This window comes from Anomaloglossus baeobatrachus, chromosome 7 (genome assembly GCF_048569485.1).
Source record: "Anomaloglossus baeobatrachus isolate aAnoBae1 chromosome 7, aAnoBae1.hap1, whole genome shotgun sequence".
Classification (NCBI taxonomy): Eukaryota; Metazoa; Chordata; class Amphibia; order Anura; family Aromobatidae; genus Anomaloglossus; species Anomaloglossus baeobatrachus.
The window spans coordinates 107,561,349-107,810,009 of NC_134359.1; the positions used below are offsets into that span (position 1 = coordinate 107,561,349).

A 248,661-nucleotide genomic window follows, 5' to 3' on the forward strand; every position below is an offset into this window, starting at 1 on the left:
TTTCCCATATCGCTGTTACCTAGAAGTGGCCCAAAAGTTTCCTAATTGATCCTTATGTCTTGAACAGATCAGGAAGGAATTTCGGCACATTTTAGACAATGGTAAATCCAGCACCTTGATTCTTTCGCAGCTATTTCCTTCAGCTCTGCTCTATTTACCGTGTCTATTCAGCATCTGCTCCTTATTATGTAGCATTTATTAACTAACTAAATAAGTCAAAGCCCAACAGAGCATTTTATTGCCTGGTGGCCTACACAGTGCAGCTACTTTTAATTTGGGTCGGTATATTTACTTGATATAGTGTTTCACAGCACTAAAGCGAAAAAAAAAAGAGAGAAAGAATAACACATTGCATAATAAGAAAAATAAAAGAATCGGTAAAAGAACATATAAATGGAAAGAGCCTTGCTTCACCGAGACATTGAACACCTGTAATAAATTACCCCAAAACTCTATTACAAAAACACAGTCACGAATATAACATTTGGGTTTTGTCACAGAATGGCTTATTTGTTAAGAATCTTATAAGTGGCAATTACATGTTAATTATTTACTGAGGGATTGGAGGCACCACTGAGATAATGATACCAGCTAGCTTATGCAATGCGCTCAATCTGATAGAATCTTACAGTACCTGGTTTTTCTAATTAAACATAACATAGAATAAAATTATGCAAACAATAACTTTTTGTCATAAAATGAAAGAAATAGAATTCATCTGATCTCAGATTTAATAAGTTATTTATGACGGCACATGTGTGGGGGCCGCTGGAAATTTCCAACTGTGGAAAAAAAACCCTCTTTTGGACGCCTGTGAAAATCGCCTCTCTTCCCCGATGAAGCCCTAACCACATGGGTATTTATTTTTGGCGAAACGTACGTTGGATGGCTTGGGGGTATTTTCATGGGGGGATCCCCTGATTTGGGACACATTTCCTTTGCAGTTAGCACTTTACCCTATGTGATCCAGTATATACTCTTTGGACAGTGCGACTCTCATGCTTATCTGCCACTGTGTGTATTTTTTTTGATACTTTAGGATTAGCATGTTGTCTGGGTCGTATACTGTCCTCTCTAGTCTGGGGTATTTATATAAACATTGTTTTTGCATATTACAGATACATTGTGTTATACTAATAATTCATCTTTTGCATATGGGTACTTATACATTTTGACATCATCGTTGTCCCCATACTCAGGGATTAATCTCCCTTTCCATGCTGTTTTTATTGTCATTTTTAATCATCGCCATTTTTTCCTGGTGTGTGTTTTTTGTATTTTGCATTGTTCAATAAATATTTGTGAGATTTTACACTATATAGTACTCCCGTTCTCCTGTTTCTATTGTGGAATTATCGTTGTAGTAGAATGTTTGACTACAAAATAAAAAAACAACAAACAATAAAAGTAACTCTTATGGAAAAAATTAGGATGTACCACAGCAAAAAATAATTCCTGTAAAGGTTCGTTAGCCGCTTATACCCACCGATCTTCTGGACTTTATTAGACTTTAGCATGTGCAATAGTCAAGCCAACCATGTACTTAAGATAGCAGTTGCTCAAATTATGGTTTGGCCAATTGTTCGTCTGACAGCCATCCCTCCCATAAACAGGAGGCCAAACAGTCCTGTGTTCTCTGAGAGAGTCCCTGGCAGGATCATGTGGCGGCAACTTATTTCTAAAGGATCAACTAATCTGAAAATTGGATAAGCTGGATCTTTGTGTCCCCCAACATCTTTCATGGGACAGTTAGCTGGATGCGTTGACATCGATGACTTTGGCTGACAATAGTTTAATGTGTATGGGGGCCTTTACTAAAAGAACCCTCAATCTGAAGACCATAAACCAAATAAATACTTCCATGTACCATGCTCCTTGGGAAGCCATATATAAGATATATAGCCGACATCTTATATGTATAACTTGGATATTTTGTATGTTTCTTTCCCACTACATGATGTCTGTAGATGCCTTTGTATCTGTGCTGAGGAGTCATGTTCTTACAGGTGTAATTCTGGAGAGCCTGATACTAACAATCTCACAGCATGTCTCGACGAGACTATAACATGTCACTTCACTACTTGGGTTTAGATGAGTGCTCTTTTTCCGTTCAGACACCACCAGCGGGTATGAAGAAAATTATAGATCAGTCACTGTACCCTGGGAAAAAAGTTATTTAAATTAGCTCCACTCCAGAAGGCAGAAAGACAGCTCCTCTATTGTCACTTATTAGAGATAGCTACCCTATAGTTAAGCTGGACCCCATAACAGTTGTTTGCAGGTGAATCTTATTCTTTCTGGAGAAGATACCGGTTTTCCTAACTACCGTATCCTTAGTAATGTTGACAATATTGCTAAATAGCCTTCCATTGATCTATAGGGTAGCAGCCTCCAATAAGTGGCACTAGATCTATACCTGCAATTGCTGTAATGATGCAAGTATACCACAAATTGATGGCCTCGTGCATGAAAATTTTGTATTAACTAGTTTTGGTAAAATCAAAAGAAGAAAAACTTACCAGGCACTAGCTACACTGTGAAATAAATAGGTAGGGACCAAGCATACAAGATATGTCTTGATGCTGGCTGCTGGGGTTACATAAAACTGGACTTTTTTATATGATGTCCAAATTTTTACATTTATTTCCTTAGTAGTAATAAATGCCCAAGTTCCTATATTCACTGTCTGTATACCTTAGCATCTTAGAGTGTAGTTGTTTATTTTCCAACACTGATGGCAGAACTTAGATCTGGTGTAAGCTTAATTGTACGCAATCATCACATGTAGATATAAAACCAATAGGTATTGTGTCCAATTTTTCTTATTTATATATAGGTTGTACAAAAGTGGTATTACAACCATACAATAATATTCTCAAGTCTTTTGAACTTTTTAAATAGAATATTCAGAAGTGCTATACACGCTGCGACATTGCTAGCGATCTCATTAGCGATGTGACACGCTAGATCGCAAATGCGATCTGCCGAGATCGCACATGTGACCGGCACTACATAACCGACCTATGAGCGATCTCAGCAAATCGCATCTGCGATCTAGCGTGTCACATCGCTAATGAGATCGCTAGCGATGTCGTAGCATGTAAAGCACCCTTTAGGGGTACTTTGCACACTACGACATCGCAAGCCGATGCTTGCGATGCCGAGCACGATAGTCCCCGGCCCCGTCGCACATACAATATTGTGTTATAGCTGCCGTAGAGAACATTATCGCTACGGCAGCTTCACACGGACTTACCTGCCCTGCGACGTCGCTCTGGCCGGTGATCCGCCTCCTTCCTAAGGGGCCGGGTCGTGCGATGTCACAGCAACGTCACATGGCAGGCGGCCAATAGACGCGGAGGGGCGGAGATGAGCGGGACAAAGATCCCGCCCACCTCCTTCCTTCCGCATAGCCGGTGTGAGCCGCAGAACGCAGGTAGGAGGTGTTCCTCGCTCCTGCGGCTTCACACACAGCGATGTGTGCTGCCACAGGAACGAGGAACATCGTAACATTGGTCCTTCCGAAATTATGGAAATGATTGACGCTACGCCGATGATACGATTACGACGATTTGCGCTCATTAATCGTATCAAAAACGATTTACACACTCCGATATCGACAGCGACGCTTTCGATTTGACCCCCACCGACATCGCAGTTGCGATGTCGTAGTGTGCAAAGTACCCCTTAGAGTCAGTTGTTGAGAGGTTGGATAACTAGATTATTACAAGGAATGGAGGCCTCCTATATGATGAGAGGTTGGAAACGTGGATTTGTTTAGCTTAGAAAAAAAGACGTCTCAGAGGAGATCTCATTTACGGTTATGTCCAGAAATATTTGGACAGTGACCGAATCTTCGTGATTTGGCCTCTGCACGCCACTAATATTTATTTAAAATGAAACAACTGAGATGCAATTGAAGTTCAGATTATCAGGTTTCTATTAAGGGGTTAAACAAAAATATTCTGTAAAAGGTTTTGGAATTACAACCATTTTTTTACGAAGCCTCCTCATTTCAGGGACTCAAAAGTAATTGGACAAATTTACTTTACAACAAATAAAATGTCCATTTTTAATTCTTTGTACAAAATCCTTTGCAGGCAATGACTGCCTGAAGTCTGGAAGCCATGGAGATCACTAAATGTTAGATTTTCTCCTTTGCAATGCTTTGCCAGGCCTTTACTGCAGCTGACATCAGTTGTTGCTTGTTTGTGGGTCTTTCTGACTTGTTTTGCCTTAAAGAGGTGAAATGCAGCTTAATGGGGTTCAGATCAGGTGACTGACTTGACCATTGCAGAATATTCCACTTCATTTGCCTGGGTTACTTTCGAAGTATGTTTTGTGTGATTTTCCATCGATATGGTGAAGCGTCGTCCAATCAACCTTTCTGCATTTGGTGGAATCTGAGCAATAAGTATTGTCCTGTACAATTCATCAGACTGCTTTTGTCTTCAGTCACACCATCAATAACCACTAGTGACCCAGAGGCCATTGGAAGCCATGCATTCCCGGCAATCACCCTGCCTCCACCATGTTTTACAGTGGATATGTTGTGCTTTGGATCGTGAGCAGCTCCAAGCCTTCTCCATACTTTTTTTTCTTCACATCAAGATGATCTTCATTTCACCTGTCCATAGACTGTTTTTCCAGTACTGGACAGCGTCTTTAGATGCTTTTTGACAAACTCCAAATTGTCCTTTCTAATTTTAATGGTTTGCCCCCTGTGGTGAATCCTTTGTATTTGCTGTCATGAAATTTTCTCTTTATGATAGATACTGAAACACCCCCTTCCTGGAGAGCGTTCTCCACTTGGGTGGATGTTGTGAAGGGGTTTTCTTCCACTAAAGAAAGGATTCTGTGATCATGCACCATATTATCTTCTTTGGACATCCAGGCCTATTTGAGCACCCAAGCTCTCCAGTGTGCTCTTTTTTTCTCTAGAATGTACTAAACACTTGATTTGACCACCACTAACATTATTGCTATTTCTCTAATTATTTTTTTCTTTTTTTTTTCAGCTCAATAATGGTTTATTTTTCCTCCATTGAGAGCTTCTTTGACTGTATGTCGTGAGTTCACAACAACAGCTTCCAAATGCACTTGTCAAAGCTAGAATCAGCTCCAGACCTTTTAACTACTTAATTGATGATGGACTAATGAGGGAATAGCCTATGCAGCCTATTAAAAAGCTTTTAAGATAATTGTTCAATTAGTTTTGGTCCATTGAAAAAGAGGCAGCTACATGTTAAAGAGTACTAATTCCTAAATTCTTACTCCAAGTCTGATGTGAATACCCTCAAATTAAAGCTGAGAATATGGACTTAAAGGGAGCCTGTCAGGTGCAATATGTTCCCAGAACCACGAGCAGTTCTGGGTCCATATTACTAATCCCTGCCTAACCGTCCCAGCATCTAGTAGCACAGATAAAGAGATCTTGAGAAAAAGTATTTCTAAAGATCCTTTATAATATGCTAATGAGGGCAGTGATTAGTCGCAAGGGCATTAGTTCCCTTGGCTAGACGGCCCCCTTAGCATGTTAAAACACCCCTTTGGGCGTGCTAACATGCTAATGAATGTGCAGCGTCAGAAGCATGGTCGCTCTCAGCTGCCACTGCTGGATTTTGACTGCTCATGATCAGAACGACCCGGACTTCCTGGCATTTGCACTACACAAGTTTGAAGCCAAGACGCATACACCCGGCTTCATAGTGCGCACAACCAAAAGTCCGGGACTTCTAATCATACGCACTGAGCCAAAATCCAGAGTCGGGCGCAGTGGCAGCAGAGAGCGGTAAGATCAACCATATCTCTGATGCTGCACATTTATAATCACGTGAGCACACCCACAGGGGTGTGCTAACATGTTAAGGGGGCCAACTAGCCAAGGGGGGTAACGCCCTTGCGACTAGTTCCTGGCCTCATTAGCATATTATAAAGCATCTTTAGAAATACTTTTCTAAAGATTTCTTCATCTATACTAGTGTATATAGGGACGGTTAGGCAGGGATTAGAAATATACATCCAGAACTGCTCGTGGTTCTGGGTGCATATTGCACCTAACAAATTTAGTTTAAAAACGCATATCAATTACATAACTATATATTGAATATGTTTTGGTAAACAGGTAAAATGCCAACATTTGTGTCACTGTCCAAATACTTCTGGCCCTAACTGTATATGTATAAATATATGTGTGGTCAATACAAAGGACTGGCCCATGACTTATTCCTTCCAAAGACCATACTAAGGACCAGGGGGCATTCATTACAGGTGAAAAAAAAAATCTGCAGCTAAATAGGAAAGGGTTCTTTACAGTTAGAGCAGTCAGGACTGTGGAATGCTCTACCATAAGAGGTAATGGCAGACATCATAATTAGTGATGAGCGAGTACTAAAAAGCTCGGGTGCTCGAAGCTCGGGCCGAGCCTCCCAAGATACTCGTGTACTCGGGCCGAGCAACGAGCCCAATGTTATCCTATGGGAGACCCGAGTATTTTTGTGAAATGATCCCCCGGCAGCATGGAGAAACCCTAAAAATGTCACAAAAGTCTCAGAAGAGTGCTCAAATGACATGGCAACAGCATGGGGAAGACCCCTTGAAGCATTTATCACTCAAAAGTCACAGCTGTGAACAATTTTGTCCGCGTTTCACGCGATTTTTACGGACTCACCAGAAAACCTTCCAAAATGACCCCAAAATGATTTTTCATGGCAGAAATGTTAAGGGCACATACCCAATAGTGAGATAGAGCTGGTGTATGTTACTTTTTGAGATTAATACATGAAAGATTTTACGTGAAAACATTGTGTGGCACTCCGATGTCCCTGAGAAGAGACGTACATGAAGGCCTCTTGAGTCTAATGTGCCCATTTTGAGGAAGTGAGTCTTTGTAGTATTTTCCTTTGCCAGGGCAGTCCAAAATTGTGAGGTTCACCAATGCCCCTGCATACAGACGTGCATGAGGGCCTGTAAACCTGAAGTGCCCATTGTAAGGAAGTGGGTCTATTGTAGTATAGCCCTTAGGCAGGGCAGCCAAAAATTGGGAGGCTCCACGTTGTCCCTGGATAGAGACGTGCATGATGGCCTGTAAACCTGAAGTGCCCATTGTAAGGAAGTGGGTCTATTTCAGTATAGCCCTTTGCCAGGGCAGCCAAAAATTGGGAGGCTCCACATTGTCCCTGGATAGAGACGTGCATGATGGCCTGTAAACCAGAAGTGCCCATTGTAAGGAAGTGGGTCTATTTCAGTATAGCCCTTTGCCAGGGCAGCCAAAAATTGGGAGGCTCCACATTGTCCCTGGATAGAGACGTGCATGATGGCCTGTAAACCAGAAGTGCCCATTGTAAGGAAGTGGGTCTATTTCAGTATAGCCCTTTGCCAGGGCAGCCAAAAATTGGGAGGCTCCACATTGTCCCTGGATAGAGACGTGCATGATGGCCTGTAAACCTGAAGTGCCCATTGTAAGGAAGTGGGTCTATTTCAGTATAGCCCTTTGCCAGGGCAGCCAAAAATTGGGAGGCTCCACATTGTCCCTGGATAGAGACGTGCATGATGGCCTGTAAACCTGAAGTGCCCATTGTAAGGAAGTGGGTCTATTTCAGTATAGCCCTTTGCCAGGGCAGCCAAAAATTGGGAGGCTCCACATTGTCCCTGGATAGAGACGTGCATGATGGCCTGTAAACCTGAAGTGCCCATTGTAAGGAAGTGGGTCTATTTCAGTATAGCCCTTTGCCAGGGCAGCCAAAAATTGGGAGGCTCCACATTGTCCCTGGGTAGAGACGTGCATGAGGGCCTCAAAACATTAAGTGTCCATTTTAAGGAAGTGGGTGTATTATAGTATAGCCCTTAGGCAGGGCAGCCAAAAATTGGGAGGCTCCACGTTGTCCCTGGGTAGAGACGTGCATGAGGGCCTCAAAACATTAAGTGTCCATTTTAAGGAAGTGGGTGTATTATAGTATAGCCCTTAGGCAGGGCAGCCAAAAATTGGGAGGCTCCACGTTGTCCCTGGGTAGAGACGTGCATGAGGGCCTCAAAACATTAAGTGTCCATTTTAAGGAAGTGGGTGTATTATAGTATAGCCCTTAGGCAGGGCAGCCAAAAATTGGGAGGCTCCACGTTGTCCCTGGGTAGAGACGTGCATGAGGGCCTCAAAACATTAAGTGTCCATTTTAAGGAAGTGGGTGTATTATAGTATAGCCCTTAGGCAGGGCAGCCAAAAATTGGGAGGCTCCACGTTGTCCCTGGGTAGAGACGTGCATGAGGGCCTCAAAACATTGTTCCCATTGCAAAGGAGCGGGTCTCCTGTCGTTGTAATGTCCATTCTGCAAAGAATGGGCGAAAAAATTTACCACTGGGGGTATACCTGAAACAAAGGCCTAAGTATTGCAATTTGTAACGGTCATCATCATGGTGGCGCATGAGGAGAAGGAGGAGCAGTCCAGCGATTATCCAAAGTCCAGAAGTGTGTACCCATGGGTGAGTGGAGGTACATGGCAAACTTTAAATTCCGCTCTCATTTGCTGGTGGTGTGGTGAAGTCTGGCCCAATCCAACCCTTGTTCATCTTGATCAGAGTCAGCCTGTCAGCATTTTCAGTTGACATGCGGGTACGTTTATCTGTAATGATTCCACCTGCGGCACTAAAAACACGCTCTGACAAAACGCTAGCAGCAGGGCAGGCCAGGACTTCCAAGGCGAAGAGAGCCAATTCATGCCACGTGTCCAGCTTGGATACCCAATAATTGTAAGGCACAGAGGAATGTCGGAGTACAGTTGTTCGATCTGCAAGGTACTCCTTCAGCATCTGGGCAAACTTAGGATTTCTTGTGGCACTACCCCGCACCTCAGGGGCTGTGGTACGTGAGGGGCTGAGAAAACTGTCCCACATCTTAAAGACTGTTCCCCTACCTCTGGCGGATTGGACTTGTGCCTCTCTCGGCTGTACGCCTCGGTTGTCCACTGATTCCTGACCTATGCCGCTAGCGTTTTGTGAGGGGAATGCTTTGCCTACTTTCGTGAGTATGGCCTTCCGGAACTGCTGCATTTTGGTTGACCTCTCCTCCACGGGAATAAGAGACAAAAAGTTCTCCTTGTAGCGTGGGTCTAACAGTGTTACCAACCAGTAATGATTGTCGGCCAAGATGTTCTTAACGCGAGGGTCACGAGACAGGCAGCTTACCATAAAGTCAGCCATGTGCGCCAGACTCTTAACAGCCAGGACTTCAGTAGCCTGACCAACAAGATGACTGAACATGCTGTCCTCCTCCTCCTCCTCCTCCTCCTCCTCATCTACCCTGTCCTCTGGCCAGCCACGCTGAACCGAGGATATGACTGGTGTGCATGTCATATCCTCAATTTGGCCGGAGAGTTGCTCCATGTCTTCATCCTCCTCCTCGTCATAGTCCTCCACTGCACGTTGTGATGAGACGAGGCTGGGCTGTGTGTTATCACCCACACCCACTACTGTTTCTTGCTGCAACTCATCGCGCTCCGCCTGCAATGCATCATGTTTGTTTTTCAGCAGAGACCGTTTTAGAAGGCAGAGTAGCGGTATGGTGACGCTAATAATGGCGTCATCACCACTCACCATCTTGGTGGAGTCCTCAAAGTTTTGGAGGATGGTACATAGGTCTGACATCCATCTCCACTCCTCAGGTGTTATGTGTGGAGTTTGACCCATTTCCCGATGGCTTAGGTGATGCAGGTACTCAACAACTGCCCTCTTCTGCTCACATATCCTGACCAACATGTGCAGAGTTGAATTCCAACGCGTGGGGACATCACACACCAGTCTGTGAGCCGGAAGATGCAAACGGCGCTGAAAGCCGGCAAGGCCGGCTGAAGCAGTAGGTGACTTTCGAAAATGTGCAGACAGGCGGCGAACTTTTACCAGCAGATCAGACAGCTCTGGGTATGACTTTATAAACCGCTGAACCACGAGGTTGAGCACATGGGCCACGCATGGAACATGTGTCAGCTGGCCTCGCCTCAAAGCCGCCACCAGGTTCCGGCCATTGTCACACACGACCTTTCCTGGCTTTAGGTTCAGAGGTGTGAGCCAGTGATCTGCCTGCTGTTTCAGAGCTGTCCACAGCTCTTCTGCATTGTGGGGTTTGTCACCTATGCAGATTAGCTTCAGCACAGCCTGTTGCCGCTTCGCCGAGGCAGTGCTGCAGTGCTTCCAGCTTGTGACTGGTGTGGAGGGCACAGTGGATGAGGATGCGCAGGAGGAGGAGGAGGCTGAAGAGCATGACATTCCGGAGCTGTAGAGTGTGGGTGAAACACTGACTGAGGTAGGGCCTGCAAACCTTGGTGTGGGAAGGACGTGTTCCGTCCCTCGCTCAGACTGGGTCCCAGCTTCCACAATATTAACCCAGTGTGCCGTCAACGAGATGTAGCGGCCTTGCCCACAAGCACTTGTCCACGTGTCTGTGGTTAGGTGGACCTTGGGTGAAACAGCGTTGTTCAGGGCACGTGTGATGTTTTGTGACACGTGGTTATGCAACGCGGGGACGGCACACCGGGAGAAATAGTGGCGGCTGGGGACCGAGTAACGTGGGACAGCTGCCGCCATCAGGTCACGGAATGCTTCTGTCTCCACCAGCCTAAAAGGCAACATTTCCAGCGCAAGCAGTCGCGAAATGTTAGCATTTAGAACTGTGGCATGTGGGGTGTTGGCAGTGTATTTGCGCCTGCGTTCAAAGGTTTGCTGAATGGATAACTGAACGCTGCGCTGGGACAAGGACGTGCTTGATGATGGTGTTCTTTCTGCGTAGGCAACTGCAGGTGCAGGAGTGGAGGAGGCTTGTTCGCAGGCAGCATGGACAGAGGATTGGCTCGCATGCACAACCAGCGAAGACGTAGCAGTGACATCAGCAAGCACTGCTCCTCGACTCTGTTGTACTTCCCACAAAGTCGGGTGCTTGGCTGACATGTGCCTGATCATGCTGGTGGTGGTCAGGCTGCTAGTTTTGGTACTCCTGCTGATGCTGGCACGGCAGGTGTTGCAAATGGCCTTTTTTGAATCATCTGGATCCAACTTAAAAAACTGCCAGACTCGGGATGACCTAATATTTGTACAGGCACCTTGTGTCGTCGTGTTGTTCCGGGGAACGGTTGCCTGACTTCTGCCTGGGGCCACCACTCTGCTTCTTACTGCCTGTTGTGATGCTACGCCTCCCTCCCCCTGTGCACTGCTGTCCTCGCTCTGCATATCCTCCTGCCAGGTTGGGTCAGTTACTGGATCATCCACCACGTCGTCTTCCTCTTCCGCACCCTGCTCCTCCTCCTGACTTGCTGACAATTGTGTCTCATCATCGTCCACCACTTGTTGAGACACGTTGCCAACTTCGTGAGAACGTGGCTGCTCAAATATTTGGCCATCTGTACAGACGATCTCCTCATGACCCACTTCAATATGAGCTGGCGAGAGGCCAGAATGTGTGAATGGAAACGTGAACAGCTCTTCCGAGTGTCCAAGTGTGGGATCATTAATGTCCGAGGAGGACGTGTACTCAGCCTGGTGGTAGGAAGGAGGATCAGGTTCAGAAATGTGCGGTGCAGTATCACGGCTACTGACACTTGACCGTGTGGAAGACAGAGTGTTTGTGGTGGTGCCAATCTGACTGGAAGCATTATCTGCTATCCAACTAACAACCTGTTGACACTGGTCTTGGTTCAAGAGCGGTGTACTGCTGCGGTCCCCAAGAATTTGGGACAGGACGTGCGAGCGACTAGATGTGGCCCTTTGTTGTGGCGAAATTAGAGCTTGCCCACGACCTCGGCCTCTGCCTGCACCACCATCACGTCCACTTCCTTGTTCCTTGCCAATGCCCTTGCACATTTTGCAATGCTGTGCACTGCTGATGTGTATATTCACTACTTGTGCGTTATATAAAAGTTTCTGGAAATTGCACACAAGTGCACCTGTACGCTGCCACCAACAGGCACACACGTGCGGTTTTAAAAACCAAGCACGGACGCAATAAGAACCTAACAGGTTTTTTTGGGGAGCGACAATTACAGACAAGTCAGACACTATCTGGACTGTTTTACACTGTGTACACCAGCCCCAGATATGATGAAGGCTGGTATACGGTCACCACTACCCTGCCTGCCTGCCTGCCTGCCTGTATACTGGTACAATAGTCCTGACAAGGACTCTTTTGGTCACTAGCCTGTATTCAGACCTGGCTATACCCTGCCTGTATATAGCAACAATAGTCCTGAGAAGGACTCTGCTACTGTACTCCGACCTGGCTATACCCTGCCTGCCTGTATACAACTAGAATAGTCCTGAGAAGGACTTTTGGTCACACTGTTTGCAGCCCTGCAACTGAAAAAGCTATAAAGGGCCGCAAAGCTTTCCCTGAAGCAGCAACACTCTCCCTGCACTGACAGTCTGGATAGCTGTGAGCACAGCACAGCGCGCCGGCCGATATAAAGGCTCGGTCACGCTGTGCAGGCCGGCCAATCACTGCAATACCACAACTAACAGGGCTGTGGCATTGCAGTGGTCTGCCAGCCAATCCCTGCATGAGGGCTGGCTCTCAAAAGAGCGCCAACATGCAGAAATGAAGACCACGAGTACAGCACGAGTATCGCGAGATTACTCGGTCCCCGCCGAGCAGCCCGAGTACAGCGATACTCGTGCGAGTACCGAGTAGTGACAAGCATGCTCGCTCATCACTAATCATAATAGCTTTTAAAAAAGGGCTGGATGATTTCAGTACAAACAACATTGTGGGTTATTTGATGGATCTAGGTCTTTTTTTCAATCTATGTAACTATGATCTTAAATTTGATCATTTACAATATGCAGTAGGAATACAAACCCTCCGACAAGCATGTAAAGTAGGCTCAATGGCCAACATTACTCTTTCTATTCAGAGTTGGTGAGAGGTTTGATTAATAGCATTAGGTCAATCTCAATGCCTCATTGCAAAATACAAAATGTAAAATATGTGTTACAGATGTAAAGAAAACACCCAACACAGATAATGGATGCATTCCACTGTTCACACTCCTGACAAAATCATATGTATGCAGTAAGACATGATTCACTATGGGTGTGAAAAGAAATATTTGGGATTAGGATGGAATCACTTACAGTAAAACATCTTGTAGGGCTAAAATTGATTCAAGTTCATCCAATTCAACATATTCTCTAGATTTAAAAATGAATCCAGACCAATTTATCACATTCTATTCACTTCTAATTTACTTACGTTGTACTTACTTTTCACAATTACTGTATTATCTGCAATAAACTATTTTATTGTGTAATCCCTATCTAAGGTAATTTACAAATATTAAATTGAATCTGTCAGCAGGTTTTTCCTATGTAATCTGACAACATAATGATTTAGGGACAGAGACCCAGATTCCTGTGAGGTATTATTTAATTTACTGGGTGCAGTAGTTGTGACAGAATCACAGTTTTCTCTGTTGCAAATCTAGCAGGGCTCAGCTGTTGAGCTTTGTATAACTCTGCTCACATCACAGCTGTGTACATTGTATAGTGAGAGAGCTGCTAATCTGTGCTGAGGGTGTGGTTGTACTAAGGGGTACTTTGCACGCTGCGACATCGCAGGCCGATGCTGCGATGCAGAGCGCGATAGTACCCGCCCCCGTCGCAGCAGCGATTTCCTTGTGATAATGTTCGCTACGGCAGCTTCACATGGACTCACCTGTCCTGCGACCGTCGCTCTGGCCGGCGACCCGCCTCCTTGTTAAGGGGGCGGGTCGTGCGGCGTCATAGCGACGTCATACGCCAGGCGGACAATCGGAGCGGAGGGGCGGAGATGAGTGGGATGTAAATATCCCGCCCATCTCCTTCCTTCCACATATCCTACGGAAGCCGCAGTGAGGCCGGTAGGAGATGTTCCTCGCTCCTGCGGCTTCACACACAGTGATGTGTGCTGCCGCAGGAGCGAGGAACAACATCGGACTGTCGCGTCAGCGTAATCATGGATTACGCCGACGCTGCACCGATGATATGATTACGACGCTTTTGCGCTCGTTAATCGTATCATCGAGCCTTTACACACTACGATGTCGCCTGTGATGCTGGAAGTGCGTCATTTTCAATTTGACCCCACCGACATCGCACCTGCGATGTCGTAGTGTGCAAAGCCCGCCTAAGGCTGCGTGCCCACGATCAGTATTTGCAGCGGTTTGGACACAGCATGCTTCAGCTGCGTCCAAACCACTGCGGTGTACAGTACAAGCTGCATTCCAAGAAATCCCGTGCCCACTGTGCTTGTTTTTTCTGCAGCAAAAACTGACCTGTGGTGCGGCTTTCCCGACCGCAGCATGTCAATTGTTTGCTGCGGAATTGCCTGCGTCCTTCGTAGGGAGAACACAAGCAGAAGACGCAGCGTACGGAACCCTGATTGTGGGCACAGGCAGCTGCAATCTCCTGCAGAGGAGACGCGTGGCCCCCCGGTAAGGACTCTCTTTGTTCAGAATGCAGCGAGTTCTGATCGTGGGCACATACCCTAAGTGATTTCTCACTGACCGTGTCTCCATGCAGCGTACACGCATGTCCGTGATTGCCGCATGGAAACATGTCTGTTTGTTTCTGGCATTACTGATGTATGACCGAACACAGTGGTGTGGTCTGTGAAACACGTACCAGAAAAAAGTGGACATTGAAAATAAAAATTATTTTATACTCACCTTCTCCAGCGTTTCTGGTCTCCGGCTTCTGCTGCCTCTGCTTCAGGGCCAGCTCATTACTGCATGCATATTCATGTACGCAGGAGTAGCCGACCCGAAAGTAGCTGCGGCGGGGGAGTTCAGCACCACGGACAGCAGGAGTGGGGGGACAGGTGTGTATTACCATGTGCAATCACGGATAACGTATCACGGATTGTACATGGACAACCCACGTGCGTCGTGAATCACGACACATGGAGGGAAAAACGTCTGTGTTTTTCACTGACGTGTGAAACAGGCCTAAGCTGCATAAGGCTAGTTGTCCTGTAGTGCTAATCTCCTGATGATAAAACACTGACTGTATTGAAACAGCAAAATACAGTCTAGTAAGTGACACACAACTGTAATCAAAGTCTCAGCCCCTACATCATGCTGCTCTCTGATTATGCTGAGAGAGGGGAGCCAGCACGATCTGAAATTGGCATGCATAGTATAAAAAGTGAAAATTCACAGATTTATTCCAACTGTACTACAATAAAAAAAATGAGATTTTTAGCAAATAATTGATCAATTTTTTGAGCCACCCCTGCCAACGTCACGGCAAATCTCAATAGGGGGGTCCTACTCTACATTCTGTATTTCATGTGCCATGCGGCCTCCTAGATAAAGTTAAAAGCAGAACCATAATAGAGCACACATACCTGTAACCTGTATATAACCGCTTCTATGTTGCAAAAAAGGCACTTGTGGATAGAGACCAGCCCAGGTCCCAGCATGTGGAGCAAGCTCTGCACCATACCAGGACTATATCAGAACTGATCCTCCCAGTGCCAGAGAGCAACCATTGATAAAGGCCGACCAGATCCAAGATGGTGCTTAATTAGCATTGCCTGTGGAAAGGGGTGAGGTAACTGAATCTGAACAGCTACCAACAGGAGGAATACATAGCAAACCAAAATCAGGCGTGCATGGCATGGTGGTGACCGGCCACCAGAATTTGTAGCATAACTACGACCAAACAGAGAGAGAGGGGAGCCAGCACGATCTGAAATTGGCATGCATAGTATAAAAAGTGAAAATTCACAGATTTATTCCAACTGTACTACAATAAAAAAAATGAGATTTTTAGCAAATAATTGATCAATTTTTTGAGCCACCCCTGCCAACGTCACGGCAAATCTCAATAGGGGGGTCCTACTCTACATTCTGTATTTCATGTGCCATGCGGCCTCCTAGATAAAGTTAAAAGCAGAACCATAATGGAGCACACATACCTGTAACCTGTATATAACCGCTTCTATGTTGCAAAAAAGGCACTTGTGGATAGAGACCAGCCCAGGTCCCAGCATGTGGAGCAAGCTCTGCACCATACCAGGACTATATCAGAACTGATCCTCCCAGTGCCAGAGAGCAACCATTGATAAAGGCCGACCAGATCCAAGATGGTGCTTAATTAGCATTGCCTGTGGAAAGGGGTGAGGTAACTGAATCTGAACAGCTACCAACAGGAGGAATACATAGCAAACCAAAATCAGGCGTGCATGGCATGGTGGTGACCGGCCACCAGAATTTGTAGCATAACTACGACCAAACAGAGAGAGAGGGGAGCCAGCACGATCTGAAATTGGCATGCATAGTATAAAAAGTGAAAATTCACAGATTTATTCCAACTGTACTACAATAAAAAAAATGAGATTTTTAGCAAATAATTGATCAATTTTTTGAGCCACCCCTGCCAACGTCACGGCAAATCTCAATAGGGGGGTCCTACTCTACATTCTGTATTTCATGTGCCATGCGGCCGCCTGATTTTGGTTTGCAATATATTCCTCCTGTTGGTAGCTGTTCAGACTCAGTTACCTCACCCCTTTCCACAGGCAATGCTAACTAAGCACCATTCTTGGATCTGGTCTGCCTTTATCAATGGTTGCTGTTTGACACTGGGAGGATCAGTTCTGATATAGTCCTGGTATGTGTAGGGCTTGCTCCACATGCTGGGACCTGGGCTGGTCTCTATCCACAAGTGCCTTTTTGCAACATAGAAGCGGTTATATACAGGTTACAGGTATGTGTGCTCTATTATGGTTCTGCTTTTAACTTTATCTAGGAGGCCGCATGGCACATGAAATACAGAATGTAGAGTAGGACCCCCCTATTGAGATTTGCCGTGACGTTGGCAGGGGTGGCTCAAAAAATTGATCAATTATTTGCTAAAAATCTCATTTTTTTATCATAGTACAGTTGGAATAAATTTGTGAATTTTCACTTTTTATTTGATGCATGCCAATTTCAGATCGTGCTGGTTCCCTTTTTTTCTCTGTTTTGACCGTAGTTATGCTACAAATCTGGTGTCTGACCAACACCATACCATGCACGCCTGATTTTGGTTTGCAATATATTCCTCCTGTTGGTAGCTGTTCAGACTCAGTTACCTCACCCCTTTCCACAGGCAATGCTAATTAAGCACCATTCTTGGATCTGGTCTGCCTTTATCAATGGTTGCTGTTTGACACTGGGAGGATCAGTTCTGATATAGTCCTGGTATGTGTAGGGCTTGCTCCACATGCTGGGACCTGGGCTGGTCTCTATCCACAAGTGCCTTTTTGCAACATAGAAGCGGTTATATACAGGTTACAGGTATGTGTGCTCTATTATGGTTCTGCTTTTAACTTTATCTAGGAGGCCGCATGCCACATGAAATACAGAATGTAGAGTAGGACCCCCCTATTGAGATTTGCCGTGACGTTGGCAGGGGTGGCTCAAAAAATTGATCAATTATTTGCTAAAAATCTCATTTTTTTATCATAGTACAGTTGGAATAAATTTGTGAATTTTCACTTTTTATTTGATGCATGCCAATTTCAGATCGTGCTGGTTCCCTTTTTTTCTCTCTGATTATGCTGTAGGAAAGCATTTTTTCAAACAATTTACATTCAATGGATGTTAAACTATAGGTTCAATTAACCCTGCACGATCAGACAATGGCAACCTGTGTGCACTGAATGATATATTAGTGATCATTCAGTACACATCTGAAGCGCAGTCTGTCTAAAGAGGCTATTAAACAACTGCTGATTGGCAAACATTATTCCAATTGATGATTGTTTAATGCCGCTTATTGGCTGGAGTGAATATGCCTTAAAGGGAACCTGTCTGCAGTCATAGCATTATTTTGAGATCTAAAAACCTATTAGGCACCTGTAATGATGATTATATCCATACCTTTATATTATAAATTCTTGTTTCCTTTGTCTTGTAATCTGTGACGACTCAACGTAAATGATGACAATCTGGCCACTTCTGCAGGGGTGAACTCTTTTTTTTATGCCAGACTATTTCTTTGTTCAATAAGTCAAGTGACATGAGCCATTGTTCAATGTAAGACTGTCCAATTCCCCTTTTTTGTATTCTAAGTTGTGGAACCCTGATCATTATTGATTGCATTAGCACCCTGCGGTGTACTAATCTTCATTATTTAGAGGACAATTATCCAGTCTAAAGCTGGGTTTACACACTGCAACATCGCAAAGGACATCGCTGTAACGCCACCGGTTTTGTGACGCAATAGCGACCTCCCTAAGTCTCTGTCAAGTCTCTGGTGAGCGTTCAAACAGGCAAACCTGGCCAACAACTCAACAGCGATCCGGACCTGCAGAGCGACCTAGCTGGTTGTTGGGGACGTTGATAAGCAGCCTTTTGAAAGGGACGTTGCTAACAAAGTCGCTGCAAAGTCTTCACACACTGAAACTTCATGCTGCACAGCGGGAAACAAAGGACCTAGGAATGGTCCTGAACGATTTGTAACGATTACAACTTCACAGCAGGGGCCGGGTCACTGATAGGTTTCACACACTGCAACATCGCAAACAGCATCGCTATTGCGTCACAAAACCGGTGACGTTACAGCGATGTCGTTTGAGATGTTGCAGTGTGTAAACCCAGCTTAAAGGCCCAGTCTCACTAAACAACTTACCAGCGATCCCAACAACGATACAACCTGATAGGGATCGCTGGTAAGTTGCTAGGAGGTCGCTGGTGAGATGTCACACTAAAGGCCCCGTCACACTAAGCAACATCGCTAGCAACATCGCTGCTAACGAACAACTTTTGTGACGTAGCAGCGATGTTGCTAGCGATGTTGTTGTGTGTGACATCCAGCAACAACCTGGCCCCTGCTGTGAGGTCGCTGGTTGTTACTGAATGTCCTGGGCCATTTTTTAGTTGTTGCTGTCCCACTGTGAAGCACACATCGCTGTGTGTGACAGCGAGACAGCAACAACTAAATGTGCAGGCAGCAGGAGCCGGCTTCTGCGGAGGCTGGTAACCACAGTAAACATCGGGTAACCAAGAAGCCCTGTCCTTGGTTACCCGATATTTACCTTTGTTACCAGCCTCCGCCGCTCTCACTGTCAGTGCCGGCTCCTGCTCTGTGCACATGTAGCTGCAGGACACATCGGGTTAATTAACCCGATGTGTGCTGTAGCTAGGAGAGCAGGGAGCCAGCGCTAAGCAGTGTGCACTGCTCCCTGCTCTGTGCACATTTAGCTGCAGCACACATCGGGTAATTAACCCGTTGTGTGCTGTAACTAGGAGAGCAGGGAGCCAGCGCTCAGTGTGCGCTGCTCCCTGCTCTCTGCACGTGTAGCTGCGTGCGTTGGTAACAAAGGTAAATATCGGGTTGGTTACCCGATATTTACCTTAGTTACCAAGCGCAGCATCTTCCACGCGGCGCTGGGGGCTGGTCACTGGTTGCTGGGGAGCTCACCAGCAACTCGTGTAGCGACGCTCCAGCGATCCCTGCCAGGTCAGGTTGCTGGTGGGATCGCTGGAACGTAGCAGTGTGACATCTCACCAGCGACCTCCTAGCAACTTACCAGCGATCCCTATCGTTGTTGGGATCGCTGGTAAGTTGTTTAGTGTGACTGGACCTTTAGCGACGCTCCAGCGATCCCACCAGCAACCTGACTTGGCAGGGATCGCTGGAGCGTCGCTACACGTGGAAGCATGCTGCGCTTGGTAACTAAGGTAAATATCAGGTAACCAACCTGATATTTACCTTGGTTACCAGTGCACACCGCTTAGCGCTGGCTCCCTGCACACCTAGCCACAGTACACATTGGGTTAATTACCCAATGTATACTCTGCTACGTGTGCAGGCAGCAGGAGCCGGCTTCTGCGGACGCTGGTAACCACGGTAAACATTGGGTAACCAAGAAGCCCTTCCCTTGGTTACCCGATATTTACCTTCGTTACCAGCGTCTGCCGCTCTCACACTGCCAGTGCCGGCTCCCTGTTCCCTGCACTCCTAGCCAGAGTACACATCGGGTTAATTACCCGATGTGTACTGCAGCTACATGTGCAGAGAGCAGGAGCCGGCACTGACAGCTGAGAGCGGCGGACGCTGGTAACGAAGGTAAATATCGGGTAATCAAGGAAAGGGCTCCTTGGTTACCCGATGTTTACATTGGTTACCAGCGTCCGCAGAAGCTGGCTCCTGCTGCCTGCACATTCAGTTGTTGCTCTCTCGCTGTCACACACAGCGATGTGTGCTTCACAGCGGGAGAGCAACAACTAAAAAATGGTCCACAACCAACGACCTCACAGCAGGCGCCAGGTTGTTGCTGGATGTCACACACAGCAACATCGCTAGCAAGTTGTGCCTCAGCAGCGATGTTGCTAGTGATGTTGCTTAGTGTGACGGTACCTTAACTGAACTAGCGAACAATGGCGAGAAAAGCCATGTTTATCGTCCTCCAATCCGGTGTGGCACAATGCCATAAAATGGGAGCTGAAGGGTATAAAAAAGGGGTCTGGTCCTGTAAATGATGTGATTCTACCGGACTTCAGCCTAGGGACCATGGTTCCAGCTGGTGGATTACAGAACTGCTCCACTGCCCAACACTGAGCCCACAAATTTGTTTGGAGAACCCAGGTTAGGACAATCCAGTCACCTGGCCATATACCTCACTGTGCTTAATCATCTTCTTAAGCTTGCCACTATCTCCTCCCAGCGGGTGCCCACCAAAAAGCGGGGTGCTGGTGGCTGGAGTGGTGGTCCTGGATACCTCAAAGTCACAGAGGTTCTAATCCCTGGTGAGCCAGCAAAAGGGTAAGACTCACTTCAACCATCTCGAGTCCTTGCTGGGAATGTACTATATGCTGTTGTATTTTGGTAACCCAATAAAGTTTTACTGGAGTGTGGTACTCTTACCCTCTATTGTTTAAGTAGTGTTCTGCCCATGGGGAAAGAGTACAGGCGTTCAGTGGCATGAGCCTTGGCCCATGTGTTCTTTCTAAAGAGAACACCCTGACCGTTGTGTGTACATATAATCCATTGCAAATGAGCTTGCAAGTAAACAGTCCAGGTCTGCACTTACAGGTCTTCCGGGAATTTTCTTTTCCCGGCACCAGCTTACTACCAGTGATTGACAGGGTACTCTTTTCTGTGATCTACCCCCCAAATCGACCTCATCATTCTGGGGCCAGCGCATGCATAGTAACGTCCTTGATTACGTTGCTAGAGCCGGAATATTCATCTGCGCATGTGCACCCCATGGGAATGATGGCGGCTGTGCAAGATGTTGGTCTCTGTGACCTACTACCCTAAGTTCTTGCACAGGCTGTGCCTCCGCTGTAACATCTTGATGACGTTGCGAGACCCGAAATATCTCTGCACATGCTGTGATGACGTTACTTTGGTCTCTAAAAATCTGCCAACAGGGTCCCTTTAAGACATATTTTAATCAAAGATTAATAAATCATCTTTATTTTTATTTGGCAGGGTACGTGCATTAGTCAGAGTATTTTGGTAATTTTTCTATTTTGAACTTCTCCTTATTAGCAATTCTAACATCTCCCTCTGTTTCACTAATAAGTTTCAGTTCTCTATCTACATTCTCTCCCTCTATGTGTGTAGTCATAACTCATCCAACCTTCGAGCTATCTTCTCCTCAAGGACAGCAGAAACCTCCCTATTAAGGTGCAGCCAATCCCTCCCACAGAAAAATTCTCTCCGTTCTCTAAGAACCCAAACCCCTCATTCCTACATGTTCTTTCCATTTCCAAATTTTTTATTTTAAAAGAGGAATTACAACTGGGTAATGGGAATAAGGTGAATACATTACAATAATTGAGGAATACATTGTAAACATTTATAGTAAAACAGTATAGGTAATGGGTATAGGAAAAGGAGGGGAGAAATGGGAAAGTAAGCTTTTATTGGAAAAAAAGGGAACAAGTGGAGGAAGGAGAACATTTATATAAACTGTGACTATATAGCTGTTAAAATATAATGTAAATTGCACATTTATAAAGTACAAACCTGTAGAAGGTAAAGTTAAATACAAATAATTATTTTAATGTAACAGGAATAGGACGGAAGGAAGGAAAGAAAGAAGGAAATAGAGGATAAAGAAAAACAAGAGTAAAAAAAGGGGGGGGGGGGTGAGAGTGGGGCCTAATAGTAAAATCAGCTGAGGATTAAGGGAAATTATTTATCCAGGGTTCCCATCTCTTGTAATAAGCTAGGAAAATCATGAATTGATGGAATTATTGATTTCTTCCAATTTGCTGCAATAGAATTTTTTACATTTTTTTACATGTGAATTATGATAGGTTTGAATGCCGGGTTGATTGTTTGCATATCCAAAGAGAGTAGGGCCATTTGTGGTGTTATGTTAATTTTGGATTGTGTAATTTTGTTAATGAGCTTAGATACATCCAACCAAAGACTACCTAGTTTTGGGCAAGACCAAAAGATATGTAGAATATCGCCTTTGATGTTGCAACCTCTCCAGCAAAGAGGAGAGTGCTTTGGGAATGCTTTATTTAGTTTCGCCGGAGTGAAATGCCACCTTGTCGTAGTTTTGTAATAGGATTCATAAAGGTTGGCGCAGATATTGGAATTGTATGTCCACTTTAAACTATTTTGCCATTCTTCTGTTGTGAATGATTTATTTAGGTCCTTCTCCCAATTGGACATATAGGAAGTTTTTTCAAATGAAGTGTCTTCATTAATAAAGTCGTATATGCTACTGGTTTTCAAAATAATGTTACTGTTTGGGTTACAGAAAAGAAGATTAATGACAGTCGGTAGAGGGTGCTTGTTTTTCAATAAGTCTTGAGCTTCTTTTCAGAGTGAGAGGATCAAGTAGAAGTCAGAATCTAAGATTAAATTTTTCTTTAAATCTTGAAAAGAAATAAATTCAGTGCCATTGTGATTATCTTTGAGTTTTTTTTAGACCCTTATTATTCCATGAGGGAGGTATTTTAACTGCAGAGATTATTTCTAAGAATTGTAAGGAGAATTCTTTGACTTGTTCATACTTGGGTATTTTTATTTTTGGTTTGTATTTTATTACTTTCTTCCAAGCGATTATAGTCACGGATATAGTTGGGTGATTGGGAAGAGGCAAGGATGGATTAAAGATGTGTGTCAATAAAAGTAAGTGGAGAAAAGAATAGTTATTGAAAGACGTTTCCATGTCTAGACAGGCTGAAGAAGTGTTGTTAATGATCCAACTCTGACTCTGCTTAATTAAATTGGTATAGTAGTATCAGATTAAATTTGGTACATTGAAGCCACCTCTTTTTTTGGTTAGGATAAGTTTTGAAATTCTTGGTTTCTTTTGATTTCATATGTATTTGTTCAATAGGTTTTGTTTTTTTCAGGTGTTTCAGTGGGATTATTACTGGCATAGCTCTAAATAAATACAGTGCCTTGTGAAAGTATTCAGCCCTTTTGAATTTTTCAACCTTTTCCCACATTTCAGGCTTCAAACAAAGATAAAAAAAATGTAAATTTTATGGTGAAGAATCAACAAGTGGGACACAATTGTAAAGTTGAATAAAATTTATTGCTGATTTTAAACTTTTGTAAAAATTGATAAACTGAAAATTGGGGTGTGCAATATTATTCATCCCCTTTACTTTCAGTGCAGCAAACTCACTCCAGAAGTTCATTGAGGATCTCTGAATGATCCAATGTTGTCCTAAATGACTGATGATGATAAATGTAATCCACCTGTGTGTAATCAAGTCTTCGTATAAATGCACCTGCTCTGTGATAGTCTCAGTGTCCTGTTTAAAGCACAGAGAGCATCATGAAGACCAAGGAACACAACAGGCAGGTCCGTGATACTGTTGTGGAGAAGTTTAAAGCCGGATTTGGTTAGAAATTTTTTTTCCAAAACTTTAAACATCCTAAGAAGCACTGTGCAAGCGATCATATTGAAATGGAAGGAGTATCATACCACTGCAACTCTACCTCAAAAATTTCATCTCAAACAAGAAGACTGATCAGAGATGCAGCCAAGAGGCCCATGATCACTCTGGATGAACTGCAGAGATCTACAGCTGAGGTGGGAGAGTCTGTCCATAGGACACTGTAAGAAGAGGGCTGTTCAGATAATTGCTTTTTTTCACTGACTGACCACATTAGCAAAAAAAATAAGTAAAATCGCAGGATTCAGTAGTTTCTTCCGAACTTGAGATGAGACTCGCCTATTCAAGTTTATAGGTGCGCAAAACCGGATTCTATAAGGATAAACATATAGTATCCAACTTTTACAGATACACCGCAATTTTTTTAAACATACAAAACTATTTGTTCTTATACATTTTAATAACTGCTGTTCTATAAAAATGAATGCCATGCATGTGAAAAATAGACTATTTTACTGGGTGAATATTGAAGAATTTTTCTTATCCACTTGTGTGAATGGCTATGTGACCAAAAGTAGAGGCATGGAGCTCTGTGCCAGATGACATGGCCTCCACAATTAACCAACCTCAGCGCAACTATTATGGACTCAGAGTGGAGATAAAGCTGCCAACAAGAGTTCAGCACCTCGAGGAGCTCCTTCAAGACTGTTGGGAAATCATTCCAGGTGACTGATGGATTAAGGCTGCTTTAACACTTGCGTTGTTTTGCCTCCGTCACAATCAGTTGTGTGACTGATGCAACGGATGCATTGCTGGAACTGAATTTACATTAGGTCAGGGTTTTTTACTGTGTGCAAGCTCACAGTAAACAACCGATCCGCCGCACACAAAAAAACATTACATTCAGCGTTGCTCCCGTCTGACGGTCAGTCAGTAAACGACTAATCCATCACGCGGCAGATGCAACGCAGGGACATCAGTCACAATCCATCGCGAATAGAAGTCTATGGGGAAAAACTGGATTCCTGCAAAATATTTTGCAGGATACCGTAATTCTTCAAGGCGACGGATTGTGACTGATGCAAAACAACGCAAGTGTGAAAGCAGCCTAAGCTGTTTGAGAGCATGCCAGGGGGGTGTAAACCTGTCACAGTAAAAAGGGGGTACTAATCCAAGGATTAAGACATCCTGGTTTATGTCACGCTTGTCCCTTTACTCCTTGTTTCCACATGTGATCTTTTGTAGTTTTGCTACCTTCAGTCTCAATCTACAATGTGTACATTCCAATAAGAACAAGAAAACCACTGCATGAACAGGTGTAACATTTGTCTGGTACTGTACGTACAGTACAGACCAAACGTTTGGACACACCTTCTCATTCAATGAGTTTTCTGTATTTTCATGACTCTGAAAATTGTAGATTCACATTTAAGGCATCAAAACTATGAATTAAAACATGTGGAATTAAATACTTAACAAAAAAGTGTGAAACAACTGAAAATATGTGTTATATTCTAGGTTCTTCAAAGTAGCCACCTTTTGCTTTAATTACTGCTTTGCACACTCTTGGCATTCTCTTGATGAGCTTCAAGAGGTAGTCACCGAAAATGGTTTTCCAACAGTCTTGAAGGAGTTCCCAGAGATGCTTAGCACTTGTTAGCCCTTTTGCCTTCACTCTGCGGTCCAGCTCACCCCAAACCATCTCGATTGGGTTCAGGTCTGGTTACTGTGGAGACCAGGTCATCTGGCGTAGCACCCCATCACTCTCCTTCTTAGTTATATAGCCCTTACACAGCCTGGAGGTTTGTATGGGTTCACTGTCCTGATGAAAAATAAATGATGGTCCAACTAAATGCAAACCGGATGGAATAGCATGCCGCTGCAAGATGCTGTGGTAGCCATGCTGGTTTGGTATGCCTTCAATTTTGAATAAATCCCCAACAGTGTCACCAGCAAAGCACCCCCACACCTCCTCCTCCATGCTTCACGGTGGGAACCAGGCATGTAGAGTCCATCCGTTCACCTTTTCTACAAAGACACGGTGGTTGGATCCAAAGATCTCAAACTTGGACTCCTAAGACCAAAGCACAGATTTCCACTGGTCTAATGTCCATTCCTTGTGTTCTTTAGCACAGACAAGTCTCTTCTGCTTGTTGCCTGTCGTTAGCAGTGGTTTCCTAGCAGCTGTTTTACCATGAAGAACTGCTGCACAAAGTCTCCTCTTAACAGTTCTAGAGATGAGGTGTCCAAACTTTTGGTCTGTACTGTATGTAGATTTACACACAGGGACATGTAGACAGGAATAGGGACAATTGGAGTAATACTGCCTCCACTACTCCATATTCACTACACACCGTATATAGATCTACATGATTGTTTGTTGAGGTTTGGTGCAGTTATGCTACCAATGTGGTTCAGTTTTGTGCTGGACCTCTATTGGTATAAAGACAACTAAAAAAGTTGAACAAATAATACAAAGAATAAGGTGCAAATATTAAAGCCACTAAAAAGGAGCAAATAATTCCAGAAAACTGGAGAAACAGCAATGATTAATCAGACCATAGTGTTTTCAAGTATAAGGCTATGTTCACACACTGCGTTTTTTACCTGCGTTTTTGGTCCGTTTTTGCTGCAGAAATTTCTTGAGAAATTCTTGTAACCTTTCTGCAGACATTCCCCAGTAAAACCTATGGGGAAAAAAATTAGCTGTGCGCACACTGCGTTTTTTTCTTAAGAAAATTCTTTCAGTAGATTTTCTTAAGAAAAAGAATGAGCATGTCACTTCTTTTCTGCAGCTAACTGCGTTATTTCACTCCATTGACTGTAATGTAATCATGAAATAGCGCAGGAATAACGCAGGTAGCAAGTGATGTGCGCTATTCCTGCGTTATTCCCGCATTATTTCGCGTTTTCGGGACATAGTGTACTTCCCTGCACTGCGTTTTGCAGGGAAGTGATGTCACTAGGACAGGAAAAGGAAGGAGAAGAGGAAAAAAAAAAAGCGTGGGCTCCGCTGTATTTTTACCTTCCAGCCGGGTAAACACACAGCGGCAGCCCGGTATTCTCAGGCTGGGGAGAGCGAGGGACAGGGTTAATGCCCCCTCCCCCTCCCGCAGGCGAGAATATCAGCCGCAGCTGCCCCGGGTCTGTCGCATCCAAAATGCGACAGTCCCGGCGTGTTACCGGCTCCTCCAGATGTCGTGATGCTGGGGCAATCCAGGTAATATGGAGTTAACGGCAACTAATAGCTGCCGCTAAGTTCAAGATTAGTGATCACAGCGTCTATGACATGGCCGTCACTAATCTGAAAGTGAAAGTAAAGAAACACTCACACACCGAAAAATCCTTTATTTTGAATAAAAGACAAAGCCCCTCTTTCTCCACTGTATTAACCCCTCCCAGACACAGCTCCGACGTAATCCACAGCGATGTCCCCCGGCGCTTCCAGCCCTCCTCCAGCCGCGTGTGACAGTTCTCCACGGGTCAGTGAGCGACTGCTGAATGCGGCTCCTGAGCGAGGCTGCGGGGAACAACAGGACATTTTTCACGGCCGGTGATGTGAACACATTACCGGCCATGAGAAGTGCAGTGTGTGGGGGGAAACATCATAAATAAAGCTGGAATATCTATCCCTCTATTATCTATCTATCTATTTATCCCTCTATTATCTATCCCTCTATTATCTATCTATCCATCTATCTATCCCTCTATCTATCTATCCCTCTATCTATCTATCTATCCCTCTATTATCTATCTATCCATCTATCTATCCCTCTATCTATCTATCCTTTATCTATTATCTATGTATCTATCTATCTATCCCTCTATTATCTATCTATATCTATCTATCCATCTATCTATCCATCCCTCTATTATCTATCTATCCCTCTATCTATCTATCCCTCTATCTATCTATCCATCTATCTATCCATCTATATCCCTCTATCTATCCCTCTATCTATCTATCTATCCCTCTATCTATCTACCTATCTATCTATCCCTCTGTCTATCTATCTATCCCTCTATCTATCTATCTATACCCTAAATATCTATTATCTATCTATCTATTCCTCTATCTATATTATCTATCTATACCTCTAAATATCTATCTATTATCTATCTTTCTATATTATCTGTCTATCTTTCTATATTATCTATCCTTCTGTTGATCTATCATCTGTCTATCTATCTATCCATCCATCTATCGCTCTATCTATCCATCTATCTTATCTATCTATCTATACCCCTAAATATCTATTATCTATCTATACCCCTAAATATCTATTATCTATTTATATCTCTCTATCTATTATCTATATCTATCCCTCTATATCTATTCCCCTAAATATCTATATCTATCTATCTATCTATCCCTCTATCTATCATATATCTATCATATATCTATCTCTGTATTATCTATTTTTTTTTTTTATTTTCAATGTGCTTTATTGCTGTAAAGGCATTAAAAACGCAGGGACCAACATGAAAGAAAACACACCAAAAACGCACCGAAAACGCATGAAAAACGCAACGAAAACGCATGAAAAACGCACCAAAAAACGCACCTGCGTTATTGGTGCGTTTTTTAACGCAGGTGCGCTAATCCTTCACTCAAGAAATTTCTTAAGAAATTTCTTAAGAAAAATAATTTTTCTAGTGTGAACATAGCCTAAGACACAACTTTTTACATGTATCTGGTTTAGATTGTACCCCATATATGCATCACACAAAACGTTCAATTTTAAGATTTATTTTATAATAGAAAATCAAATCCAATACAATTAGGTCTTACATACATTGGCCAAAAGAGTTTCTTTGTACTGAAACCAAGAACAATTGTTGGAAGCTGTATCGAATGTATTCATTTCCACCTTGATCCAATTCCTAAATGTAAAGCACATGGAGGCTGTTCATATCATACATATTTTACTAGATACAGCATAAGGCAATACTTGATAAAACAGCCAGATGTTTTGGACAATATACATGATTAAAATTCTAGTGCTCTTGGTTTCACTCAATGTCGTCTGTCTTTCAGTACGAGCTGTCATATTGTTCATCACTTGGACACTCGGGACGTCTTCAAATGATTCGGGAAGACACCAGATCCTTGAGATTAGCTAGGATTCTCCTGCTCTGCCTTCATGCGTTTTATAAGGTGCTCAGTCACGGCAGAGAGAGGGTTGATCTTGTAAGAAGGGCTTTTCACCAGCTCCTGAAACCGAGAAATTTCTTCTTCCCTATCGCAAACAAATTGAAAGAAAAGTGTTACGTATATGACATATTTTTCATTTGTTAAAGTTTTCCTCCTTTTGCAATATCATGTCACATTCAGACGAGAACCTAGAAATTGCAGAAATGTTAGCCCAGAGATATCGGGCACATGTGTATACAATAAGTACTGAATATCTGTACATGGAGGAAAAGTATATAACCAGTGAAGAAAAACAAAAATCAATTGATTGGAAAAATTATATAAGGTTTTATTTAATTATAGCAAACAGTACTCAAGTGGCAGCAAAAAAACATAGGCAAGCACACTAAATACAATCATAAAATATAAAAATGACACTTGGCTCCTGGTGTAAGTATATATTATGACGCACACAAAGATGTTGGCGATACCTAACCTAAAGTTGGTATGTAGGATGTATTATAGGTGTAAAAGCATGTGTATACAGTGTGTCCACCGCCATTAACATGAGAACGGCGGCAGCAATAGGCATAGAAGGGGTGTCTAGGTATAGTAAAGTAGCCATGCAATGAAATCACCTATAGCACCACCTGGTGGAAAACAACAGAGTTAGCATTTTTATCTCAAAAACGGAACGAGATAGAGAAAAAAAATGAATTACAAAGTTGTTATGATTAGAATGTGTAAAACTCACAAGGCTGTGGACGTGAAGCGATACCTCATGGAGACCTTCCTACAAGTCATTGGGTATGGTGGCTGCATGGTGTGGCCTCCACGCTCACCTGGCCTAACCCCATTGGACTTCTTTCTGTGAGGTCACATCAAACAGCAGGTGTATGCGACCCCTCCACCAACATTGCAGGACCTACGACGATGTATCACAGATGCTTGTGCAAATGTGTCACCTACCATATTGCACAACGTGCAGCAAGATACAGTATGCTGTCCAGAGTCCAGATGTGCATTGTAGCTGACGGTGGCCACTTTGAGCATCAAAGTTAAATGAGGGCCATATGCGTGACCAGTATACAATGTTTTGGGGGGGGTCATGGGTTTCATATCATAGCATTTCTGTATACAAGGTGTCGATTCCTATTGAATTGATGATGCCCTACAATTTTTGACTTCACTTTTTTTCTCTATCTTGTTCCGTTTTGGAGATAAAAATGTTAACTTTGTTGTTTTCCACCAGGAGGCGCTATAGGTGGTTTCATTGCATAGTGCATGGCTACTTTACTATACCTAGACACCACTTCTATGCCTATAGCTGCCGCTGTGCTCAAGTTAATGGCGGTGGATAGGATATGGGTGGACACACTGTATAGCCACAGGTACATGAAGATCAACAAGGATCACTCATGTGCCTATATAAGAGAGGTATAAATGGGCCTGTGAAATAATTAATAGGCCTATAGAAATGCATAGTGCACAGGGGAAAGCCAACGTGTACAGTAATAATTAGTGCAAAATTGCACAGGCGTAACCCAAACAGCCGTGTGCAATAAAGTGCATAATGCAAAAGAAACAGGAGCTATCCACAATATGATGAATCTATTGAGAGAGAGCAATGGATCTGATGTTAGACATAACATCAATGCATACTGCAGGGGGGATAATTAATCCTATAATATGATGGCTAGGCTGTACATTACAAGAAAGAAAGCCAAAGACCATCAACATGAATACAACATTGTTTGTGCGTTATAAAACGTGCAATGTGCAAAAAGTGATCAGGCCCAGGCAGCAGTGTAAATGGATCTGATGACATGCTGCACTGGGTAGGGCTGAGTTTACATGTTCTGTAATCAGCCGTTAGAACAGATCCTGCAGAGATTTATTGGCAAAAAAAATCTGCAAACAAAACTTTATTGTCCATTGTTAAAAAACTGATTTCTGTCTGATTTTTTTTTTTATACATTGGAATCTATGGAGAATGGATCCGTTAACTGATTATTATTTAGCCATCCGTTATTCTTGCTTTTTTTTAACAGATCCGGTTTTCAAGTGGCAGATAAATAGCAATCCGTTAATGGATCCGTTCTCCATAGACTCCAATGTTAAAAAAAACCGGATCCAGTTATTAAACAATGGAAAAAAAAGTTGTGTTAGCACAACGTTTTTGCCAATGGATCTCTGCAGGATCCATTCTAATAGGTGATTACAGGTCATGTGAACTCAGCCTTAGCGACACTCAGTGTCAGAAGGATAACGTAATAATGACCTGGGGATGAGCAGTGCAGTGTGGTCCTGTTGGGGTCTATATACACTATATACACGTTTTTACACCTATACATTATACATACCAACTCAACTTTAGGTTAGGAATCACCAACATCTTTTTGTGCGTCATAACATACACTTACATCAGCATCCAAGTGTCGTTTTTATATTTTATGATTTTGTGTGGTTGACGCTCAGTTGTTTGGCTACCACTTGAGTACTATTTTCTATAATTGGAAAAATTCTATAATATTTTATTAATCAATTGATTTTTGTTCGTTTTTCTTCATTGGCTATATAGTAACCCGATTGGTCCTATTACTATTTCCATGGTTAAATGCATCACTGACTATATCATACTCATGTTGATGAATCTATCATTGGATTCTTGATTTTGGTATTAATACGTAGGAAAAGGGATTTGATTGCCAATAAGATTTTTTGATGGGTAGTATAGAAGAATTTTTTACTGAACTGTGATTATCTATCTTTGGTAGTTTAGAGGAGCTCACAGGGTATTCCCATCTCCAAGATCCTATCCTAATATGTAGTAAGAGTAATAATAACAAATACCTCCAATTAGCAATTATAGTAGAGTTCACCTGATATACCCATGTCTCTTACCTCATGTGCAGGGCATTGCAGTTTAGGTATCTATGGTTACGACCATAAGCAACTGTGACCATATGAGTGGTCGTAACTGTGACGGGGTGTACATCAGAGCAAAGAGAGACAACAGGCCGAGGATGATCCAACAGGTTTACTAACAGGAATACAGGAACAGCACACGACAAGTCCAAATAAAACAGATTCGGGGGCACCTCCCGATAATCCAAAGTGCCAGATCACAACGTAATAGTCCTTTTCAGAGTCCCAGAAATCCCACACAATCCACTGGACGGCGAGGTCTGTCCGCAGATTCAGATCTCGCTCCCTTCCTCTTCAAAAACTCAACTCCCAACTGCATTTAGAAACAGGAGTGAATTGTCTGAGCTTGTGGGCCCGCCCCTCAAGGGTAGGGGTCTATGCAATGGTTGGGCCCACTAGAAGATTCTAGAAGGTTGGCTCCGAGATGTCTACAGGTTTGTGTAGTTGGCGTTATCCACTGCTTACGAAACAATGAGAAGTTCCCCTGGCTGTGTGGACAAGAGATAATTGCATTATGGGCCCAGAGACACAGGAGATGGGGGGAAGGTATGGTTACTAACATCCCAAGACATTTCAAAGTGTTCAGTAAGTACAACCAAAGGAAAGTGACATCACATCCTGACATAGTATTACAGCAAATACAGTGAGAAGGTAAAATACATCATGACAGTAACCATGGACGCCTAAGCGGAGCTGCAATGCCTTGTACATGAGGTGAGACGTGACTATTTCGGGAAAACTATACTACATTTCTAATTGGAGGTATTTGCTAATATGATTATTATTATTATTACTATCTACTGGGATAGGATCTTGGAGATGGGAATACTCCTTTAACTCCTCTACACTACCAAACATAATTATAGTTCTGCACAAAATTCTTCTATACTAACCTCCCAAAGAATCTAATTGGGTACCAAATGGTACAGATAGTTGATGTAGGTGGTCTTACCTTTTCCTAGGAGATGGGAATGCCCCTTTTAATGCTAATTTGCGGTGGTATTAAGTGGCTATGGGATTATGATTAATATTTACGGTGGTTTAAGGTTAATACTGAACTAGAATTGTACGGCAGATTTAGGCTATGTGCGCACGTTGCGTACAAGCCCTGCAGAAATTTCTGCAGCGATCTGAAGAGCACATGTGCGCTTTAGATCGCTGCAGAAATGTCCGTAGTGAGCGCCGATTCCATGCGCTCTGCCTGCAGCTCCTGCCATAGACAGAGCAGGAGCTGCCGGCAAAGCGCAGGAAAGAAGTGACATGTCACTTCTTTTTGCGCAGCGCTTCGGCAGTAGCCGAAGCGCTGCGCTCTTAAACGCCACGTGCGCACGGCCCCTGCACAGTCTCCATAGACTGTGCAGGGGCCGCAGGACGCATGCAGTTACGCTGCGCTGCAAAGCGCAGCGTAACTGCATGTTTTTACGCAACGTGCGCACATAGCCTAAAAGTTAATAATTATGTTTTTCCCTAGTGGGCCATAGTAAGTACAGGGTAAAATAATATTTTTTCTTGTGTCCAGGAATAAATTTCCTCTGTGCTGATTTAGGACCAGTCTGCAACTTTTTAAAAAATGCAAAAAAAATTAATCGGATTTATTCAAGAAAGTACCATATATGCACTACAGTCAGGTCGACAGTATCTGAACGTTACTTGACAAAACTAATGAAAAATAACATACAAAAAAGCCCCTGTGCTGTTCAGTGGCCAAATAATACCGCCATATCATGCTTACACACACTTGTGATCATTACCGCTTCTCACACCGGTAGTTTTTGATGACTGCCCTGCTCTTCAATACATCTCAATCACCACTTAGGTACTCAGATTTAACTAGAAATGTAACAGAAGTGGCCCCGGTGAGAGGCTTCTCCTCCCTGAGGTACACAGAGAGTTAATCATTCACAGATCGGAGATTTGGTACATCAGTTCTCCACTCTTAGCAGCTGCGCCAGCTCTCTCTGCACATCAACTGTTATGTCTGAGAAGTGGATATAGCTCCCCAGGGTCTGGAAACAAAACGTTAGTAGAAATCGGAGGCCGAAAGCCAAAGCAAATGATGTATAGTCCAAAGTTAGCTGCACAGAAATAGCGCGGATATGAATCCTCGAATGTTTTATATACCGGTGTTAGCAAAAGTGAACGTCAAAAGTAAATATACAAAATTATAAGGAGCAATTATCAGGATACAAGGTCAGAAACAGACTATAAAAGGGGGACAGAAAATGAAGGAGAAAAGTAAAATAAAATGAGTTAGAAGTCAAACAAAAATCACTCCCAACACAGGATAAAGCACTGATTCCTAGGGAATGGAAGCAACAAGCAGAGAGATACTTATAGAATTTGGCCTGTACCCCAAATACGATTGCAGGGTGGTGCTGCCAGCAGTTTTCTCTTCTCCAGCACATGATGGAGATCCTTCAGGTCTGAGATCTATGTTGGATGCTACAGTTAATTAGATCCAGTTCCAGAATGGGGAATTTTAGGTAAACATGTCATATACAGTGTGTCCACCCATATCCTGTCCACCACTATTAATATCAGAACGGCGGCAGCTATAGGCATAGAAGTGGTGTCTAGGTATAGTAAAGTAGCCATGCGCTACGCAATGAAACCACCTATAGCGCCACCTGCTGGAAAACAACAGAGTTAGCATTTTTATCTTGAAAACAGAACGAGATAGAGAAAAAAAAGTGAATTACAAAGTTGTAGGGCATCATCAATTCAATATGAATCGACACCTTGCATACAGAAATGCTATGATTAAAACGTGTAAAACTCACAAGGCTGCGGACGTAAAGCGATACCTCATAGAGACCTTCCTACAAGTCATTGGGTATGGTGGCTGTGTCGAACGGCCTCCACACTCACCTGACCTGACCCTATTGGACTTCTTTCTGTGAGGTCACATCAAACAGCAGGTGCATGCGACCGCTCCACCAATATTGCAGGACCTACGACGACGTATCACAGATGCTTGTGCAAACGTGTCACCTACCATATTGCACAACGTGCAGCAAGATACAGTATGCTGTCCAGAGTCCAGATGTGCATTGCAGCTGACGGTGGCCACTTTGAGCATCAAAGTTAAATGAGCGCCATATGCGTGACCAGCATTCAATGTTTTGGAAGGGGTCATGGGATTCATATCATAGCATTTCTGTATGCAAGGTGTTGATTTATATTGAACTGATGATGCCCTACAATTTTTAATTCACTTGTTTTTCTCTATCTCATTCTGTTTTCGAGATAAAAATGCTAACTCCGTTGTTTTCCACCAGGTGCCGCTATAGGTGGTTTCATTGTGTAGCTTATGGCTACTTTACTATACCTAGACACCACTTCTATGCCTATAGCTGCCGCCATTAACAAGTTAATGGCGGTGAACAGGATATGGGTGGACACACTGTATAGGAAGGGATTATATAAAGCTGGCAATAGAGGAGATTTATTTATGGAATTTTTTTTTTTTGGGGGGACACTGGCATCGAATACAATGATTTTTTTGCATTGGGGAAGTAAAAATCTACTTTCAGGAATTTTGTAAAAATACTTGTGTGTAAAGATATAAATACATACATACATACATACATACATGTGATATATATATATATATATATATATATATATATATATATATATATTAGTTGTTAAAAACTATAAAGGTACAAATATGATTGAGAATAAAAACACTCTGTAAAAAGAGTAATCTAGTAATTTTCACCACTATATTATTCATCCGTCAATATTCTTGCAGGGGATGTCCATTTTCAGGAAAGTGAGTCCCAAGCTCAAGCTCTGTAAGATACTTGAACTAACATGCTCATCAGGAGCTCACCCTCCCTGGGTCCAGCGCTGGTTTCCCGCTGTTGATTTGATCTCTGTGTTTTTGTTGCCGCAATGAACTAACCTCAGGGGCACATCACCGCTCTAACCAATCATTGAGCTCAGTGGATGTATCAACGTTGGCAACATGTGCTGCTGAGTTCAGTGATTAGCTAGAGGTTTAGGTTACGTCACTGCTGCAGCCAAAATACTGAAACCAGAGCAGGGGCGGAGAGCCAGCGCTGGACCTAGGCAGGGTAATTATCTGCTACGTTTGTTAGTTTAGGTACCTTACACAGAGCATGGTACCCACTTTTCTGAAAGTGGAGAACCCCTTTAAAGGGAATCTGTCAGAATGTTTTTGCGATCTCATCTAAGGGCAGCATAATGCAGGAAGTGTCCCTGAATGCAACAATGTATCACTTAGCTGACTGAGTGCAGTGGTTCTGACGCAATCAGGATTTTTAGATTTAGCAATGCAGCAGAGCTTAGAAAACTGCCTCTGCTCACACTAGGCTCTGCATATAAAACATCTATAGACAGTAAGCTGCTAATCACAGCAGGGGAGGTCGTGCCTGACTAGCTGACCTAGTCCGGCAATGATGATGTCCAGAAGCTAAAAAAACCATTACAGGTAAACCACAACACAGCATGATAAGAGAGGCATCACTGAAGTCTGTGCACTAATCCCTACAGCATGCTGTCTTTAGATTACATAGCAAAAAAAAAACTGCTGAGAGATTCCCTTTAAGCCTATTGACGGGTGAATATGGTGGTGCAAATAACCAGATACAGCCTGTAGTCTTCAGAGTACAGCATGGAATTCAACTGTAGTAAATGTACCCAATTGTATGAATTTAAAGATCAGGTTAGATAACCCGTATTTCTTTCACACTCATTTCTTTCACACTCCTTAATCATAATGCGGTAACTGGCTTCCCCTGACGTACCATCTGGGATAGACTGTGGGAAATGATAATGTTTTTTGCTGTGGATGCACTACTTACATTTTATTACTACATGTAATATAACTATGGGAGGTCATCTTTACAAGGTAATCTCCACCCTTGCATTAATGTCAAGGCTAAATTGAGCTGCAAATGGCTAACCTCAGCCCCTACTGGTGTGCAGCTCCGTGGCCTACACGGAAGAGTAAAAGTAATATAGAAGGTGGGGATAATTGCTACACATATTATTACAGAGATTGCGTAGACGTGGTGAAGCTGGTGGATTGATGCAGAATAACCATGTTGGAATGGCTTTATAATCCTGATATCAGTAGAAGCATTTTATGAATCCAGCTAAAGAATGAGAGTGTCCAAGTATATTCACTCTCCTTCTACCCGGCCTGACCGAACGGCTGCACCTTGTACAGAGCAGTGTGAGATCTCAGCAGCAGCAGCTGTCAGACTAGGTGATTTGGTCTCTGTTATGAATAGACTAGATGGTGGCCTGATTCTAACGTATCGGGTAGTCTAGAATGTGTATGTATTTAGCAGATTGAATAATAAGGTAATGAATGGACTGGATGGGTTAGGTTTAATTTAGTATTTTTATAATTGTTTATTAGTTTTGAAATGACAAACAACAGAAGGAACAGTTTTAATAGATGAGTCTAATGTTTAATGATGTCCATGGCTTGTAAAGAAAGAAGGCCATGAACAGTGTAAAGTTAAGTAAAAATATGCTGATGCTGTGATGTGGCCCAATGCTGGTATGTGGCCCCATCATGGTGCAGCCACCATCCTGACATGTGCCCCCATCCTGCGGGGTAATGTGTGCGGGGGGCGGAGTGCAGGGAGGGGTGGAGCCAAGCGGGGCCATGGCGCTGAGGACGTCGGTGCCGAGGACTGCATGGCTGGGGACAGGTGACTATTTGTGTGTGTGTTCAGTGTATACATGCGGAGGGCAGAGTGCAGGGGGGGAGAAGAGCCGAGCGGGGTAATGTGTGCAGGTGGCAGAGTGCGGGGGTTGGAGCCGAGCGTGACGGCTGAGGACGTCAGTGCTGGGGACTGCACGGCTGGGGACAGGTGACTATTCATATGTGTGTGTGTGTGTTCAGTGTATACATGCGGCGGGCTGAGTGTGGGTGGCGCTGAGTGGGGTAATGTGTGCGGAGGCGGAGGCGAGAGGTGGGTATGTCTTGGTTGGGTTGCCGGTGTGGGCTCCCGGGGGTGCAGCACTCTTAACGGGGAGTCGGGTGGGTGTGGGGATAGGTGTTGAGCGTCATCCTGTCGCACCGTAGTTCGGGCTGTTCAGTTAGCTAAGCCGTTGTTCGCAAGCTCTTTAGCGCGCGCGGTGTGGCGATGGTTGTCACTGTAATGACGTCATTTTGGAGCAAGTCAGACAGACAGACAGAACAAGGCAATTATATATATAGATTTAGACTTTATGCTTTCACTTTTTTCAGAAATCACACTTCCAAATAAATATTATACAACTATTCTGATGTCCTAATGGATTGCAGTGAGGGCTTCACAATAGCCCCCAGATCAGTCAATGGTCCTTGCCTATTAGAAGATGGGTGATCAGATGTAGTGTGCACACACACAAAATAACAAAATTTAAAATTCCCGCCCACCCTTCACCGGAAGTGTTCTGCTAATGGCTGGAAGCATGTTGGTGGAGACGCAAACTGCCCAATTAGTGACTTCCATTGAGGTTCGGGTCAAGTCAGGGTCACAAACTGAACTTTATCTAAAGTCCGACTGTACCCTCCGAACAAAACTTCCAAAGGTTTGCTTATCTCTAGTAAAAAGTGAATCTGAATAACTGCAGGGTGAAAAAAAAAAACAACTCTCGCCGTTCACCAGTCCTGCTGTTGACCCCATCTGATCCTTCACGTAGGTCTCTCTGGAAGCAAAAGTGCAAAGTCCTATTCAGCTCTTCCGGCATCTTCAATTGGTGTGGCGAGTAGGTCTGTGACACTATGACCTGCATCGCCCGAGGTCTAGACAGTGATGTCAGAGCATACGCAGTGCTGGACGTCCTGGTGCCAAGTGAAGAAGCCGGGTGAGACGAACAGAATGTTCTGTGCGCAAGGAAGCTGCCCTGAGAACCAGACAGGTGGGAACAAAGGGTCTATTTTATTTTCCACTCATTTTTCCAGCCCTCTACAACTCAACAAAATGGCACAATGTTGCCGAATTCACAGCACGTAAATCACAAGAAATTCAAATTCATGGGAATCCAATGTTTTTGTAAGACTTCAGGTGAATTCAAGAAACCTTGAACCGATTTGCTCACGTCTATTTGTTATTTTTACCGCATAGTAATTCACATTATAAAAAAAACAAAAACACTACAAAAGAACACTAGCAAAAAGACCTGGATGTTTATGGGTTAATGTTTTTTTTGGTAAAGCAAAGCTGTCCAGAACCCACTTTGCAAGGAAAACCAGTAAAGCTGGTAAAATGACGGGTTTTACAGCGCTGGTTAGGGCTACTAACCAGCGCTGTAAAACCCGTCATTTTTTAGGATCTGTGAGGTCCTATAGTCAAATCCCCATAAGAAAGTGGGGGCATAGCATATAAATATGGGGGACAAGAGAACTTTTCTAAGCATTGAAAATCATATGAAATAACGTTTAAGACATTATAGACTCTCCCGTACGCCATTTTCCACCTTCGGCCAACATTTCACTCTCCTTGATGTGCTGCGGAATAGAACAGTCTTCTTCTGTATACCTAAGCTCACCTGCACTGAATATACAAGTCACATATTTTACTTTTATGGCCACAAATCTACACCTCTTTTTCGCTATATATGAAATCCAATAAATAAAACATTAGAACAGCAGGCATTCTGGACAGACATCGGAAAAAGAACAAATGTAGCCATATTTGGTAGTCTCTACCCCTGAAACTTGACATATTCGTAGAATAATATGCTCTGTATGTCTGGCTACGTCTACTGGTTTCCTATTAGTTATTAAGGAGGTTTCCAGGCTGGCAATAAATCCTGAAGCACGTCAGACGGCTGACTGCTGGCGGCTCACAGCGGATCCTGCTAGTGTTTCCCTTCAAGTGGATAAAGTAAGTGATTAGTGTGAGCAACATACAAAGCTAGAACGACACACGCATGTCACAGGCCGATGCAGACACACACGCGCACGCAGGCATACGCAGTGCGCAGGCATACGCAGCGGGCAGACAGGCTAACTAAGGGCTGCATGAAACAAATGAGTGCAGGTGCAAGACACAAAAGGGAAAGAATTATATAAGGAACCATAGAAAGAGACAATATTATACAAAAATCATATATTCTATATATTTCATGGTTGGGGAACAAGAAGTTAAAGGTAATTTGCCAGCACAGAATCACTGTTCAAACCAAGTACCTCCACTGGGTGCATCAGTGAAATCCGCAGATTGTCAGGAGTGCTGTCTGTTGGCCCCCACTGATCTTGGAGCATCCCTTTAAAAATTCCAATTGTCGGTACTCACATTATTTTACGTTTCTGTACAGGCCTCATTTTGCTGTAATCAGTTGGTTCTGGTTTCTTTTTCTTTAGCGCTCTGAAAGGAGAAAAACAAAGAATTTTCAAGAAATGGACCATGTGGGTAAATATTACATCTATAACATTGGCTTGAGCAGCAGACCTCTTCCAAGACTGCAAAATAGGAAGAGAGGAGATAGGAACCGACACGAAAACAGAAACACTGGAGAAAGAACGTTTGGGGGGGTAGGTGGAATCACTGCCCACCTGAACTTACAAAATTGTGTAAAGATTCTTAAAGGGATATTACAGTTTCAACAAATGAAGCATATTTATTGTATAATGAAAAGACATACAGTTTTTCAATAAACTGCTGTACCTCACCAATCAAGACGTGATGGCACCACCTACAGAAACTCTAAAGGGACTCGGTCGTCACAGAATGACCGTTTAAACCAAGTACAGGCATTCAGAGAATCATGGTGGCTCTATGAAGCCAGAACTGTGAATCAAAAAAGAGGGGTGGGAGGAGAAAGATGAAACAATCAGATGGCAAGGTGCACTTAAAGGGAATCTCTCAGTAGGATCAAAACTCCTAAGCCGCCTATATGTGCACATAGGTCATAGGAAGATGAATAAAATGATACCATGATATCTGCGATCCGATGTGTTATTCCAGACAAATCCACATTTTTCTCATATGTAAATAAGCTGTTTTAGGCTGTGGATCGGACACTGATCTGCATGAGAACCTACCTCCAGAGATTATTTTTAAGAAAAGTGTGAATTACAGCGGGAGACATGTAACTAACACAGAACAGGAGAAGTAAACTTTGTCTACTTACGAATATATTTGCTGCAGCTCTCACAGCTCTGCTGTATTGCAAACCATGACTACCTGCCTTTCATCCCCCCTTTATCTCTGACTACACGTGGGGCTGCGGCAGCTGTGCGTTCATGCTGTAACAGTTCGTTGCGACTCGCACAACCCCTCATGGTGAGCAGTACCTCTACCCCCTTCTTGTCCCCTTTTGAATAAGACCTTATTAGTGCTCCTTCTCTTCCAGCTTTTTAAACCATGACTGCATGTGAGATGGAGGCTGAAGCTGAGAGTAACCTGCAGATGTGCCAGTTATAATTACATACAGCTTTGCAGGGAGATCAGGAGGGCAGAGAGCGGCCATCACATATCACACTGATAAACACTACCCTTTGTTAAAAATAATCATAATCTCTGGTCCCCAGTTTCAGGTAACTACAGTATTAGGGAGTGGTGGGAAGGATGAAGCTGTAAGACATTAGGAAGCATGATTGTGGCCTGGTGCTGTCATATTTCCCCAGTACAGATTCCAGTGATCCCATTGCTGTTGTGCATCTCGGGCTCAGTTGTGGAGCAAAGCATCAAGAGCATATTTCTTTCCAACACATTTTTCTACAATGCACTAGGCTTTGATATAAAATTGCATGAAGGTACCAATGAGTGTAATGTGCTGAGCTGCATTTTCCAAATGAATTAGCAGTAATAATGAGAAAAGTAATGATTCTTTAACGTTAACATTTTGACGGTTTCTAAACAGAAAAAGAAAAATGACCTATCTATAGGATAAGTGACAGCTGCATAATGGCTTGGTGGGACAGGTGTCTAGGACCTTATCGTTCACAAGCATGGAGGCCCAAAATGCCTTGTGTAAATACACCGCTCCATTCAGCTGCGTTCTAGCTCCCACAGAGTTGTATTGAGAGCCTGCAATGTATAATACAGGGTGACATATAATACAGTGAGCAGGTAGCTTACATTTAAAGTTACATTTAAAGCGCCAGTCCTGTGCTAAAAAGCCCCCAAAATGCTGGAGTGGTGCTTTATAAAGTCAATTCCTATCTTCATTGATAAATATTATCAGCTAATGATTGGAAAAACAAGCACTTTTGCAATTTACTTATTAAAATTTGCAGCTGTTTCTTGAGATATCAACACTTTTCTTTTTTCTTCTTTTAGCTGGCAAGGATTAGGAAGAAACCATAGCTTCAAAATAATGTTTATAAGCCCAATAGAAAAGAGCTTGAAGCGCGTTCTGTTGTCTACCAGGAGTGGTCATTTTTCAAGGCAAGAAAAAGTGATATCTCAAGAACGGCTGAAAATTGCAAAATTCCTTGTCATTACAATCGCTATTGGACAATACCCATTTATGATCATGAGAATAACCTTTAAAAGGGAACCAGTCATCAGGATATTATACCCCTAAATAATGGCATGTGTATAAAGGTGCTTAAATGCTAAAGAATTTTGTTGTTCTGTTTTAGAGAAATCCAAAGTTTAGATTTTAGGCTAATGAGCTGCAAATACAGCGGGCCTGAGCACTACACTTACAGCTCCCCTGCCCCTCTCCCAACTCCCCACCTGCCTCTGCTCCAGGTCACTTTTGTCTCAGTAATACGTAGCACAGCACTTCGACACTTAACTGTTTCGGTAGGTTCCAAACCCGTAATATGAAACAATATATATCTGAACACTCTCAATGGGGTGGAAACATAAAAGTTTATTTTGTGAAGCACCAAGTCGAGAATATGGGTGGAAACATTTCGGTCATCATACATTGACATTAACATCAGTTAGGCCGGGGCCACACTGGGCTCTAGTGCGATGCTCGCATGACACTCGGCTCACACTGGCAGCACAGCAGGAGCCGAGTATCATGCGAGTATCTCTGCTACTGAGGTCCGACTGTGCGAGCGGACCTCAGCTGCAGGGGGGGGCGGACCGGCCCTGAGGAGGGGAGGGAAGGATTTATCTCCCTCTCTCCTCCGTTGCCGGCTATTGCGATTATTGCTCTGCACTCGTGGTATATCGGTGTACCGCGAGTGCAGTGCGATTTTTCTCTCGCCCCATTCACTTGAATGGGTGCGAGAGAAAAGAGTCTCGCATTACAGTTGCAGCATGCTGCGATTGTTTTCTCGGTCCGATTAGGGCTGAGAAAATTATCGCTCATGTGCGCTGACACACAGGTTAAAATTGGTCCGAGTGTAATGCGGTGTTTTATCACACTCCACTCGCACCGATTTTCTCGCCGTGTGGCTTAGGCCTTAATGTGCCGCTGACTGTGGAGCGGATTGGAGTGGTAGCGTGGCTTGTGCAGTGGACACCGCTTGCACAACTCATGCCAACAATCCAGGCAGCTCCACAGTCAGTGGCACATTATCTGACAATAGTCAATGTGTAATGACCTAAACGTTTTAACCCATGTACTAGACTTGCTACATCACAGAAGAAACTCTTGTTTTTTCACCTCATTGGGAGTGCTTGGATATATTAAAGAGAATCCGTCACAAGATTTGGCGACTATAAGCTGCGGCCACCACCAGTGGGCTCTTATATACAGCATTCTAACATGCTGTATAAAAGAGCCCAAGCCGCTGTGTAGAACATAAATATCACTTTATAATACTCATCTAAGGGGGGGGGGGGGGGTTGCAGTGCAGATTGGTTGGATGGATGTCTCCGTTCTCCAGTACCGGCACCTCCTCCTTCAGCCATCTTTGTCCTCCTTCTTCTGATGTCTGGGTGCATGACGCGTCCTACGTCATGCACACAAGCCGGCATTGAGGTCACGCGCAGGCGCACTACAATACTTTGATCTGCCCTGCTCTACACATTTTAGAATGCTGTATATAAGTGCCCAATGGTGGTGGCACAGTTTATAATCACCAAATCTGGTGACAGGTTCCCTTTAATTCACTTCTGTCTCAGCAAACAGCCTTCTCTGTCCGAGATTTTGCGCAAGCCTCATCAGTGCCTTGGCGTCAGCTCTTTAACGTGGTCAGTGTACGCGCAGATCAATAGTCCTGGTCTTGCAACATCATTGGGACTTTATTACGCATGCACCGCCACCGGTAATGATGGCACTTGCACAATATCTCAGGTATGGGAGGCTGGTAACGGATAGAAGAGTGATCTGTACGTCAGAGACCGGAGGCAGGCGGCGGGAGGGGAAAAGCGAGAGAAGCAGGAGAGCTGTAGGTGCGGTGTCTAATGCAGTTGCAGATCATTAACATAAAATTGAAATACCGTATTTCACCAAAAATGGAAAACTAAATTCTATATGGTGAGAATTACACATATGCCATTAGTAAGTGGTATAAATCCTGATGAGCTTCCCCGGCTATCTACAGTTGATCAATACGACTATAAGGCCAATAAACAAGTGCTGTTACAGATGTAGCAAACAACAATATGATAAATGGAAGAATGTCATAGCTACAAATAAATAGATAAACCACTGATTAAATATTCTGATGTATTCAGTAACTAATTCCTTGCATAGTCGCACACATTACCTGTCATTTACATCAGACATTAATATAAGGTTAACAGAAGATCGTACTCTGAACATAAAAGTCAGGTAATGAATAAAAAGTAGATAGGATGATATAAAATTTACGAGTAGTCAGTCAGACTCCTACATTGTAAGCCAGGGGTCTCAAACACGCGGCCCACGGGCTGCTTCATGCGGCCCCCAGGCCCGTGCCCCTGTTCACTATCGCGGCCAGTGCAGGGGCCGCAGCCACTGTCTGCACTTTGTTAGATGAGTGTTTTGTCGGCGCTGCGTTCTCAGAGGCAAGGACTGTGCGCGCGCAGCGCCGGCAAAACAACCATCTGATCTGACATAAATCGCTGCCAGGGGCTGCGGCCCCTGCACCGGCCGCGATAGTCACCGGGGGCATGGGCCTGCAGACAGCAAGAAGCAGAGGTGAGCAGCCGAGGGAACACGGGACAGGTGAGAAGAATGGTGGTTTTTTATTTTTTGTGTATGTGAAGGACGGCACATTAACCCCTCAGCGAGCTATGACGTACTGGGTAGGTTATGGCTCCCTGGTACTTAAGGATCCATGACATACCCAGTACATCATGGCGAGATCGTGGCCCCGGTGGCTGCGATCGCTGTTTGCATTGCAAATAGCAAATACCTTAGATTCGGGGAGGAGGGGACTTCAGGAGGGGTGGTGTCCCCTCCCCGGACCTACGAAGGCTGTGATTGGCTGTGCGGCGTTCGTCAGCCAATCACAGCCACTGTAATGTTTCAGCCATTGAAAATGGCTGCACATTGAAATCCAGCCTTGATCAGTGCAGCTGTAGCACCGATCATTGGCTGGAGCTGGGTGACCTGTGTTTCACCCGCCCCCAGCTCTGATTGGAGAGACCGGCCTTGTCACCGATCTGTCCATTCACTGTGGATCTGGGACCAGAGACCGCCCCCTCAGCTTCACTCCAGCATCTGTGGGTGGAAGCCGAGAGCGATCGGTAAATTATCACCTTTCACCCGCCGCCACTGCCCCCACCACCCATTACTACAGGATGGGGACATTACTATAGAATAGGAACAAGGTGGGCACATGATTATAGGATGGGGACAAGGTGAGCACATGACTATAGAATAGGGACAAGGTGGGCACATGTCTATAGGATGGGGACAAGGTGGGCACATGACTATAGAATAGGGACAAGGTGGGCACATGATTATAGAATAGGGACAAGGTGGGCACATGTCTATAGGATGGAGACAAGGTGGGCACATGTCTATAGGATGGGGACAAGGTGGGCACATGTCTATAGGATGGGGACAAGGTGGGCACATGTCTATAGGATGGGGACAAGGTGGGCACATGTCTATAGGATGGGGACAAGGTGGGCACATGTCTATAGGATGGGGACAAGGTGGGCACATTACTATAGGATGGGGACAAGGTGGGCACATGACTACAGGATGGGGGACAAGGTGGGCACATGACTACAGAATAGGGACAAGGTGGGCACATGACTACAGAATAGGGACAAGGTGGGCTCATGACTATAGGATGGGGACAAGGTGGGCACATGACTATAGAATAGGGACAAGGTGGGCACATGACTATAGGATGGGGACAAGGTGGGCACATGACTATAGAATAGGGACAAGGTGGGCACATGACTATAGAATAGGGACAAGGTGGGCACATGAATATAGAATAGGGACAAGGTGGGCACATGACTACAGAATAGGGACAAGGTGGGCTCATGACTATAGGATGGGGACAAGGTGGGCACATGACTATAGAATAGGGACAAGGTGGGCACATGACTATAGGATGGGGACAAGGTGGGCACATGACTATAGAATAGGGACAAGGTGGGCACATGAATATAGAATAGGGACAAGGTGGGCACATGACTACAGAATAGGGACAAGGTGGGCTCATGACTATAGGATGGGGACAAGGTGGGCACATGACTATAGAATAGGGACAAGGTGGGCACATGACTATAGGATGGGGACAAGGTGGGCACATGACTATAGGATGGGGACAAGGTGGGCACATGTCTATAGGATGGGGACAAGGTGGGCACATGTCTATAGGATGGGGACAAGGTGGGCACATGTCTATAGGATGGGGACAAGGTGGGCACATGTCTATAGGATGGGGACAAGGTGGGCACATGTCTATAGGATGGGGACAAGGTGGGCACATGTCTATAGGATGGGGACAAGGTGGGCACATTACTATAGGATGGGGACAAGGTGGGCACATGACTACAGGATGGGGGACAAGGTGGGCACATGACTACAGAATAGGGACAAGGTGGGCACATGACTACAGAATAGGGACAAGGTGGGCTCATGACTATAGGATGGGGACAAGGTGGGCACATGACTATAGAATAGGGACAAGGTGGGCACATGACTATAGGATGGGGACAAGGTGGGCACATGACTATAGAATAGGGACAAGGTGGGCACATGACTATAGAATAGGGACAAGGTGGGCACATGAATATAGAATAGGGACAAGGTGGGCACATGACTACAGAATAGGGACAAGGTGGGCTCATGACTATAGGATGGGGACAAGGTGGGCACATGACTATAGAATAGGGACAAGGTGGGCACATGACTATAGGATGGGGACAAGGTGGGCACATGACTATAGGATGGGGACAAGGTGGGCACATGACTATAGAATAGGGACAAGGTGGGCACATGAATATAGAATAGGGACAAGGTGGGCACATGACTACAGAATAGGGACAAGGTGGGCACATGTCTATAGGATGGGGACAAGGTGGGCACATGACTATAGAATAGGGACAAGGTGGGCACATGACTATAGGATGGGGACAAGGTGGGCACATGACTATAGGATGGGGACAAGGTGGGCACATGACTATAGAATAGGGACAAGGTGGGCACATGAATATAGAATAGGGACAAGGTGGGCACATGACTAAAGGATGGGGACATTACTAAAAGATGGGGACATTACAAGGATGGGCATAATACTATTGGATGGGGACATTACTATAGAATTGGGACAAGGCTGGGGTCATTACTATAGGATGGGGAACATTACTAAAAGATGTTGACCAAAATTTCTATATAGTGATAATTGTAACACTTAGTTACAAGAAAGGGATAAAATGTAAAAAAAAAAACAAAATAAGGCATGACTTTTTTTTAACAATTTTTTTTTTTTTTTTTTTTTTTTTTAGATTTAACCAAAGAAAGTGCACATTTGTTATAACAAACAAGTGAAAAATGTTGAAAATCAGTCATCCAAAAGGTGTGTAAAAAAATGTATATAGTACCAATAAAAATGTCACTTTGTCCTGCAAAGAATGCGGCCCCCCAAATTATTTTTTTCCTCTGTGCGGCCCATACACCCAGCCGAGTTTGAGACCCCTGTTGTAAGCCCTTCAAAAATCTGGAAGGACACGAATCCAATGGGATCAATATAAATGACTCCCACGTGCTCCCGGATTCATTCTTGGTTCCTCCGGCCTGCAGCATAGGATTGATTTTCTGGGGTAAGCGGGTGACTTGTATGGGTTCATAAATAGCAGCAAACAACTCTGAATTCAGACATTTTTCTTCTAATCATGTGATATTACAAGGAGAAGAGGCAGATTAAATCTGAAATATCAGTCAAGTTGCTCCTCAGATTCGGTTCATGTTCCTTAAGGCTGGAGCTCTGCAGCGATTTTGGCAGCGACACAGTTCGAATGGCTAAAAAATGTTCTATGCCGCTGCGCCATCTCCGCATGGTCCTGGTATATAGGGTTGCAACTTATCACATCCACGTCAATCAAGTAGTAAAAAGTTGGATTTTTTTTGCAGAGTTGCCGTTTGCACTTACAGTACCTTGCGGGTGGCAATGGGACCCTATTCATCAGTATCAAGCTACAATGTAGAAGCGGCGTAGAGCCATTTATCGCCATGCGACCTATTTGCAGCCAAAAGTCACCATGTAGTTTCGGCCTCAATGGTCACTGACGTTTCCATAAACTTTACACAAATCACTTGTACAAGTGAATACAATATATATAAGTACATATAAGTATATCAAACATGATTCTTTCTCCACTTATGAGCCATTTCTTTAATTTCCCCACCTCCTGGATCAATCATTCCGGAAACACTTTCAAAACAATAGATAATGCCAGGACACCCAGATATCATCTTACATTTGCTCACTGAAGTCTATGGAGAAGGGAGGAGGAAGAGCAAAGTAAAAAAGAGAGGCACAGACACGTCTACAGCCGTTAAGCTAGAGACTGGACTCACAGCTACACAGTACTGCTATATAGTGTTCTCCACGCTACTGCTGCTTCTGAGCGTGTGAGAAAGAGACATATGTAAGGAACTCCTACTCTCCTATGTGTATGGAGATATCAAACCGGGGTGTTTCTACCCTACAGTACAGAGACAACTGAAAATTACAAGATATGGAGTCGGCAGAGGGGAAAACTGGTGAAAATGCAGGATATAAGTCATATAATGACAAAAAATTGTGTTAAGGCTGGTTTACACGCAGCACCCCCGTCTGCGTGAAAGCACCCACCCCTGTCGTCTGTGCGTCACGGGCAAATCGCTGCCCGTGCCCCACAGTATCGCTAACACCCGTTACACGGACTTACCTTCCTAGCGACGTCGCTGTGGGTGGTGAACAACCTCTTCGCTAAGGAGGTTTGTGCACCGTCACAGCGACGTCACACAGCAGCCGACCAATAGAAGCGGAGGGGCGGTGACCAGCCGCATTAACAACACGCCCACCTCGTCGCTGGAGGACGCAGGTACGCTGTTGTTCGTCGTTCCCGGGGTGTCACACGTAGCGATGTCTGCTGCCTCAGGACAAACAACCTACGCCCTGAACCAGCAATGATATTTTGAAAATGAACGACGTGTCAATGATCAACAATTTGGTGAGTATTTTACATAGTTAGCGGTCGCTCATACGTGTCACACGGAGCAACTTCGCTAACAAGGCCGGATGTGCGTCATGAATTCTGTGACCCCAACGACATCTCGTTAGCGATGTCGTTGCGTGTAAATGGGGCTTAATTCTTTATGTACACACAGGACAGCTTATTCTGAAAAGTCATCCGAAATGATAAAAATGTATTGACTCCTTATTGATATTTGACAGAGATTGCAGATGAATCAAAACCATTTTCCAGAAGTAGTTGGACGTTCCTTGTATGAAGACCTAATCTTTATAACTGTAACACAGACAAAGTGGAGATGATGGCGGGATTGATTCATGACATATTTTGGCAAACAGTATATGCATGGTGTCTGGCTGAGCACATGAATCATTTCTTATAGTTTCTTTGTGGGACTGACAGATGAATTTTTGCCTATGACAAAGTAAACGAAGACTTGGCTCTACGTCTTATTGTCTGTGGTCCAATATGTTCATTATAACCTCAGCATCGCCCATGTCTGCCAATGTAATTATTTTTTGTCTGGGTTCAATGCAAGCATCTCTAAACGTGTACCACTCTTTATTACCTAGTATGGGCTCAAACCAGGAAACGGATCCTTTGTATATTGTAGTTATCATTAGTTTGCTTTTCTAACTCGAGGACGATAACGATGGCCTCAGCTTTTCTAACAGACAAGATACAAGGAGAGGGAAACAAAAGACGAGAGATGAAGCTGCTGGCACTGGTGCTCTAGGACGGCTTTGCCCCAGTACATCTTGGTCAGCTGTAAATAAGTGGATCTTTTGTTTCGCTCTTCCGATTCGGGAAGGGGTGCAGTTGGGTGCAGGCCCTGCCTTTGTCTGTATAGACAATACCTAATTACACTGCACTGTCATGACATATTAGAAATCCCATCTGTATTCAAGTTCTCTCTAAAGTTGGTTTTATGAAGAATGGTGGGGTGACCGGGCTTCCTGCAGAGACTAATCTTTTATTAATAACCCTTACAAATGGCTCAAGGATTTTACGTCCTTCCACACGTCATTTCTAATCTCCTCAAATAAACGCTTCTGTAGATTATCAACATCAGATATAAGCTGTTGGAGAAAAAGCCGTATTGTCAAAGAGCAATTAAAATTGTAATCCCTAAAACTGTATCAGCAAACAATCTGGCCCAGTGTAGGGATTGTATATTTTGGTCAATCTGTGTCTCTTAGGAAATTAATTATGCTTTTAAAGGCAGTTATTAAAATAAACATTCAGTTGGGTAGTGTAGGAATCCGTATAATCAGGAAAAACAATCCGTAAATTAAAATGTCTCCTATCATTTACTGTATCATAATATAACTGGTCATCCTCCAGTTTGTCCTCATGCACTAAATTTCTTTCACAGCACAGTATTATTAGATGGCAGGGTGCCGATGGGTAGTCAGTGGCCACTGAAGACCTGATCACCACCATTATTTGTACTCTAAGGCCTTATTCAGACGTCAGATATTTTTCACGTACGAAAAAAAAAAAAATCAGACCAAGTTTTTTCGTTTGAGCGTCAGCTGAATGCCATCAGAGCTTGGTCTAAGCGCCGTCAGAGCTTGGTCTAAGCGCCGGCAGAGCTTGCTCTAAGCGCCATCAGAGCTTGGTCTAAGCGTCATCAGAGCTTGGTCTAAACGTCATCACAGCTTGGTCTAAACGTCATCACAGCTTGGTCTAAATGTCATCCCAGCTTTGTCTAAGCGTCACTAAAGCTTGGTGTAAATGTAATCAGAGCTTGGTCTAAGGCTGGGGCCACACGGGGAATACTGCGATCCCCTCGCATGACACTCGGCTCACGCTGGCAGTACAGCAGAGCAGAGTGTCATGCGAGTGTCCCTGTGACTGAGATCTGACCGTGCGAGCGGACCTCAGCTGTGGGAAGCGGGCCATCTCTGAGGAGGGACAGGCCGGCACTGCAGAGGGGAGGGATTTATCTCCATCTCTCCTCCGTAGCCGGCTATTGCCATTCTCGCACTGCACTCGCAGTACACCGGTGTACCGCGAGTGCAGTGCGATTTTACTCTCGCCTCATACACTTGAATGAGTGTGAGAGAAAGTCTCGCATTACAATCGCAGCATGCTGCAATTGTTTTCTTGGTCCGATTAGGGTTGAGAAAATAATCGCTCATGGGTGCTGACACACAGGCTAATATTGGTCCGAGTGGAATGCGATTTTTTTATCGTACTCCACTTGCATCGATTTTCATGCCATGTAGCTTAGGCCTAAGTGCCATCAGTTTTTCTTGCATCTGAAAAAGAAAAAAAAAAAAAATCGACCCTGGAGAATCGGACCACACTCGGATGGCATCATAGTGCTGCCCAATGTTTTCGCTGTGAGTTTTTTACAGACTTGTAGACTTGCATTGACAATTTTGACCCAACACTTGACATGTCTCCGTGATTTTGCAAGAATCACTCAGTCCCAAGCAAAGAAAAATTGGAATGAGAACAACCCCATAGGCTATCATGTGTTCAAGTGCTAAAAAAACAAAACAAAACAGCTAGCACTTATACGAGGAAAAACTGACACCTGAATGAGGCATTAGGAAGACTAGCATATGGCTGGGCTTCATGGGAGAACACAAATTTCACTATATACTGCAATACTGAAGTATCTCACTATTGGGCACTAACTAGAGATTAGGAAATGGATTCACAATACCAGCACCCTGCAAAGCAACTCCTATCTAAAAGCTTCAGAGGCCACTCTTATTTAGTTGGTGCAATGCCACCTTCGCTGTGTGACGTACACACATTATTGCTCAATGTCTCCTAATGAAAAGAGGAGCTGCAGATACCATCACATAATAGGTGGTTTAGAGGATTCCCATCCAGTGGCTGGGGAATACTTACAAGGGTCTTGTTAGTTTATTCACTCATCTCTAGTACAAACTATCAAAAGTTCAAGTCTTCTAGTGGTGCTTTAATTGTCTTTGGTATCACAGTAAAGCTACTTTCACACCATGCTTGAACCGCTTTCTTGGGTCCATCAAATGTTTCCTTCTAAAGCCCAGAAAAGTGGGATTCAGATGGAAATCCTGATTGAATAATTGAATAAAATGAACAAAAAGAACACAAATTATGTACTCTGGATTTCGTTTGGCCCCCTTTTGGGCAGTATTCGTCATTTAAACAGAACAAACTAGGGTAGTAGACTACATGCTATGGTGTCTGAAAACAGGAAAGAGACAAAAATACATGTTGGGACTCTATTTGCCTAATGGAAGTGGATTCCCTATGCGTTCTGTCTAAATCCTCAAATAAGGTGTGAAACCAGGTTTACTCTGAATTATACTTTTCTTTATCACGCTTTGTCCCTGTATAGGGGATATGAGCGGACCTGCAAGTCGGCTTTGTTTTTATGTTTCAGGCATAATGCCTAAAATGCATTATTCATTCTACAGCCACTACATTCGAGCCAGCAGATTCTTGGAAGATGATACTTGAAGGGTAAGCAGTTTGTTTGCATGTAACCACACTAAGTAAAGTGGAGATGTATAGATCAATAGGACTTTTATTTCCTGGGACTGGATTAATTTCTCATATTTCTGCGGTAGTCTGTTGACATTTTCACAATTTACATGCTTATCTAGGTTTGTATTATACTTTGTTTGCTTCCTGGCACCACTAGAAAGAATTTAAAGTTAATCTGGCCCAAGGTTTTTGATACCTAATATGAGAGCAGCATGATGTAGCGGTAGAGACCCAGATTCCAGAAATGTAGCCCTTAATAGGCTACTTACTGAGGTTTTGATACAAATCACCTTTATCACCAGAAGATTATCACTAGAGGACTAGTATACCTGCTGCCAGGTAGTCCTCCATATTCTTGACTCTGCATAATCCTGCTCCCATTAGTTTTCTGCCTATGCACAGTGTACACAGAAAGCTGCCAATCAGTGGTGGGGGTGCGATTATACAGAGCCCAGTATTCAGAGAACTGCTAGATTTGCAGCAGATAAAACTGTGATTTTATCAAAACTATAGCAAGCAGCCCAGTAAGTCACACATTACATTGGAATCACAGTTTCTGGACCTACATGATGCTGCTCTCAGATGGAATGGCAAAAACTTGGGTGACAGAATATAAAATATATTTTCACACTGATGCTATACCAGTTTTTATTGGATTCTTGATGGACTCATGGACCCCTTCCCAACATTTGATGTACCGGTATGACATCTTTTGCAGTGACTTCTCGCAAATGGTCATACCGGTGTGTAATGGCATTCATGACAGAAACTGTTCCCGCACGATTGCCAAGTTCCAGCTGTCACAGCCAGGGATGGTCCCTGCAGCGTCCCTGGCTGTCAATAGCAATCACAGCATTTAAGAGGCTAGGAGAGGAAGTGGGTTCCCTCTCTCATCTGATTGGGACCCCTGCGACATGCTCACGTTGTCGTGACTGCGTTGTCTGCGTCAGCCAGCTATGGAAAGCCTCTTAGACCATGCTAGGAACATGGTCTAAAAGGCTTCTATCAGTGATAAGTGTCACACTGCCAGGTATAATGTAATGCAATGCTTCTGCATTGCAATACACTATACCAGCGATCAGAGTAATAATCCTTTTATGGGACATTAACGTCTAAGTAAAAAAAAAAAACAAAAAAAAAAAAAAACAGCGTATAAGAAGCATAAAAAATATCAGAAAATTAAGAAAAAAAATGAAAAAAACCCCACAAAAAACCTTATGTCAATAAATACATATATTTATGTAAAACCAAAAATAAACAAAAAAAAATAAAATAGTACACACATTTAGTATCACCATGTCGGGAACAAACTGAGCTATAGTTAACCCCTTCAGTGAAGGCCATATTAAAAAAAAAAAAAAAAGAAGCAAAAACTGTTTTTTGATCATACAGCTGACGAAAAAGTGGAAGAAAACGTGATCAAAATGTCGTATGTAAATAAAAATTGTATTACTGAAAATGTCATCTTGTCCCACAAAAAAAAAGCTGCCATACAGCTCCGTCGGTGGAGAAATAAAAAAAGCTATAGCCCTCAGAATACAGCCATTACAAAATATTTTTTTTAAAGAAAATTGTTTTTATGGTGTAAAGGGGGCAAAACATAAAAAAATTATAAATGTGGTATCTGTAATCACACTGACCCAAAGAATAAAGCCATCTTTAACGACATAGTGAAAGGTGTAAAACAAACAAATAAAAATTCCTGAATTGCTGTTTTTTCTTGATTCTGCTTCACAAAAAGTGGAATAGAAAATGATAAAAAAAAATTATGTGGCCCAAAATGGCACAATAAAAACTCAACAAGTCCTCACATGACTCTGTCGGCAAGGAAATAAATAAATAGCCTATAAAATTCGGTGATACAAAAATCCTTTATTTGGTAAAAAATCTTTTTTTTTAGTGTGATAGTCGCCAAACCTAAAAAGAATCTATATAAATCTGCTATCGCTGTCATTGTACTGACCTGAGAAATAGCCGCCCTATCACTTATACTGCAAGGTGAGTGGCGTAAAAATAGTAATAAAGACAATTCTGCAATTGCTGTTGACTTATTCATTCTGCCTCTCAAAGATTGCAGTGAGGCTCTGCTTACATTTATTCAAAGTTTGAAAACTGTAAAAATGTCAACATTTTTGCCAAATTTCCACAAATAAACACAAAAAATATTGTCCTAAATTTAGCACTGACATGGAATACAATGTCATGAACAAACATTCTTAGAATCACCGGAATCTGTTAAAGCGTTCCAGAGTTATAACCTCAAAGTGACACCGGTTAGAATTGAAAAAATTTGGCCTGGTCATGAAGGTGAAAACAGGGGGTGAAGGAGATAGGCTATGTGCGCACTTACCGGATTTTGCCGCGGATTTTCCACGGATTTGCTGCATGTTTCGCTGCAGAAAATGTTCATAACATCTCTGCAGTGAATCACCAGCAAATCCTATGGAGAAAAAAAATCCTGTGCGCACTGGGCGGAATTTGACAGCTGCATGTTTTGCTGCGGGATTCCCGCAGCAAAAACAAGTGCATGTCACTTCTTTTCCGCACATCGCTGCGGGATTTCACTCCTTTGACTCCAATGTTAATCATGAAATCCCGCAGGGAATAACGCAGGCAGCAAATTCTGTGCGGTTCACTTCGTTTTCCTGCGTTATTCCCTGCGGTATTTCGCGGTTTACCTCCGGTAATGTACATCGCTTGCTTGCGGTTTTGCAGGGAAGTGATCTCATTACAGGAAGAGGAAGCCGTGCAGAGAGTAAACACACACACATATCACAGACACACACAGACACAGAACACATCACAGACATAGATCACATAGACACAGACACATAGAACACACATAGAAAGAAAACGGAAATATAGAAAACAAAGAACGTGGGCTCCGCTGCATATTTACCGTCCAGCCGAGGTAAGCACACAGCGGCGGCCCGGTATTCTCAGGCTGGGGAGGGAGAGGGGCAGGGTTAATGTCCCCCGCCTCACTCCCCCTCCGGCAGCCGAGAATATCAGCCGCAGCTGCCCCGGCACTGTAGCATACATTATGCGGCAGCACCGGCGTGTCCTCGGCTCTTCTTGCCACCGTGTAGCAGTGGCAGCAAGGTAATACAAGAGGTTAATGGTGATGGGGGACCACCGCCATTAACCCCAGTCTTGATCATGGCAGCGTCTATGTGACAGCTGACATGATCAACCCGTAAGTAAAGTGAAAAAACACAGACACCAAAAATCCTTTATTTTAAATAAAACAAACAAGCCTCGTTCACCATTTTATTAACCCCTCCCGCACCAAAGCTCCGGCGTAATCCACCGCTCCGACGTAATCCACAGGTCCTGCTCCGGCGTCCTGCACTGCTGACATCCAGCCGCGACTGTCACAGACACAGGTTGAATGCAGCAGACAGCAGAGGTAATTACCAATCATTTCCCACGGCCGGTAATGTGAACTCACTGCCGACCGTGGGAAATGCAGCGATCTGTCATCTATCTATCTATCCCTCTATCTATCTATCCTTCTGTCTGTCTGTCTATCTATCTATCCCTCTATCTATTCTTCTGTCTATCTACTATCAGAATTAAATGACTTTTTTTTTTTTTTTTTCAATGTGCTTTATTGCATTGAATGCAATAAAGCACATCCCAACCCGCACGCGGCAAAACCGCGGCAATACCGCGAATAATACCGCGGTAAAACCGCAGCAAACCGCATGCGGTTTTCGGGTGCGGTTTCCCGCGGTTTTTTACCGCGGGTGCGGTAATGTTTGAGAGCATGCGGAATTTTCTCAAGAAAATTCCATTTCCCAGTGCGCACAAGGCCATAATCGGGTAAATCAAGACTTAACCAAGACCACAAACTTTTTCAGGTTTCCATTGTTTTTTTTAATGGTAGAAATAGCAGAGGAGACTACATTATTCTGCAGGTCAAAAGCAACGGAAACCTGAAGAGATGGCATCAAACCAATATTTAGTGAAACTTTGATCTCTTGGGAGATGAAAAAACCCCCCCCACATTTCTTTATCTTTGGAAGATAGACCCTCCATGTGGTTTACTTCAAAAACAAGAAATTTTGACACATCTACCTCAGAAAACATTGAGTCTTCACTATGAAATGAGCGAGACTGTGACCTAGTCTCTTGATACTTAAGGCCCCGTCACACTAAGCAACATCGCTAGCAACATCGCTGCTAACGAACAACTTTTGTGACGTTGCTAGCGATGTTGCTGTGTGTGACATCCAGCAACAACCTGGCCCCTGCTGTGAGGTCGCTGGTTGTTGCTGAATGTCCTGGACCATTTTTTAGTTGTTGCTGTCCCGCTGTGAAGCACAGATTGCTGTGTGTGACAGCGAGACAGCAACAACTAAATGTGCAGGCAGCAGGAGCCGGCTTCTGCGGAGGCTGGTAACCAATGTAAACATCGGGTAACCAAGAAGCCCTGTCCTTGGTTACCCGATATTTACCTTTGTTACCAGCCTCCGCCGCTCTCACTGTCAGTGCCGGCTCCTGCTCTGTGCACATGTAGCTGCAGTACACATCGGGTTAATTAACCCGATGTGTGCTGTAACTAGGAGAGCAAGGAGCCAGCGCTAAGCATTGTGCGCTGCTCCCTGCTCTGTGCACATTTAGCTGCAGCACACATCGGGTTAATTAACCCGATGTGTGCTGTAACTAGGAGAGCAAGGAGCCAGCGCTAAGCAGTGTGCGCTGCTCCCTGCTCTGTGCACATTTAGCTGCAGCACACATCGGGTTAATTAACCCAATGTGTGCTGTAACTAGGAGAGCAAGGAGCCAGCGCTAAGCAGTGTGCGCTGCTCCCTGCTCTGTGCACATTTAGCTGCAGCACACATCAGGTAATTAACCCGATGTGTGCTGTAACTAGGAGAGCAAGGAGCCAGCGCTCAGTGTGCGCTGCTCCCTGCTCTCTGCACATGTAGCTCCGTGCGGTGGTAACCAAGGTAAATATCGGGTTGGTTACCCGACATTTACCATAGTTACCAAGCAAAAAAACAAAAAACAAAAAAGTGAGCCGGAGTATGAGATGGTATACATGGAACTTGTGAGACCATGTTCACACTGGCCATGAGACTAAGAGAAACCAAGGAAAAAAAAATTGTGAAAACATACCCTGCTGTAACTAAATAAAAGCATAGTGCATATAAACATAGGGTACTTAGTAAACACTGTTTTTGATCAAAAAAAGCATAAAGCTATCCCACCAAACGTCAAGGTGTACCCAGTTGGGATAGTACCTACACTCTCTAATATTAAAACCTTACCATGGGTCTAAAATAGGCCTCAATGTGGCTAAGGGCTGAGAGCGACCGGGTCCCAACAGGACACACACAGTCAGGGGGACTCACAGAATGAAATGTCCAGCTCGCTGAGAAGGGGGCCACTCCCTGTTTGTACTGAATACAGAATGACGTTTGGTGGGATAGCTTTATGCTTTTTTTGATCAAAAACAGTGTTTACTAAGTACCCTATGTTTATATGCACTATGCTTTTATTTAGTTACAGCAGGGTATGTTTTCACAATTTTTTTTTTCCTTGGTTTCTCTTAGTCTCATGGCCAGTGTCAACATGGTCTCACAAGTTCCATGTATACCATCTCATACTCCGGCTCACTTTTTTGTTTTTATGTAGTTTTTTTGTATTCAGTACAAACAGGGAGTGGCCCCCTTCTCAACGAGCTGGACATTTCATTCTGTGAGTCCCCCTGACTGTGTGTGTCCTGTTGGGACCCGGTCGCTCTCAGCCCTTAGCCACATTGAGGCCTATTTTAGACCCATGGTAAGGTTTTAATATTAGAGAGTGTAGGTACTATCCCAACTGGGTACACCTTGACGGTTGGTGGGATAGCTTTATGCTTTTTTTGATCAAAAACAGTGTTTACTAAGTACCCTATGTTTATATGCACTATGCTTTTATTTAGTTACAGCAGGGTATGTTTTCACAATTTTTTTTTTTCCTTGGTTTCTCTTAGTCTCATGGCCAGTGTGAACATGGTCTCACAAGTTCCATGTATACCATCTCATACTCCGGCTCACTTTTTTGTTTTTATGTAGTTTTTTTGTATTCAGTACAAACAGGGAGTGGCCCCCTTCTCAGCGAGCTGGACATTTCATTCTGTGAGTCCCCCTGACTGTGTGTGTCCTGTTGGGACCCGGTCGCTCTCAGCCCTTAGCCACATTGAGGCCTATTTTAGACCCATGGTAAGGTTTTAATATTAGAGAGTGTAGGTACTATCCCAACTGGGTACACCTTGACGTTTGGTGGGATAGCTTTATGCTTTTTTTGATCAAAAACAGTGTTTACTAAGTACCCTATGTTTATATGCACTATGCTTTTATTTAGTTACAGCAGGGTATGTTTTCACAATTTTTTTTTTCCTTGGTTTCTCATAGTTACCAAGCGCAGCATCTTCCACGTGGTGCGGGGGGGCTGGTCACTGGTTGCTGGTGAGCTCACCAGCAACTCGTGTAGCGACGCTCCAGCGATCCCTGCCAGGTCAGGTTGCTGGTGGGATCGCTGGAGCGTCGCAGTGTGACATCTCACCAGCAACCTCCTAGCAACTTACCAGCGATCCCTATCGTTGTTGGGATCGCTGGTAAGTTGCTTAGTGTGACTGGACCTTTACCTGCACGCAACCTCTGATCCTCACAAAATCTGCTCCTCTCTTATCTCGTCTTCGCACAATCTTACAAGATTTCTTTTGTGCCTCCTCAATACTCTGGAACACTCTTTACCCCACCATGTCAGACTACAACCTTCAAAAGGAGCCTAAAGGCCCAGTCACACTGCACAACATCGCTAGCAACATCGCTGCTAACGAACAACTTTTGTGACGTAACAGCGATGTTGCTAGCGATGTTGCAGTGTGTGACATCCAGCAACAACCTGGCCCCTGCTGTGAGGTCGCCGGTTGTTGCTGAATGTCCTGGGCCACTTTTTAGTTGTTGCTCTCCCGCTGTGAAGCGCACATCGCTGTGTGTGACAGCAACAGAGCAACAACTAAATGTGCAGGCAGCAGGAGCCGGCTTCTGCAGAGGCTGGTAACCACAGTAAACATCGGGTAACCAAGAAGCCCTTACCTTGGTTACCCGATATTTACCTTCGTTACCAGCCTCCACCGCTCTCAGCTGTCAGTGCCGGCTCTGCTCCTTGCACGTGTAGCAGAGTACACATCGGGTAATTAACCCCATGTGTACTGTAGCTAGGAGAGCAAGGAGCCAGCGCTAAGCGGTGTGCGCTGGTAACCAAGGTAAATATCGTGTTGGTTACCCGATATTTACCTTAGTTACCAAGCGCAGCATCGCTTCAGTGCGTCGCTGCTGGCTGGGGGCTGGTCACTGGTTGCTGATGAGCTCACCAGCAACTCGTGTAGCCACGCTCCAGCGATCCCTGCCAGGTCAGGTTGCTGGTGGGATCGCTGGAGCGTCGCAGTGTGACATCTCACCAGCAACCTCCTAGCAACTTACCAGCGATCCCTATCAGGTTGGATCGTTGTTGGGATTGCTGGTAAGTTGTTTAGTGTGACTGGGCCTTAAGGACCCACCTCTACCAACAAAACTGCAACCTGCAGTAACCCGAAGTCCACTATACCACTCCATGACCAGCTCTGTCCTCACCTACTGTTTCCTCACCCATCCCCTGTAGACGGTGAGCCCTCGCAGGTAGGGATCTGTCTCCTGCACCAGTCTGTGCCTCGTATTGTTGATGATTATTGTACTTGTCCCTATTATGTATACCCCAATAACTTGTGCTAGAATAATAGTAAATTATCATAATTGCGTAGACAGGTAGTCAGATGTAGAACTAAACCCAGAAGGAATCAGATATCAGAAAAATCGTCACAGGAGCAGTTTTGACAGCAGACAAGACTGAACTGGTTATATTCTCTGGGGATTTAAAGCAGATAAGTGCAGTGGATGACTTAATTATTGTAAATGAATGCCAGCATTGAGCAGGTTGTGACGCCCACCACACCTTGCATGTTGCTATGGAGCTGCAATTAAAATACCGCTCTTACTTATGCATGTATCCAACACTAATGAAGGCTATACGGAATTGTCCACAGAGTAGAGAAGGTTTGTTGACAAGTATAAAACTGACGCCATGATTTACTATTGCGGTGACAATAGACAAGACAGGACAAGGTTCCCATAGCTGCTCCTCCATATTCATGGATATAAGGAGAAGCTCCAGATTGAGAACTAGATCTTCCGCTCTATCTGGATTTCTTACCTTTGACATTCAATGGGGGATAATTTGTGTGTCTCAGAGCGGATAGTATTTTTGTGTGGCATCTGCTATTTATTCTCTCTATAACAGCAACAGAAAAATCCATTGGTTGGAGATGGACTTTGGTGTGAAATGCACATTAAAATCTACGTGAAAATTCCACTGTGTGAACATACCCTTTATTTGAGGTGTCGCATTGTGATCTACGAGAACTGTCACACTGCTCCCCATATGTTTCCAAAACAATCACTGATCTCGGGGAGACCAGCCAGAGAACACTGCCTGCAGCCAACAAGGGCGCTCAACACAGTGAAATCCTAGGTGCATTGCCCCCCTGAGAAATATGCAAACCAAAAAAGTCTCTAAAGCCTCTGTTAGGAGTCTCAACACAGAAGCTAGCCAGATATCCCTCCGGGAAGGACCTAGCCAAGGACTCTTTTTAGGAAACCACCATAACCACCAGTGATTGTTTTGTCTTGTTGGTCTACTAGGCATTGCTCCCGCCTGGCCAGAATCCTACTTCACACTGATGAGTGGCAATACTCCGAAACAGCTGTCTGTGGATGGATACCTGGCCTTGGTAATTCCCTTGTCATATCTATAAACTTGTCAAAGAGTTGGATATTGACTAAAAGAGCCACTTAATATGGTGGTTATGGTGGTTTCCTAAAAAGAGCCACTCCTTGGCTAGGTCCTTCCCGGAGGGATATCTGGCTAGTTTCTGTGTTGAGACTCCTAACAGAGGCTCCACGGACTTTTTTGATCCCCATATGTTTCCAAAATAGCTTGTTTTTTTTTTGTTGCAGGTTGCAAGAAGCATAAACTCTCTCTTTGATATGACTTCAATTCATATCAAAGTGCGACTTGTCTGCAATTTGGCCGTTTTTTTTAAGTGTTTGTCCACTACTCGGACAACCCTTTTTCAATACCTATGTTCCCCGTAGTAAAATAATAACACCTAAACTCGGCTCTGGTGTGAGTGCTGTTCCAGCGGTGAGATGTTGTTATGGTATATCACGTGATCCCTTCGTCCAATTAGTCTTGGGGACAAATTAGATTTACGGAGGAAGCGAGAGAGCAGCCACAGCTCTGGCTTACTCTGGATGTCAATTACGTCCAAAAGCGGGAAGACTGAAGACAGCACTGATTGTGTCACGTGATTTTTGCGTCCAATATCACACCGCTGGAACAGCACATGCACTTTAATAGTTGTATGGCAAGCAGAAAATTGCAGAATTGTTGTTGTTTTCTGACGGGTTCAAAACGGAGTCAGAAAAACTTTTTCCAAAACAAGTTTTTGAAGAATTCTTTTTCTTGAAACGCTTTCTGTAGCCTTTTTGCTTTTACAGTGTCTAGTTTGGAGCAGTTTCCATCAAGTTCCGCTTTAAAGAAGTGAGATGATACACACGGCACTTCTGGGGTGGTGCACAAGTAGGGTCTAAAACTGCCTTAAGTAGATGTAAAAACAAAAACCAGGATAATTGTGGTATACTTCTGTACAAAGAATCACTCCAAATAATAAAAGCATCGGTGGATTTTCCTGAGGAAGAAGAGGGGATATCTCTTCGAAACGCGTAGAATAAACCATCACCATTGCTTTTATTATTTAGAGTGATTCTTTGTACAGCAGCGTGGAGTATACCACAATTATCCTGTTTTTTGTTTTTTTGCTTCTGTCTTTGGCACGTGGGATCGGCTGCAGCTGTTATATGTCTCTATACTGGTTGTGAGTCTCACAACCTTTCCAAGTGAGCGGTTTTCCTATTAAAAAGTCACCGTATTTTACACTGGTAAGACCCTGTTGCGCTCCTTATATCCACAGCTTTTTCCTGTCAAGTAGATGTAGAAACTTGGTACTCAAGATCAATAAGAATAGTGTTTGTTATTGTGAAGAACTTTTAGGACCTGCACAAGCACAGACGTTTCGGTCAAAAGACCTTCATCAGTGTACGTGCAGAGGGTGCTCAGTAAGTCTAGTAGTGTGGCAAGCAGCATAGCTGGGTATGAGGTAGTGTCCACCACTGTGTCTGGCACTCACCACAAAGTGGCTCAAATTTTTTTCCCACGTCAGGCATTTTTCTAAATATTTTCAGGTAAACAGCAGGCAAAAGACTTGTCATTGTGGATTAGCCATTAAAATCAACAGAAACTCTTTCAGATTTTGTAGCAGATCTGCTCCAAAAACTCCTTTGAAAAAAATGTGTGAAAACAGTGCGTAAGGCCACAGTTTCCGATTTTCGAGTCCATCCTCTATATTCCCAGCTGCGGACAGAACAAACACTTTAAACTTGTTTGGTTTTGCTTACAGTGACTAATACTTGCAGTTGACAGCATAAAACACATGTCCAATACTCCCCCAGCTCACAATAAAACGGCTCTGCTGACAATAAGCACAGTGTGGGAGGTTATAAATAAAGAAAATCTCCTATTACTGATTCTGCTGATTTTCTTGCAAATTTGCAAAATGTGCATAAGGGCTCACGCTGGTTATATTGTAGAGTGTAAATTCAGCCTCAGGAGGATAAACCATTGGAGAAGACGTAGAGCGCAGCGGGGCCAAGCAGGAAATGAATTGTATACTGAAGAAGAAAGTGTGAATGGATGTGAGGAATGAAGGGCGCTCACAAATATCAAGCAGCTATTCCAATCTTTAATCTGAAATTCTGCAATAAAAAAAAATCAGCTTGTGTAACATACATAAATTATCCTTAGGATTATAACAATACACGTACCCAGCAGGCAGCTCACGAGAGTACATACAACGACTGACAAGGGGTCAAATACACAGGTGATTAAGAGTTTGGGCTAGTTATTACACCAAGTATTATCAATGCTGCTTTCTTCCTATGACAAATATAAGAAAGCGTTTAGAGGTTTCCTTGACAAGGTTCATGGTTATTGGATTTCTTTTCATAAAGGTGAAATCCTTCCAGCTACCAAAGCGAATCATACAGTACAGACGTCCCGGGCAGACAGCAGGCCGTGGCACATGGGGAGTTAGGCATTGCATTGGCACATGACCAGTGAAAAATAATTTCATTGCAAACCGGGGAAGATTTTCGGCTACGAATTAGGTTTTTGAGATTAACAGTTGTTATTCTTAAGGAAAACAAACGTTTACAGCAGTGATCTGACGGTCTTTATTCCAACCACCTCAGTCCACATTTACACATTACAGATTTAGGACTTTCCTACACAACAGATTGTGACAGCTAACGATGGTTTGGCAGATCATTCAGCTGACAACTATCTCTCTAGACTCTTTCATGCACAAAGTCACTCATCTCTGGCGAGTGCTCCCGACTCCTCGAATGGTAGCGTATCTGATGAAGAGCAAAAGGAACATCCAAAATTGAACCACACTGGATCCTTTTCTCCACACATATGTGTTGAGGGAAAGTTGGGAGGCCCCCATAGACATTTAACTGTTAGCCGATGTTAGTCTAATATGTATGAGGGCCCTTACGCTTGAATAAGTGACATTTGATTCCTTTTGCAACCCAACTTGGACTAGTGCTCTGTAAATCATACCTCCATACGGTCATACTTCACATATCATACACACTTAAAGAGGTGGTTCACCCCTTTTCATTACTGGCCACATCAATATTATGTTGAGAAACAAGGTTTTCTCTCAAATACCTTGTGTTGCCAATTCTGCCTGTGGGCGGAGCTATTGTGGTCCGCTCACCACCTTAGCATGACCCCCAGGCTCAGTGGCCTCTGATGCCTGGTGATGTCAGGTGAACAGGAAGTTGACGTGACATCACCGCGGCCGGTTCCAATCTCCGTGTGTCACTGGGCTGTGGGCGGCATTTCACCGCTCATCACAGCCTAGCGTTGCTCCTGCTTGCTGCTCTCTGCAGTGAAGGAGAAGCGAGCAGAGAGATATGACTGCGGCCCACCTCAGTTGATGTGATGTCTCTGGACATCAGAAGGCACGGAGCCCAGGATTCTCGCAAAGGGGGTGAGCAGACCACAACTGCCCCGCTCACAGGCAGTATTGGCAACACAAGGTATTTGAGAGAAACCTTGTTTCTCAACATAATATCGAAGTGGCCAGTAATGAACAGTGGTGAACCACCCCTTTAAGGGTCAATCAGACCATGGAATAGGATCTATACTCTGGCTATGCCATGCTATATATCAATAGTTCTTAATATAAATTTTGCCATTGAGTCACAAAAGGAACAATTTATGGTTTCTATCCACTAGACTAAGGGCTCATTCAGACGCCAGTTTTTCCACAGATAGAACTCCTACCCTTTATGGGCTATAGTTTAGTGTAGTTTTTAAAACTGAGTAGTCCACACCAATACATGGAGGCATCTGATTTTGACCTGAATCAAACGTCTCAATTTAAGTGTCAGGGTATGTGAAAAAAAAGACAAAAACAGACAGCACTAAGAAGCCATCTTTGGGCTATCCAATTTTCATCTTTAATAGAAGAAACTTGGAAAACTCACACGCTTGCTCATCACTGGTCTATCTATTGGATCTATCACTGCGGAGTGTGGCAATTCTGGTGGTGCCGACCGGTCCTAAAGAGATTATGCCATGGCTATCACAAAAGTCACTCTTGCAGCCAATTCATGGCTTCAGCTTTGACCAGGGGTGTAGCCAGAATATGTGCAGGGGATGCAACTGCACCTGGACCCTGGAGCCTAGGTGGCCGCAAAAAGGTCCATTTGGCTCATACAAATGGACCATTGCTATTAAAGACCTGCAATAATTGGGGGCCCTGTTAAAGCTTTTGCTGTAGGGCCCATGAGCTTTAGGTTATGCCACTGGCTTTGATGTTTATATGTCCAGTACATGACAAATGAGGCAGTGATTGGCTGTAGCAGTCACATGCATAATGAACGTGGCACAATATCTTCAGGACCAGCATACAATGATTTGGTAAGAAATAGGTTTTTCTTTAAATTTCACCACATTTCCAGCCGTTTGCCTGAATTTTTTTTCTTTAATTTCAGTTGGTCCTATTAATTTTTGTGTTGTGTGGATAGGAGATAGAACTGAACCTTCTGATCAACTTCTGCTTTAAGGAGACATTGGTGTAAGTCATGATATTACACAATGGTTCTCCTACTAGTGATCTGCAGGTTTTACTGGTAACTAATGAAATCATCCTAATATGTTAACGCGGGTGTTCAAGTTTGGAACGGACGTCTGCAGTCTCTAGGTGAGTGCAGACTTGTGAATCCTCACATCGCGCAGAGCGATCACCGTCAGAATTCTCTGGAGGCGAGACCAAGCAATCATGTGACCGCAAGTATGTGATATGACTATTTCCGGCCACATTCCCCTACACGTGTGTGGCCTTGCTGAATTTATTTGCATATTCCAGTTGGGATATGGTCAAGAGGATACATATTGCACACTAACAGTCATGTGATGGTCCTGGCGCAAGCACTGGACAAGTCGGACTGCAGTCACAAAGAGAAACATAGAGTGACTGCAGACTTCCGTGATAAACCTGGACAACCCCTTTAAGTGTTTGGAGGGTCTCTGTGGAATACATAAAATGGACCTGTCGCCAAATTTAAATATACAAACTGCATAGATTAATTAATAGCTGCTGAGGCTTGTGTACTCACTTAGAAAATCCATGGCATAATAGCTGACTGACTGGTAAAATCTGAGCACTTATGAGCCCAGATAAAGAGCTCAGTGGATGATCCATTCTGTGCTTACCCCGCCTGACTGATAGCTGTAGCTTATACTGGGCAGTGTGAGATCTCAGCAGCAGGGAAGGGACAATGAGAAGCTATCAAACAGAGATTATACAGCCAATCTAAAGGCCCCTTTACACACTGAGACTTTCTAGTGATCCCAACAGCGATCCCGACTTGGCCGGGATCGTTGGAAAGTCTCTAGCAGTCGCTGGTGAACTGTCAAACAGGCCGATCAGGCCAACGACGCAGCAGCGATACGGACCTGCAGAACGACTTAGCTGGAAAGGGAACGCTAGCACGCCTATGGGCTGGGTCGCTAACGATGCCATTGTAACTGTGTCAAACACACCGATACATGATACGCAGCGGAAAACAAATTACCAAAGAATGGTCCTGAACGACTTGTAGCGATCAGCGGGGGCCAGGTCGCTGTTGTGTGTCACACACAGAAATGTCGCTGGGGAGGTCGATATTACGTCACAAAACCGGTGATGTTACAGCGATATCACTAGCGATGTTGCAGTGTGTAAAGGGGCCTTTACATGGATGGAGTTTCAAAGTAGTTACATCAGCCTCAACAGGTTTAAGAGATCTATTTATATGATGATGTATATATTCAGTCATCTATACTCTGATTTGTCACATACTATTAAGTTCCAAATTGCCCCTCGAATTTAAAATCGGCACAAAAATTGGACATCAAGACGGTGAACTGTATTTCTATGTTCAACAACCTGGACAAAGGGCTAAATTCACCATGTGACCAGGAATAGTGTCGGCAGGAATATGGTCAGCCTTCACGGTGTTGCACGGCTATTTCTGTTTGGAGTTTGGCCCCTTCCTTTTAGTGAAATGTAAGATGATAACATAAAATTTTAGACAATTGTATGCTTCCAGTTTGGATAAAGCCTGTTTCTTTTCCAGAATGACATACACAAAGCAAGGTCTATGAAAGCATAGTTAGAGAAATTTAGTGTGGAGGTAACTGAAGCGGCCAGCAGAGAGGCTAAAGAATTGTGTTCCTGCAAATCTAGCAAATCTCCAGCTTAATAAATACGAAAATACAATAATGCAGGAAGAATTGACCAAAATGTAATTAGATCACCTTGTATTTCATTTGGAATATGTAATCTCTATATAAATTGTACTGCAATCATAAAAATCACAAAGGTAATATGCAACGGCAAAGTCAGGAATTGCAAAAGAGTGGAATGTCTGTAATGGTATTGTCCCGTACTGTACCACGAGTAGGTATAAAACACTAAATTGACAAAACAACAAATAAAAAAAAAATCTAATCCCTTCGTACGCCAAACGGATCTAAATGAGATCCTTTGCACGTCACTGGGTCATTTAATCTTCTGCTCTCACAGCATCACATCTGTCCACTAACCATCAATGGCAAGGTCATACAGAGTTATATGCTACAGAAAGAAAGCCGTATTTAGCAAATTTTGCTTATTCTGCGCTACATAAAATTGTAATACCTTATTATTTAATTCCCACAATGTAGGGCAAGCACTGTAAGGCAGGGCTTTCCCTCTATATTTATGATTGATTTTCTATATTTTTATTTATTCATATGTTTTACTCACTTATATAGCGCCTTCATATTCTGCAGGACTTTAAAGACATCATAATCACTGTCTCCTCACAATTTATATTCCCTATCATACAGATCATGTATTTATAATGTGGCTGGAAAACAGTGAACCTAGAAGAGATTCCTGCAAATATACAAACTCCTTGGTGGGAAGTCTTCCCCATGATTGAGCAAAGTACTCAGAGTGAAACGTACGTAGGGAGTCGGAGGTCATCTTCAGGGAATCTTTCTTTGACCTGGCACATATTCCTGCACTGGCATTTTACAAGGTAATTATCTGTGCAACCTCTGTGTCCACAATATATACTGGACTGATCCATTGTGCTCTCAGTCTGTGGGCACATACACACCGGAGGGACATTAGGCAGTAGCATTATCTATCTCCAGTGCCAGTCTATATACCCATACTACTCATCTTTGTATCCGCATTCCATTCTTTATATATACATACTTTGTGTTTTGCATTGTATACATTGTTTACGGTATTTTTGTGTCTTTTTATATATCTATCCATCTGTCTTTTAGGTTCCTTTTCAACCCTGTTTTGTATTATCAAGAATAAAGAATTTGTGCATATATGATTTACCATTTAAGGCTCCCTTTTCTTTCTTTTTTGATTTACTACTAGAGGTATTATGCTAAAATGAGCTGCATAGTATATAGAGACACTGATAACATATAAGCAATGTGTAAGCAATGAGATATATTTAGATCAGTCGCTCTTTTACATTTGTATAAATGCAAACAGATTGTGATACCACCAAACAACACCTGAAAGGTCCACTCAGGGCTACATATAATGGCGCTCAGTGTGCAAGGAAGATGTCCGGAACATAGTCACACAAACACTTCCGCTCAGAAGCCGTTCGCTCGCTATACTTCATAGTATAGAGTATAAGACGCCAGAAAAACAATGGCAAAATCACCGGTGAAGATACTTCAAGAAAACAACCGCTGGCATTTTCTTGAAGTGGCTTCTCCATGAAAACTCGTTAGCTGCACTGACAACTAAAAACCGCCATGTGCACATAAGCTTAGCGGTCTGGACCATTCATATATGTTAATATAGAGAAAGGAACAAAAACCGCTCACCACTGCAGAGACAAGCCTGAATATATCCTCCTGTTAATGTCCTTTAGTCTGGCACGGATTACAGCAGCAAGCTGAGAAGGTAATGGAACAAAACAATGGAAAAGATCCAGCTGGACTCCAAGGGGATGAATAAAAATGCTTCTTTATTTGTAACTTGATTAAAAATAAATGGCAGATGTATACCACAACGCGTTTTGGCGGGACCTGAGGAAGGCACCCCGCCGAAACGCGTTGTGGTATACATCTGCCATTCATCAGTGTGTACAAGCTGGTGTTTTCACTTGAAATATGGATATTTATTTTTAATCAAGTTACCAATAAAGAAGCATTTTTATTTATCCCCTTGGAGTCCAGCTGGATCTTTTCCATTGTTTTATTCATATATGTTAATGCCTGCTCTAAGCTGGAAATTATTTGGGGGAGGGGGAAGGGTACTGAATTTATTTGAGACTAGTCTTTATAATGTTGTGGTGAAAAAGAGAACAACAGAAATCAGAGAAGTCAGCTGTCAGTTTCTGGGTAGAACCGCCATATATTCGGCCAGTGATGGATTAGTAATGCATTCACTTGTACATCCTCCAGTGTGGTAAGAAGCTGCTGAACGCATGCACATACCTGGTACTTTTCTCTTATATGGTCGCTATATGGCGGTATAATTGGTTACAATGCTCTTAGTATTTTGGTTATATACACCTTCACTAACTGAAAGAATAAGGCTGGTTTCACAGATCCGTGTTTGGTTATCTGAGTACAGACTATGATTGACAGACTAGTCACAATACCCCTGACCTGAACCTGAATGTCATGTCTAGTGGATGTAGGTGATGTCATTGTGTCCACTGGATGTAGGTGATGACACTGTATCAAGTGGATGTAGGTGATGTCCTTGTATGTAGTGGATATAGGTGATGTCATCGTGTCTAGTGGATGTAGGTGATGCCACTGTATCCAGTGGATGTAGGTGATGACACTGTATCAAGTGGATGTAGGTGATGTCCTTGTATGTAGTGGATATAGGTGATGTCATTGTGTCTAGTGGATGTAGGTGATGCCACTGTATCCAGTGGATGTAAGTGATGTCGTGTCCAGCAGATGATCTTGATGTCATTATGACGAGCTAATGTAGGATGTAGGTGCTAAATGCTTTCAGTGAAATATCACCTTACAGAAGTAGCGATGGCTTCACCAAATAAAAAAAATTTGCATTGTATCTTTTTTTTCCAGTAATGTAGTAAAATAAGAAAAAAACCTAACTTACTCCTTAGGCTGCTTCCGACGTGCTCTGGGTTTACTAGCAGAGGTTAATTCTGACAGCTCAGGTAAGGCATCCATGAGAGGTTGCAGGTCCCCAACGACTGGTGTAGCTTTTCTCTTGGCCTGTGCTTTTTTTGCCAGCTGAGCCAGTTTAAGAGAATCGATTTCTAAAGAAAATTAAGTTGTGTTAAGATTTATTTGAAATTCCAAGAGGAAAAAAATAACATAATTAGAAAAAATACAAGGAAACAAAGTAAAAAAAAAAAGCTAAGTTTGTAAAGATATAGCAGGACGACAGAACTGAAAACCATTCTAACAGACGTCCAAATGATTAATATCCGTAGCGGCCTTAGTGGACAGGTTATTAACCCCTTCAGCCCCCAGCCTGTTTTCACCTTAAAGACCCGGCCATTTTTTGCAATTCTGACCAGTGTCACTTTGACAGGTTATAACTCTGGAACGCTTCAACGGATCCTGGCAATTCTGAGATTGTTTTTTCGTGACATATTGTACTTCATGTCAATGGTAAATTTAGGCCGATATTTTTTGCGTTTATGTGTGAAAAGTTTGGAAATTTGGCGAACATTTTGAAAATTTCGCAATTTTCAAAATTTGAAATTTTATGCCCATAAATCTGTGAGATATGTCACACAAAATAGTTACTATGTAACATTTCCCACTTGCCTACTTTACACCAGCGCAATTTTCGAAACAAAATTTTTTTCCGTTAGGAAGTTAGAAGGGTTCTAAGTTCATCAGCAATTTTTCATTTTTCCAACAAAATTTACAAAAAAAATTTTTTAGGTACCACATCACATTTGGAGTGACTTTGAGAGGCCTAGGTGACAGAAAATACCCAAAAGTGACCCCATTCTAAAATCTGCACCCCTCACACTGCTCAAAACTACATCCAAGAAGTTTATTAACCCTTTAGGAGCTTTACAGCAACCAAAGCAATGTGGAAGGAAAAAATGAAAATTTTACTTTTTTACACAAAAATGTTACTTTAGCCATAAAATTTAGCATTTTCACAAGGGTATCAGGAAAAATGCACCATAAAATTAATTGTGCAATTTCTCCTGAGTACACCGATATCTCATATGTGGGGGAAATCAATTGTTTTGGCGCACGGCAAGGCTCGGAAGAGAAGGAGCATCATTTGAATTTTTGAAAGCAAAATTGTCTGGAATAATTAGCAGATGCGATGTTGCGTTTGGAGACCCCCTGAGGTGCCTAAACAATGGAGCTCCCCCACAAGTGACCCCATTTTGGAAACTAGACCCCTCATGGAATTTATCTAGATGTTTATTGAGCACTTTGAACCTCTGGGGGCTTCACAAAAGTTAATAACTTTGAGCAATGAAAATAATAAAAAAAAAAAATTACCACGAAATTGTTACTTCAACCAGGTAGCTTTTTTTTTCACAAGGGTATCAGGAAAAATTGCAACATAAAATGTATTGTGCATTTTCTCCTGAGTACACAGATACCTCATATGTGGTGGAAATCAAATGTTTGGGCGCACAGCAGGGCTCGGAAGGCAAGGTGCGACAATTGACTTTTCAAACGCAAAATTGTCTGGAATCGTTAGTGGATGCCATGTTGTGTTTGGAGACCCCCCTGAAGTGCCTAAATAATGGAGCTCCCCCACAAGTGACCCTATTTTGGAAACTAGACCCCTCATTGAATTTATCTAGATGTTTACTGAACACTTTGAACCCCTGGAGGCTTCACAAAAGTTAAGAATGTTCAGCCGTGAAAATATATGTATTTTTTTTTTTACCATGAAATTGTTATTTCAACCAGGTAGCTTTTTTTTCCACAAGGGTATCAGGAAAAAATGCACCATACAATGTATTGTGCAATTTCTCCTGAGTACACAGATACCTCATATGTGGTGGAAAGTAATTGTCTGGGCACACAGCGGGGCTCAGAAGAGAAGGAGCGCCATTTCACAGCAAAATTGGTTGGAATTATTAGCGTAGCGTAGCGCCATTTTGCGTTTGGAGACCCCCTGAGGTGCCTAAACAATGGAGCTCCCCCACAAGTGACCTCATTTTGGAAACTAAACCCCCATGGCATAAATCTACATGGGTAATGAGCACTTTGAACCCTCACGTGCTTCATACATTGAGGCATAAAAACCAAAAAGTACTTTCTTTTTTCCACAAAATGTTATTTTAGGCTCCATTTTTTAATTTGTACAGGGGTAACAGGATAAAGTGGACCGCAAAATTTGTTGGGCAATTTGTTCTGAGTACGCTGATACCTCATATGTGGCAGAAAAACACTGTTTGGGTGCACGGCAGAGCTCCAGAGGAAAGGAGCGTCATTTGACTTTTTAAATGGAAAATTAGCTGGAATCGTTAGCCGCACCATGTCGTGTTTGGAGATCCCCCTGATATGCCCAAACAGTGGAGCTCCCCCACATGTGACCCCATGTTGGAAACTAGACCCCCCCCAATACAAAGAAACATTAGTTTGGCAAAATAAAAAATACAGACGTCAGTAAAAAAAAAAAATATATGCATCTGCAACTGACACTAAGGCAAGCGCCACACGTGAGAGCAATGCACAAATCTCGCATCGCATCACCCGACACAGCCGCACACTGTGCGAGAGTGTGGTGGCTGATGCAGGGGCGGTGGAGCGGCTGATGGGGAGAGTGCAGCGGCAGATGCTGGGGAGTGCAGCGGCAGATGCTGGGGAGTGCAGCGGCAGATGCTGGGGAGTGCAGCGGCAGATACAGGGGAGAGTGGAGCGGCAGATGCAGGGGAGAGTGGAGCGGCAGATGCAGGGGAGAGTGGAGCGGCAGATGCAGGGGAGAGTGGAGCGGCAGATGCAGGGGAGAGTGGAGCGGCAGATGCAGGGGAGAGTGGAGCGGCAGATGCAGGGGAGAGTGGAGCGGCAGATGCAGGGGAGAGTGGAGCGGCAGATGCAGGGGAGAGTGGAGCGGCAGATGCAGGGGAGAGTGGAGCGGCAGATGCAGGGGAGAGTGGAGCGGCAGATGCAGGGGAGAGTGGAGCGGCAGATGCAGGGGAGAGTGGAGCGGCAGATGCAGGGGAGAGTGGAGCGGCAGATGCAGGGGAGAGTGGAGCGGCAGATGCAGGGGAGAGTGGAGCGGCAGATGCAGGGGAGAGTGGAGCGGCAGATGCAGGGGAGAGTGGAGCGGCAGATGCAGGGGAGAGTGGAGCGGCAGATGCAGGGGAGAGTGGAGCGGCAGATGCAGGGGAGAGTGGAGCGGCAGATGCAGGGGAGAGTGGAGCGGCAGATGCAGGGGAGAGTGGAGCGGCAGATGCAGGGGAGAGTGGAGCGGCAGATGCAGGGGAGAGTGGAGCGGCAGATGCAGGGGAGAGTGGAGCGGCAGATGCAGGGGCGGTGGAGCGGCAGATGCAGGGGAGAGTGGAGCGGCAGATGCAGGGGAGAGTGGAGCGGCAGATGCATGGGAGAGTGGAGCGGCAGATGCAGGGGAGAGAGCAGTGGCTGATGGGGAGAGGGGAGCGGCAGATGATGGGGAGAGGGGAGCGGCAGATGCTTGGGCGGTGGAGCGGCAGATGCTGGGGAGAGTGGAGCGGCAGATGCTGGGGAGAGTGGAGCGGCAGATGGGGAGAGAGCAGTGGCTGATTGGGAGAGAGCAGTGGCTGAATGGGAGAGAGCAGTGGCTGATGGGGAGAGGGGAGCGGCAGATGCTGGGCGGTGGAGCAGCAGATGGGGCGAGAGCAGTGACTGATGGGGAGAGGGGAGCGGCAGATGCTGGGGCGGTGGAGCAGCAGATGGGGCGAGAGCAGTGACTGATGGGGAGAGGGGAGCGGCAGATGCTGGGCGGTGGAGCAGCAGATGGGGCGAGAGCAGTGACTGATGGGGAGAGGGGAGCGGCAGATGCTGGGGCGGTGGAGCGGCAGATGGGGCGAGAGCAGTGACTGATGGGGAGAGGGGAGCGGCAGATGCTGGGGCGGTGGAGCGGCAGATGGGGCGAGAGCAGTGACTGATGGGGAGAGGGGAGCGGCAGATGCTGGGCGGTGGAGCGGCAGATGGGGCGAGAGCAGTGACTGATGGGGAGAGGGGAGCGGCAGATGCTGGGGCGGTGGAGCAGCAGATGGGGCGAGAGCAGTGACTGATGGGGAGAGGGGAGCGGCAGATGCTGGGCGGTGGAGCAGCAGATGGGGCGAGAGCAGTGACTGATGGGGAGAGGGGAGCGGCAGATGCTGGGGCGGTGGAGCAGCAGATGGGGCGAGAGCAGTGACTGATGGGGAGAGGGGAGCGGCAGATGCTGGGGCGGTGGAGCAGCAGATGGGGCGAGAGCAGTGACTGATGGGGAGAGGGGAGCGGCAGATGCTGGGGCGGTGGAGCGGCTGATGGGGAGAGTGCAGCGGCCGCCGTGACGCTCTCCTCCCGCTGCGCCACCCCCTGCATCTGACGCCGCTTGCTCTTACTGCTGAGTAGCGGCGTCACATGCAGGAGCGCAGCGGGAGAGTAGCGGCGTCACATGCAGGAGCGCAGCGGGAGAGCAGGGGCGAAGCACATGGAGCAGGGCAGCGGTGGATCGGGGGCTGTGACTCACAGATGGGCACCCGCAGGGATCGCTCTCCTCAGATTCCACGGAGGGAGACGCTGAGGAGAGCGATCTCCTACAGCGAGCTCACCCGGTCCCAGAGGCACGGTGCTGCTTGGAGAAATCGGTCACAAGGCCGATCTCTCCAATCAGAGCTGGGGGCGGGTGCAGTAAAGCTCACTGAGCTCCAGCCAATGGCCAGTGCTGCAGCAGCACTGACATAGCTGGATTTCAATGCTTCAGCCATTTTCAATGGCTGAAACATAACACTGGCTGTGATTGGCTGAACGGCGTTCGTCAGCCAATCACAGCCTCCCTAGGTCCGGGAAGGAGACACCACCCCTCCTGAGGTCAGGTACAAGTCCTCTCCTTCCCGAATCTACAGTTTTTTAAAACCGATCGCGGTGCCCGGTGCTCCGGGGCCGCGATTTCGCCATGACGGATCTATCCGTCATGGGTCTTTAAGTACCAGGGCACCATGACGGCTAGATCCGTCAAAGGTCGTGAAGGGGTTAAAGCAACTGTTACATTTTCTAATTGGATAGTCATTCAGTCTCTCAGAGTATTACATGTACAATGTTGGGTAGTTTCTAAAACATTCTGAACTTTTTCTCCGAGTCCTTTCAAGTACTTCAAGTACAGATTGATTGATTTAGATCCAGCTTAACTTTGTAACACCCATCGGTGTAACTACATTCATGTACATTTCACAATAAGATATCAAAGCCTCATTAATTTCAGATGAAAAAGCAAGAATCCCCTTAAAGCCTAACTACACCTTCACACAGAATATATTTTTCTATTGTACAATTGCTTCCTAAATGAAAAGTTAAGCAACTTTCTAAACAACCTTTGTTAAGAATTTTCTTATCCTATAAGTCCTTTGGTTTTGCAAAAATCTTAGAAGTCCGTTAGAGTTTAGTTCCTGGTTCTAAAAATTAGATTTTTGGTAGTCACTGTAAAACCTGTTTCTCACAGTTTTCATTGGGGAACACAGAACACTGAGATAGTCTACTGCCACCTGGAGGCTGACACAGATATTACACAGAACTACAAGCTCCTCCTCCCCCAGCAGGCTATACCTCACCTTCAGAAACCGGTTTCCTCAGTTTAATGAGAAAGCAGTAGGGGAAGCCAAAAGAATAAGAAATACATAAATAAGAATATCTCAAATATGTGCCATCGGCAAAAATGGGTGAGCATTGTATCCACCAATGAAGACTACGAGAAACAGATTTTACGGTACCAAGAGTACCAAAAATCTATTTTTCTCGATCACTTCATTGGGGGACACGGAACCCTGGGACAGGAAAAGACACACAACAGTAACAAATTATTTTAACATTACAGAACTTACTAATGTACTTCAAAATGAAGGCTCATTAACTACCTGTAAAATCTTCCTGCCCAAGCTTGCATCAGCCCAAAGTGAAGGTATGGATCCTGTAGAAAAAGTATGTACAGATGCCCAGGTAGAGCTGCAGAACCGAAGTCTCATGACGAACCACCCAAGAAACTCCAACCGTCCTAGTGGAGTGTGTCCTGATGTTCAAAGGAGGATCTCTGTCCTTAAACTTATAGGCTTGACTGACGGTCGCTTTAATCCAGTGAGCGATAGCAACCTTAGAAGCGGCCCGGCCCCTATGAGGTCCATCTGGTAGAACAAATAAAGAATCGGACCCCCTAATCAGGCAGTGGCCAACAACTAATATTGTACAGCTATAACCACATCCAGGCTGTGTAATCTCTTTTTTTTAAAGGATGAACTGCAGAAGGACGTAAAGAAGTCAACACAATGCCCTCAAAGGTGGAAGGTAGAAACCACCTTAAGAAGGAAAGTTGGAACTGGCCTTAACACCGACTTGTCGTGATGAAGAACAAAATGAGCGCGGCAAGAAAGTGCCCCCAGTACAGACACCCTTCTAATGGAAGTGATGGCTATAAGAACAGAACCTTCTGGGATAGTAAAAGAGTTGGGATCTCCCTGATAGGCTTGAAAGGGGAGCCCTGAAGGCCCTCTAGAACTAAGTTGAAATACCAGAACTATACGGGTGGCCGATAAGGAGGCCCGATATGTGTTACTCCCTGTAAAAAAAAAATCTGATTTTCAGTTTCGCAGCCAAATTCCTCTGCAAAATAATAGCAAGGGCAGACATCTGGCCCTTAAAATAAATAAGCTCCAGGCCTGATTTCAGTCCTGACTGCAAAAAAGAAAGCAAGGGCAGTAAAGAAAAAGACAATGAGGATATTGACTTGGATTCACCAGTGAAAGACAGTCTTCAAAGTGCAATGGTAAATTTGCTATTTAGAGGACTTCCTAGCCTCAGAACCAAGGCTTCAGCCATGCCATTAAAGAAAGCAGTTGTAAATTCTAGTGATAAAATGCCCCTAGAGATAATAGGTCAGGGCGGATCAGAAGGGGCCACAGAGAATCGCCTAAAAGACTGATGTCTGATTAACAGAGTCTCCAGCGCCATTCCGGAGCCACCAGGATCATTGGAACCCCTGATATTCTTGACCAGTATGGAAGAAGAAGACTAGGCCGGGAAAGAAGAGAGAACCAAGACCAGAGAATCGACTCCGACTGCCTGTGGGTCCCGAGCTCTAGTGCTGAAAACTGGTACTCTTTGTTTAACCTGGATGCCATCAGATCGACGTCCGGAGTGCTCCAGCGAAGGCAAATCTGCCTGAACACTACTGGGAAAAGGGTCTATCTTCTGGCGAATGAGAAATTCCGCCTCCCAACTGTTTACCCCAGGAATGTAAACTGTCATGCTTCAACTCCTCTACTGCCCAGAGGGCTTGCCATTGGTCTCAGAAGAGGGTCATGCAGGCACAGGTCTAATAAGAAACTCTTCGATCTTTCTGGAATCCTTGGGGTTTGTTTGAGCAAGTGGGTACCGCTGGGTCAGGAAATTGACAAACAGGACGGAACTGTAATGCTCTGCACCTTCTAAATAACATACTGGCCTTCGCCTGAGGGAGATAAGTACTGTTCCCACCTGTGGTATCAGGAATAATCTTGTCCAGCCTGGAAACCAAACAAACCAGACCCCTGAAAAGGAAGTCCCTTGAAAGACTTCATTGAAGCCAAGTCCGCCCGCTAGACCTTGAGTCATACTATATGGCGAATAGCTACAAAATTACAGCCTGAACGGAGCATTCTGCAGAATCTGAAGATGCAGAACATAAATATTTACCTGCTTGAGCGATTTGCTCGGTTATCTCATCTAACTCATTAGTCTGTGTCCTAGTCGAAAGGTTATGACAAAGGTACTTAGCCCAAGCTAAAACTGACTTAGCCACCCAAGTGGCAGCGAAAGCCGGGAAAAGGAAGACCCAGCTGCCTCAAAAGCGGACTAAGCTACATACTCAATAGGCCTGTCTGTAGCATCCCTCAATACCACCACCTCAGTGAGGTAATGTGGTGGTTCTAGAAAGGCGAGAAAAATCTTAATTACTTACCAGTAATGGGATTTTCAGTAGCCCATGACAGCACCACCTGAGAGGTAGGTTCCGCCCACATCAGGACAGGAAACCCACTGAGAAAAAGGTGGCACCTCTCCTCCATATCAGTAGGTTTACAGAGCCAGAGAGGACCAACAAAACAAAATCAGAAAATGTTAATCACACCACCACCCAGGAATACACCACTAACGGTAACACTCCCCGAAGGGTGCCCATAACCAGTGAAAAAAAGAGGGGAACTAAGGGTGCTGTCATGGGCTACTGAAATCCCATTACCGGTAAGTAATTAAGATTTTTTTCCCTTCGCCCATGACAGCACCACCTGAGAGATTCTATGGACCACCGCTTGCAGAACCCGTCTACCGAAAGAAAGGTCAGCTGTGGACGATAAGTCAAGTCTATAGTGACGAAAAAATGTAGAAGCAGAGGCCGAAGTGGCGGCCCTGCAAATTTGTTCAACATAGACCTCAGTCCTTCCTTTGCCACTGCCACATCGATCCTAGGAGTTTCGTCCCATGATGTGGTAGCGGCTTCATCAAAGGGATACTTTCTCTTCAAAGAGAAGGAAATCGGCATTCTCTTTTCAGGTTTCTGCCAGTGATCTCTTATCACTTCCTGGATTTTGTGGTGGAAAGGGAAGACCTTCTTCTTCCTACTTTCCAGGCCTCCGAACATAAGGTCCTGTGTAGATTCATGACTCTTATCGTCCACCAGCCCCATAGTAGTGCGGACCGCTTTAACCAGGGATGCTACCTCAGAGGGAGGAAAACACGGCCTGCCACCTTCATCCGAAGAAGAGGACGAGTCAGAGTCTGAGGGAAAGGTAGGGGAAGAAAATCCAGAACCCTTCTCAGAGCTATCGGACTTAGTGAACGATCCAGCCCGCTTCCTAGCTGCCTTCTTATGCTTCTTTGGAGCTGACTCGGATCTGGAGCCTATAGAATTCCGCACTTCAGCCCTTATAATGTCCCGTAACTCCGCCGTGAAACTCGGTGCTTCAGTACACAGGACCTTCTTAATACAGGAGGGACAAAGGTCTTTCCGGTAATCAGAAGCCAGAGTCTCCTTGCACACCCCACATGATCTATAGTTCTTTTTTGAGGTATGCTTTTTGGGCACCTGAGAAAAAATGGGACATAAGGAAACATAAGGAAGCAATAAGACAGTAGGCACTCACCCCCCAAGATGGCGGTGAAATACCATTTTCGGAGGAGATTTATGAGTTCCAGACTTCCTGGAATCAGAGTAACGACCCGCCGGACTGGAGGGGCTTGCCCTGGAAGGGGGGTGATCCCCCCTCTGCTGAGGGTGGGAAGCCTGAGAGTACTTCGGCCTGTCTGGGACATCTTTCCCTGATGGGGAGCTGTCAGCCATCCTAACGGAGGAGATGTACTCACCATATCCCCGCGAGCGTCACATCTTTATATCTCATGAATTTCAAATTTGCCGCCCGAATCCCGTTCCTGGGCGCCGCCATCTTGGCTGACCCCACGCATGCGTGGGGAAGTATTTCCGGGTGTCGCGTCACATCCTCTTCTCCTTCGGCGTGAACAGCAGCAGCAGGGCGCCCAGCTCACGGGCTCCGTGTGAGGACACCGCCGGGGGAGACGCAGAGCCGAGCTCCTGCTCCAGGCTCGCACCCCACCACCGCATAAGTATAAAGCCCTGGGGAGGTGCTTCCAGGCCGGAATGCCGGCTTTTGGTAAGTACCAATCTTGCACATCGGGTCAGACCTGGGAGAATCCGTGGGTTCGTCCCATCAGGACAGGAAACCAAACTGATGTGGATGAGAGGTGCCACCTTTTTATCAGTGGGTTTCCTGTCGTGATGTGGGCGGAACCTATCTCTCAGGTGGTGTGGTCATGGGCGAAGGGGAAAAATTACCCTGCTCCAGCAACCCCCAGCACGCCACCAGGTAAGACATGTTTGCAAAAGACACTAACTCAAACTGAAAGAAAAAAAAACGGAGGAGGTCTGTTCCGGCAGGTGAGGTATAGCCTTCTAGGGAGGAGCTTTTAGTTCTATGTAATATCTGTGTCAGCCTCTAGGTGGGAGTAGACTTCGGTGTGACCCAAAAAAGCGACCGAGAAATCAATTTTTCCTTCGTCTCTCATTTTCAGAGATAACAGCAGGGACCTGGTGGCTGAACACAGATTTCAACAAAAAAAAAAGCAGGAGAGAAAGCATGTACAGTCTCCGGGAGGCCAAAGAAAACATTATAGAAAAGAAGGAAAGCACATGAGGAGGAAAAAAAAACAAAAACGTGGAATAGAAGCTGATGCATAAAAAAGTGAAGGCAGAAGGACCCTACATACATACAGAACTCACATCCAGATTATATTACTGGAAAAGTATAATCTGAAAATTGTTCAGGCTGCAAACTGCATATCAAGAGGTGTGAAAATGATTGATCACTGCAGAATAAAACTTAGCGCAAAACTATTTAAATGGGAACTTTCAACAAACTGTGCATAAATCAATAATACAGGAGGATAGAAATATATCTTCTTATCAGATAAATTTGCTTCCTCTCTGGCTTAGAAGACATTACTTATTCTCCCCCTACCTCCAGAACTTGCCATCCCCTTTGAAACTTCAGCTCACATCAGCCTTGCTCAGACAAGACAAATTACCAGATCCCTGTGGTGTCACGTGGCACAGCCCATAACACCCTATAGAAGGGATTGCAAACCTGTGGTTTGGGAACCACATGTGACCATGCAGTGTGGCTCGTGGCTATCTGCTAATTTGGTGCATTAGCACTAGGTCTAGCAAAGAGTTACCAAGAGCAGGCCTCCAGATGGTGACTTTTGTGAGTAGCACCAGACTGAAGAGTAGATCTGGATGCATATACACTGGGGTTGTGGTTGGAGAGATAAATTAACTAAGTGCCAAGCTAGAGGTGGGATGATTCTGCCAGATAGAAGGGTTGCTTGAAGCTGGAGGAAAGTCGTGGGAATGCAAGAGTACTAAATGTGGGTAAGGTGGGAACCCTCAGTTGTACGTATACTGCCTCAGCGAGCGTCGGCTGTTGTTACTTCGATAATGGGGGCTCTGGGTGTCACTACTGTAGCAGAGGCACAAACTGGATGTTACTAGTCAGAAGGGCTCTGGTTGTGACTTGCAACCCTTTCTCAGAGCTGAATACATCTCTCAGTATAAGAAATGTTGGGGATCACTACCCTATTGAGAGGGGGGTGGGAGGACGAGAGAAAAGCAGTGTATAGAAACAGGAGGAAGGAGAGACAAAAATCATTTTGCATTTTCAAACAAGTCTTTTATTTCAACCCTGAACCCTAATGCTGTGATTTCCTCCATGCTGTTGCTGCTTAGCATAAGTATTATACAATCAATTTACTTTTTCACTAGCAGGACCTGTGTAAGGTCATACCCATGTGGCCAGATAGCGCGGGGCCTAAGCAAACAGAAAAATGTTGCTTCCTGGTATCAGCTTTGTTGGCTGAGGCCACACTCCTTATGTCACATGGGTATGACCTCACAGGTCCTGCTAGTGAAAAAGTAAATCCATGGTATAATACTTATGCTAATTCTAACAGGGGGAGGGGATAACTCTCAATACCCCCAGATATTATCTGATCCTCAGCTGCTGTCACTCAAGAAGCAGCAAATTTTATAAACTTTACTTTCTTGGATTTCAAAACCTAAACATCCGAGCTGACCACTACAGGTATGTATAGAATCAGCCTGATAGTGCCAGTATAACACTGGCTTTTGGTTATATATGAAAATCCTGGGGATTGGTTCCCTTTAAGAAATTGACGATTAAGAAAGCATAACTATTTGTTTCTGGCCATCTCTAAAGAGAATGTTTAGGACGTAGGTTACAGAGTGGATAACTGCTATGGTGAAAGGCTTCACATGCTAAATAAGAGGGGGTCAGCTTGGATTGAAGAGCAGGGAAGCCAGGCACAAAGTGGAATTAAAGACAGATGTTGAGGTGCAATAGAAACATGCTGATGACACACAGTAAATTACCCACCCCAGCTATCACTGTGCGTTGGAACAGCTGTGATGGCTCGCTTCCATGATTTGCTTCTATGTCTATGCTTACGTGGGCTCTGAATCTAAACTAAGCTGCTCTTAAATAAGGGGAGTTAAAAAAATGAAACCTTCTGTTGCTTTTGGGTATCCGACCTAGCCAGTTGTAAAATACGGCGAATATATATAAAATATATAATCCATTGTAACCCTTTCAGACCTAGGAGGCCACAATATGTTCTTATTTTTCACTTTTCAACTAGCATTGGAAGCTGAATGCTAGAAATAGCAACCGCACACTACACTACATCTATATATTCCCGGGATTAAATGTTTGTGGTCGCATAAAGCTATTATTCTTGTAATGGGTGTAGTAGTTGTCAGCTATGTCTAAAGGATAGTTCTTATCACTTCCCCAGCAGACATTCAGTCCATCTTCAGCAGTCAGGCTTTCATCTCACAGCAATTGTCAAGACTGTTTATATATATATATATATATATATATATATATATATATATATATATATATATATATATATATATTTATATAAAAAAAAGAAGAAGAAGAAGAAATGGGTAGTTGGGGTAATCAAAGTGGTATCCCCAGGATGAAGAGTCCAATTACAAAGGATCAGGAAAGTGAGTGTATGCTGTATGTATCAGTACTATCACCAGGAATTTCGGGCACCATACTGGTAACTTTTTTGGATCACCTTGAGACTCCACCTAGGCACCACCTCCACTCTTCGTCCCTCCCACAACCCCACTGCCCACTCTTGGAAAAACTCCACTTCTGCACCACGTCCTCACCAATCACACATTGTGCGCACTAGGCATTTTTAGCTGCGTTTTTTTACCGCGTTTTTGTGCTGAAAACGCAGTGACATTGCTTCCCCAGCAATGTCAATGGGTTTTCAGAAGTGCTGTCCTCACACAGCGTTTTTTTTAGCTGCGTTTTTGTGGTGACCCGGGGCAGGACCTTGCTTGCAGGACCTGGCGGTGGATCACATGATGCAGTCACCTGACGCATCAGCTGATCGTAGTCTCGCCGGCTTTTTCGCGCCCGGCCGGCTATCAGCTGATCCTGCCGTCAGGGGACTTCATCAGCTGATTACCGGCAGCTCCTGCAGCGATCGGACGGGATCAGACTCCTGTCCAATCGATCGCTGCAGGAGCTGCCGGTAATCAGCACAGCACATAAGTGAGTATTATTTTTTTTTTTTCTACTGATGCATAAGCTGATTGTATAATCGGCTTTTATACAATCAGCTGATGTGTGATGTGATTCACATCCTGGAACCTGACACATCATCTGATCGCTTTGCCTTCCAGCAAACCGATCAGATGATATTGGATCCGGATTGGACGGCGCGGGACCCTGACCCAGGATTACTGCAGATGGGGGGTTCTTTATTTCAATAAAGATGGAGTCACTAATTGTGTTGTGTTTTATTTCTAATAAAAATATTTTTCTGTGTGTTGTTGTTTTTTTTTTTTTATCATTACTAGAAATTCATGGTGGAAATGTCTAATATTGGCGTGACACCATGAATTTCGGGCTTAGGGCTAGCTGATAATATACAGCTAGCCCTAACTCCATTATTACCTAGCTAGCCACCCGGCTTCAGGGCAGCTGGAAGAGTTGGATACAGCGCCAGAAGATGGCGCTTCTATGAAAGCGCCATTTTCTGGGGCGGCTGCGGACTGCAATTCGCAGTGGGGGTGCCCAGAAATCTTGGGCACCCTGCACTGTGGATTCCAATCCCCAGCTGCCTAGTTGTACCCGGCTGGACTCAAAAATTAGGCGAAGCCCACGTCATTTTTTTTTTTTTAATTATTTCATGAAATTCATGAAATAATTAAAAAAAAAGGGCTTCTCTATATTTTTGGTTCCCAGCCGGGTACAAATAGGCAGCTGGGGGTTGGGGGCAGCCCGTACCTGCCTGCTGTACCCGGCTAGCATACAAAAATATGGCGAAGCCCATGTCATTTTTTTTTTCTTTTTGGGCAAAAAACTGCATACAGTCCTGGATGGAGGATGCTGAGCCTTGTAGTTCTGCAGCTGCTGTCTGCTCTCCTGCATACACTAGTGAATGGAGGATGCTGAGCCTTGTAGTTCTGCAGCTGCTGTCTGCTCTCCTGCATACAATGAACATTTTGAAGAAGGAAATGACATCAGACCTTTTTTTTTTTTTTTCATCAACAATCTTTAATGGCATTGTGCACTGATTAAAAACGCAGTGAGCCAAAACGCAGCAAAAAACGCACCAAATCGCGGCAAAAACGCATGCGTTTTTGCCGCGTTTTTTTAGCCGCGGATGCGTTTTTTGAGACAAAAACGCACATAAAAACGCAGTGTGAAAAAAACGCCTAGTGCGCACATACCCTAACAGTTCTCTTCAAAATCCTTAACACATAGCCACCACCTTTTGTTTTGGCCAAAAGATTTTTTTTAAGCCGCCCACTACGACAAGGTAGATTCCTCTGGCAGGGCTCTACTCTAACCTATTAATTTTTTTTTAAAAGATCCAATACTCTTTGTAGGTATATTTTTCGAGAGAATGTGTCACATAGATTTTTTAAAGTAACTGAAACCAGATTGAGTTAATTTTTTAATAATCTGTATTTCTGATTGCAGATTATCGCAATCTCCCAGATTATAAAAGTCCGGATCCGCGCGGGTTACCAGATACCCATGCACCGATCTCCGGGTACCTATCTGGATCCGGTCACCTGGGTAGTTTAAAAAAAAATAAATAAATAAATAAATAAAAGGAAAAAGAAGGAAAATAAGAATAAAGCAATCGTGTTATACTTACCAGTCTCCGCATAGCTGTTACACTACTTCCAGGGCCGCTCATTACCCTTATGTATATGCACTGCTTCTCCCACCCACGGGGCAGTCCCGGCGTCTGTTTTTGGTTGCAGTCATCCTGTGTGACAGCGTGTCTGACTGCTTGGAATCGCACACCCCGTCTGTTTATGCATAGTGGTGTAAAAATAAATAAATTAATTGGCGTAGGGTCCCCCCCATTTTATGATACCCATACAGCTGCAGCCCCCAACCATGAGCTTATCTTGGCTGTGTATCAAAATAAGAGGGGATCCCATGCAGATTTTTCTTTCATTATTTAAAAAATTTTAAAAAATGGAGTGCGGTATATCTCCAATTTTGATACCCAGGCATGATAAAGCCTCATGCTGCTATTTTTAGCTTGGGGGGAGCCCGATAACCATGGGTCTACCTGGCCTGAAAACACCAGCGTCCAGCTGTTGACTTTATTGTGGCTGGATATGAAAATTGGAGGGACTGCACACCGGTTTTTTTTTTTTTTTTAAATTGTTCAAATAACGGAAAAAAAAACCCTGCATGCGGTCCCTCTTATTTTGATACACAGCCAAGATAAGCAGACGGCTATGGGCTGCAGATGTATGCATAATCTGTGCTGAATATCATAATATGGGGGGGACCCTACGCCAGTTTTTTTATTTATTTATTTTTACAGCTATATAAAACACACCCAGGCAGTGTCTCTGATTGAAAGTTGTCAACACAGGTTGGGGGGGCGCATCTGACTGCAACCAAACAGAGATGCTAAATGTACGGTGGGTGAGGAAAGCAGTGAATATGTATGAAGGATAATGAATGGCCCCAGAAGTAGTGTAAAAAAGTACAAAGTGCTTGCTCTAATCCTCCTATCCCTTCTACCACCATTTTTAAGCTCCTGATTCGGGTCCCCATAGGACTTATAGGGGAACTGGCGTCTGGCCACACCTTAATTGGGTTTTCATTTTTTATTTATTTTTTTTTTTTTTAACAAAATTGGACCCACTGATCCCGGGTAGCCGTGAGTCTGCCCTTCACTAGTGTTGACAGCTTCAAGGCACCTCCTGTATGGAGAAACTACCGTAGTCGCATAGCTCAGGTGTGATTTTTGCCCATTCTTACACACACACACACACACACACACACACACACACACTTACTTCAAATCCCGAAGTTTCCGTGAACTCTATTGGATGCAGGTTAGGCGATTGGTTGGGCCATTCAAGGAGCTTTTATTTTCTCTTTCTCTCAAACAATTAAGAGTTTCCTTGGCTGTGTGTTTGAAGTAATTTGCGCTGCTGAAATGTCCAACATTGTTTCATCTTCATCATTCCGGTAGATGGCAGATTTTAATCAAGAACGTTTCGGTACATTTGTCCATTCATCCTTCCTTCAATTGTAAGTAGTTTTCCAGTGCCGTATGCTGAATAACAGCCTCACACCATGATGTTCCCACTTCCAAACTTCACTGTTGCTATGGTGTTTTGGGGTGATATGAAGTGCCTCTTGGCCAACAAATATGGTGTGTATTATGGCATCCAAAGAGTTCAATTTTGTAGTCATCTGACCAGACTATGTTCTTCCGGTATTTCACAGGCTTGTCTAAATGTTGCTGAGCAAACTTTAAAAGCGCTTGAACATGCTATTATGCAGTTATTAAACCCTTATTACCCATATTTCCACCGCATCAGGGCATTCGGGAAGAGCCAGTAAAGAGCCGAGCTTGTCACATCTAATGAATGTGACAATTCCGGGCAGCGGGAGGCTGATATTTTTAGGCTGGACCTCCCGAGCCTGAGAATACAGCCCCAGCTGTCAGCTTTACCTTGGCTGGGTATCAAAATTGAGGGGACCGCACATCGTTTTTAATTATTTATTTAAATAACTAAAAAAAAATAAAAAATAAAAAAAAGCTGCATGTGGTTCTTCTTAGGCCAGAGTCACACTTGTGAGGTACTTGCACAAGTCTCGCATCGCATCATCCAGCACGGCCGCACACTCTCCTAACAGAAGCGGTTTGCCTGCATGTAGTTCTATGCAGCTGCACGCTCATGTCTGGAGAGCGTCAGGGAGTGCTGGGTGATGCGATGCAAGACTCGCGGAAGTGTGACTCCGGTCTTATTGTGCGCTCACAAGAACCGTATGACTCGCATGAGTCTCGCATCGCATCACCAGGCAGTCGCACACTCTCCAGACACAAGTGTGCAGCTGCATAAAACTACATGCAGATGCACGCTCCTGTCAGGAGAATGTGCGACTGCCTGGTGATGCGATGCGAGACTCGCGCATGTGTGTAACTCCGGCCTTAATTTGATATACAGCCATGATAACGCCCGACAGCTGGAGGCTGCAGCCATGAGCTTTATCTGTGTTGGTATCAGAATACGGGGACAATACACCGATTGTTTTATTTATTCATTTATTTTTATACCAAGATACTCACCCGCAGACAGTTGCACTGCTTTCTCCGCCTACTGGCCATCCTGCCGCCTGTGATTGGTTCCAGTCAGCTGACATGCTGCCACTCAGGGTGGGGGCGCATCTAAGTGCAACCAATAATACACGCCAGTGGGCGGGGAAAGCAATGAATATTCAATGAGGGTTAATTGTCGGCTCCAGAAGGGAAAACATGACCTGGAAGTAGCTTGCCACCATGGCGGAGTTTTAGTGAGTAAACCGCGCGCGCTCCTACCCCCTATTCCTTCTACCAACATTTTTAATCTCCGGATTCTGGTTCCCATAGACTTATCATAGACGTAACAGATCCCGGACTGGATCCGGTATTTTTTTTTTAAATTCAGCAGGGACCCGCCGGTCCCTGTTTTCTGCGAGTACGACCAGTTCTAACAATTGTACCTGCTGATTCCAGGTGTTTCTTTAGCTCTTGGCTCTTTGATAACTCTTCTGATAATCTTTTCCCTCCTCTGTCTGAAATCTTGCAGGGAGCACCTGGTTGTGGCCTGTTTATGGTGAAATGATGTTCTTTCCACTTCTGCATTATGGCCCCAACCGTGCTCACTGGAACCTTCAGTAGTTTAGAAATTCTTCTGTAACCAATGCCATCAGTGATTTTTACAACAATAACATTGTAAGGGTCTTGAGACAGCTCACTGCTTTTACCCAGATGTTTCTTGTGTGGCACCCAAGTAATGAGAAACCTTTTTATAGGTCATTAGATGAACCAGATGATATTTTTTTACTAAGTGGCAGGACTGCTTTCTAATCACATAGAAATTTCTGCTGGTGTCATGACTTTCCATGGCTTACGTACCTATCTTTCTTCATGTGTCATACACCCCCCCCCCCCACCCCCATAAGTAAATTATCATTGTTAGACATAGGTTAATTTAAGACAACTATTGTTTGATTTCTTTGATGGTGTGGATTGGATGACTTGGTACCGACATCTAGTGAGAAATTCATGTCAATAGCATCTTAAGAAGTATATTTACTTAGAAAATGGATGTGTTCAATATTTATTTCACCAGCTCAGTGGTTAGCACTCTAGTCTTGCAGCGCTGGGCTCCTGGGTTTTAATCACACCAAGGACAACATCTGCAGGCAGTTTGTATGTTCTCCACGTGTTTGCTGGGTTTTCTACGGGTTCTCAGTTTTCTTCCACACTTCAAAAAACATACTGGTGGAGAATTTAGTTTGTGAGCCCCAATGAGAACAGACATAACTATATCTGTAAAGAATTGTGGACTTAATAGCACTATATAAGTGAGAGAAAAAAATTCTTGGACTTTTTTTTTTTTTAATTCATTGGTGGACAATCCCTTTAAAATATTGAGCACACATTTAAATAACACAAGGGTCAGATTAGAAAGACAGACCGATAGATGTGTATAATTCATTTTATTTTTTTCTCCACACATCTTTACAACACTGACAGAACAGATGGTTAAATCAAGAACGAAACAGCAGATTGAGAATTTTTTTTCATTTTATTATGAATCTCCAAGTTATTCATTCTTGTCATTCCTGTGGACGTGGCTGACTACGTGCTGCACATCCCAAACACAAGAGTCTGCTATTGTAAAGGATCATTCCTCGAAGGCTGTAAAGAGCGGTACACATGTACGCAGCAATACACACTGCTGTTCAGACTTACACAGACCAGGAATTTGTGACACTCAGACTATAGAAAAATAATGTTTCCCATAAATATTGGAAATAGAACCAGAAACCCACAGCTAAAGAATAGTATAAGGGTAAGTGCACATGTTCAGTATTTGTAGCAGATTTTTCTGCTGCACATACTGAAATGTTGTCAGGAAAAACACTGCATAAAATATGCCAATATTTGCTGCTTATACCCCCTTGAAGGGATGAAAAACTCTGCAAAAACTATGAAAGAATTGACATGAAAAGACATGCATGTGCATGAGCGTTCAACATTTCTCACTTTGCTGGTACTGTAAAATGCTGTGTTTTACAGTGGGAAAACACTCAGCAAAAAGCTGTCGGACAAACAAGGTTACCCTCTCTCGATTGTCGCATATACGTGAATCACCCGAAGAGTCAGGTGTACTGTACTGGGAGAGCAGAACGAGACCCTGCCAAACTCATCTGGCAGCGGTTTATCTGGCTGGAGAACAGGAGTTCAATCCGCCGATCCTCATCTTCCCTGATATCATCTGTCAAGGAAAAGTTGGGTGCCCTCGCACATTGGGTGGTCAGCGGCTTTGGCAGACTATAATCTAATATGTATGGGGGAAGGCTTTAGACCCAAAGACACAAACTCTGAAGTCTTAGGCTAGGTTCACGCACTGCGTTTTTTTGACGCTGTGTTTTTGTGCGTTTCTTGCGGCAAAAAACGCACCCGCATCAAAAACCGCGTAAAAAACGCGCGCGTTTTGGTGCGTTTTTTGCTGCGTTTTTGCTCACTGCGTCTTTATGCGTTTTTTGTCAGTGAACAAAAAAAAAAAAAAAAAGGTCTGATGTCATTTCCTTCTTCAATATGTTCTTCATTCTCCACTAGTGTATGCAGGAGAGCAGACAGCTGCAGAACTACAAGGCTCAGCATACTCCATCCAATAGTGTATGCAGGAGAGCAGACAGCAGCTGCAAAACTACAAGGCTCAGCATACTCCATCCAATAGTGTATGCAGGAGAGCAGACAGCAGCTGCAAAACTACAAGGCTCAGCATCCTCCTTCCAGGACTGTATGCAGGATTTCTTTGCCCCCCCCCCCCAAACAAAAAAAATGACATGGGCTTCGCCATATTTTTGTATGCTAGCCGGGTACAGCAGGCAAGTACGGGCTGCCCCCAACCCCCAGCTGCCTATTTGTACCCGGCTGGGAACCAAAAATATAGAGAAGCCCTTTTTTTTTTAATTATTTCATGAAGTTCATGAAATAATTAAAAAAAAAAAAATGACGTGAGCTTCGCTTAATTTTTGTGTCCAGCCGGGTACAACTAGGCAGCTGGGGATTGGAATCCACAGTGCAGGGTGCCCATGCTTTCTGGGCACCCCCGCTGCGAATTGCAGTCCGCAGCCACCCCAGAAAATGGTGCTTTCACAGAAGCGCCATCTTCTGGCGCTGTATCCAACTCTTCCAGCTGCCCTGATGCTGGGTGGCTAACTGGGTAATAATGGGGTTAGGGCTAGCTGTATATTATCAGCTGGCCCTAAGCCCGAAATTCATGGTGTCACGCCAATATTAGACATGGCCACCATGAATTTCTAGTAAAGATAAAAAAACCACAACACACAGAAAAATATTTTTATTAGAAATAAAACACAACACAATTAGTGACTCCATCTTTATTGAAATAAAGAACCCCCCCTCCGCAGTAATCCTGGGTTAAGGGTCCCGCGCCGTCCAATCCGGATCCAATATCATCTGATCGGTTTGCTGGAAGGCAAAGCGATCAGATGATGTGTCAGGTTCAAGTGCCTGAATCACATCACACATCAGCTGATTGTATAAAAGCCGTTTATACAAATGCATCGGTGCAAAAGAAAAAAAAAAATACTCACTTATGTGCTGATTACCGGCAGCTCCTAGAGCGAGTTTGATCCCGTCCGATCGCTGCAGGAGCTGCCGGTAATCAGGGATGAAGTCTCCTGACGCATCCGCTGATAGGTTAAACCGGCCGGCCGCTGGCGTCACCCCGAGACTTACGATCAGCTGATACGTCAGGTGACTGCATCAGGTGATCCATCGCCAGGTCCTGCATCCTGCAGGCATACGTACCCGGGGAGACTGCACACACCCGGAGCGGCGGTATCGGGAGGAGGATCTGGGAGCAGGCATGGCACCGGGAGTCTGCAGACAGGTGAGTATGACTTTTTTTTTTTCTACTGTTCACTTTTGATTTCGCAGCCGCTTCCACCTCCCGCCCGAACATGGCGCCGCACGGCAGCATACATGCACAGGACGGGAGGTGGACGCAGCGGTGACGGTACCGGGAGGATTCACGCTTCTGTGTTTACTGACAGAAGGAATCCTCTTCCTGTACATGTCACTTTTCTACCCACCTCCTGCGTTTATAGCTGCTTTTTTGGTCTTAGAAACGTACCAAAATGCACCAAAACGCAGCTATTTGCGTTTCTCATTGCGTTTTTCAACATCCCATTGCACTCAATGGATGAAAAGCGCAGTGGAAAACTCGGGAATAATTGACATGCTGCGTTTTTGTGGCACCACAAAAACGCAGCTGAAAAAAAACGCTGTGTGGGGACAGCAAAAATGAAAACTCATAGACTTTGCTGGGGAAGCAAAGTCATGCAGTTTTCTGAGTAAAAACACACTCTAAAACTGCACAAAAACGCCGCGAAAAACGCACTGTGTGAACTTACCCTTAAATGCTGCTAATTATACAAGTGCAACATAGAAAATCACCAGGCAGTGCTAGTGAAATACAGTACCGGTACTTCCTCAAAAATAAGACCTACCTAGAAAATAAGCCCTAGCAGGATATTACAGTATTTTTGGAGAATGCTTGAAATAGAAGCCCTACTCCAAAAATAATCCCAAGTTACATTCAGGGCACGCTTTAGGGGGATTCAAACGTTGCAATTTCTCAGGGCTCCACTCTTTTCGGGACCCCAGCAGTTGTATTCCAAGGTCCAGATTGTTTAAGGACCTGTGATGACTTCACAGTCATGTGGCTTAATGTCTCTTAATTGCTGAAATCTAAAAGAACTGAACAAGAGACAGCTGGTATGCAGGACCGGCATTGGGGGGGATGGGAGAGAAAACTGTGCAATTTTACACGCCCCCTATTCTTCTAGGGGCCCCAGGGATTATATAATGATGATAATACTGCAACAGGACCTCTGTGACATCACATCATGTGACCAAAGGTATATATATATGTATATAATATTATATATATATATATATATATATATATATATATATATATATATATATATATATATATGTGTATATATATATATACAAGTAAAATATATCTTTGTACCGTGTTAGCCAGTAGAGATAAAAAAATTGTTTAAAAGAACAGAGAGTTCTCAGTGGTTGATACCTTTTAATGGCTAACTGAAAAGATGGTAATAATTGCAAGCTTTCGAGACTACTCAGGTCTCTTCATCAGGCATGGTATAACACAAAATCTGAAGAGTCACGTATTTATACACAACAGGACTTAGAATAGTGCAGTAAAAAAAAAAAAAAAAAAAAAAAAAAGAACAAGTTATATGAAACAGAACTATCTCTATGGCAGGGGGACAAGCTGTTCTAGCCATAAATACTGCTGCAGTTCAGTGTGAAAGTTTTATTGTCCTTTGATAAGGGTCTGGTCCAGGGCTGTGACACGCTCGGATGGTCAGAGGAGCACATCTTTTAACTGATGTAAAAAGACATGAATCCATGAGACACATTCATTCCTTCTCTGAATGTGTCAAAGGTCATCATAAGTTTGTACTCCCATAGTCTCCTGTCTCTCTGGGACTTGAAGTTTCCTTTCAATACCAGCAATTTCATGTCCATGATGCTGTGGTCTGGGTTACAAAAATGTTTGTATGTATGCATATATATATATGTGTGTGTGTGTATGTACAGTATACATATGTGTGTAGGTGTATATGTGTGTGTGTAATATATATATATATATATATATATATATATATATAAAAATAAAATGTGTGTATATGGATGGATAAAGCAGAGATAGGTAATCACAAATTTGATAGAGAGATTGACAAATAGATAGATATATCAATATATAGATAAAAGATAGGCTAGATAGAAAAAAGAGGGATAGACCGACAGATACATGTGTTACAAACAGGGTTTGCAGAGTTATGTTGATGCTCCAGATTGTCATATGATCATATTTTAATAAATGTTGATAATTTTATTTAAGAATGAATGTGTATTGTTGTTAATGGGAAAAAAGTAAGACCTCCACAGTAAGTAAGTTTTTTGGAGCCAAAAATAATATAATATAAGACCCAGTCTTATTTTCAGGAAAAACTCTGTAGCTCAGCAGTTCGACGTTCCCATCAAACTCCCATGGCCGTCTCCCGCTTCCACTCCCAGCCGATCTGATAATAATTTCTTAGACAGGTCATCATTATTAAAATCCTGGACAAGCCTTTTCAAAGTTTATGGTGCCAATGAATAGTAAAGCTTCATGATCCTTTTCTACCAACTTAAAACAGAATCAAATGATAGCAAAACAGCAACCTGCAAGTGTAGCTGGAGCATTACCCATGGCTTTAAACAAGAAGTGCAGGGGGCTGAATGCACGTCTATTATGAAATCATGCATTATTGAGATATTCCCATGCCTCGGCTCATGGAACATTTATTAGGCGGCACATTGCGACCATAAACTTAACTGGAGGTTCTGGGGCTGCACAGTTGATGATCGTGGCCTAGTAATAGTGCCATCCAAAGCAATCAGCTCCTCCTATTCTGGCTCGCTTTCTGTCTGCTCACACCAGCAATATATACGGATTATTTCATTGAAACAATGTATACAAATACACAAAGTCAGACTTACTTTGTAACCATCTCTCTCGCTTTTGTTTCGTTTTTTCCTTTTTTGATAGGATTATTTTCTCTTCTGTAACAGATGAAGACAAAGATGAAATTGCATATACACAATGAGGAGGGCCGTCTCATATATATATATATATATATATATATATATAAATATATATATATATATATATATGTATATATATATATATATATCTATGGCTGTGCACATACATGGATCACACAAGTGTTATATCTGCCACAGCAGTCCTACAGCACAAGTACATCCTCTCTCTATGGCTTTTAGCATCTATGGCTTATCTGTACAACTAGGCTACACATTTCAATTATACACTTCTGATACCCAGCTCACTAGTCTAAAGCTATAGCAAAAGGCCCATAATTCCAAAGTGGTCAGCTCAGATAATAAAGTAAAAATATAGCGGCCAGGTTATAACTTCAATCAACCCAGAAATCACTTCTTTAAAATCAAAACAAAACAAAAAAAAAGCCAAGAGCAGCATAATGTATGGGCAGAGACCCCGATTCCAGTGATGCATCACTTACTGGGCTGCTTGCTGCAGTTTTGATAAATTCAATTTTTATCTGTTACAGCTCTACCAGTTCTCTGACTGCGGAGCTCTGCATAACCCCGCCCTTCACCAATAATTGGCAGCTTTCTCTCTACACTGTGCATAGGCAGAAAGCTGTAAACCAATGGTGGAGATAGTATTATACCGAGCTCATGAATATAGAAGACAACATGGCAGCAGGTTTACTAGTCCTTTAGTGATCATCTCCTGCCAATAAAAACAATGATTTTGTCAAAACTACACTAAGCAGCCCAGTGAGTGATACATCGCTGGAACGAGGGTCTCTGTCTCTACAATATGCTGTTCTCAAATAAACTGGCAAAAACCTATTAACAGACTCTTTCAAAAATTTCCCATCTTGTAATGTTGTAGCATATTGCAGTCCTAGGATATGTCATAAGACTATGATTGCAGGTATGACCTTTTGAAGAGTCTGTCAAGACAAAATGACTGTTCAAACAAAGCACAAGCTCTTGCTGCACTCTTTGTCTGGACAGTTTATTACACTTTTGTATCTGTTTGATTTGCAATTTTCCACCCACTTCTTTCTTGATTGACAACTCTGACTTTACAGAGGGGGGAAGGAGATAGATTGAAATAAACAGGTGGGTGTGAAGATTTACTGAACTCTTCCGCCAAGTCAAGAGTGTACCGAGCACCTGTGCTTGGTTTGACCAGTCATTCTGTGCTCACAGATTCCCTTTAATATTGCGGTGACATGGATCAGACAGTGATGACATATCCTTGGTATGTGACAATACTTAATTCAGTGTGAAAACATCTTTATCGCTACCAACTACAGACATTTTCCTTCTGTGTGCACACAATGTAGTATGAATAGAATAGAAAACTAACGATGTAGGTGGTATAGTGTATTTTCATGTCACCCATCACACAGCTGCAGTAGGTCATTTCATGCACTGCAGCCAATCATCACTTCATATACAGGAAAGAATGGACATCGTGCATGTGCCTAGTAGGTAGTGGCACCCACTGCCACCTTAGAAAGAGGTTTCCAGCAGTCTACAGTCTCCTATATTCTATGTAAGGGGACTGAGCCAATATATTTCATGGAGAACCTCACACACTGTATTTTTCGGTTTATAAGACGCACCCCAAATTCAGAGCAAAAAAGGGTGGAAAAAATGGGGTCCATGTTATAATCCGGTGGTTTTTACTGGAGGGGGCGACAGTGGTGGTGGAGCGAGGGTCACTGGAGGCAGGGGCGGTGGGTGACCCAGAAACTGTCAGCTATGCTGGGGCAACAGTGCTGGGACGGCAGCGGCAGCTGCTTTGCTGGTTCTGGTGCTCGGGCTGCGGGCGGTGAAAGCTTCAAAAGAAATGGTGTCCGGAGTCCGCGCAGAGTGAGTTCTCGGCTCAATGGCAAGCCAAGATCTCATCTGCGCAAGCGCCACCTCCGGGCACCATTTTCCTTAAGTTCGCAGCTGGGAGATCAATGGTCCGGAAGCGGCACGTGTGCAGATGAGATCTTGAGCCAAGAGCTCCATTTGCACACGCGCCGACTCCTGGCGCCATTATTTGAAGTTGTCACCACCCGCAGCCCCAGCAAAGCCGCCACAACTCCAGCCGCAGCAGACCCCCACACAGCCGCAGCAGACCCCACACAGCCGCAGCAGACCCCCACACAGCCGCAGCAGACCCCACACAGCCGCCACAGCATTCTCCCGGCCTCCTGTGACCGCTCTCCACCACCCCCGGTAAGCTACATTCAGATTATAAGATGCACCCCTCACTTTCCTTTCCTCCCAAAAGTGCATCTTATAATCCAAAAAATACAGTATCTCTAAAAATCCAACAGTGTTTGGTGCTATGATCATGTATTTTATAGCTTATACTGTCCTTACACCAGGGGCCTTCTGCTAAGTCTTCACTCCTCTACAGAGGAATACAATGGATCCAATTCCAGAAACAAATCAAGCACAATGGCCCTCCAGATAGGAAAACTGACGGCACTTCCTAACAAATGTGAAGAGGTGCAGGAAATACATTTTAAAACTGAAACTCTTAGAGCATAAAAAAGCCGGTTTTATGTGAGCCTAGAAGCCAGCGTCAAGGCGTATCTCTTATGCTTGGTCCCAAATGCCTCTACTTGTGTTGAAAATGCTTATAATTATATGGGTGGGCAGGAATCTGGTAATAAGAAATTAAAAATCTTCTAAACTGGTGGGAAGGAGTTGTCCGTCAGAAGTCATACCTTAGCGTCTCAGAGTGCATTCTGCTATTGTCAAATGCTTTAAAGTTAGGAAGTGTGTCATAAATGGAGTTAATAGCTATACAGCTCAAAGGCTGGGGCCTTGGACCACTACCCGCGTCAGGGTACATATTTGCATCTTTGGTTAAAATCCTGAAAGTTTTGGTAGCTGACAACAGAAAAGAATGCAGTATCTCCCTGATTTATGCATATATCATATTTATATGTGGTATGTATAGAATGCTGGAAGGATGGTCAGTAATATGAAGGCCGTATTGTTTCTCTGAGATGTTCCTGGGGGAAAATATTACAGACTGCATAAATATGGCTGCAAACTGGATTCGAATCCTATCTAAATCAGCTGTCCTCCCCTTATTTCAGTGGAATGAAGAGTGAGGGGTCCTTTAATACCCTTTATAACATCTTATCTAAGGAATATCAGTGCAGACCCCAGAAGAAGCAACGAGTATTGTAGATCTGTCCATATTTCCTATGGCGTTCTCCACAAGAAATGATTACAGATCCAATATGTAAGATGTACAGTATATCACAAAAGTGAGAACATCCCCCACATTTTTGTGAATATATTATATCTTTTAATGGGACAAAACTGAAGATCTGACACTTTGATACTAAGTAAAGTAGTCAGTGTACAGCTTGTATAACAGGGTAAATTTGGTGCGCACTTTAAATAACTTAACACAAGCAGACCATGATCCCTTCCCTTAGGAAACTGGGCCGCAGGGCAGTATTCAGACATGATAACGACCCCAAACACACTACGAAACGAGCACTACCTTGCTAAAGAAACTGAGTAGAGATGCTACAATGCTGGCCAAAAGTATTGGCACCCCTGCAATTCTGTCAGAGAAGACTCAGTTTCTTCTTGAAAATGATTGCAATCACAAATTCTTTGGTATTATTATCTTCATTTATTTTGCTTGCAATAAAAAAAACACAAAAGAGAATGAAACAAAAATCAAATCATTGATCATTTCACACAAAACTCCAAAAATGGGCCAGACAAAAGTATTGCCACCCTTAGCCTAATACTTGGTTGCACAACCTTTAGCCAAAATAACTGCGAATACCTGCTTCCGGTAACCATCAATGCGTTTCTTACAATGCTCTGCTGGAATTTTAGACCATTCTTCTTTGGCAAACTGATCCAGGTCCCTGAGATTTGAAGGGTGCCTTCTCCAAACTGCCATTTTGAGATCTCTCCACAGGTGTTCGATGGGATTCAGGTCTGGAGTTATTGCTGGACACTTTAGTAGTCTCCAGTGCTTTCTATCAAACCATTTTCTAGTGCGTTTTGAAGTGTGTTTTGGGTCATTGTCCTGCTGGAAGACCCATGACCTCTGAGGGAGACCCAGCTTTCTCACACTGGGCCCTACATTATGCTGCAAAATTTGTTGGTAGTCTTCAGACTTCATAATGCCATGCACACGGTCAAGCAGTCCAGTGCCAGAAGCAGCAAAGCAACCCCAAAACATCAGGGAACCTCCGCCATGTTTGACTGTAGGGACCGTGTTCTTTTCTTTGAATGTCTCTTTTTTTTCCCCTGTAAACTCTATGTTGATGGCTTTTCCCAAAAAGCTCTACTTTTGTCTCATCTGACCAGAGAACATTCTTCCAAAACATTTTAGGCTTTCTCAGATAAGTTTTGGCAAACTCCAGCCTGGCTTTTTTATGTCTCGGGGTAAGAAGTGGGGTCTTCCTGCATATCCTACCATACAGTCCCTTTTCATTCAGATGCCAACGGATAGTACAGGTTGACACTGTTGTACCCTCGGACTGCAGGGCAGCTTGAACTTGTTTGGATGTTAGTCGAGGTTCTTTATCCACCATCCGCACAATCTTGCGTTGAAATCTCTCGTCAATTTTTCTTTTCCTTCCACATCTAGGGAGGTTAGCCACAGTGTCATGGGCTTTAAACTTCTTGATGACACTGCGCACCGTAGACACAGGAACTTTCAGGTCTTTGGAGATGGACTTGTAGCATTGAGATTTCTCATGCTTCCTCACAATTTGGATTCTCAAGTCCTCAGACAGTTCTTTGGTATTCTTTCTTTTCTCCATGCTCAATGTGGTACACACAAGGACACAGGACAGAGGTTGAGTCAACTTTAATCCATGTCAACTGGCTGCAAGTGTGATTTAGTTATTGCCAACACCTGTTAGGTGCCACAGGTAAGTTACAGGTGCTGTTAATTACACAAGTTAGAGAAGCATCATATGATTTTTCAAACAGTGCCAATACTTTTGTCCACCCCCTTTTTATGTTTGGTGTGGAATTATATCCAATTTGGCTTTATGAGAATTTAGTTGTTTTTTTTTTCCATTGAAGACAAATTAAATGAAGATAATACCAAAGAATTTGTGATTGCAATCATTTTCAAGAAGAAACTGAGTATTATCTGACAGAATTGCAGGGGTGCCAATACTTTTGGCCAGCACTGTATACTGACCAAGCATATCTCCAGACCTAAACCCTATTGAGCATGCAATCGGAAGGTGGAGGAGCGTAATGTCTCTAACATCCACCAGCTCCGTGATGTCATCATGGAGGATGGAGGAGGATTCAGTGGCTCCTGAGAAGCTCTGGTGACTTTCATGCTCAAGATAGTTAAGGCAGTGCTTGAAAATAATGGTGACCACATAAACTATTGACTCTGTGAGCACAATTCATGCACTCACATTTGTTGCCAGCCCTTTAGACATTAATGGCTGTATGTTGAGTTATTTAGAGGTCACAAAGTTTCACTGTTATATAAGCTGTACACTGACCACTTTACATTGTATCAAGTGTCATATCTTCAGTGTTATCCCATGAAATCTAAAATATATATTTGCCAGGGTGTTGTCTTGCTAAATTCTCCTAAAAAGGGGCTGAAAGCCCGTACTTCCGAAGCGCTCACTGATATCCTAATCAGGCACGAATACCATACTAAGATTCTTTATAGCAAGCTATTATTTATTTTAATAGCACATGAATAATCAATGGTACAGAGGCATTAGCACTACTTTATAGTCATAGAATCTTATACAATAACAGAAATATGCATCAACATTACCGTATGTTGTAGCACTCCTTTCTCATCGGAGGGACTCGATTAGTGAGAAGGAAGACAACCCGGCCTCTGCATCACAGGCGCAGTGCGTCTACTTGAGCGTCCTGGAAATGTCCGTCTCACTGAGCGAGCCCTATATTTTTATACCAAACTTTGTACATTGTGGTCGTTTTGTGCACTGAGTATTACAATTGGTGACCAGCATGTAATTGCTGAGTCATGGTCATGTAACCTGACCACATGCTGCTGTGGGCACCAGTAGCTTCCTACACATGTTGCTGGCTGACCACTGGTTTCCTGCATATGTTGCAAACTAACCACTGGTTTCCTGCATATGTTGAACTGTAAGCGTTCCTTCCTCATAATAGTGGTTTGTTCAAGACCTACTAACACGTACTCTTCATCATGGTGAAATTGGTCAACCAGAGGACACCTCTCTGATATGGAGTTTGGATGGATCAATAAGACCTGTGATCACTATCTTTTGATTAGGATTCCTATCTAATCACACTCATTCTTCAGTCATATCACATTGGTATCACAGGTGTACTCACGTTTGTGATATACTGTATGTCACCAATCCTGATATATATGTCCCTATTCTGGTGGTATACTGTTACTCTATTTTATGCCTTTTATTTTAGAATGTTTTTGCTTTTATGTATGTCTTTTTTTTAACTTTTTTAAGCACTGTACTTTATGTATATTAAATGTAAAATTGGAACCCACAAACCCTGAAGAGGACGAGAGTAGCTAGGTTGTGTTACCCTGTTTATGCAAGAAAGGTACGTATCAGGTGCTTGGGAAAGCTGGGTGGTGTGTGTGCTACTGTGTGACCCAGTGCAGGCCCCTTACTAGTTTATCAAAATGGTGAGTGATGGCTGTGAAAAGTGTGGTGTGGATGTGGACTGTGGGGCGTACTTTGCTCATTGTCAGCCTATTGTAACAGGTGAGGAGACGTGTAAGTGTCGGAAGCGGAGTTCCCTCTACAGTAGCATCCAGTGGAACGTCTGTCCTGAGCGAGTGGGATTGGTGACGAGTTAGTGGCGGTAGACATGTGCTCCTGATAAATCAGTGGATGTGGTGCTGGTGGAGTTCCTGACATAGTAGAATGCAGATGTTTTCAAGAGACAAACTCTGTGCCAAAGACATCACTGGGAGACAATAAATGTGTTTTAAAATTAGAAACAAACTCCAATGCGTACAGGTTATTAAAGAAGTTACCTGCCAAATAATTACTTTATTAACTCATCTGGGCCCAACATCAAGCACGGGGTGTATAAACACACTTAAGAGTCCAATCTTTCAACCGCGTATCTTCATGCTGACATGTTACTGCAAAGTCCTCTTACAATGCATTCCAAATCTCAGTGTTGTATGTGCAGCGAACAAACAAAATGTTCTGTATAAATCAGCAGCGATCACACCGTCAGACCAAGTCACACACCCCGGGCATGCTTCCACCGCTGTGCTCTTGGGAGATCCGAGGAGTGGTACACTCAGCATTATCGATGTGCTTATGATAGATTTTATTTAACCTTTCAGATGAAAGTCAAATATAAAGTATACCCGGGATAAAGGTCTTTACAACGCTTCTAGAACTGTGCTCGAAAATCCTCAAACCTCACCTTGAGGACCGGGTGGGATTGTTGTTTCTAACATTTCCTAGAATTCTTTTAATCCTCCCAGACATAGATTTTTTGTAGTGTAGTAATAATATGAGACAATTCTAGTTTGGATGTTTCTTGAGCATCTACCTCTGGGTGTGTAATTCTTATTTTACTAGAAAGGCGTCTAAACTGCCATACAGACTAAGTTCTCCCGAAGAGTATAAAGCCTGCTTTACACGTTGCAATTTCGCATACGATATCGTATGCGTCCGTAACCGCCCCATCGTATGTGCAGCATGTTTAATTTGTTGAACGTGCCGCACAAACGATTAACCCCCGTCACACGCACTTACCTTCCATACGACCTTGATGTGGGTGGCGAACATCCACTTCCTGGAGTGGGAAGGACGTTCGGCGTCACATAGACATCACGCGGCAGCCGGCCAATAGAAGCGGAGGGGCGGAGATGAGTGGGACGTAAACATCCCGCCCACCTCCTTCCTTCCGCATTGCTGGCCGGGAGCCGCGGGACGCAGGTAAGATCTGTTCATCGTTCCCGGGGTGTCACACACTGCAATGTGTGCTACCCCGGGTACGATGAACAATCTGACGTGCAATTCTAGAGAAAGGTACGATGTGTATGCGATGAAGGATTCAACGTTCAATCGCAATCGCACGTACCTGTCACACACTACAATGTACCTTACAATGCCGGATGTGCGTCACTTACGGCGTGACCCCGCCGACACATTGTAAGATACATTGCAGTGTGTAAAGCAGGCTTAATACCAGATTATTGCTACAGAACTATTGTTTTCTGGGGATAGCCTGTTTTCTTATAACTGTGTTTTGAGCTGTTCTACCGTTATTCGTTCTGAAAGTGTAAAAATTAACTGATAATGATAATAATAATTATTATTATACCTTTATATAGCGCTAATAATTCCACAGTGCTTTACATACATTGGCAACACTGTCCCCATTGGGGCTCACAATCTAAATTCCCTATCAGTAAGTTTTTGGAGTATGGGAGGAAACCGGAGAACCTGGAGGAAACCCACACAAACACCTGGAGAACATACAAACTCCTTGCAGATAGTGTCCTTAGTGGGACTTGAACCCAGAACCCCAGTGCTGCAAGACTGCAGTGCTAACCACTGAGCCACCGTGCACTGATCTCTAGGTATTACAATATTCCTCGCCACAAGAAGGCGACCTGACTCCGATGTGTCCCTAGACCAGGGGTGGGGAACCTCCGGCCCGCGGGCCGCATGCGGCCTGCCATGACCTTTTGTGCGGCCCCCGGGCAGATTCCCGGGGGCGCAGTACTCCGGCCACCGCCGTGATTTTACCGGCCGCCGGCCCTTTAAATCTCCACATGCGCTGCTTGAACGCACCAATGAGCTCTTTCGCTGGCAGGTGTCAGCGTGCTCAGAACTCGACTCTGTGGGTGGGTTTAGCGCTCTGCGTGCGCTTCCGTCCCACAGCATTGTGATGCCCCCCATACCGCCCCTTCTCTGGTACAGCGTGCCCCATCAGTGAAGTGTGCCGCCCGCTCCCCTGCGCCTCCCGCTCACCGGTGCAGCGTGCCCCATCAGTGGAGTGTGCAGCTCTCAGTATGTGTACCGCCCACTCCCCTGCGCCTCCCGCTCACCGGTGTAGCATCGTGCCCCATCAGTGGAGTGTGCAGCTCCCAGTATGTGTACCGCCCGCTCCCCTGCGCCTTCCGCTCTCCGGTGTAGCATCGTGCCCCATCAGTGGAGTGTGCAGCTCCCAGTGCTGTCTTCTTTCCAATGCTGTGTACCCCTTAGTGACGTCAGTGCCCCCCAGTCTCCTAGTGATGTCTGCGTGCCCCCCACTTAGTGATGTCTGCGTGCCCCCCACTTAATGATGTCTGCGTGCCCCCCACTTAATGATGTCTGCGTGCCCCCCACTTAGTGATGTCTGCATGCCCCCCACTTAGTGATGTCTGTGTGCCCCCACTTAGTGATGTCTGCGTGTCCCCCACTTAGTGATGTCTGTGTGCCCCCACTTAGTGATGTCTGTGTGCCCCCCACTTAGTGCTGTCTGTGTGCCCCCCCACTTAGTGCTGTCTGTGTGCCCCCCCCACTTAGTGCTGTCTGTGTGCCCCCCCACTTAGTGATGTTCGTGCTCTCTGTGCTGCCCTAGTGATGTGTGTGCCACCCCAGTGCCGTCTGTGCCCCACAGCAATGCTTACGCCTCCCTGTGACCTAGTTATGTCTGTTCCCCAGCCCCTCTTGTCATGTATATGCCCCCAGCATCTCCTGTCATGGATATGCCCCAGCATCTCCTGTTATGTGTATGCCCCAACCCCTCCTGTGATATATACATCACATTGGAGATGCTAGGAGGCATATACATCACACGCTGGGGTATATACATCACATTGGAGATGTTGGGCCGGTACATATCACAGGAGCGTCTGGGCACATATACCTCACAGGAGGGGCTGGGGGCATATACCTCACAGGAGGGGCTGGGGGCATATACCTCACAGGAGCGTCTGGGCGCATATACCTCACAGGAGGGGCTGGGCGCATATACCTCACAGGAGGGGCTGGGCGCATATACCTCACAGGAGGGGCTGAAAGCATATACATCATAGAAGGGGGCTGGGGGCATATACATGTGTGATGTAGGTGTCTCCTGTGATGTATATACAGCAGTCCCAGCGTCTCCTGTGTGATGTATATCCCAACAGCCCCTTCAGCCATGTATGTGTCTCCTGTGATTTATATACACCAGTCCCTGTGTCTGTTGTGTGATGTATGTAGTCTACAAATATTATTATCACAAAGAGTTGCCTGCGCTCCAGACCGAGACAAACCTGGAAAAGAGAGAAGCAACATAAGTATCACTGAATATCACAGCCGCACAAATCAGAAGCCGCTCCAGCCATTACAGTAAGGGTGAGTTAATAAACTGTTTGACCAAATATAGTTGGTTCATTTTCACATTGATAATTTTGTGCGGCCCCCGAAGGTTGGCAGAAATTTCCAAATGGCCCCCGGCAGAAAAAAGGTTCCCCACCCCTGCCCTAGACCATACAGTGCACCTGAACAACCAAACACTTTCTTCTCGCTCAATCCTTCACCTAAAAAAATAAATTAAGAATGCCCACACAACTTGATCATCAAAATATGTGTTAAAGAGCACCAACCACCAGGATTTTCATATAAAAACAAAAGCCAGTGCTATACTGGCGCTATCATGCTGATTCTATACATATCTTTAGTTGTAAGATCGGATGTATACTTTATGAAATACAGGCAAGTAAAGTTTGTGACATGCACTGTTATTTGACTGATAGCTGCTGCAGAATATCTAATAGATGGGTCGGGTTTTGCTAGTTATTCCCGACCTTGTCTGCATGTCTGTCCTTCCTCCTCCTGTATCTGCTTTTACAGGGGGAGGAAGGCGGGAGGAAGAACAGGAAAGCAGACAGGGGCGGGAATAACTAGCAAAACCCAAGCCACTTATTAGATATTTTGTAGCTGCTATCAATCAAATAACAGTGCATTTCACAAATGTTACTTGCCTATATTTCAGAAACTATACATCCGATCTCACAACTAAAGGTATGTTTAGAATCAGCATGATAGCGCCAGTATAGCACTGGATTTAGTTTCTATAGGAAAATCCTGGTGGTTGGTCCTCTTTAACCCCTTCACGACCGCGGGCAGTAAAATTACGTCCTATTTTAACGTGACTTAACGACCAGGGACGTAATTTTACTGCCTAAACTTCATTTGATTGCCGTGGCCATAGCAACGGCTTTCAAATGATGTCCCCTGCTGTTTCTTACAGCAGGGGACCTTTGCTTCACCCCAGGGGGGGTGGCATCGCCACCCCCCATAGGCGATCGATGTGATTGGCTGTTCAAATCTGAACCGCCAACCACATCGTTCGCACTAATTTAGGCAAAAATAATGCCGGAATTAGTGCGATCCTGTGAGATCCAGCTATGAGATGCCGCAGCTGCTGCAGCATATCATAGGTGGACCTCAAACATGTCGCCCCCAGCCCCTGCAGCACTGATTGGAGCGATCGTGCTATGACGCGCAATCGCTCCAATCAGTGTGCAGTGGGGCGGTCTGATCTGGAGGTGGCCGCCCTCCCCAGGCCTGTCCTGGTCTGGGGACCCTCCCCCAACATGTCTGCAGCGTGGTGTGGCTGGTACTTTTGGTACCACGCCACCGCTGCTGCCGCCGCAGACGCCGCCTCTGCTGTCACCGCGCCTGCTCCAATGGTAAGTATTGCGCTTCGGCGATGGCCCCTGCGCGCTCCCGTGAAGGCCCCTGCGCGCTCCCGTGAAGGCCCCTGCCCGTGCCCCCCCCGATCTGCCCCCCTACGCCTCGATCTGCCCCCCCTACGCCCCGATCTGCCCCCCGGCATCCCGATCTGCTCCCCACGCGCTCTGCCTGCCTCCTCTGTCATCTGCTTCCAAGGTTCCTTCCTTCTGCTTTTGCTTCTCCGCCCCCTCTGCTCTCCCTCTGCCCCCCCCCATCTGCCCCCCCTCTCCCCATCCCCCCCATCCCCCCCATCCCCCTCTGCTCCCCCCGACGTCCTCTTACCTGCCTTCACGGGTCGTCCGAGGTCTTCACTGGCCCGATCACATCTGCCTCCATCGCTGGGTCCTTCTGCTGATCTGTTCAACGTCCTGCCTGCTGCTCCTGTAAAGCTGTCCATCTCACTGCCTTCTTGTTCCTCTGCAGCTCTTCTGGTCAGTGATCCTCCTGGTACTGTGAGTATAACTTTTTTTTTTTTCTTGTATCCTGTCCATTTTTACACCTCATCCGTCCGTGCGTCCCGCCAAGCGCTGATCAGGGATGCCGATAACGGATCGGCATCCCTGCTCAATTTTTGGCGTGACTTTTTTCCGTATTTGCGACGCTTTTTGTATCGCGTCCGTCCGTGCGTCCCGCCGAGCGCTGATCAGGGATGCAGATAACGGATCGGCATCCCTGCTCAATTTTTGGCGTGACTTTTTTCCGTATTCACGACGCTTTTTGTATCGCGTCCGTCTGTGCGTCCCGCCGAGCGCTGATCAGGGATGCAGATAACGGATCGGCATCCCTGCTCAATTTTTGGCGTGACTTTTTTCCGTATTCACGACGCTTTTTGTATCGCGTCCGTCTGTGCGTCCCGCCGAGCGCTGATCAGGGATGCAGATAACGGATCGGCATCCCTGCTCAATTTTTGGCGTGACTTTTTTCCGTATTTGCGACGCTTTTTGTATCGCGTCCGTCCGTGCGTCCCGCCAAGCTCTGATCAGGGATGCAGATAACGGATCGGCATCCCTGCTCAATTTTTGGCGTGACTTTTTTTCCGTATTCACGACGCTTTTTGTATCGCGTCCGTCCGTGCGTCCCGCCGAGCGCTGATCAGGGATGCAGATAACGGATCGGCATCCCTGCTCAATTTTTGGCGTGACTTTTTCCGTATTTGCGACGCTTTTTGTATCGCGTCCGTCCGTGCGTCCCGCCAAGCGCTGATCAGGGATGCACATAACGGATCTGCATCCCTGCTCAATTTTTGGCGTGACCTTTTTTTTTTTCCGTATCCCCAACGCTTTTTGTATCTCATCCGACCGTGCATCCTGCAGCGGCCGATCATTGTACCGCGTCTGTGTGTTTGAAAAGTTAAATGGCGTTCCTTCTCTTCTGAGCCCCGCCGTGCGCCCAAACAATTACTTTCCACCACATATGAGGTATCTGCGTACTCAGGAGAAATTGCACAATACGTTTTATGGCGCAGTTTTTCCTGAAACCGTTGTAAAAAAAAAAGCTACCTGGTTGATACAAAAATTTTGTGGTTAAAAAAAAAAAAAATAATTTTCACGGTTCAACGTTATCAACTTCTGTGGAGCCCCAGAGGGTACAAGGGGCTCACCAAACATCTAGATAAATTCCTTGAAGGGTCTAGTTCCGAAATGGGGTAATTTGTGGGGGAGCTCCACTGTTTAGGCACCATAGGGGGTCTCCAAACGTGACATGGCGTCCGCTAATGATTCCAACCAATTTTGCTGTCAAATGGCGCTCCTCTTCTGAGCCCCGCCATGCGCCCAAACAATTACTTTCCACCACATATGAGGTATCGTCGTACTCAGGAGAAATTGCACAATACGTTTTATGGTGCATTTTTTCCTGATACCCTTGTGAAAAAAAAGCTACCTGGTTCAAGTAACAGTTTTGTAATGAGAAAAAAAAAATTGTATTCATGGCTCAACATTATCAACTTCTGTGGTGCCCCTTGGGGCTCGCTAAACATCTAGATAAACTCCTTGAGGGGTCTAGTTTCCAAAATGGGGTCACATGTGGGGGAGCTCCACTGTTTAGGCACCATAGGGGTATCCAAAACGTGACATGGCGTCCGCTAATGATTCCAACCAATTTTGCTGTCAAATTGCGCTCCTTCTCTTCTGAGCCCCGCCATGCGCCCAAACAATTACTTTCCACCACATATGAGGTATCTGCGTACTCAGGAAAAAATGCACTATAAATTTTATGGTGAATTTTTTGCTGATACCCATGTGAAAAAAAAAGCTACCTAGTTGAAGCAACAGTTTTGTGGTAAAAAAAAATTTTTTTCTTTTCACGGCTCAACATTATAAACTTCTGTGAAGCCCCCAGGTGTTCAAAGTGCTCACCAAACATCTAGAAAAAATATTTGAGGGCTCTAGTTTCCAAAATGGGGTCACTTGTGGGGGAGCTCCATTGTTTAGGCACCTCAGGGGGTCTTCAAACCCGACATGGCGTCCGCTAATGAGTGCAGCTAATTTTGCACTCAAAAATTCAAATGGCGCTCCTTGCCTTCCGAGCACTGCCGTGTGTCCAAACATTTGATTTCCACCACATGTGAGGTATCTGCGTACTCAGGAGAAAATGCACAATACGTTTTATGGTGCATTTTTTCCTGATAGCCTTGTGGAAAAAAAAGCTACCTAGTTGAAGCAACCGTTTTGTGGTAAAAAAAAAAAAAAATTCTTATCACGGCTCAACGTTATAAACTTCTGTGAAGCCCCCAGGTGTTCAAAGTGCTCACCAAACATCTAGAAAAAATATTTGAGGGCTCTAGTTTCCAAAATGGGGTCACTTGTGGGGGAGCTCCATTGTTTAGGCACCTCAGGGGGTCTTCAAACCTGACATGGCGTCCGCTAATGAGTGCAGCTAATTTTGCACTCAAAAATTCAAATGGCGCTCCTTGCCTTCCGAGCACTGCCGTGTGTCCAAACATTTGATTTCCACCACATATGAGGTATCTGCGTACTCAGGAGAAAATGCACAATACGTTTTATGGTGCATTTTTTCCTGATAGCCTTGTGGAAAAAAAAGCTACCTAGTTGAAGCAACCGTTTTGTAGTAAAAAAAAAATTTTTTCTTTTCACGGCTCAACGTTATAAACTTCTGTGAAGCCCCCAGGTGTTCAAAGTGCTCACCAAACATCTAGAAAAAATATTTGAGGACTCTAGTTTCCAAAATGGGGTCACTTGTGGGGGAGCTCCATTGTTTAGGCACCTCAGGGGGTCTTCAAACCCGACATGGCGTCCGCTAATGAGTGCAGCTAATTTTGCGTTCAAAAATTCAAATGGCGCTCCTTGCCTTCCGAGTCCTGCTGTGCGCCCAAACAATTGATTTTTACCACATATGGGGTATCAGCGTACTCAGGAGAAAATGCACAATAAATTGTAGGGTGCACTTTCTCTTTTCTCCCTTGTGAAAATGAAAATTTTATGGCTAAAGTAACATTTTTGTGTTAAAAAGTAAAATTTTCATTTTTTCCTTCCACATTGCTTTGGTTCCTGTGAAGCACCTAAAGGGTTAATAAACTTTTTGGATGTGGTTTTGAGCAGAGTGAGGGGTGCAGTTTTTAGAATGGGGTCACTTTTGGGTATTTTCTGTCACCTCGGCCTCTCAAAGTCACCTCAAATGTGATGTGGTCCCTAAAAAAAATTATTTTCTAAATTTTGTTGGAAAAATGAGAAATCGCTGATGACCTTTGACCCCTTCTAACTTCCTAACGAAAAAAAATTTTGTTTTGAAAATTGCGCTGATGTAAAGTACACAAGTGGGAAATGTTATTTAGTAACTATTTTGTGTGACATATCTCTCAGATTTATGGGCATAAATTTTCAAAGTTTGAAAATTGCGAAATTTTCAAAATTTTTGCAAAATTTCCTAAATTTTCACAAATAAACGCAAAAATTATCGGTTTAAATTTACCACTGACATGAAGTACAATATGTCACGAAAAAACAATCTCGGAATCGCCAGGATCCGTTGAAGCGTTCCAGAGTTATAACCTGTCAAAGTGACACTGGTCAGAATTGCAAAAAATGGCCCGGTCATTAGGGTGTTTTAGTGGCCGGGGGTGAAGGGGTTAAGTATAGATGCTTCTGTATATTTTTGTTTCCTTGCTTTTGCATTGCAGTCACAGTAAATTTGCACCTGCCCTCCTGACTTTTTTTTTTTCTTTTCTAGAAGATGGTGACTTTATTTTGGCCTCATACATGTGGGAATGGTAATTACTTTCATCTCGGTCATGCACTCCTCTCATTGGTTCAAGTCTGTTTTAATTACCACAGAAAAAGTTGGTTCTTGCTTTGTTTAGAGTTAATTTTGTATGCCTAAGCCCAAGAGTTGGTCATACTGGTGGATTTCCTGATGAAGAAGTGGGGTTACACTTCGAAACGCGTTGAATAAAACCACCTAGTATTTTACTTCTTCTGGTTGTGGGTCGTATCTCCAGCAGAGCAGTAACAGTTCCACATGTACAGTAATCCCGAGTGATCTTAAGCCCAGGAAAGAAGTAGGCCTACCCATCTGAAAGAGGTGACCTTGTTGTGGCAGGTGGGCTCACACAATATGATTAAAACATGTATTGAACAAAATCTAGTAGCTTATGTCAAGGTTGGTTAAATCCAGGTTGCCGAAGTGACTATAAAATCAGCCATAGTGACTAAGGCGGGCTTTGCACGCTGCGACATCGGTAACAATGTGTTATCGACGCTGCAGCGATAGTCCCCGCCCCCGTCGCAGCTGCGATATCTTGTGATAGCTGCCGTAGCGAACGCTACGGCAGCTTCACATACACTTACCTGCCCTGCGACGTCGCTCTGGCCAGCGACCCGCCTCCTTCCTAAGGGGGCGGGTCGTGCGGCGTCACAGCAACGTCACACGGCAGGTGGCCAATAGAAGTGGAGAGGCGGAGATGAGCGGGACGTAAACATCCCGCCCACCTCTGTCCTTCCACATTGCAGCCGGGACACAGGTAAGGCGATGTTCCTCGCTCTTGTGGCTTCACACACAGCGATGTGTGCTGCCGCAGGATCGAGGAACAACATCGTACCGTCGCGGCTGCAAAATTATGGAAATGTCGGACCCTACACCGACACTTTTGCGCTCGTTAATCGTATGTAAAAGGATTTGCACACTACGATATCGACAGCGACGCCGGATGTGCGTCACTCTCGATTTGACCCCACCGACATCGCACCTGCGATATCGTAGTGTGCAAAGCCCGCCTTAGACTCTGCTCCATGTTTATCAAACCATTGGGTGGTAATTACAGAGTAGAACTGGCTCTATTATTTTCAGCAGTGGGTATCACAGATGACTTCTGTGTGTATAGCTCAATATGTAAGGGGAATACATGAAATAGCAGAAACTGCTGTGTGAATACTGACTTGAAAAATCCAATAGCTATATGTAAGAGTGAAAATGTGAAAAATGGAATCTGCATTACTGCCATGAACATATGAATCAAGAGAAATTTAGCTACTGAATTGATCAATGCAATAGAGCCCCAACACTACGCCAAAGTATTTCTCTACGTTGGGGTCCCTAGCTTGTGTGTGTCCTCTCATGCAGTTAAAAAACTTACCGTGTATGGGAAGCTGAGACCCAGGCTATTTATGCGTATGATATGGATTGGCAATAGGTGTGGTTGGGGAGGGTTCACACCTATTGCCAATCCATATCATACGCATATATAGCCTGGGTCTCAGCTTCCCATACACGGTAAGTTTTTAAACTGCATGAGAGGACACACACAAGCTAGGGACCCCAACGTAGAGAAATACTTTGGCGTAGTGTTGGGGCTCTATTGCATTGATCAATTCAGTAGCTAAATTTCTCTTGATTCATATGTTCATGGCAGTAATGCAGGTTCCATTTTTCACATTTTCACTCTTGCATATAGCTATTGGATTTTTCAAGTCAGTATTCACACAGCAGTTTCTGCTATTTCATGTATTCCCCTTACATAGTCACTGGTGTGCATACCTTATCTCCCCATAGTGATGGTTTTTTTTAGGTTTTTTTAGGTTTTTGCACCCAGTTCGGACTTAGAATGGTGTTCCAAACGTTATTCTTATTTTATAGCTCAATATGTGACCTATGTAATCTGAAAGTTACTTAGAGTACAAAATTATAGACTACACGTGGATAGTTTACTGTCAAATCTAGGGCATTACAGCACCAAGCGCATAGTGAGTATATGAGAGAAGGGGCAAAAGGGGCAAAGCATTTGGCTAGCAAAATGTGCTGCAAGATTACAGATTTGGCCTTTTCTAATAGAAGTTTTTGGAATACTTGCAGCCCACTGGAAACGTGACAATCAATGAATTAAAAGGAGATCCAACCTTTAAATATCTAAGCTTTGTGCTCCCTCATCTGATGACCTTGAGATAATTACATCTCCAAATCTATATTCAGAATATCCTATTCACTTCAAAGAGACTGAATTACAGTCCTATTGAGATTGGAGGATGTGATCTGTCTGTGGTCACACATTTCTATCACAGTGTGACTACAGATTTGGAGGTCTGTAGATTGCAGTTGCAGAAGCCCGGGCAGTGCAGTACATTGGGGACTCTCCTTTGGTCTGACCAACATTGCAGTTAGAAGATGGACAATCCCACTGATAACATGCTCATGTCAAAAAGAGATTTACTGGTAAACTCTGCCTTAAAGTGATCCAGTCTGCTGATGACGGTTACAGATCTGTACACCTTATGGCAGAAAAAAAAAATAGTTTGGCTACTAAAGGTGCTAAAAGATTACAGTTGACACATAGCTTATCAATCTGTATTTATAAGAAGAGCCAACTCTATCCACCCCAGGCATGATTATACCAAACTCATCCACTGTGTGTGGTGTGCGGTGCTCTTCAAGTGCTTCCAGTAGCCAAATGGCATTATATTTTCTGTACCGTTTTGGCTACAGGGAGTACTGACCTGTCACTGTAGTATGTTTCCCTTACAAAGGGCAACTTATTAGGTGGGCAATATGATCTCCTTACACTCAACATACTATTATTTCCACCTGCTCCCTTTCAGCTTTGCTGTGTATACCAGGACAGAATTAGCAGAGGCTTATATGACAGCTCTATTGTACTGTTCATTGCCTAGATAGGACATGATAGCAATAATAACCTCAATATAAACAGATAAGGCTTTGTATTCATCTCTATCGCTGTTCCATGGGCAAAAGGTTATACTCCATCACGACCTGGAGACGTCAATTGCAATGACTCTAATCATAATGCTGAATAGGTTATCATTACAATATACATTTAAAGGTAATCAATCAGCAGGATGATGTAGGGCTGAGATTCTAATTCCAGTGATGTATCACTTAGTGGGCTGTGTTGCTGTTTCAATACAATCAGTGTTTTATCAGACGGAGATTATCATTACAGGACTAGGTTTATTGTGCCTCCTAATCAACTGCTCTGTATAACCCCGCCCCCAACTGCTTGGCAGCCTTCTGTGTACAGTAAATATTGACAGAAAGCTGGTAATCAGTGGTGTGGGTGGGGTTACATAGAGCACAGCATTCTGAGCATTTCTAGATCTGCAGCAGAAAAAACACTGATTGTATCAAAATGACAGCATGAAAACCAGTAAGTGATGCATCACTGAAATTAGGCTCTCTGCCCTACATCATGCTGCTCTCAGATTATATAGCAAAAACCTGGTGACAGATTCCCTTTAATAATGCAAGCGCACAGTTTACATCAATATATGTTATATTTTTAAAAGAGGATTTTGACCTTTAACTGCGGTAAACCCCGCACACCCTGCTGTACAGTCAGTTTTTTTGTTTTTTCAAACTGTTGCATCTATCAATGCAACATGAGAACCAAACATAAAACATGCTGCACGTCTCATTCTTAATTCAGTCTATGGCTTTATTCTTCCACCATGCTTCCACTGCAGGCATGCTTATTATCATGGGCTGTTATGTTTATGCACAAGTCAATTGGGATGTCAGAGAACAGAGTTCATTTCCATGACATGAAGGAGTTAACTTTAAATCCTTATGTCTAAATGATTTGAAAACAAAAAGAAATCTAATAAATTGGGGTCACCATATTTACTAAAAAACACAAAAAACCTTCTCTTACAGCTTTCAAGTTAACCAAGATAAAACTGTAGGAAAAGACTTGGCCAATTTCACTAAAAGGAACGACTAGGCTTATGCAAAAATATTTCTTAAGAAGTTTTCTTCAATCAGTCTTCTTGGCTAAAACTGCAACTGTGAATGACTAAAGCAAGATGGAAAATGACCCGTAGCCTCTGTGATAAATTACACTACAGACATAAATAGTGTAAACAGCTGGAATCCACCGTGTCACCTGCTGATACTGTAATATATGGGATATATCACCGGCAGTGAAAGATGGCATTGCTCAAAACAGCTATGGTGACCCAAGGAGAACCGCAGGCATCTGGGATCTCTCAGCAATGATTGTGAGCGGCTGAGATGGTCCAGCCCCAGCAGCTGCAGCGTCTGCCCGAAGAGAGATGAAAAACCGCCGATGCTCGGTTAATGAAAGGCACACGCAGATCATATAAGCTGTGAAATATGGAGGTAAACTTGGCAAAGCCGGGCAGAGATGCAGACTGCTGTCAGAGGAGGCCGAGCTGCATGGGGAAATAATGATGGAATGGAGGAAAACCACAAGATAACCCTGGAGCGGGAAATAGCTCCAAGATCAGTGGAAATGCCTCAAGTGACTTCATCTCATTTGCACTGGATGACAAGTGTTACTAACAAGAAGCAACAGTATATATAATATATAACTATTACACACACATACACACACCAATGAGCAAAAGGGTAACAATGTGTTGAACTTTTGACTTTCAGGCTCTATAGCTCATCCTCCACTACATCTTTGAGCACGACACCACCATCATTTTATAGACAGTCATCTTGGATTTCTCATATATAAATTTGACTTTCAACTATTTATGACTAATTATGGATATTCTTGTTAAGTTACTACATTGTTAATCATTGTTACTGTTTTGCTCCTGGTGGTGGAAAATTCTTTTTCTTCCTGTATACTGCAAATTACAACCTGTTCTCACATTCCTTACAAGCTCAGTGTGTTTTTAGGATGATTTGCAAGCAAAATTTTGCTGGTTTGAACTGAGGAGCAGCCATGAAATAGATTTTCCAAGAAAAGAGAAACAGCATCATCCAGCTCATCATTAGTGGTGTCTCAGCCAAGATATTGTCAATCTGTATCATGTGAGTGCCATGACAGTTGGAAGAATATGAAATTAAGTCCGTCCATTCAAAACCCAAAATGTAGGCTATGTGTGCACACAGCGTTTTTTTGATGCTGTGTTTTTGCGCGGTTTTGGCTGCTAAAAACGCACAAAAATGCATAAAACGCACCCGCGGCAAAAACGCGCTAAAACCGCATGCGTTTTTACCGCGTTTTTGATCTCTGCAGTTTTCCAATGCATTGCATGGGGGGGGGGGGGGGAAATTGCAGAAAAACGCAGGAAAGAATTCACATGTCCATTTTTTTATTTTCTTTTTAAGCTTAAAAACACAGCTTAAAAAAAAGTTGTGTGCAGACAGCAAAAATAAAAACGCATAGACTTTGCTGGGGATGCAAAGTCATGCAGTTTTGAGCCCAAAAACACACGGGAAAAATTTGCAAAAACACAGCGAAAAATGCACTGTGCGCAAAAATCCGTAGACGTCCAGGAAAAATGTTGGCATCAACAAATCGGCTCATCACAAGGGCTGTCAGTTCTGGCGCAAAAACATGGCAGTTTAGGCGGCTCATATGCTTCAAAATAATGATATCATAGAGGTCAACACAAGCACCATGCAATGCATGTTACACAAGTCTGGAATGGTGGCCCTAAAAAAGGTGAAGAAGCCTTGACTTCAATATCGTCATAAGAAGCGTCAGCTCGAATCTGAAAAATACAAAAAAGTGGACAGTAGAAGATTGGAAACAAGTGAGTTGAAGCGATGAGACAAAAGTCAATAGAGTAGGCTCTGATGGGTACAAATGGGTCTGGAAGAAACAAGGGAAAAAGGGGTTAATGAATTGAGAAATTGAAGGAACTATCAAATTCGGTGGAGGAGGCCTGAGTATATGGGGTTATTTCACAGCCTAAGTAGTTGGACACTTGACCAGGATGGTGGTCTCAATACTGAGCTATATGTGGGTATCCTACAAGATGACTTACTTTATACACTCGAGTACTATGGGTATGAAAAGGACGACAGTGTTCAAACCGGACAACAACCAGAAGCATACGTCAAGATTGCTAAACAAATGGTTCAATGACAATGAAGTAGAGGAGCTGGATTGGACCCCACGGGACTATAAGTAAAAAATGATGAAGGAGTGCACTATAGTAGATATTATACAGAGATATATAAATAGGGTGCTTACTAGTGCAATATAAGGGTGAGTCAGAGCGCAAAGAAAAATATATTGCACATAAGGAGGCGAGCACAACCTACAGTATATGATAGAATACAACCTTTATTACAATTGAAAAAATAAAAACAATTCAAACCAAATATCACAATACATGTTGACCAACACTCAAAAAAAGTCACTTGTGTGTATATATATATACACAGTATGTGTATTAAACAAGAAAAACTGAAATATCACATGGTCATAAGTATTCAGACCCTGTGTTCAGTATTGGGTAGAAGCTCTTTTTGAGCTAGTACAGCCATGAGTCTTCATGTGAATGATGCAACAAGTTTTCACACCTGGATTTGGGGATCCTCTGCCATTCTTCCTTGCAGATCCTCTCCAGTTCCGTCAGGTTGGATGGTGAACGTTGGTGGGCAGCCATTTTCAGGTCTCTCTAGAGATGCTCAATTGGGTTTAGGTCAGGGCTCTGGCTGGGCCAGCCACGACTGGTCACAGAATTGTTCTGGAACCACGTCTTTCTTATTTTAGCTGTGTGCTTAGGGTCATTGTCTTGTTGGCTTGTGAACCTTCGACCAAGTCTGAGGTCCAGAGCACTCTGGAAGAGGTTTTCTTCCAAGATATCTCTGTACTTGGCCACACTAATGTTTCCTTCACTTGCAACCAGTCGTCCTGTCCCTGCAGCTGAAAAACACCCCCATAGCATGATGCTGCCACCACCATGTTTCACTGTTGGGATTGTATTGGGCAGGTGATGAGCAGTGCCTGGTTTTCTCCACACATACTGCTTATAATTATCACCAAAATGTTCTATCTTCATCTCATTAGACCAGAGAATCTTATTTTTCATAGTCTGGGAGGCCTTCATCTGTTTTTTTTTGCAAACTCTATGCAGGCTTTCATGCGTTTTGCACTGTGGAGAGGCTTCCTTCGGGCCACTCTGCCATAAAATCCCGACTGGTAGAGGCCTGCAGTGATAGTTGACTTTGTGGAACTTTCTCCTATCTCCCTACTGCATCTCTGGAGCTCAGCCACAGGGATCTTAGGGTTCTTCTTTACTTCTCTCACCAATGCTCTTCTCCCACGATTGCTCAGTTTGGCTGGATGGCCAGGTCTAGGAAGAGTTCTGATGGTCCCAAACGTCTCCCATTTAAGGATTATGGAGGCCACTGTGCTCTTAGAAACCTTGAGTACTGCAGAAATTATTTTGTAACCTTGTCCAGATCTGTGCCTTGCCACAATTATGTCTCTGAGATCCTTGGGTAGTTCCTTTGACCTCATGAGTCTCATTTGATCTGACATGCACTGTGAGCTGTGAGGTCTTATATAAACAGGTGTGCGCCTTTCCAAATCAAGTCCTATCAGTTTACTTAGTTGGAATCCAATGAAGGAGCAGAAACATCTCAAGGAGGATCACAAGGAAATGGACAGCATGTGACTTAAATATGAGTGTCTGAGCAAAGGGTCTGCATACTTAGTGACCATGTGATTTAAAGGGGTCTGAATACTTTCCGCACCCAGTGTATATATACAGTGTGTGTGTGTGTGTGTGTGTGTGTGTGTGTGTGTGTGTGTGTGTGATCTGATGGCGGCCAGACGCAGGGGAAGCATGCAGCGTACCTGCTGGGTACACAGTGTGCAGAATTATTAGGCAAGTTGTATTTTAGAGGATTTTTTTTATTATTGATCAACAACTATCTTCTCAATCAACCCAAAACACTAATAAATATCAAAGCTTAATATTTTTAGAAGTATTTTTGGAAGTTGGAGTGTTTTGGTTTTTTTAGATATTAGGAGGATATCGGTTTGTGCTGGTAACTATTACAGTGCAGAATTAGTAGGCAACTTAATAAAAACCAAATATATTCCCATCTCACTTGTTTATTTTCACCAGGTAAACCAATATAACTGCACAAAATTTAGAAAAAAGCATTTCTGACATGTAAAAACAAAACCCAAAAAAATTAGTGACCAATATAGCCCCCTTTTTTATGATGACACTCAACAGCCTACCATCCATAGATTCTGTCAGTTGCTTGATCTGTTTACGAACAACATTGCATGCAGCAGCCACCACAGCCTCTCAGACACTGTTCCGAGAGGTGTTTTCCCTCCCTGTAGATCTTACACTTTATGAGGGACCACAGGTTCTCTATGGGGTTCAGATCAGGTGAACAAGGGAGCCATGTCATTATTTTTTCATCTTTTGGAGTAGTTGGATGCATGTAATAGAGCATTGTCCTGCATGAAAATCATGTTTTTCTTGAACAATATCGACTTCTTCCAATACCACTGCTTGAAGAAGTTGTCTTCCAGAAACTGGCAGTAGGTATGGGAGTTGAGCTTCACTCCATCCTCAACCCGAAAAGGTCCCCACAAGTTCATCTTTGATGATACCAGCCCTTACCGGTACCCCACCTCCACCTTGCTGGCATCTGAGTCGGAGTGGAGGTCTCTGCCCTTTACTGATCCATCCATCTGGCCCATCCATCTGGCCCATCAAGAGTCACTTTCATTTCATCAGTCCATAAAACCTTTGAAAAATCAGTCTTAAGGGGTACTTTGCACGTTGCGACATAGCTACTGCGATATCGTTGGGGTCAAATCGAAAGTGACGTACATCCGGCGCCGGTAAGGACGTTGCAACGTATAAAGCCTAAGACAGAAGATGAACGAGCGTGAAACAGTCAAAAATCGGTGATCTGTGTCACGTCGTTCATTTTCATAATGTCGGTGCGTCCGCAGGTACGATGTTGTTTGTCGTTCCTGCAGCTCCACACATCGCTGTGTGAAGACGCAGGAACGACAAATATCTCCTTACCTGCGCCCGCCGTCCACCGGCAATGAGGAAGGGAGAATGTGGGCGGGATGTTTACATCCTGCTCATCTCCGCCCCTCCGCTTCTATTGGCCGGCCGATTAGTGACGTCGCTGTGACGCCGAATGCACTGCCTCCTTGAAGGAGGGATTCTTTGGCAGTCACAGAGACGTCGCCAACAAGATGAGCGCGTGTGAAGCTGCCGTAGCGATAATGTTCGCTACAGCAGCTATCACAAGATATCGCATGTGCGACGGGGGCGGGTACTATCGCGCTCTGCATCGCCATCATCGGCTAGCGATGTCGCAGTGTGCAAAGTACCCCTAAGATATTTCTTGGCCCAGTCTTGACGTTTTATCTTATGTTTCTTGTTCATAGGTGGTCGTTTTTCAGCCTTCCTTACCTTGGCCATGTCCCTGAGTATGGCACACCTTGTGCTTTTTGATACTCAAGTAACGTTGCAGCTCTGAAATATGGCCAAACTGGTGGCAAATGGCATCTTGGCAGCTTCTGGCTTGATTTTCCTCAATTCATGGGCAGTTATTTTGCGCCCTTTTTGCCCAACACGCTTATTGCGACCCTGTTGGATATTTGCCATGAAATGCTTGATTATTCGGTGATCACGTTGCAAACGTTTGGCAAATTCAAGACTGCTGCATCCCTCTGCAAGAATTTTTACAATTTTGAACTTTTCAGAGCAATTCTCTCTTCTGACCCATTTTGCCAAAGGAAAGGAAGTTGCCTAATAACTAAGCACACCTTATATAGGATGTTGATGTCATTACACTACACCCCTTCTCATTACAGAGATGCACATCACCTGATTTACTTAATTGGTAGTTGGCTCTCAAGCCTATACAGCTTGGACAACATGTATAAAAAGTATCATGTAATCAAAATGCTCATTTGCCTAATAATTCAGCACACAGGGTAGTATATTGTAGCATATAGTATATTATATATCCTAGATTAGAGAATAAACTATATACAGTACAGATCAAAAGTTTGGACACACCTCATTCAAAGAGTTTTCTTTATTTATATGACTCTGAAAATTGTAGATTCACATTGAAGGTATCAAAACGATGAATTAACACATGTGGAATGAAATACTTAAAAAATGAAAATATGTCTTATATTCTAGGTTCTTCAAAGTAGCCACCTTTTGCTTTGATTACGGCTTTGCACACTCTTGGCATTCTTTTGATGAGCTTCAAGAGGACGTCACCGAAAATGGTTCTCACTTCACAAGTGTGCCCTGTCAGGTTTAATAAGTGGGATTTCTTGCCTTATAAATGGGGTTGGGACCATCAGTTGTGTTGTGCAGAAGTCTGGTGGATACACAGCTGATAGTCCAACTGAATAGACTGTTAGAATTTGTGTTATGGCAAGAAAAAAGCAGCTAAGTAAAGAAAAACGAGTGTCCATTATTACTTTAAGAAATGAAGGTCAGTCAGTCCGAAAAGTTGGGAAAACTTTGAAAGTGTCCCCAAGTGCAGTGGCAAAAGCCATCAAACGCTAGAAAGAAACTGGCTCACATGAGGACCGCCCCAGGGAAGGAAGACCAAGAGTTACCTCTGCTGCAGAGGATAAGTTTATCCGAGTCACCAGCCTCAGAAATCGCAGGTTAACAGCAGCTCAGATTAGAGACCAGGTCAATGCCACACAGAGTTCTAGCAGCAGACACATCTCTAGAACAACTGTTAAGAGGAGACTTTGTGCAGCAGGCCTTCATGGTAAAATAACTGCTAGGAAACCACTGCTATGGACAGGCAACAAGCAAAAGAGACTTGTTTGGGCTAAACACCACAAGGAATGGACATTAGACAAGTGGAAATCTGTGCTTTGGTCTGATGAGTCCAAATTTGAGCTCTTTGGATCCAACCACCGTGTCTTTGTGCGACGCAGAAAAGGTGAACGGATGGACTCTACATACCTGGTTCCCACCGTGAAGCATGGAGAATGAGGTGTGATGGTGTGGGGGTGCTTTGCTGGTGACACTCTTGAGGATTTATAGCATACTGAACCAGAATGGCTACCACAGCAACTTGCAGCAGCATGCTATCCCATCCAGTTTGCGTTTAGTTGGACCATCATTTATTTTTCAACAGGACAATGACCCCAAACACACCTCCAGGCTGTGTAAGGGCTATTTGACTAACGAGGAGAGTGATGGGGTGCTACGCCATATGACCTGGCCTCCACAGTCACCAGACCTGAACCCAATTGAGATAATTTGGGGTGAGCTGGACCGCAGAGTGAAGGCAAAAGGGCCAACAAGTGCTAAGCATCTCTGGGAACTCCTTCAAGACTGTTGGAAGACAATTTCTGGTGTGACTACCTCTTGAAGCTCATCAAGAGAATGCCAAGAGTGTGCAAAGCAGTAATCAAAGTAAAAGGTGGCTACTTTGAAGAACCTAGAATATAAGACATATTTTCAGTTGTTTCACACTTTCTTGTTAAGTATTTCATTTCACATGTGTTAATTCATATTTTTGATGCCTTCAATGTGAATCTACAATTTTTAGAGTCATGAAAATAAAGAAAACTCTTGGAATGAGAAGGTGTGTCCAAACTTTTAGTCCGTACTATATATATTATATATATATATATATATATATATATATATATATATACATACATATATATATAAATATATATACATATATTATATTATATATGATATATATATATTATATTATATATGATATATATATATTATATATACACCATTGTTGTCATGGGTATTTATGGCTAAGGCAGTATACACTTTGCCTCCAGTAAGTGCCCCAAGAGCCATTTTAGTGTATGATTAATGATGCTGAATATTCGCTCATAATAAAAGCACACGCTATTCTCACTTGGAAACCCTCTCCTCATTTTATGGATTTATCAGTCTGTACAAGAGTGCAGCTACCGTTCTGGAGGACTCTACATGAGCCTGTGATATTGAGTATTGATAAATACGTATTATTAGGTTGTGATTGTTACTTTTTTAGGTGGGCGTTCTACAATTAGCATTTGAAAGTTGAAGGCACAAAACTGGCTAATGCTACTTGGCGTCAGTGGAGCTCATACAGTATATGCCAATTGTAAACAGTCCCTTAGGATAATAAGAATAAAAATTAGCTGTTCTATTATTTCCCTCTTTTTTTTTTATATTTTTCTCTGTTTTAGTCACAATTTTGTCACCTGCAGGTGTCACTGTTGATATGTCACTGACCAATTCCACTTCATATAAACGTGCCCAGGATAATATAGAACACATTTGTAATGTTTTAGAACTACTTATAGAAAGATAATAATATACCTGCAAACAAGAAATAATTGCAATAGAAGAGTAAAGCAGAATTTACGAGTCTGATCCAGTATTGTTATCTAGCAAAAAGAAAAAGTAAAAAAAATGAAACCATATGAATATGAAAATATTAAAACATACAGTTAATTAAAGAAAATAATAATGGGATTTGTTCGTTTACTTAGGCTACAGCCGAGATCAGCGGCAATTATCTGATGCAGACAGTCATGGCTTTTAGGAGGGTGATGGCTTTGGGCAACCTTCAGTTAATTAGATGTTATAAGTGATGGGTTTGCTGAAGAATATTCATTAAATGATCTGTGGTATTTTTCCTCCAGTTGTCCTATATTTAATCTAAAAAGAACTAACAATACACAAAACTTATAATTATTGTATTGCACGTTGTTACTTATTTGTTGTGAGTTATTTCTCCATTAACAATGTGCCTCTTGGCAGTAAAAATGTTGCCTAAAAAAGCCCATTTGTTTTTGATCCATTTTTTCCCCAGTCATTAGAATGGTTGAAAAAAAGGGGAAATAATTGAAAAGCTTCAAAACTGCAAGGTAAAGTAAATTATAATAAATAGAACTTGGACTAATAAGTTCCACAATTGTTGGGGTTTAAAATAAATGTTCCTGTGTTGAGATAACCTTATACTGTAGATGTGCCCTGTACTGTGTAATGGCTGTGTCGGACCGTACACTGACTCAGACAGTAGTGTAGTGCCATCAGACACATGGAGAAAATCCTGCCCACATTTACTGCACTCGTAATATGAATTAAAAGTGCTCAAGATTTTCATGGCAAACTTCAGCAGGTGCGCCACCCAGTGTCTAAACGTTGAAAATATCAAAACTTAAAATTATTTTTTCATGTTTTATACCATTAAAAGGGAATCTATCGCCAGGTTTTTGCTCCCACATCTAAGAGCAGCATAATATAGAGACAGAGACCCTGATTCCAGCGATGTGTCACTTACTGAGTTGTTTGCTGTCACTTTGATAAAATCAATGTTTTCTCTGCTGCAGATCTAGCAGTTATACAGAGCTCATGAATATGCTGGACTACCTGCAGCATGCCAAGTAGTCCTCTAATGATAATCTACAGCTGATTAAACAGTTATTAGATCAAAACTACACTAAAAAGCCCAGCAAGTGACATCACTGGAATCAGGATGTCTGCCCCTAAATTTTACTGCTCTCAGATTAGGTGGCAAAAACCTGGTGACAGATTCGCTTTAGAAGGAAACCGCCAGCTGATACATACATCCCAGTCTGTGGGCAGCAGGTATCAGTTGTATTATCTCACAGCCAGGTAAGTTTGGCTCTGAAACGCTGCGGCGTTTGTGAAAAACAGCCTCTAGGGACCGAACCGCACATGGCATGCTAGTCAGCTATGCAGGTCCCTGATGGCTTCTGTCCTGGACTAACAGGTCTCCGGATACACTGCATATAGGGAGAGAACTGTCAATCAAGGGCAGCAAGCAGGGAGAACCTGTGAGGGGATCCACCTGGCAGACTAGTCTGCACCACAGTTTGGTCCCGGACCAGACGGCTATAAAAATGTGTATATTATATATAGCGAAAATACATCCATAAAAAGGACAAAAAAGAATGGACTTAACCTCTTAACGACCCATGACGTACCGGGTACGTCATGGATTGTGTGCGGTTAATCCCCGCCCCCTGCCGTGGGCAGGCGGCGGCAATCCGCGCACATATCAGCTGTTTTCAACAGCTAACATGTGTGCCTCCTAGTCGCAGGTGGAATCGCTTCCACGCGCGACCATTAACCCCTTACATCTCGCTGCCAAAATCTGGCAGCGAGATGTATATGCTCTCCACCATTATTCTGACTTACCGCGACCCCATCGGAAGTCACGTGACATGATCACGTGACTTTCGATGATTGCCATGGTAGCACAGGGTCATGTGATGACTGTAGCTAACATGAGTCATTTACGCTCAATGCCGGAATACAGCCGGCATTGAAAGTAAAGCACCATATCTGCAGATCTTAGCTCTGTAGCTGTGATCAGCAGATAGGGCAGAGCGATCGGATTGCTGATCGCTATAGCCCCCTAGGGGGACTAGTAAATAAAAAAAAAAAAAAAGTTTAAAAAAAGTTTTAAAAAATTAAAAAAAAAATTAAAAACCTAAAAGTTCAAATCACCTCCCTGTCACCCCATTGAAAATTAAAGGGTTAAAAAAAAAATAAATATACACATATTTGATATCGCCGCGTTCAGATATGGCCGATCAATCAAAATATAAAATCAATTAATCTGATCAGTAAACTGCGATTAGGCAAAAAATTCCAACCGCCAAAATTATGTTTTTTGGTCGGCGCAAGTTTTGCGCAAAACACAATAACAGGCGATCAAAACGTAGCATCTGCACAAAAAGGATACCATTAGAAACGTCAGCTCGAGACACAAAAAATAAGTCATCACTGAGCCATAGATCCTGAAAAATGAGAAAGCTACGGGTTTCGGAAAATGGCGCAAAACGTGCGCCACTTTTATTGGACAAAATTCTGATATTTTTTTTAACCCCTTAGATACAAGTAAACCTATACATGTTTGGTGTCTACAAACTCACACTGATCTGGGGAATCACACCGAAACATCAGTTTTACCATATAGTGAGCACAGTGAATACAATATCCCAAAAACGATTGTGCGATCACACTTTTTTGCAATTTTTCCACACTTGGAATTTTTGTGCCGTTTTCCAGTACACTATATGGTAAAACCTATGGTTTCATTTAAAATACAAGCCCTTATATGGCAAGACTGACGGAAAAATAAAAAAGTTACGGCTCTCGGAAGAAAGAGAGAGAAACCCCCCCCCCCCCCCCCCCGGAAAAACGCAAAATGCCAGGGTGCTGAAGAGTTAAAGAAAAAAAAAAAGGACAAATGATAAATTGGGATCTAAATTTATGGTCAAAATGCTTTTACTGTAAATAACTGATTATATTGCTATTTAATGTTACAAAATGTCACCTGATACAGATCTAATCATCCCCTAATATTAATTTTATTGGTGCACACCGCTAAAGGTTAAGTAAAGTAAATTCCACCGATGCACAAAGTATGCGGTCACCTAGAGAACCCATATCTCAAAGACTTGGCAGAACAGTAAACTCATTTTTCTTCATAACGGTGACTCCTGGCACAAGATATATACCTTGACAGTGCCAAGTTCTTTTTTTTCCTTTTAAAAAGGTACCAGCTCTATTTCCCTTCATCTAAAAGATACATTTTGAGCACTCTGGTAAAAGATGTGACCGTTAAAGGTTATGTTATCATAAATAATTAAAATTGCAAAGTGCTTCGAATAACAAGTAAATTGCAAAATTGCTTGTTATTAAAAATTATCTCCATTCTCAAGAACAAAGGGATTTGTTTAATTTTATTATTTACTGCTCATCAACTAAGTTACTGGTCACCACTGCAGTCTATGAGCAGGGACCGGTCTGCTAAAGTTCAGTTCTTCTAAGTTCAGTGTGAAAAAATGTTTACCCCCTTTCTGATTTCTTATTCTTTTGCATATTTGTGACACTTAAGTGTTTCAGATCACCACCTTTAAATATAAGAGACAATAATAACACAAAAACACAAAATGCTGTTTAGAAATGAAGGTCTTTATTATCAATGGAAAAAGAAATCCAAACCTATAGGGCCCTGTGTGAAAAAGTGGTTGCCTCCTAATGGGCCAACCTTAGCAGAAGCAACTGCAATCAAGCATTTGCAATAACTGGCAATGATTCTTTTACAACACTCTTGAGGAATTTTTCTCCACTCATCTTTTTCAGAACTTTCTGTTAACTATTTCCGAAGGTGAGGAGAGAGGTGGTGGCTGGGTTTGGCCGCAGGGCTGGCATGATGTCACAATCCAACACAAAGCCTAGGACAGAGCCCTGCGAGAGCGAGCGAGCCCTGGTAAAGAGAGCGAGCAACTCTAGAATAGAGATAGAGCCCCAGGGGAAAGAGTGAGTCCCTGGAAGAGAGAGAGAGAGAGCGCCCAGGGAGAGAGAGAGAGAGCGCGTGCTCAGGGAGAAAGAGCGCTCCGGGAGAGAGAGAGAGAGCCCCAAGAGAAAGCCCCGGGAGAGTGAGAGAGAGAGAGAGAGTGCCCCGGGAGAGAGAGAGAAGGCCCCGGGAGAGGGATTGGGAGAGAGAGAAAAGGCCCCGGCAGAAAGAGAGAGGGAGAACCCCAGAAGAGAGCACGAGCCCCAGGGAAGAGAGCGAGCCCTGGAATAGAAAGCGAGTCCCCGGGAGAGAGAGAGCACGCCACGGGGGAAAGAGAGAGAGAGTGCACTCAGGGAGAGAGAGGGCACCCCAAGAGAAAGCCCCGGGAGAGAGAGAGAAAGCCTCAAGAGAATGAGTGCCCCAGGAGAGAGAGAGCCACAGGAAAGCGAGACAGAGCCTCAGAAGAGAGAGAGAGAAGGCCCCGAGAGAGGGAGAGAGCAAAGGAACCAATGGAACAGTGCCAGCACCTGGGAGGAGAGTATAAGCTTTTTTTTTTTATTTTAATGGGGGCAAACATTGGGAATGAGAAGTGGCTGTCTAGTAGTGGACAACCCCTTTCATAAATTTGTTTTCTGTTCTCTCGGTTATGAACACCGAGGCTACAATTTTGCACCAACCTTTTTAAATCACTCTGCTAAAAACAAAATATACGGTAAATTGCGTTTTTGTCTCTAGAAGACCCTAAAGAGTTGCTCATATATAAAAGTAAGAAATGACCACGTAATGTATATGTCTATAAATATATAATGTCCAATGCACTAACAAAGCCCAAACCATCAGCTCGCTGCTGCTACAGATAACACCCGGCGCAGGATCCAGGCATCCTGATAACATACAATGCTTGTCAATGTTAAGTAGACTGGACATTAGCAGAAGGAGACAGACAGCTCTGCATAATTTATAACAGTCTCCCTCGTCTCTTCTCACACTGACTCGCAATCTCGTCGGACAGCTGCTATTGATGCCAATCGTCTCCGTTTTCATGGAAGACCTATGCGCCCGGTGCCAGACACATAATGTACTGGGAATCAAACATGTAGTTTTACATGTTACAGGCTGTTCTTTTCTTTCCATGATACTTGTCCGTGGCGATGGCGCTGATTAAGATCAAGAAATAAGCCCTACCCAGGAAAGTCACCGCGTTCAATCAAAAATAACCTACAGGATCATTCTTAATAATTAAAGATTAATACGGTAATAGCATTCATATACATAGCTCAGATAACACAGAAATAAGGAACTCCGGAGATAAGCTACTCATCATCAGGAGGGATTTACACAGGCGTCCTGCCCTGTAGGCCTCCGAATAGAACCGCTAATACACTAATTTAATTAACGGGACCCTGGGCAGTGCTTTCCAGGGATTGTATGCATCTATTTGCTTCCGTGCCCAGATTCGTATTTCAGGTTGAAGTCTTGGTCCAAGGTCATTGCTCATTTCATGGTCAGCAAAATACATAGAAATAAATTGCAGTAAAACAGTTGTCAGGCAGCACAAGAATAAAAATCAATATTTAGTAGACGCATAGTAAAAGCTGCATCATTACCAGCCCCTGCAGGCAGTGCATGCACTTGGGCATATATATTTTTATATATATATATATATATATATATATATATATATATATACTCAAATACTACAAAAAAGAATTATACATTTATTTTTTTTTTACTTAGGGCCAACATATTCTATAGCACTTTACAATTCAGAAGGTGCTTATGCAAACAAGATAAGACATTAGAGTAACACATAATCCAACTCATGCCAAGAGGAGTGAGGGTCCTGCTCACAAGTATACAATTGTAGGAGGAAATAGGGGTAACATCAAAGAAAAGTGCATGTCATGTAAGGTCCAGCTATCAATATAATAAATTGGGCCACTCAAATAACGCTGCATGAATCAGTCACCGGCCAGTGTGTGTACAAGTATAGAGAGCTATAGAGTGCATGGAAGACACTACAGGGGCTAGCTCTGTAGATTAGTGAGGTGATAGGCCAGTCTAAAGAAATGTGTTTTTAGGGCACGCTTGAAACTTTGCGTACTGGGAATTATTCGGATTATCTAGGGTAACACATTCCAAAAAACTGGTGCAGCACAAGAGAATTTCTGGAGACAAGAGTGGGAAATTCAGATTATAGAGTATGTTCATATTATATCATAAGTGAATGGAGAGGTCAGGTAGGGTGGAGCATCCAGGTAGTCAGGCAGCAAAAACGCAAAAGTTCCCAGAATAGTTTGTATCTATTACCATATTTTTTAATGAAAGGATATTCAGCATAGATGAGGCTGCAGCTGGTGAAGAGCAGTATATCAGAAAATAAGAGGTTAATTACGCACTGCCAATGGAGGAGACCAGGAAGGATGAATACGTTTATTAGTCAACACGTTTTGAAGCAAAGGCTTCTTCAGGATCTAAAACAACTAATCTTTTAACTTCTTATCTCCTGATATACTGCTCCTCCCCTCGCCGGTCCGCAGCAGCCTCCTCTAAGCTTTTACTCCACGGTTGTGGATTTACAACCCCAACCAGGTGAGCATACTGCATTGCTATATACCAAGTACACTGTGGTAATACCCTATTGCACGTTGCTATATAATTGTGTCGCGGGCGGGGAGGGGACGCTGCGCTCATCCACTGCTCAGGTCCGGCTGCTGCTGCTCGGTGGTGGCTCGAGCGGTGGGCCGGATCCCGGGGACTCGAGCGGCAAACCTCGCCCGTGAGTGAAAGGGGGTGGTTTGGGTTTAGGGGTATTGTCCGTGACGCCACCCACGGTTGTGGTGAGATTTGTGACACCACCGCTGCTCTGGACGGGGATCCCGGGAGCGATGACAGGGAGCAGCTTGGATGTTGGTTCTTCCCTCCGTGGGTAGGGGGTTGGTTGTCCTGGGGCCCGGTGAGGGAAGTAGGGATGGATGACAGACGGGTTACGAGGCCTGGTGAGGTGCAGGGTCGCGGGGGCAGCGCAGCGCTGTGCCGCACGGCACGGTGGTACTCACTCAGCCAATGACGAATGCAAAGTCTCCGGTAAAACAAACGGCTGGATGGACGGGTCCCACAGATGGCTGCGGTGTTTCTCCTCCCGGCAGGTTGATGGTGACTGCCTTTCCCTGCACCTGTGTTGTGTTACAGTTCCAATGGCTTCCCACCGGTAACCCGCTCCCCAGCTTGGATGGGTGCTGAAGGAGCCCCTTTTGCCCGCAGGCTCTGGCCCTGGGAACTGTAGCCTTGGAGGTGACTGTGTTTCCCTCTACGGTTTGAGCGGTTGCCTTCAATCGGGTCTTGACTGCTGGGAAACCCCGGAGGTCCCCTTCGCTAACGGATTTGACAAATTTAACAGTGACTCCTAGCCTTGTCGGGGTCCGTAAGCCCTGCCGGATGGTGCTGGCTTCTCTTTACTCTCCGATCCGGTACCGCCGGGCCACCGCCCGTCCACGGACCATACGGTTTGCTCTAATTAGCCTCTCTTGCAGACGGTCACCACCGTCGGCCAACCTTGCTGTTCCGTCCGGGCCACACACCCGGACCGCCTTCAGACTGCTCCACTACCACTTTACTTCCTCTCACTTCCACTTCAAACTCTATCTCCCAACTCCCTCCTTTTCCCGCCTCCAGGACTGTGAACTCCTCGGTGGGCGGGACCAACCGCCTGGCCCACCCCCTGGCGTGGACATCAGCCCCTAGAGGAAGGCAACAAGGATTTTGTGTTTGGCTTCGGTGTGCCTAACCGGGGGTGTGGGGTGTGTTGGTGTAGTTCTGTGACGACCTGGCTTGTCCAGGGCGCCACAATTGCAAAGCAGGATAATGTAGGGGGTTGAGACCCGAATTCCAGTGATGTGTTTAACCAGTAGCTCATCACTACAGTACTACTACTTGCTTTGTGCAACCCTACCACTGTTTAGCAGCTTTCTGCCTATGCAGAGTGTACACGGAAAGCTGCTAATCAGTGGTGTGGGAGAGGTTTATACAAGGCTCAGAGTCAGGACCCAGATAATCAAAAGATCGATCTGCAGCAGGGAAAATAGAGATTGTATAAAAATGACAGCATGCAGACAGGCAAGTAGCATCAGTGGAATAGGGGTCTTTGCCCCTACATCATGTTGCTCTCAAATTACATTGCAAAAATCTGCTGACAAACTACTTTTAGTACCGTCAAAGAATATATTAACAGTATCTTTTTTTACTTCCTGTTAAAAGGGAATTATCATGATGAATTTACTAATGAGATTAGGGTATGGCTACATAGATTCTAATACAAGAAAATTATACCGGTTGTGTTGAGAAAGCAAGCATGGAAGCCAAATGTAGATTAGCATGGAAGTGCAACTGGGAGCATGACGATGCAACTGAGTGCCAAGACACGCCCCAATGCACTTCCCTGCTGATTTGCATATGGCTTCAAAGCTGATTTCTCTGCATTACTGATACATTGGGTTATCAATAACAGGTACAGTCCTTATTGTTGTTTTCTAGGACCCATATGGCCATAAAACTGATGTCCTTATTAATCATACAGAAAGGGTCCCTTTAATACATTATAAATGCAACAATCCCCTGCTGCTACAGGTCACTAAAACATTTCTTGTACATACGCCATTCCACACAGTATTTTGCATGAACATTTGGAAGCCAGCACGGTGGCTCAGTGGTTAGCAGTGTTGCTTTGCAGCGCTGGAAACATGGGTTTAAATCCCACCAAGAACAACATCGGTAAGGAGTATGTATGTTCTCCCAGTTTGCATGGGTTCTCTTCGGTTTGCTCCCACACTCCATAGACATACTTAGGCTATGTGCACATATTGCGTTTTTCCTTGCAGATTTTGTCAATGAAACAAAGAAGCAGCGTGTCAATTGTGTCTGCGTTTTTCCCTGAGTTTTCTATAAACCCCTGTAATGCTTTATCACTACAGTGGATTATATCACAGCACTTTGCCTCATACACCAAGCATACAGCATGGTGTGTGAGGCTCTCAGTAGCTCAGTAACCCGGGGTCGTCATGGTGATGACCTAGGATTACCATGGCAGCGATCAGGTCTCTGTGATCACATTACAGGGACCCGATCACCAGGGAGAGGTAAGAGATTCCTCTTCCTGCCTCCTGAATACTACAATCTCATTGATCACAGCATTCAGGGGGTTAAATTACCAGGAGCGGCAAGGGCACCACTTCAGACATTGAGAGCCAGGTAATGGCTGTAACATTTGCGGGAGACCCGACGATGATCATGGGGGTAAAGCATATGAACCCCCGTGATTGAAGAAAAAAAAAAAAGCACAAAAAGAAGCAGGAAAAAACGCAAATGAAAAAGGCGCAAACACAATAAAAAAATGCATGTTTTTTCAGCTGCTTTTTTCCTGCCAAACATGCTTTTTATGTGCAGAAAGGAAGCACACAAGAAAAGCAACGTGTGCACATAGCTTTAGATTCTGAGCTACCAATGGGGGTAGTGATTATCACATATGTAAAGCGCTATATAAGTGAGTAAAATGTATAAATAAAGCCAAATTGGAGTATAAACAGAATAAGAATAATGAAAAGACGAGCACCTCTTGTTTTTGGATGTGCCTCCGGCCACTAATGCAAATCACTGGGCTGCTTAATGAATTGTTAGAATGGGGTCATGACTGTGTGTGTATAGCTCCGTGTTCTCACCACATAGCACACAGGGTACATGAGCTGCCTGACACAGCACGAGTCCGGCCATTAATCAGATCACAATTTACAAGCTTGTGATAGAATCTTTAGAAGGCTTTCTCCACTCGGATCTGAAGGCCATGTGGAATATCCCCCATGTACATTAATAAATAGGATATATTGGTTTGTATACCATACATATACACACAGGAGGGACAAGGACTAAGAATAAGCTTGTGTGCCTGCACCAGCACAGGGAGGGGAACTTTTTGCAAGTCTAAAGCAAAATACAGTGGACCCTTGGTTTATGAGAACAATCCGTTCTGGGAGTGTGCATGCAAACCAAGTTACTCATCTAGCAAAGCAAGATTTCCCATAGGAAATAATGCAAGCTCAAACCATTCCATCCACAACTTGTGCAATGTCCCATCCTGGTCCCCTATTGTGCCATTCCACACATGCGCACACACACACCACACACACACACACACACACACACGCACATTATGCTCACCTTACCTTCCATTCCATCGCCGGACTCCTGGTTCTTATAGTTCGCCGGTACAGGATGTATATCGGGTAACAATCGAATCCGATGCTGGAGCTTCTGGTGCCAGAGCGTTGACGTCAAAGGCATGGGCCGCTTGCCTCTGATTGGCCAACGCGCTGCCTTTGAGAAGCGTCTGACAGCAGAGGTTCCTCCATCGTCACGATGATTACCCGATACACATCCTGTACCGGTGAACTACAAGAATCGGAAGGTTGGTGATGGAACGGAAGGTAAGGTGAGCATAATATGTGTGTGTGCGTGGGTCTTTGTACATGTTTTTGTGGACTGCAAGAGCGGGTCAGAGCGCGGTGGATGTATGGAACCGGAAGTGTGTGCGGTGAGTATTTGCTCATACAGCAAAGCTTGCTCGTAAAGCGAAATACTCGCTAACTGGGTTACTCGTAAACCGAGGTTCCACTGTACACCATTGTGAAGACCAATAATACTGGTGCTGTATCTCTTTAAGATGTTCTGCTATTTTTCTTTTTAGGAAAGTTGATCAGCAGCTCGGACATAATGGCAATCACAGCTAAAATCAAGCTCTAATGGAGGACATGGAGTAGCTTTAGCTCTGAATTATAATTGACATTCAGGGCACCTTGAGTGAGAATAGCTAGCCGCAGCAGCTGGGTCAGGCCCAAGCAGCTAAAGCGGCTGAAGGACAGTGAAGGACTCGCTCTGTGCGGAGAAATGCCTCTTTTCGCTTCATTTACCATACTTCCTGCTGTCAAAACTGAGGAGACCTGCTCAGCACCTTATCTGAAACCGCATTGTGCATGCAGCTTGGCATCCTGACAGCCAGAAAACAACGCCTTCCTCCGTTTAGAAATTCTTTACAGGGGGGAAAAAAAGAAAAACTCTGAGGATACAAAAAGGATAGAAGAAACCACAGAAAACACGATATGCCAAAAATATTTTACTCTTTCATCAGTAGGACAACAGATGCAAATATATATATAAAAAAAACCCAGACTTAAAAACTAAATTAAAGTGAACCCGTCAGGTGCAATATGCACCCAGCACCACGAGCAGTTCTGGTGCATATTGCCAATCCCTGCCTAACCTCCCTGTATACACTAGCATAGATTACCGTATGGTAATGAGCGCAGGGACTAGTCCCCTGGGCGTTACTTCCCCTGGCTAGTCGGCTCCATTAGCATGTCAGTACGCCCCTGTGGGTGTGCCACCATGCTAATGAAAGTGCAGCGTCAGAGGATGATCTCACTCACCTCTCCGCTGCCATCGCGTCTGACACTGGATTTCGGCTCAGTGCACATGACCCCGGAGTTTGATCATGCGCACAACTTCAGTTTGAAGCCAGGACGCGTACACCCAACTTCACAGTGCACATGACCCAAACTTCAGGGTCATGTGCACTGAGCCGAAATACAGCATCGGACACGATGGCAGCGGAGAGGTGAGTGAGATGATCTTCTGACGCTGCACTTTCATTAGCATGTTAGCACACCCACAGGGGCGTACTAACATGCTATAGGGGCTGACTAGCAAGGGAAGCAACGCCCAGGGGACTAGTCCCCAAGCTCATTAGCATGCGATATAAGATCTTTCGAAATACTTTTTCTATAGATCTCTTTATCTATCTAGTGTACACGGGGACATTAGGCAGGGATTAGCAATATGCACCCAGAACTGCTCGTGGTTCTGGGTGCATATTGGACCTGACAGGTTCACTTTAAAGTGGATTTGTCACCATATTTTACAATATAAACAGCAGATGTAATTAACAGGATATTTTAGACCTGATGAGGCAGGTGTACACTATAATAATAATTATAATAATAATAAAAAAAAAAGAAGATACTCAGCACTGATGAGTGAGCACTACCATGCTCGGGTGCTCCTAAAGAGCAGATGGATGCTCGGATGGGTACGACTAGAGCACTCAAGTACAATGGAAGTCAATGGGGGATTCACACATTTTTTCCAGGAGTCTTGTGTAAAAATGCTCAAGTCCCCTATTGACTTACATTATACTTGGTACACGAGTCAAGCCTATCTGAGCATCCAACTCCTTGTTAAGAGTACCTGAGCATGGTAGTGCTCGCTCATCACTATAATTTGACCATTATGACATGGCCCGCCAGTGCACCCCACCGCCTTCCCTTTCTAATGTTGCAATGGGCATTTTATGACTGCAGCTATAGCTCGACTCACACTCATAATATAATTTTCAGGTCAGGATTACACACCCATTGTATCATGAATTTTCAAAGTAAGTACACCGTCCTCACCAGGTCTGCGATCTGTTTAGTACTGATCATTTGTCCAGATACAGTTGATATGAAGTCCTAGACCATCTATTGGTTGGTAAGGGAGGATTATCTGCCTCTGTAATAGGGCCCTTAAGGCTACTTTACACGCTGCGATATCGGTCCCGATATCGCTAGTGTGGGTACCCGCCCCCATCTGTTGTGCGACACGGGCAAATCGCTGCCCGTGTCGCACAACATCGCGCAGACCCGTCACACATACTTACCTGCCCGGCGACGTCGCTGTGACCGGCGAACCGCCTCCTTTCTAAGGGGGCGGTCCGTGTGGCGTCACAGCGATGTCACTGAGCGGCCGCCCAATAGAAGCGGAGGGGTGGAGATGAGTGGCCGGAACATCCCGCCCACCTCCTACCTTCCTCATAGCGGCCGGGAGGCAGGTAAGGAGAGGTTCCTCGTTCCTGCGGTGTCACACGGAGCGATGTGTGCTGCCACAGGAGCGACGAACTACATCGTTACTGCTGCAGTAACGATAATCGAGAATGGACCCCCATGTCACCGATGAGCGATTTTGCACGTTTTTGCAACGATGCAAAATCGCTCATCGGTGTCACACGCAGCAACATCGCTAATGCGGCCGGATGTGCGTCACAAATTCCGTGACCCCAACGACTCCGCATTAGCGATGTCGCAGCGTGTAAAGCCCCCTTTACTCATAAATGGCATTTTAGGTAAACAATCTGTTTAATCCCTTCTTGCAAAAGGATGTACCTATACATTCAGATTGGAGGTACTATACAGCAATAAGATGTACAATTCCAGGGGCAGAAAGAGAAAATACAATTGCACTTACTATAGGTGGTTAAAAGACAAGAAAACCATGCCTATAGAAGCTATGCAAGACGGCAAATCCAGCGTAATGATGGCCGTCTAACAGAAAAGATCAGGGGTCCTGCCTGTGCCATCCACTGCAGGAGCGGCTGTCCTGTACAACTGGGCTCTTCCCACTCCACACTGGAGATAGCTCCTATCTCAGCACTTTAACCCCTTATATGCCATAGTCAATAGTGACATTGTTATATGAGGAGTTTTGATGAAGGGAGATTGCCTGTAGGTATGTACAATTATGGAAAAGGCAAAACTGGCTTGGGCTGGAAGGGTGTTAAAGATTTGTTTTCTAATGGCAATATTGAAAACATATTACTTTTAAACTGAACCCGTCACCAGGTTTTTGCCATCTGATCTGAGAGCAGTATAATGTAGAGACAGAGACCCTGATTCCAGCAATGTGTCACTTACTAGGCTGCTTAGTGTAGTTTTGATAAAATCACTGTTTAATCAGTAGATTATCATTAGAGGACTACTTGGTGTGGTGCCAGGTAGTCCAGCATATTCATGAGCTCTGTATAACTGCTAGATCTGCAACAGAGAAAACATTGATTTTATCAAAATGACAGCAAACAGCTCAGTAAGTGACACATCACTGGAATCAGGGTCTCTGTCCCTACATTATGCTGCTCTCAGATCAGGGAGCGAAAGCCGGGTGACAGAGTCCCTTTAAGAAAATTGGTAATTGTTACTACAGATGAGTGAATAAATTTGCAGGACCCTAAACCAACACCCACTCCTATAGAAGAAAAAAAAAAAAAAAGAGCCCTGCAAGCTGCCTCCTAATTGCAGGAATCGATGGCGCTTCGTTTGATTTGTTGGCCTGGCACTGCATCATTGTTGCATAACGCTGCGCCAGGTCTACTAATCAACATGAGGTGCTGGGGATGGCGCGGATAGGAGGCAGTTCACATTGCTCCTGTCCGGTGACCATTGAACACTGATGTGGCCGCTAAACATGGATTTACCATGTCTACTGGTAACTTTTACAAAAGGTATGACCTTTTTAAAACACATTATGTCCTAAAAGGATATTCACAATTCCCAACAGCCCTTAGCCATCAATAAAAACATAAGCAATAGGGATGATCAGATACCTCAAATATTCGGCTTCGCGAATATCGGATGAATAGGTCGCCGCTATGTGAATATTCGATGCGCAATGTAAGTCTATGGGAAGCCCCAATAGTTGTTATTTGGGTTTCCCATAGACTTGCATTGCGCATCAAATATTCGCGAATAGTTCAAAAGCGGCGACCTACTATTCAGCAAATATTCTGGAAGCTGAATATTTGAGGCATTCGATCATCCCTAATATGCAATAATAATGGTAGTCTCAAATTAGACAGAATTTAGTATAGCCAAATGATAGTCCAAGAAGAGCACTTATGTGGTGAATGGAGGTCCTAGAAAATGCTATCCATCACAGGTCTCACACGCATCGAAAGAATAAGAGGGCTCATCAGAGAGTGACTCAGACGGGCCAGTAAACAAGAAATCATTTAGTTGCTGAATGGATATTTGGAAATATTGGGTTTCGCTCTCCATCAGCTATTCAGTATAAACCCTCCTGAGAGACTGCTGACCGCCATTGAAACACCAGAACACCAGATCTGTCCCGATAGGAAGATCACTTACTGATGATTTCAGAGGAAACAACACTGAACAGATTTAGCAAACTGATTCCGCACCTTTCAGACTGACTAAGCCCTCGTCATTGCCGTACAAGCCCTACTTTTATTGTAACACAATTTTATTATTCTTACATAAATTTGCAGCAGAAATCATAACACGGCCCCCTGATTTCTGAAGTGGATTTGCAGTTGGAACTATTGGGGGAGTGCAGAAAGATTGCTCCCAAAAGCTGTAACATTGAATGGGGCTAATCTTGCTGAAACAATGTCGGGAACGTCTGCAGTCATATAAATGACAATAACATTTTATGGAAGAATACACTCCGAAATAAACATGACAAAAATCACCATGTGAACACAACCTTAAAGGGAACCAAACATCAGGATTTTCGTGTATAAGCTGCAGCCAGCGCAGTACTGGCACTATCATGCACAGGCTGTACATACCATCAGGGGGCAGCTCGGGTGTTTAGGCAGTGAAATACAACTTTATAAAGTTTGAAATTTTGTGCACTTTTTGATTGACGTGTGCACCTCTGCAGATAATGTCCGGGCGTGTTATGCAGGAGTTCCCCGCCCCCCCACCAGCCTGTTCCTCCCTCTCTCCTGATGTGCGGGCAGGTTATGCACGTGTTCCCCGCCCCCCCCCCGCGCCGCCTGTTCCTCCCTCCCTCCCTCTGGCTGTATGTAAATATCTAATCTTCAGAAACATGGCGCCGGAGTGGGCCTCTGCGCATAGCGCTTATCTCCGGCGCCATGTTTCTGAAGCCCCCGCATTACACAACTTGGTGTCTGAGAGGGCGGCGCCACAGCGATGTCACACCGGCTGGTGTGTTGGCCCGGTGTCCTGGGGCGGCACGATACAGGAGCAGCAGGTAATCGCGTCCTCCGGTCAGCTGTTCTGTCCTGTTCTAATCGCGCGCGCTCCCGCGGTCACAATGGGCTGTGAAGAAACGAGGGCGCATGCGCCGCCCTCTCAGACACCAAGTTGTGTAATGCGGGGGCTTCAGAAACATGGCGCCGGAGATAAGCGCTATGCGCAGAGGCCCACTCCGGCGCCATGTTTCTGAAGATTAGATATTTACATACAGCCAGAGGGAGGGAGGGAGGAACAGGCGGCGCGGGGAACACGTGCATAACCCGCCCGGACATCAGGAGAGAGGGAGGAACAGGCTGGTGGGGGGGCGGGGAACTCCTGCATAACCCGCCCGGACATTATCTGCAGAGGTGCACACGTCAATCAAAAAGTGCACGAAATTTCAAACTTTATAAAGTTGTATTTCACTGCCTAATCACCCGAGCTGCACCCTAATGGTATGTACACACTGTGCATGATAGTGCCAGTACTGCACTGGCTGCAGCTTATACACGAAAATCCTGATGTTTGGTTCCCTTTAAGAATCCACATAATTCAGGTCCATATATCCCCATAGAATTACATACATCCATACTATACCTCCACGTGCCACCTAGACAGTGCAGTGAAAAAGTATTCATACCCCATCAACTTTTTCACATTTTTTCATCTTACACCAACAAACTTAAAGGGAACCTGTCAGGTGCAATGTGAACCCAGAACCACGAGCAGTTCTGGGTGCATATTGCTAATTTCTGCCTAACTGTCCCTGTATCTAGCAGCATACATAAAGAGATCTGCAGAAAAAGTATTTCTAAAGATCCTTCATTATATGCTAATGATCGCAAGGACTAGTGTCGCAAGGGTGTTAGTTCCCTTGGCTAGTCGGCCCCCTTATAGCATGTTAGCACACCCACAGGGGCATACTAACATGCTAATAAATGTGCAGCATCAGAGGCATGGTCGCGGTCACCTCCGCTGCCACCGCTGGTTTTCGGCTCAGTGAGCATGATCATAACGTGTCCAGACTTCCAGTCATGCACACTACACCAGTTTGAAGCCGGGACATGTACACCCGGCTTGATAGTACGCATGACTACAAGTTCGGGACATCTGATCATGCGCAGTGAGCCGCATGACATGGGCTCAGAGGTGTGCTAACATACTAAGGGGGCCGACTAGCCAAGGGAACCAATTCTCTTACGACTAGTTGCTGGCCTCATTAGCATATCATAAAGGATCTTTAGAAATACTTTTTCTAAAGATCTCTTTATGTATGCTACTGTAGCCTGGGACAGTTAGGCAGGGATTAGCATTATGCACCCAGATCTGCTCATGGTTCTGGGTGCTTATTGCATCTGACAGGTTCCCTTTAAATGTTTTTTATTGGGATTTTATAAGACATACCAACTGAAAAATAGCAAATATTTGCAAAGTGTAAAGGAAATAATTGCCTCCAAAAGTCACCTAGTAAATGCAGTCAATTTATGTTTAATTTATTCTGAGTATAACTACAGCTGTCCTGTGAAGGCCTCAGAGGTTTGATTGAAAACATTAGGGATTAAAAAGTATCATGAGAAACCAAGGAACACACCAGGGATAAAGATGTGGAGAAGCGTAAAGCAGGCTAAGGCCGGTTTTAGATGTCCGTGTTTCGGGTACGTGCGACATCCATTTTTAACACGGATGTCAGACGTACCCATGTTATTCTATGCTGTACTCACACAGCCGTGTTTTCACACGGACCGTGTGACCCCTCATGACCCCGCACGCAGACATGCCCGTTTATTCTCCGGCAGCACGGGTGTCACACGGATTGCACACTGATGTGATCCATGTGACATCAGTGTGACACGTACCGAAGAAAACAGGGGTATTTTAAATAAAAAGATTTTTTATAGTTATCTTTATCCAGCTCTGCTGCCTCCCGCTCCTGACCGCGGCTCATTATTATCATTGATCATTCACTGCACTGAAGCAGGAGCATCGCTGGGGAAAGCTGAGTATCCAGGTCTGTGTGTGTGTGTGTGTGTGTGTGTGTGTGTGTGTGTGTGTGTGTGTGTGTGTGTGTGTGGTGAGGACCTGGAAGCCGGATCATTGCGGGGATTCATCAGAGTTCCCAATGAACTCTGATGAACCGTGAAGTCACCATCCTGACACCAGCTGTAGCGCGGGTGTTGCGGGGGTGTCATCAGAACGTTATCGGAGTTCATTGGGAACTCCAATGACCTCTTGGATGTCACTGCACACACACTTTTTTTTTCAAGATAAATACTCACCTGTCCCGCGATGCTGTCCTCGGTGGTGCTGTACCCAGCGCTGTCATCTCCATGCTCCGGCTTCCACTCCTCAGTAGAGTGAATTTTCAATGAATATAATGAGCGGGGATCAGAAGCTGGAGGCAGCAGAGCCGAAGACAGCAGTGCTGGATACAGGGGAATATAGAAAATCTTTTTATGTCTGAGACCCGTGTTTTCACCGATACGTGTGACACGTTTGCAAACAGAGATGTCATATGTATGACACACGTATAACCATAACCATGCGTGTGACTTGTACCTGATTAAACACGGATGTCTGAAACCGGCCTTGTAAAACAAAAAAAAAAAAAAACAGCCCAAGCTCCAACATATAATGAATCCATTATCCAAAAATGGAAGGAGCAAGGCTACGTTCCCACGATGAGCTCTTGGTGTGTTTTTGATGTTGCAGAATTTCTGCACCAATTATTTAAATTAAGATTTATTGCGTTTTTGTGTGCAATTTTTAACATGGGTTTTTGTCTACGTTTGGTGTCATCCTTTGAATAAACCTACTTTGTTTTTGCAACTTCCTGGTATTTTTTTTGCCAAAATAGTTTTCACATTTGATGCAATAATTTAGTGGTAGACAGAGTGCTTATGGGTCTATAGCATCCCATAAGCACACATGGCATTATTGTGTTCACGAATCCTATACAGATCAGACCTGAAGTAATTGAATTACTGCTTTTGTACAAAATTCACTAAACACACAAAACATTTACTTTAAGTGAACATTCCAGTGTTGTGTTTATTTCCCTTATTCTGAGCCTTTAGACATTATTGAAAGTGGCCTCTTGTCTACACAGAAGATGCCGTGTGAGTTGGCAGGTTAAAAATGCAATCACGTGATCCCAGAGTGGACTGAAGCGGCATTGGAAATGGAAGAGGACAGCAGTCCAGCAAGTATGCTAATGGATCCATTAAACACCAACAAAAGGGAAATGAAAAAGAAAAATTCTAAAGTGGTTCTTAAAGAATCTCCCATCCTGTCCATAAGAAGAATTTGCCTACAATTTTTTTTTAACACTAGAACTACTGGACTCGTGACACCTATATAGAAATACATGGTGCAAAGTAGTCAAAATGACTACCTCAGTAGTTCTAGTGTTAAGCCACCCGCCACAGTATCTCTAACAAATAGATTTTGCATCTTCAGGCACTTTCCTCTTCCAGATCTCAGACCTTCTCTGATGCCTCCACCTCTGCTGCCAGCATCCTGGACCTCTTCAAATCAAATGGCTGATGCAATGGGCATGCGCTCAGAGCCGGCGTCAGCACCTGGCGCACCCGGGCAAGTGCCAGGGACTCGGACACGCCAAAGTCAGGGGTAGAGATCAGCTCTGCAGTCCCCGGGCCGAGTTCCGAGACCGCAGTTCTCAGCCCAGCAGCCGCACTTTCCTGGCTGCCGGCCCTACACTAGCTTCCAGTGTTCTCTGCTGAACGCCGAGAGCATATGTATAGAAGTTCATCTGTTGGTGGAGCTACCACACTTGCCTTGCGCTACTGTCCCTACTAATTAATTACTGTTGAATAATTCTGCATCAGGAAGTATGACCATTGTATAAAAGCAGACGTTTTGTCAGTTTGCTGGTCTGGAGAATTTAAGTGTGTGTTAATACAATGCCAAGGAAGAAAAGGTCAGCAATGATCTTATGGAAGCAATTGTTTCTGCCCATCATTCAGGAAAAGGTTATAAAGCCATTTCCAAACAATTAAAAATCCATTATTCTATATTGTAAAAAGTTATTCACAAGTGGAAAACATTTAAGACCGGTGACAATCTTCTCAGGAGTGCATTGCCCAGAAAATTCATCCAAAGTCATACTGTGCAATGAGAAAGATTGCAAAAAACAAACAAGAACCACAGCTCAGACATGTTAAATGTTCTCAACTTACGGTATGTAAGTAGAATTAAAAAAAACAAACAAACTGAACAAATATAGCTTCACTTTGAAGGGTTGGTGGGAGAAAGCCTCTTCTTTCTAGAAAAGAAGATGGCAGCATGGGTAAAATTTGCAAGGTGTCATCTGAAGAAATGCAGAAGACTTCTGGAACAATGTCCTTTGGACAGCCAAAACCAAAACAGAAGATGTTTGACCAAAGATTCTTCGCACCACATTTTGTGATACCCAAACACTTCAAACACCACACACCAACTGTGAAGAAGCATAGTGGTGGATATGTGATGACTTGGGCATCTTGAAGTCACTAAATCGACCATTCACTCTAAGGTATACCATAGTATCCAAAAGTCAAACATGAGGCCATATATGCAAGAGCTAAAGCTTATCAAAAATTGGGTCATGGAACTGAACAATGATCCCAAGTGCACCGGAAAAAAACTAAATTAGGATGGCTGAAAAAGAAAAAAAAATCAAGTTGCAATGGCCCAGTCACCTCCCAGACCTCAACACAATTGAAATGCTGGGGTGGACCTTAAAAGAAAACAGCTTCCTACCAAAGCACCCTAAAATGTCTTTATTGAATTCTTAATATACTTTAAAAAAAAAAAAGCTCTTTTTGGTGGCATATATAAAGCAATTTGAAACCAAAATGGGCTTATTTACAAATATCTTAAGGGCTTATAAAGACATGGGTGGTTTCGGGGGCATAAAGAAGCTGACAGGTTCTCTTTAAGAAAGCTGTGCAAAAACAAATGCCCACAAGCCTCACTGACCTGACGCAACCTTGTAAATTAGAGTGGGACACAATTCCCACAGAGTGATAAAGTCACCTAGAAAATGACAGTGAATATGATTCCAAGCAGTCAGGCACGCTGTCACACAGGGTGGGGTGCAGTTTGACTGCAACCAATCAGAAGCTGGGACTGCTGGTGGGCGGGGGAAGCAGTGAATATGCATGAGGGTAATGAGAGGCCCCAGAAGTGGTACTATAAACGTGTGGGAGACTTGGTACATACAGTTAGGTCCAGAAATATTTGGACAGTGACACAATTTTCGCGAGTTGGGCTCTGCATGCCACCACATTGGATTTGAAATGAAACCTCTACAACAGAATTCAAGTTCAGATTGTAACGTTTAATTTGAAGGTTTGAACAAAAATATCTGATAGAAATTGTAGGAATTGTACACATTTCTTTACAAACACTCCACATTTTAGGAGGTCAAAAGTAATTGGACAAATAAACCAAACCCAAACAAAATATTTTTATTTTCAATATTTTGTTGCGAATCCTTTGGAGGCAATCACTGCCTTAAAGGGAACCAACCATCAGGATTTTCGTGTATAAGCTGCAGCCAGTGCAGTACTGGCACTATCATGCACAGTGTGTACATACCATCAGGGGGCAGCTCGGGTGTTTAGGCAGTGAAATACAACTTTATAAAGTTTGAAATTTCGTGCACTTTTTGATTGACGTGTGCACCTCTCTGTTAATGTCCGGGCGTGTTATGCAGGAGTTCCCCGCCCCCCCCACCAGCCTGTTCCTCCCTCTCTCCTGATGTCCGGGCGGGTTATGCAGGAGTTCCCCGCCTCCCCGCGCTGCCTGTTCCTCCCTCCCTCCCTCCGGCTGAATGTAAAATGCTAATCTTCAGAAACATGGCGCCGGAGTGGGCCTCTGCGCATAGCGCTTATCTCCGGCGCCATGTTTCTGAAGCCCGCACTACACAGCTTGGTGTCTGCAGAACAGCTGATCGGAGGACGCGATCAGCTGTAGCTACGATGACGTGCCGCCTCAGGACACCGGGCTAGGACAGCAGCAGCCTGCCAGCGACATCGGGGGTCAGGTGAGGTAAGTTCACAATGGACTCACATGACCCCGTGACGGCAGTGGTGCGAGACCCGGTCACGGTAGTGATATCGGGTGGCACTGTCTTCACGGGGTCAGGTGAATGAAATTACTAGCACCTGTGATGTCATTGCCCCAGCAGGCACGCACACATTACACACACACATACACACACTATATATATACACACACCCCCACACAGCTGTGTGTGTGCCCCTGCGTTGACCTGGGCTCACCTTCTGAGTTCCAGGTCACTGCAGGAAAGCACTCACAGCTGTGTGTGTGTATAATGTGTGTATGCACATGTGTGTATAATGTGTGTATGCACATGTGTGTATAATGTGTGTATGCACATGTGTGTATGCACATGTGTGTATGCACATGTGTGTATAATGTGTGTATGCACATGTGTGTATAATGTGTGTATGCACATGTGTGTATGCACATGTGTGTATGCACATGTGTGTATGCACATGTGTGTATGCACATGTGTGTATAATGTGTGTATGCACATGTGTGTATAATGTGTGTATGCACATGTGTGTATAATGTGTGTATGCACATGTGTGTATAATGTGTGTATGCACATGTGTGTATAATGTTTGTATGCACATGTGTGTATAATGTGTGTATGCACATGTGTGTATAATGTGTGTATGCACATGTGTATAATGTGTGTATGCACATGTGTGTATAATGTGTGTATGCGCGTGTGTGTATGCGCGTGTGTGTATGCGCGTGTGTGTATGCGCGTGTGTGTATGCACATGTGTGTATGCGCGTGTGTGTATGCACATGTGTGCATGTGCACACATGTGCATACACACACATATACACACACATTATATACACACACACATGTGCATACACACATGCGCATACACACATTATACACACATGCGCATACACACATGCGCATACACACATGTGCATACACACATTATACACACATGTGCATACACACATTATACACACATGTGCATACACACATTATACACACATGTGCATACACACATACACACATGTGCATACACACATTATACACACATGTGCATACACACATTATACACACACGTGCATACACACATTATACACACACGTGCATACACACATTATACACACGTGCATACACACATTATACACACATGTGCATACACACATTATACACACATGTGCATACACACATTATACACACATGTGCATACACACATTATACACACATGTGCATACACACATTATACACACATGTGCATACACACATTATACACACATGTGCATACACACATGTGCATACACACATGTGCATACACACATGTGCATACACACATGTGCATACACACATGTGCATACACACATTATACACACATGTGCATACACACATTATACACACACACAGCTGTGAGTGCTTTCCTGCAGTGACCTGGAACTCAGAAGGTGAGCCCAGGTCAACGCAGGGGAACACACACAGCTGTGTGGGTGTGTGTGTATATATATAGTGTGTGTATGTGTGTGTATAATGTGTGCGTGCCTGCTGGGGCAATGACATCACAGGTGCTAGTAATTTCATTCACCTGACCCCGTGAAGACAGTGCCACCCGATATCACTACCGTGACCGGGTCTCGCAGCACTACCGTCACGGGGTCATGTGAGTCCATTGTGAACTTACCTCACCTGACCCCCGATGTCGCTGGCAGGCTGCTGCTGTCCTAGCCCGGTGTCCTGAGGCGGCACGTCATCGTAGCTACAGCTGATCGCGTCCTCCGATCAGCTGTTCTGCAGACACCAAGCAGTGTAATGCGGGCTTCAGAAACATGGGGCCGGAGATAAGCGCTATGCGCAGAGGCCCACTCCGGCGCCATGTTTCTGAAGATTAGCATTTTACATTCAGCCGGAGGGAGGGAGGGAGGAACAGGCAGCGCGGGGGGGCGGGGAACTCCTGCATAACCCGCCCGGACATCAGGAGAGAGGGAGGAACAGGCTGGTGGGGGGGCGGGGAACTCCTGCATAACACGCCCGGACATTAACAGAGAGGTGCACACGTCAATCAAAAAGTGCACGAAATTTCAAACTTTATAAAGTTGTATTTCACTGCCTAAACACCCGAGCTGCCCCCTGATGGTATGTACACACTGTGCATGATAGTGCCAGTACTGCACTGGCTGCAGCTTATACACGAAAATCCTGATGGTTGGTTCCCTTTAAGTCTGGAACCCATGGACATCACCAAACGCTGGGTTTCCTCCTTAATGCTTTGCCAGGCCTTTACAGCCGCAGCCTTCAGGTCTTGCTTGTTTGTGGGTCTTTCCGTCTTAAGTCTGGATTTGAGCAAGTGAAATGCATGCTCAATTGGGTTAAGATCTGGTGATTGACTTGGCCATTGCAGAATGTTCCACTTTTTTGCACTCATGAACTCCTGGGTAGCTTTGGCTGTATGCTTGGGGTCATTGTCCATCTGTACTATGAAGCGCCGTCCGATCAACTTTGCGGCATTTGGCTGAATCTGGGCTGAAAGTATATCCCGGTACACTTTAGAATTCATCCGGCTACTCTTGTCTGCTGTTATGTCATCAATAAACACAAGTGACCCAGTGCCATTGAAAGCCATGCATGCCCATGCCATCACGTTGCCTCCACCATGTTTTACAGAGGATGTGGTGTGCCTTGGATCATGTGCCGTTCCCTTTCTTCTCCAAACTTTTTTCTTCCCATCATTCTGGTACAGGCTGATCTTGGTCTCATCTGTCCATAGAATACTTTTCCAGAACTGAGCTGGCTTCATGAGGTGTTTTTCAGCAAATTTAACTCTGGCCTGTCTATTTTTGAAACTGATGAATGGTTTGCATCTAGATGTGAACCCTTTGTATTTACTTTCATGGAGTCTTCTCTTTACTGTTGACTTAGAGACAGATACACCTACTTCACTGAGAGTGTTCTGGACTTCAGTTGATGTTGTGAACGGGTTCTTCTTCACCAAAGAAAGTATGAAGCGATCATCCACCACTGTTGTCATCCGTGGACGCCCAGGCCTTTTTGAGTTCCCAAGCTCACCAGTCAATTCCTTTTTTCTCAGAATGTACCCGACTGTTGATTTTGCTACTCCAAGCATGTCTGCTATCTCTCTGATGGATTTTTTCTTTTTTTTCAGCCTCAGGATGTTCTGCTTCACCTCAATTGAGAGTTCCTTAGACCGCATGTTGTCTGGTCACAGCAACAGCTTCCAAATGCAAAACCACACACCTGTAATCAATCCCAGACCTTTTAACTACTTCATTGATTACAGGTTAACGAGGGAGACGCCTTCAGAGTTAATTGTAGCCCTTAGAGTCCCTTGTCCAATTACTTTTGGTCCCTTGAAAAAGAGGAGGCTATGCATTACAGAGCTATGATTCCTAAACCCTTTCTCCGATTTGGATGTGAAAACTCTCATATTGCAGCTGGGAGTGTGCACTTTCAGCCCATATTATATATATAATTGTATTTCTGAACATGTTTTTGTAAACAGCTAAAATAACAAAACTTGTGTCACTGTCCAAATATTTCTGGCCCTGACTGTATAATGCTCCTGCTTTATTCCCTACTTTCTTTCTTTTTCCTTTATTTATTTTTTTTTAATTGTCCGGGCGGCCGAATCTGGATAGTTACACGGAGTTCCGTGAGAACTCAGTGTCCGGGGTCGGTGTACGGAGCCCGAATTTTACAGTGCAGGTTCACCCATCACTAGTCATTTATATAAAATGTACCATCTCTGGTGTCTGTGAATGCACTGTAGAAAAGGAAAATGCACACAGCCTTGTCCTGCACTTCTGTAATATTTGTAGTGAAATTAAGCAGATGTTCTAAGCTAAGTAGAAGAGCAAACACTGAAAGATGATCTTTTCTGAAACCTTCATTTCTGCTATGTCATGAAACCTGGTCGCTGATATAGACAAGAGACAGAGGACTTTACTATAAAGGCAATGGGCGCCAGGGACTTAAAAACAAATATTCTACCTGGAAATGGGGGATTTGTATGATGGTATGAAATAGATTACATGCTTAGGCACGGTGATGTAACATCATGGGATAAAGGAACACTAGTCCAAAACATTCAACCCATAAAAACAACTCTTTACTCCAAAAGAAGATGAAATATTGATCATGTGCTCTCCTTTTCACCTCCACAAAAGAGTTTCGCCTAAGAAAAACAGCCCTATAAGGCTCTATTTTGTACAAAGCCATAATACGGCTCCATTTCCAGAGGATTACACTGTCAAATTCCATATAAAAGCGAAAAAATAAAATTCATAGCATGTTCTTTTGCAGATGTCCGGAACCTTTCTGGCCTTGAGAGCCACATTCAGCTTTGAAAGAGGGTTGCGAGCCACATTCATCCCAGAGAGAGGGCAAAGAGCAACATTCAGCTCAGAGAGATCACGAGCCACATTCAGCTCTGAGAGAAGATCGAGAGCCTCATTCATCTCAGAGAGAGGGCAGAGAGCCACATTCAGCTCACAGAGAAGATAGAGAGCCACATTCATCTCAGAGAGAAGATAGAGAGCCACATTCAGCTCAGAGAGAGGGCAGAGAGCTACATTCAGCTCACAGAGAAGATAGAGAGCCACATTCATCTCAGAGAGAGGGCAGAGAGACACATTCAGCTCACAGAGAAGATAGAGAGCCACATTCATCTCAGAGAGAGGGCAGAGAGACACATTCAGCTCACAGAGAAGATAGAGAGCCACATTCATCTCAGAGAGAAGATAGAGAGCCACATTCAGCTCAGAGAGAGGGCAGAGAGCTACATTCAGCTCACAGAGAAGATAGAGAGCCACATTCATCTCAGAGAGAGGGCAGAGAGACACATTCAGCTCACAGAGAAGATAGAGAGCCACATTCATCTCACGGAGAAGATAGAGAGCCACATTCATCTCAGAGAGAGGGCAGAGAGACACATTCAGCTCACAGAGAAGATAGAGAGCCACATTCATCTCAGAGAGAAGATAGAGAGCCACATTCAGCTCAGAGAGAAGATAGAGAGCCACATTCAGCTCAGAGAGAGGGCAGAGAGCTACATTCAGCTCTGAGAGAGGGCAGAGAGCCACATTCAGCTCTGAGAGAAGATCGAGAGCCTCATTCATCTCAGAGAGAGGGCAGAGAGTCACATTCAGCTCACAGAGAAGATAGAGAGCCACATTCATCTCAGAGAGAGGGCAGAGAGACACATTCAGCTCACAGAGAAGATAGAGAGCCACATTCATCTCAGAGAGAGGGCAGAGAGACACATTCAGCTCACAGAGAAGATAGAGAGCCACATTCATCTCAAAGAGAAGATAGAGAGCCACATTCAGCTCAGAGAGAGGGCAGAGAGCTACATTCAGCTCACAGAGAAGATAGAGAGCCACATTCATCTCAGAGAGAGGGCAGAGAGACACATTCAGCTCACAGAGAAGATAGAGAGCCACATTCATCTCAGAGAGAGGGCAGAGAGACACATTCAGCTCACAGAGAAGATAGAGAGCCACATTCATCTCAGAGAGAAGATAGAGAGCCACATTCAGCTCAGAGAGAGGGCAGAGAGCTACATTCAGCTCACAGAGAAGATAGAGAGCCACATTCATCTCAGAGAGAGGGCAGAGAGACACATTCAGCTCACAGAGAAGATAGAGAGCCACATTCATCTCACGGAGAAGATAGAGAGCCACATTCATCTCAGAGAGAGGGCAGAGAGACACATTCAGCTCACAGAGAAGATAGAGAGCCACATTCATCTCAGAGAGAAGATAGAGAGCCACATTCAGCTCAGAGAGAAGATAGAGAGCCACATTCAGCTCAGAGAGAGGGCAGAGAGCTACATTCAGCTCTGAGAGAGGGCAGAGAGCCACATTCAGCTCTGAGAGAAGATCGAGAGCCTCATTCATCTCAGAGAGAGGGCAGAGAGTCACATTCAGCTCACAGAGAAGATAGAGAGCCACATTCATCTCAGAGAGAGGGCAGAGAGACACATTCAGCTCACAGAGAAGATAGAGAGCCACATTCATCTCAGAGAGAGGGCAGAGAGACACATTCAGCTCACAGAGAAGATAGAGAGCCACATTCATCTCAAAGAGAAGATAGAGAGCCACATTCAGCTCAGAGAGAGGGCAGAGAGCTACATTCAGCTCACAGAGAAGATAGAGAGCCACATTCATCTCACGGAGAAGATAGAGAGCCACATTCATCTCAGAGAGAGGGCAGAGAGACACATTCAGCTCACAGAGAAGATAGAGAGCCACATTCATCTCAGAGAGAAGATAGAGAGCCACATTCAGCTCAGAGAGAAGATAGAGAGCCACATTCAGCTCAGAGAGAGGGCAGAGAGCTACATTCAGCTCTGAGAGAGGGCAGAGAGCCACATTCAGCTCTGAGAGAAGATCGAGAGCCTCATTCATCTCAGAGAGAGGGCAGAGAGTCACATTCAGCTCACAGAGAAGATAGAGAGCCACATTCATCTCAGAGAGAGGGCAGAGAGACACATTCAGCTCACAGAGAAGATAGAGAGCCACATTCATCTCAGAGAGAGGGCAGAGAGACACATTCAGCTCACAGAGAAGATAGAGAGCCACATTCATCTCAGAGAGAAGATAGAGAGCCACATTCAGCTCAGAGAGAGGGCAGAGAGCTACATTCAGCTCAGAGAGGGCAGAGAGCCACATTCAGCTCTGAGAGAAGATCGAGAGCCTCATTCATCTCAGAGAGAGGGCAGAGAGTCACATTCAGCTCACAGAGAAGATAGAGAGCCACATTCATCTCAGAGAGAGGGCAGAGAGACACATTCAGCTCTGAGAGATCACGAGCCACATTCAGCTCTGAGAGAAGATCGAGAGCCTCATTCATCTCAGAGAGAGGGCAGAGAGACACATTCAGCTCTGAGAGATCACGAGCCACATTCAGCTCTGAGAGAAGATCGAGAGCCTCATTCATCTCAGAGAGAGGGCAGAGAGACACATTCAGCTCACAGAGAAGATAGAGAGCCACATTCATCTCAGAGAGAGGGCAGAGAGACACATTCAGCTCACAGAGAAGATAGAGAGCCACATTCATCTCAGAGAGAAGATAGAGAGCCACATTCAGCTCAGAGAGAGGGCAGAGAGCTACATTCAGCTCACAGAGAAGATAGAGAGCCACATTCATCTCAGAGAGAGGGCAGAGAGACACATTCAGCTCACAGAGAAGATAGAGAGCCACATTCATCTCACGGAGAAGATAGAGAGCCACATTCATCTCAGAGAGAGGGCAGAGAGACACATTCAGCTCACAGAGAAGATAGAGAGCCACATTCATCTCAGAGAGAAGATAGAGAGCCACATTCAGCTCAGAGAGAAGATAGAGAGCCACATTCAGCTCAGAGAGAGGGCAGAGAGCTACATTCAGCTCTGAGAGAGGGCAGAGAGCCACATTCAGCTCTGAGAGAAGATCGAGAGCCACATTCATCTCAGAGAGAGGGCAGAGAGCCACATTGAGCTCTGGGAGAAGATTGAGAGCCTCATTCATCTCAGAGAGAGGGCATAGAGCCACATTCAGCTCCGAGAGAAGATCGAGAGCCTCATTCATCTCAGAGAGAGGGCAGAGAGTCACATTCAGCTCTGAGAGTGGGTCGTGAGCCACATTCAGCTCCGAGAGTGGGTCGCGAGCCACATTCAGCTCTGAGAGTGGGTCGTGAGCCACATTCAGCTCCGAGAGTGGGTCGTGAGCCACATTCAGCTCCGAGAGTGGGTCGTGAGCCACATTCAGCTCCGAGAGCGGGTCGCGAGCCACATTCAGCTCCTGTCATCCTCACCATAGTAGCACCCAGAGCCCACATTATACGTATGATTAAAGTCAAAGCTCGTTCACAAAAATCATACAGAGGCCGTATACCAAGAATGGGGTTCCTACCTTACCCCATTTAGATCTGTGGGGCTATTCACAAAAGTACCATCTGGAGACCTGCTCTTCATGACGGTATGCTAGACCTGGTTCTAATGCACTGAGCTGGAAGACAACCTCAAACCACAAGAGGCTCCTGAGCAGCAGGTTGGGGACCCCTGTTCTATTGCATGAGGTATGTATGGAGCTCAGCATACACGGCAGCAAAAAGTCATCATGGCTCCATATTAGGGAGCTGTTCAGTCTGTGACTACAATGTATAAGTGTCGCAGATGGTGTGTCACCGGGGGGGGAGGAGCCGGCTAGGGAACAGCAAAGAGGTGGTGCTGGAGTGGTGGGTAGTCAGCAATTGCAAAATGCCTGTTTTGATATTTTAAAACAGTACTTTCCTTTCTCTCAGTTTTGCATAATGTAAAACAACCCATTTCACTATTTGTGCAATATTGCAAGGCCAGAATTTTGGATTAAAAAAAAAAAAGTCTTTACTCCCCCCAGACCATGGCATAGCAAACAAGACAATTTAGTTAGTTTGAAATCTAACAGTAGAGATGATGTCAGAAGCTTATGGAACAAGGAACACACGGTCATCAATTTATCAGAACCAATGACAGATTTAAGCCTGACAGATGGCTAACTTTTTGATACATTATTGAGACAGATGTAATATGGGCACAAGTTAGTTTCCAAAAATAAGTCGGTAATATCCAGACTCTATCCACAGTTCTACTAAAGATAACTTAGATCACCAAAGTGTTCATAGATTGTAATGCCAGATCAGGAGACATACTTGGCTACTGAATCAACCTGTTCTTCTTGAGAAATGCAACAAATGTATTTTGGACCATTGCCATGATGGAAAAGCGCACGTCTACCAAGAGCACGGAGTGATAGCAGCATGTTCTCTTTCTCTTTCTATATAGAGCAGAACATCTGTGAATTTATCATACTATCAACGAAATGTAGCTCCCAACACCAGCAGCGCTCATGCAGCCCCACATAAGGTCACTGCTACCACCATATTTCACTATAGGCACAAGGTTTTTGTCTTTGTATCCCTCATCTTTGCGACGCCATAAAGATTTAAAACAGTCAGTTTCAAAAACAATTATCTTGGCCTCATCACCCAGTAGTCTTCATATTTTTCAGCATTGGTCCTGGTAAATTGTAGGTGGCTTTTATGTGCATGGTATTTAAGTGAGGCTTCCTTCAAGGACAACATCCCTTCATGTCATTCCTCTTCTATGAGCGCTCTATTGTGTCACAGGAAAAAAAACTCACTCCGATTTGGTTTTATACTCTTTAGAGAATTGCAGTGAACTTACATGTCCATTTTCTTCCCTTTTCAACAAAAGATGCTCCTGGTTAGGTGTTGACTTCCATGGTTGACCTTGACATCTTTTCAAGATGGTTGAAGTTCTCTCTTTGTTAAATATTTCTATCATTTTTGCTACAGTATTCTCACTGAGAAGTAAAGCTTCGGTGAGCTTCTTGCAGTCGTCACCTTCAGTAAAGAAATTATTTTCTCAGGCATTGTGACATTTCTCTTCCATGTGGTGCCATGCATGAAAGAAAAACCTATTCCAATTTCATAGCGACAGCATGAAATGGGAATAGGTTTTTTTTTTTGTCAAGAAACACCCTTTTATAGTCAACTGTTACAGGACACCTCCCTAATGAATAATTAGACTTATCTATGGTTGATTTTTTGTTAATTAAAATGTTGCAGTCTAAACTTTAGCCTTGCTCATAAGACTTTCATTGGGATATACTCATGTTTGCAACATGGTCTTGAATTAAATAGCTGGAAAAATATTTCTTTTTTTTTTTGGGGGGGGGGGGGTTGTTTGCAATCAACGGCCCACATTTGTGTATTTTGCAGTATGGCATCCCATAAAAAATGTTGATTCAGAACAGTTGTCTACCAAATCTGTGTAGGTGCACTAATTTATGTTAAACACTGTTGCATTCAAGCACTGTATTATAAATTTCATCACACCGACCTCTTTCCATCCACAATGAGCACAATGGGAGGGAGGACTGAGAAGATGAAGTTGTAAACTTCATGAATAAGAGCAATTATTGGAATTTTAAAATTACCACCATACTTGGATGGTCAACTGAAAGAACAAGCGAGATTAAACAAGTAAAACACGGCTGACCTCACTATGTTGCTCTAACTAGAACACATTCCAAAAGATTGAGGTTATGCAATACCTTTATTAGGCAAATCCTGCTGATTATAAAAGATAAACAGAGATTAGGTAACACTGGTCTGCCTCTGGAAAACGATTATTCAACGGTGCTAGAATGTACTTTTATAGATTAGTCTTTACGAAAACACATTTTAGGTGAGTGTATGACTGCCGACCAACCCAGCAGCATTCATATGTGTATACCAAGATTCCCTGCTTAACCAGCCCTGTATAATGCCATTTACTAAATTTAAAGTTTAAAAGAAGCATTTATAAACTACGCTGTTCCTATTCTAATTAGGCTTTTGACTAGTCGAAGGGGCGTTAGTTCCCGAGACTAGTCGGTCTTCTTTCCAATTGGTGTGATAACAAGATTTCCACAAGCTGGCATCATCGCACCCCCTAGAAATCTTGCGCGCGCATGCACGCGGGTCTTTCAGCAACGTCATTGCACCTCTGAAGCCGGCTGTTGACGTTCCGGGTTCAGAGAGGCATACTGCACATGCGCATGATTGAAAGTGCTGAAGCTCTTCTTCTGATCATGCGCAGTGCGCCTGTTTGAAGCCGGGATGCGTACACCTGGCTTTAGAGGCGCACTGACAAAGATTTCCAGGAGTTGTGAATACGCTGGCTCTTAGAAATCATGTAATCACGCCCAGAGGGGCGTGATGACATGGAAAGAGTGCTGATTAGTCTGGGGCAACTACACCACTTCGACTAGTCAAAGGCCTAATTACAATAGCAACAGCGCACTTTATAAAGGGTTTTTTTAAACTGATTTTAGTAAATAGCATTATACAGGGTTGGACAGGCAAGAAACTTTGGGAATGGGAATGCTGATTACGGCGTGGTCCACATCGTTCCTGTCTTTCATTACGTCATTTGGATGGACTTTGTCCCTATATCACCCTAGCAAGTTTTCTGTGATTTATCGCATTTTTGTGGTGGCTTACTTTCTTAGATAAAATAACTTTGATGAAAACATGTTGCTGAAACGTCAGTTTTGAAGATTTTTTGAATGTACCACAAAAACACACGATATTTCATGGAAACTTCTTTTGTCTTTTGACTCTGGTGTGTACAGGATTTTTCTTGTCTCTCAGTTTGTGTTTGTCTCTCCACCGACATATTACCTCACACATAAGCTTCTTATACTAGGACTGTCCTTTATTCCTATAGCAACCAATCACAGCTCCTATTAATAGCCTGTAGCTCACAGCTCCATTCACTTTAATAGAGGCAGGTTTTTTGGAGAGTAGCTGTAAAGCGCGGGGTTAAATTTTCTTGTCAAAACATAGTCTATGACGTTCCCTGAGTCACATGGGGAGTCTGTGCAAATTTATGTGATTGTAAATGTGACAGTGCAGATTTCTTTAGTGGACATACACACACACACATACATACATACACACACACATACATACACTCAGCTTTATATATTAGATAATTTTTTAGACTATACTGACGTGTCCGTTAATAACTAGGAACGGATTTTAATTTAGCAATGATTTTCACATCTGCAGTGATGCCTACAAATAGCAGATGGTGTAGCAGTGTCCGGTGCATGTATAATATAAAACAGACGTCGGCCATGCCCGACTCATTCACCAAGAACTGCTGATCAGCTGTCTGACAGTAATTGATTGCCATTTGCCTGAAATGAATTACAGATTTACTGCAGCGCTGTAAATTCATTTCAGATGGGGGATAAAAATAAGAAAGATGTGGCGATGGGAAGGTGAGGACCACTGAGCGGCAAAGTGTGGAAAGCCTACATTCCTATGATAATATTTAAAGGTTGCTATAGAAACCCGTGCACCAAAGACCCCCCAGAGAATAGTGAGTCATTCTCCTACACTACAACCAATACACTATATACCTCCTGAATCAACCCGGAGCCTTTCAACGCCCAAAATATCTCGTTAAATCCCTCGTCTCACTCAGTCTGTCACTTGTATTCCAGTGGGATTTGGGGAAAGTTATAACTAATTGCTGTATTCAGTCAGTGACATCACTCACAGGGAACCTGCCCTGAAGGTGGAATTGTGCAGACAGGCAAGGTTACAGAATCCGGCCATACTACTGTACGACACTACAGAAACGCTTCCGATGGATGAGCATGTACAGAATCGTACGGGGCTATTTAGCCAGTCTAGGATGACTGATGAAGATAATATAGGTTTCTAAAAAGTATCTCTAGAAATAAATAAGAACAAACCGAAAGAAGAGCTGTGACGGGCGCATATCCCATAAACACAGTAATCTCTGTATTGAATGCCAGCTTTATTTACAGGGTATAATCACGTCTGCATTAGGAAATCCACTTTTCAGTTTCATTAAAGGGAACCTGTCACCAGATTTGTCCCTTATAATCAGCGGCCACCACCAGTATTCCCTTATATACAGCATTCTAGAAAACTGTATATTAGAGCCCAGGCCGCTCTGTATAATGTAAAAACTGCTTTTATTATACTCACCTGCGGGGCAGTCCGGTCCAATGGGTGTCGCTGGTCTCGGTCAGGCGCCTCCTATCTTCTTGTGATCGCCATCCTCCTTCACAGGTCCGTGTGGAAGATGCGTCCTACGTCATCCACAGTGTCCTCCATTGTGCTCCTGCGCATGTACACTTCTCTCTGCCCTGCTGAGGGCAGATCAAAGCATTGTAGTGCACGTGTGGATTGTCTTTGACCTTTGCCTGCGCCTGTATATTACAGAACATTGCTCTGCCCACAGCAGAGCAGAGAAAAGTGAGCGTGCGCAGGAGCGCAATGGAGGACACTGTGTAGATGACATAGGACGCGTCACCCACACAGAGCAGGAAAGGAGGACAGCGATGGATAGGAGGCGCCAGACTGAGATCAGCAACATCTATCAGACCGTACCGCCTGATAGGAGAGTGGACTAAAAGCTGTTTCTTACGTTATACAGAGCGGCCTGGGCTCTAACATACAGTATTCTAGAATGCAGTATATAAGGGCTGACTGGTGGTGGCCGCAGCTTATGGGGGACAAATCAGGTGACAAGTCCTTTTACAAAAAAAAAAAGTAAAATAGAATTCATCCAGGAACAGATCTATGATACAACAGAAACAAATGATGCCCCACAAATCTCATTGACTTTAATAGGGTCTATTGCAGGGTAGGACATATCATTGGTGCAACCTGCCCAAGAGCTAAAAAGGCTCATTCCTACTCCAAAGCAGGTGGAATTGTCCATTTTGATGAGCTCTTAGGCTGCAAAGAGGGCCCATATATTTTTCTTTCACAGGGGCCCTTTTCTATCAGTGTCCACCAGTGGGAAGGAGGGAGTCTACTGCCGTGGATGCCAAATAGGCAAACAGGCCAGTAAATCACCGCCTTGTATATAGCAGATCGGCAGTCATGTAACAGCCTGGATCAGCTTGTGTAATTGAGCCATTAGCCAAAGGAGCAACCAGTGCCCATGCCACCATTATAACAACCACTGAAGCCAGTACTATGAGAATGTCTTCCATAACCATGGGCACATGGCTACACTACATGACTACATGGCTACAGTGAGTGTCTGATGGCAAAAGCCACATGTCTACACTTCAGTTAAGGCACGCAGCGTAGTAATCATTGCCAGGGGCTCGGCAGCATTGGCACAGGAGGATAGGTAAGGCGACTTCTACTTACTGCATGATTTTATACTATATAAGCAGCAGCTGTTTGTAACAGATATAATTGGAAAATTTTAATATGCATGAAAAAAGCTAAAACTAAAGAAAGCTGAGCTTAGAATAATCTGTCAGGACCCCCCAAAAAATGCATTGTGTTTTTGCAGGAAACAAAACTAACCAGAAATATTCGCACAACACGCCCAGCCCCATAAGCTGTAATTCTCAGGTTTCTATGTGCAATGGCTACACTTTTTATTAATAATGAGACCTCTATTTCTGTTGTATAAGGGAGGAAATTGCTGTCGTCAGGCATTAAGTTTCAGGTGCTCATAATCTGTTGCAGAAATACCATACTTTTTGTTTTATAAAAGATGCACCCCAAATATAGAGGAAAAAAAAAAAAAAAGGGGAAAAACAAGTGGGGTTCGTCTTATAATCTGGTGCTGTTTTACCGGAGGAGGGGTGTCAGCGGTGGTGGAGCAGGGTCACAGGAAGCAGGGGAGGTGGTGGAGTAGGAAGATGCTGCGGGCGGTGCAGCGGGTGTCCCAGATGCTCGCTGCAGGCCCTGTGAGGCAGGAGAAGCAACCAGAAACTGTAGTCAGTGCGGGCTTCAAAGAAATGGTGCCCAGAGTTGGCACGTGCGCTGATGGAGCTCTCAGCTCTATGACAGACCAAGATCTCATCTGCGCATGCACCACCTCCGGGTGCAATTTTTATTAAGCCCATTGCAGAGAGATCAATGAGCCGAAAGCGGCGCGTGAGCAGATGAGATCTTTAGCCGAGAGATCATTATTTGAAGCCAGCACCACCAACATTTTCAGAACGACGGCCGCTGTCTCACAGCCCGCAGCACAACGCCCACATCTCCCCTGCCTCCTGTGACTCCTCTCCACCACCCCTGGTAAGCTACATTCAGATTATAAAACACACTCCTCATTTTCCTCCCAAATTTTTGGAAGGAAAAATGCGTCTTATAATCTGAAAAAAAGGTACATTATCATAAGGTCATATGCTTATTTTGTCTGAAAAAATATATTTTGCTGTTTTAGACTATCTTTTAATCACTATGCTCCTCACAGCCTTGATCCTAAGCAATATCTTCTCCCATATTATTACTACTTGTTATCAATGTTAATAACAGGAGATGTCACTCATGATGTCACCTGTGACATCATGTTATGCAGGCGGCCATTGTTACCTCACCGCGTGATGTCACAATGACTGAGAAGCTACATAAGTTGATATTCAGGGGGTAAATGCTCATTTCAGTAGATGAAGTTGAGAAGAGCAGAGGTTCCAGGATCGAAGATACAGATGGTCATCTCTGGAGGTGAAGACGAGAAGAGAAGAGGATCCAGGATTGAAGATACAGATGGTCATCTCTGGAGGTGAAGACGAGAAGAGAAGAGGATCCAGGATTGAAGATACAGATGGTCATCTCTGGAGGTGAAGACGAGGAGAGAAGAGGATCCAGGATTGAAGATACAGATGGTCATCTCTGGAGGTGAAGACGAGGAGAGAAGAGGATCCAGGATTGAAGATACAGATGGTCATCTCTGGAGGTGAAGACGAGGAGAGAAGAGGATCCAGGATCGAGGACACAGGTAAATGAGGAACTTCACATGGTTTTCAATCAGTGAAACTTGTGCCAACTTGTACGCTTAGGTTGTGTTCACACAGTGCATTTTTTGGCTGTGGGTTTTCTTGGGTATGACATTTGTCTACCGTTTACTGTCACTCATCAAAAATGCACCAAAAAACGCACTGCTGTGCTTTTTTCACTCTCATTGTTTACAGTGGTGAAAAAAGCAGCAAAATCGCTAAAAGAATAGACATGATGTTTCTTTAAAAAAAAAAAAAAAAAAAAAGCAACATTTTGCCATTTCAATCAGGAAAAAAAAAGCAGGTGCGTTTCTGTGTGTACATGAGATTTCTGGAATCTCAGGTTTTGCTGGTACTTTAAAAAAACAACTTTACATTAGCATGTATTTGCATAAAACCAATTTTTAAAAAAATGCAAAAAATGCACTACAAACGCCCTGTGTGAACATAACCCTAATCTCCAAATCTCCTGATTGTGGCTGTAAAGTGCACCATTGCTTCAGTCTTTGCTATTAGAATCTGTAGACTTGTGTGATGAGGTTCTATGTGAGGTCACAGGGCGGAATGTGGGGCGCAGAGTTCCATGCAGCAATCATGGAGGCATCCACCTGGAGATGTAAGAGCAAAGATGGCGCCTGGCATGGAAACACCATAGTGGGGACTTCAGTCAGTGACTCTACAAGTGGTAACGGAGGCTGGCGCAGATTGTTGGTGATTCTGGGGCTTAATTTCCGATTTTGTGGGCAAAAAAATTATCATTATTCCACCATATGAAACAGGTGTTTGTATTCAAACATTCAGGAACATACTGTATATACACTACCATTTGCTTCATTTTATTTATTGTTTTCAGCAAATTGTAACATCTAATTGTTGGAAATATTTAAGCCAAATTTTTCAATGTTTAAGACACTTATTACACCATTTTTAAACCCCTATTCCAAAATGTAAAAATAAGAAAAAAGGGACACAAGTAACTTTGACAGGAAATGAGGTTTTTTTTAGTCCACTTAGGCTATGTGCGCATGCTGCATCTTTTTCTGACCACAAAGATGCAGCATTTTTGGCAGCAAAAAACCCACAAAAACGCACCTTCGGCAAAAACGTATGCATTTTTACCACTTTTTTGGCTGTGTTTTACTACGTTTTTCCAATGCATTACATGGGTAGAAAAACTTAGAAAACATGATATGGTGCTTTTTTTTTCCCCCAACTCAAAAACGCAGCTTAAAAAAAAAAAAAAAAAAAAAAAAAAAGTAAAGCTCTGTGCGGACAGCAAATATGAAAACTCAGACTTTGCTGGGGAAACAAAGTCATACAGTTTTTAGGCCAAAAAAGGACCCGAAAAACGCGCACAAATGCCGCAAAAAATGCACTCTGCGCACATAGTCTTAAAAGGTAACACATATTGTAGACAAGTAATAGCCGTCTTAAAAAATATTAAATAAATACATTGATGTTGCAACCATTTTTAAATGAATAAAAAAAAATTAGTTTTCTAAAAAAAAATACATATTTTTTTAAGTGATTTGCAAAGTTTGATACATCATCTAACATTTGGAAGTATATTACAATGCTTAACCCCTTCACGACCAATGACGGATCTATCAGTCATGGAGCATGTGACATTAAGCCCCGCCCCCTGCCACGGGCAGGATGCAGCGATCCGCGCACATATCAGCTGTTTTTAACAGCTGACATGTGTGCCTGCATGTTACGAGTGGAATCGCTTCCACTCGCAACATTTAACCCCTTACATCTCGCTGCCAAAGTCTGGCAGTGAGATGTATATGCGCGTAGCCATTACATTTACTTACCGCCGCCCCCACCGGAAGTCACGTGCGTGATCACAGGACTTTAGGTGGTTGCCATGGTAGCACAGGATCATGTGATGACGCCTGTTACTAACAAGAGTCACTTCCTCTCAATACCGGCATAGTGCCAGCACGGAGAGTAAAGCCTACTTTACATGCTGCGACATCGCTAGCGATCTCATTAGCGATGTGAAATTCTAGATCGCAAGTGCGATCTGTCGAGATCGCACATAGGTCATTTTACGCATGTGCGATCTCGATAGATCACACTTGCGATCTAGAATTTCACAGCGCTAACGAGATCGCTAGCGATGTCGCAGCATGTTGCCTTAAAGCACCATATCTGCAGTTCTCAGCTCTGTAGCTGAGATCTGCAGATAGTGCAGAGCGATTGGATTGTTGATCGCTATAGCCCCCTAGGGGGACTAGTGAAATTAAAAAAAAAAAATGTTTTAAAAAAATAAAAAAAAACAAAAACCTAAAAGTTCAAATCGCCCTTTCGGCCCATTGAAAATTAAAGGGTTAAAAAAATTTAAAATATACACATATTTGGTATCGCCGCGTTCAAAATCTAAAATCAATTAATCTGATCAGTAAATGGCGTAGCGGCAAAAAAATTCCAAACGACAAAATTACGTTTTTTGGTGGCCGCATGTTTTGCGCAAAATGCAATAACAGGCGATCAAAACGTAGCATCTGCGCACAAATGGTACCATTAGAAACGTCAGCTTGAGACGCAAACAATCAGCCATCACTGAGCCATAGATCCCGAAAAATGAGAACGCTACGGGTTTCAGAAAATGGCGCAAAACGTGCGCCACTTTTATTGGACAAACTTGGGAATTTTTTTAACCCCTTAGATACAAGTAAACCTACACATGTTTGGTGTCTACAAACTCGCACCGACCTCAGGCATCACAATGACACATCAGTTTTAACATATAGTGAACACGGTGAATAAAATATCCCAAAAACTATTGTGCGATCACACTTTTTTTTTATAGTTTTTCCAGTACACCATATGGTAAAAGTTATGATTTCATTTAAAAGTACAACTCGTCCTGCAAAAAACAAGCCCTCATATGGCAAGATTGACGGAAAAATAAAAAAAAAAAGTTACGGCTCTCGGAAGAAGGGGAACAAAAAACAAAAACGCAAAAACGGAAAAGGCTCTGGAGCTGAAGGGGTTAAATATTTGAATTTGCCCCGAATTTATTTAAGGCATGAAATTTAATAATATAGAGCGGTAGATTTGAAGTAAATACACTGTGAAAATCTAGAGCAAATTCTGCCATTTTGGATCACTGGGACTATTATACTTTGGAATGTTGTAATGGATGCATTGTAACATGTAATTATCTGAAAATTAAAGTTGAAGGAGGATTGGTATACATTGTTTGTTCTCACATATGTGCACATATGCGGCATTTGCTTTAATTTAAGGACCTCAGATCACAAATAAACACAACCAACTGAAGTCCATCTTCCATTTTTTACATTAGTCTTCAGATTTCTAGACCTTTGCCTGACACTTATTTTTTTTCTTTATAGAGAGTATATCTGGATCCAGAAAGGAAGACTGAAGAATCTACAGAGGGCCATAATATTGATTGGTGATGTATTATAGGACTATCTGTGTATTACTGCATTCTTCTTTTATAAGACATACCAGATTATAAAACGCACACCAAAAGAAAATGGTGCCTGTCTCATACTCTGGTGGTGTCTTATCTTAGAGGTGGCGAAAGCAGCGGTGGAGCGGGGTCAGAGGAGAAGGGGGTGCTGGAGTAGGCCGCCTGCGCTAGCTGCGGTGTGGCCGCTTAAGCTGGCTAATGTGTGGCCGGCTCTGCTGGCTGCTATGTTGCCTGCTGTGTGGCCGGCTGTGCTGGCTGATGTATGGCTGGCTGTGTGGCCATCTCTGATGGCTGCTATGTGGCCTGCTATGTGGCCAGCTGTGAAGCCGGCTGTGCTAGCTCCTGTGCAGGCCGGCTCTGATGGCTGCTATGTGGCCTACTATGTGGCCGGCTGGTCTGGCTGATGTATGGCTGGCTGTGTGGCCGGCTCTGATGGCTGCTATGTGGCCTTCTATGTGGCCGGCTGTGCAGCTGGCTGTGCGGCCGGCTCTGCTGGATGATGTGTGGCCGGCTCCTGCTGGCTGCTATATGGCCAGCTGTGTGGCCGGCTTTGATGGCTGCTATGTGGCCTGCTATGTGGCCGGCTGTGCAGCTGGCTCTGCTGGCTGAAGTATGGCCGGCTGTGTGGCCAGCTCTGATGGCTGCTATGTGGCCTGCTATGTGGCCAGCTGTGCAGCCGGCTGTGCAAGCTGCTGTGTGGCCAGCTCTGATGGCTGCTATGTGGCCTGCTATGTGGCCTGCTATGTGGCCAGCTGTGCAGCCGGCTGTGCAAGCTGCTGTGCGGGCCGGCTCTGATGGCTGCTATGTGGCCTACTATGTGGCCGGCTGTGCTGGCTGAGGTATGGCTGGCAGTGTGGCCGGCTCTGATGGCTGCTATGTGGCCTTCTATGTGGCCAGCTGTGCAGGCTGTGCTGGCTGAGGTATGGCTGGCAGTGTGGCCGGCTCTGATGGCTGCTATGTGGCCTTCTATGTGGCCGGCTGTGCAGGCTGATGTGTGGCCGGCTCTACTGGTTGATGTATGGCCGGCTGTGTGGCCGGCTCTGCTGGCTGCTACGTGGCCTGCTTTGCAGCCTACTGTGTGGCCGGCTGTGTAGGCTGCTGTGTGGCCAGCTCTGCTGGTTGATGTATGGCCTACTGAGTGGCCAGCTGTGCTGGCTGATCTATGGCCGGCTGAGTGGCAGACTCTGCTGGCTGCTATATTGCCTGCTGTGTGGCCGGCTGTGCTGGCTGATGTATGGCTGGCTGTGTGGCCGGCTCTGCTGGCTGCTACGTGGCCTGCTTTGCAGCCTACTGTGTGGCCGGCTGTGCTGGCTGCTATATGGCCTGCTTTGTGGCCGGCTGTGCTGGCTGATGTATGGCCGGCTGACTGGCCGGCTCTGCTGACTGCTATATTGCCTGCTTTGCAGCCTACTGTGTGGCCGGCTGTGTAGGCTGACTGTGTGGCCAGCTCTGATGGCTGCTTTGTGGCCTTCTATGTGGCCAGCTGTGCTGGCTGAGGTATGGCTGGCAGTGTGGCCGGCTCTGATGGCTGCTTTGTGGCCTTCTATGTGGCCGGCTGTGCAGGCTGATGTGTGGCCGGCTGTGCTGGCTGAGGTATGGCTGGCAGTGTGGCCGGCTCTGATGGCTGCTATGTGGCCTTCTATGTGGCCAGCTGTGTAGGCTGATGTGTGGCCGGCTGTGTAGGCTGCTGTGTGGCCGGCTGTGCTGGCTGATCTATGGCCGGCTGAGTGGCAAACTCTGCTGGCTGCTATATGGCCTACTGTGTGGCCGGCTGTGCTGGCTGATGTATGGCTGGCTGTGCGGCCAGCTCTGATGGCTGCTATGTGGCCGGCTGTGCAGCCAGCTGTGCTAGCTACTGTGCGGCTGGCTCTGCTGGCTGATGTATGGCCGGCTGTGTGGCTGGCTGTGCTGGCTGCTGTATGGCCAGCTGTGCTGGCTGCTATATTGCCTGCTGTGTGGCCGGCTGTGCTGGCTAATGTATGGCTGGCTGTGTGGCGGGCTTTGATGGCTGCTATGTGGCCTATGTAGCCGGCTGTGCTAGCTGCTGTGCGGCCGGCTCTGCTGGCTGATTTATGGCCGGCTGTGTGGCCAGCTCTGCTAGCTGATATATGGCCGGCTTTGCTGGCTGCTATATGTCCTGCTGTGTGGCCGGCTCTGCTGGCTGATGTATGGCTGGCTGTGTGGCCAGCTCTGCTGGCTGCTACGTGGCCTGCTTTGCAGCCTACTGTGTGGCCGGCTGTGCTGGCTGATTTGTGGCCGGCTCTGCTGGCTGCTATATTGCCTGCTGTATGGCCTGCTGTGTGGCCGGTTCTGCAGGCTGCTATATTGCCTGCTGTGTGGCCGGCTGTGCTGGCTGATGTATAGCTGGCTGTGTGGCCAGCTCTGATGGCTGCTATGTGGCCTACTATGTGGCCGGCTGTGTAGGCTGATGTGTGGCAGGCTGTGCAGGCTGTGTGGCAGGCTGTGCAGGCTGATGTGTGGCAGGCTCTGCTGGCTGCTATGTTGCCTGCTGTGTGGCCGGCTGTGCTGGCTGATGTATGGCTGGCTGTGTGGCCGGCTTTGATGGCTGCTATGTGGCCTATGTAGCCGGCTGTGCAGCTGGCTGTGCTAGCTACTGTGTGGCTGGCTCTGCTGGTTGATGTATGGCCGGCTCTGCTGACTGCTATGTGGCCTACTGTGCGGCTGGCTCTGCTGGCTGATGTATGGCCGGCTGTGTTGCCGGCTCTGCTGGCAGCTACGTGGCCTGCTTTGCAGCCTACTGTGTGGCCGGCTGTGTAGGCTGATGTGTGGCCGGCTGTGTAGGCTGCTGTGTGGCCGGCTCTGCTGGCTGCTATGTTGGCTGCTGTGCAGCTGGCTCTGCTGGTTGATGAATGGCCTACTGTGTGGCTGGCTGTGCTGGCTGATGTATGGCTGGCTGAGTGGCAGACTCTGCTGGCTGCTATATTGCCTGCTGTGTGTCCGGCTCTGCTGGCTGCTATGTTGCCGGCTGTGCTGGCTGATGTATGGCTGGCTGTGTGGCCGGCTGTGCTGGCTGATGTATGGCCGGCTGACTGGCCGGCTCTGCTGGCTGCTATATTGACTGCTTTGCAGCCTACTGTGTGGCCGGCTGTGTAGGCTGACTGTGTGGCCAGCTCTGATGGCTGCTTTGTGGCCTTCTATGTGGCCGGCTGTGCTGGCTGAGGTATGGCTGGCAGTGTGGCCGGCTCTGATGGCTGCTATGTGGCCTTCTATGTGGCCGGCTGTGCAGCTGGCTGTGCGGCCGGCTCTGCTGGATGATGTGTGGCCGGCTCCTGCTGGTTGCTATATGGCCAGCTGTGTGGCCGGCTGTGCTAGCTGCTGTGCGGCCGGCTGAGTGGCCGACTCTGCTGGCTGCTATGTGGCCTACTGAGTGGCCGGCTCTGCTAGCTGCTATGTTGCCTGCTGTGTGGCCGGCTGTGCTAGCTACTGTGCGGCCGGCTCTACTGGTTGATGTATGGCCGGCTGAGTGGCCGGCTCTGCTGACTGCTATGTGGCCTACTGTGCGGCTGGCTCTGCTGGCTGATGTATGGCCGGCTGAGTGGCAGGCTCTGCTGGCTGCTATATTGCCTGCTGTGTGGCCGGCTCTGCTGGCTGCTATATTGCCTGCTGTGTGGCCGGCTCTGCTGGCTGCTATATTGCCTGCTGTGTGGCCGGCTCTGATGGCTGCTATGTGGCCTGCTATGTGGCCAGCTGTGCAGCCGGCTGTGCAAGCTGCTGTGCGGGCCGGCTCTGATGGCTGCTATGTGGCCTACTATGTGGCCGGCTATGCTGGCTGAGGTATGGCTGGCAGTGTGGCCGGCTCTGATGGCTGCTATGTGGCCTTCTATGTGGCCGGCTGTGCAGGCTGATGTGTGGCCGGCTCTGCTGCCTGCTATATTGCCTGCTGTGTGGCCGGCTGTGCTGGCTGATGTATGGCTGGCTGTGTGGCCGGCTCTGCTGACTGCTACGTGGCCTGATTTGCAGCCTACCGTGTAGCCGGCTGTGTAGGCTGATGTGTGGTCGGCTCTGCTGGCTGCTATGTTGCCTGCTGTGTGGCCGGCTGTGCTGGCTGATGTATGGCTGGCTGTGTGGCCGGCTTTGATGGCTGCTATGTGGCCTATGTAGCCGGCTGTGCAGCTGGCTGTGCTAGCTGCTGTGCGGCCGACTCTGCTGGCTGCTATATGACCTACTGTGTGGCCGGCTCTGCTGGCTGCTATATGGCCGGCTGTGCTGGCTGATGTATGGCTGGCTGTGTGGCCAGCTCTGATGGCTGCTATGTGGCCTGCTATGTGGCCGGCTATGCAGCCAGCTGTGCTAGCTACTGTGTGGCTGGCTCTGCTGGCTGATGTATGGCCGGCTGAGTGGCCGGCTCTGCTGACTGCTATGTGGCCTACTGTACAGCTGGCTCTGCTGGCTGATGTATGGCCGGCTGAGTGGCCGGCTCTGCTGGCAGCTACGTGGCCTGCTTTGCAGCCTACTGTGTGGCCGGCTGTGTAGGCTGATGTGTGGCCAGCTCTGCTGGCTGCTATGTTGGCTGCTGTGCAGCTGGCTCTGCTGGTTGATGTATGGCCTACTGTGTGGCGGGCTGTGCTGGCTGATGTATGGCTGGCCGAGTGGCCGGCTCTGCTGGCTGCTACGTGGCCTGCTGTGTGGCCGGCTGTGCTGGCTGATGTATGGCTGGCTGTGTGGCCGGCTCTGCTGGCTGCTACGTGGCCTGCTTTTCAGCCTACTGCGTGGCCGGCTGTGCTGGCTGCTATATGGCCTGCTTTGTGGCCGGCTGTGCTGGCTAATGTATGGCCGGCTGACTGGCCGGCTCTGCTGGCTGCTATATTGCCTGCTTTGCAGCCTACTGTGTGGCCGGCTGTGTAGGCTGACTGTGTGGCCAGCTCTGATGGCTGCTTTGTTACCTTCTATGTGGCCAGCTGTGCAGGCTGTGCTGGCTGAGGTATGGCTGGCAGTGTGGCCGGCTCTGATGGCTGCTATGTGGCCTTCTATGTGGCCGGCTGTGCAGGCTGATGTGTGGCCGGCTCTACTGGTTGATGTATGGCCGGCTGTGCGGCTGGCTCTGCTGGCTGATGTATGGCCGGCTCTGTGGCCGGCTCTGCTGGCTGCTACGTGGCCTGCTTTTCAGCCTACTGCGTGGCCGGCTGTGCTGGCTGCTATATGGCCTGCTTTGTGGCCGGCTGTGCTGGCTAATGTATGGCCGGCTGACTGGCCGGCTCTGCTGGCTGCTATATTGCCTGCTTTGCAGCCTACTGTGTGGCCGGCTGTGTAGGCTGACTGTGTGGCCAGCTCTGATGGCTGCTTTGTGACCTTCTATGTGGCCAGCTGTGCAGGCTGTGCTGGCTGAGGTATGGCTGGCAGTGTGGCCGGCTCTGATGGCTGCTATGTGGCCTTCTATGTGGCCGGCTGTGCAGGCTGATGTGTGGCCGGCTCTACTGGTTGATGTATGGCCGGCTGTGCGGCTGGCTCTGCTGGCTGATGTATGGCCGGCTCTGTGGCCGGCTCTGCTGGCTGCTACGTGGCCTGCTTTGCAGCCTACTGTGTGGCCGGCTGTGTAGGCTGCTGTGTGGCCAGCTCTGCTGGTTGATGTATGGCCTACTGTGTGGCCGGCTGTGCTGGCTGATCTATGGCCGGCTGAGTGGCAGACTCTGCTGGCTGCTATATTGCCTGCTGTGTGGCCGGCTGTGCTGGCTGATGTATGGCTGGCTGTGTGGCCGGCTCTGCTGGCTGCTACGTGGCCTGCTTTGCAGCCTACTGTGTGGCCGGCTGTGCTGGCTGCTATATGGCCTGCTTTGTGGCCGGCTGTGCTGGCTGATGTATGGCCGGCTGACTGGCCGGCTCTGCTGACTGCTATATTGCCTGCTTTGCAGCCTACTGTGTGGCTGGCTGTGTGGCCAGCTCTGATGGCTGCTTTGTGGCCTTCTATGTGGCCGGCTGTGCTGGCTGAGGTATGGCTGGCAGTGTGGCCGGCTCTGATGGCTGCTTTGTGGCCTTCTATGTGGCCGGCTGTGCAGGCTGATGTGTGGCCGGCTGTGCTGGCTGAGGTATGGCTGGCAGTGTGGCCGGCTCTGATGGCTGCTATGTGGCCTTCTATGTGGCCGGCTGTGTAGGCTGCTGTGTGGCCAGCTCTGCTGGTTGATATATGGCCTACTATGTGGCCGGCTGTGCTGGCTGATCTATGGCCGGCTGAGTAGCAGACTCTGCTGGCTGCTATATGGCCTACTGTGTGGCCGGCTGTGCTGGCTGATGTATGGCTGGCTGTGCGGCCAGCTCTGATGGCTGCTATGTGGCCGGCTGTGCAGCCAGCTGTGCTAGCTACTGTGCGGCTGGCTCTGCTGGCTGATGTATGGTCGGCTGTGTGGCTGGCTGTGCTGGCTGCTGTATGGCCGGCTGTGCTGGCTGCTATATTGCCTGCTGTGTGGCCGGCTGTGCTGGCTAATGTATGGCTGGCTGTGTGGCCGGCTTTGATGGCTGCTATGTGGCCTATGTAGCCGGCTGTGCAGCCGGCTGTGCTAGCTGCTGTGCGGCCGGCTCTGCTGGCTGATTTATGGCCGGCTGTGTGGCCAGCTCTGCTAGCTGATATATGGCCGGCTTTGCTGGCTGCTATATGTACTGCTGTGTGGCCGGCTCTGCTGGCTGATGTATGGCTGGCTGTGTGGCCAGCTCTGATGGCTGCTATGTGGCCTCCTATGTGGCCCGCTGTGCAGCCAGCTGTGCTAGCTACTCTGTGGCTGGCTCTGCTGGTTGATGTATGGCCGGCTGAGTGGCCAGCTCTGCTGACTGCTATGTGGCCTACTGTGCGGCTGGCTCTGCTGGCTGATGTATGGCCGGCTGTGTGGCCGGCTCTGATGGCTGCTACGTGGCCTGCTTTGCAGCCTACTGTGTGGCCGGCTGTGTAGGCTGATGTGTGGCCGGCTCTGCTGGCTGCTATGTTGGCTGCTGTGCAGCTGGCTCTGCTGGTTGATGTATGGCCGGCTGTGTGGCCGGCTCTGATGGCTGCTACGTGGCCTGCTTTGCAGCCTACTGTGTGGCCGGCTGTGTAGGCTGATGTGTAGCCGGCTCTGCTGGTTGATGTATGGCCTACTGTGTGGCCAGCTGTGCTGGCTGATATAAGGCTGGCTGTGTGGCCTGCTATGTGGCCAGCTGTGCAGTCGGCTGTGCAAGCCGCTGTGCGGGCCAGCTCTGATGGCTGCTATGTGGCCTACTATGTGGCCCGCTGTGCTGGCTGAGGTATGGCTGGCAGTGTGGCCGGCTCTGATGGCTGCTATGTGGCCTTCTATGTGGCCGGCTGTGCTGGATGATGTGTGGCTGGCTCCTGCTCGCTGCTATGTTGCCTGCTGTGTGGCCGGCTGTGCTGGCTGATGTATGGCTGGCTGTGTGGCCGGCTGTGCTGGCTGCTACGTGGCCTGCTTTGCAGCCTACTGTGTGGCCGGCTGTGCTGGCTGATGTATGGCTGGCTGTGTGGCCGGCTCTGATGGCTGCTATGTGGCCTTCTATGTGGCCGGCTGTGCAGCTGGCTGTGCTAGCTACTGTGTGGCTGGCTGTGCTAGCTACTGTGTGGCTGGCTGAGTGTCAGGCTCTGCTGGCTGCTATATTGCCTACTGTGTGGCCGGCTGTGCAGGCTGATGTGTGGCTGGATGTGTGGCCAGCTCTGATGGCTGCTATGTGGCCGGCTGGTCTGGCTGAGGTATGGCTGGCAGTGTGGCTGGCTCTGCTGGCTGATGTATAGCCGGCTCTGCTGGCTACTATATGGCCTGCTGTGTGGCCGGCTGTGCTGGCTGATGTATGGCTGGCTGTGTGGCCGGCTCTGATGGCTGCTATGTGGCCTACGATGTGGCCGGCTGTGGTGGCTGAGGTATGGCTGGCAGTGTGGCCGGCTGTGCTAGCTGCTGTGCGGCCGGCTCTGCTGGCTGATGTATGGCCGGCTCTGCTGGCTACTATATGGCCTGCTGTGTGGCCGGCTGTGCTGGCTGATGTATGGCTGGCTGTGTGGCCGGCTCTGCTGGCTGCTACATGGCCTGCTTTGCAGCCTACTGTGTGGCCGGCTGTGCTGGCTGATTTGTGGCCGGCTCTGCTGGCTGCTATATTGCCTGGTGTGTGGCCGGCTGTGCTGGCTCCGCTAGCTGCTACGTGGCCTGCTTTGCAGCCCACTGTGTGGCCGGTTGTGTGGGCTGATGTGTAGCCGATTGTGCTGGCTGATGTATGGCTGGCTGTGTGGTCAGCTCTGATGGCTGCTATGTGGCCTTCTATGTGGCCGGCTGTGCAGCTGGCTGTGCTAGCTGCCGTGCGGCCGGCTCTGCTGGCTGATGTATTGCCGGCTGAGTGGCAGACTCTGCTGGCTGCTATGTGGCCTACTGTGTGGCCGGCTGTGCTGGCTGATGTATGGCTGGCTGTGTGGCCAGCTCTGATGGCTACTATGTGGCCTGCTATGTTAGCCAGCTGTGCAGCCGGCTGTGTTTGCTGCTGTGCGGGCCGGCTCTGATGGCTGCTATGTGGCCGGCTGTGGTGGCTGAGGTATGGCTGGCAGTGTGGCCGGCTGTGCAGATGGCTGTGCTAGCTGCTGTGCAGCCGGCTGAGTGGCCAGCTCTGCTGGCTGCTTTGTGGCCGGCTCTGATGGCTGCTATTCGGCCTGCTGTGTGGCCGGCTGTGCAGCTGGCTGTGCTAGCTACTGTGCGGCTGGCTCTGCTGGCTGATGTATGGCCTGCTGAGCAGCCGGCTGTGCTGGATGATGTGTGGCTGCTGTGTGGCCGGCTGTGCTGGCTCATGTATGGCTGGCAGTGTGGCCAGCTCTGCTGGCTGCTATGTAGCTTGCTGAGCAGACGGCTCTGCTGGCTGCTATATGGCCTGCTGTGGTGGCTGATGTGTGGCCGGCTCAGCGGGCTGATGTGTGGCCAGGTCTGCGGGCTGATGTGTGGCCGGCTCTGCTGGCTGATGTCCTGCTGATGTGTGTTGAATTCTGGCATCCGGGCACTGAAATATAGAACCTGGACCTTGATTGGTCCACATACAATTTGATGGTTTCTATGTGCCCTTTAAACAAGATGCCAAACTTGAAAGGTGATGGTAGACAAAATCTGGCCTTGTTTGGAGCAATACAAATGCTATTTCTGTTCTTCAAACCACAGGCCCAAACACGTCTTATACTGCCACCAGCCTAATTCCAGCTCATCTGTCGGCCAGTTTATGAATGCCACATAAGGCATCTGATATAAGCATATTTCAGTTAGTTAGTACAGCCTTGATCCAGGGTTCTTGAACTGATCGCCTTTTCTCGGGGTCAAGAAGGAATTTTTCCCCTGTGGCACAAATTGGCTGAAGGTGTCCAGGTTTTTTGCCTTCTTCTGGATCAGTGGCTTTAGGTATAGGTAAAGACTGTATTTAATAAAGTGTTAAAAAATGAATGATCTGTCTCCTCGTTTCTTTATAACATATAACACTTAGGTGTCTGCATACATCAGTTCTCAATTTTAGGACTTATGGCTGCTGCAATAAATCAAACCAAAATACAATTGTGGTAATTATGTCTGATGGATAGGTGGCCATGTGTGTTCAAGTGTTTCAGCTTCATCTGTACCTTCCATAGCAGCAAATAGAGTAAATTGTACACGTGGGGCCACTTATTCTCTACCTGATGGGTTTGGTACGGGTCCTTCTCTAAACATGGCGAGTAGAAATGATACCAAAACTTTCTCTGCTATCTTCAGGTAATTGACCAAGTTATCCCAAGTAGTTCTGGGCTGATTACTGACCTTTTTCAAAATCATCCTTACCCCACAATGTGAGAAGTTGCATGGAGCCCCAGACTGAGTAAGATTGACAGTCATCGTGTCTTTCTTCATTTTCTACTAATTGCACCAACAGTTGTTGCCTTCTCGCCATGCGGTTAGCCTATTGTCCTGTAGCTTATCCGTCTTGCGAAGGTCTACAATTTTGTCCCTGGTGTCCTTAAACAGCTCTTTGATCTTGGCCATGGTGGTGAGGTTGGAGAGTGATTGAGTATGTGGACAGGTGTCTTTTATACAGGTAATGAGGGCAGAGTAGGACGGCTTCTTAACCCCTTAACAACCACGGGCCGTGAAGTTACATCCTAAGCTGTAAATTAGACCGGACAGTGTGGATTTACATAGAGCACAGGAGAATTTCAAAACGTTTTGGGGGTTTACACTATACGGGGGGAGTCGGGGGATAATATGCCCCTTTATGGAATGCAGCATAGGGGCTGCTGAAGGTTGTTTAGACATGAAAAAACTAGTGACAGGTTCCCTTTAAGATGCACAATAGACTGAACATGTGAAAAGTAAGTTGATTCTACATACAAATAAACATTCTCTCCTTTGGGAATTTAATTAGCGGTTTTTCTGACTGTTTTCGGAGAAGAATCTGCCTGAAAAAGACTTTCTGTATTCATATCCAAAAGTGGACGGAAAAAATAACACTATGATCTCAAATCATTATTGAAATAAGTTATCTAGACAATAAAACAACCCGCAGGCACCATTTTTGGCAGGACGTGTTAGGCTACTTTCACACTTGCGTTGGACGGGATCCGTAGCATTGCGTTGTGTGACGCATGCAGCGGATGTGTTGCATATAGTGGCACAACGGATGCTACGGATCGTACAAAATAACGCAATCCGTTATAGGTTTTTTCCCTTGACTTTACACATCTGGGCATGCGCAGGTGTTTAAAGACGGATGCGTTAACGGAATCCGTCAAATGACGCATTCTAACGGAATCCGCCACCATAGGCGTCCATTATAAAAACAACGGACGCCTAACGGATTCCTGCAGGTTGCGTTTCACACTCCGCCAAGCGCAGAAAAAAGCTACATGCAGCGTTCCATCCGCCTGACGCAGCGTCAAAATAACGACGCTGCGTCATCCAGCGGATGCAACGCAGACACGTGCCTTACAGTGCGTCGTCCATACAACTCTATGGAGAATAGCGCAGTCCGTTAACGGACTGCACTATTCTCCATAGTGACGGAATACGCTGAACGCAAGTGTGAAACTAGCCTTAGGCTGCTTTCACACCTCCGGTTTTAGCAGAGCCGGCCAATCCGGTTCTAAAACCTATGCAACGGATGCGGCGACAAAACCGCATCCTTTGCATACATTTTTTACATGCGGCCCGTCCGGTTTTTGCCGCTTGCGGTAGGCTACTGAGCATGCGCAGTGGTTTTTGCCACATCGCGCCGCATCCGGCGTCCACAGGCATGCATTGGAAAAAGCGCCACAACGGCCGGATGCGGCGCGATGCGGTTTTTTTTTGCCGGACAAAAAAACATGCCAGGCAACGTTCTATCCGGCCGCCACATCGGCTAAATATGCCGCATGCGGCAAAAACCGGACCGAACGCAAGGCCATGTGGCACAATCCGGCACTAATGAAAGTCTATGCGGGAAAAACGCAACCAGCGGCAAAAAAAAAAAAAACGGTTGTGTTTTTTCTGCAAAGAGCCGGATTGTGCCGCACAGGAAAAAACGGATGTGTGAAAGCAGCCTTATACCTGCATGTCAGGAGTCTTCCAGTTCTCTGACTTAAAGATAGGTAGAGTTAAGTGAAGCATTTATAACAAATTGTCAAAAGGCACAGTCATTAATATATAGCACAAAAAAGGTCCAGGGCGCTCTGCATTTATGATCGGATTATGATCAGTTATTATATACATGAGAACTGGTTCCATATTTAAGTTTTTTTTCTCCAGATCCACAAAGCAAATGGCAGGAAATAGAAAACGTATCCATGTAAAGTAAGACATGCCATCAATAACAATTTGAGAGGGAACTTTGAGTTTAGCAATTTCTATTATTTAAATGGTTGCACAAAAAATGCTAGATTGGTAATTAATTTTACAGGGTCTGATGCTCCAGAATGTATTCCATCCCGGAATTAAAGGGCAATTAAATACGAGCTCACATCTGTATGATAACAAAAAAAGTGAAACAAGGAATCCATTCCACTAGGTTGCACCCTCACAAAGGTCTTTTGATTACTAGGTCGTGTTGCCCCAGCCGTGTGCATTCCTGTCTATGCTGATAAGCTTCAAAACACTCTCGGGCATCCTGACAGTACACACAATCTCCGATTATCCTGCTGACCACCAAGCTCCCACAGTCAGCACATACACACATTACACAGAATCTGGGAACCATCCAGAGAGGACTGTCAGAAAATAACTCTTCAGTAGAGATTTCTTACACCTGTGTATTCTGCCATTCCTACTATTCCTACCATATGTTTAGGAATAAATTGACAACTAGGCGTTCCCAGTTAGGGGTGTGTCCCTACATACTGCCATCATCCAATCAGGGCTGACTGTACAGGGACACACCTGTTCAGTTATTTATACCAGAGGAATGGCATAAAACAGAGTTCTATGATGATGCTTTAGACTTTATATTTAATGTGAAATATGGGTATGAGAAGATGGAAAAATTGTCAAGAAGTTCAGAAAACTGCAGGACAGGAATATAATGCCACTAGATCTCTTCTCACACTCCTCCTCCTACGCCAGCCACCTGAGGGTCTTTATATAGACTGTCTTATGAGAAGCTTAAACATGATATAAAAGGTGGGTATGTACCGGCTATTGATTTCTCACAATCCTTCCCCTTGGCTGCTTCTTGCCTCACTTCCATTGGGTCAGAGCGTGACCTATGACAACCAGGAGCCTGAGACACACTGTAGTGCCAGCGTCTCTGCAGAGACGCCGACTTACTGACTGCCCTGGCCAGGTTACGTCCTCCCCTACACTCCCCCGGCCAGCCATGTGTGCTGCTACCTCTTTCCCCCCTCGGGGTTTGTAATGCCGCACAATGTGCCCGAAAGTACACCTAAGGCTGCTTTCACACTACGTTTTTTTAAAATGCGTCATGAACATTTTTTTAACGCAAACACGGATCCAGTGCAATTCCGTTTTCATTTCAATGCATTTGCAATGGACTCGCGTCAACATGCGTTCACCTGCATTTGCGTGCATTATATTAAGGATCCAGCGATTTGCATTTTAACTTTTTTCAAAAACGCTACTTGTAGAGTTTTTGAGCTGCGTCCAAATACTGCAAATTGCTGGATCCTGACTAAACAGCACGCAAACGCATGTGAACGCTGGCATGCTGATAGACAGGATCCTGCTTGCTCTACTGAGCATGCCCAGAAACCAGCCTGGTGTGATCAGTCTCTCTCTCCCCCTCCCTCTCTCTCCCACTCTCTCCACTCTCCCCCGCCTGAGAGCGGAGGACACTCGTAACCAAGGTAAACATCGGGTAACCGCGGGCTTAGTTACCCGATGTTTATCTTGGTTACGTGTGCAGGGAGCAGGCAGCCCAGCTCCTAGCAGCTGCAGACACTCGTAACCAAGGTAAACATCGGGTATCCAAGCAAGTTACCCGATGTTTACCTTGGTTACGAGCCTCCACAGCTCTCAGATGTCAGCTCCCAGTCTTTCAGGTTCAGTTCCCCTCACTCCCAATCACATGACTCCAATGCCCGCCCATAAACTTCAAGTGACAGGATCCTGCAAAATAACACATGCGTTTGCATGCGTTTTTCTTTTCAAAAACAGGATCCGCTTTTGCAGCAAAAAAGCGTTCATGACGCATGCTAAAAAACACGTAATGTGAAAGCAGCCTAAGATGCATGTGCGTGCACACTGGCCCTCCTCATAAAGGGCTGGTGCGCCATTTCCCGGAAATGCTCTCAGCCTACCGCAGTGTATCTAAGGCATCCTCCCATTAAGGGAGGTGCCTGCGCAACGCCTCTGGTATGTCAGTCAGTCTCCAGTCTGCTACCTCACTAGTTGTTCAGTACTGAGCTACTGTCCTGATATCCTTGTGTCTGTTTCCAGTACCTGCCTTCCCATAGCTATCATTCTTTGCCGTGCCCACCACTCCTGTCCAGACTGCCTCAGTCATCCCGCCTGTAGCTGTGTCTATACTTGAGTCCATTACCTGTCCTGGGAGTCAGCTGCCACAGTCCCTGTCACTGCCCTGAAAGTGGTACCTGGCATTTCCCTCGCAGTGAGCGCTTAGTTACGCCCCTCCTACTATAGTAAGCCCAAGTTCCCCCGTGATCCAGTGGGTCGACTAATACCGCTCGATGCCCCTACACCGGCCGCAAGCGTTACACACCTTCTGTCTCATCACTATTTCAGGCTACTCCTTTCTATCCTTCTGTAGCTCTGCCTCCTCGGATTACTTGGTGAGCCAGTGATAGACCTGTACGTGTCAGGAGAGATGATTTCATTCTGTCAAAGGCAGACTAATAAACTAACAGCCAGTTAAAAATCAGGCCACTACATACTCAGTAGAATTCCAGTACTGGTCCATAAGAAGCAGACTAACAGAAGAAAAAGACCATATGGTCCAATTCATACAACACTACATTCTCATTTCTCTTATTTAAAGGGAATCTGTCGTCAAGTTTTTGCTATTTCATCTGAGAGCAGCATAATGTAGGCAAAGAGATTCTGAAAGTAGCGATGTTTATCTTAGATCACTGTGTGCAGCCGTTCTGACTTTATCTCAGAATTGAGTGTAGCAGAGCTGGGAGTTGTCCCTGCCCACACCAAACTCTCCATAGAGATTGTGTATAGACTGACATGTCGATCACAGCAGGGGGCGTGATGTACTGGTCTGTGCTGCAGAGGAGTCACACCAATGTTTTAAACCAAATATTTTTATTGGAACTTTTCAAACAAAAAACAGATTTTACAACATCCCTGGGGAGCGCCACACCAAAGATAATCATAGAGCAATAAACCCTTTAGTATGAGTAAACAATTGATAAGAGAAGCACAGATGTTTTTTCTTCAACCCTCGCAGCATGTGGTTCTCAACTTACATTGCAAAATCCTGGTGGCAGATTCCCTTTAAATATGAAGATAGATTCCAGACCATAGATTGAGTAATAAATTATCGCTATGTGGTCAAACAGTAAAAGCGGGATTTCAGCATCACCCCATCCTGCTTGAGGCTCCTTTGCCTGAAGTCACACGCCATAGAGGCTATCAATCAAGCATGAGGAGGCGGCAATGGGTGGATAATAGAACTGGAGTGACAGAGGCCTCAGATCTACAAATGGCTCTTTAACCTCACTTGACTATCAATTCAAACATTGATTTCTCACTAACAAAGGAAAGGGCTGGCTATGTAAAGTTATTGCTGGACTTGTCTTTGAAAAAGCTACATTCACATATACATGGTTTGAGAAACAAAATCCTGCTATCAGATTCCCTTTGAGTAACAAATTGTGCATCGCTTTATGGTCAAAGGGAATCTGTCAGCAGGATTTCATTCTATTCACATGCGCAGGTAGCTTTTTCAAAGACAAGTTCAAGAATACCTTTACGTGGTCACTTTGAACCTCAGTTACTGAGAAATCGACATTTAAATTGATAGGCAAATGAGGCCGAAGAGGTATTTGTAGATCTGAAGCCTCTCTCACTTCAGATCTGTTATCTGTCCAGCACCACCCCTTCCTGCTTGACCAACAGTCACTATGCTGTGTGAATTCAGGCAAAAGGAGCCATCATTGAAGCAGGAGGAGGTGGAGCTGAACAGGAAATAGAGCTGGAGTGACAGAGGCTTCAGATCTACAGCTTCATTTACATATCAAAGAAAATGTTGATTACTCAGTAATGGAGGAACAGACTGGCCATGTAAAGCTATTGCTGAACATGTATTTGAAAGAGCTACATTCTCAAATAAATAGTCTTGGGCGGTGAAGTTCTGCATACAGATTCCTTTTAAAGGCTGCTTTCACACAACCGTTTTTTCCTGTGCGGCACAATCCGGCCCTTTGCAGAAAAAACGCAACCGTTTTTTGGTTTTTTTTGCATAGACTTTCATTAGTGCCTTGCATTCGGTCCGGTTTTTGCCACATGCGGCATATTTAGCCGATGCGGCGGCCGGATGGAACGTTGCCTGGCACGTTTTTTTGTCCGGCAAAAAAACCCGCATCGCGCTGCAGCCGGCCGATGCGGCGCGATTTGCAATGCATGCCTGCAGCAAAAACCGCATCCAGCCGCCGCATGCGGTTCTTTCCACTTCGCATGCTCAGTAGCCTGCCGCAAGCGGCAAAAACCGGACAGGCTGCATGTAAAAAACTTATGCAAAGGATGCGGTATTGTCGCCGCATCCGTTGCATAGGTTTTGGAGCCGGATTGGCCGGCTCTGCTAAAACCGGAGGTGTGAAAGCAGCCTAACACACTATTGGCAGCATTTTAACTGATGCATTGTATTGCTCCTGGTAACTACATATCTGTATTTCCTGCCACAAACCTCCAACACATTTAATCAGATCAGCGATAGCACGAGTAAAAAGTATTTCTGTAAAACTAAGCTAGTGTGAAAACCCCCCTTGGGAGTAGTTGATTCATCATGAAACAGCAAGATCATGAAGTTCCCAGCGAACACATGTTTCTGCAGCGTTTCTTCTAGTGACAGTATGTAATGGTTATCAGAAAAGGAGAATGTTCTACACTATTGCTGATCCTCTTCTACAAGCCGCAGCACTGCTCCATGGCACTAAACTGACCCATCTGAAAGGTCCTATCCTTTGTGTTGCATTAAAATTCTCCGATTGCTGCAAATCTTCAGAATCCCTCTGTTGGATGTCACAAGTATTACAGTCAAGGACAGCACTCAGTAAGTGCTCAGATGCTATAAGGTTTTATTCCAGATTCTCTTTATTAGGCCAAGTGAAAAATAAACTGCATGCACAGCAGGTCCCAGCTGCTCTACAGCTTTTCTTAATAGAAATGGTGGAATAAGGAATATACCGAACAAAAGGAAAAGATTGGCCTTATTTTATATAAATCGACCAAACCTTAAAAATAGCCGTATTGTCGTCGTCCCTTGAAACTGCTGATCCATAAAATAGAAAAACGGCACATCAAATTCTATTCTTAATATTCTCTTTCACGAAGCAGCAACTTTTCGGGGGAACTTCCGAAGGCTGGAGAAAGGGGGGGTTCCCCGACACATCGCCGCAGATGTGTGTTCCTGACCGCCGGGAAGCGTCTCTGCCCTCGTACTGCAGCGCCCAGGTGAGCACGGACGTCCACACCCTGGAAGCTTCATGGAGCCCGCATCGCAGTCTGGAAACTATATAGTGGGGATTATAATTATCAGCGACGCTTATTAAGACTCTGAATGCACATCCTTGAAATATATGTGGATAAAGTGTATGTATATATATATATATATATATATATATATATATATATATATATATATATATATATATATATATATATATATATATATATATATATACATACATACATACATACATACATACATACATACATACAGTCAGGGCCAGAAATATTTGGACAGTGACACAAGTTTTGTTATTTTAGCTGTTTACAAAAACATGTTCAGAAATACAATTATATATATAATATGGGCTGAAAGTGCACACTCCCAGCTGCAATATGAGAGTTTTCACATCCAAATCGGAGAAAGGGTTTAGGAATCATAGCTCTGTAATGCATAGCCTCCTCTTTTTCAAGGGACCAAAAGTAATTGGACAAGGGACTCTAAGGGCTGCAATTAACTCTGAAGGCATCTCCCTCGTTAACCTGTAATCAATGAAGTAGTTAAAAGGTCTGGGGTTGATTACAGGTGTGTGGCTTTGCATTGGAAGCTGTTGCTGTGACCAGACAACATGCGGTCTAAGGAACTCTCAATTGAGGTGAAGCAGAACATCCTGAGGCTGAAAAAAAAAAATCCATCAGAGAGATAGCAGACATGCTTGGAGTAGCAAAATCAACAGTCGGGTACATTCTGAGAAAAAAGGAATTGACTGGTGAGCTTGGGAACTCAAAAAGGCCTGGGCGTCCACGGATGACAACAGTGGTGGATGATCGCCGCATACTTTCTTTGGTGAAGAAGAACCCGTTCACAACATCAACTGAAGTCCAGAACACTCTCAGTGAAGTAGGTGTATCAGTCTCTAAGTCAACAGTAAAGAGAAGACTCCATGAAAGTAAATACAAAGGGTTCACATCTAGATGCAAACCATTCATCAATTCCAAAAATAGACAGGCCAGAGTTAAATTTGCTGAAAAACACCTCATGAAGCCAGCTCAGTTCTGGAAAAGTATTCTATGGACAGATGAGACAAAGATCAACCTGTACCAGAATGATGGGAAGAAAAAAGTTTGGAGAAGAAAGGGAACGGCACATGATCCAAGGCACACCACATCCTCTGTAAAACATGGTGGAGGCAACGTGATGGCATAGGCATGCATGGCTTTCAATGGCACTGGGTCACTTGTGTTTATTGATGACATAACAGCAGACAAGAGTAGCCGGATGAATTCTGAAGTGTACCGGGATATACTTTGAGCCCAGATTCAGCCAAATGCCGCAAAGTTGATCGGACGGAGCTTCATAGTACAGATGGACAATGACCCCAAGCATACAGCCAAAGCTACCCAGGAGTTCATGAGTGCAAAAAAGTGGAACATTCTGCAATGGCCAAGTCAATCACCAGATCTTAACCCAATTGAGCATGCATTTCACTTGCTCAAATCCAGACTTAAGACGGAAAGACCCACAAACAAGCAAGACCTGAAGGCTGCGGCTGTAAAGGCCTGGCAAAGCATTAAGAAGGAGGAAACCCAGCGTTTGGTGATGTCCATGGGTTCCAGACTTAAGGCAGTGATTGCCTCCAAAGGATTCGCAACAAAATATTGAAAATAAAAATATTTTGTTTGGGTTTGGTTTATTTGTCCAATTACTTTTGACCTCCTAAAATGTGGAGTGTTTGTAAAGAAATGTGTACAATTCCTACAATTTCTATCAGATATTTTTGTACAAACCTTCAAATTAAACGTTACAATCTGCACTTGAATTCTGTTGTAGAGGTTTCATTTCAAATCCAATGTGGTGGCATGCAGAGCCCAACTCGCGAAAATTGTGTCACTGTCCAAATATTTCTGGACCTAACTGTATTTTATATATATATATATATATATATATATATATATATATATATAAAAAACTTTGATGGGCTGTTTTTTTATGTTAAAGGATTAAAATATACAGTATAACAAGTGAGTACACCCCACACATTTATGTAAATATTTTATATCTTTTCATGGGACAACACTGAAGATCTGACGATCTACAATGTACTGTAGTCAGTGTACAGCTCATATAACAATGTAAATTTGGTATCCTCTAAATAACTCAACACTTGTCAAAAGCGCTGATAACAAAAGTGAGTACACCCCTAAATAAAAATGGCTAAATCGTACCCAACTAGCCATTTCCCCTCCCCAGTGTCATGTGACTCAATGTAACAAGGTCTCAGGTGTGAATGGGGAGCAGGTGTGTTATATTTGATGTTATCACTCACACACTCTCATACTGGTCACTGGAAGTTCAACATGGCTCCTCATGGCAAAGAATTGGCTGAGGATCTGAAAAAGAATTGTTGCCCTTCATAAAGATGACCTGGGCTAGAAGAAGATTGCCAACACCCCGAAACGGAGCTGCTGCACAGTGGCCAAGACCATACAGTGGTTTAACAAGACAGATTACACTCAAAACAGTCCTCACCACTGTCGACCAGAGGAGTTGAGTTCATGTTTTCAGTGTCATATCCAGAGGTTGCCTTTTCAAAATAGATGTGCAAGCACTGCCAGCATTGTTGCAGAGGTTAAAGGAGTGAGGGGTCCACCTGTCAGTGCTCAAACCATACGCTGCACACTGAATAAAATTGGTCTGCATTGCTGTCGTCCCACAAGGGAGCCTGTTCAAAAGATGATGCACAAGAAAGCCCGCAAACAGTTTACTGAAGACAAGCAGAGTAAGGACATCAATTACTGGAACCATGTCCTGTGGTCTGGAGAGACCAAGAGAAACTTCTTTGGTTCAGATTATGTCAAGCCCCAACACCCGGCATGCAGGAGTGTCATAAGGTCATAACACTAAGGCGGGCTTTACACGCTGCAACATCACTAGCAATTGCTAGCGATGTCGAGCGCGATAGCACCCGCCCCCATTGCACATGCAATATCTGGTGATTGCTGCCGTAGCGAACATTATCGCTACGGCAGCTTCACACACCCATACCTGGTCGGCGACATCGCAGGAACAACATTGTACCGGCAACAGCAGCGATATTATGAAAAGGAGCGACGTGTCATCGATCAACGATTTTTGACGTTTTTGCGATCGGTGATCATCGCTCCTAGGGTTTACACGCTGCGATGTCAGTAACAGCGCCGTATGTGCGTCACTAACGACGTGACCCTGACGATATATCGTCACCGATGTCGCAACGTGCAAAGCCCGCCTAAGACCTCATCACATTGCTTCTATCGCCGACACCACAGCGCAGAGGATGCAACGTGAGATGGTAAGCGCTCCAGAAGTCGAAGAGATATATGATATATTATATCTATATCTAGCTATGTATATCTATATTATATATATAGCTATCTATAATATGGTTATATATCTATATATATATTCTATAGGAGGAAGGAGAGGGGGTACTGTTGCTATGAGGACACCTTAGGGAATCGGTGGGGGTGGATTGTGGAGGGGGAACATTATGCAGAGGTGAATGTTGGACATATTATGGAGCAGTGCAGGGTGTGGGGGACATTATGAAGCGGTGCAGGGTGTAGGGGACATTTTAGTGCGATGCAGGGTGGGGGGTATTATAGAGAGATGCAGGATGTGGGGGATCTTACAAATGTATGTAAAGCACTGTGGAATTAATAGCGCTACATAAAAGAATAAATATATTATTATTATATTATGAAGACATGCAGGGTGTAGGAAACACTATGGTGAGGTGCAAGGTCCTGCGGAAGATTATGGAACGATACAGGGTGTGGGGGAATTATGGAGCGATGCGGGGTGTAAGGGACATTATGGAGCGGTGCAGGTTGAGGGTGATATTACGGAGAGGTTCAGTGTGGCTGATATTTTGGGCAGGAAGCACAGTTAGGGTCAATGATTTATTTAGGGGTGCAGCATAGGACATACTTTTATTTTTAAAGGGAACCAATCAAGTGGGAAAATTGTATTGACCTGCAAATATGGGGTTAATCTGCAGGTTAAATTAAAGGGAATCTGTCACGAGATTTGGTGACTATAAGCTGCGGCCACCACCAGTGGGTTCTTATATACAGCATTCTAACATGGTGTATATAAGAGCCCAGGCCGCTGTGTAGAATGTAAAAATGACTTTATAATGCTTACCGAAACACTACACTCGGTCCAGGGCAGATGGGTCAGATGATGGGTGGCTCCGATCTCCGGGTGCGGCACCTCCTCTTTCGGCCATCTTTGTCCTCCTTCTTCTGAAGCTGGGGTTCATGACGCGTCCTACGTCATGCACGCGCACCAGCATTGAGATCCCGCGCAGGCGCACTACAATATTTTGATCTGCCCTGTTCAGGTCAGATCAAAGTGCGCATGTGCAGATCTTCAATGCCGGCAAGTTTGCATGACATAGGACGCGTCATGCACCCCAGCTTCAGAAGAAGGAAGACAAAGATGGCTGAAAGAGGAGGTGCTGCCCCCGGAGAACGGAGCCACTGATCTGACCCGTCTGCACCATACCGACCATTTAGGTGAGTATTAGTCATTTTTACGTTTTACACACCGGCCTGGGCTCTTATATACAGCATGTTAGAATGCTGTATATAAGAACCCACCGGTGATTGCCGCAGCTTATAGTCACCAAATCTACTGACAGGTTGCCTTTAATAGCATTCTAAGCCTGCACAATAATCCCCGCTGTCAGGAGGAAAAGAACTTTAATCCTCCTGGCAGCGTTCTGTGTTCATGCGGATGACAGTGGCATAGGGTTCAGTCACCGCTCTGTGTATGGAAAGTGGGAGAGTGGCAGAGTGGCTCATGCCCCCCTTTATTATAGTGAGTGGTTCTGTAGGATTACGGTCCGAGTTGCATTATTTGGGATTTACATGGAGACCCTAACGTAATCACTCAGCAGAGAGCGCAGGATAAATGTGAACCGAGACTTATTTCAATTTTTGAGAGGTTAGAAGAAACAAAAAATACAGCACCGCAAAAACAACTCTTATTTTTATTTTTGCGTGGTTCATTGTGCAGTATTGGTGATAAGATGGTGTTATTCTTCAGGTCAGTGCAATTATAAAGACACCAGGTTTGTATAGGGTTTTTTATATTTTGCTACTATCACATGCTAAAAATGCCATTTTACAAAAATTTGTTTTTACATCACTATGTTCTCAGCGCTATAACTTTTTATATTCTTGGCGAACAGATCTGTATGAAGGCTTATTTTTTGAGAGACATATTGATTTTTGAGGGGTACAATTTTGGGGTTTAAACATTTTTTGATCGCTTTTTATTCAGATTTTTCCCTACCCAGAATATAGAAAAGCCAGGAGTTCAATTGTTGGTTGACTTTTTTTTGTGTGCAGTTCACTGTGCGGTAAAATTGGAAAGACCGATTTACTCTTTGGGTCAGTACAATTATAGCAATAGCAGATTAATGTTGTTTTTTTATGCTTTGCTGCTTTTAAAGGGAACCTGTCAGGTCAAAAAAGTGTCCTGACCTACAAGCAGGAGCCTGTGTTAGCTATTAACCCCTTCCTACCCATCCCTGTGTTATATTGTGTAATATGAAAGTAATAAAATAACATTTTATTACTTTCATATGTCCTATGTAAATGATAGTGTCTCTAGCCCCATAGGTGTCTCATCACCCTGTGGGCATCTACGTGCTTTCCATGGTATCAAGCCCCTGTGGGGGTAATACCATGGATTTACATCAGCGACGTGACCGTCACTACTTTAGAATCTCGCATGCACGCAAACTTACCATTCTCCCGCCTCATCCTGGCGCTTGCTTCTCTGCTTCTGACGCGCACTGCGCATGACCGGAACCGCAGGCGTATTCTGAGCATGCGCATTGCGCGTCAGAAGCCGACCAGCAAACACCAGGATGAGGCGGGAGAATGGTAAGCGCGCACGCGAGATTCTAAAATAATAAAACGTTATTTTATTACTGTCATATTACATAATATAACAACACAGGGAAGGGTAGGAAGGGGTTACCAGCTCACACAGGCTCCTGCTTGTAGCTTGTAACGCTTTTTTTGACCTGACAGGTTCCCTTTAAACAGAAAAAACAATATTTTACATTGCTATATTTTGAGCTCTTTAGTTTTTTTTATTTTTTTTGCTGTATGCCATAATAGAGCTCGGGTTTTTTTTGCGGGAATGGTGCACATTTTATTTCACGGTTTTTCATTTAAGGCCGCTTTACATGCTGCGATATCGTTACCGATATCGCTAGCGTGCGTACCCGCCCCCATCGGTTGTACGACACAGGCAACTTGCTGCCTGTGGCACACAACATCGCTCAGGCCTGTCACGCTACTTTCCTGCCTAGCGATGTCACTATGAGCGGCGAACCACCTCCTTCCTAAGGGGGCGGTTCGTTCGGCGTCACAGCGACGTCACTAAGCGTGCGCCTAATAGAAGCGGAGGGGCGGAGATGAGCGACACATAACATCCCGCCCACCTCCTTCCTTCCTCATTGCCGGTGGAGGCAGGTAAGGAGAGGTTCCTCGTTCCTGCGGTGTCACACGTAGCGATGTGTGCTGCCGCAGGAACGACGAACTACATCGTACACGCAGAAGCAACGATAATTGGGAATAGGGGGGCATGTCACCGATTAGCGATTTTGCACGTTTTTGCGACGAGTCAAAATCACTCATAGGTGTCACACGCAACGACATCGCTACAGCGGCCGGATGTGCGTCACAAATTCCATGATCCCAATGGGATCACTTGAGCGACGTCGTAACGTGTAAAGCGGCCTTTAGTCCCAACTGTGGGACGTGAATATTTTTTACTCTGATTGCTGGTCTCATGCATTGCAATGCCTGAGACTTGTCAGTGTCTCACTGACTTTGCATGTTAGACCCTGTTGTAAGCAGGATCTAACAGGCCACCATACCCTAGGGTTACCAGAAGACCTCGTGGTACCATTGGCAACTATCGGTACTTGTAATTAAGATTGTGGGGTGTCGATGGTGTTAAACCGGGTCTTTTAACCCCCTTTTACCCGCTTAGATGCCGCTGTTGCAATTGACTGCAGTATTTAAGTGGTTAATCTTCCCCAATCGACTCCAAAACCAGTTGGATCTAATGTCACAGGGTGTCAGCGGTCACCCGTGGGAATATTTATGTAATGTCAATTCTAAATAGAAGAACAACTAAAAGTTTGAAGAAAAGGAACCTTTTAATTACCAATGGCATGACTTTTACATCCACACACCAGTAAGTCTATGAGTCATGAGATTCCTGTAAATAACTTATGTACTCATCAATACATATTATACTTGTCTGTGTAGGAGAAAGACAAAGCTGATTAATTGCTATATGACATGTTAGATAGTAAGCAGTTACAGAAATATTTCTTCATAAAAGGATAGAAAAAAAAATGTATCAAAACAGGAACTACACCTCAAAAATGTCTTCTGTACAAATGTCATAAAAAAGGAAACAATGAAGGGTAGGTAGCTTCAGATCTACCAATAATTTCCAAGATACCTAGTTTGGAGGGGCTTTTTTTTAGTTTGTGAAAAACTGAGATCTGATTCTTCTTGAGAATATTAGGCTGTGTGCCCACTATCAGGGTTCACAGCATTTTGGACTCGGCGTGTTTCAGCTGCATTCAAAAACGCTGCGATGTACAGTACAAGCACAGTGGATGGGATTTCTAGAAATCCCATGCCCACTGTGTGTGTACTGCCCGCAGCATAAACTGACCTGCGGTGCGGCTTTCCGAGCCGCAAGCATGTCAATTGTTTGTTGTGGAGACGCAATCGTTCTCCGCAGGGAGAAGAGAAGAGAGGGACCACAACTGCCCGTTCCCTGATCATAGGCAGAAGCAGCTGCGGTTTACTGCGGAGGAGACGTGCGGCCCCGCAGGTCAGGACCCGCCGCGTCCAGGACGTAGTGGGCCATGATCGTGGGCACATACCCTTAAAGATAGTTGCAATTCCTATTTGTACAAGTCTTACATGTAGGGATAGTAGATATGTCAGTAGAATGTTAGTGCATCAGACTATAATCTATGGAGAAGAGAGAGATCCTTAAATTGCCCTTCACATTGAGAATTAAAGGGAACCTGTCAGCAGAAATTTTGCTCTAAACCTAAAAGTTTCCCCCTCTGCAGCTCGTGGGCTGCATTCTAGCAAGGTTCCTTTAGTTTTTGTGCCCTCTTTTAGACCAAATTTAATACTTTATAAAGTTGTACCTTTTGGTATGCAAATCTTCTAAATTATCCATGGGGGCGGGCTGTCTGGTGTCCGTTACTGTCCCTCCTGCCAATTTACGCCGTCCCCCAACGCTCCATTTCATACGTGACGTCGGGTCATCTGGCCAGCGCTTGCGCAGAACACTGGAGGCAGAGGGAAAAGGGCGGGCACGAGATTATGGGTGGGCTCTTGCTGATGACAATCACAGCGCCGCCCATAATCTCGTGCCTGCGCAACATGTAACCAGCGGTCACACTGTGCACACAGTGCACAGCCCTGGTACAGTCGCACGGCGCATGCGCGGGACCTCGGGTGTACTGGGCGGCGTCCTGAGGTATGAAATGGAGCGTTGGGGGACGGCGTAAATCGGCAGAAGGTCCATCAAATAATCCACCATTCAGAGGGTAAAATAGTCCAGAAACACGGATATAGTCCAGTAAGCGATAAATGTCTAGGGCTCTCTGGGGAACCTCAGCTTCTCCCTCAGAGGATGAATTTCCTGCTTCTCTCTTGAAGTCCTCAGACAGACTGAATAATCCCCCAGGTAAGCAGAGAGTTTGGGGGATCCCAGGCCCCCTCCCCCAGATTTAGGGACAAAAGCCCGTCAGGGGGTGATTAACCTGAAAACAAAACAATGTACACAAAAATGGACAGAGCACCACACCTAAAATACAAACCTGCACAAAATTATACACAACCCCCCCATACTCCACCATCACATATTGTATACGTAAGCACTATAGAGAAATTCGGAGAAAATCATAGGTCTCCTGTTCCATGCGTATAGGGAGTGACCTGTCAATCTCCTGGAGAGGGCAGAGCGAAGCCAAGGGCACCTGCCTCTTGGACTATGCATCTCATGTGCTTTGTTGTGTATTTCAAAAGATTAATCTGCAATGAAAAAAATCTGCAGAATTAACATCCACAGATTTAATAATCTCTGCCATGGGTCAATTTAAGTGTGGAAAGTATCCACAACGTGTATATAAAATTTTAGGATTCCACCCACTTGGCTGCAGATTTCCCACATCCACACAGAATTTTGCACCATGGGCATTTACATTTTTGGTTCTGTACTGTTTTGGCTTAGACAGCTGGTGACAATAAGCCCAACTGGTGTACAACAGGGTCAGCCTTATTACAATGTGGCTCCCATCACATTAGAAGAATATTGATGCCCATAGCATGAATTGTTCTATCGAATCTGCAAAGACGGCCAAAGGAGGCTCCAACAGAGCTGTGAACAGTCTTAGTGGTCAAAGTGGCTTCAAAATAAAGAGGCTGCCAGTTTTGAGACACACCGGCCACAAGGTTTGTTAGACTTATCCCGTGTGAATAAATATCCGATTACTTCTGGTGTACAGAAGACAGGAGGGTCATGAGAGGACATGCGTAAATGAAAAGCTGCAATATGTTTTGCCTAATGCTGCCATGGGCAAAATACATAATCAATACTATATTGATTTGTGCCCGTTAATGACATCAAGAAAAAATATATATGCATTTAAAAACCCAGCACTGGGGCAGAGAACAAAGCCAATGGGACAGAGAGTAAGGATCCAGAAGCGTGAGCAGCTCCAGGGAAAACTTCATTACCCAGACGCAGGCGTAATAATGCAAACTGGAAAATGACCCCAAAGCAAAGTGAGAGAACGCACGATTCGGAAAAAATGTCCTGCTAGACTGTGCTGCACGGATAGGATATATGGGATATACCGCCCTTTACATGTACATATACAGAATGACAGTCAGACCAGGAAACAATGACATACATGATAGAAGGATTTTTAGCAATGATAGGTTTGCAGTTTGTGCTTCATTATGAGTAGTGATGGGTGATCCCCCCCTCCCCCCCTCCCTATGTTCGGGATCGGGAGCCTCGCCCGAGCGTTTTGTAAAGAGCTTGTTCGGGTTCTGAGATAACGTGAACTTGCGTCCGAACACCGAACTCTGGCTTAAGGCTATGTGCGCACGTTGCGTATTTACATGCACTTACGCTGCGATCTGCACCGCAGCGTAACTGCATGCGTCCTGCGTCCCCAGCATAATCTATGAAGATTATACAGGAGTTGTCCGCACATGGCGTCTTAGAGCGCAGCTGCTTCGGCTGCTGCCCGAAGCGCGCGTTCTAAGAAGTGACATGTCACTTCTTCCGTGCGCTCTGCATGCATCCCCCGCACTGTCTATGGGAGGGGCTGCAGTCAGAGCGCATGGAATCGGCTTTTTTTTTTTTTCATTACGGACTTTTTCTGCAGCGATTTGAAGCGCACGTGTGCTGTTCACATCGCTGCAGTAATTTCTGCAGGGACAGTACCCAACGTGCGCACATAGCCTTACAGTTATGGGATGGGGCGGGGGGGGGGGGGGGGGGCTGTAAAATAAAGACTGCAGACCCTGTCTCCCGGCTGCTTCTGCTTCCGATCATTGCTGTGCCCCCCGAGTAACCACCACTGACTAAAGGACCTTCCATGATGTTATAGCCATATGACCAGTCTGGTGTGAATGTTGTACAGACATTGGCTTACAGACTGGTCACATGGCTATGACGTCATCGAAGGTGCTGTTATCTGAACCTTGACTGACACTGTGCGAGTGTCTCATCGCATGGAAGGTCCTGTAGTCAGTGGTGGGCACAGCAATGATCGGACGCAGAAGCAGTTGGGAGAGTCTGCAGGACGCATCACGGGATGGGATCTAGGAGAAAATCATAATTTTTTTTTAATTAAGTGCTTTTTTTTTTACCTCCAATGGACTCGAACTGGACCCGAAATGTAACACGAACTTCCCAGAAAGCTTGTGTTCAGGACTGGGTTCGCCCATCACTAATTATGAGTTGATATAAGAAGAAGAGAAGCATGGGTCTTTTTTTCATCTCGTACCTTTCTTCGAATCTTAGTCCTAGCTTAAAGGAAATCTGTCAGCAAGTTTTTACTATGGAACCTAAAGTCCTCATGCTGCAAGGGTTAACAGAACATTCAGGGATGCCTGTCTCATCAAGGTCTGATCTGCTGTTTAAGCAATAGGATCCTCATCATTACTTGGACTACAAAGTCCCAAGCAGGGCAGTCCAACGCCCCCTGCTGTGCTTGACAACTCATTGTCTATGTACAATCTCTACAGAGAGCCTGGTGTGGGAGGGGACAGTTCTCGGCTCTGCTATATGACTACAGCTAAAAATTCTGATTATATGAGAGCGGCTGCACCTAATAATTAAGTGATACATCGTTGGATTCAGGATCTCTTTTGCCTATTTCATGATGATCTCAGGTGAGGTAGCAAAAACCTGCTGACAGATTCCCTTTAGAAAACCCTTCAGCTGATACATGATGCCCAAACCCCAGGGAGCATGAATTAGAGACGTCTCCTACACTCTAAACATAAGCTTTACACTGGGGTGCGCAGCCAGGGACCAGGTGACTAATCCAAGGGTTACGTCTCTCCCTATACAAGCATATAGAAAGAGACCTATCAGTCTAGAAAAGCTGGTGCTGAGAAGCCGATAAGATGACTTCAGGGTTAGTTACTTTGTCAACAGCCGTGCTCTCAAATACATTTTTATCTAAAACACTGAAGTGGTAGAGAGTAAAACAGATGTTTACAATGCAGGAGCCGGTCTCCGAATCATGCGTACCGGTGTACAGCAAGATGAGTGATGGAAGAGATTGCATTGAAAGCTGACCATAGACAAATCTGAATGATTTAAAGGGACTATCAGCAGGTTTTTACTACCACATCTGTAGCCGTATGACACACGGGCAGATACCATGATTCTCGTGGTATGTCATTTGCTTGACCCTTGCTGTCATTTTGATAAAAATCCCTGTTTTCTCTGCTGCAGACCTACCTGTCTAAATTCCGAGAGCTATATAACCCCGGCCTCATAACTGATTGGCAAGACAAGACACATAAAAGATATTTATCCCTCTCTCCATGCTCGGCTATCCCCCTTTGTCCTTTGTTTTTGAGTGTGTTAGGCTAGTTTCACACTACGTCTTTTTAACATCCGCTGAAAACGTTTTTTTAGCGGAAGTACGGATCCTGCTTTTACAGCAAATAACGTATGCAAACGCATGTGTTATTTTGCAGGATCCTGCACTGGATATTTAGGGGCGGGCATTGGAGTCATGTGATCGGGAGTGAGGGGAGCTAGACTGGGAGGAGGCTTCTGACAGCTGCAGACGCTGGTAACCAAGGTAAACATCGGCCTTGGATACCCGATATTTATGTTGGTTACGAGTGTCTGCAGCTGCTAGGAGCAGGGCTGCCTGCACGCGTAACCAACGTAAACATCGGGTAACTAAGAGAAGTGGTTACGCGATATTTACCTTGGTTACGAGTGTCCGCAGCTCTCAGGCAGGGGAGAGAGCGACAGGAGAGGAAGGGGGAAAGACAGAGAGAGAGAGAGGGGGTGAGGGAGGGAGTAGAGAGATAGACAGATCACTGGAGACTGGTTCTGGGCATGCTCAGTACTTTCTGGGCATGCTCAGTACAAAAGCAGGATCCTGTTACAACGCAACTGAACGCATTCTGCTAGGCAGGATCCAGCACTCATTGAAATGCATTGCAGCTCGCGGCGCAATGTGAAGGATCCTGTGAGATGCGTTATTTTGACAAAGCAAAAAAACGCTACATGTTGCGTTTTTGAAACATGTCAAAATAACGCAAAAGGACGGATCCTGCGTCTAACGGACGCAAACGCATGCAAACGCAGGTGGACGCGAGTCCATTGAAAATGCATTGCAGTGAAAACGGATTTGCACAGGATCCGTACTTCCGTTAAAAAAACGTTTTTAACGGATGTTAAAAAGACGTAGTGTGAAACCAGCCTTATGCAGTTTGCTCTTGCCCTTTGTTTATCTAATGTGTTATATTGGCTGCGTAATTGTACAACAATAACCGCTCTAAATTGGCTTACAGTTTTTATGACATACATACATATACACATTATATATATATATATATATATATATATATATATACACATATTATATATATATATATATATATATATATATATATATATATATATATACACATACATACACACACACACACACACACACATATATACTGTACATACATACACACACACACACACATTATATATATATATATATATATATATATATATATATAATAATATACACACACACTCAAATATATTCTTAAGTGTCGGATTTATTAATTTAAAAAACCCAGTAAAAAAAATTAGTCTATAAAAAAAAATTCCTTTTCAGTAAGTCAGAGAAAGATTTGAAAGTAGAGAATATATATGGAGAACTCACGTTATATAACATTTATGATTAACTTTTAAGCAGCTTCCAGTAGGGCTGGGTTCTTCTCATCTCACCTTACCACCCTCAGTGATGGTCAGATGAAAACATAAAGCCCAGAGCCGATGGATTGCCAGACCCGAAGAGTCACTTGGTTCATGGTCAGCTTAAAATAGAGTATTTCCCAATTTTCCAGATGACTGATTGCATTGAGACTACTAGTCACCACATATAGAGAAACCACATAGATTTCCCTTTAACAGATCTTGCAATAGCCGTTGCTGCAAGTTACATGAAGAAATTCTTTAACCCGCACATACCTGACCCCTGTCATTTGAAACTTTTCATGTGAAAATATGAGCTGCAGAGTGCATGAATAATTAATACATGGTTTTGCCCCATTAACCTAATGTAATTTATAGCATTGATTCCAAATCACAGGAGGTTGACTTTTCATTGCCGCGATTGACCTTCAAACATTGATTGTTTTCTTTAAAACGGTATCGCATTCAGAATAAGGATCCGATTTCTATCATTTAGATCTACCACCGTACAAACTAATAGAGTATTCTGCAAGCTATAAAGGAAATACAAGGATCGAGTGATGGCTTTCCTGTAGTTACAGCACAAGGCTTTCTTCTGGGTTCTTCAGCTCAGAACATTCTGTGATTCTGAGGCCAAAGAACAATTCAGCACTTTAACAATAGAGAGAAAAGTATATAGAGGCAAAGAGAGCGCTAGAAATCGGGGGGTGAAGAGGCCACATATCATATCAGATATTCCTACATCACTGGGAAGATCAGGAGCGCAGACTATTTTGAGAAGACTGTGAATTGTAATGAGAAATGTGAGAGATTTTTTTGCATTAAAGTGAACCTGTGAGGTGCAATATGCACCCAGCACCACGAGCAGTTCTGGTGCATATTGCTAATCCCTGCCTAACTGTCCCTATATCTAGAAAGGCGGCTTTCACACTACGTTTTTTTAACATCAGTCATGAACGTTTTTTTAACGCACAAACGGATCCAGTGAAAATGCATTTTCATTTCAATGCATTTGCAAAGTACTCGCGTTAACATGCGTTCACATGCGTTTGCGTGTGTTATAGTGAGGATCCAGCGACTTGCAGTTTTTTAACTTTTTTCAAAAACGCTACATGTAGCGTTTTTGAGCTGCGTCCAAATACTGCAAATTGCTGGATCCTGACTATACTGCACGCAAATGCATGTGAACGCTGGCATGCTGATAGACAGGATCCTGCTTGCTCTACTGAGCATGCCCAGAAACCAGCCTCGCGTGATCCTCCTCCTCCTCCTCTTGATCCTCCTCCTCCTCCTCCTCCTCCTCCTCCTCGTGATCCTCCTCCTCCTCCTCCTCGTGATCCTCCTCCTCGTGATCCTCGTGATCCTCCTCCTCCTCGTGATCCTCGTGATCCTCCTCCTCCTCCTCCTCCTCGTGATCCTCCTCCTCCTCCTCCTCCTCGTGATCCTCCTCCTCCTCCTCGTGATCCTCCTCCTCCTCCTCGTGATCCTCCTCCTCCTCCTCGTGATCCTCCTCCTCCTCCTCGTGATCCTCCTCCTCCTCCTCCTCCTCGTGATCCTCCTCCTCCTCCTCCTCGTGATCCTCCTCCTCCTCCTCCTCGTGATCCTCCTCCTCCTCCTCGTGATCCTCCTCCTCGTGATCCTCCTCCTCGTGATCCTCCTCCTCGTGATCCTCCTCCTCGTGATCCTCCTCCTCGTGATCCTCCTCCTCGTGATCCTCCTCCTCGTGATCCTCCTCCTCGTGATCCTCCTCCTCCTCCTCCTCGTGATCCTCCTCCTCCTCCTCGTGATCCTCCTCCTCCTCCTCGTGATCCTCCTCCTCCTCCTCCTCGTGATCCTCCTCCTCCTCGTGATCCTCCTCCTCCTCCTCCTCGTGATCCTCCTCCTCCTCCTCGTGATCCTCCTCCTCGTGATCCTCCTCCTCCTCCTCCTCCTCGTGATCCTCCTCCTCCTCCTCCTCGTGATCCTCCTCCTCCTCCTCCTCGTGATCCTCCTCCTCCTCCTCCTCCTCGTGATCCTCCTCCTCCTCCTCCTCGTGATCCTCCTCCTCCTCCTCCTCCTCGTGATCCTCCTCCTCCTCCTCGTGATCCTCCTCCTCCTCCTCCTCGTGATCCTCCTCCTCCTCCTCCTCGTGATCCTCCTCCTCCTCCTCCTCCTCCTCCCTCCCTCCCTCCCTCCCTCTCCTCCTCCCTCCCTCCCTCCCTCTCCTCCTCCCTCTCTCCCTCCCTCTCCTCCTCCTCCCTCCCTCTCCTCCTCCTCCCTCCCTCTCTCTCTCCTCTCTCTCTCCCCCGCCTGAGAGCTGCGGACACTCGTAACCAAGGTAAATATTGGGTATCCAAGCAAGTTACCCGATGTTTACCTTGGTTACGAGCCTCCGCAGCTGTCAGATGTCGGCTCCCAGTCTGTCACATTCAGTTCTCCTCACTCCCGATCACATGACTCCAATGCCCGCCCCTAAACATCCAGTGACAGGATCCTGCAAAATAACACATGCGTTTGCATGCGTTTTTCTTTGTAAAAGCAGGATCCGCTTTTACAGAAAAAAAAGTTCATGACGCATGGTAAAAAAAAACGTAGTGTGAAAGCAGCCTAACATAGATAAAGAGATCTTTAAAAAAAGTATTGCTAAAGATCTTTTATCGTATGCTAATGAGCACAAGGACTAGTCCCTTGGGCATTAGTTCCCTTGCTAGTCGGCTCCATTAGCATATTAGTACGCCCCTGTGGGTGTGCTACCATGCTAATGAGTACGCAGTGTCACAGGATGATCTCACTCACCTCTCCACTGCCATTGCTTCTGACGCTGGATTTCGGCTTAGTGCAGTTTGTTTCATGCACATTACTTCAAGGGACGTGTACACCCGGCTTCATAGTGCGCATGACCGAAACTCCGTGGTCATGTGCACTGAGCCAAAATCCCCCGTCGGATGTGATGGCGGTAGAGAGGTGAGTGAGATCATCCTCGGACCCCACGCATTCATTAGCATGATTGCACGCACACTGGGGCGTACTAACATGCTAATGGAGCCGACTGGCAAGGGGAACTAATGCCCAGGGGAGTAGTCCCCACACTCATTAGCATACGGTAAAAGATCTTTAGAAATACTTTTTCTAAAACATCCCTTTAGCTAAGTTATCTATGCAATGATTAGCAATATGCACCCAGAACTGCTCGTGGTTCTGGGTGCAAATTGGACCTGACAAGTTCCCTTTAAAGCACCACTCCAGCATTTATTATTTCAGGGCTGGAGTGGTGGCATCAGGGTAAGGTCCTTGTCCTTAGCTGGCTAATAATTCTGTGCACCTTGATAAAGGGTGGAGTTATCTTCAGGATGTTCCCTCCCTAATTAAAAATGATATGGTCAAAATACTGAATAATTCTGCACACCGTGTAAGCTGCATTTTGTGTACATTAAGGTCATGGAGGGTGTCCCTTTCTAGAGATCTGACAACAGAGACTCTCAATTTGGTGGACTTGAGACAGATATGAACAGCCAATTTTCATCTCCCCGTCCATATTAAAGGGGGCTGTCCAGACAAAAATGTTAAGAATGTGTTCAAAATGCTAACTATTTAGATATTTGTTATTGTATTGCCAGGGGGCACTCAGTGTGAGTGGAAGAAAGGCGATTCTGGCAGCTAAATAGCCCAGAGTTCTTTACAGTTAGAGCAGTCAGACTGTGGAATGCCCTACCATAAGAGTTAGTAATGGCAGATACTATAACATTTTAAAAAAGGGCTGGAAGATTTCCTCAGTACACAATATTGTTGGTTATACATGATTTAGTGATAAAAAATGTATATTTGGTAGAGAAAAGTTGAACTAGATGGACCTAGTTACATAGAGTGAAAAATGACCTATGTATTATGATTACAGTCCCAGTGTTTAAATTTCAGTGCTGGTCCCATTGAACCTCTAAATTCATTGTGGAACAAAAAGGAAGCTTATTCCAGTATTAAGTGTTAGCATGAGGTTAATGGAGTATATGAAGGGGTCTGGCTGACTGCTCTTTTTAGAGGCCCTCTACTGTCTCTACATCTGCCAAGATGGAGAGGCAGGGTGACATAGCTGATAAAGTGAACTAGACAGTAAGCCACTATCATACATATCACTAGTCATGTATCCATACAGAAGGTAGGGAAGCTTCATTTCTGTGTTGGAATAATTAATATGCACATCACAATTAGCAGTATCAAGACACCGGGGGAAGAAATCATTATAAAAGTGTAATGTGAAGTTAAATAAATTATTAAAGGGGGTTATCCAGGACTGGAATTTTTTTTTTTTAAATTTATGGACCTGAGAACTTATAATTGCTAATTGCCTGCCTGTTCTGCCTGACACCCATCACACCAGGCCCACACCCCAGCCCGGCCCACCCATCAAGCCAGGCCCACACCCCAGCCCATGCCCACCCATCACGCCAGGCCCACACCCCAGCCCGGCCCACCCATCAAGCCAGGCCCACACCCCAGCCCATGCCCACCCATCACGCCAGGCCCACACCCCAGCCCGGCCCACCCATCAAGCCAGGCCCACGCCCTAGCCCGGCCCACCCATCAAGCCAGGCCCACGCCCCAGCCTGGCCCACCCATCAAGTCAGGCCCACGCCCCAGCCCGGCCCACCCATCACGCCAGGCCCACGCCCCAGCCCGGCCCACCCATCACGCCAGGCCCACGCCCCAGCCCGGCCCACCCATCACGCCAGGCCCACGCCACAGCCCGGCCCACCCATCACGCCCGGCCCACGCCCCAGCCCGGCCAACCCATCACGCCCGGCCCACACCCCAGCCCGGCCCACACCCCAGCCCGGCCCACACCCCAGCCCGGCCCACACCCCAGCCCGGCCCACACCCCAGCCCGGCCCACACCCCAGCCCGGCCCACACCCCAGCCCGGCCCACATCTCTGCCAGCTCAGTGCAGTCATGGACCATTCCTGCTGGCAACTCTGCAGCTTCCAGTGTGGTTGCGTCGACAGCAGCTTAATTGTATGGAGCTGGCTGTCAATCAGCAGGTCGTTAGCAATTAGGCCTCGACTGCAGAGCAGATCAGAATAGTATTAGATGTTCTGTTGGCGAGAGGCCATATGAAGCAGTATAATTGCCGGCAGAGATCGGCTCCGGAATAAACAGATACAGTAGGTTAAACAACTGTTCTGGCTAGGCAACCTATTTGAAGAGGACACATAATGAAGCACATGCTGACTGTTTCTAACCACTAGTAGTAAGCCGACATTTTGAAACGGTGACGGCTTAATAGTAAATTACAAAGCTGCCTGGCTTCATTCTGATTCATCTATACTTTAAAAAAGCCGTGAAAATCATTTTATCTGATCGAACACATCAACCGCTCTCACTTCCCCATATAGTTCTGGTTACAAAGCAGAACCTGAGAACAAATTTCAGTGACTGCCTCCTATAGAGAACACAGTCTCTATTTGGGCACATAGCAGGAATGATTCATCCAGACAGCTTCTTTATCCAGATGAATATTTACTATAAAGTCCATGCACGTCCCTCACTAAGAAGAAAAGCTGCAAGAAGAAGCATCGCTACTAAGACACTGCGCAAAACGTGACAATGTATATCTGGAACATAGATAAAACGCACACACACTGTCACAGACTAGTTGACAAAGGGTTACAAATTTTAATTTAAAAGGGTTCCCAGAATTTTAAATAAATAAACAAACCAGGCTGTATATTTGTTAAAATAACACAAAATGTATTTACTCAACAGCTCACCAGTTCCAAGATTGAATCAGCAATGGCCCCAGTAAGGTCAACACATTACTGCCGGGCAAAGTAATCACATCCGAGCCTTTCCTAATATTACCTACACTACAGCTCAAAAGTTTAGGGTCACTTAGATATTTCCTTATTTTTGAAAGAAAAGAATTTTTTTCCAATGAAGCGGACACTAAATTAAACAGAAATGCACTCTCTACATTGTTAATGTGGTAAATGACTATTCTAGCTTCAAACCTCTGGTTTTTAATGCAATATCTACATAGGTGTATAGAGGCCTATTTCCAACAACCACCACTCCAGTGTTCTAATGGTATATTGTGTTTGCTAACTTTGTTAGAAAGCTAATGGATGTTTAGAAATCCCTTAAAAACCCTTGTTAGCTCGTTAGCTTGTTAGCACAGCTGATAACAGTTTTGCTGATTAGAGAAGCTATAAAACTGACCTTCCTTTGAGCTAGTTGAGAATCTGGAGCATTACATTTGTTGGTTCCATTAAACTCTCAAAATGGCCAGAAAAAGAGAACTTTCATGTGAAACTCGACAGTCTTTTCTTGTTCTTAGAAATGAAAGGATATTCCATGCAAGAAACTGAAGATTTCTTACAACAGTGTGTACTACTCCCTTCAGAGGAGCGCACAAACAGGCTCTAACCAGAGTAGAGAAGTGGGAGGCCCCGCTGCACAACAAGAGAAGTACATTAGAGTCTCTAGTTTGAGAAATTGACGCCTCACAGGTCCTGAACTGCCAGCTTCATTAAACAGTACCCCCAAAACGCCAGTGTCAACGTCTACAGTGAAGAGGCGTCTCCGAGATGCTGGCCTTCAGGGCAGAGTGGCAAAGAAAAAGCCATATCGGAGACTGGCTAAAAAAAGCAAAAAGATTAATATGGGCAAAAGAACACATACATTGGACAGAGGAAGATTGGACAAAAGTGTTATGGACAGACGAAATGAAATTTGAGGTGTTTGGATCACACAGAAGAACATTTATTAGACGCAGCATAAAAACTGAAAAGATGCTGGAAGAGTGCCTAACGCCATCTGTCAAGCATGGTGGAGGTAATGCAATGGTCTGGGGTTGCTTTGGTGCTGGTAAAGTGGGAGATTTGTAAAAGGGATTTTGAATAAAGAAGGCTATCACTCCATTTTGCAACACCAAGCCATACCCTATGGGACAGCGCTTGATTAGAGCCAATTTCATCTTACAACAGGACAATGACCCAAAGCACACCTCCAAATTATGCATGAACTATTTAGGGAAGAAACAGGCCGCTGGTATTCCATCTGTAATGGAGTGGCCAGCCCAGTCACCAGATCTCAACCCTATTGAGCTGTTGTGGGAGCAGCTTGACCGTATGGTACGCAAAAAGTGCCCATCAAGCCAATCCAACTTGTGGAGGGGCTACTGGAATCATGGGGGGGGAAATATCTCCAGATTACCTCTGCAAATTAACAGCTAGAATGCCAAAGGTCTGCAAAGCTGGAATTGCTGCAAAGGAGCATTCTGTGACCAAAGCAAAGTGCACAGGAGAAAATTATTATTTCAAGTAAAAATCATTATTTCTAACCTTGTCACTGTCTGGACTATATTTTCTACTCATTATGCAACTCATTTGATAAATAAAAGTGTGATTTTTCATGGAAAAGACAAAATTGTCTGGGTGACCCCAAACTTTTGAACTGTAGTGTATGTGTCAAGATGGATGCAGGACACGGACACTTGGGGACCAGGGATACATCGTAATGGAAGAACTGAAGTATCGATGAGAGTAGTATTAATACTAAGATTTTTTTTTCTTCTACACCACTGGTAAAAATAATCAGTAAGTCTTGGGCAAGTTGATCAGAAGAATAAACCCAACTTATATAACTAACAGTCTATAGCTGCAGCCTTAGGCTGCTTTCACACTACGTTTTTTTTTAACATGCGTCATGATCCTGTTTTTACAAAGAAAAACGCATGCAAACACATGTGTTATTTTGCAGGATCCTACCACTTGAAGTTTATGGGCGGGCATTGAAGTCGTGTGATCGGGAGTGAGGGGAACTGAACGTGATAGACTGGGAGCCGGCATCTGACAGCTGCAGACACTGGTAACCAAGCTAAACATCAGGTAACTAAGCGAAGTGCTTTGCTTGGATATCCGATATTTACCTTGGTTACGAGCGTCCATAACTGCTGCCTGCTCCCTGAACACGTAACCAAGGTAAACATCGGGTAACTAAGCAAAGCGCTTTGCTTGGTTACCCGATATTTACCTTGGTTACGAGTGTCCGCCGCTCCCAGGCGGAGGAGAGAGGGAGAGGGAGAGAGGGAGAGGGAGAGAGAGACTGATCACGCCAGGCTGGTTTCTGGGCATGCTCAGTAGAGCAAGCAGGATCCTGTCTATCAGCATGCCAGCGTTCACATGCGTTTGCGTGCAGTATAGTCAGGATCCAGTGAAAAACAGTATTTGGACGCATTATTGGACGCAGTATTTGGACTACAAGTAGCGTTTTTGAAAAAAAAAGTTAAAAAACTGCAAGTCACTGGATCCTCACTATAATGCATGTGAACGCATGTTGACGTGAGTCCATTGCAAATGCATTGAAATGAAAACGCATTTGCACTGGATCCGTTTTTTCGTTAAAAAAAAATTCATGATGCATGTTAAAAAAACGTAGTGTGAAAGCAGCCTTAACTGTACACCCATAGTCTGCAGAGTCAAAATCTACATCAAGTTGTACAGATTTCCGCCCCCAGAATCACACTAGATGGACAAAAGTACTGGGACTCACGTCTTAGGCTGCTTTCACACATCCGGTTTTTGCAGTGCAGCATAATATGGCGCTTTGCAGAAAAAACACAACAGTTTTTTTGCCACCGGTTGCGTTTTTTCTGCATAGACTTGCATTAGCGCCGTATTGTGCCGCATGGCCTTGCGTCCGTTTTTTTCTGGATGTGGCATATTTAGCCCATGCGGCAACCGGATGGAACTTTGTCTGGCACATTTTTTTGTGCAACGAAAAAAACGCATTGCGTCGGATCTGGCGCGATTTACAATGCAAGCCTATGGACGCCGGATGCGGCGTCCTGCGGCAAAAACCGCATCCGGCGGCCGGATGTTGTTTTTTGCACTGCGCATGCTCAGTATCAAGCCTCATCCGTCAAAAAACGGACGGGCCGCAAGGAAAAACTTATGCAACGGATCCGTTTTTTTGCCACATCCGTTGCATAGGATTTTGAGCCGGATTGAGCCGCACTGCAAAAACCGGATGTGTGAAAGCAGCCTTAAACATTGAATGCCAGTTTTTATATTACTCCCATTGTTGCAGGTGTATAAAATCCAGCCCCTCGCCGTGCCGTCTGCCTTTACTGACATTAGTGGAAGAACGGCTCGTTCTACAGGAGTTCATGGATACCAGCACGGTCCTTTAATAAGATGTCATAAGTCAGTGCCTGACATTTCTTTCTTCCACAATATTCCACAAACATTTGTGAGTGGTATTATTAAAATGTGGAAGCATGGAAGCTTAGCCACAAAGCGGTTATAGAGCGTTGTCACCAAGATCTGGGGCACATAGTGCAGAACAGTCACCATCACTCTGCTGACTCAACAACTGCATCACAAAACCTCGTCTGGCATTAGCATCAGTAGTAATGTTGTGCGTCAGTACCACTATAGCATGAGTTTCCATATCCGAGCAGCTGCATACAAGCCTTACATCACCAAGGGCAATGCCAAGCGTCGGGTACAGTCGTGTAAAGCCACCATTGGATTCTTTGAGCAGGCTTTGACCATACGAGCTCACAGGCTACAGAAGAGAGAGAGAGAGGAGCCCACTGACCATAAGAGCTCACACGCTACAGAAGAGAAAGAGGAGCCCACTGACCATAAGAGCTCACATGCTACAGAAGAGAGAGGAGCCCACTGACCATAAGAGCTCACATGCTACAGAAGAGAGAGGAGCCCACTGACCATACGAGCTCACAGGCTACAGAAGAGAGAGAGGAGCCCACTGACCATACGAGCTCACAGGCTACAGAAGAGAAAGAGGAGCCCACTGACCATAAGAGCTCACAGGCTACAGAAGAGAGAGGAGCCCACTGACCATAAGAGCTCACACGCTACAGAAGAGAGAGAGGAGCCCACTGACCATACGAGCTCACAGGCTACAGAAGAGAAAGAGGAGCCCACTGACCATAAGAGCTCACAGGCTACAGAAGAGAGAGGAGCCCACTGACCATAAGAGCTCACACGCTACAGAAGAGAGAGAGGAGCCCACTGACCATACGAGCTCACAGGCTACAGAAGAGAAAGAGGAGCCCACTGACCATAAGAGCTCACAGGCTACAGAAGAGAGAGGAGCCCACTGACCATAAGAGCTCACACGCTACAGAAGAGAGAGAGGAGCCCACTGACCAAAAGAGCTCACACGCTACAGAAGAGAGAGAGGAGGCCACTGACCATAAGAGCTCACACGCTACAGAAGAGAGAGAGGAGCCCACGGACCATAAGAGCTCACACGCTACAGAAGAGAGAGAGGAGCCCACGGACCATAAGAGCTCACACGCTACAGAAGAGAGAGAGGAGCCCACGGACCATAAGAGCTCACACGCTACAGAAGAGAGAGAGGAGCCCACTGACCATAAGAGCTCACACGCTACAGAAGAGAGAGAGGAGCCCACTGACCATAAGAGCTCACATGCTACGGAAGAGAGAGAGGAGCCCACTGACCATAAGAGCTTACACTTTACAGAAGAAATAGAGGACACCACTGACCAGAAGAGCATATACTGTAAAGAAGAGAAAAATGTATGCAGTTACTCTGAAGACAGAAAATGACTCAGCCGTACAAACAGTGCTCCACTGGAAAAACTCTGATGTATGATTGTCCAGGTACTGACCACCACTGTACCTAGTGTGATAATCCGCTAGTTGTCATAGTTGCAGAGCATTTTGCGGAAGCATGGGCGTCAAGCAAAATGACGTTTGCCCGCTCTCTGATGCAGTAGTGTGGGAAATGGTGCCCGGCAAATCTTTGGGTATTTTGCCCAAGATGAGAAGCAGTATGGAGAAAGTCCTTTACTTTATAAGAATGACTGCTCCAGCGCACAAAGCAAAATACATAAAGGCACGGTTGGGGGAGTTTGGTGTGGAAGAATTTGACTGGACACAACTCTATGAAACACAATTGGGATGAACTAGAACAGTGATTGTGAGCAGGGCCGTCATCTAACATGAGTGTCTGTCTTCATATATACAGTGGAACCTTGGTTAACGAGAACAATCCGTTCTGGGAGTGTGCTTGTTAACCAAGTTACTCGTTCAGCAAAGCAAAATTTCCCATAGGAAATCATTGCAATGCAGACAATTCGTTCCACAACCTGTTAAACGTCCCATTCCACACATGCACAAACACGCACAAACACGCACAAACACGCACAAACACGCACAAACACGCACAAACACGCACATTATGCTCACCTTACCTTCCATTCCCTCGCCGGCCTCATGGAACTTGTAGTTCGCCCGTGCACGCTGTGTATTGGGTAACCATCTCGACAATGGAGGAACTTCCGCTCCCAGCGTGCTGACATCAAAGGCAGGAGCCGCTTGCCTCTGATTGGCCAGCCTGCTGCCTGAGTAGCGTCTGACAGGGGAAGGTCCTCCCTCATCACTACAGAATGTATATCTGTAACCATCGCGACAAGGGTGGACCTTCCCCTGTCAGCCACTATTCAAAGGCAGCGGGCTGGCCAATCAGAGGCAAGCGGCTCCTGCTTTTGACGTCAGCGCGCTGGGAGCAAGTGTGTACGAGCGAACTACAAGTTCCATGAGGCCGGCGAGGTAACGGAAGGTAAGGTGAGCATAATATGTGTGTGTGCATGCAGGGCGGCATGGTGGCTCAGTGGTTAGCACTGCAATCTTGCAGCGCTGGGGTCCTGGGTTCAAATCCCACCAAGGACACCATCTGCAAGGAGTTTGTATGTTCTCCCCGTGTTTGCGTGGGTTTCCTCCGGGTTCTCCGGTTTCCTCCCACACTCCAAAGACATACAGATAGGGACTCTAGATTGTGAGCCCCAATGGGGACAGTGTTGCCAATGTATGTAAAGCGCTGTGGAATTAATAGCGCTATATAAATGAATAAAATTATTAATTATTATTATTATTATTATGCATACGTGTTTGTCTGTGTATGTGTTTGTGCGTGCTTGTGTGTGTTTGTCTGGACTGCAAGAGCGGGTTAGATCACAGTGGATGTACGGAACCGGAAGTGTGTGCGGTGAGTATTTTGTTCGTACAGCAAAGCTTTCTCGTAAACGGAGTTACAAATTTACAGCAAGCTTTGCTCGTTCAGCAAAATACTCGCTAACTGGGTTACTCGTTAAGCGAGGTTCCACTGTACTATTTATAATCAATGAACAAAGAGGAAGGAAATTTATAAATGAGGGCACTACCAAATGAATCGGGACAACCCTAACGCATATTTGAAAATTATACCATAAACAAAAAGTAGTATGCAAATGCTTAGGGATCACAATATAGATACATTTATTAAATCAAAAACATACTAGCATAAAAACACTATTTTGAACACAAAGGGAAGCTGACACATAGAAAATTGCTATTAACGTGCAGATATGGGGTTACAGGTTAATAGAATTCTGAACCTTCCCAGCACCTGCACATTAAACCCTGCTGCCGGGAGGAAATTAACCTTGATCTTCCCGGCAGCTTTCCGGTTTGAGTCATGTGGCAGCGCCAGCACAGGTTCAGTCACTGCTCCATGTATGGAGAGCAGCAGATGTAACCCGACCCCTGACTGACAGCTTCCTCTAATGCTGAGAGGCTGTCAGTCAGTTCAGGGGGTTACGTGTCCACGTCTGAAACTTGAACTCTGCTGAGAGGATTAAACTTAATTTCCTCCTGGCAGTGGGATTTAATGTGCAGGCATCGGGCAGGTTCAGAATGCTATTAACCTGCAGATTAACCCCATATCTGCGGGTTAATAGCATTTTTTCTAAGTGACAGGTTCCCTTTAAAAATTGCGTATGGGCAATACAAACCAGGTGTGCTCACAATAAGGCTAACGCCTAATCTCATCCGCCTAAAGGGTGGCAATTTACAGAAGACTCAAAGAAAATATATATAAATGTGTACATAATTGCAAGAGAGTCATATTAAAGCATATATAAACCAGATGTCCGTCTATACGTTTCGAGCAAAAAATTGCTCTTAATCATGAAACAAAATTTTTTTTTGCTCGAAACGCATAGACTGACATCTGGTCTACATATGCTTTAATATGAATCTGTACCACTGTTTTAATGGTTTTCATTGAAGCTATGTTTTAACTTCAACAATGTGGATGCTGAATACTCCCCGCAAATTGTTTTGTTCCAATTGATCTCTTGGTTACCAGCCCAGGATTTCTAAGCACTGCTCCCACTACATACTGTCTGGTGAGCTATAAAAATCTCCTGTATGTTCCCTTTAAGTGATGGCAGCACTGAGAGGTGGGGGAGGGGAGCAGGGCATATGCAATTTTTATTTACATATGCTTGACTAGTTTCTACATCACACTGAATTCTAAGAAGCTTACAAGATTACAGGATAAGTGCAGCAATAAAACTTACTGATCCTTAAAGATTCCCTTAAAGGGAACCAATCACCAGGATTTTCCTATATAACCTAAAGCCAGTGCTATACTGGCACTATCAGGCTGATTCTCTACATACCTGTAGTGGTCAGCTCGGATGTTTAGGGTACCTTCACACTTAGCGATGCAGCAGCGATCCGACCAGCGATCTGACCTGGTCAGGATCGCTGCTGCATCGCTACATGGTCGCTGGTGAGCTGTCAAACAGGCAGATCTCACCAGCGACCAGTGAACAGCCCCCAGCCAGCAGCGACGTGCAAGCGACGCTGCGCTTGCACGGAGCCGCCGTCTGGAAGCTGCGGAGACTGGTAACTAAGGTAAACATCGGGTATGGTTACCCGATGTTTACATTAGTTACCAGTGTGAGCAGGGAGCAGGGAGCCGCGCACACTGAGCGCTGGCTCCTTGCTCTCCTAGCTACAGTACACATCGGGTTAATTAACCCGATGTGTAATGCAGCTACATGTGCAGAGAGCAGGGAGCCGCGCACACTGCTTAGCGCTGGCTCCTTGCTCTCCTAGCTGCTGTACACATCGGGTTAATTAACCCGATGTGTACAGCAGCTACATGTGCAGAGAGCCGGAGCCGGCACTGGCAGCGTGAGAGCTGCAGAGGCTGGTAACTAAGGTAAATATCGGGTAACCACCTTGGTTACCCGATGTTTATCTTGGATACAGCTTACCTCAGCTGTCAGACGCCGGCTCCTGCTCCCCTGCTCGCTTCATTTGTCGCTCTCTTGCTGTCACACACAGCGATCTGTGTGTCACAGCGGGAGAGCGGCTTTGAAGAAAACGAACCAGGGCTGTGTGTAACGAGCAGCGATCTCGCAGCAGGGGCCAGATCACTGCTCATTGTCACACACAGCGAGATCGCTAATGAGGTCACTGCTGCGTCACAAAAAGCGTGACTCAGCAGCGATCTCGGCAGCGAGCTCGCTGTGTGTGAAGCACCCCTTAGGTTTTGAAACCCAAGAAAGTAAAGTTTATAAAATCATCAGTTTCTTGAGTGACAGCAGCTGAGGAGCAGATAATATCTGGGGTGGGGATTCATAGTTATCCCCTCCCCTTGTTAGAATTAGCATAAGCATTACACAATCAATTTAATTTCACTAGCAGGACCTGTGTGAGGTCATACCCATGTGACCAGAAAAGGTGGGGCCTCAGCCAATAAAGCTGATACCAGGAAGCAACATTTTTCGGTTTGCTGAGGCCCCGCCCCTTCTGGCCACATGGGTATGACCTCACACAGGTCCTGCTTGTGAAAAGTTAAATCGATTGTATAATACTTATGCTAATTCTAACAGGGTTTGGAGAAGAAAACTCTGAATACCCGCCAGATATTATCTGATCCTCAGCTGCTGTCATTCAAGAAGCTGGTGATTATATAAACTTTACTTTCTTGGATTTCTAAACCTAAACATCCGAAATGACCACAAAAGGTATGCATAGAATCAGCCTGATAGTGCCAGTATAGCGCTGGCTTTAGGTTATATACGAAAATCCTGGTGATTGGTTCCCTTTAAGCCCAATTTAAAATAACATTAGTATTGTACTAGAAAATCACCTGACAGATTCCCTTTAATGCATATGTGTTTAAAATGGGATGTCATAAAAGCTTCTGGAGGTGTCCCAATACTTTTGTTCACCCATAAAACAGATCTCAAATTCACTGCATGTGCAAGCCACATGGATGTATCCTAAATACAATACAATTAGTGACAATCAGAGCTTGTTAGGTCAGATTTAGATATCTCTATAATCATTATTATATTTTCCAGACTCTCACTTTCTCTTGTGTTTAGCTGAGAGATCTTTAGCCATTTATTTGAAGCCAGCACCGCCAACATTTTCAGAAGGTCTCACAGCCAGCAGCACAGCACCCACGCACCGCAGCATCTCCATTGCCTCCTGTCACCCGTCTCCACCACCCCTGGTAAGCTACATTCGGATTATAAAACGCACTCATTTTCCTCGCAAAAGTGTGTATTATAATCCGAAAAAAAGGTACATTATCATAAGGTCATAAGTTTATTTTGTCTGAAAAAAAATATATTTTGCTGTTTGGACTATCTTTTAATCACTATGCTCCTCACAACCTTAATCCTCACCATTATGTTCTCCCATATTATTACTACTTGTTATCAATGTTAATAACAGAAAATGTCACTCATGATGTCACCTGTGACATCATGTTATACAGGCGGCCATTGTTACCTCACCGCGCGATGTCACAATGACCGAGAATCTACAGAAGTTGATGTTCAGGGGGTAAATGCTCATTTCAGTAGATGAAGACGAGGAGAGAAGAGGATCCAGGATCGAGGACACAGGTAAAATGAGGAACTTCATGTGGTTTTCAATCAGTGAAACTTGTGCCAACTTTTATGCTTAGGTTGTGTTCACACATTGCACTTTTTGCTGTGTTTTTTTTGGGTGTGTCAATTGCCTACAGTTTACAGTCACTCCTCAAAAATGCACCAAAAAACGCACTGCTGTGCTTTTTTCAATCATTGTTTACAGTGGTGAAAAAGCAGCAAAATCGCTGACAAAATAGACATGCTGCTACTTTAAAAAAAAAAAAGCATGTTGCCATTTTATTCAGGAAAATAAAGCAGGTGCATTTCGGTGTGTACATGAGATTTCTGGAAGCCATAGGTTTTGCTGGTACTTCAAAAAAACACTTTTCATTAGCATTTATTTGCATAAAACCAATTAAAAAAAACATGCACCACAAAACACCCTGTGTGAACATAGCCTTACTCTCCAAATCTCCTGATTGTGGCTGTAAAGTGCACCATTGCTTCAGTCTTTGCTGTAAGGCTATGAGCGCACGTTGCGTAATTACATGCAATTACGCTGCGCTCTGCACCGCAGCGTAACTGCATGCGTCCTGCGTCCCCTGCATAATCTATAAAGATTATGCAGGAGCCGTGCGCACGTGGTGTCTTAGAGCGCAGCGCTTCGGCTGCTGCCCGAAGCGCGCGTTCTAAGAAGTGGCATGTCACTTATTTCCTGCGCTCTGCCTGTAGCTCCTGCTCTGTCTATGGGAGGAACTGCAGTCAGAGCGCATGGAATCGGCTTTTTTTCTTTTTCACTACGGACTGTTTCTGCAGCAATTTGAAGCGCACGTGTGCTGTTCACATCACTGCAGTAATTTCTGCAGGGACAGTACGCAACGTGCACACATAGCCTTAGAATCTATAGACTTGTGTGATGAAGATTCTATGTGAGGTCACAGGGCGGAATGTGGGGCGCAGAGTTCCATGCAGCAAATATGGAGACATCCACCTGGAGATGTAAGAGCAAAGATGGCGCCTGGGATGGAAACACCACAGTGGGGACTTCAGTCAGTGACTCTACAAGTGGTAACGGAGGCTGGCGCAGATTGTTGGTGATTCTGTTGCTTAATTTCAGATTTTGTGGGTAAGAAATGTATCATTATTCCACCATGTGGAACAGGAAATTGTACTCATACATTCGGGAACATACTGCATATACACTACCATTTGCTTAATTTCATTTTAGTTTAGTTTATTTTTAGCAAATTGCAACATCTAATCGTTTTAAATATGTTTCAATCCTTCAAGCCACTCATTACACCATTTATATATATATATATATATATATATATATATATATATATAATACATTTATGTTGCAACTGCTCTTAAATGAATTAAATAAAAAAACAATTTCTAAAACTAAATATATATTTTTTTTAGTGATTTGCAAAGTTTGATAGAATGATGTCATCTAACATTGGGAAGTGTATTACTATGCTTAAAAACTTGCTCTGGCAAAATCTGCCGCAAATTTATCATTAAGGCATCAAATTTAATATAATTTAATAATATAATATTTGAAGTAAATACACTGTAAAGATCTGGAGCAAATTCCGCTATTTTGGATCATTGGGACAATTCTAGCATTGTAATAGGTAATTATAATCTGAAAAATTAGTAGGTGGAGGATTGCTATACATTATTTATTCTCACGTACGTGCACATATGGGGTATCTAGTCAGAATCTAATTTAAGGACCTCTGATCACATATAAGCACAACCAACTGAAGTCTATCTTACATTTTTACATTAGTCTTCAGATTTCAAGACCTTTGCCTGACTTATTTTTTTCTTTATAGGGAGAATATCTGGATCCAGAAAGGAAGACTGAAGAATCTACGTGTCGCCTACGCCTGCGCTGGCCCCCAGGCTCTGTGGCCGGCAGCGCTGGCCCCCAGGCTCTGTGGCCGGCAGCGCTGGCCCCCAGGCTCTGTGGCCGGCAGCGCTGGCCCCCAGGCTCTGTGGCCGGCAGCGCTGGCCCCCAGGCTCTGTGGCCGGCAGCGCTGGCCCCCAGGCTCTGTGGCCGGCAGCGCTGGCCCCCAGGCTCTGTGGCCGGCAGCGCTGGCCCCCAGGCTCTGTGGCCGGCAGCGCTGGCCCCCAGGCTCTGTGGCCGGCAGCGCTGGCCCCCAGGCTCTGTGGCCGGCAGCGCTGGCCCCCAGGCTCTGTGGCCGGCAGCGCTGGCCCCCAGGCTCTGTGGCCGGCAGCGCTGGCCCCCAGGCTCTGTGGCCGGCAGCGCTGGCCCCCAGGCTCTGTGGCCGGCAGCGCTGGCCCCCAGGCTCTGTGGCCGGCAGCGCTGGCCCCCAGGCTCTGTGGCCGGCAGCGCTGGCCCCCAGGCTCTGTGGCCGGCAGCGCTGGCCCCCAGGCTCTGTGGCCGGCAGCGCTGGCCCCCAGGCTCTGTGGCCGGCAGCGCTGGCCCCCAGGCTCTGTGGCCGGCAGCGCTGGCCCCCAGGCTCTGTGGCCGGCAGCGCTGGCCCCCAGGCTCTGTGGCCGGCAGCGCTGGCCCCCAGGCTCTGTGGCCGGCAGCGCTGGCCCCCAGGCTCTGTGGCCGGCAGCGCTGGCCCCCAGGCTCTGTGGCCGGCAGCGCTGGCCCCCAGGCTCTGTGGCCGGCAGCGCTGGCCCCCAGGCTCTGTGGCCGGCAGCGCTGGCCCCCAGGCTCTGTGGCCGGCAGCGCTGGCCCCCAGGCTCTGTGGCCGGCAGCGCTGGCCCCCAGGCTCTGTGGCCGGCAGCGCTGGCCCCCAGGCTCTGTGGCCGGCAGCGCTGGCCCCCAGGCTCTGTGGCCGGCAGCGCTGGCCCCCAGGCTCTGTGGCCGGCAGCGCTGGCCCCCAGGCTCTGTGGCCGGCAGCGCTGGCCCCCAGGCTCTGTGGCCGGCAGCGCTGGCCCCCAGGCTCTGTGGCCGGCAGCGCTGGCCCCCAGGCTCTGTGGCCGGCAGCGCTGGCCCCCAGGCTCTGTGGCCGGCAGCGCTGGCCCCCAGGCTCTGTGGCCGGCAGCGCTGGCCCCCAGGCTCTGTGGCCGGCAGCGCTGGCCCCCAGGCTCTGTGGCCGGCAGCGCTGGCCCCCAGGCTCTGTGGCCGGCAGCGCTGGCCCCCAGGCTCTGTGGCCGGCAGCGCTGGCCCCCAGGCTCTGTGGCCGGCAGCGCTGGCCCCCAGGCTCTGTGGCCGGCAGCGCTGGCCCCCAGGCTCTGTGGCCGGCAGCGCTGGCCCCCAGGCTCTGTGGCCGGCAGCGCTGGCCCCCAGGCTCTGTGGCCGGCAGCGCTGGCCCCCAGGCTCTGTGGCCGGCAGCGCTGGCCCCCAGGCTCTGTGGCCGGCAGCGCTGGCCCCCAGGCTCTGTGGCCGGCAGCGCTGGCCCCCAGGCTCTGTGGCCGGCAGCGCTGGCCCCCAGGCTCTGTGGCCGGCAGCGCTGGCCCCCAGGCTCTGTGGCCGGCAGCGCTGGCCCCCAGGCTCTGTGGCCGGCAGCGCTGGCCCCCAGGCTCTGTGGCCGGCAGCGCTGGCCCCCAGGCTCTGTGGCCGGCAGCGCTGGCCCCCAGGCTCTGTGGCCGGCAGCGCTGGCCCCCAGGCTCTGTGGCCGGCAGCGCTGGCCCCCAGGCTCTGTGGCCGGCAGCGCTGGCCCCCAGGCTCCGTGGCCGGCAGCGCTGGCCCCCAGGCTCCGTGGCCGGCAGCGCTGGCCCCCAGGCTCCGTGGCCGGCAGCGCTGGCCCCCAGGCTCCGTGGCCGGCAGCGCTGGCCCCCAGGCTCCGTGGCCGGCAGCGCTGGCCCCCAGGCTCCGTGGCCGGCAGCGCTGGCCCCCAGGCTCCGTGGCCGGCAGCGCTGGCCCCCAGGCTCCGTGGCCGGCAGCGCTGGCCCCCAGGCTCCGTGGCCGGCAGCGCTGGCCCCCAGGCTCCGTGGCCGGCAGCGCTGGCCCCCAGGCTCCGTGGCCGGCAGCGCTGGCCCCCAGGCTCCGTGGCCGGCAGCGCTGGCCCCCAGGCTCCGTGGCCGGCAGCGCTGGCCCCCAGGCTCCGTGGCCGGCAGCGCTGGCCCCCAGGCTCCGTGGCCGGCAGCGCTGGCCCCCAGGCTCCGTGGCCGGCAGCGCTGGCCCCCAGGCTCCGTGGCCGGCAGCGCTGGCCCCCAGGCTCCGTGGCCGGCAGCGCTGGCCCCCAGGCTCCGTGGCCGGCAGCGCTGGCCCCCAGGCTCCGTGGCCGGCAGCGCTGGCCCCCAGGCTCCGTGGCCGGCAGCGCTGGCCCCCAGGCTCCGTGGCCGGCAGCGCTGGCCCCCAGGCTCCGTGGCCGGCAGCGCTGGCCCCCAGGCTCCGTGGCCGGCAGCGCTGGCCCCCAGGCTCCGTGGCCGGCAGCGCTGGCCCCCAGGCTCCGTGGCCGGCAGCGCTGGCCCCCAGGCTCCGTGGCCGGCAGCGCTGGCCCCCAGGCTCCGTGGCCGGCAGCGCTGGCCCCCAGGCTCCGTGGCCGGCAGCGCTGGCCCCCAGGCTCCGTGGCCGGCAGCGCTGGCCCCCAGGCTCCGTGGCCGGCAGCGCTGGCCCCCAGGCTCCGTGGCCGGCAGCGCTGGCCCCCAGGCTCCGTGGCCGGCAGCGCTGGCCCCCAGGCTCCGTGGCCGGCAGCGCTGGCCCCCAGGCTCCGTGGCCGGCAGCGCTGGCCCCCAGGCTCCGTGGCCGGCAGCGCTGGCCCCCAGGCTCCGTGGCCGGCAGCGCTGGCCCCCAGGCTCCGTGGCCGGCAGCGCTGGCCCCCAGGCTCCGTGGCCGGCAGCGCTGGCCCCCAGGCTCCGTGGCCGGCAGCGCTGGCCCCCAGGCTCCGTGGCCGGCAGCGCTGGCCCCCAGGCTCCGTGGCCGGCAGCGCTGGCCCCCAGGCTCCGTGGCCGGCAGCGCCGGCCCCCAGGCTCCGTGGCCGGCAGCGCCGGCCCCCAGGCTCCGTGGCCGGCAGCGCCGGCCCCCAGGCTCCGTGGCCGGCAGCGCCGGCCCCCCGGCTCCGTGGCCGGCAGCGCCGGCCCCCAGGCTCCGTGGCCGGCAGCGCCGGCCCCCCGGCTCCGTGGCCGGCAGCGCCGGCCCCCAGGCTCCGTGGCCGGCAGCGCCGGCCCCCCGGCTCCGTGGCCGGCAGCGCCGGCCCCCCGGCTCCGTGGCCGGCAGCGCCGGCCCCCCGGCTCCGTGGCCGGCAGCGCCGGCCCCCCGGCTCCGTGGCCGGCAGCGCCGGCCCCCCGGCTCCGTGGCCGGCAGCGCCGGCCCCCCGGCTCCGTGGCCGGCAGCGCTGGCCGCCCGCGCTGGCCGCCCGGCTGTGTGGTAATTCTAGCTCATCTGGGATCTGATATAAGCATATTTCAGTTAGTTAGTACAGCCTTGATCCAGGGTTCTTGAACTGATCGCCTTTTCTCGGGGTCAAGAAGGAATTTTTCCCCTGTGGCACAAATTGGCTGAAGGTGTCCAGGTTTTTTGCCTTCTTCTGGATCAGTGGCTTTAGGTATAGGTAAAGACTGTATTTAATAAAGTGTTAAAAAATGAATGATCCGTCTCCTCGTTTCTTTATAATATATAACACTTAGGGTGTTTGCATACATAAGTTCTCAATTTTAGGCTGCTGCAATAAATCAAACCAAAATACAATTGTAGAAAAAGAAGGAGGAGAATTTCCAGCGCCAGGGAGGAAAGTTAAAAAGCCTTTTTTATTAAGTAAATATATAATATTAAAAATCCAGCAGGCACGGCATCATGTCGGGTGACCAACAGAACAACGCGATTTTTAACTTTCCTCCCTGGCGCTGGAAATTCTCCTCCTTCTTTTTCTACAACTGATTGGTTGCCATACCATTTTCCGTGCGCAGGATTTGGACTTAATCAGCAGGACAGATTGGTGAGCTGGACTACACCTTCTCTTCTCTTCTTTAAAATACAATTGTGGTAATTATGTCTGATGGATAGGTGGCCATGTATGTACAAGTGTTTCAGCTTCATCTGTACCTTCCATAGCAGCAAATAGAGAGAGTAAATTGGACACGTGGGGCCACTTATTCTCTATAATAATAGCAGTAAATACCAATGTATAAACCCTCAAAGAGAAAGGTATATCAAATCAGCAAAAAAGGGGTTTAATCACAAAATTTCAAAAATCTCTCAAGAGACACAAGACATTAAAACTTAACATTTATTAAGACCATGCTAAAAGTGAACAGGGTCACTATTAAACGTGATTTAAAAAACAATATCCATGGTTCCTGGTCACAAGCATATAAGTACCAGCACCTATGTAAATGACACACCCGATACACCTAAAGTGCAAAGACCAATATGGTCATACACACACCTCATAAAGAGACCACCTCTCAACAAGATGGACAAAGGAGATGGTAACGAAAAACGACAAGACCTGGTGGGATCGCTGGTGCGTTGCTAAAGTGTGACGGTACCCTTACAAATTTGTCTCTGATGTCCTTAAACAGCTCTTTGATCTTGGCCATGGTGGTGAGGTTGGAGAGTGATTGAGTATGTGGACAGGTGTCTTTTATACAGGTAATGAGGGCAGAGTAGGACGGCTTCTTAACCCCTTAACAACCACGGGCCGTGAAGTTACATCCTAAGCTGTAAATTAGACCGGACAGTCTGGATTTACATAGAGCACAGGAGAATTTCAAAACGTTTTGGGGGTTTACACTATACGGGGGGAGTCGGGGGATAATATGCCCCTTTATGGAATACAGCATAGGGGCTGCTGAAGGTTGTTTAGACATGAAAAAACTAGTGACAGGTTCCCTTTAAGATGCACAATAGACTGAACATGTGAAAAGTAAGTTGATTCTACATACAAATAAACATTCTCTCCTTTGGGAATTTAATTAGCGGTTTTTCTGACTGTTTTTGGAGAAGAATCTGCCTGAAAAAGACTTTCTATATTCATATCCAAAAGTGGAAGGAAACAATAACACTATGATCTCAAACCATTATTGAAATAAGTTATCTAGACAATCAAACAACCCGCAGGCACCATTTTTGGCAGGACGTGTTACACCTGCATGTCAGGAGTCTTCCGGCTCTCCGACTTGTGTAAAGATAGGTAGAGTTCAGTGAAGCTTTTATAACATTGAGAAAAGGCACCGCCATTAATATATAGCACAAGAAAGGCCCGGGGCGCTCTGCATTTATGATCGGATTATGATCAGTTATTATATACATGAGAACTTGTTCCATACTCAAGGTTTTTTTTTCTACAGATCTACAAAGCAAATGGCAGGAAATAGAAAACGTATCCATGTAAAGTAAGACATGCCATCAATAACAATTTCAGGGGGAACTTTCTAATAATTATTTAAATGGTTCCACAAAAAATGCTAGATTGGTAATTAATTTTACAGGGTCTGATGCTCCAGAATGTATTCCATCCCGGAATTAAAGGGCAATTAAATACGAGCTCACATCTGTATAACAAAAAAAGTGAAAGGCTATGTTCACACCGTCCGTTTTTGCAGCGTTTTTTAGCTGCAGATTTGCCTTGGTTTTATGCAAATCAATGCTAATAAAACGCTGCCTTTTACAGTCCCAGCAAAGTCTGAGATTTCTGAAATCTCGTGTACACGCACAAATCACCTCCAGGATTTTCCTGACGGTTTTCTGAAATACCTCCGGTTTTTCTGCATTCTGAAAAACTGAACATGTCAATTCTTTTCAGTGCTTTTGCCACAGTTTTCACCCTAGTGACAGGTGGACTCGCAGGGTATCAATACTGGAAGGACCGCACGCTGTTTTAATTTATTTATATAATTAAAAAAACAGCGTGGGGTCCCTCTTATTTTTATACCCAGACAAGATAAAGCCCATAGCAGGGGGCTGCAGCCTGTAGCGGTAGGCTTTATCTGTGCTGGGTATCAAAATATGGGGGGAACCTGTCATTTTTTTTAAATTTATTTTTTTTTTTTTACTCTACGATAGACCGGCAGACTCCAGTGGAGAGGGGGGGGCGGGGGAAGCAGTGAATATGCATGAGGCTAATGAGCGGCACTGGTAGTAGGAGGGGCCGCTGGAGCAGGTACGGATGAGCCTAGGATGTATGGGCTCCTTCCAGGTTAGTGGGCATGACGAGCTTTGTTAGGGGGTGTGAACGGCTTGGTTAGTGAGCTGGGAGAGGTTTTCTCCCTGCCACTATAATCTTGCTTCGCCCCTCCTGCCCCCCATGTGATAGAGACCTATTGAAGACATCATGCCCTGAAGGAGCCCATACACTCAAGCATCTCCCGACTGGTAAGTATAGCGCACTTGCTTTACTTTTTTTTTTTTTTGTCTTGCTAACTTGTTTTTTTTTTTTTACTACCCGAGTGCCGGATCCAGGTCAATCTTGGCCCGGCCCAGCACTCGGGCACTCTTGCTGGTCTTGACATCACATAAAAAAACGCTGTAAAAACACCACAAAAACCGCACCAAAACCGCAGATGACTCCCTGGAGACATTCTGCCACAAGGTCAGGTTTTGGTCAGGTAAAAAAAAAGCTGCAAAAACATCCTGTGTGAACATAGCCTTACAGTTCAAAAAGTGTAGCCGCCTGTAAAATACCACTGTGCCACGTACTGCAACAAACAATTATACAAACAGACAACGGCGCAGTTTAGGAGTCACTTCTGGGAGGGGGCTTTAGAGTGGCTGTAATGTAATTACAGAATAGTAGCACATAATGGAAGGCGCAGATTTCGCAGTCACGTTACACCAGCTCAGGTTAATGCAATATAACAGACTCCAGACAGCAAGCCAAACAACGGATTCAGCGTTCCAGTGGAAAATGAGAAATGACACTTATTGCAGCGCAGGGAAAGATACAGATCTCCGCTTCCCTTTCCCCGAGGAGCTGAGCAATCTCACATATCTATATTGTGTACACAGAGAACACGTAACACAACCTTGCTGCCCTGTGAATCCCAGGAGAGAAAAGCATATCCCAATCTCCAGACTACCAGCCTATATTGAATTATAGCAATAAAGAAGATTTTAATGGCTTAAAAACAAGTCCTTTGTTGTGCAGGTCAAATTTCTTGATAACTTGCTTTTATCCACATACTCAACAAAGCATGCACAATCCTAATGATTTTTTTGCTCCCATTTTAATTTTATTAATCAGTTGTAAATTAAGGGGATGATCAGATAAAATAAATTCACTATCAAATGTAAAAAGCAAAGCAAAACAAAAAAAAAAAACATAAAAATGGCGACGTCACAGAAGACGCTTCAGAAACACAAAGCTATTTTTTTCCTGAAGCGTCTTCTATAGCAAATAATGATGTCTATAAGGGTAGGTTTCCATCATTTTGGATGCAGCGTATTTTTCCTGAGTCCAACACGCTGTGTTGCACAGTACAAGCAAAGTGGATGGGGTTTATAGAAATCTCATATCTTAAAAAGGTATGTTTGTTTGACACAAAGTCAGTGTGGGAAGGTTGTAAGGCTCTGTGCGCACTAGACCCTTTTACCCGCAGATTTACCCGCGGATTTGCCGCGGAAATTTCTTGAGAAATGTCTGCAATCTTTGTGCAGACATTTCCCAGCAAATTCTAAGGAAAAAAAAAATAGCTGTGCGCACTGCGGATTTTTCTCAAGAAATTTCCTTGAGAAGAATTTCTCGAGAAAATTTCTTGAGAAAATGAGCATGTCCATTATTTCCGCGGGTACCCTGCGGATTTCGGCAGTACAGCCTGCAAAATCCGCAGGGAATCACCCGCGGGAAAATCGCGGCTATTCCGCGGCTAATCCACGGCAAATCCGCATGCGGATTTGGTGCGGATTTTTTCCGGAGGTCCGGAAATCTTTCACTCCCAGAAGTTTCTCAAGAAATTTTCTTGAGAAACTTCACATTTCTAGTGTGCACATAGCCTTATACCTCCAGAAGAAACCTTAGAGAGTGAGAGAGAGGGTTTGTTTGATTTGACCAGGCTAGGTCACTGTGAAGAGGTTGTTATGCCTCTGGAAGGAACCTCAGAGAGAAGATTTGGTTGTCCTTATTGGGGTCTGCGTGTGGAGGCTTCTGAGATCGGGATAAGTTGGATCCGAACCTGTGTGGGTGGACCGCAAGTGTCATGGACGGTGATACCGTGTCATGTTCCTTTGAAGCCGGAAGTGGGCTTATGTTATGTTCCTGGAGAGCGGTTTATGTATAGATCAAATAAGTCTACTGGACAATGAAAGTGCTCCAATTGTTACCTTGAGAAACAAGCCCTTCACAACACACAGAAAATGATGAAATATAGAAACTAATAAATCTTTACAGTATTAGACAGCCTGCAGCACGAAATGTATATCTCCCCATACTAGGGATAATGCACAGCTACAACCTGCAGGAAGCATATATACAATTGACCGATTCCTGGCACCAAACGATTTGAGCTTCAGAGGTTAGTATAATTAGACATACTTGAAACCAATACACAATTGAGTTAAGAGAACCAAAATAAGCCTATTTACTATAGTAGAGACTATACACATGGTTACTAGGAAGCTTAGAAAGTTGACGTTATAGTAAAGTGTATAATTATGCACTATAAATGGCAGACACAAACCACCGTGCCAGAATGACTGGATGGTAGACTATTGAAGATTACATGATATGTTAGTACAAGTGGTACACCAACAATAAATGGCTCATCTGCACAGCTATATAAAAGTACAATGCAGCGACTTCATATAGAAAGCCTCCATCTATCAGATTGTTATACTATTAGGCCAAACTGCGAATGTTCCTCCTGCAAAAATAACTGCACCGTCACACGAGTGAGGGAAGTGAGACATCAATTCAGGAAGCGCACACTCACACTTATAACAGCAGCCCATTTAACACTGAAACCGCACCATCCCCCTGGAACAATATTTTACAATTTTAATGTAAAGACGAAGCGGAGGAGCCTCATAAAGACACTGCTTCATTTTTCTTGCTAAAATATTTTGTTAAAGGGAAAGGGTTAACCGAATCATGCTGCCCGATGCACAGGCGACGTGTTATTACAGCCGTGTTTGTTTTAGTGGAGTGAAGAAGAAATCAGGTCTATGCCACGCTAATATAGCATGAAATTATTCCTTTATTGCTGTACAGGTCTACGCGTTTCAGAGACATCTATCTCCTTCATCAAGACAAAAAGAACAGTATGAAGGAGATGGATGTCTCTGAAACGCATAGATCTGTACAACAATAAAGGAATATTTTACTGAATAATTTCATGGTATATTAGCGCGGCATAGACCAGATTTATTCTTCACTCCACTATTACGTTCCTCTTCGGGGTTGCTGCTGATACCATCATCACATGTGCTTAAAGGGGTTGTGACTCTCACAATCTGAATAGGTGAGTGCTATAGCGCTTTCTTTCTTCGACAGTATTACTACTCGCTAGTCGTGTTTGTTTGACTCTGAAACGCTGCGATATTTTAGAGATCGCACAATTTTAAAAAGTCAGCCTGTGAATATATTGTCTCGGATGACTAGTCCAAAAGGCTGGTCTCCAGCCACCCCGCTGACCTAGCCAGACGGATGCACACACATAAAGGAGAGACCTGCCAGGGTACATGAGCAGAGCGGGGAGAAGCCGCTGGGAATGTGCCTTGGACTGATCATCCAAGATGCACAGTTTACAGCCATTTCTGAATTTTTGCAGCATTTCAGAGTGAAACATAGAGAATTGTAATAATGCGGTCGTGTCGGATTCATGCTGCTTGTGATTCAGGCACCATAAATCCGGTACCTTTTAAAGAGAACCTATCTACTGGTAACCTGGCATCAAGGAATAGTCCACTTTAGACCAACCTCATATATGGCACAAAAAAATCCAATATAAAGCTGTAAAGTGAGGGTCCAAGATCCAACACCAGAGTGATACATAGAACACCTAGGTGATGACTCACAGCAGTTTACACTTGCTTTATATCATAAAACAGACTGAAACATTGCAAAATATTTTTTGCAACTCTTGCCATTTTTACTATAGTCCAATCCAGCACTGCCAACAGTAAAGCTTGGCCAGGTGGGGAAGTGGCTGAGTGCTCACGACAAAATTCATCATAATTTAGGCCACAAAAGTGGCTTAAATTACAAATGGTATGTCCGCCAGTCCCTGATTAGTGCACATTTCTTGTGGTCGCGCATGGCAGCTGATAGATGCACCAAACTCAATAAGAGGAACACGCCTCTTAATGAATGTGGCGCTTCTTACTCAAGTGCACCCTTCAATAAGACTGGTTCACAAAACACCAGACGTGATGGATCGGGGCTATACGGTAATCTGCGGTCCTGTATGGGGTTTTGTGCATTAGTCTTGTACAGCTCCTCTCATCCTCATTTATATGACCTAATGCCACAATCTGTAGTAAAAGCCTTTGATATGTCAGATGTTCTCTATCATTGATAAAGCCTGTAATGGAGACAGAACATTACCGGTGAGGTTAGTCACACCATGTATATGGATGCATACAGAGTACATCGCCCATCAAATGTATGAAGAAATTGATAATTAGCGGTTACCATTCCAAAGGGTGAAGTCCTCAAACACCAATAGCATACATGCTCTCTTAGAGGGTTTGGCTACTTTCCACTTATGTCTAGTCCAGTTTCACGAATCCATGTTCCACAGTCCGAGTGCGGAGCGGCCTCAGGTCTTCTAACCCAAACTCAACACCCTAATGGGCATATGTGAATTTGCTGCGTTCCGGTGAGAAAACGCAGCAGACAGGCCAGGTATTATGAGGAGTATGCGGTGTTTCACATACATGTAACCGGCCTTACAGATGAGCAGCAATAATAATACAATATGTGGATTACCATGAAAATCTTATACGGAGCTCTGCTCCACATCATGGTCCCTTATGGACGCCGTATGTGACCAGACCCATCCAGCTGACTCCTCCATTGAATAAAAATGTGATCTGCATTGCTTATCAATGCATTGACAAACAGGACTGGTCACACGCTCCTCAGTGACCATGTTCCAGACCAAAGGGTTGTACTAAAAAGGGGGCAGCACTTTAAAAAAGTGGGTTCAGCGCTACTACTTACACATCGTCAGCACCGCTGAGCCCAGTGATTGGCTGCAGCAATCACATCCACTGTGCTCGCACTATTGTTTTACAGCAGGATAAAAGTACTCCTAGTAACAGTTTTGAGGAGTATTTTTTTATCCAAAGAGAAGTGGATAATTCAAAGGAATGAAAAATACATAATGTTAATACATTGCAATACACAATGTTAGGAGCTGGCTATATACGCATTGTGACATTACTATTACTTATAACAAGGCTTTTACACGAAAAGAAACATCAAAAGTGAAATGAAACTAAACTTTTTCTTGAAACAAGAGATCTGTCACTCAGAAACCATAACTGAGACCGCATGATAAGACGCATCAGATGGTAAAGGGTTGTCTCATCTTACGGAATGGATGAAATGGGCTAGTAATAATAAACTATGCAATTTACCTCTTATTAAACATTAAAAATCCGCTGTTCTCCATAACAGAAGGGCTTTTAATTCTTGTTGCCAAGGCTAATAGCTAACTCAGCGTTGGCCAATTTCGAAGGCAGGGAGCACATGTTGCGAGCTGTTATGAAACAGCTTGTAAGCGCTGCTCTGAAGCAGGCTGGATTGCTAGATTTGGCCAACCTAATTGTCCCGACAATTCTCCCATGCAGCAGAGGCAAATCTGTCTGTACAGGCAGAATGGGAGAGTGCACAATTCAGGCTCAGCCATGCCACCACCACGAAGTGTCATACTTGATCCCGCACTGGCGCGGCACTATCACTGGAAGCCGAACGCTGCCGAGAGGTATAAAGTTAATTTCCTCCCGGCAGTGGGGCTCTCAGTGCAGGCGCTGGGCAGGTTCAATATGCTATTAATCTGCAGATATACCCTAAATCTGCAGAAGAATAGCATTTTTTCACATAACAGGTACACTTTACAATGCAACAGTTGATGGTAATCCAGAAGGCAAAACCACAGGCAGCTATCAGGAGTGTGCGTGGCACTCTGAAGAGCAACATAACAGGTAGAAATGGAGGATTCCCAGGAAGGCCATTGAAAGCAGTGGATGGCACTCTGGAAGTTGAAAATCACAAGTAGTAGGGGATGGCACTATGGAGGACAACGCTCCATCCAGAGCAGCGCTGTAGTTTGGCACATAGGACAGGCAGCAGCACTCTTTTAGCATAGTTATATAGCGAGATGCAAGAAGGTGGCAGGATTGTCGTTGCCATTTGAAAGCCATGCTGCAAATACTGAACAAGTGCACATATCCTAACTGGTTAATTTACAAATGCTGGAAACCAAAAGCTCCAAACTACAGCTAATACCACAATTCAAACCAAAAGGCATCCTCACCCATCTGTCAGAATGGGGCCGAGGGTCTAATGATGGAAATAATTTACAACTGATCCCTTGCATATGAATTTTCAGACAAGCACTAGAACCTGATATGCGGATACTTACGGACATTGGTACAGGACCCCTTCAGCATTACAAGTAGGGTTTATCAGATGGATAAAATATATGTTTAACCATTATTCCAGGAGAAGATCATTTTGCAGCCAGAGAACAGCATCATATTTCAGGTGCTGATCCAGCAGGCCATTCATGCACATAAACGGTCGCCATGTGCAGACACTGAAATAACAGCCCATAAGCAGCTGCTGCCCTTCCATTACACGTTTAATAAGAAAAGTGTTTGTGGGGGCGACAACTGAGCAAACACGGGATAAATAATGTCATCTACGGAGTGCAATAGCTTCTTAGGAGCTGAATCTATGTCCTATAACCCAACATAGATACAGCTACAAACAGCAGGGTCCATACAAGTGTAACACTCCACTTTCGGACATTATTAGAGAATAATGTTGAGGCTCTTGTACATGCTTTGAGTATACTTGTACTAGTTAACGCCAAATTTGTGTTTTTTTTGGCACCATCTTCCAGTCTCAGACAGTTCCCATAACTCAGACTACATTTCCCATGATGCCTCTTGCAGTGCAGAGACGTTGAAGTATATATAATATAATACTATACTGCACTTGCTTTGCTTTGAGTCGTATATAAGGGCAGTGTTGATTGATCAGAGACATAAATATGATGTCCGCTCACACTACAAGCCTCAGCGCATAGGATACAATGGAGAATTAGCACAGAGTATAAATATAAATAGTCACATATAGCAGCTGATTTTTATAACTTTGAGGCCTTGCTGCCCCTTGCGATTAACACGGACGAGTGCAATCTGATAAAACATCGTACTGCACTCTCAATGTTAAACAATGGGGCTGTGTCCGAATCCACATGAGAAAAGAATCACAGCATGCTGCGTTTGGCACGCACACATACAAGTATATGGGTGCATGTGAAACATTGTACTGCACTCTGAGGTCATCAGAGCGCAGTGCAATATATGTATAGACAGGTCACAGAGAAGAGGGAGAAAGTGCTCTCTACTTTTTTACACAGCTGTGATCCGATCGCAGCAGAGCCTGAGCCAAGTGTCATTAGCATATCACATCCAACGCTTTTGCATCGCATGCCCTACGCTAATGGACCTCAGCCTGAAGCAAATTATTGTATCATCGCTCTCCCACATAAGGCAAAAATGACATTCAGCTGCATTCGAGACATACAGATGAACAAGGAAGGGGAACACTTGTTGAGGACCGAAGAGCCAACGTGTGGGATCTGATGGGTGTCATTCACAGGAAGAACATGTACTAGACTGGTGGTCAGACTAGGCTCACATGACACAGCTGGCCATAATGAAAGCAATCAAAATGAATGGATGCAACTGAGAAGGAATGAAAGAAAGGACACTGCCAGAGATCTCCTGAAAGTATCCATCCCTCATAAGTCCTGCATCTCACCCATAGCACAATCATCAGTGACCAGTGAGAAATAGCAAAGTTTGTTATCCATGGCTAATTTGTTTGCTATAAATCTAAAATTCAACAAGGCAGGTGGCTGCTAACTACCTGCCTATTGTGACTGGTGCTTACTGAGAGCAGTCACCAACCACTCCTGCCGGCGATTAAGCTGCAACAGAGCAGTTCAGTCCTTCCTCTTTCACTTTGTGGATGGGGCGTGACTGCCGAAATCATACACAATTGACATCCGGCTCCCTGCAGTTAGGCAGTGGGGAGCCAGCTGTCATTCTGCAGAACTTCAGCAGTCACGCCTAATCCACAGAGCAAAGCGGAAGAGAAGGAGCAGCTCTGTCGACATGACATCAGCGGTAGCCACTGAATCAATGGCAGGACCGATCTATGCCAGTAGTGAATGGCACCAAGCACATTAAGCAGGTAGTTAACAACTATTAGTTCTTAGGCTCATAGTAAATAAATTAAATAGTCCAGATAACTCATTTAACAATAGACGTGAACCCATCCTATGAGGATGAAGTGCTAAATATAGAAGATTATGAAATAACATACCTTTTTCGTCAGGAACCAAACTTTTTGTTTCCACTTCTAACTTCTGAGTTAAAACTTCAGGCTCAATTGTAGTTGATGCAAAGATATTCGGAGACAATAATGACCAGTCCTGAGAAAAGAAAGAAGTGTTTATTTTTTAAAACTATTTCTTAAAGGGAGTCCGTCAGCAGGTTTTTGCTAGGTAATCTCAAGACAGGATGCTACAAGGGTTAACATACAAATTACAGGCAGGCGTCTCTTATCACAAAGTGTGTTTTTGCTTACCTGCAATGTTAGTTTAAAGGGAATCAACCAGCAGGATTTTGCCACAGGAACGAAAGGCAGTGCCAAACCGGCACTAAAATGCTGAATCCAGACATACTTGTTTTAGGCCCTCCTTCACACATTCGGGATAAAAAAAAGCATGTTTTTCACAATCCGTGGTGTGGGTGCGTGTGTGTGTGTGTGTGTGCGCATGTTTCGTGTGAGTGTGCATGATTCATTTGTGTGTGTCCAGCGTGTGCTGTTAGTGTGATCTACGTGTCTTACTTGTGATAGCTCACGACAGCAGGAACTTCTGTACTCACCTGTCCCCGGCGCTGCTGCTGCTTCGTGGTCCATGGTGCAGTGAATATGCATGAGCATAATGAGCGGGCCCAGAAGCAAATGACAGCAGCACTGAAGAAAGATGGATGCTTGGTTGCAGAGATATTTTAAATCAATGTTTCAGAAATGCACTGCACTTTGATTGATGGATGTGGGCCTTTGTGGGTCGGGTCCTCGCGGTAAAGTCCTCCTCTAGCGTCCTCTTTTACGTGCCCCCTTTTCTTTATTTGAATATCGTGCCGCATCGTCATTTCCATTGTTGGCAGCGCGTGCGCATTGACACAGTAATTCTGTCTCCATTAAATTGCCCCGGAGTCCACGCATGCGCCTACCGCAATCTCCGGCACCATTTTATTGAATACTATGCAATGAAGCCAACAAGAGGCATCGGCGCATGCACAGATATTTTTTTTTCATCTGCGCTCGCATACCTGCTGCTCATAGTCTTCACTGCAGTGTCTTCAATAAAATGGAGCCCGAGATTGCGATACGCGCATGCATGGACTCCGGCGCCATTTTAATGAAGCTTGATTTCCAGTGTCAATGCATACGCACCGCCAGCAACAGCAGCGCAATATTCAAATTAAAAAAAGGGGGCATGTCATAGAGGACGCTGGAGGAGGACTTTACAGCGAGCACCTGGCCCCCAAAGGCCTGCCCCCGTTGCACCCGTCAAAGTCCACTGCATTTCTGCAACTTTGATTAAAGATTTTTCTGCAACCATGCATCCGATCTTTCTGCAACAGGTATACCTGCAATCAGCATCTTAGTAGCAGGATGGCACTGCCTTTACTTCATATCGAAAACCCTGGTGGTTGATTCTCTTCAAGCTTCAGTAGCTTTATCATTAGTCAGACTGAGAAACCCATGAGCTCAAGTCCGATTCTGCCCCCCTCTGTGATTAGCAGATTCTGCCTATGGAAATGTGCACTGAAAGCCTGAGTGGGCGGGGGCAGCTTGTTAAGCTATGATACATGCTAAAATTAAAATCTTTGTGTTAGAATAGCTGCAGCCAGTAATCTAAGTGATACATCGTTGGATTCAGGATCTCTTTGCCTACACTATGCTGTTCTCAGAGGACATAGCAAAAATCTGCTGACAGATTCCCTTATAATTGTTTTTGTAAATTAGGTAACAAGTGTAACAGTTATTGTCAGCATTGAACGAATGATAACACAGAGCAAACTCACTGCTACATGTGGCTAAATCTGTTTTGGTCCTTGTATTGGTAATAACTGCACATTTCTGCAAGTAAGAGTAGGATCACACAAATGTATAATAAAATCATTTATTTCTAACTTTTTATCTTATGATGTTGATTTTTTTACATACAGTGGGTACAGAAAGTATTCAGACCCCTTTAAATATTTCGCTCTCGTTCATAGATTGCTGGATCCGTCACACTCCAGTACAGTGCAATACAGTACAATGGCATCACGACAAGCTCACCGGAGCATGTGACTGGAGCAAAGCGGCGAAATGCCGGATGTGTGAAACTGGCCATAGACAGGTGTGCGCCTTTCCAAATCAAGCCCTCTCAGTCTAAGGCCTGTTTCACACGTCAGTGAAAAACACTGACGTGTAAAAGACGCACACGTCCCTCCGTGTTCCGTGATTCACGGCACAAGTGGGTTGTCCATGTGCAAACCGTGATCCGTGATTGCATATGGACATTACTCACCTGCCTTAACTACTGCTGTCCATGGTGCTGAACTCCTCGGGTCTCCAGCTCTGCAGCGTCCACCCACCGCTCTCAGCACCTACTTCCTGGTCGGGTTTTCCTGCTCTCATGAATATTCATGAGCCAGGCAGAAACTGACGAGAGTAGAGGCTGCAGAGCGAATCGCAGACAAGGCGAGTTGAAAATATTTAATATTTAATATGTCTGTGATTTTATGGTACGTGTTTTACTGATCACACACGGATCACACCATAGTGTGATCCGTGGGTCATCAGTGATGCCAGAAAAAAACTGACTTGTCTCCATGCAGAATCACGGCCACGGGTGCACGCTGCACGGAGACAAGTTCAGTGAAAAATCACTGATGTGTGAGCAGACCCATTGATTATAATGTGTCTGCGTATGTCAGTGATTCTGGTACGTTTTAAAAAAAAAATGCACAAACGTACCAGAATCACTGACATGTGAAACAGGCCTAACTAAACACAACTGGACTCCATTGAAGGATTAGAACCATCTCAAGGAGGATCACAAGGAATTGGACAGCATGTGACTTAAATATGAGTGTCTGAGCAAAGGGTCTGAATACTTATGACCATGTGATAATTCAGTTTTTCTTGTTTAAAAAAAAAATTCCAAACATTTCGACATTTCTGTTCTTTTCTCTCAAGATGGGGTGCAGACTGTACATTAATGAGAAAAAAATGAACTTTTTTGAATTTACCAAATGGCTGCAATGTAACAAAGAGTGAAAAATGTAAAGGGGTCTGAATACTTTCCTCACCCACTGTATGTAGTAATTAAAAACGTACCAAACCAAATACATTTTCCTATGTTAAGGAATTGCAATGTGTCCATAAAAATCAGATGCTCTGTGGTGGCTCTGTAGGTCAGGCAATTTTTTCTTCTTCTTCTTATGCACCCGTAGACTTGTATAGGCCAGTCTCTTCTGACACAAGGAAGAAACTACTGCACTTACAATTTTTTTTTCTTCCACGCGCAAATTCAGTCCATGGGAGGGGGGAGAAAACGCACTTCTCATCTGCATTGCGCCAATGAATAACATCAGTCTGAGTGCTAGCTATTTTTTCACAAATAGCAGTCAGATCAAAGACATGCTCGTGTGAATCAACCCTGAAACTGCTGTATGACTGCTAAATAATGCAGTCATTGATGTACTTTTCATTGCAGCCACATCTTTGCCAGCACTTTATGTGGCTATACTCAGACAATGGACTGCAAGAACGCTGAACAGCTGCCTCAACTGCCCATCAATGTGGTCCTAGTGGGAACAGACTCTAAATATAGGGCACAATTCAGGGTGTCGTTCTGCAGCCAAAATAGAATTTTGCTTTGTAGTAAAAATGACTTTCATAAACCGCTCCACCCCAGAACGTGAGTTCTGCCTAGTATTGCAAATCAGCCCCATTGTAGTGGCTATTACACACAACTAGAGATGGGCGGGATCGATCCACAGGACTCAGGTCCATCAGCCAGGTCAGTAATTTCTGCCCACTGGATGGGAGGCTTTTGAATATGCACCATCATTGTTATCAGAATGACGTACAGGTGACACCAAAAGCTGCCCCGGGTTATTCGGAACGTAAGAGACTTATGAACCGCCCATTCATTAGCTAGAGACCACTGACCTGGCCAATGGATTGAGTCCCACCATCTGCCCATGTCTACACACAACCCATCATAGTAGTGGCACAGTGTTTTTTTTGTTTTTAAAAGCAACAATGTTTTTATTTTAGTCCTGGAGATCCCCTTTAAGGTCTCGCTCCCAAATCACGTATAAAAAAAAATTGCACTGCTTCTCATCCACAAAAGTTGGATGAGTGAAATCGTTTGGTGTTCCATATGTCATGTGAGTCCTCTGTGAATGTACAGTCATGGCCAAAAGTTTTGAGAATGACACCAAAATTATATTTTTTTCACATGATCTGTTGCACTCTGGTTTTTTATTGTGTTTGTCTGATGTTTACATCACATACAGAAATATAATTGCAATCATATTATGAGTACCAAAAGGTTATATTGACAGTTAGAATGAGTTAATGCAGCAAGTCAATATTTGCAGTGTTGACCCTTCTTTGTCAGGACCTCTGCAATTCTCCCTGGCATGTTCTCAATCCACTTCTGGAGCAAATCCTGACTGATAGCTGTCCATTCTTGCATAAGCAATGCTTGCATTTTGCCAGAATTTGTTGGTTTTTGTTTGTCCACCCGTCTCTTGATGATTGCCCACAAGTTCTCAATGGGATTAAGATCTGGGGAGTTTCCAGGCCATGGACCCAAAATCTCTATGTTTTGTTCCATGAGCCATTTAGTGATCACCTTTGCTTTATGGCAAGGTGCTCCATCATGCTGGAAAAGGCATTGTTGGGCGCCAAACTGCTCTTGGACAGTTGGGAGAAGTTGCTCTTGGAGGACATTCTGGTACCATTCTTTATTCATGGCTGTGTTTTTAGGCAAGACTGTGAGTGAGCCGATTCCCTTGGCTGAGAAGCAACCCCACACATGAATGGTTTCAGGATGCTTAACAGTTGGCATGAGACAAGACTGGTGGTAGCGCTCACCTCTTCTTCTCCTAATAAGCTGTTTTCCAGATGTCCCAAACAATCGAAAAGGGGATTCATCTGAGAAAATGACTTTACCCCAGTCCTCAGCAGTCCACTCCCTGTACCTTTTGCAGAATATCAGTCGGTCCCTGATGTTTTTTCTGGAGAGAAGTGGCTTCTTTGCTGCCCTCCTTGAAACCAGGCCTTGCTCAAGCAGTCTCCGCCTCACAGTGTGTGCAGAAGCACTAACACCAGCCTGCTGCCATTTCTGAGCTAGCTCGGCACTGCTGGTAGTCCGATCCCGCAGCTGAAACCGTTTGAAGATACGGTCCTGGCGTTTGCTGGTCCTTCTTGGGCGCCCTGGAGCCTTTTTGGCAACAATGGATGCTCTCTCCTTGAAGTTCTTGATGATGCGATAGATTGTTGACTGAGGTGCAATCTTTGTAGCTGCAATACTCTTCCCTGTTAGGCCATTTTTGTGCAGAGCAATGATGGCTGCACGTGTTTCTTTAGAGATAACCATGGTTAACTGAAGAGAAACAATGATACCAAGCACCAGCCTCCTTTTAAAGTGTTCAGTGGTGTCATTCTTACTTAATCATAACTGATTGATCGCCAGCCCTGTCCTCATCAACACCCACACCTGTGTTAATGGAACAATCACTAAAACAATGTTAGCTGCTCCTTTTAAGGCAAGAATGCAATGATGTTGAAAAGTGTTTTTTGGGGGTTAAAGTTCATTTTCTTAGCCAATATTGACTTTGCAAGTAATTGCTGTTAAGCTGATCCCTCTTTATGACATTCTGGAGTATATGCAAATTGCCATTAGAAAAACTTAAGCAGTAGACTTTGTAAAAATTATTATTTGTAGCATTCTCAAAACTTTTGGCCATGACTGTACGACCTTATTCTATCTTAGTATCCATATACAATGCATTTTTTTTTTCTCAGCAACTATTATTCTACACCCAATTAAAGGACCATTTCCCGTGTTCTATGCTATAGAATGGTAACGTATCCGTAAAAACAGACGGCAAACGATTGATCAGTGTGATATCCGTTTTTTTCTGGTGCCCATGGACTTGCATTAGCAAGTGTTGTGCAATGTACACACCCACACAAAGCATGCTGTGATTTTTCTCTTCAGCCCGATTACAGCTGAGAAAGAACTTGCAGATGGACGCTGCTTCGTTGAATAACATTGGTGCGAGTGCAATGTGATTTTTTTTTTATCGGATAACATTCGTGCATTTTAAAACACAAGTGGGAGCGAAACCTAAGCCCGTGGCTCTGACAAAGTCAGGTACAGCTGAGCACTTCACTATATGCTATAGTTTGCAAAAAAAGGTGCAGAAAAGATAAACAATCCAATATACCTTAATGATGTGAAGTCATACAGTACAGTGCTTTGCAAAGTATTCAGCTTCCTTGAATTTTTCAACCTTTTCCCACATTTTAGGCTTCAAACATAAAGATAAAAATGTTAATGTTATGGTGAAGAATCAACAACAAGTGGGACACAATTGTGAAGTTGAACGAAATGTATTCCTTATTTTAAAATATTATTCATCCCCTGTAGTTAATACTTTGTAGCGTCACCTCCTTTTGCTGCGATTACAGCTGCAAGTCGCTTGGGGTATGTCTCTTATCAGTTTTGCACATGGAGAGACTGAAATTCTTGCCCATTCTTCCTTTGCAAACAGCTGGAGCTGAGTGAGGTTGGATGCAGAGCGTTTGTCAACAGCAGTTTTCAGCTCTTTCCACAGATTCTCGATTGGATTCAGGTCTGGACTGTGACTTGGCCATTCTAACACCTGGATATGTTTATTTGTGAACCATTCCATTGTAGATTTTGCTTTATGTTTGGGATCATTGTCTTGTTGGAAGACAAATCTCCATCCCAGTCTCAGGTCTTTTGCAGACTCAAACAGGTTTTCTTCAAGAATGGTCCTGTATTTGGCTCCATCCATCTTCCCATCAATTTTAACCATCTTCCTTGTCCCGGCTGAAGAAAATCAGTTCCAAACCATGATGCTGTCACCACTATGTTTGACAGTGGGGATGGTGTGTTCAGGGTGATGAGCTGTGTTGCTTTTACGCCAAACATATCGTTTGGCATTGTGCCCAGATAGTTCGATTTTGGTTTCATCTGACCAGAGCACCTTCTTCCACATGATTGGTGTGTCTCCCAGGTGGCTTGTGGTAAACTTTAAAAAAACACCTTTTTATGGATATCTTTGAGAAATGGCTTTCTCCTTGCCACTCTTCCATAAAGGCCAGATTTGTGCAATGTACAACTGATTGTTTTCCTATGGACAGACTCTCCCACCTCAGCTGTAGATCTCTGCAGTTCATCCAGAGTGATTATGGGCCTCTTGGCTGCATCTCTGATCAGTCGTCTCCTTGTTTTAGATGAAAGTTTGGATGGACGGCCGGGTCTTGGTAGATTTGCAGTGGTATGATACCCCTTCCATTTCAATATGATCACTTGCACAGTGCTCCTTGGAATGCTTAAAGTTTTGGAAATCTTTTTGTAATCAAATCCGGCTTTAAACTTCTCCACAACAGTATCACAGACCTGCCTGTTGTGTTCCTTGGTCTTCATGATGCTCTCTGTGCTTTAAACAGAACACTGAGACTATCGCAGAGCAGGGGCATTTATACGGAGACTTGATTACACACAGGGGGCTTATATTTATCATCATCAGTCATTTAGGACAACATTGGATCATTCAGAGATCCTCAATGAACTTCTGGAGTGAGTTTGCTGCACTGAAAGTAAAGGGGATGAATAATATTGCACGCCCCAATTTTCAGTTATTTATTTTTTAAAAAAAAGTTTAAAATAAGCAATAAATTTCATTCAACTTCACAATTGTGTCCCACTTATTGTTGATTCTTCACCATAACATTAAAATTTTTATCTTTATGTTTGAAGCCTGAAATTTGGGAAAAGGATGAAAAATTCAAGGGGGCCGAATACTTTCGCAAAGCACTGTACATAGCCTCTTATGGAGCAGGTACACAACAATGAGAAAAATTGTTTTAAAAATCTTCAAAGAAGAGTCATAATAAATAGTTGAATTGCTCAAAATAAGATAATACAGATACTGGTAGCCACTTTTGCCCACGATCAACTGTTCTTATAGTCTTCTAAGGGGTCTAATAAGATTGACGCTGATCCATGGGGGTTTAAATTGAGACGTTTGGCTTATAAGACCCCTGAGCAGACTACATGAACACCCGACCTTGGTCATTAATCAATACTAAAATGTGTATTCTCTTATGTTTTGAGCAATGTGACATTTATTGTGACTTGGCTACATTTGTATCTTCAATACTGTAGACTCTAAACAGGGGGCAATGTTTATGTGTGACATGCCAATAAATGCACCTCAAGCTGGCCGCAGTCTCCTGACCAGGGAAAGACGGGTACTGAGTCCTTCATTCTGATAATCAGTGGCATTCACCACAAACTAACACTTATCACCTATCCAATGCAAAGGTTATCTTTTTTAGAGTGGAATACTGCTTTAAAGGGTTTGTCGTGCTTCTTCGGAAGTGCACTCCTCTTCCCTCCCATCTTGCCAGGGGGTAAAGTGCCCCTGAAGATTGACAGTTCACTGTCAGTATGGTCGAGCTGTTTGTCTAACTGCAGTGTAGGCAGATTTGTTTCTACAGCATGGGAGAAGCGCAGTGGCACAGAACCTGGCAGGGTCGGACCAGCTTCACACTGTTTGCTCTAGAGCATAGAGCCTGCAAGCCATGTGCAATCCTTGCCTATGTAACTGGCCACTCAGACTGCAGGGTGGCCTGTATACAAGGCAATGAGCTGTACACAAGAGAATTAAAAATCCTTTGAGAAAACTGAGGATTTTTAATATGAAGTACCGTAAATTGCAGAGTTGCTTGTTTTTACAAGCATTTTGCAATTTTACCTATTAATGAAGATGAGACAACAAATCGCTTGACATTTCAATTAGATTAGGTAAGACTAGAGCAAGAGCTGCATTCTGTAATCTTGGCGCTCTCTCACACCAACCGTCACTATTGATTTCAACAGGAGAATTGTCAGCATAAGTCACACACAGGGCAATTGGTAGAGGGAAATGGCCGTATTATTTGAGTCAAAGGAACCTTTATAAGAGTTTTCTGACTTCTGTAAATATTTGGTCTGGAAATGAGGAAATTAAAGTAAAATTCACAACATACTTACCTGATTTTTATCTCCAAGACGGCATGTCTCCACACTGGCCAGCAATTGGCTGACGAGTTTATGTGGCATAAAATGGCTCTTGAAGACACATTATTATGCAGCAACTTGAAAAAAAAACAACAAAAAACTAGCAAGTGACTTGTACTTGGGCAACTAGCAGTGATGAAAAATATGCTAGCTGTATTGATTCTCATCAATTTAATGGTAAGATCAGTGCTGCATGCTGCAATTGTTTAGAGATCAAACTTGACATTAATGGCAGCTACGACCACATATGTGGTCAGGAGACAACAGTGGACATCTGCCCGGGGCCGCCGCCTGATCCCAGACGGAGGCATCTGCCCGGGGCCGCCGCCTGATCCCAGACGGAGGCATCTGCCCGGGGCCGCCGCCTGATCCCAGACGGAGGCATCTGCCCGGGGCCGCCGCCTGATCCCAGACGGAGGCATCTGCCCGGGGTCGCCGCCTGATCCCAGACGGAGGCATCTGCCCGGGGTCGCCGCCTGATCCCAGACGGAGGCATCTGCCCGGGGTCGCCGCCTGATCCCAGACGGAGGCATCTGCCCGGGGTCGCCGCCTGATCCCAGACGGAGGCATCTGCCCGGGGTCGCCGCCTGATCCCAGACGGAGGCATCTGCCCGGGGTCGCCACCTGATACCAGACTGGGCATCTGCCCAGAGTCGCCTCCTGATCCAAGACAAGGGCATCTGCCCAGGGTCGCCGCCTGATCCCAGACAAGGGCATCTGCCCAGGGTCGCCGCCTGATCCCAGATAAAGGCATCTGCCCAGGGTCGCCGCCTGATCCCAGACAAGGGCATCTGCCCAGGGTCGCCGCCTGATCCCAGATAAAGGCATCTGCCCAGGGTCGCCGCCTGATCCCAGACAAGGGCATCTGTCCGCTGCCATCACCTAATTGCAGACAGTGGCATCTTACAACTCCTGGAATTAGCAGATGGCACTGGGCAGATGCCCAACTCTGGGATCGGGACATGGCCCTGGGCAGGTGTTCCCATCTGTCTACTGGTCTGAACCTATATACTGGGTGCAGTGACGGGAACATCCTGCGCCCCCCTTACATTGCAGTGGATGTAAGTCTATGCTGTGGATAACAATAGAATCACTACAGCCATACAAGTCCCACCAGCCACGTGTCCTCTCACCTTTCCTCCCACCGGTTTGCTCCAGGACAGCGGTACAGACAGCTCCGGGGCATCGGGAATCTTGTATTCTGTTGCAATGGGGGCATTTTCTCCAGAGGAACCGACTCTAACAGCCGCAACATGCAGCTTCTGCCGAACACGTTTTATTTTTCCTACCATATTTTCTACTTCCGGAAGTGAGGGACCGCGTCACCACGGCAACGTCCGTGTCAAATAAACTTCCCCCCAAGAGAAAGAACCCAGGCGATCCGTTCCGGGGCAGCTTTTGCCCCATGTGCAGTCACACTGTCTCATTGATGAATGCTCCGGCATCTCTGGTATGCTTATTCTATGTTGGTGACCGAGTACAAGCTAAATTGATGCATTTCCATCAGCTGCTATTACAATTCTGACATTATATATTGTTACAGGAAAAATCTATCTTCAATAAATATTGAAAATCCGAAATAAAAGGTTGTTCTATATAATTTTACTAAAAAAAGTTTTGAAAAATTAAATGATACACAGTCAAATAATGACAACTGAAGATTGAAGGATTTTTTTCTATATTTTTTTCATCCCGATCACATACCTTCCAACGCTTGAAGAATAGAAAGAGGGACAAATTATGAGGTGCACATAGCGCGCAGCGGGAAATGTTGACCACTCCCCCTAGCCACACCCCAAGTCACACCCATTTGCCATTTCTTTCTACCCTGGCAGGAGGAGATGGTGAAGGAGCAATGGCAGAGGGACATTCAGCAAATGTTGACTGCAGGGCGTAGATCCAAATCCAGGACTGTCCGCTGTATCCAGGATCTGGTTGGGTCTAGAGATGAGCGGATCCATTCACGGGACACCAGTCCAGGTCAGTGGTACTATAGACTCACTAGTTATTAGGTGTAGAGAATATAAGCATATATCCCTAACTAAAACTTAACATTTAATGATGCTGTTAAAAGATAAAAAAACACAAAACAAATAGATAAAACAACTCGGTGCACAGAAGAGAGAGGGAAACTCAGTCCTACAATGTCCACTCTCTGCTGTGCCCTACCTAGCCATCAAGGTTGGTACCCTAAAGATACGATGTGGCGCCCCCACTCACCCGACGGCTGTCCCTGCTATGACCCTCTGAACCCCTACACACAAAGATAAAGTGCAGTGCATATATATAAAGTGATAATGTGCAAAAATTAGGTTCACAAATTTCTGCCTCAATGCCTCAACGCGTTTCCCCAATCCCTAGGGTAGCATCATGAAAATCTAGCAGCATAATAGCTGCCACTGGTGTATCTAGCCACATTAACTTGTTATCGGCCTCCTGATGAACCAAGGATTGGGAAAACGCGTTGAGGCATTGAGGCATGAGGCGGAAATAAGCTGTCATGGTTCGCCTCCCTGTCCACATGGCTAGGGGGCGGAGCCTTCTCTCGAGCCTCACTTCCAGACCCTGGATGCCTTAAAAGCTGGCATTTCCAGTGAACCAGTGCCGGCTATAAGCTTAGCACTGCTTTGCCTGTGATTGCTGGTCCTGTGAGTGATATCCTGATCTGTCTGTTCCTGTGCCCCCGTGCCCTTGTCTGTGTTCCATCCCCTGGTCGTCCCTCCTGTCTTCTGTCCCCTCTCCTATTTCCCCACTCGGTTGCTTCCTCCGGTACTGACCTTGGCCTGACTTTGACTCCGCTTTTGCTCGTTCCTTCGGTCCTGCTTCTGCCCGTACGGTGTTTGACCCAGCCTGTGTGACTATTCCTTGCATGCTCTGCAGCTCTGCTTCTCAGCTGTGCCTTGAGGTAATGCATGAGAACGCTGTGAATTCACTTCCTGGTTCTCTTTGCTCTGTGTAGTGTATTATGCTACAGAGCTCTGGCTCCCCCTGGTGGCAGCATTACATAAGCTAAGTGTAATAATTGTCCCTGCATTGGTATAGGTTCTCATTGAAAACAATAGTGACCTCCTGAATATTGAGGAGGTTTTTGTGAACCTAATTTTTGCACATTATCACTTTATATATACGCACTGCACTTTATCTATGCGCATTGAACTTTATCTTTGTGTGTAGGGGTTTATAGGGTCATAGCAGGGACAGCCGACAGTGAGTGGGGGCGCCACATCGTATCTTTAGGGTGCCAACTCCACGGCTAGGTAGGGCATAGAAGGGAGTGGACATTGTAGGGACTGAGTTTCCCTCTCTCTTCTGTGCACTGGGTTGTTTTATCTATTTGTTTTGTGTTTTTTTACCTTTTAAGAGCATCATTAATTGTTACGTTTTAGTTACAGGTCAGTGGTACCCAGCGGCTGGACGTGAGTCAGCAAACCTCTTACCTTCTACTGCGCAGCTTTTGATTATCCAGGACTGGTGCAACGATATCTGTGAGTCCTGCTCATCTCTAGTTGGGATCTGTGGATTTGCTGTATTTTTGTTCATTCATTCTTAGTCGGAGCAGCCATAACTTTCTCATTTCGATGTAGCTTCACTCTATGACATATTACTTTTTGTGTCTGTAAGGCCACGTTCACACGTTGCGCAAATACTGTTTTTTTTATTTTCTGTAGCTGTCCGCACCAAACTGCGCCATAACAATCTTCTCTGATTATTGCACTTTTGCTGCCTTTTTGGCCTTTTGCCCCTTATTTGATGTGCTTTTGGTGCAGATGTGAAGCCGCATTTTCAAGTGTTTTTTTCAGTACAGAAAAGCTTTGATTCTCCACTTGAAAAAGTAACTGCTGTTTTTTTTAGGCTCCACATACAAGGAAAAAAAGCATCAAAGCCTGCAGAGTTCAGCTATGTCTTTAGATGTACAGAGTGTGAAGTTATCAGGAAACGACATCCATTTGCTTGGACAGTGAAACACAGCAGAGTTTCTGTGCAAAAATAGCTATAGAAAATAACACAGCATTTACACTACATGTGAATACTGCTTAAATGTCCAAGCAAAGTGGATGTGATTTCATGAAATCTCCGGCCTCTGTGGCACCCAGGGGGCAGGGGGGTCGGTTTCATACCCCTTATTCGTCGCCGGGCCGATGCTGGTCGTGTAGTTGTGGCGGCCTGCCCGGTTTCGTGCCCCGAGGTGTCTACAATAAAGTGGTAGGAGGTGAATGTTGGAAGTGACTACACCACCTGTGGTATGCGGCCAGGAATTACTCACCGCAGCAGGTGATGTCCTCTGGGGCGGATGGTGATGCCGCAGCTGAGATGGTTCTGCTCCCCACAGGTAGGAGATGAGGGCGGTGAGGATGGTTGGTGGCGCCGAAGCGCGGAGCGACAGCGCAGGCAATGACAAGGACGACACCGGGGCTGCGGTTTAAAGTTCTGTTTACTCCCAGTTCGTAAGATGCCCTGGTGGTGCCGCTCTCCGCAGTGATGGGCTCTGGACGGTCCCGGGTAAATCAGAAGCAATCACCGGTATCTGTGGAGTGTGAGACCTTCCTCCTGTGCGCTTACTTGGGGATCCCCATGGCTTGAAACTTGGGGACCCCGGTGTTCTTGTAAAATGTCCAGTCCCGTATGCAGGTGGCGCGGATCCGCCATGGGGCCCGACCGTGGTCTTGACCTCGGACCCTATGTGTCACTGTGCTCCGGGAAATTGTGTGGTGGGCGATGGGACTTGGAATCCCCATCCCCTGCAGATTCTGATGGTCCAACGTAGAATATTTCCTACCCCAGGGCTCTGCACCCTGTCTGCGCTGGCACTGTGGAAACAGTTAGGCTCAACCTCCAGCTACCATGTTCTCCTCCGTCTCACTCACTCCACCGGTTGCCTCTCGCCCTTTTCCAGTCTGCCCGGTTCTAGCAGGAGAAGCTCTCAAGCACTCTCTCCTGCGACCATGTTGTTCAGAGTCTCAGACCATTCTAAAGTGAAAATGTCTGTGTGTTACTTACTCCCTTAGTGCATCCCCCACCTTCCTGATGACTCTCTAGTGGTTATCCCTGCAACCGGGAATTTCCCAGGATGGCTGGCTTCCTAAGTTGCGTAACTGGCTGAATGTTGTGTAAATGAAAAGACACCAATGGTTTACTCCTTCATCACGCGAGATAAGCATTGCACTTTAAATGAAATTCAATACCCTGTGGTGCCTGAAGCCTCAGGGGTGCCACACATCCAAAGATGCTGCTGAACTGTACGGTATTAGCATGGGGCAATGGAGACCTGCATTTATCTGACCAGACAATGTTTTTTCACTGCTCAGTGATCTAATTTTTATCTTTCTGTTTCCTTTATACAGTAATGGCACTCAAACTGGTCATTTGCAGTTATAGTCCATCCATGATAAGGGATAAGTTGTGTCTTAGGACACAGTTAGTTTGCTTCATTGTTCACCACCTCTTTTGTAGAACATTTCTTCACATTCTCCTTGTTTTATGCTCAGCAATTGCAGAAGAAAACTACACAAAATTAGCAGAATTCAGATAGTCTAGCACTGATGACCATGGCTCATTCAAAATCACCCAGATCACTCAATTTTCCCATTCAAATGTAGCTTAATACAAAAACTGACTCATGGAAAAATTGATTTTATGTCGCACTCTGGTGTCTACTTTTTATAAGAGAAGCTCCAATTGTGAAAGACAGGTGTCCATAATTAGGTGGTCATTGAGAGTAAATGGTATGTTATAGACTGTTTTTCAACTCCAGACCTCAAGTACCTTTTTGAAAATACATGTGTGGCAATTCCAAAGTATTAAAAATAACTATAGGCCACTCCTGCGCCATAGTAATTTCCTTTCACCCATGTGTGTGATTGGGCACCAGGGATACATGTGATGATGGAGCAATGGGGCATGTATGTATCATGCACAAGTAACTGTCCAGGGGCAATGATTTCCAGGAGGCTTTGGAAGTACCAGGACACACAGGCGAAGACACACATACAGCTGAAATGCGTTGCTGCACAGAGATTCATTGGGTTCCTGCACTGGCATACATGATGGCTGTCAAATAGAGGCCAAGAGCTGATATCAGGGTGCACATGACTGGGGGCGCATGGTATTCACAGCATGCATTGCATAGCAGGCACGCCGACGTCACCTCGTGGCTAAAGAAGAGGATGCCGTGCAACAAGGAAGTCGGGAAAGGTAAGTAGATTTTTTTTTTTTTTTTAAATGTGTAAGATCAAAGACGAGGACTATATATACACCAGTAAGGGGCCCAGGATAAGGAAATATATCCCAGGATGGGGGACATATATACCTGTGTGCCGGCTGATGGGTGTAGACCCATTGCTCCATGGGCCAGGATTACCCTGGAGGGGCATGACTAAACAACTACCTGGTTTTCGTTGGGCCCCTAATGATGAGGATAGGCTTGACCCTAGGTGGTCACCAGGTGCTACTTCAGGGTGCATCCCGGGCCTTCAGCAGCTGATCAGAGGGTCATGATGCAGGAGACATGCAAGGCAAAACCCAGAGACATAGCCAAGAACAGGAGAAACAGTAAAGATACACAAAACATATAACAGGACAAATGGGAGGCAAGCCAAGAGAAGTCAGGATAAACAGGAGGTTAGCCAGGGCAAAAATAGGAGCGACAAATGGAGAGACCAAACAGCCATGAGGAGGATAGACAAAAACCTACCTTAAGATCAGGCTCTTGTGAGGAGGAAAAAGCTGCCTGATATACCGAAGGGGATAGGCTAGGGATAAAACACTCTGCAAGACACAGGGAATACAAATGTCTGCAGAGTCTAGCCATGCCTCCATATAGCCAGGAGAAGACTCACCAGGATGTTGCCTGCATTGAATATGACGGCGCATACCAACTGTGCAAGTCACGCCATGACAGTACCCCTCTCCCATACACATCCTACTTTGGGTGGACAAACAGAGTGAACCCCGAAAAAGATTGGTGGATTTGCAAAGTGCTGAAGACCTAGGGACGATAAAGTTACTGACGACAGTAAAAAACAAATACCACCCTGGAACTCACAGCCAGAAACAAAAGAATCTCTGGAATAAACGGAAGTCTGACAGCTCCAAAAGCTGCACACAGCCAAAAAGACATCTTGCGGACAAAGGAAGAAAATCACTAAGATACACAGGCACGGATCACAGACAGGAATTTGGAGACACCAGAAGCCGCAGACCAAGTAGAGGCACACAAAACAGGTATACCGCAGGAAACATCCTATAGCCCACAGCCAGACTCAGGCTCAAACATGGGGTCAGACGTGGGCTCATACAAAATCCCAAGGCCTACAAGAATGTCAGCGGGTCCTCGGCCTGATCTTACTGTGACGGCTGCTGGGTGTGGACTCAGTGCACAACAGGCCGTGCTTACCCTTGAATTTGCAGCTGCCTAGTGTTTGCTAGGGTCTCTGACAGTGAGGATAGCCTTGAGCCACAGGTAGTCACCAAGTGCTACTCCAGGGCAGTCCCCGGGGCTGCAACAGCTGACCGCAGGGTCAAGGTGCAGGAGATATACAAGGCAAAACTGTGAGATACAGGCAGACTGGATGAGACTGAGACAAACAGCACAGGTACAGGAAACATGGGCAAGGACAAGAGTTTAGAAGCCAGAGCAAACAGGAGGCAAGCCAGGAAAGGTCAGTATAAACAGGAGGCAAACTAGGGCAAAACCAGGAGAATCGAAACTGACAGAGCCCTGAGGAGGATAAACAAAGACCTACTCTAACCCCTTACCAACATATGATGTACTGGTACGCCATATGCCTCCTAACTGACTTTGATACGGGCTCGACGTGAGAGCCCGCATCCTTCCCCGCACATGACGACTGATTTAATCAGCCGTTATGTGCCTCTAACAACCAAGGGTGGATCAGAGGTCCGCATTCGGCTGTTAACTTCTTAAATGTCGCTGTAAATCTCTGACAACAAGATTTAACATGCGCCAATCAGAATGCCTGTGATGTGATTAAGGGGTACCGATGGGTTGTCATGACAGTCGGGGGTCTGCTAATGACCCCCATGCCTGTCATTTTGATCCTCCTGTGAACGCCAGACTGTGGCCAGCATTCATAGGAGATTCTGATTTCTCCTATACAGAGCAGTGTTTATAACCTGCTTTATAGTACAAGCAATCAGCCATTTGCAGGTTCAAGTGCTCGAAAGGGACTATTAACTCCAATGAAAAAAAATAAAAAAATATTTTAAACATATAAAAAATCCACTAAAGTTCAAATCACCCGCCTTTTCCTCCATTGAAAATAAAACAATTAACAATAGAATAAAACTTACACATATTTGATATTGCTGCAATTAAAAATGTCCAATGTATCAAAATCCAATATAGAAAACTGAATGTGTGTGTGTGTGTGTGTGTCCGGAATTGGCATCTGCATCGTCGCAGCTACAGCCACAAAATTTTGCACATTCGCATGTCTGGACCCCGAGAGCGTCATAGGCTATGTTGTGAGGTGAAATTTTAACCCCGCGCGTTCCAATTTACCAATCAATTTTGCCCCATCTACATAATTGGGAAAAAGTGAAACGAAAAGTGTATCCGCACCGTTGCATTTACAATCACGAAATTTTGCACAGACACCTCATGTGACCCAGGGAACATCGTAGACTATGTTTTGACAGAAAAATGTAACCCCGCATTTTACAGTTACACTCCAAAATCATGCCTCCTTTAAAGTAAATGGAGCCTGGAACTACAGGTTATTAGTAGGAGCTGTGATTGGTTGCTATAGGAACAAAAGACATTCATAGTATAAGCTTATATGTGAGGTAATAAGATGTCAGTGGTAAGATGGATAGAGAGAGACAGAGACAGACAGGGAATGCGACAGATGGGGAAAGAGACAGACAGAGACAGACCTGGAAAGAGACAGATGGGGAAAGAGACAGATGGGGAAAGAGACAGATGGGGAAAGAGACAGACAGACATGCAGACAGGGACAGAGACAGGCAGACAGGGAAGGAGGAGACAGCCAGAGAGATAGACAAAGATAGATGGGGAAAGACACAGACCTTGATAGAGACAGACAAGGAAAGAGACAGACAGAGACAGGCAGACAAGGAAAGAGACAGACAGGAAAATACACCAGACAAAGAGACGGGGAGACAGACGGGAAAGAGATAGACCTGGAAAGAGACAGATGGGAAAAGAGACAGACGGGGAAAGAGGCAGACGGGGAAAGAGGCAGACGGGGAAAGAGGCAGACGAGGAAAGAGGCAGACGGGGAAAGAGACAGACGGGGAAAGAGACAGACGGGGAAAGAGACAGATGGGGAAAGAGACAGTTGGAGAAAGAGGCAAACCTGGAAAGAGACACCTGAAAAGAGGCAGACCTGGAAAGAGACACCTGAAAAGAGGCAGACCTGGAAAGAGGCAGACCTGGAAAGAGACAGACCTGGAAAGAGACACATGGGAAAGAGACAGATGGGGAAAGAGACAGATGGGGAAAGAGACAGACCTGGAAAGAGACAGACCTGGAAAGAGACAGACGGAGCACATTGTTTGGCCAATTTAGTTAAATCTGTGTGGAATATCTGGGGTGTTGAAATATATGTTGTGCAATGCTTCTATTAGCTTAGTTTTTGCTTTTTAATAATTACATTCTATTTGTTTTGTGGTTTTTGTGTGCAGAATAAATTTGTGTTAATACATTCAATTTTGTTAACAGCAGTTATTAACCCGGGCGAAGCCGGGTAGTACAGCTAGTATAAAATAAATTAATCCAACTGTTAAACAACATAATGAAAAAAAAAATCAAATCGCCAGAATTACGTCATCACTTCATTACATCTACCTTAAAATGGTATAAAAATATTAGCTCTGGGAGCAAAAAATAAGCCCTCTCTCCCCTCCCCTCCCCTCTCACAGCCCCATATCCCAAAAAATGAAAACGTTATGGGTCTTGGAAAATGGTTACAAAAGCAAAAAAAAAAATGAAATTTCTACATTTTTTTTACCACTTAAATAATAATAAAAAAAACTATACATGTCTGGTTTGTACGTGCTCATACTGACCTGGAGAAGCATACGGCCTGTTTTACCATACAGTGAACATGGTAAATAAAAAAACGGAACTTTTTATTTAGATTACCATCCCCAGAGCAATGAAAGCGAGGATTTTAATCCATGGTACAATTTCTTTGAATATCTTCTAATTGTCACCAAGACAATTGACCTAATCTTCTTCTTTGTACTCAATTTTCTTATAAAAACTTGATGACAGAGGCCACTGGAAAACATCCATACCATACAGTTTTTGGTTAGAATCCCCTTCCTTCTTTGTCACTTTTCTCACAGAGCTGGCTTCTTGTAGTGAAGAAGGTTCATGTAGACGTCTACACTGAGGTCCAGGCCAATTTGTCTGTGTCTGCAAAAAGAATGTGGATAAACAGACGCCCACTCGATCTCTCCCAAGGATAAGGTTTGGCTCTCTACTGAGAACATCTGCCTCAAGACTTCTTGCAAGAACCTAGATTCATTGGTCCATTTAAAGTGATTACAGGGAACCTGTCACCTGTTTTTTTCAGTATTAAACCAAAAGTAGCACCATACAATGAAGGTGCACCTTGTGCTCTGACTCCCCTTGCCCTCCCCACAAATACCTTTCTAAAATCTGCTGCCACTTATGTAAATGAATCGTTCTGGTCAGATGGGCATGCTCTTTTTTGGCTCCTGTCCCCACTTCCTGCCACTGTTTGCCGTCTTTCTTTCATGATTGACATGGATGACACCTCCGTCATCATCCACATAGCTGGGCTGAATCTCGCTCCTGCGCAGAGTCATTCCCGGCTCACGCAGGCGCACTTCGCTCTGCCCCATTGCTGGCAGAGCCGAAAACATAGTTGCCCTTGAACGAGTCAGTGACGCCATCCACATCGCTGGGCACAATCTTGCACCTGCGCAGAAAGCCCACCAGCTCGCACAAGTGCAACTATGTTTTCGGGTCCGCCAGCAATGGGGGCAGAGTGAAGTGCGTGCGCCTGCACGAGTCGGGAATGACTTTGTGCAGGCATGAGATTCAGCTCAGCTACGTGGATGATGACGCAGGCGTCATCCACGTCAATCATGAAAGGAGAACGGAGAACAGCAGCAAAAGGAGGGACAGGAGACAAAAAAGAGGACTCTCATCTGACCAAAAAGATTCATACATAAATGGCGGCAGATTTTATAAAGGTATTTGTGGGATCTGCAAGGGAAGTCAGGGCACAAGGTGCACCTTCATAGAATGCAGCCCAGAAGTTGCAGAAGGTGCTACTTTTGGTTGAATACTAAAAAAACTGGTGACAGGTTCCCTTTAAGTATATCATCATGATGAACTTCCATCTCAAATTGCCTTCAACTCCCTAACTGTTTCTATTTATTTAGTCTGTTGATCCTTAACAAATTTATTACTGAGATCAAGGCTTTGTATATTCCGCCCCAAATTATAGCATAGAAAATGAAATTAATAAAATGTACGTAGCTTACGAGTTTTGGGAAGGTTAACCAAGTCTGCATGCCTTTTATAGTAAGGAAATGAAAATATACCAGGTTCACTTCTGGTGATAGCCCATTGTTCTGAAGGGTTGTGCTATACCTCTCATTTCTGCACATTCTGTGGAGAGAAGCTGCTGCACATGGGATGGGACAATTGGCAAAGCAACCATCTAAAACTCAACAGGTAGCATTCATCTGTGTCCTATGTCCTGTTATTTGTGGTGGGTAAGAACACAGAGTGCCTTTGAAATGAGTTTGAAACGCGTCGGAATAGTACCGTCAATAGTACTATATAAAAAAGTATAAATGTACATTTGGCGCCCCTGAGGCTTCAGTCGCCACAGAGTATTGCACCCAACATTGGGTGTAAAGCTAAACCCAGTTCCTGAGGAGGTCAGTACCGGTTTCACCACATTACACATTCAATACACATCAGGTTGCCCTGTTCCCACTGGGGACTGGGATAGGGTTGGTTAATCAAGGGGTCGCCAACAGACAAAGCATTTACAGGATGCCTTCAACAGGGGCCCCAGTCTCACTAGCTTAGAACCTGGGAGGGGGAAGGTGCAGCCAGCAGGGGGAGTCAGGAGCCAACACAACAGTCTAAAGGATGCTTTACATCTTACAATTTCTCGTGCGATCGCATTTGCGATCGCACCCGCCCCCATCATTTGTGCGGAACGGGCAATTTGTTGCCCATGTCGCACAATGCTGTAACCCCTCGTCACACATACCTTCCAAACGACCTCGCTGTGGGCAGCGAATATCCACTTCCTGAAGGGGGAGGGACGTTTGGCGTCACAGCGATGTCACACAGCGGCAGGCCAATAGAAGCGGAGGGGTGGAGATGAGCGGGACGTAAACATCCCGCCCACCTCCTTCCTTCAGCATTGCCGGCGGCCGCAGGTAAGCTGTGTTCGTCGTTCCCGGGGTGTCACACGGAGCGATGTGTGCTGCCCCGGGTACGATGAACAACAGAACGTGCGATTTTTAGAAAATGAGCGACGTGTCAGCGATGAACGAGAAGGTGAGTATTTCTGCTCGTTCATAGCTGTCACACGCTATGATTTCACTAACGAGGCCGGATGTGCGTCACTTACGACGTGACCCCGCCGACATCTCGTTAGATATATCGTAGCATGTAAAACCCGCTTAAGAGAGTTCTCCATCAGGGGAGCAGCGGAGCAGTCGCATCTACAGGTGCTCCGGTGGGAAGGAGGAGAAGTTCTCCACGGTTGCCGCGGGGAGAGGGATCTCTGCTCCCCACGGAACCGACGCCACACAGGGCGGCAGGACCCTAGGGAAGATCATACTTCACGTTGGTTTTCCGGAATCTGCCTGGAAGGGGAAAGTTTCAAGCTTCCCTGACCACACAGCGCCCGACAGCACAGTGCCATATAGGATCCGGGGCCTCGCTTGAAGCCGGACCCCACATCGGAACCACGGCACCTGCATATTGGGACAAGAGTACATCTCGTGAAACTCAGCGTCCCCTCGTAGCTTCAAGCCAGGGGATCCACAGACAGGTGTTACAAGGAGAAACCCACCGAACACCAAACCAGGCTGACCTCTAAAAGGATTCAGGTTCGACAGAGCCCATCATAGCAAGTGATCGGTATTACCTGGGTGAGCGTCATCATACAAAAGTGAGTAAAACAACCTGGAACTGCAGCCATAGACTCTGACTCTTTATTACTCGCACTGCCGCTCCCCGCCGCCATTACTACTCCCCTCACCATCCTCGCCGGGGCCCGCTCTACCTGTGGAGAGCGATATCATCCCAGGATGCTACTACCACCTGTCCCAGAGGAGTGACAGCAGCGGCGCATA

The 248,661-nt window shown here is 45.4% G+C and overlaps 1 protein-coding gene across 1 annotated transcript; it reads right to left on the minus strand.

Annotated features, from left to right (window-relative positions):
• Positions 1–28,567: 28,567 nt before the first annotated feature.
• On the minus strand, positions 28,568–236,650 carry SLX9 (SLX9 ribosome biogenesis factor). Its single transcript, XM_075318957.1, has 6 exons — positions 236,454–236,650; positions 226,248–226,356; positions 94,575–94,637; positions 70,753–70,915; positions 40,149–40,220; positions 28,568–29,059 (listed from the first exon to the last, which is right to left on the minus strand). Exons 1-6 carry the CDS (start codon positions 236,610–236,612, stop codon positions 28,936–28,938), a joined length of 690 nt encoding a protein of 229 aa, XP_075175072.1. The 5' UTR covers positions 236,613–236,650; the 3' UTR covers positions 28,568–28,935.
• Between the last annotated feature and the right edge of the window lie 12,011 nt (positions 236,651–248,661).

Excerpts from the sequence above, each read along its gene's own strand:
- SLX9 (XM_075318957.1), bottom strand. The coding sequence starts at position 236,612 with ATGGTAGGAAAAATAAAACGTGTTCGGCAGAAGCTGCATGTTGCGGCT. Across the intron at positions 226,357-236,453 it reads GCAAACCGGTGGGAGGAAAG|GACTGGTCATTATTGTCTCC; the intron begins GTGAGAGGACAC and ends TTCTTTTCTCAG. Across the intron at positions 40,221-70,752 it reads CGTCGGAAGCAGCCTAAGGA|AGCGCTAAAGAAAAAGAAAC; the intron begins GTAAGTTAGGTT and ends TTCTCCTTTCAG.